The sequence below is a fragment of the Eschrichtius robustus genome, chromosome 14 (assembly GCF_028021215.1).
Source record: "Eschrichtius robustus isolate mEscRob2 chromosome 14, mEscRob2.pri, whole genome shotgun sequence".
NCBI lineage: Eukaryota > Metazoa > Chordata > Mammalia > Artiodactyla > Eschrichtiidae > Eschrichtius > Eschrichtius robustus.
Genome location: NC_090837.1, coordinates 27,615,341 through 27,894,689, shown reverse-complemented (window position 1 = coordinate 27,894,689; position 279,349 = coordinate 27,615,341). Strand labels below are relative to the sequence as shown.

The 279,349-nt window shown below is 53.9% G+C and overlaps 9 protein-coding genes and 1 long non-coding RNA gene across 21 annotated transcripts; 4 read left to right on the top strand and 6 right to left on the bottom strand.

The window, feature by feature from the left end:
• Positions 1 to 10,534: 10,534 nt before the first annotated feature.
• TBX1 (T-box transcription factor 1) lies at positions 10,535 to 17,427 on the bottom strand. 2 transcript variants are annotated; one of them, XM_068563107.1, is made up of 8 exons: positions 17,394 to 17,427; positions 15,867 to 16,227; positions 13,946 to 14,047; positions 13,093 to 13,264; positions 12,541 to 12,696; positions 11,847 to 11,914; positions 11,664 to 11,764; positions 10,535 to 11,381 (listed from the first exon to the last, which is right to left on the bottom strand). In XM_068563107.1, the coding sequence occupies exons 1-8, from the start codon at positions 17,425 to 17,427 to the stop codon at positions 10,927 to 10,929; spliced, it is 1,449 nt and encodes a 482-aa protein (XP_068419208.1). In that variant the 3' UTR covers positions 10,535 to 10,926. The 2 variants fall into 2 exon arrangements, with proteins under 2 accessions (XP_068419208.1, XP_068419207.1); XM_068563106.1 differs by lacking the exon at positions 17,394 to 17,427 and having other exon boundaries at positions 15,867 to 16,318.
• Positions 17,428 to 46,524: 29,097 nt separating this feature from the next.
• On the bottom strand, positions 46,525 to 47,361 carry GP1BB (glycoprotein Ib platelet subunit beta). The gene is made up of 2 exons (XM_068562905.1): positions 47,352 to 47,361; positions 46,525 to 47,132 (listed from the first exon to the last, which is right to left on the bottom strand). Exons 1-2 carry the CDS (start codon positions 47,359 to 47,361, stop codon positions 46,525 to 46,527), a joined length of 618 nt encoding a protein of 205 aa, XP_068419006.1.
• Positions 47,362 to 47,607: 246 nt separating this feature from the next.
• SEPTIN5 (septin 5) lies at positions 47,608 to 55,737 on the bottom strand. Of its 2 annotated transcripts, XM_068562904.1 has the most exons (12): positions 55,651 to 55,737; positions 55,497 to 55,507; positions 51,177 to 51,273; positions 50,990 to 51,076; positions 50,628 to 50,751; positions 50,415 to 50,549; positions 50,185 to 50,302; positions 49,995 to 50,096; positions 49,132 to 49,228; positions 48,912 to 49,047; positions 48,692 to 48,794; positions 47,608 to 48,578 (listed from the first exon to the last, which is right to left on the bottom strand). In XM_068562904.1, the coding sequence occupies exons 1-12, from the start codon at positions 55,691 to 55,693 to the stop codon at positions 48,522 to 48,524; spliced, it is 1,110 nt and encodes a 369-aa protein (XP_068419005.1). In that variant the 5' UTR covers positions 55,694 to 55,737; the 3' UTR covers positions 47,608 to 48,521. The 2 variants fall into 2 exon arrangements, with proteins under 2 accessions (XP_068419005.1, XP_068419004.1); XM_068562903.1 differs by lacking the exons at positions 55,497 to 55,507; positions 55,651 to 55,737 and adding an exon at positions 51,880 to 52,681.
• Positions 55,738 to 145,450: 89,713 nt separating this feature from the next.
• On the top strand, positions 145,451 to 146,728 carry CLDN5 (claudin 5). Its single transcript, XM_068563085.1, has one exon. It carries the CDS (start codon positions 145,510 to 145,512, stop codon positions 146,164 to 146,166), a length of 657 nt encoding a protein of 218 aa, XP_068419186.1. The 5' UTR covers positions 145,451 to 145,509; the 3' UTR covers positions 146,167 to 146,728.
• Positions 146,729 to 149,270: 2,542 nt separating this feature from the next.
• Positions 149,271 to 172,997, bottom strand: CDC45 (cell division cycle 45). 2 transcript variants are annotated; one of them, XM_068562607.1, is made up of 20 exons: positions 172,881 to 172,997; positions 172,708 to 172,767; positions 171,962 to 172,054; positions 170,723 to 170,860; positions 169,768 to 169,914; positions 166,300 to 166,355; positions 165,131 to 165,179; positions 164,032 to 164,093; positions 163,126 to 163,176; positions 161,986 to 162,105; positions 160,649 to 160,780; positions 160,363 to 160,461; positions 159,552 to 159,713; positions 154,465 to 154,603; positions 154,307 to 154,390; positions 153,721 to 153,839; positions 152,331 to 152,407; positions 150,720 to 150,785; positions 149,679 to 149,733; positions 149,271 to 149,400 (listed from the first exon to the last, which is right to left on the bottom strand). In XM_068562607.1, exons 1-18 carry the CDS (start codon positions 172,929 to 172,931, stop codon positions 150,721 to 150,723), a joined length of 1,704 nt encoding a protein of 567 aa, XP_068418708.1. In that variant the 5' UTR covers positions 172,932 to 172,997; the 3' UTR covers positions 149,271 to 149,400; positions 149,679 to 149,733; position 150,720. The 2 variants fall into 2 exon arrangements, with proteins under 2 accessions (XP_068418708.1, XP_068418707.1); XM_068562606.1 differs by lacking the exon at positions 149,679 to 149,733 and having other exon boundaries at positions 149,272 to 149,400.
• A 558-nt stretch (positions 172,998 to 173,555) lies between these two features.
• On the top strand, positions 173,556 to 193,000 carry UFD1 (ubiquitin recognition factor in ER associated degradation 1). 2 transcript variants are annotated; one of them, XM_068563380.1, is made up of 12 exons: positions 173,556 to 173,673; positions 176,322 to 176,454; positions 176,821 to 176,853; positions 179,495 to 179,616; positions 181,940 to 182,070; positions 184,047 to 184,119; positions 187,143 to 187,211; positions 187,952 to 188,017; positions 188,296 to 188,343; positions 188,957 to 189,045; positions 189,772 to 189,853; positions 192,882 to 193,000. In XM_068563380.1, the coding sequence occupies exons 2-12, from the start codon at positions 176,334 to 176,336 to the stop codon at positions 192,954 to 192,956; spliced, it is 909 nt and encodes a 302-aa protein (XP_068419481.1). In that variant the 5' UTR covers positions 173,556 to 173,673; positions 176,322 to 176,333; the 3' UTR covers positions 192,957 to 193,000. The 2 variants fall into 2 exon arrangements, with proteins under 2 accessions (XP_068419481.1, XP_068419480.1); XM_068563379.1 differs by lacking the exon at positions 173,556 to 173,673 and adding an exon at positions 173,680 to 173,805.
• On the bottom strand, positions 192,696 to 195,570 carry LOC137776709 (uncharacterized). Its single transcript, XR_011076299.1, has 2 exons — positions 194,939 to 195,570; positions 192,696 to 192,929 (listed from the first exon to the last, which is right to left on the bottom strand). It is a non-coding gene; the product is annotated as an uncharacterized lncRNA (long non-coding RNA).
• On the top strand, positions 195,348 to 198,580 carry C14H22orf39 (chromosome 14 C22orf39 homolog). Of its 4 annotated transcripts, none has more exons than XM_068563383.1 (3): positions 195,348 to 195,465; positions 195,591 to 195,908; positions 198,246 to 198,580. In XM_068563383.1, exons 1-2 carry the CDS (start codon positions 195,442 to 195,444, stop codon positions 195,903 to 195,905), a joined length of 339 nt encoding a protein of 112 aa, XP_068419484.1. In that variant the 5' UTR covers positions 195,348 to 195,441; the 3' UTR covers positions 195,906 to 195,908; positions 198,246 to 198,580. The 4 variants fall into 4 exon arrangements, with proteins under 4 accessions (XP_068419484.1, XP_068419483.1, XP_068419486.1 ...); XM_068563382.1 differs by lacking the exon at positions 198,246 to 198,580 and adding an exon at positions 197,770 to 197,852; XM_068563385.1 differs by having other exon boundaries at positions 195,354 to 195,465; positions 195,591 to 195,758.
• A 2,359-nt stretch (positions 198,581 to 200,939) lies between these two features.
• On the bottom strand, positions 200,940 to 203,770 carry MRPL40 (mitochondrial ribosomal protein L40). Its single transcript, XM_068563381.1, has 4 exons — positions 203,674 to 203,770; positions 203,418 to 203,501; positions 202,164 to 202,322; positions 200,940 to 201,351 (listed from the first exon to the last, which is right to left on the bottom strand). Exons 1-4 carry the CDS (start codon positions 203,724 to 203,726, stop codon positions 201,027 to 201,029), a joined length of 621 nt encoding a protein of 206 aa, XP_068419482.1. The 5' UTR covers positions 203,727 to 203,770; the 3' UTR covers positions 200,940 to 201,026.
• Positions 203,771 to 204,608: 838 nt separating this feature from the next.
• HIRA (histone cell cycle regulator) lies at positions 204,609 to 279,041 on the top strand. 5 transcript variants are annotated; one of them, XM_068563373.1, is made up of 25 exons: positions 204,609 to 204,719; positions 220,636 to 220,698; positions 221,923 to 222,033; positions 223,235 to 223,325; positions 224,535 to 224,629; positions 229,630 to 229,725; positions 230,739 to 230,899; positions 232,594 to 232,761; positions 233,560 to 233,673; positions 235,414 to 235,484; positions 236,050 to 236,155; positions 237,982 to 238,197; positions 239,065 to 239,150; positions 245,727 to 245,924; positions 247,574 to 247,735; positions 258,881 to 259,085; positions 259,434 to 259,538; positions 261,115 to 261,263; positions 262,975 to 263,136; positions 263,253 to 263,311; positions 263,509 to 263,614; positions 265,142 to 265,264; positions 265,626 to 265,789; positions 267,520 to 267,608; positions 278,264 to 279,041. In XM_068563373.1, exons 1-25 carry the CDS (start codon positions 204,683 to 204,685, stop codon positions 278,378 to 278,380), a joined length of 3,054 nt encoding a protein of 1,017 aa, XP_068419474.1. In that variant the 5' UTR covers positions 204,609 to 204,682; the 3' UTR covers positions 278,381 to 279,041. The 5 variants fall into 5 exon arrangements, with proteins under 5 accessions (XP_068419474.1, XP_068419473.1, XP_068419475.1 ...); XM_068563372.1 differs by having other exon boundaries at positions 265,623 to 265,789; XM_068563374.1 differs by lacking the exons at positions 204,609 to 204,719; positions 220,636 to 220,698 and adding an exon at positions 222,109 to 222,241 and having other exon boundaries at positions 221,970 to 222,033; positions 265,623 to 265,789.
• The last annotated feature ends 308 nt before the right edge of the window (positions 279,042 to 279,349 follow it).

The following is a 279,349-nucleotide window of genomic DNA, read 5'->3' as shown; positions in this document are numbered from 1 at the left end:
GCTGCCCCGGCCCCTCTTGGACAAGCAAGGGGTCAGCGGCGGGCCGGGCAAGTGACCAGGGGACGCAGCACAGTTGGGAATTCTCACCTTTTCCTGGGCTCCATGAGCTTCAAGAGGTCTGAGAGGTCAGACCGCCACGTGCTCTGTAAACATGGCCCCGGGGGCTGGACACTGCCACCGAGGGGTTCCCTGGGGAGGGCTGTCCTGCAGGCTGCTCTGTGCCACGTGCCGTGAGCGTCTGCACCCCCAGCAAGCAAGGCTGTTAGGTGTTTCCCACCCGTGTCTCTGCAGGAGCAGCTCTGCGAGCGGTGTGCAGAGAGGAGACGACCCGAGGTTCTTTGGAGGCTCGGTGCTCAACCAGCTGGCACCTTGCGGGGAGCCTGGTCTGGGGTTAAGCTGAGCAGGCTGTGCACCTGGGCCGGGGCAGGTGTGCAGCCCCCTCCCCGCCCTCCCTGGTCTCCTGTGTGTTGGGGCTGCTTGGTCCTGCCCAGATGCGGCCACCCTCACACCAACTCGTCTGGAGGCCCCTCGGGATCCAGGCAGGCGGGAAGTGCGTGACCGGATGGAGCTGAGTGAGGTGGGGAGGGCAAGGCGGCTGCTGTGTGGTGGGGCCGTGCCCACCAGGTAGAGGCCACCAGTCCCAAAAGGATCCACTCGGGGAAGCATCTGAGTGGGAGGCACAGCCACAGATGAGAAAGCAGGACAGACTCATGGTGGCTGAACTGGAAAATGAGGTGGCGCTCCTGGCCTTTCCCTCATCCCACCAGGAGGACGCAGGAGCCACCTGCGTGCACGGCCAGCACCTGCCCTGGGCGCTCAGACTCAGAGCTGGCGGGCAGGTTCACTCTCCGTGTCGCAGACCAGTGCCCTGTGCACAGCGCCCGGACCTCGGGCCCCAGGGCCAGTGTTCATTGCCTGCCCTTCACAGAGACGTGTGTGGCTCCTGCCTTAAAGCAGAGCTGCTTCCGTGGCACTGGGCAGACAGGGGTCGGGGGGGCAGTGAATCTCGCGGCTGCCACAGGCCAGGATGTGTTCACAGGGGCCAGGAGCAGTGCTGAGGGTCCAGGGGCCACCATGGGCATCACGGTGACAGTCACTGGTTCTGTTCAAATAGGCCAAGAATCCTCATCAACACTCTAATAACAAAGTGTGCCAGAAACGTACTGTCACAGCAGGTAGCCGCACGCGCCTGAAGACTGTTTTGCCCCAAACGTCTGCATCCCCACAGTCCATAGGCTGGAATCCTAACCCCCAACATGATGGCACTTGGAGGCAGGGCCTTTGGGGGGTGACTAGGTCATGAGGGTGGAGGCCCAAGAATGGGATTAGTGCCCGAACCAGTATGTGGGCCCTTGCCCGACCCCGAATCCACCTTGGTCTTAGACCTCCAGCCTCCAGAACTGAGCAGAGTCTCTGTGGTTGATAAGCTGCCCAGCCCGTGGTATTTTGTTATAGCAGCAGGAAGAGGACAGGATGACAGGATGCCTGTGTGTTTGTTGTTTGTCAAGACGTGCATGTTGAGAAGTTGAGTCCCTGGTCTGGTCCCGTTGCTGGGATGTTAATAATCAGCCCAGACTCAGGGGCATGCCCGTGAGTCGTCAGTCAGGAAGGCGGAGGGCCCACCGGGCGGTTTGTCTGTCTCCACGGGACAAGGCAGCATGGGGGCACCGCCCATGGGGTGACTTCGGGTGGGCTCTCGGCATGGTGGCCTCAGGGGAGTCATTCTTCGTGGGGGCACCGAGGGCTTGGCCAGCGAGCCAGGCGGGCACCCAGAGCCACCTTTGCCTAGCCCTGGTGTGTGGGAGACACAGACCCCACCTCCTAATGGAGGGCCTTAGAGTGTTTGTAGCCTTTACAAAGTGAGACCCCAGAACTGAGGACGCGCCTTGGAGGGAGAGAAACAGGCGAGAACCAGCTTCCACGAGTCTCTCCTGAGACATTAGAAGTAGACGTGAGGCTGTCATTTTGTTAAATGTTTAGAAGAGTTTTTAATGAATTTGCAACCAGTGTTTAAGTGTTGGGGAAATTTTGCTTTATTTTATTCATAAATTTTGATTTATGAACTGAGTTAGAATGTGACTATATAGGGAATTACCATTACACAACATACAATTTATCAATCTTGAGAATTTATTGAACAATTGACATTTTTTTTTTTTTGGAAATTTCAGAGACCAAAATGAAGGGAAAAACCACAGCCCCGTGTAGCCAGTGCCCAGCTTCAGCGTGAAGCAGTGGCCTCCAGGTATCAGGTGAGCTCTGGCCCCCGGGGCCTGCAGCCACTTGCCCAAAAAATGGGATAGCCCATCAGGTGGGCCTGGATGGACCCCTTTCTGGATACACATCTCTCCTCGTGGGCAGGACGAGCCAAGGCCACGGCTGCACCCACTGCAGCCTTGCCTTCCTGGCCGTGACCCCCGGCCCTCGATGGCCCTCTTACCTCCCTGGAGAAGTAAAGAGGGAGAAGGCGCTGTTCTGTGATTAGCAATAAATAACAGACCCAAGAGCTACGCCAACACATGGACGAGCTCAGACACAGGGCGTGGAGGGAGGAGGGGCAGCACCAGGGTGGGGTCCGATCAGGAAGAGGTGAGCAGGCCCGGCTCCATCTTCACGGCGAGAGGACCTGTTTCACGACAGCTGCAGTCCACCCGGTGCAGCCGCCCCGCCCCTCGTAGTCGCCCCGTGGCCCTGCCGCCCTGTCCGTCCTGGTGTCTGCAGCTCTGCCTCTTCCGAGTGTGGAGACGGGTCCCACCGTGTCCCACCGTGTCCCGTCTCCCCAGGCTGTCCAGGCCGCCTTCCCCCCTCGTCTGCATCGGGTCCTGTGGACGGAAGGATGAATGTCTCTCCCACCCCCTGCCGGGCTCACCTGGCCGTGTCCTGGTTTTGTGGACGTTGGGGTGCATCCCCATCCATCCATCCCTCATGGGTGGATGTGCTGCCGTGAGGCTTCGCCCACCAGCCTGGTCATGCACGGTCCTGAGCAGGGCCAGCTGGACCCGCCCCCGAGGGGTCTTGCCTCTGCCCAGCCTGTCCTGAGCCCCTTGCCCTCCCCAGAGCCCCCAACCGATCCTGGTGGGCATCCCTGTCCCTCACTGGGGGACATGTGGTCCTTTAGAGCAGAAACTGTGTCTCAGCAAACACTGTGGGGCGGGCACGAGACGTACCTACCTGGAAGTGTCGCTCTGGCCCCTGCCTCTCCCCACCCTGGGCCTGGCCCCCGGAGGGTCAGAACCCCACAAACAGAGGGAGAGACGCTGGGCAGGCCAGGAGGGGCCGGTGGAGGGGCCAGCAAGAGCCCAGCTCCTGGGGTTGAATGTCGGGGGTCGGTGGTCGGCACAGGCTCTGACTGTGAAGCCTCAGCGACTTTCCTGGTGGTTTCAGAGGAGCAACAGGGGTCAGTGAAAAAGATCCCACCATCGCCTGCCCTGCAGGCCCCTTCTGCTCCAGAGCCAATGGGACTAGCCAGGCTCTGGTGCTGGGAGGGGCTCTCTCCCGGGTCCTGACCCCACACCCAGGCTTGAGCCCAGGGCTGGATGGCCTGCCTCATGGCAAGTCTGGGTCCCTGGGCACCAGGGGGCTCGTGGAGGGGGCTGGGTAGACCCGGCCTCGTGGACATGTAGCCAGGAGAGTGGCTCCCGTGGGAGGGGCACTCGCCCACCCGGTTGCCACCCAGCTGCGTGCCAGGCAGGCTGAGGGGCTCAGAACACTGCAGCCGCACTGCGAGCTGCTCCAGACCCTGTGACACCTGCCCTGAAGATTCCTGTGCACTGCAGGGGGCTGGCCTCCACCCACCCCGTGTGACAGCCACAGCCGACAGTGTCTCCAAATGCTGCCCAAGCTCCTGGGGACAAAACTACCGTGTGAAAAACTGCTGGTTTAGAGACAGGTGAGGACTTGATCAATTTGAGATGAACAGCATGGTTTTTTGCAGACTGTGGATAATCCAGCGGTTTTTTTTTTTTTTAATTAATTAATTAATTTATTTATTTATTTATTTATTTATGGCTGTGTTGGGTCTTCGTTTCTGTGCGAGGGCTTTCTCTAGTTGCGGCAGGTGGGGGGCCACTCTTCATCGCGGTGCGTGGGCCTCTCAGTATTGCGGCCTCTCTTGTTGCGGAGCACAGGCTCCAGACGTGCAGGCTCAGCAATTGTGGCTCACGGGCCTAGTTGCTCCGCGGCATGTGGGATCTTCCCAGACCAGGGCTCGAACCCGTGTCCCCTGCATTGGCAGGCAGATTCTCAACCTCTGCGCCACCAGGGAAGCCCAATCCAGCGGTTTTTAATTGTTAAATATACATAAATATACATTAAAAATCATTGCCATTTTAACCATTTTTAAGTGCACAGCTCAGCGGCATCAAGTACACTCACACTGTCCTGCAGCTGTCACCACTGTCACCTTCAGAACTTTTCATCTTCCCAAACTGACACTCTGTCCCCAACAAACACTTAACTCCCCCTCCCCCCACCCCTGCCCAGCCCCTGGCCCCCACCGTCTACTTTCTGTCTCTGAATCTGACAAGCTCAGGGACCTCATGTAGGGGGAACCACACAGGATTTGTCCTTCTGTGTCTGGCTCATTTCAACAGCATCACATCAAGGGTCATCCACGTTGTAGTGTCAGAATGTCCTTTTTATTCCCCTGTGTGGACAGTTCATATCTTTTTATCCATTTTTCAATTGATCAGTTCTATCCATTGATCAGCTATTGACAGGTGGGCTGTTTCCACCTCTCGGCTGCTGTGACTTGAGCTGCCCTGAGCGTGAGTGGACAAGTTCGGGTTCAAGTCTCTGGTCTCAGTTCTCTTGGGTCCACTCCCTGGAGTGGAATTGCTCGGTCATATGGTAATGGTATGTTTCACTTTTTGAGAAAACTCTAGTTTCCCACAGCATCTGCACCAGTTTACATTCCCACCAGCGGTGCACGGGTTCCAATTTCTCCCCATCCCCACCAGCACTTGTTATTTTCTGTTTGTTTTGTGTTGATAATATCCATCCATCCTAATGGGTGTGAAGTGATCTCCTGCTGTGGTTTAATCCAGGTTTTATATTCATCGTTAAGTTATTTTCTGGGTGTACACATGATAGGATCTCTGGCTTCTGCGAACTTAATTCCCTGGGGAGAGACACATGCATGGAAGCAGCTGACCACTGGAGGGACCCAGCCACAGAGCGCAGGGCTGGGCCGGCTTCCGGGAGCGAATCGGCCCTGTCAGCATGAGGAAGAGGTTATCCCAGCCCACCTGAGACCAGGCCCCTTCCTGGCAGCAACGGTGTCGGGCTGCCTGATGCCTGGGGGCTCCCGCCTGCAGCCCACCCATGAGAGGGCGGGATTGGCCCCCATGGCCTTGGACTCAGGAAAGCAGGTGATGGCAGGACAGTGACAGTGGCAGATGAAGCCCAGGCAGCTCTGGGGCCAGCCCTGCAGCACTTTGTGGGCACGACTGGGTGTCCAGCTCTCCTGAAGGGGGTGCTGACTGCATCCTGGGCCCCGTCTCTAAATGGACCCTCCCAGCCAGCCACCCAAAGGGAGGGAGGGCTTGATCATCAGAGTCAAGGAGGTGAAATGTGCCTGGGACACCGCAGCCCGCAGAAGGGGAAGCAAGGCCGCCACCCGCCTCCTCAGGGCGCTGGGTCAGCTCTCGGGTAGCGCTGTCTGGTGAGGGAATACGGCAGCAGGCACGCGTGGGGCGTGGCCTCTCCTCGGCCACCCCCGTGGACAGTGACTTTGCCCTAAATGGCCAGAGGCTTCTCGCTGGCATAGGCCGGCCGCGGGGTGGTGGGTGGGTGAGTGCCCGCCTCCTGGCTCCGCGGCAGCCCAGTCCCCACCTCTCAGGCTCTCCCAGGAGAAGGGCCCGGCCAGAGAGCTTCCAGACGGGCCAGCTGCGTCTTAAGGAAGCTGCCTGTTTTTCTTAGCCCCTTTAAGACTCCACTCACTGTTACCAGAAGGGTGACAGTTTGCACAGACGCGGCTACTTCCATATTTTGCTTCAGCCTCACAGCCACACCCAGGGGCTCCGAGTCCCCAGCACAACGTTGGAGGGGAGGAGGTGATGGCCTCGCGCCCGACCCGGGTGTGTGGGGTTCCTGCAGCCCTGAGCCCCACCTGCTGGCCTCAAAGGAAGCGGCGGCCGGTCGGCCCTTGGGCACACAGGGGTCCCAGCGCACTAAGGCATGTGGGAAGGGCTTGTGTTCCGGGCAGCAACCCAGTCTACCAGGCAGCCCCTGCCATGGAGAACCTGCCTGCCCTTGGGGATGCCCCCCCTGCTGGGGGAAGGCCCAAGTGCAGCCGGGGCCTTGGAGAGACCCCAAGCGCTGTCCTCTCCCTGCACGAGGCCTTCATTGGCCTGGCTGCCATCACCACCTTCACTGGGTGATGAGGTCACAAAAGGTCCTGGGAAAGAACCTAGAAAATGCATCCTGGGATAAAGGTTGGGCTCTGAGATGGGAAAAAGGGGAGAGGAACTGAGGCTAGGACGACCAAGAGGAGCCAGGAGGAGGCTGGGAAGACAGGAGTGCTGGGAGGGGCATTGTCCTGGAGGGGCCAGTGCTGGGGGAGGGGCTGCGGAGGATGAGGGTCTCCTGGGGGTGGGTGGGGGGCTGGCTGTCTTCGGGACAAGAGGGTAGCCCCCAGAGCTGCACGGGCCCTACCCAGTGGGCACACACACACGTGGCTGAGAAAACGAGCCTTTCCTCAGGTCCGGCCCCGTCCACCAGAGGCGCAGGCTCCTGCTGACGCCACCAAGGAAGACTGAGCCTTTGGATGTCCGAGATGGCATCTCTGGATCACTGGCATGGAGGTCCTCGCCGCAGGAGCACCCGGCTGTCCGCCAGCCCAGCGGGGTGCCGTGGTGGGGCTGGGAGGAGGGGGTTAGGAGTGTGCTCCGTGCAGTCGAGAGCTGATAAAGGATGTCAACGTCCCTCTTTATAATTAAGAAGATAATTTAATCGCTGCTGTTAAGACCTCAGCTCCTCCCGAAGTGGGCTGCTTTCAACAAAATACCTTTGGTTCTGCTGTTTCCCACACACAGACCTGGCAGCAGTTAAGTGGAGACGCCGAGATTCCGAAGTTTCATCTCGTGAACCCATCTGGTTTGAAGTAGTACAACAAGCAGAAAAGGGAATTGAATCAAAGGCACAATTTGAGTTTTTCTAAATACAGAAAACGTGTGAGGTAGACCAGCAAACACCCCCATCATCCCCTCCCAGGGCTGGGCCGTGTCCCCTGCCTGTTCCCAGCTGGGCCCGAGTCAGGACGCAGAAGCCACTTCCATATTGGGGAAGGCACATGGGGACAGGCCTGTGCGGAGGTTCTGCCCGGGAACCCGCAGAACTGAAGGGCCTCACTGGGCCCACACAGAGGAGGAGGGGGCCCCCCGTCACAGTAGGGAAACCAAGGCCTGGGCCTGTGGAACCAGGCTCGCCCCCTTTGCACCCAGCTCCAGCTGGGCCGCACTCCAGCCTCCACGGGAATCATCCTTTTGGTCCTAGAGGAAGCTCCCGGCCCCCACCTCCCTCTGGCCGCCTGCACGTGGCTTTGATCTGCAGCAGCGCCTGGAGGGCACTGCATCACGCTCCCCCGCCCCCACCCCCGTCCATGGCCCACATACCCTCTGGACCTCCCCAGCCCCAGGAAGGGGGCTGCAGCCCCACAACCGCCAGGGCCCTTCCCTCCTCAACTCGGGCCTGAGGACCACCGGACAGACCACCTGCATCCCACGGCTGGCAATGCGGTGCAGGGGGTCCGTCCTGAGCATCCTCACACCAGGGGGGGCGGTTCTGTGGGGTCGCAGGGCTCCAGAGCAGGGGCTCTGGGGACTCAGGTGAAGGGGTGCAACTGCCGGGCTTGCGGGGCGCCTGGCACCGGGCAAGTCTCCAGAACCGCCAGCCATTTGCGCCGGGGGCATGGGGAGGGCAGGCAGTTCCCGAGCCTCCCTGGGAGCTGGGCCCTTTACGTCCCAGACACAGGCTGTAGGACGGGGGAAGGCGGCAGCCGGCCCAGGGAGCCGCCTGCTGCTGGGCGTTGTCACCCCGCACCCCAGGGTCCTTGGGCTCCTGAGACCCCTGATGTGGGGCCCGAAGGCCCCACCCTCCTCCACTTGCTCCCGACTTTCCCTCTTTCACACAGTGGACGTTGTTGTTCTTTGAAGAGCTTCGGGATTGAAGAGTCCAGAGCCCCTGGACCAGAGCTCTGAGGTCCCTCCTGGTCCTAGCTCTCATCCTCGCTGCCCCGGCAGCCAGAACCTGGGGACAGGCAAGAGGGGTGGAACAGGGCCTCTGGGCCGACAGGGAAACGCAAGGAAGATGCTTGTGGGGGCATCCAACAGCTGAGGGTGAGCTGTCGCCCCGAGGAGGAGGGGTGAACAGGACCCCAGCCACACACAGAGAAGGGTCGGGGTGTGGGAGGAGGGGCTGGAAGAGGGAAGACGATGGACGGTCCCAGGGAGGATGCCTGCAGCTGAGGGTGCTCACCAAGCACTTGGGTCAGGATGAGTGACCGAGAGAGGCCCAAGCGCCTTTCTGAAACGCGAAGCCCACAGCAGAGGCTGGGTGCCCCAAGCCAACCCTTCCCTCTGACCCCCAGGATAAAAGGCAGGGTGACGGCAGTCTGTGGGGGTGATGGGCAGCACAGTACCCACTCGAGAACAAACAAGCACCCTTCACCGGAGACTGGACACTGGTCTGAGATGGAGAACCCTGACCGGCGCATTGTGGCCGGCTGGGCACCCGGCTCACGACCCGCGTATGACAAGTTCTCAGCCAGGCCAACTTACCTGTGGGGTCAGCGGAGAGAGAACCCGCCTCTGGGGGCCGTTCCCCAGGGCAGGCGACCGTCTGCAGGGTCTAGCCCACAGGCCGCCTGGCTCTCGAATGCAGCCAGCCGGGAGCCCGACGTTGACCTTTATTCTGTCCCTTTCATCAGCGTGTGCGCGGCCCCACATCAGACAGCAGCGGGGCTCTCCCTCTCCAGTGGGTGGTGATCTCGGGAGGGGCCACGCTCTGCTGAGTCCTCTCACCTGCAAATGCCAGGTGCCAGCGTTGGTTCAGGGGAAGCATCTCCTCACTTTAGCTTTGAACAAAACCAGAAAAGAGATTTCTCCACCCATGGTTCTCCCCCGGTCTGGATGGTGAAAGTGTGCAGCGGGGAGAGGGAGGCCTGAGAACCACAGTGGTCCCGAAGGGGTGGCCGGCGCCCACAGGGAAGACTAGTTCAGCAGGGCAAACCACTGCCCATCACTCCTGCAGGCCTCCCAGGACAAGGGGGTGCTGGGTGCATTTGTGGCCCCCAAGCAGGGGAGCCCAGTGGCACAGCTGGCTCACCCAGAGGGAGATCTGCAGTGGGGAGTAGACAGTGTCCATCAGGGGTGGTGTCCAGGGATCCCCTCAGGAGTGCGTTCCTGAAGCTCTGTCCACGGAGCCTGCTGGCCACTCAGACAGATGCTGCAAGTCTTCATGCCCTGGCACCAGGTGCCCCATGAGGCTCTGGAGGGCCCTGGCTCCAGAGCTCACCCTTCAGCAGCCTTGGTCACCACCTCCCTTCCTAGACCTGCCTCAAGGGAACGGTTCCTGCTGTCCAATTGCTAAGCTCTAGGTCACTTCCGCCTCCAGGACCAACACATCCGGGAAAAAAGAGTCCAGCGCAGGGCAGGCATCAGGAAATGGCTGGCCGTGTCCTTGGAGATGTGGTGCCTCCTGGCAGCGATCGACACAAATACACTGGGTCAGGCACAGAAGGGGGACAAAACCTCGGCCACTTGCATTTCCCGTCCGTCTCGTGTCCAAGTCGGCAGCCTTGACGTTGACAGGCTGTCAGCTCTTCCTGCCCGGACTCAGGAAGGGAGGGATCAAAGGGTTCCTCTGGCCCCATCCCTGTTGTTGAGCTAATAGGTCCCTCACCACCTGGCTTGGGAAAAATGCTTCACAGGCAGGTTTCAAGATGACTCATGACCACTGTCATTGTGGCCCCGTCCAGGTCACTCCGTGGGGACACTCACAGCAAATAAAGTCAATAAACAGGGAAAACGCAGGCCTGAGCCAGGGCCAGCCAGGGAAATGCTACAAGAGCAGAACTACCTGTTTTTGTCTTTCCGATAAGAGTCAGGGCTTCTCCCCTTCCCAGCCCCCAACGGACAGTGTCCTGTCCTGCATGACCAAGACCGTTATACCAGCTTCCGTGGAAAAACACACAGGACAGGCACCGGCCTGAAAACAGGCCAGGGGTGAGGGCCCAAGTCCTAGAAAAGGGACAACCGCCAAGTGAGGAATTTAAAAAGGCCGGATGCACACCTGGGGCCACAAGGTGGCAGTGGGGGAGGGGCGCGCGGGCCGGGCTGGGAGGGGCGGGGAGAGGACGCAGGGAGGCGTGGCCGGGAGGGGGCTGGGAGGAGGGGCTCGGAGCGCACCTCAGGGGCCCCCCGCCCCGCCCAGGAACCGGCTGCAGGGAGACCCCGAGTCCCCGGCTCAGCCCGGACTCGCTCTCCCCGAGACACCCCGCGCGATGTGACTGGACGCAAAGAAATGGACACTCAGGCAGCTTCCAAAAGAGGCGAAACCGTTTATCAAGGCGGCGCCGGAGCGGTATCTACAGTTATCTACAAATATCTACAAGTATCTACACCGCCTGCAGACGGGTTCTCGGGTCGTATACACTGCAACTGCCAGCCGGGCCGGGGGACGTCGCGGTCTCGCGGAGAACAATAAATATCACTTCCTTCCGGCGCGAACCGCGCACTTTGGCACTGGCGGTGCGGACCCGGGGCCCTCGGGGCCGAGGAGTGACCCGCGGTGGCCCTGGGGCCAGGGAACCAGGTCCTTGGACAGCTCTGGGGCTGGCGGATGGAGGCCCCACGGCTTGGAGGCCCGGGAAGGGGGCCTCCGGTGGCCCCGGGCTAGGTGGACCGGACCCCCAGGCGGGCGCCCGCATTATCTGGGGCAGTAGTCGTAAGAGCCAGGCGGCGCGGCCCCGGCCGATGAGTACATGCTGGCGGCGGCGGCGGCGGCGGCGGCGGCGGCGGCGGCTGCGGGGCTCACGGCGGGGTGGTGGTGCGGGTGCGCGTGCGCGTGGAAGCCGTGGCCGCGCAGGCCCGGCAGCGGGTAGGGAGCTGGCCGGCTCTTGGCCCCGAGGTAGTGGTCGTAGGCGGTGGCCGGGTACTTGTAGGGGTGGTGGTGCAGCGGCTCCGACGCGCCTGGCGCGTCCAGGCGCAGCTCGGGGTGCGGGGGGCTGGGCCGGCCTCCGGGCGCGCCGGGCAGCGGGACGCCGGCCCCGGGCAGCGCGGGGCTCAGCACCCGCGCCAGCAGCTGCGGCGGGTGCGCCGGGTCCCCGAGCACGGCCGGGCCGCCCGCGTCGCGCTCGAATTCTCGCCGGGCCTCGGCCGTGTCTGTGGGGAGGGCCGAGGGCTGAGCCGCGGAGAGGCCCGCGAGAGCGCGCCCGCCCCCGCCCCGCGCCCCTGCCCAGCCCCCGGCCCTCCCCGGGGGCCCGCGCCCTCCACTGGGACGGCGGGCGGGGCGGGCAGGCGCAGCCGTCGGGCCGGGCGGGCGAGTGCGCGCTTGCCCGCCGCCGCGGCCGTTGTGCAACCGGCGCGCGAAGGCCGCGAGCGCCCCTGCGGCGCGGGCGAGGCCGGGCGCGGCCGTCTGCCCAGATCCCACGACCCCGGCCCTACCTTTCTCCGCGCCGTTGGGCTGTGTGGGGGAGGCCACGGGGTTCCGCGAGCGCGCAAAGGCGCTCATGAGCGGCAGCGCGCCGGGCCGATGGTTCCGGGGCCTGCGGGAGGGAGGTGGGCGGCGGGTCAGGGGGCGCCCGGCCAGGCGCCCGCGCGCTCGCCGTCTCCTCGGGGGACACTCACCAGTCCTCGGGGTCGCAGTCTCGGAAGCCTTTGGCGAAAGGGTTACTGGCGATCTTGAGCTGGGTAATCTGCAGGGAAGCGGGCACTGAGCACCCGGCTCCAGCCCCTGCTCTTGGGGCCAACGGACCTCGGTGGAGGGGAGGGGAGCGTTAGGAGAGCCCCCCCCAACTCAGGAAGGGCCCCTCTACTCTCGGCTGACCAGAAATGCCTGGCCCACAACTGCTCCCTCCCCCGCAGGGGCTGTGCCTCTCTCCTGGGGCAGGGGTGCTGGGGAGACCCCTTCCTCGCTAAGGAACCTGTCTTTTCCGTCCCAAGTGATTACGATAGAGACCCTGTGCCCCCGGCTGGGATGGGAATGTAGTCACTTCCACCCCCCACCCCGCTGTGGTCCGGAGTGGAGGGGCACCCTAGGAATCTGGGTAAACCGCGCATCAGGCCCCTGATGGGGAGTTTCCGGAATGGTTTGGAAAACAAACTTTCAGGCCACAGTGACAGTTCCTGCTTGAGAGGTCAACCTGATAGGAGGCTGGTCCCGCCTGCAGCAGAGCGGGGGTGGGGGGGGGGGCTGCCTGAGGCTCTGGGGGTGGGGCTCCATCGAGTGGGGTTTCCAGGAATGGAACCTTCTGTCCCCCAGGCAGCAACTGAAAATTGCACCCCTGCCCAGAAGTGTTGACCGGGCCACCCCGGGCCTCACCCGGTGGTTCTGGTACGCAGTGACCGCAGTGAAGCGTGTCTCTTCAAACACAAAGGTTTTGAAGTTCTCCTCAGCGTATTTCTCGCTGTCTTTGCGCGGGTCCACATAGACCACGTGGAAGCGTGGCTGGTATCTGTGCATGGAGTTGAGAATAATCTGGAAGAAAGGTGGTGAGGGCCGAGCTAGGAAACCAGCCAAGGTCTGGACGGGCAGTGAGCTTCCAGACAACTCGGCAGAACCCTGAGCTCCCAAAAGGAGGCTGGGCCGTGGGGCATCACCGCCTGGATTCCAAAGGCTGCTGCCCTCACCCCCCACCCTGCACGGCCCCATCCTTTCCAGTTAAAAAGCCTCCAGCAAAACACAAGGAGTGGGGCGAGGGAAGCAGTGTGACCCACCAGTCCCTGAGCCCCTGACCGACCGGAGGGCTGGCTCTCCTCGGCCTGTCCCTCATCCACACCCAAGCTGCCCAAGCTCTGCCTCTGGCTCCAGTCAGCAGGGACTCCCAAGGGCCTGCTGGGGGACAGGGCGGTAGCCTGGGGGGGGATCGCTCACATGGCCATTGTCGTCCAGCAGGTTGTTAGTCAGCTTGAGCTTGTCGAAGGAGACGATTTGCTTCATCCACTGTGCCCCCTTGGCCGGTGAGTCGGGGTGGTAGTGTACGCGGCCGGGCGTGGCGGGGTCTGCCTTCCCGGCCACCAGCCAGGACGAGCTGTGGAAGGCGTACCTGGGACGCCGGGGCAGGGGCCACAGCATACTGGGGTGAGGGCCTTGCTGAGGGAACCCCGAAGGTGCCTCTGATGAGGTTCCCACAGGTGAACAGGGAGCTTTTCCGGGGGCAATGTGAGGAAAGAGAAAACTCCCCGTCCTGATACACAAGCGGCAGGAAGCGACCAGAGGGAGGAAGCCGGGCCCTGGCGCCACATTTCGCAGCATGCGGGTCGCTGCTCTGGGCCTCCTGTGTCGCCGGCGCCGCGGGAGCCCAGATTGGGCCACGCTGGCGGCCTAGGGCGCAGGGCGGACCAGGTTCTCTTTATTAATTGCTGTTAATTGTCCGGGCGGCCAGGCCCGCCCTGCATAATCTCTCCTGGCCACCCCACCTTTCCTGCCAGCTCTGGGGCCCAGCGTTCCCGGGGGGTGGGGGAAGGGACGGGGTGCCGGCGCTCACCTCCCGGGAAAGGGGGACACGGAAAAGGCAGGGGCTGTGTGCGAGGGGCCAGCCGGTGGGGGCCCAGCCTGCATGACCCCCTGAGGGCCACTCCCCAGAACTGCTGGGGGTGGGGCGTGTGGGTCTGGGGTCTGGCAGGAGTGGGGAGGGGGCACCGGTCACTACTGTCCTGGGCCACCCACCCTCACCAGCCTGGCCAGGCAGGGACCCACCGCCCTCCAGGCCCGGCTGGGCGCTCACCGGTAGCGCTTGTCGTCCACTGGCACGAAGTCCATGAGGAGCATGTAGTCGGCCATGGGGTCCATGCCGAAGAGCTTCACTTGGAAGGTGGGGAACATGCGCCTGGGGGCGGTGGGACCTCGGTCACCTCAGGTGGGGGAGGGCAGGGCGGCCCGCCTCCACCAGCCCAGGACGTGGCCTCCCCGCCGGGCCGGCCGCTGTGCTGGGTGGGGAGGACCCTCGTCGCATCTCCCCTCACTCGTCTGCTTGACTAACCCGACCAGGCCCCTGCCCCGCCGAGGGCGAGTGGACGGCAGGACAACCCCCTGCCCCCTTTTTAGAAACACAACAATGGCGAACTCAGTGCTCGAGCCAAGCCTCCACTCTTGAACACAGGCCTTTGGCTTCTTCTGCCAACTTTGCCCGTGTAGACCCAGCCTAGCAACTGCCGATCCAGCCGTCCCATCCCGAGCTAGCCTCAGCCGGCAGTAGCACTGGCCCCCGGGATCTTCGGCCCTCGGCCAGGCCTCCCCTGCTCGATCTAATCAACCGCCCTAAGCTCCCGGCTCGAACAAAGTGAAAGCGAGGCCGACCGTGTGATTCTGAGGAGTCCCAGTCGCCCTTTCGGCTGGATCTGCGGCTGCTCCCCAGTCCCTCCAGTGAGGCCGAGCCTTGGAGTCCACAGTCCCGACTCTGAGGCCCTGCCTCCCACCCAGTGCTGGAGTCTCCCCACCTTCCTCGGGGACACACGCAAGTTCCCAAGACGCAGCTACTCAGGGCTGACTTGGCTTGTGTCCTTGGGGTCCCCTAACTCTCCCCTCCCCTGGGCTCCGACTCGGTGACTGACCCGGGCTCTGGAAAGGACATTCTGTGGCTCCTACCCTGGCCACTGGCCATGGGCCGGCCTTGCCCTGAGTGTGGGCCGCTGGGCCCTGGAGGACAGCATGAGGCCCCCACCTGCTGGTCCTGCAGCTTCCCCTCACAGGCAACTCCTTGTGGGCAGTAGGCAGAAAACAGATGCCAGCCCTCCTGGACAAGCCTGCCACCCCTGCCCTTGCCTCTGCAGGCCGGAGAGGGCTGCAGAATGCTGGCTTCTGGGGCAAGCCTGGCCCCGCCGAGGCCCTTGCTGGGCTGGACTGGGCCGGAGGCTGGGGCACAGTCCTCATGGGGTGGCAGGGGGAGGCCAAGTGCCCAGGGCCAGCAGGAGAGCCTGGAGAAGACCCCTGATCTGGAGCTGGGCACAGGCCCCAGGCTCCCAGGGCGGACGCCGCGGCACGGAAAGAGAAACCACGAGCAGGCTCTGCAAATAGGCCCTGAGCTCCCCTTGGCTGTGTGGACCCAGAGCTGGTGTCTCCTGTGTACACTAGACACAGACCAGCACCCGCCTTTGTCTGCCGGTCAAATTGGTTGCATCGCAAAACTTGTTCCCCTTCTCTCTGGGCCCTTAAAACAAACACAGGCCAATTGAAGGCGGCGGCCCCAGCAGCAGAGCCAGGCCCCACCATCGCCCGAGAGGTAGGCCTGAGAAGACTGGATAGCAAACTCCCCTGAAACACAGCACAGTTTTGAAGGGTCTTAACTCTCTCCTACAACGTTCCAGACCATTGCCCCATGGCCGGGCTGCGCCTCTATCTAGCCCGGATGGACTGAACTAGGGAACCAAAGAAGGCAGTTTCCTCTGAAAAGTTGGGATCCACTGGGATCTGCCAGTTGGTGAGGCCCCGCGAGCTGAGCCGGCCCCTGCTTCAGGCGCCGGCGTCCTGGGGCTGAGGGTGCACTCGGGCGGCCGCGCTCCTCCGCCGGCCCCACCGCCCGCGCGCCAGGCGGCTGTCGCCGGAGCCGGGACCCGGGAGCAGAGGAGCCGGCCGCGCCCCCACCCCGCTTGCCGGCCCCGCTCGCGTGCGTCGGACCGAGGCGCGCGGCTAAGGAGGGGCGCCCTGACCTGCCGGCCTTGGTGACGATCATCTCGGTGCCCAGCTGGTTGAACTCGTCCCACAGTGCCTTCATCTCCAGCTGCACGCTCACGCTGGCCACCTTCGCGTTCTTCTTCACCGGCGCCTTGGCGGCGGCCGTGCAGCTGGCCCCGGGGCCCTCAGGCTCGGCAGCAGCGCTGGTGGCGGCCCCGGCGGCCGGCGCGAACGGGTAGGCGTGCGGCGGGCCCGGGGCGCCGGGGGCGGCGGCGGTGCACGGCTCGTAGCGCGGCGGCGGGGGCTCGCGCGGGCCGTACGGGTCGGCGCCCGGCGACGCGGCGCCCGGGAAGCCCCCCGCCGCCCCCAGGCCGCTCAGGCTGCTGGCCGTGAAGGCTGCAACGTCGCAGAAGTGTGAGAGCTGCGTGAGCCACGGGCTGGACACCGCGGAGATCATGACCCGCGGGCCGCGCCGCCCCGCCGAGGTGAGCGCTGCCCCGCGCCCCGGGCCGAGTGGCGGGCGCGCGCTGCGCTGCGCCCCGGGCCGCGCCGCCCCACGCCGCCGCCCGCGGAGCCGCCCCGCCCCGCCCCGCCCCGCGCCCCCGCCCCCGCCGAGACAATGGCCTCCCCCAGCCCCCTCCCCGCCCCCGCCTCCTCCCGGCCCCCCGACCGCCCGGACCGGCTCCCCGGAGCGAGCGCCCGCCGGCCGCCCCTCGCTCTGCCGCCCTCCCGCGTTGCACTTCTCTCTCCGGGCTCTTTGCAATTTGTTATTTCCTTACCTTTGTCTTCCTCGTTCAAGTCTCCCCTCCGCATCCTCTTTCCTCCTTCCACTATCTCTCTCGCGTCTCCTTATTTCTGTTTTATTTTCTGCCTCTTCCTCTTTTTCCTGCTAGCCCCTCAGCGCTTTGTCTTTCTTTTCAGTCTGCCTGTCCCCCTCCTTTCTGCGTGCGTCTCTGTTATTCATGGCTTTTAACTCTTTTTTTTTTTTAATAAAAACTGAACTCTTTCTTTTTCTTTTTTCATGACTCAACTTTCTTTCGTAAATTTTCCTCCACTTTCTTCTCTTTCGTTCTTGCCCTCTTCATTTCCTTTTCATCTTTCTTCTTTTTGGTTTTCTGTTTTCTCTCCTTTTCTCAATTTCTTTTTCTCCCGCTGCCCTCCCCCCCTTTTCCGTGTCCCCTGACAATCTCACGCTCCTCTCCTTTCCTCCCGCCTCTCTGAGCTCACAACCCCTCTGCCACCGCCTTTCTCTGGTCCTTCTTTCCTGTCCTCCCAGCCTCCCCTCGCCCTCTTCTGCTCCTGTGTCTAGCTGCGTGCGGGTCTCTGCAGCGGGGCCCCCAGGCTGGAGGGTCCCCAGGCTGGACGGGGGCACAGAATTTGGGCAGGATGCTCCCCTTCCTCTCCACCCTAGAGTCCAAGCTGGAAGCCTGGAACTCACCCCGCCAGAGCTCCCTCCACCCGCTCTTTGCCCGGATCCTGCCAACCCTCTTTGCTTGGGCCCCATGGCAGCGGGGGCAGGGGATCTGGCGGGCGGGTCCGTGTAGACGCAGCAGGAGGCTCACCTTCCATGTCCCTGGTGACGGTGCTGAAGTGCATCCCTGCCGGGGATCCCAGCAGCCTGCGAAGCTTCACCTGGTCGGAGAACCCGGGGCCCAGGCGAGCGGTGTGCTCTGCGGCCTCTGCTGCAACCAGAGAGGCAATGCTGAACGCGCTGGCCCGGGGAGACAGCGGGCTCCGTGCGTCCATAGGCGCCTGGCGGCCTGACCGGCGCCGCCTCCGACTGCGTGCACCCGGCCCCACCGAGGCCAGCCCAGCCCTCGGGCCCCGGGGGCGGGGGCCTGCGGTGCCACTCACAGCCGCCGGCCCTGGGCCCAGGGGATTATGGCGTCACGGCCCCCCACTCTGGGCCGGTGGCAGCCGAGGGGCCCTGATGGGTTGGGAGCCCTGGGGGTGTGGGCCCTCCTGCTTTTCAAGGTCCGGGTCCGTTGCCTCTGCTCCCAGGGGCCTCCATGACCAGCACCCCTTGGACATCCTGCTGCTCCCCGAGGCCTGGGTTCCCTCTGTACAGCGAAGCCATCAGCTTCCCCAGCCCCCAAGGGGAGGTGGGGACGCTGGGAGCGCCCAGCCCCAGCCCGTAGCAGTGGGGCACCGGCCCTGCCCCTGCCCTCGGCTCCTCCCGCCTCCTCTTCCCCGGCTGCCCCTGCACCTGGGTGAGGAGAGGGCAGTCCGGGCTCCGGCACTGGCCACAGGCGGACAGCCCCAGGGCCACGGCGTCGTCCTTTCCTCGGTGCTCAGGGACAGGACCCAGCCCAGCAAGCGGCCCCCAGCCCTCTTCGGTCAGCTCACTGTCGTGGCTGGGGACCCTGAGCAGAGGGACGCCGCCCAGGCCAAGCAGCCCGGGAGCCCGAGCGTCACGCGCACCCGCGCGCACCGCCCGCCTCTGGCCAGGACGCTTATACATCCGGAGGGTGGGCAGTGCCCGCTCCTCCGACCTCCCCGCGCACCGGCCGGGTGCAGGGAGGGCCGGGGGCGGGGCCTGGACTGGCCGAGGGAGCCGAGGACACGTCGGAGGAATTCAGGCCGCCGGCGGGGTCGTATGCTGCCCCTCGCTCACCACCCACCCCACAGCCAGCCTGCCCGCCTGGGAAGGCCCTGCTGCCCAGTTGGGCCTTCAGGCCCAGGCATCCCGGACGCTAAGACCTGACTTGGCCTGCACTTCCGCGCACCTACTGCATCTGAGGCCTCTCTGCCCAGTTCAGGGCATCCATGGCCTTCCAGTCCAGAGTATCCGCAGCAGGGCGCCAGACCTCCCTGCTCCCAGGATCCTCTCTGGCCCTGCACTGAGGCTCTGGCAGTCAGGCCTCCATTTCCAAGGCCTCTGTTGCTTTGCCTGCGCTTGCCTGGATGGGGGTGGGAGGCAGCAGCCTCTCTCAGGGTTTTTACAGTCCCAGGGCCTCAGATCCCAGGCTGGAGGGGATGCTGGCTCTGAGGCAGGAAGGCCCAGAAACTGGGGACCTGGGAGTGGGCTCCAGCGGGAAACGCCTGGCTCCCGGGCCTGAGGTCCAGGAAAGATACAAGGCTGGAGTCAAGTCGGTGAGCATGTGGACCCTGCTGTGTGACGGGGGTGGGTGCGTGTGACCTCAAGTACAGTGAGCCCCGCCCCACCCCCTAGGCTGTGGCTGCAGCTTTGTGGACCATGCCAGAAAAGGGAAGCTGTTGCCAGGGTGTGCCCCCCACCCTGAGTGGCCGTGTGGGGCTGTGACAGTGACAGTGATCTGTGGGGCCCAGGAGCAGGTCCAGGGAGTGGTGTGATGCTGAGAGCAGCCAGGCTTGAGGTCCCTGTCCCTCCTCTCTGAGCAGGGCCAGCCTCAGGCCTCCAGGACCCCAGGCGGAGATGCTCCTGGTGGAGGGAGAGCCCGGCTGGCAGGGGAGTTGGTGGGGGCAGGTCGTGGTGGTGCTACAGGAGGGGAGCCCGTGCTGAGGGTCTGCACCTAGAGAGGCGTGCAGGGTGGTCACCATGGGTACCTCTTGCTGGTGGTCTGCATCCAACCTGCAGGTGGCTGCGTGGGGTGCGTGTGGTTGTATGCCATCTGGGATGTGTGCTGTCCTGGCATGTGGGGGTGCCCGTGGTTGTGTCCTGTGCACCTGGGGAGCCTTCCTTGTATACCTGGGCGAACACCTGAAGACAGTGGGCAGGTGCCCAGTCTGAGGCAGACACCAATGTTGAGAAAGGAGAAATGAAAGTGAAAAACCCTGGGGCTTCTGGAGTCGCAGGGTCAGCCTCCTGGGGCACTGTCCTGAGGTCCCTGGCCCTCGGAGTCTGAGGTGGTAGACAGGAGACGGGGTCCTCCCAGCCCCTCATTAACCCCTTCATGCCTGAGCTGGGATCTGGGAGGCCAGGCTAGGTGGGGAAAAGCGCGGGAGCAGAAAGGACGCTGTGGCGTGGGCCAGTGGGCCAATTCTGGTCAAGAGAGCGTTGGAGAAGGTCAGGGCACCCCCACGCCGCTCCGCCTGGGACTGGCAACCCTGCTTCCCCGGCTGCAGCTACTCACCCGAGCAATTGCAGACCCCGAACCCCTCTGTCAACGCCCGGTCCCTGCTGGAATCCAACTGCAGGGGCCCAAAGAGGCCCGAATGCTGCGGAGTCGCCGCCTCCTGAGCCTCCGGGGTGAGCTCCTCGGACCCTCCCTCCGTCCCTCCCGGGGCCGATCCGCCGCTCTCCTCACCACCCGCCGCCGCCTCACCCACAGTGCCCCCGCCGCCCAGACGGAGCTCGCGCCCTCTGGTCCCGCGACGCCCCGCACACCGCGTCCACGCGCGCCGCCGCCTGCGGGAAGTCCTCATCCCTCACCTGGAGCGGCCGCGGCTCCCTTCCGCCTCACTCCCCCTGCCGGCAGCACCTCCGGGAGTGTGAGGTAGGAGGCCCGGCTGGGCGCCGGCCCGCGCGGGCCGGAAGGGCTGGGCGCTGCCGGGGGTCGTGCGCTGCTCGGGCTCTGCCTCCTTAGGGCGCGGCGTGCCCCTCCGCCTGGGACATGGGCTGAAGACAAGACCCGCATTTCGCTGTGCCGCTTGGCAGCGAAGGGGGAACTACGATGAGACCACTTTACGGGCCCTAAAACCGAGGCTCGGCTTTGACCGGCCTCCGCGAGGTACGGGGACTAGAAGTCTAGCTGAGGAGAGGAGGCGGCAGGGACGGGATGGAGCCGAGGCAGCCGCCCGTCCTGGGTGAAGACCTTTGCTTCTCTCTGCGGGCCCCGTGCTGAGTCCCACATGGGCACTGGGATGCATCCCAGCGCTTCCCCTGGCACCTTGCGTTCGGAGGCTCACTCATCCCCCGCCCCAGCATCTTCAGAGTTTTGCCTGAAGCAAGCGCTGTTTCGGAGGTTTTCTCCCCACCGCGCAGAAGGAGGCCCCTGGAGAGTCTGGCTGCACTGCTGCACCCAGCTCCGCCTCCCCGGAGCGCACGTGGCTTCCTCAGGGCAGCCCTCAAGACTGGAGCCCTCACAGCTTTGGGGGGGACCCCACTCCTCACTCTCCCGCCACCATAAAGGCACTTCGACAGCGCCATGCCCAGCGCTCAGAATTCACTCTGGGCCTCTCTGTTCCCACCCTTGGAAGGACCTTCGCGCTCTTGTGCATCTCTGGTGGGTGCCAAGCCCACCGATTGTTGTGCTCAGGTGCTCCGCGAGACAAGGTGGGGCACCACCCGCTCCCCCAGCCTGGGTCTCCCGCTACCTGGGGCACAGACGCACACAGATGGATCTGAGTGGGCGGCTGGAGGATGTGAGTGTGCGGAGCACTGGGGACCCCATCCCCCGGGAACTAGAGCACCGAGCGGGGCAGAGCCATCTCCCCCACGCCGGGGTTCAGAAAGAGAGGGGCTGGGCTTTTCTTGACCCGGTTCATTCGTTTCAGGATTGATTCACCGGGAACTGCCTCCAGGGCCTGCCTAGACGGGCCTCGGTGCTCTCGCAGGCAGGCCCCGCACCGGGAGCGGCCTGCGCCCTGCCTTTCAGCCGCCAGCAGCCGCTCCTCCCCGGCCCCGCGGCCCAGGCGGCTGGGCCTCCGGGGGCCAAGCCTTGGCGGGAGGTGTGAGGGGGCGAACTTCGCTGGAGCCGGGAGAGGCGGGTGCACAGGGCAGCTTCATTCTCCCTTCGCAGCTCCATTCCTCCTCTCCGCTCCCCGCCCACAGTGGGCGCCTCGCGCAGGACCTCGGCCCCTGGGTGCGTCTCATCTGCCTCCATCCAACGAAAGCTCTTGGCCCGCAACGCCAACGAACGCGGCTTTCTGGGTGGCCCGCGTGGGCGTGAATGGGCAGCGACCCTGAGCCCCCGAGGTGGGCGGGTGGGGCCGCTGTGGGGTGGCCTCCCTCCCCTGGCCCCTGGCTGGGGAGCCGAAGAGGACTCATGGGCTCCACCCATGAGGCGGGGAGGAACAGGCGCTGTCCGCGCCGGTGGCTCTTTCGCGCCCAGCTCGTGGCCCCACTGGCTCCAGCGCGGTCTGCACGACCTACCGTGGGTTTGCAGACCCTTGGGCGGTGCGGGGGGTTGGGGGGCGGTGCTGGGCTGGGACCAGGGCCTGTGGGAGCTGGTAGTGAGGCCGCATCCATCCCGGGCAGGGGCGGTTTCCCTGCCCCCACCCGGCTGGCCTGGTCTCTTGTGATACCGCCTGCAGGTTGAAGGAGGCGACTCCCTCTCCCCAGCCTGGGGGCTCCGTGCACCTGGACTAGCAGTGGCTCTGTTGGCCCCCTAACTGCTCCCAGGCCCTTCCCTCGGGGTGCCCCCAACTGAAGCACAAGTCCCTGCGAGCCCACCCAGGCCTCTTCCTTGGTGGTGGGCTCTTACCCCAAACTCTGGTGGGGAACCCTGTGCTGGGCCCTGAGCCCTGGGTGCATAGTGGGGTTCATGTGAGGGGGACTGAGGACTGTGAGGAGGCGCCAGGCAGAACCCATGGAGTTCTTGGCAAAGGCTGGGGACCAGAAACAGCCTGGCGTGTGCTCTTTGGTGGCTTGGAGATGACGCTGGGTGGGTGAGCTGAGCCATGCCCAGGGAAAGGGCTGGCGCCCTCTCCCCTTCTGTGGCATCACCTGGGACTCTTCCTGGTCCCCAGTGCCACCTGCCTCCTGATCCAAGGCCTGGACCCCGGGGGGCCGATGACTGCAGATTGAACAAAGGGCAACTGAGGGGGCAGACACGGACACTGGAGGGTGTCACCTGAGGGGTGACAGAGAAAGCAGCACAGAGGCACATACTGCTGTGACACCAGCCCCTCAGAACCGAGAGGGATGGGCCAGGGTCTGCACAGTCATGCGCAGCTGGGTGCAGCCTCCCATCCGCCCCGGGCCTGGCTGTACTCCCCTCACTGAGGGTGCTGTCTTCTGGGCCCAGTGCCCAGGAGGACAGATGGGGGGAGACTGTGAGGGGATGGCCGGACCAGATGGGGCTGTCGGTCGGGCCTGGGTGATAGCACCCCCTGCCCCTGCAGGGCACCAGGGCCCCCTGCAGGCTGGAAGTTCCCACAGCTCTAGAACAAACAAACAGACGGCCCAACACACAGCCTGGCCCTGGGGCCCTCTCCAATTTCTCAGCCTGTTGATTTAGCTGCCCACTTGGTGGGAGGACCCAGCCACATGGGGAGCCAGCTGTCCATCTGTCTGTCCATCTACTGGCCACACTGGCCCCTCCACCCCAGGTGCTGTCAGGCAGAGGTGGGGCTCAGAGACCCAGGTGACCTAGATTTAGGCCGCCCACAGCTTCCATCTGTGGTCAGGACAGGGGGAGCCACACTCTCCAGGGAAAGGGATAGGCCCTCAAAGCCCCTGGGTGTGTTGGCTGAGGGTGAGAGGCCAGAAGCTGGACACCTGCAGACACTCTTCTCAGGTTCCTCTGGCCGGCAGGGGACACTGACTGGGTACACACACAACTGTGAGCAAGGGCACGAGTGTACATGCGTGCACACACCACACACATACGTGAACGTACCCACAGACGTGCGTGCGCACACACTTGTGTAGCACACCATACACACGAACACATGCACACACCATGGGCCAGAGTGCACATACAGGCACGTGCAGAACACATACACAGATACGCATGCGCATGCATGTGCATCCCCTACGGTGACCCCTGTAGCAAGTCATCAATGTCGAGGACTCTCACCTCAGTAACTCAGGTGGTCCTCAGCCTTACTTGGCTTGGACGAGGTCCATATGGAGCCTTGGGCACTGCACAATGAAGATCAAAATGTTTCAGTCTGCTCTTGCGGGATTATTTCCTGAAAGTGACACCCTCAAATGATGCCCCTGGGGGAAGGTCCGATGGCCAGGACGATGCCCTGGACGTTGGGGACAGGAAGAGTCTGCCATAACAGTTCACTCAGCGGGGACCCTTCTGGGTAGATCCCCTGGAAGGTCAGTCTCCATGCTTAGGCCCCAGCCCTGAGTCGGGCTTGGTGGGTAAGATGAGCAAGGAAGCTCTGGGAAGGAAGACACGGGGGCAGGGCCAGAGGCATGAGCAATGACCGCCAAGCTGGGGACTCCCGCACCTTTGTTAATGGGGCCTTGCCAGGGCAAGCTCCCCACCATCAAAGGATGTATCGTGTCTCCTTTTCACGATACAGCAGTTATAATAACTGAATATATCAGACTTGGAATTTCCATTAAATGCTTGATTCAGTTAGCAATTTAAATTCAAGTTGTCCACGTTTTCGTTGTGACAGCCCAGCTTTCTCTTTGGAGAAGCTCCAGGTAGAAGTTGGTCTGAGGCAGTGGAGGATTGGCTCCGTGCCCGAGCCCCTCTCCGTCCCCTCTGCTCCCTGGCGGAGCCCCCAGGGCTGCTGGGTCATCCCATTAGCCCAGAACCACCGACCTGGTGTCCAGAGCCTCTACCCACCGCCCTCGGCAGGCCCACCTCCAGGACCCTGTGGGCAGATAGGAGGCCGAGGCCTGGGGAGACCAGGGGAGGCAGCCAGGTCCCTCTCCAGCAGCTCTGTCTGGACTCCCCTTCCAGGGGAGGAGCTGCTGGGAAGAAGGTGGGGACGACGTTTTGGAGGAGATGGGCCCTTCAGAGCAGGCAGAGCCAGGGCAGATGGTGTGGCCCAGACATCACAAGCTGGGCTAGGCGTAAGCCTCACCCTGCCGTGCTCTGTGTCCTCCCCAAGCCTCAATGTTTCTGTCTGAGAAATGGGGAGAGAGCTGGAAGCCCCACAGCGTGGATTAAGTGAACTCCCGTCAGCTCCTGAACGTGGCTCCTCAGCCGATGGCACTGTTGCCCCAGTCTCCTTGGGCCGCCCCCCAGCCCAGCTGGTCCCCCAGGACTGTGGGTAGGGCAGCTGTTGTCTCTGTGCTCCTGTGGGGCCTTGGGACCTGGCGGGGGTTCAGGGAGGGGGGATGCTGGCCGTGCCCCCAGGAAGTCCAGCTGGGCCCGCTCTGCCTGGCTTCCCCGCCCAGCCCAGGTGTCCACATTGGCCTCTGTTTCCCGTGTCCTCGAACACAGCCCCGCCCCAGCCAGACAAATCCCTTCCCTCCTCCGCGGCTCTGCTGAACCAGGTTGGAATTTCTCAAAAGCAAACAAACAGGCACGCTCAGAGTTGCGGTTTTAGGAGCTGAGATTCCTCCTGTCTGTCTGAGGCAGCGTCAGGCCCAGCCGGCTGCCCGTGGCAGGCTGGACAGGGCCCACGCCTGAGCCCCCGGGGCCCAGGCTCAGAGGCTGTCGTCCTGAAGCGCGGGGCTGGCCTGGGTCCCTCTCGAGACTTTTCGAGGACTGCCAGAGGCTGCAGCACAGGCTGAGCAGAAAGGACCCCGGGCCTGGCAGGCAGGACAGGGATCGCTGTGGGGACAGCGGTGGCGCCGGGGCCACCAGGCAGGGCTGATGGAGCCCAATGGGTGAGGACTGGAGGGCTCGGGGCTCAGAGCGTCGATGCGCCGGGGCGATCCCAGGCACAGAGGCGGGCAGCGAAGCCGTGTGGGAATATGGGGGTGGGGAGGGGGGCAGGAGGGCACCTCAAGGGGCGACTGGCTGGGAGGCAGGGCTGGGGCGAGGGGAGGGGCCGGAGGGGGCTCTCGCCAGGTGGTCTTAATCTCCTCAGTGAAATAGGAGTCTCTGCCGGCGGGGGAGGTGGGAGCCTGAGGAGCAGGAGACAGCTGCGGGGAGGGGGCAGCCTGGCAGCCCTGAGGCCCCTGCCCGCGGGCCCACTCCCCCAGTCAGTCCCGGCCAGTCCCTGGCCTGGACTTGCTCGGAGCTGGTTCTGACACCGAAGCCCCCCCACCCGACCCCTTCTGCCCACGTGGCCAAGAGGGCCCCGCTTTCATCCATGTAGGGGTGGCCTGGCCCTTCCCGCTGTCTTCCCTGGCAGGGCAGGGGCTGGGTCAATCTTGCCTCTGCTGAAGCCCCCTCTTGGGCTCCCTGCACCCACTAAGCTGTCGGGGCCCCAAGGTGGTGCCAGTGGTGGGCAACCCGGGGACCAGGGCAGAGGGGAGGGGCCTCCCAGATGGGGAAACTGAGGCCAAGAGGGGTGGGTGAGACTGGCCTTGGCCCCATGCTATGGGGCAGGAGGGAGGCCCCGTCCTGCTAAGTGGGGACTTGGCATCAGCTGTGCTGGGCAGACAGACAGAAGGATGTGAGCTTTCACTGGTGCCCCAAAGCCAACCCAGCCCCTCCCGCCAGGGTGTTTGCCAGAACCCGACGCACTGGCCGCCCCATGCTGGGCGGTGTGTAGGTGGGCGCCGGGCTGTCTCAGGCCTGACTGAGACTGGGGCCAGTGGGAGCCTCCGAGGTGCCCACTGGAGAAACCGAGGCAGCCCCGACAAAGCCAGCATGGCGCAGGGGCACCGGACTTCCGTGGCCGACCCCTCTGTAGAGCGCCTGCCTGCCCAGGTCCCGGACACGTGTCCTCTCCTTCCTGGCACAGTGCCCTGGTTCTGCCCCCACCGACAAACACGCCGTCTCGGGACTGCCCCCCCTTGTGCCTGCTGGGCCCTGTGCTCTGCTTTGCTGCTCCGCCTGGTCCTTCAGCCTGGGGGGTAGGGGGGTGGCATGTGCTGGTCATGTTACTGTTCCCATCCAGGCCGGGCACGGGGGGCAGTGAGACCAGACACGGAGGTGACGCACAAGTGGGGCTAAGCCAGCCCTTGTGCGCTGGACCTGGGCTGGGACCCAGGAGTCACGCTGTGCTGGTGGGGAAGGTGGGCCTGGCTGCTGAGCCTTCCTCTCCCCAGAACCCTGCAACTCAGCACCCAGAGTCCCCTCACGTGGCCTCGGACGTGGCTTCTCCTGGGCGCCTCTACCCTCCCTGTGCGCTCAGGACAGGACGCTATTAGTCACGCTCACCTTGGAGGGAATTTTTGCAGATTCTTTCCTAACATCCGCTAAGACCAACCAGCGCCTTACTTCAGGGGAGACAGGAGACAGTGATGCCCTGCAGACATGTGCAGGCTGCCTGGGCAGAGGGAGCAGCCAGGTATAAGGGAGGAACGCTCTGGAAGGAGACTGCTGCTCCCAGATGGAGATGTGTCTGGTTGTCAGGGCTGCCTTGGAGGAAGGCTGAGGGGATGGGGTCTGGAGGGCATTTTCCTGACTCCAGCTTTTGGCCTCTAGCATTGCTTCCCAAACGAAGCCCTCCAGATACAGCATGAGCCTGTTCTTCGCGAGACACCTGCCCTGGAAGCCGGGCCCCACACCGCGTGGCTCTGACACTGTGGCCTTTCGAGCCTGCTTCCCTCATCCACAGGTCCAGTGGGAGCCCAGGGCCGGGCAGTGAGGGGTGACCGTGTTATACATCGTGGATAAGGGCAGAGGTCCGAGGCTGCACCGGGGAAAGACACGTCCCAGCTCGGCTGCCGGAGCCTTGGGGGTTGTTGTGAGAAGAGATGGCTGACTGGGGCGCTGAGCACCATGCCACTGTGTCGTCTGTATGAATACACTTCACCAGGCAGGGGTGGTCACTCTGTAGCTGCTGAGGATGCTGCCCTGGGGTCTGGACGCTGCCCTCTTGGTACGGCATGTCACTTCCTCCATTCTACATGTGCTGTCTCTTTTAATGTGTCCCTGGCTCTGATCTTGAGGCTGGACATCTCCAAATAGGTGCCTAGAACCTTCCAGACCTCCTGGCAGCCCCACCCCCACCCCACCAGTCGGTGTACGGCCTGAACCCAGCCCCAGAGCAGCTCCCGGCAGCCAGTGTGGACATCCAGCATCAAGTATCTTGGATTTCTGGCAAAGGGACCCCCCAACCTGGTGGCAGCTGACACCTGAGCCTACCCCACCCAGTGGCAAGGGCAGGGGTGAGTGACCTGGCTGGAGACAGCTGCCATGGGAACGGTCAGAAAATCCCAGTGTCACTCGCCCTGGTGCCAGAGGGAGACTGAGGCACAGGGCAGGGCAAGGCCTCGGGCACCTATGAGGGGCCCTGCCTGGCCAGGGGTCCTACCACAGCCCAGCCTGACCCCGCCCTTGATGGCCTCCGCACCTCTGCTGTCCACCGCCCGCCCAGGCAGAAATAGCCATTTCCTCCGGCTCACGCCCCAGGGAGCAACACGGAGCTGGCAAAACAAACAGGCCGTTCCTCCCGTGGCCACGGCTGGTGATGGATGGCCAGAGGGGCTGGCCTTGCTGACGGACGACCGCCCATCATGTGTGGGCCAGGGGTGGGGGCCAGTGAGGCCTAGGACACAGCCACAGATGCACACTCATGAGCTGCGGTGCTGGCCTCACCCCACCCTGAGACCCTCCCAGGCCAATCATTCCCCCCGCCTCGGTCTCCCCACCGACGCAGGCCCCCATTGTGGGTGGGGCACGAGCCAACGTATCTGAGGGTGGGGTCCTCCCCGGCCCCTCCGAGGTGCCCACCTGTCTCCCAGAGGGCTAGAACTCCCACCTCAGTCATCTGCACTCAGGGCCTGGCCGGACTGGGCTCCTCCGAAGCCTCTATCAGCCCCTGTGTGTGCCAGGGGGCAGGCGTGGGGCCTGGTGCCGGCGCGGGAAGCCCACTCAGGGCAGGTGTGGCAGGCACACCGGGGTTGGGGGGAGGCGGGCAGTGGGCCCCGGGTCTCAGGGGTGTGACAGGGCTGGGACCCAGGCACTGCCCCAGAGAGCCCGAGGTCTTCTACCCCGGTGGTCCGGGCTCCAGCCTCTACTAGCACCCTCTCTGTCTGCGTCCGGGCAGGGATCGTCACCTCGTTGTACAGATGGGCAAACCAAGGCTCGGGGGAGTTCCGGCAGGAGGGAACACAGGCCGGGGCTGGGGTGGGCCCTGCTGGGCACTCCTGCCACACCCATCTGATGGCGACTCCTGCCAGGCAGGGCTGGGTGTGCCGACGGACTCACAGAGGCCACGCTGACGTGCCTCCAGCCTGGGCGGCCCAGAGACCTTCTGGCACTGACTGCCGGCCACCTGCAGGGCCCGAGGGACACCCAGCTACCAGCCCAAGGCCTGCAGCAGCACAGGCCACCCAGCTGGTGGCCGGCTAGAGAGGAAGGGGCAGCTGGGGCCAGGCCTCTGACCCCCCGGCTGCCCAGCCCTACCGGGAGCACGTCTGGCCAAAAGGAAGCTTCTGAGACCCCCACTTCCTGAACCTCAGAGCGGGCTGGGCTGGGGCCGCCCATTTCCCTCCAGAGCCCCCAGCCCTGCCCTCGATTCCTTCAACCCGGCCCCGAAGCCCCACAGCCCCCAGCTGTGTGTTTCCTGGGGCGGAGGGTGGAGCGGAGTCGCCGGCAACTTGCCCTGATCTGGGGTCAGCAGGGGCAGGAAACCCCTTCGAGTGGGGTGTGAGGGGCCTGGGCGGAGAGGGAGGGCTGGGCCAAGGAGGGGCCTCCCCTGGAGAGGAGGCTGACCACAGAGCAGGGTCGTGACCTCTGCCATAGGACCCTTCAGGTCCAGGCAAGCCCGCTGGTTCAAGGCCAGCCCTGTGGTGCCAGATGGGCCCACCTCTGCCATGGCTGGGGAGATGCTCTAAAGCAGCTGTCAGCTTCAGGGCTGGGCCAGGGACTGCTGAGGTCACAGTCCCCCGTGGAGGTGGGCTGTGGGGGCAGCAGGTAATGCCAGAGCTGGGGTGTCTGATGGGGGGGGGGGTCTGTGGGCAGGGTGCTGCAGTCCCAGGTAGAGGCTCTCAGGCCCTTGGGTCCGGGGAGTCTGGCGAGGGCCCGGGGAGTCTGGCTCGTCCCTGCTGGGCCGGGTGAAGCTGGGATGGCCCTGCCCCTCCACGCTGCTGGGGGCAGGAAGTCTGGGTCTGGCCTGGGCTGGCAGAATTGGGGGCAGGACCAAGGCCCACATGGGGCAGGAAGTGGCCCTGGGCTCCAGCGGGGATGGGGTGGCCTCCTAGGGGCCATTTCCTCCCTGGGAACATCCTGCCGGGCAGCAGGAGGGAAGAAGGCTCAGTCCGGGCGGCAGGAAGGGCCTGGGGCTAGGCGTCCCCTCAGGCAGGGCCCTGGGAGGTCCCAGGAGGGAATGACCTCATGGACAACAGAGCCTCTGGAACTAAAAGGCCAGCTGGGCCTCTCCCACCCCTGACCTGGAGCTCCTGCCCACCCCCCCTGAGGCTGGACTCCCCGAGTTTCCAGCACCGCCAGCCTTACTCTCCCACAGCCGGGAGCTCCCACAGGAAACATGGCAGAGCCCGTGGCCCCAGACTGTTCCCAGCTATGGACAGAGGGCTCGCAGGCAGCAACCTGCTCCTCAGAGCTCAGCCCGAGACACCAGGCTGGGCCCGGGCAGGCAGCCCAGCCCAGCTACCCTGCTCTGGGCCCCAGGAGGGGGTCAGTAGCCCGGTGCCCACCGCCCCCCCCCCCCACCCATGGCCTAAATATAACCTGACCTCTGTCAGTCCCCAGCAGGTGCTGGTGGGAGGAAGGTCAGCGTGATTGGCAGGGATGCCGGCTGGGCGGGCAGCCAGACGTGGGTCATGTGAATGTCCGGTGGCGAGGCCCGGGGGCGGTGGGGGGGCAGCGTGTCCTCACTGGACAGCTGGGTGCCCGTCCCGTCCTGCTCAGGGCCGACCTCTACCTTTTCCCCCACCCCACGTCTGAGGTGCTGCCAGGTCCTTGGCAAGGTTGGGCCCACCCAGCACAGCCCGGCCCTGCCCTGCCCTGCCCTGCCCTGCCCTGCACCTCTCTGCCTTGGGTACCTTCTGGCCTCCACAGCCTCTGCCTTGGGCCTGCGGCCCCACGTGGTGACAGACCATCCATCCAGCCACGTGGGGTTAAGAGTGGATGCTCAGAGAACTGTCTGGCCCTGTCCAATGTCTCTATGTCCCTTGCTCCTGCAGGATCCCCTGTGCCCTCCACCCTCAGGCCCCATCCTGCCCTGTGTTTGTTCTTCGGCCACCCCCACCCCCCCAAAACCTTTCTTCTCCAGGCTGTTCTGAGCTTGATTCTGGAGTCCTCTCCAGACCTCACCTCCCGCCCCAGCCTCAAGCTGCTCCAGACTGACAGGTGAGGTCCGGCCCCACACCGCTGCGGTCAGGGCTCCCAGGGAGGCAGGTGGGGCTCAGCCAGGGACCTAGTCCATGGCCAGAGCCCAAGCCCAGAGTCCGTGGTGCTCCCCCCAACCTCTCGGCTGCCCTCCCCAGCCCCTCAGGCGGAGTCCTAGGCCCCAGGCCCTGCCCTGGCCTGTATCCTGAGCCCAGCGCCACATTCCTCCCTGCTGGGCGAGTCCTGGACACCCACCAGCCCACCCTTGGAGGTGGCTCTGCCCAGCTGGCCCCTCTACCGTTCCCTTAAAGCACAAGCCTTGCCTCCCACTCCTTTCTGTAGAGAGGAGATTGTCAAACCAAGAATCTGGAGTATACTGGCACACACCAAGCAGTCTGGGGGAGATGAATTCTTCCTCGTTTTCTTCTGGGGTCAGCCCAGTTGCTGGAATCCAAACCCACAGTTTCTCCCTCGCTTGACTAAAGTCCCGTGCAAGGCCCTTGGGGCAGGAGTGGCAGGCATTGGTGGGAGGCCTGTCCGGGGCCTCTGCAGGGTCCAATGGTCTGGCCTGACCCACGGAGGAGGTGGGCGTGGAGGGGCAGGAGCTGGGTGAGGGGGGTGGAGGCTGATGAGACGGAGACACCCAGCTACGCCTGGATCCCTTGGAATAAGTGGGCATTTGTGACACGGCCAGCGCTGCGCTCGTCATGGGACACGTCACGGTCCCAGAGGTCAGAATCCTGAACCTCGGGTTCTAGGAGGGAGTTTTGGGTCTGGGGACCCTCCATCTGTAAAGGACCTCGGGAAACTGGTGGTACCTGCCAGCCTGCACTTCCCTTCGGCAGACCCCGGCTGCGGTCTTCTGGCCCTGTTTACACACCCCTAGTGACAAGAAGTTCACTCCTGGGGAGCCCACTGCGGCCAGGACAGTGGGCTTTGCAGCTCTCAAGAGCCCGCCCCTGGAGAGACGAGCGGGGCCAGCGCAGGGGAGGCTGCCTGGGCAGCAGGAAGGGTGAGGAGGCAGGAGGGGCGGACTCGGGGGCACGGCACTCTGCATCTCCTAGGCGACCTCTCCACCCTGACCCTCAGTGCCCCAGGAGGGCGGGACCCGGCTCCATGGCCAGGCCTGTGCTGGACGCTGGACGTGCTGGAGGCTGCAGCCTGAGCCTGCTTGTTTGTTCTTCATCTCGTTTTTCTGGTTTGGAGCCTGGGAGCCCAAGCAGGGCTAGGGGCCTGGGAATGCGGGTGGGGGAGGAGGGGGCCCTGGTAGGGGTGTGGCCAAGGGAAGGGATTGGGCCTGGGTGCGAGGCCATCCCTGGTCCCTGCCTCGCTGCCACCTCCTATCCATACCTGCCCTCACCTGCAGACAGGTGGGGGAACTCCACCCTGAGCCACTGGGGTCACCCCATGGGCATCCCAGAGGAGGCCTGGTCCTGCGCCCATCCGCCTCCACCGCCTGGCTGCAGGCCAGACAGGGGACCCGGGGCCCAGCCTCCACGGGGCTTCTGTGGTCACAGGGTCAGGAGTGCGGGCAAGTTCCAGAAAGCAAGGGGGTTTGGTTCTTGGCTCCCTCGGGAACAGTGGGCAGTGGCTCGAGGCCCCAGAGTGTGGAGCTCCTGCTGGGGGCACCTCCCACCCACACGGCATCAGTCTCCCTTTGATTTAAAACTGGGTTCCTCTGCTTCTCCCGTGGGGGCCCTGGACCTCTCCACGCCTCTGGAGGGGACTGATGGGGTCTCCCTCCTTCCTCCCGCCTCCCGGCCCCCCATGGCCTGCCTCTTGTCCCCACTCTAACCCTAAATACCCAGGACGCCCTGTCCTCTCCCAAATCCTGCCCGCCTGCTGCTCTCCCAGATACACGTGGAAACTGAGGCCCGAGGAATAGAAGGCAGCGCTGAGCTGAAGCAGTGATGGGGGGTGGTTGGAGCTCTCCTGGGCTGCTGGTGGCAGCAGCCGCAGGTGCTGGCTGTGACCACTGGGAGCCAGTGGCTTCCGGGCAGCCGGGCTTCCTGGGAGGGGCTGCTCTACGGGCTTCAGCCCCGGTGGGCACAGCTCCCCAGCCCCACAGCCTGACAGGGCTGTTAGGCAGGGGTCTGCCTGCAGACACCGGGGCCTGGTGAGCAGCTGGCTGCCCTTCCTCCAGGCAGCCCACCCTGATCTCCCTCCGAGCATTCAGGACACCCAGGGCTCATCAGCCACTGACACCCACATCTCCATTTCAGAGCTGGGGAAACCAAGGCACAGTGACAGTGTGTCTGTTCTCACAGCAGGAATCCAGGCCTGGCAATGAGGGTGGCTTGTCCAGTGAGGTAAGGGAGCAGGGCCAGCCTGGGAACACCTGATGGGGCTGGTGGGTTCCCAGGGGGGCACCAGGCACAGAAATCCCTCTGTCAGGGGAGAGGAATTAGCAGCTGGGGATGGAGTTGGGGGTGTGTGCAACATTCTGGGGCTCAAGGTTCAGGCCCCACTGGGTTTTTGAGGGTGCACAGGAGTTCGCCAGGGCAGAAGGGCCGTGGTCAGGTGGGGAGCCAGCGCTCAGGGTGAGCAGACAGCACCCAGGCCCTGGAGGCAGGATGCTGGGATTCACACTCAGGTCTGTCCTCCCACAGCTGCCCACAGTGCCGTCCTTCCTACAGGCCGAGACAAGAGGGCCTCAGGGGCCGGGGGGGACAAAGTCCACGCAGCGGGGCTGGCTGTAGGCTCTCCGTGTGACCCTGGAAGCCCTGTCCCCTCTCTGGGCCTCAGTTTCCCCATCTGTGAAATGGTCGAAGGACCCCGAGGAGACTCTTGGCCCTGATGGGCTCGCTGGCTTGGGGAAGGAGGTGTGGCCAAGCCCCATCTGCTGGGACCAGTCCAGGGACTCAGCACAGGTACTTTGAGGGCTAGGGGCCCGGCTGACTGGGGTCATGAGGATGACCCAGGAAGAATCCCCAGAACATCTGCCCCCCACTCCCCACATTCCCAGCTGGGCCTGGGCTGGTCCAGCGTCTGGAACACTCCTTACAGAAGAGGCCCTATCCCTGTCCTCCCTAACAAGGCCCAAGCCTCCCTGCCCTGCACTGTCCGCCCACCCACCTGGGCCCTCCACCCATGATGCTCCAGCCCTTGAAGCCCTGGGAGACTCTCCCAAAGGAAGATGGCTCCACTGAGTCCAGGTAGGGCCTAGAGCCTGGGCCTTGCCCTGACCAGCTCTGCTGGGCCTGAGCCGAGCCTCAGGCTACTCTGTCATCCAGGCACTGGAGAGTTCCTTCTGGTGTTGAGGTTAAGAAACCCGGGCATGTTGCTTTTTCATCAAGCCCGTTCCAGCCCATGGATCCCCACTCTCACACCTGCAACCCAGGCAGACGTCGCCAATCCATTCCAGATCTCCTGCTCCACGGACCAGGAAGCTTCGGGTTTCCCAGCCCTGAGCTCCAGGTGGCTTCTGCCCGTGGGTCAGAGCAGCGCGTGGACTCGCCCACCCTGATGGTGGCAGAGCAGGGCAGTTTGGTGGCATCCCCGGCTCCCGGGTCAGGGAAGGCCAGCCCTAGAGGGCTCAGGGCTTCTGATGGGCCTCACAGAGTGCTGGAGGCCAGAGAGAGGGACCAGCAGAGTGGGGGTCAACACCAGGCCGAGTGGGGGTCAACACCAGGCCCCCCACCTCAGTCCTGAAGCTGGCCCTGGCTCTGGCCCCTTAAGGGGGCTCCTGCCTCATCGTCCCTCCCGCCACCAGAAATTGCGGCCCAGGGAGGGGCAGGATTGGTTTGTGGGCGGGGGGTCCTCTACTCTGTGGCTGGCCCTCCCCCAATGAGGCCCGGGCGGGCGCCTCAGCACAGCTTGGGCTCCAGAAACATTTGCTTTAAGTCTTAAAATATCAGGTTCCTGGATCACGGGGCTTCCCTGGGGGCAGCCAGGCAGGCGGGAGGGATTCAAGAATAAGAGGATTCCCCCCAGCCTCACCCCAGCAGCCTCCATGCCAGGCCCTCGGCCTCAGCTGAAGCCAACCGAGTGTCTGGGGGACAGCCAGCTGGGGGAACCCTCAGTGTGCCCACAGCAAACCCCACCTCTTTGGAGCCCCTCTACCTCCTCAGAACACTTAGGTGGGGGAGGGACAGGTCCTGGCAGCCTCAGGGTCCCCCTAGAGGGACAAACTTGCTCCAGTAGGACCCGTGGAATCTTTTAGCCAAGGACGGTTCAGCTGGGAAACCAACGCCCAGGGAGCGAGCCTCTCCCTCTCAGCCGTGGAGCTGTGTGTCCACCCTGGTGTCCAGCCCTGGGGCAGGGGCAGGGCCACTAGGAAGGAGTCTTGAAAAGATGACAACACCAGGTTGGTGCTGGGCCCAGCATTCAAGTGGCTCCCAGGGACAGGGACACTTGCATGGGGTCCTGAAGGGTGAGTAGGAGTTTTAGGCTGGCCCTGGTCCTCGTAGTTAGGCTCCCTGGACAGAAGGACCAGACTGTTCAGGCTGGGGCCAGGCTCGGGGAGTAGAATGGAGGGCCCTGGGGGTGGGCCCCGAGGGGCATGGAACACAGGCTCAGGCAGGTGGTTGGCCCAGGCTCCAGGTGAGGTGGAGGTGGGGGGCTTGGGTGATTCAGGCTTCGGGACCTGCTGCTTGGGGGACAGGAGAGCCCTCCTGGACGACTGGTACAGCATGAAGGTGGCTCCCTCCTACTTCTGCTGTCCCAGGGACCACCGCCTAGAAGAAGGCACAGGCCCCCCAGCCTGCCCACTCCCTCCCAGGCAGACCACCGGCCTTGGCCCGGGGGACCAGCCTCGGCGCAGAGCGGGAATTGGAGCCAGGCAGCAACAGCTGGCCCTGCTCGAGCGTCCCCAGGGGCTGCCGCCTTCGTTCCCAGGCCCCCATCCCAGCCTGTTCCCAGGCTGCACCCCACCCCCCAAAACACACTGCTCGGGCTGTGGTCGGACGAGGCTGTGAGGGGACCACCGGCTGGGAAATCCTGCCTACCCCAGACTATGAGGGCACAGACGTGTCCTTGTGCCAGAGGGTGGGGGGGTGGGTGTGGGAGAATTGGATGCCCCTGCAGGTCCCTCCCGGCCTGCCCCATCCTCTGCTCTTGTCCTTGGGCTCAGCGTCCCTGTGGGCAGACACACCCTCCGGATGAGTGGAAGGCCCCAGGGGGACGCACCAGGCAGAGGGGGCCATGTGAAAGGTGAGGCCCCCAGCGGATCTCAGAGCAGCTGCACACAGGTCTGTGCGGGTGTAGACAGACACCATTTTGGTGGCTGCAGTGGTACGCATGTCTCTGCTTGCCTCCCTGGGAGCTGGTCTTGGGGACCCCATGTTTCTGTCCTCACCCCCCAGCCATGTGCACGGCCTGGCTGCCAATTGCCATCTGAGGCTGAGGCTGTGAACGGCCATGAGCCCTCAGCGCCCCCTCCCCGTCCTCACCCCCAGAGGACTCCGGCCACGGCCACACATCGGGGCTTTCGCCTCCCAGAAGGGCCACCTCTGAGCGTCTGGCCACCAGGCTGCCCGTCTGTTTGCAGGGCCTCCCGCACCCAGGCTGGGCCAAGCCTCCCATTTTATGGGGGGGAAACCGAGGCTGTGGCAGAACCCTGAGGGTGGAGGAGGAGTCCCGTGGACATCAGCCACGGCTGCCAAGTGACATGGAGAGATGGGGGAGAAGTGGGGGAGGGATCAGGGGTAGGGGGGACCAGGGCCGGACTCCCAAGATCCTCGCTGTCCATGCTGTCCAGCTTCATGGCCAGGGTCAGGGGAGGCAGGGCCAGAGTAGCTCCTCCCTTCCCCCAACCCCAGGAACCGTGTCCCCAAGAGGCAAGGAGTTACAGCCCAGAGAGGATTAGGAGGTCGTTGGCACTCCTGAAACCCAAGCCAGCAGCCAGCTCTGGGAATGGTCGTCTGACCCCTCTGCAGCCTCCAGGATCCCAGAGAAAATCCTCGAGGCCGAGTTAATACCAAGACCAATTTTTATTTCAACAAAGTTAATTCTCAACAATGTGGTACTAAGGGAGAGGGATTTTCCTGCCTGGAGGGAGGGGGCAGGAGTCTTGATGCAGCGCTGCCCCTCTCCCTCCCCCCAGCTGTCCCCACCCAGGGCCGCCTGGAAGATGCAGCTCCTGGGGACAGAGCAGTTTAGGCTGCGCCTCTGGGGTGGCCCCCAGCTCTGCTCCTGGGCCTGCAATGCCCTCCCCCACCCCACCCACACCCCCAGATGGGTGGGGGCACCTCCAAGCGCCCCCTTCCCCTATCTCCTCACTGAGGGCAGGGTCCAACCCCTGTCTGTAACCTGGGCAGGGGGGCTCGGGAAGGCTCACTGGGAATGCAGGAGCCCGTGTCCCTGGGGTCGCACTGACCAAGTGGACCTCGACCACATGTCCGGCTGCTTCCAAGGGCCTGGGCTGAGACGGCCCAGGGTGCCCCTATGGTTGTGGGGGGAGGAGCAGGCGCCCCCCACCTCTGCCCCCCTCCAGAAGCCCAGAGAGGGGCGGAAGGGAGGGGCTGGGCCGAGGGGCTCGGCTCGACCTCACTGCCCCCCAGCCGAGCACGGGGCCGGACCCGGAAGCTGCCCTCCAGGGATAATCGATGGTCTGGGGGCCTCAGCGGCTGTGGGAGGGTCGGGAGGCCTGTCAGAAATCCCTCCTGACGATGACCACATGCGCTGCCCGTCGGGCCAGGCGGCCAGGCCCCGCCCCGGCTGCCCTGCCCCCTCCACAGGCCTCTCCACCTCCATCACCCTCACGCCAGGTGCCCACTGCTCCCCATTCCGTGGAGGGGAGAGACCTGATCAGGGCATGGCCTCTACACCGACCCGGCCAGTGTCCAGTACCAGCGGGCCCGGGGCAGGAGGGTCGCCCTGGTGGGACACTCGCTGGAGGACAGGGGTGTTCCCAGCAGAGGGACCAATGTCTGCAGAGGTTAGAGGTACGTCAGGGCTGCCCACGCTGGCCCCGGGCTTCACTCAGAGGGTACTGCCCGAGGGCAGGGGTGGGGCCCCCAGGGCACCCTACGACAGGCCAAAGTCAAACCAGATGGACTGGGGGCCCCGTGGGGCCGACGGGCCATTCGTCACCGTTATCTGCCCCGCCGCCAAAATCACAAACACATTTTTAAGTGAAGGACTGGCTGCCACCGGCCTGTGGGCCCTGATGCCGCCCAGCTGTGGCCACACTGGGTGGGGGTTGACGTTAAGGGAGGGTATGGAGAGGGGGCGGGGGGGCCAGCAAGCGGCCTGCCACCCCCGATGTGCCCCCAAGGCTGCCCTGGAGGCTGAGCCAATGCCAAACCCCCCCTCCCCGGTCCATCTGCAGCCTCCCCTGCTCGGAGCCCTCTGGAGCTGGGGTGCAGGGCCCAGGGGGCACCCCCAGCTATTACCTGGTCACCCTTCCGCCTGCCTTCTTCCCCAAGCCTTGGCATCATAGATTCGCCCTCTGACCCGCACACTGTGCGCCAGGGCTGCTTGGGGGACAGAAGGACACCGGGTGGAGCGGTGCCTTCTGCATGGGGATGGTCATTCCATGGTCATTCTATGGGGTGAGGCTGGGGGCAAGACCAGAGCCAAAGACAGAAATAGGGACGAGCGATCAAGAGAGACAGAGACGGGAGTGTGAGCCTGTCACCAGAGACCCAGCCCGAGTGTCACCGCAGGGCCAGCCGAGGCTCAGAGGCATGGCCCAGTCTCACTCTCGCTGTGGCCTGACTATGGCGCTCAGGTCTGTCCTCTGGCGCCTGCAGGTGAGGGTGGGGCTGGGTTGTGTCTGGCCATCTCTCTGGGAGCCCAACGTAGATCCTGCCCGGCACCCTGGACCCCCGGGCAGGCCCACGGGGGTGGGGGGCGCCGGGAGAAATGGCCTGTGACGGGGGTGGGCGTCCCGGGCGGGAAAGCAAACAGTGTCAGCGGCTAATGAGCGGGAACCGGCCTGGGGCTGAGGGCCTGGGGAGGGGCACCGCCATCGCTCATCCTGACAGGCCGGCGGGTAGGGGGTGGGGGGCCGGGAACCAGAGGGGGGGTGAGCATGAGAGCCGACAGAGGGTCCCCTGGAGACCCGACCCCCTTCAGAGACAGACAGACGGACAGAGGAAAGGCAGCAGGCCCCCATCCCCCGCTGTGGCCCAAGGGGACCTAACTGTTCCATCGTCTCTCCCGTCTTCGGACCTGGCTGCCCCCCCAACGTGCAGACTGTGCAGGACAAAGGGCCCTGGGAGGGGGCTGCGCCTGGGACCCCCGCATTGCATGCTGGGAAGCAGGAATCTGGGCCCTTCTCCTCACTTGGCCTCGGTTTCCCCATCTTTACAAGGAGGAGGAGGGCAGGGGTGCTCTGGGCCCCCCATCCTGACTTTCCACGCCTCCCCCCTCCCTGTAGTCAGCCCCAGCTGCCCTCGGGGTCCCCACCCTTCCAGACAATCCTCCCCGAACCTCGATGCCTCCAACAGGCCTAGTAGCAGTGGGTGGGCTGAGTCCACACAGAGGGAAGCAGCCCCTCCTGTCCCGCCTGGTTCATAGGTGGGAGGCGGAGGTGGAGCAGGTTAGAAGCCCCGACCCCAGCCCGCACCCAGGCAGAGCCCACCCAGCCTCTCAGCTGCCATCTGTCCCCTGACTTTGCAGGGCTTCTGAGCTGGCCAGACCTTGGGAGCACTCCCGAGTCCCTCCTGGTGGCCCCCCCAATGGCCCGGCCAGCCTAGCGGCCCGTAAGTGCCTGCCTGTGGGGTGTTCGGGCCCCTGTCCCTCCTCGGCCAGGAGGGAGGGGCAGCCATAAATTCACACCGCCAGCCGTCCGCGGGATAAATGTGTCATCGGCTGCACGATTTACGAGCACACCCCTGGCCCGCGAGGCAGGGAAAACAAGCCTGTGTACACACGGCGCGGCAGGCAGGGAGGGGCGGCGGCCGAGGGCACACAGGGGCACAGCGGGTTGGTGGGACGCGCGCCCGCGGGAGGTGTGAGGACGCGGACCCACTCACCCAGGGAGGCAGGACCGTCCAACTCCCGTCCACACACGCACACTCACACGTGAGGAGGTGGCCTGGCTGCTCAAGGACACGGCTTGCCACCCGGAGCATGCGAGGTTCTGTGCAGGGTCTCCCTCACCCCCAGACAGCCCACAAGGAGGGTCTTGGTGGAGGGGACCCGGGCCGCTGCACGGGGAGGATACAGGGCGAGCAAATTGGGAGAAGAGGCGGATCGGGAACAGGTATGGGGTGGTGACGCCTCACTCGTGCCTGGGGCCCACCTGCTCTGACTGTCTCGGAGGTCCAGGGGCGCCGCCCGTGCAGCCACTGAACACATCCCAGATGCGGGCGCTAAGGAAGTGAGGCTATAACTCAGGAGGACCCTTCATGGTTCTGCCGCCACACCTGAGACCACCGTGCCCACCGCCCACCTTGTCTACCAGGACCCTGTGGGGTGGTGCCAGGCTCCGGGCTCCACAGGCACCAACCTCAGTTACCTGACAGGACCAATCCAGGTACAGTAGCCCAAGCCTGAGATGCAGGTGGGTCTGGGAGCCTCAGGGAGCACTTGGAGAGGACCCGGAGGGCCCAGGGCAGGCTGGGAGACTCAGGAAGGATTTAGGGAGGATTCAGTGGACTCACAACGGCATTGCTGAAGAGGTCTAGGGAACTTCACGGAGTCAAGGCTGCAGGTCAGCCTTAGCCGTTGATGCCCTTCCACCTGTCCCTGAATGATCTGGGGACACAGTCATGCTCCAGTCACTCCTGCTGGCCTCGCCACAAGAGGCTCAGGAGTGTGGGCCCCAGGGATTCTGGTGGCAGTGGATCCTCAGCCCAGGGAGAAGGGTCTGACGGATGACCCAGAGGCCACTGTGGCAGAGCCATGTCACCCCAAATAAGGAGAGATGGCACTGACCCCCCTTGCCAGGGGTTCCCACCCCAGGAACCCACAGAGAAGAGACCTGCAGAGCAGAGGCCCCAGATGAGGGGTCTGCAGCAGAAAGACCCATAAAATAGGGACCTCCCCACCAGGGACTCACAAAGAAGTGTCTGCCCAGGTGAGGCATTTAGTGCCAGGAGACCCAGGGCCCCACAAACAGGTCTGCCCCACTTTTCTCATAAAGCCTCCTGAACTGCCCCTCTGTGCGATATCCCTGGATGGCGGCGTCCCCGGGCCCCTGCCTGCTCTGGGTCTGTCGCTGGTGCACCTTTGGTGGGCACAGGGCATGGGTGGGCGTGCTGGGACAGGCAGCTGTCAGGGGCCCTGCCCCTCCCAACCCTGCCCAGACAGAAGCCCTTTCCTCAGTATCTGCAGACGGGCTGGAATTCTTCAAGAGCATCTTTAAATAAACAAAGCACAGAGAAAAGCAAACTCCCCAACACAAACCACATCAAAATAGATTTCTACGTAGAAGCAAGGCCGCCCACGGGGAGCCCTTCAGAGGCCAAGGGCGTACAATTCCCAGGGTGATGCCCACACTGCTGGGACCCCCAGCTCCAAGCTGCAGCCTCCCTTTCAGGGGTGGGCATGCCAGGCCCATCCACACACCTGGGCAGAAGTGGCTGCCATGGGAACCTTCTACTTCCCCTGGGGTCCGTACCCCCACACCACGGGGGTCCATCAGGTAAAGCTTGAAGGATCCCCTTCCAGCCCCTCCCACCTCTGAGGGTTCCTGTGGGGATGGTCCCAGGGTCCTGTGTGATTGGCACAGAGGCAGAGAGAGCAGCACCTGGGCTGGGGGGTGGGGGCCTCTGCTGGGTGGAGGTCTGGGGACCAAGGGCCCTGCACCCCAGCCCTCCCCCATGCAGCTGGCAGCCTCCAGACAGGAGTGCACATGGGTGCACGGGTGGGAGAACAGTTGGGAATGAATGAAGGATTGGACGGCATCCCCCCTCCCCCAGCACGCTGGGGGGAGGGGGCCCTTGCACCCCCTCCCTCCCACGGGCTAAGCCCAGCGCACCTCCTGCCCCTGCATTCTCTGGATCCTCCCCTGTGAGGCAGCTCCTGGACATCTCCAGGAGACCCTCCCATTCCCCACCTCCACACACTGGGTCAGTGCTTTTGACGTCCCAGGGCTCAGGGGGTTTGTTCTGAGGGTCAAGGGGACCGTCCGCATGACGAGGCCCAGGCCAGCCCCCAGGACACTCAGCACCTCTCTCAGGCACAGAATTCCCAGAGCTCCAAAGATCTTTTGAGACAAGGAAGCCCCTGTCCTCGCCCCTACCACTCTTTGAGACAAGCCAGGAAAGATGTCATGGTGGACGTTTGTGGGTTTCCCCGTGTACAGGTGGCCTTATCTCTGCCACATGGGTCCAGCGGGTTGTCTGCAGGACAGACGCCCAGGGCAGGGATTGCTGAGGCTGGTCCGGCTGGGATTGGGGTCTGGGCCCACCCTGCAGGTCCTGGGAGCATCCTGTGGGCTCTCTCAAGCCTCGCCTGACCCCAGGGGGTGCTCACACCTGTGGCGGGGGCCCACCTGGCCCATCTCTCAGCACCCTTTGTCCAGCTGGCCCTCAGCAGCTGGGGGTGGTGGTGACAGGAAAGCAGGATGGAAGGAGGGACAGATAGCATTTCCCCTGGGGCAGAGGGGACCCCCTGGAGGCTTCACTGGGGAGGACCGCTGACCCCAGTTCCTGCAGGGCCAGCCCAGGGTCTCCTGATAGGACAGGACGTCTCCCTGCAGACATTTCCTGTCTGCGGACAGAGAGAAGAGGGAGGATAGACTGCGCATCCAGTGTAGACAGCACTGGGTGTAGACAGTTCTGGGTTTGTGACTGGGCTGCAGAAAGAGAGAGCTGGAGCAGGGGGATCCCCTAAGGACTGCTAAAGGAGGGAGGGATACAGCTAGGGCCAGGCCCAGTCACCAGGGCCAGTGACCCCAAAGACCCCCCTCAGCCTGGGGGGGAGGGCTTCCCGAGAGCCCCCTGCTGATTTATGGTCCTCCAGGGGGAGGGGAGTCATGGCTGCAAAGTCCTTGCTCCCTCCTCCTCTTCCTCCTTGTTGGGGGTTGGCAGGCTGGGTGGGGTGGCTCTCAGCTGGTTTCCAGATGGGCCTGGTGGAGGGGGGTCTGGGGGTGGGAGGTAAGGGGACCTGGTGGTGTCCTTGGGCGGCTGTAGCTGCCTTTGTCTCTGAGGTTGTCTCTGTCTCTAGGCCTGTCTCTGTCTGCCTCGGGCTCTGTCTCTGTCTCTCGAAGCCCCCCTTCTCCATGGAGGCACCGGTGGGTGGGGGTGGGAGCTGGTGATTTATCACCCGCTGCCTGTCCTCCATCGGAAACGCTGGGGGTGGGCGCAGACTCTGCGCTGAGCTATGGGCCCCCAGGGCCCCGCCACCCACGCCAGTGTTGTTGCTCCGTCTGGGCGGCGCGCCCACCCCCAATCATGGCCAGGGCTTGGCCCCCAGCCCTTCCCAGGGCCTCGTCCGCGTGGGCCCCTCGAGTCCAAGCCCAGCGAGCAGCCGACCCCTCCGCAGGCAGGAGGCGCCCACTGGGGACCCGCACTGCGCCGCCAGGTTGGTTGGGCGGTGGCGGATCCCATGTCCCACTCCCTGGGCATCCGGGAGCCAGCCAGCCTCTCACGGTCCCCTCCACGCGGCCTCGCAGCCCCCATCCGCCCGGTGCACACAGCAGGGACTCAATAAGTGTTTACGGAGCCAAAAAGCGGCGGAGGGCGGAGAGCGGAGGGCTCACCTGGGCAGACTCCCCCGCCCCACTCCCCTCCGGCAGAAGAGGTCCCTTATCTTCCTCGCGACCGGCTGTCAGCGCGTGGCGGGGGAGGCGGGCGCCCCCTCGTTCCCCCTCCCCGCCCCCACGGCCGCGATCTGCGGACCCCGGGGCCCGCCCCCTCCAGCCTGGGCAGGTCCTGCTCTGAGCACCGCTCCCCGGCGAGCCTGGTGTCTCTGCGCCCTGCGCCCCTCCGCCCCAGGCGCCCCGCACAGGCTCTCCTGCAGGTCGCGAGCGCCCTCTGCTGCCGGGCTGGGGTCGCGCGACCGGGGAGGACGAGACACAGGCATCAGCCCCTTTCAGGGATGAAAACACCGAGGCTCCCCGCGCAGGTCAGGGTTTTGTCTGCCTGGTCCGGCGTCTGGCCCGGCCGGGTCTCACTCTATGCAATCCCTCGGTTGTCGCTCACTAGCCAGGATGTGGTTTGAGTCCCGGGGCAGCCTTAGGGTCCTGCACCACGTGTCTGGGCAGGGCAGGGCCAGGACGCGCCCTGCTGAGGACATGTTGAGTGGAGGCCTTGAATAGTTAGGACAGAGAGCAGGAAGGTCATGCCTGCCCTGGGAAGGGCTGGGCCTTGATCTAAGGCTGGGGGTCCTGGGAGCCACACCACTGGCCACCCCCCTACCCCCCGGGAAGCTGGGGGGCCAGTCTGTGGTCGGAGGATCCTGGGGCTGCAGGGCAGGGGGCCCTGAATCAGCCAGCCTGGGGGCTGCAGGTATGAGGGGCTGGCAGAGCTCTGAGTGGACCCTGACCTGTTCCTATCTGGAAGGAGTATGAGGCCCCAGAGGGGACCAGCCTATCAGTGGGGAAGGGACCCTGGGGCAGGTGTGTCATCCATGAGATGGAGGACAGTGCTGGAGGGAGGGGCACCATAGGCCCTGGAGCTGGGGGAGGGGTGTCCATTCCCCATCCGTGCACAGGGCCATTCATTCAGGGTCCCTGAGCTGGGACTGTTCCAATTCCCCACACTCTGGAGGCTGAGGCCCCAGGGTTAGTGTGTGGAGGGTCAGCTTAGGGTCAGGATTGGGACTGGGGGCTCCAAGCAGGCTGGGCCAGGTCAGCCAGCGAGTCCAGGCCGGCATCCCCCTGTGGTCAGTACCTTGGCCGGAGCGCATCAAAATCATGGAGAACTGGCAAGAGGGAGGGGCAAGCCTGGAGAAACCACGTGGCGCCACTGCCCCGTTGTCCGAGTGGGAAGTTCTTCCTTAAGTTTGACCACACTGTGATGCCAGCCTTTTCCCTCTTTCGAAGAAGCTCCAGTCTTCTGCATCTCCTGGCCCTCGGGGCCCTCATGCCCACCCTCTCAGCAGGACACTGGCCGTGGAGCTGGGCTCCTGCTCACCACTTCTCACAGCTCCTGCTGGGACCTTGTCCCATGGCCCAGGGGGGCCTCCTTCTCTTAGCTTGGGGTCACCTAGGACCCCAAGGCCACTTTCTCTGGGCCCTGCATTTGCCCCCCAGAGGCCTCAGTGAGGAGGAGAGTGGGTCGCAGGGGCCTGGTTTCAGCTCTGCTCCCAGTGCAGCCATGGAGAAAGCTCTGGGGCCCAGCAGAGAGACCCTCCTCTGGGATCTGGTTTCCTCTTCTAGAAAGTAGGGGTGACACCCCCTTCCTGTACCACATTGGGGCTGAATTTAGGGGGTGGCCTGTGGACCTTGCTCTGACAATGACTATTACCTCTGATCCCCACCAGGGGCTCTGGGACACTCCCTGGGGGAGGTAGGGTGGCAGTTTATTTGTACAAAAGGGGCCGCTGTCCCAGATGTGGTGATAAGGCTGGATGGACGGCCAGACAGTCAACTGCAGCCCACAATGGGCCGGATGCCATGCACCTGCCCACAAAGGAGGGGGTGGCTCCTGCCTCACGTCCCACCGGCAGCCCCGAGATAGCATCAGCCTGACCGGAGGGCCATCTGTCTTGTCCCACAAAGGCCAGGACAAAGGCCGTGTCAGTGGCAGCCTCCCCGACCCGGTCAGCGGAGCCGGGGGCCTTCCTGTGCCAGGCAGCTGGGGCTCAGGCCCGAGGCTCCTTGTCAGGGTCCTGTTTGGGGTGAACAGCAAGCAGCCTTCATTGTTCACAGGGCCAGACAGGTGGGGGCCACAACTAGGACAGGAGCAGGACCCCAAAAGTGGGAAATGCATCAGCCCCTCTTTGGGTCCGCCAGGCCCTCATTAGCAGCCTGAGCCTCACTGGGACACCCACAGAGGATTCCCAGGCCCTGGTGGCTCAGCCTGGATCCAGGGCTGGGACGGAGAGACAGGGACTGAGAAACAGTCAGAGGTGCCTTCCTGCAGGAGGCGGCGGCCAGGTGGAGGACACGATTCAGAGACCCTGCAACCCCAGGTGCCTCCTCACCCCTGCAGGGAACTTATGTGGACCCCAGCTCACAACGCTCGCCCCCTCCTCACCTGCCCTCCAGAGCTTCTCGCTCAGATGTCCAGGAAGCATCTGCTGGGCCACCGACCGCCCTCACCATCCCCAGTGCACCCCTGATACCCTGAAAGCTGCCTGTGTGGTGCAGTCACTGCCTTCGGGGAAACCTCACACCCTGGACTGTTCTCAGAGCCACCTGGAAGACCCTCACTGACTCCCAGAAACCGCCACTCTGAGCATCTGCTCTTTCTGGCAACTACACTTCCTGTGGGGTCCTCACCGTCCCCACACTGTCCTGTCCAGTGTCCTCACTGTCCACTGTCCTCACTGTCCCCTGTGTCCTCACTCCCGCCAGTGTGGGCACTGTACTTCCAGCTCTTCTGTGCCTTCTCACTAGAACTTCTGGGAGAGTCGGTAGCAGGTGAGTTCACTCCCAGACCTTGTGCACACCAGAAGGTGATTTTGGGTGTATGAACATGCGATGTGTCCCCTTGAATCATCCCCGGAGCTCTTTCTGGGTTTGAGGGGGGGGGATTCCGAGTCGCACGGTGCAGAGATCGGTCGGATGGGGAGCAGGGTTTATTCGCACTGGAGATGGCGTGGGGGCCTCGACTGGTCTGGGCAGCGGCTCGCCCCGGGCCCGCCTCGGCATCCAGGTCCAGGGGGTGCGTGCGTGTCGCCAGCGGTGCGCGCGCAGCAGCGGGGCCCCTGCGCGCGGCCGCGGTGGGGCGCGTCTGGGAGATCGTGTGGGCTGAGGACGCGGCCGGAGCGGGGCCGGCCGCATGGCTCAGCGCCAGTCGCTCGGCTCGGGGGTCGCGGGCTCCGCCGCCAGCGGGGTAGTCAGCGGCCACCGGCGTGCGGCGCGGGCGCGCAGCCTCCGCAGGCGGCACAGCAGCAGCGCCAGCAGCAGCGCGTGCAGCAGCCCGAGGCAGAGTAGCAGGAGCTGCGCCGCCAGCGCCCCGCGGCAGAGCGCGCCAGGCGGGCAGGCGGCGCGCAGCTCCTCCTCCGCCAGGTAGGACAGCAGGCGGCCCCGTAGCGCGGGGGGTGCGGCGCAGTGCAGGTCGCGGTAGGGCTCGCGCTCCAGCCGGCCGGCCAGCCAGGCGCGCAGCGGCACCAGGTGGCAGTCGCAGCGCCAGGGGTTGGCGCCCAGGTGCACGGCACGCAGCACCGGCAGCGCGTCCAGCAGCCCCGGTGGCAACGCCGTCAGGTTGTTGCCCGTCAGCACCAGTTCGGTCGTGTCCGGCGGGAAGGCGGCCGGCAGCGAAGCCCACGTCAGCCCGCGGCGCCCGCAGTCCACGCGCGTCCCCGCGCAGCGACACGGGGCTGGGCAGCCAGCGGCCGGGCGGCCCGGCGGCGCGAGCAGCAGAAGCATTAGGCTCAGCGCCCCGCGCGGCCCTGGAAGGGAAGCGCCGCGGTGAGCCCGGCCCTTGGGGCTCCTGGGCGGGGTCCCGGGGCACCCGCGTGCCCCCCACCACCCCGACAGCCCGGCACACCGGCTGGAAGTGCCCTCTAAGTCTGACCCAAACCTCTCCCGACTGCAGCCCAGAGGACTGAGCACCTCCCCACCGGACTCTACTCAGGGAGCGGCCTGGCCCGGGCCGACCCCAGACTCACCAGAGCCCATGGCGAGAGGACAGCGGCCCAGCTAGCTCTGGAGCGCCAGGCAGCAGCCGCAGAACCGGGCGATAAAGCCGCCCCGCCCCTGCCAGGCCCCAGCGCACCCGCCAAACCGACCACAGCCCGGTCACCCTTCAGAAATAACCCGGAGGCCAAGCCGGCAGCACAGATAGAGGGCTATCGCCAGGCTGCCGGCCGACCGGGCTTCCGCCCCACTCGCTCCCAGGGGCGCACGGAGCACTCGGACACCCTCTTCGACGTTCACCAACATTGTTCTCCTGTCACCAGGACAGGACGCAGCATTCACAACTGAACAAACTGGAGAATGGAGCTTGGGGGCAGGGATCATGCGGGTGGAGGGATGGGGGACCAAGGGCTCAGGAACCCGGGGCAACAGTGCTGCTGGGGGGAACAGGCCTCCAGTGACCAACAGGGTCCAGGGATGGGGGTTGCCAGTTTGCCCACCACCCACTGCTCCTGGAGCCAGGCCATGGCCATGGGGGAGGGGCGTAGGCATTCACAAGCATCCCAGCCCCATTATTCCCCCCCAGCAGCCAGCTGGCCTCCTAAGGTCTGGAGGGATCCTAATTGCTTCTGCTGTCCAACCTGCCCGCTGAGCTACCTGGTGAGTGGGTGAGGAGGTAAGAAGGACCTGGCCCACCTCAGCACAAAGTGAGGGCTCCCAGGTTCACTCTGCAGCACTGGGCAGGGAATAGGCCCAGGATCCCGCGGATCTGCTCCCCTATTCTGCCTTGGTTTACCCGCCCATCTGAGTAGGGCCTGGAATCTAAGTGCTGTGACCTTCTGGGTTCGGGGGAGATCTCAGAAGTCACCACCCAACTTAGCTCCTGCTCCCCCAAGGCCAGAGAGGGCTGGTTGTGGGGGCCATTGTCCAGGCCCCTTGGAAGCAGATACAAATGAGGGGAGGGGCTGATGCTGAGAATAAATTAGGGTTGGCTGGGGGCGGCGACCCCGCGTCTCTGGGTCAGTTCAGGAACAGCAGGGAAAAGTCCAGGTCTGGGCCACTCTGGAATTGGGGTTGTGTCCAGGCCTGTTGGCGATCCAGACGAATCCGGGGTCGAGTCCAGGCCAGTCGGGGTCCAGGGGTGGGAAGGGCCAGCCTGGAAACTGGCAGTATATCCATGGCAAAGTGGGGCTGTGGTGGGGTCACTGGTCCTGCATTTGCTGCTTCATTTTCTGCAGCATCTCCTGCATGCGCCTTAGCTAGGGGGCGGGGCAGGAACAACGGAGGGCGGGGTGAGAAGTGTGATGGGACTGGGACGGGCCTGGCCCTGTCCCCACCCCCAGCCCCTGCTCCTCCCCTGCTGCCTACCAACCTCCTCATCTTTCATCCTGATGAGCTTCTCCGTCTCAGCATCGGGGGTTGGCAGTGGCAGGATGGGGATGGGGCTCTCCATGCGGCTGTCCTGCGTCAGTTTGCTGCAGGGTGGACACCAGGGATAAGCTGCTGGGGGTTGGGCTGACCCTCGATACCCTGTGGCTCCCACACCTCTGGGCGGGGGTCGGGGCAGGTCCGAGGGCGGGTGGGTCACACACCTGGTCATCTGCTGGATGCAGTGAGCTCGGTAGTTCTCGTAATGCACGTCGCACGTCACGTCCTTGAGGTCATGCATGTGTGTACGGATGAGCATGTTGCGAAGCTTCACGAAGTCGCAGTGTGCCTGGTTCTCCACTGTGGGCAGGGGCAGGCGGTGTGTGAGGCGCCAGACCAGGGGAGCCTTCCCACCCAAATGCTGTGCCCCAGGCCTCGACTCACCCTCCACGATCCCCCAGGGGTACAGACGCCCCCGGACCCGCTGCCCCTTGGCCTCCACCACCGTGTTGCTGCCGATAACAGCGAAGGGTGCGCTCTCCTGGGGGGGCAGGTGCAAGGGCTCACTCCCAGTTAGCATGGGCACTAGGCACCTGGTCTGCCCCTCCAGAATCACCATCAACAACCTCTCCCCAAAGAGACCCTGCTGTCCCCACCTCTGGCCTCTCTGTTGCCAGCTGAAGCCAGAACTGGTGCAGCTTACACCTTAGGGCTTTTGCTGGGCCGTGCCCATCAGATGTACCCCCCCCTCCTGATACCCCTCCCCACCAACAGCCACTCCATCTAGTGCCTCCCCATTCCTTTCCCAGGGCAGAGCCCATGCCTCCTGTTAGTGATACCCCTGCTGACTTCGGGGTGAAAGGTCCACCCTGCTCCTGGCTCGGTGGCCACCTGTCCCCAGCTTGGGCTTGCCATCGCCACTCTAACCCCTGGGGCACTCAAAGCCACCCCCACCCCCGGAGCTCAGAATTCTGGGAGCCAGGACATGCACAGGCCTGGGGCCATTGGACCAGGCCCTTCTGCGGGTGAAGCATGGCGAGGGGGCCGAGCAAAGGGCCAGGGTGGGGGCCTGGCCAGTGGCTGTGCCTTTAGGTCCTGGCAAGCATTCCATGACCTATTAACTACATGGGGACCCAACTACACAAGCCAGCGGGGGACCTGGGCCACCCTAGCCCCAGCCCCAGGTGAAGACTCTATGGCCTGGACGAAAGACTCCTGCCCCCCAGATCAGACCTGGGCCCTGGCCCTCCTCCCGACCTGTTGTAAAGTGGCCTCTGGGTCCCCTACCCCCAGTGCTGCAGCCTCACCTTCAGTTCCCGGTCCTGCTGCTTGAAGTCCTCGTCCTCGTCCGAGTCACACTCAGGAAACTGGTACACGTGGATCCCAAACTTGTCGATCTCCTCCCGGATCTGCGGCAGGCAAGGGCCATCAGGTGAGGGGCTGGTGCCCTTGGCCCCACCAGAGTCCCGGCTGCGCCCCGCGGCCGCACAGGCTCACCCGCTCCTTCAGCTTCCGGATCTCACCGGGGACGAGACAGTCGGCTTTGGCGATGAGGGGCACGATGTTCACCTTCTCGTGCAAGGCTTTCATGAAGCCCACGTCCACGGGCCGCAGCCTGTGGAGAGCAGCCGGGGCGAGGGGCGAGGGGCTCATGGGGTGGGGGTGGTGGGAGGGGGCGCCACAGGGATGGGCAGGACCCGCACCCCTGGCCCGGGGCAGCCACCTACCCGTGCCCAAAAGGGGAAATGAAGTACAAGCAGCAGTGCACACGGTTGTCCTGGATGTTCTTGCGGTTGAGGCCACTCTCGTCCCGGAAATACTGCTCAAACTGCTGGTCCACGTAGTCGGTGATGGGCTTCCAGCTGAGGGCAGGGGGCACATGAGGCCAGGCTGGTGGCTGGTGGCCGGGGGCCAGGGCAGACCGGGCAGGCCTTCCTCACCACTCAGAGTTGTTGACGGCATCCCCGAAGCCTGGCGTGTCCACAATGGTGAGCTTCAGCTTGACCCCCTTCTCCTCAATGTCCACCGTGTGCTTCAGGATCTCGACCGTCTGGCTGATGCGCTCTGTGGCAGGGCGGGTGGGGGGATGGTTTGGAACAGCCTCTGCGACCCTCACTCCCACCCCGGGCAGCCCAAACCCTCGTTCTCATCCCTGGCTATGTGGCCCGGCGGTGATCTGGACCCTGAACGGGAGACCCATGCTTTGGGGACAGAGGAGCAGGGCTGGACCTGGAAGGAGCCCTCGGAGAGGTCACCCAGCAGGGGATGGTGGCAGCGCCAGGGCCGCGTGGGGCCCACTCACCCTCAGCACTGAGCAGCTTCCGCTCTTTGTACAAGTCAGTCAGGAAGAGGCTGTGTACCAGTGTGGACTTCCCCAGGCCCGACTCCCCTGCCCACAGGTGCAGTGAGAAAGTCGGGTCAGGTCCCAGGCCCCAGACAGAGCCTGGCTGCCAGTGCCCCCCGCCCGCCCTGGAGGCCGGCCCACTCACCCGCCACCATGAGCGTGAAGTCGAAGCCCTTCTTCACAGACTTGCGGTGCACCTGATTGGGCAGTGTGGCGAAGCCCACGTACTGCTTGTCGATGTCCTGGCGGGGGCGGGGGGGTCAGGGGCACGCTGGGGTTCCTGGGGCAGCCCAGTGCCTTGGCCCCTACCCAGCTCAGGCCAGGGGGCAGCAGGGCAGGGTCCCCAGGGAGGGGGCATCTCAATGGCAGAAGTGGGTGAGGGCCTGTGGGCAAAGGCCCTGGAGGTGGAAGGCAGGTGGGGGTGGAGCGTGGAGGCGCCCACGAGGGCTTCGCAGGGACTGAGATGGAGTCTGTGTGCGTGTGGAAGGGGGTGGTAGGCACAGCGGGCAAGGCAGTGTCCCCCCTTGGGTGGTGGGCAGAGGGCACCAGGACCCAGACCCCTCAGACACGCCCAAGGCCCTCAGAGGCTGGAAAAGCCCCCACCTCAATACTCACCCCTCCCGAGTGTAAGGGGTGGGAGGCCCCGTCTGGCCCCGATCCAGCCGCGGGGGTGGCTGGCTGCGGCGACGGCGGAGCAGGGGCTATTTATAGACAGCGGCGCCCAGCCTCCCGCGGCCTCTGGCGCCCACCCCAGGACCCCGGCCCTGCAGCCCCTGTCAAATCCCCAGTCCGTGCGCGAGGGGCGGGCGCACAGCTGACCCACCTTCCTCTCCCCTCTCCACACACACCTTGAGCCGCCTCTGGGCCTGGGTCCGCGGCGACAGCAGCTGCTCCACCAGGCGGTCCTGGGGTGCCGCCAGCGAGTCCATCGCAGCGACCCCGGGACCTTGCCCGCTGCGCTGGGGCCCAGAGTGCGTCAGGCCCACCCGGGGTCAGCCGTGCGCCAGGGGCTTGCGCCCTGTGCGGCCCCGAGGCCCTGTTCTCGCCCCCGGGTTATGGGTTACGGGTTACGGACGCGGGAACAGAAGCCCGGAGGGGCGGCGCTCACGCGATGCCGGGACCCCGAGGCCACCAAGCCGCTCGTCCGGCCCCAGGCGGGCCTGCCCCTGGCACAGGCGGGCCCTCGCGCCGGAGAGGAGCGCGCGGTCTCCGGGAGACAGTCGCCTGGAAATTGGGCCGCGCGGGCGGAGCCACGGAGCGGAGGAGGGCAGGGCCCAGCTCGGCGGGCTGGCGGGCGGCTGCGCGCGGAGCGGCGCGGCTCAGGCCGTCAGTCCAGCGACTGCACAGCCGGGTGGGCGGGGGGCCGGGTCCACGGCCGGGTCTGCGCTGCCGCGTCCCGCCTGCCAGAGGGCGCCCGAGTACGCCCCCATCCACGCGCGCGCCCGCGGGAGCCCGCCCGGTCCCCCTACTCTCCCGCGGCGGTGTCACAGAGGCGCCCCCAGCTACCCACCGACGCACGGCCCGCCCCTCGCGTGTGTGCGCGTGTGTCTGGAGAATTCTTACCGCCGTGGCCGCCGAGAGAAGTGGGGAACCTGCGAGGGCAGAGCCCACCTCCCCACCCAGGCCCGCGGAGGCTTACGCTGGGGGAAGGGAGCGATCAGAGCACTAGATGCCCAACCCCTACCCCCACCTCTGCAAACTTGGAAGCTGTGGCCAGTGAGTAGCTCCACAAACCCGCTGGCCAGCCCTGCGCTGCCACCTCTGCCCCCAGACAGCCGCTGCCAGCAGAGGTAGGGGGTGCTGGAGTGAACCCCTCCCCCTAAGGGGGACACTCCCTCTGAGCTTCCACCTTGCTCTCACAGGACTGGGCAACACAGGGCCTGGAGGGCTCCAGCCAGCTCAGCCCTCACACCTGTGCGGCCACCCCAGGGACCACAGGGGTCTCCTGAGCCCCCAAACCCTTCCTCACTGACCCTGCCTGCAGGACCCACCAGAATCTGAACAAGCCAGCACCAGCCCGGTGGCAAGGGAGGCCTGCAAAGGAGCTGAGGATCCAAAGAGACATGCCCCTAGACTGTGCGTCAGTGGGAACGGGAGGCCCCACAGTTCTCCCCCACCTAGGCCCTCCCTTCTTGGCTCCCCGCTTAAGGGGCCTCTGTCCCCCTGTCTAGGCTCGTGCTGCTGCTGTGTGGCCTGGAGGCCGCTGGCACCTGGGGAGGAGGGGTGGGCCCACTGCTGGGAACAGGGAAGCCTTTCATCCGAGAGGAGGGGGGGGAGCCACAGGCCCCAGCTCCCCAGCCCGCCCCCAGCCCTGGCTCTGAGAAAGCCTCCGCGCTGGCCCCAGCCCTCCACCACAAGGACCTGCGAGGGGCCTTGGGGCTGAGTCCCACCCAGCCTCCACGCCCGGCTCCAATTTAGACATGGCCCCTCGGCCCAGTTCCTGCCCAGACAGGCTGACATCTCGGTCCCAGGGCATCTCCAGGAGGACAGACAGAGCTGGCACCCCACAGCCTGGTGCCTGGCGGGCTCGTTGCCCCCAGAAGGCCTCAGTTTCCCCATCGGTAAGGCACAGCCTCAGTGGAGGTCCGGGTCAGGGGGACAAGACCAGCTCCCTGCCTGCCTGCCCCATCTCCTGACTTCGTCCAGATGGGGCCTGGGGATTCCCTGGGGGATCCCCAAGGAAGGGGCCCTTCCTCTCCCTTTCTCTGGCCCCCGAGGCATAACAAATACTCCTCAGGACTTCCCGAGCCACAGACACTGCTGCGCCCACCTCCTCCCCACCTCCTCCTGGTGCCTGACACTCTCGAGGCATTTCCATTCTTAGAATCACCCCAGCCGCCAGAGCCAGTGAAGGCCCCACCACTGCTAGAGATGGGGTGGGAGTTGGGGGAGGGGGCACAGAGGACCACCAGAGCCCTCCCCAGTGTCTGAGATGGGTGGGCACAGAGGGGGCCCACAGAGCTCCCCTGCCCCCTTTCCCAGAGTGCAGACAGGCTGATGCTCAGTAACACCAACAATGGAACAGCAAAGTTACTGCGGGCTTCCGGCTCCCCCAGACCCACGGGGAGCCTTCCCCAAACACCGGGCTCCCTGGCCCTGCTCCCAGGGGACCCCACACCCCACCCGCATAATGCTCTCTCCCTCTGGTCCTGGGAGCAGGGAACAGGTAAGGCTGGTCCTAGCTGAGCTCCAGGAGGGGCAGACAGGCCTGAAGGGGCTCAAGCCTCAGCAGGAGGGTCCCTGAGTGCCCGCAGGCCCAGGAGAAGAGGGGGCTGGTCTCCCAGGCCTTCCCTCTTTCTCTCCCTTGAACAATAGCTTGGTGGCAGTGTGCCCCTGCATCTCCTTCATTGTTTGACCCGCCACGATGGGGAGGCAGCTCTTGGCCCGGGCTCCCGGGGAGCCCCTTGCTGGCAGGGTGAGGTGGTTGCGGCCCCTCCCCGTGAGCCTCACCCGTCCCAGGGTGGGGCGTATCCCTGCTAGGGGCCTGGCACTGGGCAGGAGTGACTCCCAGCCCCCACCCCACCTGCTGGGCCACTCCTGGCCCGCCTGCCGCACCTAGGCCAAGACTTTGGGCTCCACCCAGCATCCACCCAGGGTGTGAACCCCCATCCCAGACGAGGGTTGCCAAGGCCACCCTGGTGCCAGAGTTGGGCTCTTCTTTTCTGCCCTAAACATGGCTGAGCTCAAGCCAGAGAGGCCCCCAGCAGGGCTGCCCCAGAACCCCCAGCTTCCCCCGGTTACCCACCCCCCCACGCCCTCTTGGGGTCTCCTAGCTGTTTAAACCTGACCTCAGCTAGGTTCACAGCGAGTGCCCAGGCCAGCCTCCTGTCCGGCCCTCTATTCCTGGAGACTGGGGTCCAAGCCAGCCCTTTGAGAAACCAGTTTGTACCCCCTAGATTTGAAGACTGGTGCTGAGCACCGGGATGACTCAGACCAGGCCCTGGAGGCTCCCAGTCTGGGGAAGAGGCCTGGCCACAGATCAGCCCACTCACATTGGTGTGTGTGGAGAGGAGGCATAAGATGCAGAGAAGTTGGGTGGGGTGGCCAGAAGCTCCCCTGTGGGGCTGCTCAGGGACTGGCCCTGGCTGGTGGACTCGGACCCCTCCCCCAGCCCGTGGCCTTCCATGACCATGGCCTCACACAGGACCCCCAGCACACGGCCACGGGCCAGGTCAGCAAGGAGAGGCTGGCGCTGCACCAGTGGGAGAGGGGCACCCGGCCCATCCCCCAACCGGGGAGGAGCGCACGCCAAGCCTCGAGGGTCAGGAGCCAGGCCCGGAGGCACTGTGGCCGCTCCTCCCCTCTGCAGCCCCGGGTTGGCGGCACTGCCCAGGCTGACAATCGGTTATCGGCTATCGCGACAGAGCGGGATGACGGCCGGCGGGGGCGGGGTCGCGTTGGGGCGCCGCGGCGTTGGTGGCACAATGGGTGACAGCGGGCCGGGTGAGCGACGGCGCACACGTACCTGCTTGTCCTCTGCGGGGTCGGGTCGGGGGTCGGGTCGGGGTCCGGGCCCGGGCCGGCGGGCAGGGGAGAGACCGAGACACACGGTGAGAGGCGTGCGGGCGGCGGGGACAAAGGAGTGCGCGCGCGCGCGCGCGGGCGGGCGCCGGGCTCACCTGGGGTCGCCAGCTTGCTCTTGTACCGCAGGCCTGTGCTCATGGTGGCCGCCGGGGGAACGTGCGCGCGGGCGGGGCGGCGACGAGCGGAGGCCGAGGCCGGGCTGCAGGGTGACCGGCCCCTCCGCGCCGCCGCCCGCCCCGCCCGCGCTCCCGCCAGCCAATCGGCGCCCGCCGCGCCCACGCGCGACCCTGCGCGGCCAGCGAGGGTGGGGACCCAGGCGCCCCTAAAGACCCCGCGCCCGCTGCCTGGGGCGACGCCCTCGCCTCCCGCCGGCCAGGCGCCCGGACACCGCGAGACCCGCTCCGCGCCCACCGCCGCGGCCGCGCCCCCTGCCCACCTCCCCTCCCCGCTGCCGGGCCCCTGCCCACGTACCCCGCCCTCCATCCCGTCCCTGCCCACAACCCGCCCCCCTGCCCAGACCCGGGCTGACTCCTCTGCCTTCATGGGACCCCAGTCCAGGCCTGACCTCTGGCCATCCTTGGTGTGGCCCGCCTGTAAAGCCTGCCCCTGGGGTCTCCCTCCTCATGCCACCCCCCACCCCAACCAACCCCTGGCATGCTCTGCTCACTGAGGTCAGTGGATGCCCCTCCTCACCTCATCAGGATGGACGCCGGAGGCTTTGGCCTGGGGAGTCCTGCTCCTGGCCGTGGCAGGAAAGGTGATGGTCACTGTGCGGAAAGCTTGATGCGTGGCGGGGGCCAGCCCCAGCTCCTCTCCTGCAGCTGCTCGGTGCTGTGCGCGCAGCTCTGCAAGCCCACACACCTGGGCCGTTAGCCGGCCCCCTTTCCAGGATTATTGATGGGGAATGAGCCGCCATCCTGGACAGGACGGGCCCAACCTGAGGCCTGCGCCCCCCATGCCCACCTCGGCACCCTCTGCTCTGCAGACCCAGAGGCAGACCTGCTAGCACCCTGAGAAGGGTTGCAGGGGGCCCCCCAGGGCACTGCGAAGGCGGGGCAGGTCAGGGCCTGCACCCCACTTACAGATGGGAAGCTGAGGACTCACCAGCATGAGTGCCTCTTGTGTCTTCGGTCACTGCCACACTCCCAGGTGCCCTTGGCCTGGACCTCCCCGGAGTGCCCCCAGGAGGCACGTCTGGAGCTTTCAGTCCTGCAGAAAGTGACAGTCCGGCCAGTGGTCACCAGCTTCCCAGGTGAGGGAGGGTCCTGTGTGGGAGAAGGCCTGCTGCTCCCTCCACAGGCAGGAAGCCCCGTCCCTCCCTGCCCTCCTGCACCCCTTCCTCCCTCCGCTGGCCTTTGGGCTCCTCCACCTCTGAGCACCAGCACTGGGCAGAGTTGTTTCACCTCTAAGTGAAAAAGCCACGAGAGCAGCACCATCACTCTGTGAAATCCTGGGGCCAGGTTGAGCCCGTTTCCCTTTACCAGACTGCCGCCTGCTCCAGCACGGCGATGTGTGGGGATGGTCCACCGCCCCCACCCCTCACCCAGGCCTTGGGGCCAGATGTGTTTGGAATTCAGAATTTTTGTATATCTCATACATTACATGATACCTCATTGGACCCTGGGGCTGCACCCCGTAATCAGGCACATTAAGATTTTTGTACTGAGGGACTTCCCTGGTGGTTCAGTGGTTAAGACTCTGCACTTCCACTCTGTGCTGGTTTGATCCCTGGTTGGGGAACTAAGGTCCTGCATGCCGCTCTGCACGGCCAAACAATATTAAAAAAAAAATTTTTTTTAAGACTTTTGTACTGAAGCACAACTGTTCACACGAACTGGAATAAATAAAGATCATAGTAAATGTATATCTGTTCAAGGCTGGCTTTGCCACCAAGTTTTGAAAACCTTTGTTTCAGATCTTTTGGGAATTTGGAATTGTGGATAAAGGAGTGGGGCCGGAGGGGACACTTTGAGTGCCAGGCAGGACTTCTGAGCCTTCATCAGCCCTGAGGGGCTCGGTGAGAACCCCATCTCAGGGGACCTGGAGCTTTGCAAAATGGGTCAGTCGGGCAGTGAAACATGACAGTTCGACATTTAGCACAGACTGAGCCAGGCAAGCTTGTGCCTGTGGGGACATAGGAGGAGAGACAGGAGCCTGTCCCCAATAGGGCAGATGTGCCCCTGCAAAGTGCCCAACAGCACTGCCCTCCTTGGGTGGGGGAGGGCTCCAGGCAGCCCCCTGTCAGGGGGTTTGAACACGGCCTTGAGGGGACTGGACTGCAGGACAAGGGCCTAGCTTGGCCAAATCACGGATTTTAAAACAATCCTGGAGATGGGACCAGAAAGGGTGAGGGGCACCACATAAACAGGGTCTTTTTCATTAAAGTAAGTGTATCCAAAGAAGTGTGTGCATAAGCGCAGTTGGGCTAGAGCCCAGCATCTCAGGTCTGGAGAACCAGCATGGAGCTGATGGAAAGAGGACGGGGAGCCGCTCCCGGAAGCAGACGTCAAGGGCAGGTCTGGGTCAGGCCTCCTGTGAAATCCCTGGGGGTGACTGCGGGCTGCTGGCCAGGAAGGGGGCTGGGCCCGCTTCGAGCCCTGGGGCTGTGGTCACCTACCACTGTGAGTCCAGGGGACAGCCTGGATCCCACCACAGACACCGGGGCTGCCCTGTCTAGTTGGGAGACCTCGGGTGACAGCATCCATGGCTGGACAGGCAAAGTAAGAGCCTGGGCACTGGCCAGCGGATTCAGAGGACGTGTCTCCAGCTCTGCCAGGTGGGACAGCAAAGGGCCTTTTCTGGTTTCTCGAGCCTGGATGCTGCCAACTGACGGCCAAGTGAAACACTTACACATCCCCTGCCCATCAAAGGGCACAACCCTGGGGACGTGTGACTTTGGGAAGGAGCGCGGTGGGTGTGACCCAGCCATTGCACTTCCCACTTCAGGGCTGTGGTTGGAGGAAAACCCAGCCTCCCTGGTGGGGTCTGAGCCTGCTCCCCCCACAGGAGCAGAAATGCTGGCTGTGGTACAGAGACAAGTAAGGAAGATGTTCCTGGGTGGGAAAAATGCTACTTTTTAATTCATAAGAAAAAGAAGTTAATGAGTGAAAAAATAAGCTACACCCAGAAAAATCTGTTCAACCAACTTGGGCTACAAATAGCTTGACGCTTTTCAGAAAAAAACCTCTTTTTAGTTAGGAAATTCTCAAGAGGCTGCATTTAGCCAGTGCCGTATCTCTCTTTCCGTCAGCACAGGCTCGTGGGCATCTGTGGTCACACAGGACAGACAGGAGCTCGTGCCTCCATGTGAACCACGGCGACGGTTCACCGTGACGTGAACACCATGGAGGTGAGCAGTTTGTCCAGGTGACACATGGGTGTCAGGTGGAGCAGGGGCCACTGGTGACAAAGCTCCAGAACAGTCCATCTGAGGCCAAGGACGAGGGCAGAAGCCGAGCTGGATGCAGCTTTGTCATCGACACCCCCTCACGAGGGGCTGGAGGGAAGGGCCTGCGGGTCACGCCAGCCCGAGGAGGTCAGACCACCTCTTTGAAGAAAGGGCCATGACGGGAAGAGAAGAAACACACTGCCCTTCAGAGGGACAAAGAAGGACCTTAGTCAACTCAAAAGGGAGTTAATCCACTGAGAGAAAACTTACTGATGTGCAGTGACGACCTCGCCCCCATCCCTGCATCCGGACCTGCTCGGAGCCTCAGACTCCACGTGGCTGGGACTGCAGTCCTCGTGGTGATGGCGTGGGGCTCGAGACAGACCTGCACTTCCCAGGACGTGAGGCTCCCAAAACCAGGAGCCTGGAGACAGCCCTCCTGCTCCGACAGCCCTTGGAGAAGCCCCAGCAATGGGGAGGCCCACTCCCCCAGACAAGGCTCAAGGCTGTGATTCCCACAGCCCACCCCAACTGGCCCCAAGGTGGTCCCCTGGGTCGTTCCTGGGAATCTGTGGCCGGGTTTGGGACCAGTGTGCAGAGCAGGCCCAGGTCAAGCTCAGTGTCAGCCCAAGAGGAGGACCTGCTGCTCTGGTCGATGGGAGGTGCTCTGCTCGGGGCCGTGCCCATGGTGAGCACCCCCCATGATCTGCCCCCCACCCCCACCTGCTTGGCCAATTTCCACATCCAGCCCCGCCTGCCACGCTATCCTGGACACTGCTGTGCGGCGTCCACCTGCTTCTGGCTCGGGCACTGTCCCCTCTGAGGCCCCTGCTCCTCAGTGTGTGATGTTGGGGTCATGGGGGAGCCCAGGCCGGGGTCCTGGGGTCCTCCTCTTTCAGGGTAGCTCCTGGTGTGCAGGAAGGTGAGTCACCTTTCCCACCCCCAACTCCACAGGGGGCGAGGAGGCAGGCACAGGGCGCTCTTCCAGCCTCCCACCTACACGGCCCTCTCTAGGCAGCCCTGCCACGTGCTGGGAGTGGGCATTGTGCTGGTACACAGACCAGGAAGCGGGGTTCAGAGCGCAGCGAGAGCAAACAGCTGAATGGGGACCTCCGAGCACAGGCCTCGGCCCACAGAGGGATATGACCTGTCCTGTCAAGCAGCCCCATTCACCCCCTCCGCCTTCCGCCCCTGCCTTTGACCGCTCACGGGCGCTGCTCCCTCACCCCATCCTCCCTAGTTCTGTTGCCCTGGCTCAGCCACCCGGGCACCTGGGCTCCCCTGCTTGCACCTTCTACCCCGCATTGGTGGGTGTGCCCCGTGGCTCTGAGCCTCGGGTGCCCTCTGCCCAGGCAGCCCTGCCCAGGGAGCCCTTGGGGGCAGCTGCCTAGAGCACGGGGTTGGGGGGAGACACGTGTATGCAGGGAGGGGCTGAGGAGAACGCTTTCCTTCATCTCTCGTTAGATTGGTGTAACGGGGTCACGACAAGTGAGTTCTCACCTCCGGTGGATGACAGGCCCATCCATCAAAGGGACACACAGTCCAGAGCAGCTGCCCAGCCACGAGGGCACTGCCAACCCTGCCACAGCGGCCCGTGTGCTGCAGGGGACAGAGCAGGGTTCCAAGGGGGCAGAGCCTTGGTCCACACCACGTTCCCCATTCACTGGGCAGCTGGACAGAGGGACAAAGGACACCTGTGCTCGGCGGCAGTGGGCCAGCCAGGGGACCCAGAGCAGCAGTGGGCGTCCCCTCCCCGGCAAGGGTCGGGGGGACTCCATCCACTCACGATGAGACATGGTCCCTGGGAGAGGATGCTCAGTTCAGCATGACTCAGCAAGTTGGCGCTGCCTGACCATGTGCCCGTGGCCCTCTGAAGGGATGCACGTGGGAGTGGCCGGGGGATGGCTAGGGCCTCCCTCACTGTATGCTGCACCTCTGACTGTCCTCGGTGCAGTTCTGGGCTTCCAAGAGTGGCAGAGGTGGAGATGGGAAATGGCGCTAACACGGAGATGCTGATGCATTTAAAAATCCCATGGGAGCACACACTTGCGAAAGGCAGTGCACAGTGACCCAGATCCCGAGGCAGCCAGCCAGGCGGCGCCCTCCCCCGTGACCGCCTTTCCACCAGGGAAGGCCGAGTGTTGGGGTTCCAAAGGCTGGCTCCAGCTCCCCACGGCATCCCAGTCCCGTGTCTGTTGTCTGTCATGTGATTGTCAGGCCAGAGACGGGTCAGAAAATCCCTCGGGAGTAAACAGGATGGACTCAGTTGTGGGGAGGGCTCCAGCTCCCCCTGCCCAGCCACAGCACCCGCCCCAAGCACACAGGCATCAGGCCCCGGCCACTCCAGGGAAGGGCAAGGATCCGGGGTTTCAGCTTATTCCCCTCCCCACCCCTGGTTCTGGCTGCAGGCCGCCAGGGGCTCCTCTGCAGAACTCTGCCCACCCGAGGCACACACTCCTGAGACCGTGGGGCTGCTCCAAGGCTGAGGGGAACCACAGTCGGGGTCCCCTCTATGTGGGGGAGCAGCGACAGGAGCCCCTGAGCCTCAAATCACCAGTGGCTCGGAATGGAGGGGGAGGCACCCACTCGGCTGCCAAGCCTAAACGCTTCCAGCCAGCATCCCATCAGGGCTGGGCGAGCATGTTCTGACCAAAGAAGCATCACCAGGGTGCATTTGGGAGCTGGACCTGGGGCCACCCAAAGGGACCACGAGGGAGAAAGGAGTCACCGGGCCTCACTCCCCTCCCTCAAGCTCTTGCCAAAGGCTCATCTTTGCAGCCATGACTCTTCACAAGTGCCCTTGGGTGCCAGCACCTTCTTGGGGAGGGGGGGGTCCTGCCCCAGGCTCTCACCCCCCAGCTCTCACCTGATGGACAGCTGGGCCTGGTCTCCTAGGCAGGAGGTACCACTGATGGCTAACCCTGTCCTCCCAACAGGCGGAGGGCACCGGGTGGGCAGGACTGTGCCACTCGCCTGCCCCACGGCTGCTGCCCTGCCCGGCTGCATCACACAGCAGCACAGGTAGAAGGAAGTGGGGGTTCCTCCCTCCTTCCCTGGGTTTCACACTGGGGGGTCAATAGGCCACAGGCCCCCGTGAGATGTTGACCCAGGCCTGGAGAGAGGAGAGGCTGGGCATGAGGGCTGGAGCAGGGTAGGGGTGCCCCAGAAAAGCAGAGAAGGGTGAGGGCATCGTGGGGCATTGCTGGGCTGGCCCCCCACTTGCATGGTGCTGGGAGTGGGCCCAGCACACCGGGTCTGGGCCTGGCTGCCAAGACAGCCCCGAAGGCTCTGCCAGACCTCCTGCCCAGGGCCTAGGTCCACAGTTCCCACAACCGACCCGAGTCTAACCAGGGGTCCAACCAGAGCCCCTCTGAGCCCTCGGATGCTGTGGCCCAGCTGTCCTGAGGTCTGGAGCGGGCCTGCCTCAGTTTCCCAGTGCCCAGGGGGACTGTTTTGGCTGCACCTAGTCCTCGAGGTTATTTTGAGAATGAAAAAGAGAGACCATCAACAACAAAAAGACAACTTAATTCAAACAGGGCAAAGAACTTGAACTGATGTTTCTCCCAAGAGGAGCTGGCTGAGGATTCCTGAGACCCACCTCATCCCAGCCTCGCCGCACCTGGTCCGCACGCCCAGCCCCCCATGGGCCTCCCTACACCCAGCCTGGACTTTGGGCCATCTTCAGAGAACCTTCTGGGTGCCACGATACCCTAACTGTCCCTGCTTCGACCACCCTGCCCACCTTTCTTTTTATGGCTCATGCTTTGGGGGTCAAATCTAAGAATCTGTTGCTTAGCCCTAAATCCTAAAGATTTTCTCTTTTTTTCCCTAAAATTTTAGTTTTACATTTTAAATTTAAGTCCATGATTTTATTTTGAGTTAATTTTTATATAAAGTGCAAAATTTAGGTTGAAGTTTTTGTTTGTTTGTGAATGTCCACTTGCTCCCACAACATTTGTTGCCTCTCTCCTTGATTGAATTGCTTTTGAACTTTTGTCAAAAATCACCTGGGCATGTGTAGCTATTTCTGGATACTCTACTCTGTATCACTGGCCTAAGTGTCTATCCCTCTGCTACTACCATACAGTTTTAATAACTTTGGCTATAGAATATATATACATATATAGAATGTAAAGAAATCAGGTAGACTGTTTCTTCTCACTTCAGCAAGGTTGCCAAATACAAGGTCAGCATACAAAAATCAATTGTGTTCCTACATACTAGCAATGGACACATGGAAACCAAAATTAGGAAATTCCCTGGCGGTCAGTGGTTAGGACTCCCTGCTCTCACTGCCAAGGACCCGGGTTCAATCCCTGGTTGGGGAACTAAGATCCTGCAAGCCTCATGGTGCAGCCAAAAAAAACAAAAGAAAGAAACCAATATTAAAAATAAAATGCCATTTACAATCTTTCAAAAAAATGAGACAGGTGTAAATCTAACAAAACATGTATAGGATCTATATGCTGAGAACAGCAAAATGCAGACGAAAGAAATCAAAGAATATCTAAAGAAAAAGAAAGACGTACCATGTTCATGGATAGGAAGGCTCAACATTGTAAAGATGTTAGTTCTCCCCAAATTGATATATAGGTATTCCTATCAAATTCCTATATATCAAAATATAAAAATATCAAAATCCCTGCATGATTTTTTGTAGATATGGACAAGGATGTTCTAAAATTTTTATGGAAAAGCAAAGAAACTAGAATAGCTAACATTGTTATTTTAACCCATTTAACAGATTGGTCACTCATTTCACTTTTTTGGTTTATTTTAAATTATTTTATTGAAGTAAAATTTACATGCAATGAAACGCACAGATCTTAGTGCTCAATTCATTGAATTTTGACAAATGTATAGACCTATGTAACTGAAACCTCAATCAAGAGCCCATTGTCATTACCCTGTAAAGTTTCCCATGCCCCTTCCCAGTCAATCCCACCACCACTATCAGCCCCCCAAGCCCCAAGCAACCACAGATCTGCTTTCTGTCACCACAGATTAATTTTGCCTGTGTAGAACTTCAAATAAAGGGAATTATACAATATGTATTTTTAAAATCTGACTTTAACTCAGCATAATTATTTTGAGATTAATCCATGTTGATAAGTGTATCAATAGTTCATTATTTTTTTTTTACTGCTGAATAATATTCTATTGTATAGATATACCACAATTTTTTATTCATTCACCACTGATGGACATTTGAGTTATTTCCAGTTTCTGGCTATTACAAATACAGCTGCTATGAGCATGCATGTACAAATCTTTGTTTGGACATATACTTCCTTTTCTCTTGGGTACATAATTAGGAGTAGAATGGCTGAATCATATAGCTGAATGTTTAACTTTATAAGAGACTGTCAAACTGTTTCCAAAGGGGTTGTACCATTTTATTCCCACCAGCAGAGTATGAGAGTTCCAGTTGCTCTGCATCCTTGTCAACACTTATCAGTCTCTTATTTTAGCTATTCTAATCGGCACATAGGGGTCTCTCTCTGAACTTTTCATTTGTATCTCCCTGATGACTAATGATGCTGAGTGTCTCTTTGGTGCTTATTGGCCATTTGTATGTCTTCTTTTATAAAATGTTTATTCAAATCTTTTGCCCATGTTTAAATTGGATTGTTTTTTATAATTGATTTGCAGGAGTTCTTTATATATTCTGGGTATAAGTCCAATGCCAGGTATGTTCACTGCAAATATTTTCTCCCAGAGAGTGGCTTGGTTTTCTTTCTTTCTTTCTTTCATTTTTTGGCCACACTGCATGGCCTGTGGGATCTTAGTTCCCTGACCAGGGATCGAACCCATGCCCCCTGCATTAGAAGCATGGAGTCTTAACCACTGGACTACCAGGGAAGTCCCAGTTTTCATTTTCTTAATGATGTCTTTTAAGAAACAGATGTTTATAATTTTGATAAATTCCAATTTATGGATTTTTCATTTTCTATCTCAAGCTTCTTTTGGCCTCTCCAAGAAATCTTTGCCTACTTACTCCAAGGTCATGAGTATATTCTTTTCTGTTTTTCTATAAGCTTTATAGTTTCAGTGTTATATTTAGGACTGTGATCCATCATGAATTAATTTTTGTGTATGGTGTTAGGTAGAGGTCATAATGCACCCCCACCCAAGTTTATCCAACAGTTCTAGCACCATTTGTTGAAAAAATTTAACTTTCTCCATTGAATTGCCATGACACCTTTGATGAAAATCAAGATTTTGGCTATCTTGTGGATCTCTTTTCTGGACCCTGTTCTGAAATGGTTATCTGTTGCTGCAAAACAATTCAAAACATAGTGACTTAAAACATCAATTTAGTCATTTTTTAATCTATCATCATGGTTTCTATGGGTCAGAAATTCAGAAGGGCTCAGCTGGGTAGTTCGTGTGATTTCAGGCAGGGTCTAGAGTTGGAGCAGCTGTCTGGATGCCTCCCTTTCCATGAAGTCTTGGGGCTTCTTCCCATCTCTGCAGGGGGCTGGCCTGGCATCCCACATGGTGGGGGCCTCGAGTCCCCAGCCTTGGAAGTTGTGCAGCATCACTTGTGCTGTGACCCACTGTCGATGATATAGATAAGTTCCCTTACGTTCAAGGGGGCATCAAGGCTCCAGGAGAACATGTGGGCTGGAAGACATGTCATGACTGTCTGGAAAATGCAGTCTGTAAAATCTCATCTTTTTTGGCCAATGCTTTCTCTCTCTGTTTAGAGCCTGGATAATCAATATTGACCTGTCTCTGGGCCAGCGGTTGGAGGTGACCTGGATCGGGGGTGGGGAGACTCCCCCCGTCGAGGTGAGTTACCTTGAGGCCTGCAGGACGAGGGCGGGACAGAGGGGAGGAGTGGCCATCCGAGGTGTGTGGTCAGATGTGGGGGTGGGGACCTGTGACCCCCATGTGCCTCTGAGACATCGTGCTGGGCGCCAGAGTCTGTACCCCATGGGGACGGGGACGGGTCCGGGGGCTGAGGACTGCTAAGGACTGGGTGGGTGATGGGGCTCAGGGACAGAGGAGGAGAGCCTGCAGCCTCACTGCTCTGACTCAGGAAGAAAGTCCCACACAGGCGTGTTTGGGTTGGCCAGGGTTCCCGTGGAGGACGTCAGAGCCGAGAACAGCGTCTCAGGCTCTGGGAGACGCTGAGTGAGGGGGTGCATTCCGTGCTAGCGGCCACGCCCCCGCCTGGCTGCCGAGGACAGGCCCAGTGCTGTCGGGCAGCTGGGGAGGGGGTACCGGCTGTGTTTCTGGGGCTCTCTCCAAGGCGTTGACACCCCCACCCCCCGCCTCCTGGGCCCAGAGAATCTGGGACCATCTCAGTGTTCTTCCTGCGTTCACGGCCCCCTCCCCTTCCCAACTCATGGATCCAAGGAGACCCTTCAGACTCACTGCTGATGGGGGTCAAGTTGCATGACCCTCCCCAAAAACACCATGCTGCCTGCAGCAAACTCCTGGCGTCTTGGGTCCAGTCCAAGTTGGGGGAGATGGTCTGGGGACCACCGGCCCCACCTCCTCCGGCAGCCTCCTGGGCTCTGCCATCTTCCCCTCCCACTGCAGGGTCTTTGCTTGGCCAAGGGCGCCTCTCAGTTTTTGTTTTCATTTGCTGCAGTGCAGGCAGTGAGGCGACCTCGCCCTGGCTCGGGAGCCTGTGAAAGGGGCTGCAGAGCAAGCTCAGCTTGGGGCTGCCCAGGGCTGGCTGTGTCCTCGTCCTGCTTACGGCAGCAGCAAGTGATACTCTCGGGGGCCCGCTCCGCTCCTGCCCGGCTTTCCTGTCTCACTTGTGGCGTCACCACCACCCACCAGTGGCTCAAATCTGAATCTCAAATCACACTGCTCATCCCCTCCCCCTCCCTCCACATCCAGCGTGGATTCTGCTCCTGAAATGCATTCATGAAGCCTCACTTGGCTCTGTCAGCCCTGGAGCAGTGAGCTGGAGCTGCTGTAACAAGCACCACCGCCCCAGGGTTTAGACAGCAGGGATCTACTTCCATGCAGTCTGGAGGCTGGAAGCCTGAGGCTGAGGAGGTGTCCTCGGGACTGGCTCCTCCCGAGGCCTCTCTCCTTGGCGAGTACACACCGTAGTCTCCCTGTGTCCTCGCATGTGTGTGCCGGTGTCCTGATCTCCTTTCTTATAAGGACACCAGTCCTGTTGGGTGACAGCCCCACCCAAGTGACCTCATTTTACCTTAATCACCTCTTGAAAGGCCCACCTTGGGAATTTCCTGGCGGTCCAGTGGTTAGGACTCTGCGTTCTTACTGCCAAAGGCCCGGGTTCAATCCCTGATCGGGGAACTAAGGTCCAACAAGCTGAGCGGCACAGCCGAAAAAAAAATAAAAAATAAAAAAATAAAGGCCTGTCTCCAAATACAGTCACATTACGCGGCACTGGGGTTAGGGCTTCAGCATATGAATTTGGGAGACACAGTTCAGCCTGTGATAGCACCCAGTGCCACCCTCGTCCGCATCACCCCAGCGCAGGCCTTGGGTCTGGCCCACACTCACCCCTGCCCGCAGTGGGGGCCCTTTAGAACCATGGTTCAGGCCTCAGGCTCCACCCTTGCCATGCATACAGCCCTGCAGGAGGAGCTGAGCCCCAGCTCCCACGCCTGCCTCAGTTCCTCCTTCACCCCAGACTCAGCCAACAGGCCTCCTTGCCTCCCCTTAAACATACCAAGCTCGCCCCAGTCCCCTCGTCGTGTGCCTATGTTTTTTTTAAATAATAGCTTTATTGAGACAATTCACTACCGCACAATTCACCACCTAGTGTGCACCATTCAAAGGTCTCCAGGACATTCCCAGGGCTGAGCAACAATCACCACAAGCACATTTAGAAGGCGTCCTATTGAGGCATAATTTGCATGCCAGAAAACCCACCCTTATAAAGGGTGTAATTCAGTGGATTTCAGTACATTCCAAAGCTGTGCATCAATCACTATTCTCCATCACCCAAAAGAAACCCGTTAGCAGTTACTCCCCACCCCTCCCCCAGCCCCTGGGAATCCCTAATCTACTTTCTAGGTCTACGGATCTGCCCACCCTGGACATTTCCTATAAATGGAATCACATGATATGTGGCCCCTTGTGTCTGGCTTATTTCACTGAGCATCCACTCTCAAGGATCGTCCACGGGGCAGCCTGTGTCAGAACTTCATTCCATTGTGTGGATGGACCACACCTTGTGGTCCACCTGTCTGCTGATGGACACTTGGGTTGTCTCTACTCTTTGTCTATTATGAACAGGCTGGTACGAGCAGTCGGGATATGTCTTCGTGTGGACATATGTTTTTGCCCCTCTGGGGTAAATGTCCAGCGGAGTGGAGTTACTGGACCCTAAGGTCACTCTGTTTCCCTGATCACCTTGATTTACTGTCCATCTCCTCCATCTAGGAGGATGGAGGCATGAGGGCAGGGACTGTGTCCATTGTGTGTGGAATAAGGATTGGGCTGGCCCCAGGGAGAGGAGGGCACCTGGGCACACCTGGGCACACCTGGCACACCCCCTCAGCTCCCAGGGCCTCAGGCTGCTCCCTGCACGGGCTTTCGGCTCCTCCCCTCGCTCCCCACTCCTTCACCTCCGAGTCCTGCCAGGAGCACCATGAACACATGTGGTCTGTACATACGATGGAATATTGTGCGGCCTTAGGAGGAGGGACACTGTGACACAGGCTACAACGGGGATGAACCCTGAGGACATGATGCTCAGTGAAATAGCCAGACACAGAAGGACAAATACTGTGTGATTCCACTTACATGAGGTCCCTGGAGTCATCAGATTCACAGAGATAGAAAGCAGATGGTGGGTCCAGGGGCTGGGGAAGGGGGTAGTCAGTGTTTAATAGGTATAGAGTATCAGTGTGGGAAGATGGAAAGTTCTGGAGATGATGGTGGTGATGGTTGCACGACAATGTGAATGTACTTAATGCTGCTGAATGGTACACTTAAAAATGGTTAAGATGGTAAACTTTGTGTTATGTGTATTTTGCTACAATTCTTTAAAAAAATAAGTAATAAAAAATAGTTCAATGGGTATAAAGTTTCAGTTTTGCAAGATGATTAAGTTCTAGGACCTGCTGTACGATGTCCCCATAGTTAACAAAACTGTAAAACATTTGTTAAGAGGGCAGATCTCATGATGTTTTGTTATAATAATAAAAAAAAAAAAACCAGACAAACAGTTGCAGGCCTGTGGGCGGAAAAGGCGGCCCAACAGAAAACGTGTTTATGCATGCACATCTGTGCTGGCACACGCATAAGGCGCCCCAGAGGGACACTGAGAAGTTGCCCATCAGTGGGCAACAGGAAGGGGTTCTCGACGTGGGAACTTTCATGCTCTGGAAGCTTGAATCCTGGGACTCGGTTAGGGTTAAGGTTAGGTTAGAACGCCTTTGGAGGCCAAGCTGAGGAAGAGAGAGGGAGCCCAGGGACGAGGCCGCCCCACGCAGCTGAGGGGCGTTTGCTGGGCAGGGAGGAGCCAGTGGCCCTGCCCCAAACCGGCTCCTTGTGCAGACGCAGCAGCCCTGCCCTGAGCCCCACTCTCGGTGAGAACCTGAAGGTCCCGTTCCGCAGCGAGCTGACTAATGGTGACGAGTGTCTGCAAACCCGGTCAGCTTGGGCTTTCTTCCCTCCTCTTCCTTCCTCGCACAGCCTCGCACAGAGGTCCAGCCATGTGGTCGCCCCAGTGGCCAGACCAGAGTCTGGAATTCAGAGCAGGAGGCAGGCAGGAAGCACTTGGCCTTCCCACGGCAATGCTCAGGCCCAGAGCACAAACTCCCGGCCAAAAACCACGTCTGGGACTCTGCTGGGCAGGAGTCTTACAGTGAAGGATCATCCACAGCGGAAAGAGTGAAATGGAACAAACAGAAAAAGCCAGGGTTTGCAGAAAGGCAACTAAAGTTTGCTGTGTGTAAAGTCAGCGATGTTAGCACAGACACAGCGTCCTAAAAAGAAAAACACAGCCAATTTTGTTCAGAATTACATCCCAGCAGCCTAGGAAGCCAGGCATTCACCTAATTAGACAGCAATAATAAGGTATATTACTGGCTTCTATTTTTATTTTCACAGTTTGTCAAATTTCCTAAGAAGTTACCTCAAAGCTGGTTTGAGAATCAGAAGAAAATTCAATAGTCAAATTAAGAAGTCCTCTCACGGAATCTAGCAGATGAACAGACCTCCATTAGCAAAACGAGAGACACAAATTTTCCTAGAACAAGTTCCCAGACAGAAATTTCTCATGCTTTCTCACCAAAATGCCAGCTGCCCCCAGTGCTTCCAAAAGACAGTCCCCTCTGGAGAATGAGAATGTTCTCTGGGGAGAGAGGCACCGGCATTGAGTAGGCAGCCCCAGTGTGGAGAGGAATATGGCCCCGCCAGACACGCAAACACCCACTACACTCTCACAATGATCACAGCGCAGGGTGGGCCCCGAGCAGACGGGCGGGAGGAGCAGGATGGCACATCCCTGCGTGTCCACATGGCCGCTTGCATGTCCACTCGGCCACTGAGCCCTGGGATGTGGTGGTCCTGATGGAGAATAGCACACCCAGTCTTGTGAGCCAAAAAGGCAGCCAATGCATTAATCATGTGTTTATACCGCCTGCACATTGAAGTGATATTTGGATATATTAAGTTAAACATTAAAATTAGTCTCACCTGTTTCTCTTTATTTTTTTAACATGGCTCCTAGAAAATTTTAAATTATGCACGTGGCTTGCATTGATATAAAAGATTCAGGAACAGACCCAAGTTCAATTGGAGATTCAATATATAACAAAGTCGGGGGAAAGATGGGCTTCCTAAAAATAAATGACACTGGGACAGCTGGGAAGTCATTTAGAAACAGATGAAATTAGATGCACACCTCACACCTTTACGAAAGGAAACTGCAATGGACCATATCAAAATTAACAAACGAAACCACACAGGAGCTAAACACTGAAATGTGGGTGAATTCCTTTGCAGGCGGGGTGTGGGGACTCAAAACTCTACATACAATAAAAGAAAAGATACAAATTCAGTGACATAAAATCGCATCCTGCCCATGAAAAAAGGGAGCATAAGAAATGAAAATGACCAGTGGGGAGGGCACACCTGGGGATTATGTGCCAATATCCCGAACATATAAAGACTCTTAACAATCAAGGTGGGGAAACAGGAGAATGGGCAAAATGCAGACAATGCCTAACACACAACGTAGAAATGGGCCAGAGGCCCAGGTTCACTCACACCCAGGAAGTGCCAAGCAGACACGCAGAGGTGGACAGCTCATGGCCAGAGGCTGCGGGGACAGGTGGGCCTCACACGCCTACAGGCCGGGGCTGCACACGGTGGGGGTGGAGGGGTCAGGAGGGATCTAACGAGACTGCATATCCCTTTCCGCTGGGATCTGCAACCCCACCTCTGGGAATGTGTCCTGAGGACACACCTCCAGCAATGGGGAGACGCATGGACAGACATCATCGTTACCGGGCATTGCAAGCATGGAACAATCAGGAAATGCAGAGCAGTAGCCCAGACGGGGGTGTGCCTCGAAGGCTCGGTTCTGGGGGATAAGACGTGCCAGCAAACACTGGCTCCAGAAAAGAGAGGGGCAGGGGTCAGGGACAGAGCTTCCCTTCCCCGATGTAGCACGTGACACGCGAACCTGGAGAAGGGCAGGCTGAAGAGATGGCCGAGGGCAGGGCAGTAGCTGGAAACAGCACAATGTCCCAGGTGCCAGAGCCGCTCGTGTGGGGTTGGGGGGAGCTGCCCTGAAGAGGTCAAGGGACCCACTGTAACTTGTTGAAAGAAACCAGGGTGGTTTTGGGGGGGTGGAATGACCAGACCAGTGTCCTGGGGGAACAGTGTAGCGGGGTCAGCAGCCGTCCAGATCCCCAGGGGGAAGGGGTGATGCCTCACACCCAGTAGGCTGCAGACGGCCGGGGTCCTTGGGCTGTTAGGGAAGAAAGGGCGAGGGGCCAATGACAGAAGGAGGGCAGGAAGGAGGGAAAGATGCAGAGTGAGGACACGGCGGTGAAGCAACTCCCTGGGCCGCGCCATTCGAGCCCATCCTGCTGTGGTTTCCACGCTCGCTGGCTGTGGCCACAAACTGAAAAGCAAACTGCAGGCTCAAGGGCGCTGTAGCCATGATGCCCCACTCCTCCAACTTCCTTTGTACGACCGGTGGGGGGTCTGTCCACCGGCCCTTGCAGAGGGCCCCTCTGGTGCACACCGTCCACCCAGCTGCAGGCAGGCAGGGTCTCTCTGCACAGGGCATGTTGGGACCGCCAGCCCGGAGAGGCGGCTGGTGGCGAGGTGTGCAGACTGGGATGCAGAGAAGCACCTCCCAGCCCCCTCAGCAGGTCCCTGCCCCCGAGGGCCCCACTCCTCAGATGTGTGGAAAACTTACTGTGCTGTAATGCATTTCTTTGGCAACTGTGACCCAAGAGAGAGCCAGGCCTGCACCGAGAGCAGAAGATAACCGGGCTCTGGGAGGGGGACCGGCAGGCAGCTGCCCGAGCAGCCCCTGTGCAAGGCGAGGACCCCTGTGCCATGCCATCCCTCGGGTGCCCTGGTACCCTTCACCTAGCTCCTCCCAATGGTTACATCTTGCAGAACTGTGGTGACATCTCAGCAAGGATGCTGATGTTGGCTCCATCGGGACAGAAGGCGGTTCATCAACATAGGACCCCTGCTGTGGCCTTCTATAGCCACGCCCACTTCCCTCCAGTCCCCACACCCTCCCTACCTCCTGGCAACCACTAATCTGTTCTTCATTTTTATAATTTTTTCCATTTCAACAGTATATAATTGGAAATGGAATCGTATGCAGGCACACCTCGCTTTATTGCACTTCCCAGATACGGCTTTTTTTTTTTTTTTTTTGAGAAATTGAAGGTTTGTGGCAACTCCGTGTAGAGCAAGCCTATTGGTGCTATTTTCCCAACAGTATTTGCTCACTTCTTGTCTTTGTGTCACATTTCAGTAATTCTCGCAATATTTCAAACTTTTTCATTATTATTATATTTGTGTGGTGATCCGTGGTCAGTGAACTTTGATGTTACTACTATGACTTGCTGAAGGCTCAGATGATGGTTAGCACTTTTTAGCAATAAAGTATTTTTATCTTTATTTTTAAATATTTATTTATTTGGCTGCACTGGGTCTTAGTTGCGGTATGCAGGATCTTTTAGTTGCGGCATGTGGGATCTAGTTCCCTGACAAGGGATCGAACCCAGGCTTCCTGTATTGGGAGCATGGAGTCTTAACCACTGGACCACCAGGAAAGTCCCACAATAAAGTATTTTTAAATTAAGGCATGTACGTTGTCTTTTTGACATAATGTTATTGCACACTTAATAGTCTACAGTCCAGTGTAAACTAACTTTTATTTGCACTGGGAAACCAAAAATATGTGTGACTCACTTTATTGCAATATTCTCTTTATTTCAGTGGTCTGGAACCAAACCCTCAGTATCTCTGAGGTCTGCCTGTAGCATTCGACCTTTTAGGATTGGTGTTTTTCACTCGGCATAATTTTCTGGCGACTCAGCCAGGTGGTTGTGCATATCAATAACTCATTTCTTGTTTCTTCCATCAGTGTTGTACAGTTTTCTGTGTCCAAATTCTGTATGTGTTTTGTTAGATTTGCAACATTTTGTGAAGAATTTTTTAAATTTATTTATTTATTTATTTATTTATTTTTGGCTGTGTTGGGTCTTTGCTGCTGCGCGCAGGATTTCTCTAGTTGCGGCAAGCAGGGGCTATTCTTTGTTTTGTGGTGCGCGGGCTTCTCATTGTGGTGGCTTCTCTTGTTGCAGAGCATGGGCTCTAGGTGCGCGGGCTTCAGTAGTTGTGGTGCATGGGCTCAGTAGTTGTGACTCAACGGGCTCTAGAGTGCAGGCTCAGTAGTTGTGGCGCACAGGCTTAGTTGCTCTGCGGTATGTGGGATCTTCCTGGACCAGGGCTCAAACCCGTGTCCCCTGCATTGGCAGGTGGATTGTTTTGTTTTTTTTTTTAATTTATTTATTATTTATTTATTATTTATTTTTGGCTGTGTTGGGTCTTCGTTTCTGTGCAAGGGCTTTCTCTAGTTGCGGCAAGTGGGGGCCACTCTTTTTTTTTAATTTAATTTAATTTAATTTAATTTTATTTTATTTTAAAACAATGGTTTCATGAGCAGTGATGGGGGGCCTCTGTGTTTTGTTTTGTTTTGTTTTTTAAATTTATTTATTTTTATTTATTTATGGCTGTGTTGGGTCTTCGTTTCTGTGCGAGGGCTTTCTGCAGTTGTGGCAAGCGGGGGCCACTCTTCATCGCGGTGCGCGGGCCTCTCACTATCGCGGCCTCTCTTGTTGCGGAGTACAGGCTACAGACGCGCAGACTCAGTAATTGTGGCTCACGGGCCCAGTTGCTCCGCGGCATGTGGGATCTTCCCAGACCAGGGCTCGAACCCATGTCCCCTGCATTGGCAGGCAGATTCTCAACCACTGCGCCACCAGGGAAGCCCGGGGCCACTCTTCATCGCGATGCGCGGGCCTCTCACTATCGCGGCCTCTCTTGTTGCGGAGCACAGGCTCGAGACGCGCAGGCTCAGTAGTTGTGGCTCAAGGGCCTAGTTGCTCCGCGGCATGTGGGATCTTCCCAGACCAGGGCTCGAACCCATGTCCCCTGCATTAGCAGGCAGATTCTCAACCACTGCGCCACCAGGGAAGCCCGGCAGGTGGATTCTTAACCACTGCACCACCAGGGAAGTCCCTGTGAAGAATCTCAAATGGTATGTGTGTATTGTTAACGTACAGAAATACAATTAATTTTTGGAAAGTTTATATTATGTCCTGTGACCTTGCCAAACTCAAGTATTAGTTTTAGGAGGATTTTTATTTGTTTGTTTTTAGATTCCTTGGGATTTTCTATCTACAGTCAGGTCATCTGCAAGCAGGAGCAGTTTTATTTCTTCCTTTCCTATCTGGATGCCTTTTATTTCCTTTTCTTGCCTCATTGCTCTGTTACTTCCAGCACTGTGTTGAATGAGTGGTGAGAGCAGACCCCCTTGTCTTATTCTTGACCTTGGAGGAAGAGCACCTAGTCTTCCACCATTAAGCATAATGCTAGCTGTAGGTATTGTGTAGATGCTCCTTATTAAGTTGAGGAGGTTTCTCCTTTATTTCTGTGTTTAGAATTTTTATCATTAATGTGTGGAATTTTGCTGAATGCTTTCTCTGCATCAACTGCAGAGAAATTTTGCTGAATGCTTTCTCTGCATCAATTGCTATGATCATGTGATTCTTATTCTTTAGCCTTCAATAGGGTGGACTACTGTGATTGCTCTTTAAACATTGAACCAGCCTGGCATCCCAGGAATAAACCAGCCTTGGTTATGGTGTTTATAATTATCTTTATGCATCGATGAATTTTATTTGCTAATATTTTTTTAAGGATTAGTGTGCCTATATTTATGAGGGATAGTGTTCCGTGATTTTATTTTATTTTTTTGTATTGTCTTTGTCTGGTTTTGAGAGCAGAGTAATTCAAGCAGTATAAAACAAACTGGGCAGTGTTTCCTTCTCTTCTATTTTCTAGAAGAGATTGTATAGAAGTGGTGTTAATTCTTCTTTAACAATTTTTTAGAATTCCTCATTGAAACTATATGGGCCTAGAGATTTCTTTTCGGGGAGTTTTAAAATTATGAATTAAATTTCCTTAATAGAGTTATTCAAATGATCTGTTTCATATTGGGCAAGTTGTGGTAGTTTGTGGGGTTTTTTTTAAGTGATTGGTTCATTTTACCTAAGTTGTCAAATTTATGTGTATATAGTTGTTTGTAGTATTCCCTTATTATCCTTCTGATGTCTGCAGCGTCCTAGAAATGCCCCATTTCATTCCTGATATTGGCAATTTGTGTTATCTTTGTCAGTGCTGCTAGAGCTTTGTCAATTTTATTGATCTTTTCAAAGAATCAACTCTGTTTTCATTGATTTTCTCTATTATTTTTGTTTTCAATTTCATTGATTTCGGCTCTTATTTTTATTACTTTTATCCTTCTGCTTGTGTTGGGTTTATTTTGTGTTTCTTTTCCTAGCATACCGGGATTTGAGCTTAGATTATGGATTTAAGGCCTTCCCTCTTTTCTAACACATATATTTAGTGCTATAAATTTCTTTCAGCACTGTTTTATCTGTTCACAAGTTTTGACCTGTGGTATTTTATTTTCACTCAGTTCAATGTACTTTTTAAAATTTCCCTTGAGATTCTTTTCTTTTTTTCCTCATAGATTATGTGTAAGTGTGTTACTTGGTTTCCAAGTGTTTGGAGGTTTTCCTATTCTCTCTCTTATTGATATATAGTTTGTATCCACTGTGGTTGGAGAATCTACTCTGCATGACTTCAAACTTTAGGAAATTGTTGTGGTTTGTCTTATGGCCCAGGATGTGGTCTATCTTGGTGTATGTCCCAAGGGCACTTGGAAAGAATGTGTATTCTGCCATTGTTGGGATAAAATGTTCACTAAATGTCAGTCAGCTCCTGTTGGTTGATGGTGTTGCTGTTTCTTTGATTTCCTTGCTGATTTTTTTGGTCTAGTTCTATCAATTGTTGACAGAAGAGTGTTGAAATCTCTAATTGCAATTGTAGATTTGTCTATTTTTCCTTTTAGTTGTATCAGTTTTTCTTTTACATATTTTGTAGCTTTGTTGTTTGATGCATACACATTTAGGATTGCTATGTCTTCTTGGTGGATTGACCCTTTATTATTACATAATGTTAGTCTCTTTCCCTGGTAATTTTCTCTGCCTTGAAGTCCACTTCACCTGATGTAGCCCCATATGCTTTCCTTTGATTAATATTTGTATGAAATAGATTGACATGAATTTCTTGTAGATAGCATAGAGTTGAGGCATGTTTTTAAATCCATCTGCCAATCTCTGTCTTTTCATTCAGTTTCATTCAACAGTCTCGTCGTACCAAGAACTAACTTTGTGGTTCTTAGTATGATAAATGATTTTCTATTGAAACCTGGGAATTCTCGTGTTATGAGACTCTGGATCTTAATATTTTTCTGCTTTAGCTGTTTTATTTTAAAACAGCTTTCCTGAGGTATAATTGGTATACAAGAAACTGCACATATTTAAAGTGTACAGTTTGATGAACAATCAAGGTAATAAACATATCCATCACCTCCAAAAGTGTCCTGCTCTTTGTCCAGTTTTGTCTTCTGACACTGCTCTGGAAACTTGTGATGTCCAGGTTCCTCACTCAGCCTCCACCGACACCCACGGCGAATCCTTTCCTCTACTCTGGGCAGGTCCCTGGCTCCCCATGGGGGTGGCCCCTAATTGCTGGGTGGCACAAGTCCTGGCTCCCACCTGGCCTCCTCTGACACCTCTCCCCGCAGGGAGGGGTTGGGTGCCTGTTACAGCTTCTTGGTGGGCTTGGGGGTTGTGCTGTGGCCTGCGCCATCAGCACATGCCTGAGAGGCCTCGGTGTGTTAGACGCTGGACAATAGAAAACCACTTCTAGATCTGAGCTGAGTGTCCGCCAGGCCTGGGGCATGGCCCACCCAAGGGGCTCAGACCTGGGCTGGAACCAGAGGTTCCTGCTGGATGCACTGCCCCCTGCCCCGCACCCCCAGGGCCTAAGGGCCGAGTGACCTCTAGAGCAGGTCCTGGGGGTGGAGATATGTACTTCCCAGAAACCCTCCTCCAGGCTTTGTTGACACACAGGGGACTCCAGCCCGTCTTAGAGACAAGCTGTCCAGGTGGCAGGACTCCAGATCACCCAGAACTCTCTCAGAACACCTGAGAGGGAGTTACACCTGAGAGGGTCTTGCTGGACATTCAGTCCAGTTGGGGCCCAGGGAGGGGCCACCCGACCCTCAGAGGCTGGCTGGGCTCAGGACCCCGACTGGCGCCAGACACCTGGGTGTCCTGTGACACCTTCTGGAGTCGAGGAAGGGCCCCCCTCAGCACCCTGCCTCCAGCCCACGGAGTGTGATGCAGGCTGAGGAAGCCCAGCATCCTCCTCCGGGGACTCCTCCCCTTCACCCCCCACCAGCCACTGGGATGGTGCAGTAGCCAGAAGGCAGCTGGTACAAGCATGGCCCAAGGTGGCTCAGATGACCCCCCTCTGCTAGTCCAGGTAACTGTGCCTTTCAGGTTAAGAAAATACTCACATTCCTGTCCAAAGACGGACATAACTGTCTACAAAACTATTTTGTCTGGGTTTAAATATGCTGTCAATTGCTGATATTTATAATTCAGTTAAAGGGATAAATCAAAGACCTAGAGATTTTCTTGTTCCCCAAAGAGAGCCTAAGTGAGTAACTAGTTGTGTGATGCTTCAACTGGGTTGTCTGTTCTGATAAAGTGAGTTATTACAATAAACGAATCAGGGCCAGTTGGTCTCATTGTCGACAGGCCTTCTGCTTGTGACCTATGTTCACCTCAGGGCTCCTGCTCCTCGTGAAGGTCAGGAATTGGACCTTGTGGAAGAGGTGTCAGGACGTTTCTGGGAACCGTGACGGCTGTTCCAGGCGGGGCTGACGGCACCATGACCGCTTGTGGGTCCCAAGAGCAGGTGGCCCAGAGCAGAGCACGTGTGAGCCTGCTCCTGCCCACTGCTGTGGGCTCCACCTGTGACCGCTCTTATCTCCTTGGGAGTCCCACAACAGCCCAGGTCCTGCACAGCCAGTGGACACCTGCTGTTTAGCCCGAGACCCTGACCAACAGTCACCAGGTGTAGAGCAAATTCTTCAGACTCCAGCAAAGCTGAGCAAACTGTATCTGGGTCAAAGGAAAGGAGGCCTGGTCATCTGAGAAAGAGCCACATCGAACGATCATGATGATCGTTCATTGTGACATGCTTCACGTGTGAAGAAATCCCTGGTCTCAGTGTTTACTGTGGAGCTGTCGTTGGGAATGTGACCTTGGGTTCTAGAAGGAGGTGACACAGCCGCTGTCCCAGCAGATGGCCCAACGTCACAGGCATCAATCGTTTTGGAGCCATTTTGACTTGACACATGCATGACCAGTGGTGCAGGTCTGGATAAGTTGTGGTCCCAGAATAGAACGTTCTCCATCCAGAGGTGACCGGGAGAATGGCCGGGAGAGGGACTGCTGAGGCCCTGCTGCCTACAGCCTGTGGGGAACTGAGAATCGAAACAGAAACATAAGGTCCCTGACTAGCAAACACGAACCTGCCCGACCAAGCACAGCGGGCACCCTGTGTAATGCCAGATGCTCTAAAATAAGCTGTTGCGATGGTCTCAACGTCCGTGTCCCCCGAATTCACGGGTAGAAATCCTACCCCCAAGGTAATGGTGTTGAGGGGTCTTTGAGGTGACCAGATCATCAGGGTGGGGCCCGCATGCCGGATTAGTGCTCTCATAGAGGGGACCCAAGAGCTCCCTCATCCTGTGTGAGGACACAGCGAGGAGGCACCAGCCGTGGACCAGAAAGCGGTCCCCACCAGACACAAATTTCTGTCCGCTGTAGTCTGGGTGGCCTGTGGTATTCCGTTATGGCAGCTGGAACAGACAGATGGCCCTGGACAGACTGCCCGACGGTGACACCACATGAGCTGTGTGTTCTAGAGATGGTCACTCACTCTTCCAGCAAGCTCTGTCCCCCCCGCCACCAAGATGTCCCATAACTAACTCTAGTCCCAAACCCTGGAAGTCCCTCCCCCACCCCCAGAGACGCCCTTTAGACCCCGAGGTGTGCAGGCTCCTCCTGCCTTGCTGACCAGAGATGGCCCCTGGTGATCTCTGTCTGAGGGACATTGACGCTGGTGAGAGACGGAAGAAAACTGAGGAAACAGAGGAAACATGGAGTAGCATACACAAAATGCAGCTCTGAGGAGCCATAACGAAAATACCGATCAGTTTGACTTCATAAATACTCAGACTTCTCTAAGACAAAAGACACCAAAATGAAAGTTACGAGAGAACTGATGGGCCGGGAGAAAATGTTTGGAACACAAGTAACAGGCGAAGCGTTGGGAGCAGAATCCATACAGAATCTTTCCTTTTCAGTGGGGCTTTCCAATGAGACCACAGGCCCGACTGACACCTTGATGGCAGCTTTGTGAGAGACGCTGAGCAGAGGCCCCAGTGAAGCTGCACCTGAATTCCTGACCCACAGACACTGTGCTGTTTAAGCCGCTGAGTTTGTAGCGCTTTGTTACACAGCAGTAAATAACTAATACAACTTCCTTAGTGGGATCTCAGTTCCCCAACCAGGGGTTGAACCTGGGGCATGGCAGTGAAAGCCCAGAATCCTAACCACTAGGCCACCAGGGAATTCCCCCCCTTCCTAACTTGATGACTCCTGACGTACCTCACTTTTGTTTTGCTTGTTCCCAACTAGAACCTGAAGTTAACTGACAAGGGGCCAGGAGGCCTCGACCTGCCCGCCTGGAACATGCCGGACGGCCTGGTCCCTTCTACCGTCCACTTTACTTTCACAGGTCGGGAGCAGGAGAAAGAAGTGACTATAGGGGGGCCAGTCTCTGTGGTTCTGTCCACGCCTCAGTTTGAAACCTAAATGAACAAGAACAGACATCCACTGAGCGACTTGGAGCTGCAGGGAAGGAGGCAGGGGGCAGGATGGGGCTGACTGTAGACTCCAGACATGCCAGCAACTTCAGGACGTTCCCACGATACTGGCTGCATTTGTTAAAAATACCTTCAATTCCAAAAATTACAAAGAGTGCAACCAATCCTGTTCATTCAAGCCAAGAAAAACACACCGAGTCAAACACACTGTGTGCCTGAGGGGGGTCTACCAAGAGGAGGAGCCTGCAGCTGCCCTGCAGGCCACGCGCCGCCCCTGCACCCACACAGCGAGCCCGGCTCCCCCCAACTTGGCTGCCTCCAGGGGCTTCTGGGAAGCCCCACGCCCTCCGTCCCCTCAATTCCAGTCCAGACAGGCTCTTCTATGCCGGCAGAGTCCTCACGGGGCACCAGGAACACCCTGGGCAGGGCCGGGTCCCTTGACCCCATACCCAGGGAAGAAAGCAAATCGCTGGTCTCCCTGGGTGCTCCCCTGGGGTAGGGGGCCCGGTGGCTGCAGAATCCCGGGCAAAGGAAAGGGAGTGTCCCAGGTGAGAAGGAAACGGCGGACTGAGTGTGACTGTCACCTGCAGCCTCTGGCCTGACCCTACAGACAGGAGATCCTGAGGCTGTCCAGGTGGCTGTGTGGCCCCAGGTGGTGCCTGGACCAGAATCAGGCTGCCATCCTCCGAGCGCCCGTGGTGCCCTCCCTCCGCTGCCCACGGCCTCCGCTCCCGACCCGGCCAGTCTGTGTGCTCGGGGCTCCTCATCTCCTGCTCCCCCGCAGCAAGCCCAGGGGACAACAGCTCGAAGGAACACATCCTGCAGGAAAGGGGCAGGGTGTCTGGAAGGAGAAACTTCCTCCTGGGCTGTCCTCGTGCCAGCCAACTCCCACCTTCAGGTCGGATCTCCTGCTGGTTTGCAGTGAAGGGTGCGCCTGCCAGTGACCGGAGGTGACTGTGCCCGAGAACCTGGGTGAGGCTGCAGGGCTGCCGGCTGGGCGGGGTCAAGGAGCAGCCTGCCCACCCGCGACTGCTCTGTGCCTGGAACCACGGCAGCCGAGCCTGCGCTGTGACCCAGCCTCTCTGGGCTCACATTTACTTTTATTTTTTAAAATGTTTTAATAGACTTTATTTTTAGAGCAGTTGAGGGTCACAGCACAATGGAGCAGGAAGCACAGAGAGTTCCCACGTCCCCGACCCCTCAACGCACAGCTTCCCCCCACTAGTGACATTTATTGTAGAGCAGGACATTGCGACAATTGACGCGCCTACGCTGACATGTCTTCATCACCCAGAGTCCATGTCTGCATCAGGGGTCACACTAGTACATGCTACAGGTTTGAACAAATGTGTGATGATGTGTATCCACCATCATAGTGCCTGGACATACAGAGTAGTTTCCCTGCCCTAAAAGCTTCCTGTGCTCTGCCTGTTCATCCCTCCCTCCCCCAGCCCCTGGCAACCACTGATCTTTTTACTGTCTCCATAGTTTTGCCTTTTCCAGAATGTCGTGCACTTGGAATCATACAGTCTGCAGCCTCTTCAGGTTGGCTCCTTTCACTTGGCAATTTGCATTTAAGGTTCTGCTATGTCTTTTTATGGTTTGATGCTCATTTCTTTTTAGTGCTGAATAATATTCCATTGTCTGAATGTACATGGTTTATTTATCCATTCACCTCCTGAAGGACGTCTTGGGTGCTTCCAAGTTTTGGCAATTATGTATAAAGCTGCTGTACACACCCATGTGCAGGTGTTTGTGTGGACATAGTTTTCAACTCCTTTGAGTAAATAAATACCAAGGAGCAGGACTGTGGATCGTAGGGTAAGAGTGTGTCCAGTTGTGTCAGGCCCTGCCAGACTGTCCGCCTATGTGGCTGGGATATTGTTCATTCCCACCAGCCACAAATGAGAGTTCCTGTTGCTCCACACACATTTGCTTTTTAAAGCAACACTTATTATTTAAAAAAATATTTTTTAAATTTTATATTGAAGTATAGTTGATTCAAAATGTTGTGTTAGTTTCTTCTTAAAAATTTAAAATTTTATATTGGGGTGTAGTTGATTCACAATGTTGTGTTAGTTTCATCACTTATTATTTTTGTAGTATAAAATGTCTTTGTAGAAAATTTGAAAACCTAAAGGAAAACATAAAGAATAAAATGAAAATCCCTAGTGATTCCCTGACCCTTCACCTGTTCATCAGATAAACGAGCGTCTCCCTGGAGGGGTGTGTTCCAGGCCTGCAGCAACCTGCCCGACCTGTCTTCACGTGGGGGAGGCTGCTGACTGACCAAACACCAAGCAGATCCTCCCTACAAGCCGCTCTGCACGTTTAGCCAATAGGCTGTCCCACTCCTGGCTAGTGCTGACGGATCCCAGCCCCATAGCCACACGCATCCTGTCAACCTGACTTTAAATGCTGGCACAGCAATCTCTGGGATTCCGCCAGTCCCCTTCTGAGAGGAGGCTGGTGTTCCCAAGATGTGGCCCCGTAGATGATCCAACAGTGAAACCCCTCTTCATAACTGGTCACCAGCTCAGGCTGTCACTCCCGGCCACTGGACGAACAGCTGGGGCATTTGGGGCATGATTTTATGTTTGTATTCATCTTGATAATATAAAGGGTTTCTAAATCTTATTATTCTATTTCATTTCTAAAAGGACAAGATTGTAATATGCAGCATTTTTGTTCAAAGAGAACAAAATAATTTAGAAGTAAGTGAGTTAAGTGGGAAAACACCTTCGAATGTGCACTTCGACTCAGCCACTTTTTTAATGGAAAATCTTCATATAAATAGAGATATTTATCTATATGTGAGAAAATATTATCTGCAGATATATGTATCAAACATCATTATCTATTTATCTCTATCTATGAATGAGATAATATTAAATGGAACCCCACATACTCATCAGCTAATTGTTAAATTATTAACATTTTGTCATATCTGCTTCATCTCTTTTTTTCCCTTTGCTAAAGTATTTTCCAGCATGGCCCAGACACATTTTACCCTTAAATATTCTGGGACACATTAAAAGATGAAAAATTTAAAATATGATCACAATACCCTCCTCATATCTGACAACTTAAAAAACAGTGAAACACAATTCCTTTCAATCATCCAACATCAGCTCACACCGGCTTCTCCCCAAGGGTTCCCAGGGCGCCCCTCTGCCTTGAGGTGCAAGTATTTTGAAGTCTGGACTCCATCTCCCTCTGAGACCAGGCCCCATCTCCTAACCCCTGAGCAGAGTGAGGGCCGCAGAGTCAGACACCACTCCCGTGTGGCTCCTTCTGTCCCGGGAGGAGGGAAGGGGTGGGGAGAACCTTGCCCCACCAGGCACAAATACACTCCAGCAAACCTACCCGTAACCAAAAAGACATTTATTTTACTTTGGAAGAGGAGTTTAAAAAGAAACACAAATTATTCAACCAAAGTGATTTTTATGTTACCAATATCTTATCTATAAGGAAAATGGTCCATATCTACTCCTTAGAACCCTCACGCTCTGCAAGACACATCTCAAATGGGGCTCCCTGAAGAACAGGGTTCCCTCACGATTCCTCCAGTCAGCCAGATCTCTCTCTCTTCGGTTTGGATTTTCATTTTTTTTAAATGGCATGTAATTCATACATCATAAGATTCAAACGTAAGATTCGTAGAGTGTACAATTTATGGTTGTTAGCATATTTTAAAAGTTGTGCAACACCATGGGACTTCCCTGGTGGCACAGTGGATAAGAACCCGCCTGCCAATGCAGGGGACACGGGGTTCGATCCCTGGTCTGGGAATATCCCACATGCCACAGAGCAACTAAGCCTGTGCGCCACAACTACTGAGCCTGCGCTCTAGAGCCCGTGAGCCACAACTACTGAAGCCTGTGTGCCAGAGCCCATGCTCCGCAACAAGAGAAGCCGCCGCAATAAGAAGCCCGCACACCACAAGGAAGAGTAGCCCTTGCTCGCCGCAACTAGAGAAAGCCCGCGCACAGCCACAAAGACCCAATGCAGCCAAAAGTAAAAAAAAAAAAAAAAAAAAAAGGTGTGGAACACCATAAACTATCTAATTCCAGAATTTTTTCATCACCTCTCAAAAATCTCTGTAACCAGCTGTCACTCCCCATTCTCTCCTCCGCCAGCCCCTGGCAACTGCTAATCCACTTCCTGTCTCTGTAGCTTTGCCTACTCTGGACTTTGATGTAAACGGAAACACAATATGTGGCCTTTTGTGTCTGGTTTCTTCCAGTTCAGCATCATGTTCTCAAGCTTTATCCATGTTGCCACATGAATCAGGACTTCGTTCCTTTTTATGACTGAATAATATTTCATTGTGTGTCTATACAACACTTTGTTTATCCGTATTTCTGTTGATAGACGTTTGGGTGGTTTCCATGTTTTTGGCTTTTGGGAATAGTGTTATGAACATTTGTGTACAAGTGTTTGTGTGGACACATGTTTTCAGTTCTCTTGGGTGTATGCCTAAGAGTGGAATGCTGGGTGTTAAGGTAACTGCATTTAACTCTTTGAGTAACTGTCAGATTGTTTTCCAGAGCAGCCGTGCTGCTTTACATTCTCACTAGCAATGTGTGAGGGTTCCAATTTCTCAACATTCTTGTCAATACTTATTACTGTGTATCTTTTTGATTAAAACCGTCCTAGTGGGTGTGAAATGGTATCTCATGGTGGCTTTGATTTGCGTTTTCCTGACAGCTAATGATGTGGAGCATCTTTTCATGTGTTTATTGGCCATTTCTATTTCTTGTTTGGAGAAATGTCTATTCAAGTCCTTTGCCTGTGTTTGAAATGGGTTATTTGTCTTCTTATTGCGGAGTTGTAGAAGTTCTTTATATATTATGAATACAAATCCCTCAGGCCTGCATGATGAGATTTGGTTTCACCCTCTGAGCTGATGACCAGCTTTGCTCGTGGGCCTGTGGGCTCCCCAGCCGCACTCCAGCCCGAGAGCCACACAGGTGGGGAGCGGGCCCTCAGCAGCTGGGGTCTGGCTCCCGGCGGCCCGGCCGGCAGGGCTGGGCGAGCCTCAGGTGTGTTTGGGGAGGTGGGCCAGGGAATGGGGGAAGGCCCTTCTGAGGTGCCCCCAACCAGCACCCAGAGCGGGGGTGGGGGGGTGTCCTCGGGCACACTCGGGGGCACAGAGCAGCACCTGACCTGAGAGTGGGGTCGGGGTCACGGGTCTGACGATCTGCTGCTCCAAAGGCCCAGCACCAAGTGGGACGTGGAGCGGCCCGGCCCCCCGCCGAGGACACGGGTCTGAGGTGAGGCACGCTGAAGATCCCAGACCCCTTGTGAGAAGGCGCCTACGCCTTCTCACTGCGCCCTCACGTGGTCGTCCCTGTGTGTGTCTGGGCCCTAATCTCCGCTTCTTATAAAGAACCTGCCATATCGGAACAGGGCCCACCCTGAGGACCTCATTCAACTCCAGGGCAGTCACACGCTGAGGTCCTGGGGGTCAGGACAGATGAATTTTCGGAGGACACAACACAGCCCATAACAACGTGACCTTCATCTCGTCCGCCCACAGCGCCCGACACACAACACGCACAAACTCACGCGTGTAACTGAAACGGTGTGCGGGTAACGATCACGCTGTGGCCCCAGGAATCACCAACTTCCGAGGAGAAACTCCGCGCATCCCGCGCGCATATCACCACTAGAGGGCGGTGCGCGCTCGTGAACGGAGGCCAGGACCCTCCGCGCTCAGTCAAGGGCACACGCCACCTTCTTTTTTTTTTTTTTTTTTTTTTTAATTGAAGTATAGTTGATTTACAATGTGGTGTCAATCTCTGACGTACAGCAAAGTGACTCAGTTATACACATACATACATTCTTTTTTTTAAATATTCCTTTCCATTATGGTTTATCACAGGATATTGAATATAGTTCCCTGTGCTATACAGTAGGACCTTGTTGTTTATCCATCCTATATATAGTAGTTTGCATCTGCTAATCCCAAACTCCCAATCCTTCTCTCCCCGCCCCTTGGCAACCACAAGTCTGTTCTCTATGTCTGTGAGTCTGTTTCTGTTTCATAGATAAGTTCATTTGTGTTGTATTTCAGATTCCACATATAAGTGATACCATATGGTATTTGTCTTTCTCTTTCTGACTTACTTCACTTAGTATGATCATCTCTAGTTGCATCCATGTTGCTGCGAATGGCATTATTTCGTTCTTTTTTTATGGCTAACATTCCATTTTATATATTTACCACATCTTTATCCATTCATCTGTCGATGGACATTTAGGTTGTTTCCATGTCCTGGCTATTGTTAATAGTGCCACTATGAACATTGGGGTGCATGTATTTTTTTCAATTCAGAGGCGACCTTCTGAGTGTCCCTGTCCCTCTCCCTCTCCATGCCCTGTGACCTCACTGAAGGCGTCTGCAGACCCGGCATCTCTGGAGCGGACCCGGGCACCTCCTGTCCTCAGCAAGGGGAGAGGCTCCTGCCATGCACATGCCCTGTGGGACAGTCCCCGTGTCCTGGAGGCGGATCACAGGTACTGACACAGCACAGATTCCAGAAAGACTCAGGGAAGAGTGACTCCAAGCGGTGGTGTCATCACTAGTAGCCCCGGCAGTCAGTCAGGAAGGGACCTCTGCCCCTTCTCTTGACCCTCCTGCCCCAGCCTCCAGCCACGCCTCCCCCTGACCCAGGACTCCCAATGCCGCCTCTCGTTCAGTGACCCTTAACTTCGTGCTGTGTGGTGCAATCAAGGTGGCCACTGCGGGTGGTGACATGGGGGTCGGGGGAAGCTGTATGTAAGCCCAGTTTTCTCCAAGGGGCCGCTGCCCACCTGTGCTCTCAGGGGAGCAGGCTCCCATCACAGCATCTGGCTGGTTTCACACACTGTTGCAAGGTCTGGGATTCAGGGCCCCCACGCACCCCCATCAGATCGGCCTCCGCCTCGAGAACTGGTGGGTCCACTGGCTGCAGGCAGGGTGCCAGCCCCTGTGAGCACACGGGGCCACCACACGTGCCAGGAGCCTGAGGGAAACGAAAGGGAAACTCTTGGCTACAATGACTCCGGATTTCAGCCAAGCCTACTCCAAGGGTAAAAACATAAATAAATAAAATGCTAATTTTCACAAAGGCAAGAGGCTTTCAGATTTCTAAAACACCCCTCTTTGCACCCATGCTCACGGCAGCATCATTCACACCAGCCAAAACTTGGAGGCAACCCGGGTGTCCACAGACAGAGGAACAGAGAAACACAGTGGGATCCATCCACACAAAGGAATATTATCCAGCCTTGGAAAGGAAGGACATCCTGACACATGCCACTCGGATTGACCCTGAGGACAGTGCGCTAAGTGCCACGAGCACATCACAAGAGGACGAGACCTGCGTGACTCCACGTGTGTGAGGTCCCTGGAGGAGTCAGGTTTCCAGAGACACAAGTGGGACAGTGGGGGCTGGGGCTGGGGAGGGAGACGGGGAGTCAGTGTTCAATGGGGACAGAGTGTCAGTTTGGGAGAATGAGAAAGTTCTGGAGGTGGATGGTGGGGATGGCCGCACAACGATGTGAATGTACTTAATGCTGCTGAACCGTGCACTTTACGATGGCTAAAACACTTAATTTTATGTTATGTATATCTTACCATAATAAAAAATGACAATGTCAAAAAGTTTCCCTCTTCAGGAGGTGCTCCATCAGAAAGGACCCTGAGGCCCTCGGCATGCCCCCCCTCCCCAGTCCAGCTCTTCGCCCCTTTTCCTTCCCACCATCTGAACAGCACCCCACCTGCGAGATGCCCACACGTTTCAGCTCCAAGTGCGATGCTCTTGGACCCTCACCCTGGCTCAGCCTTCAAGGGCAGCGCCCCACCTGCTGTGCAGTCGTCAGGACCTCGGGCCGCAGGTCCATATGGTAAACGCTGCCCTGTCATCAGACCTGGTGCAGCCTGTGCGCAGCAGGCCAGGCCCTCCCGAACCTGCCACCAACCCCGCCACTGGCACCAGCACTGGCACCGAGTGCGCGGAGGGGCTTTCACTCGAGGTGGATGCCGGCCTGGCCGCCAGGCTGGGGGATGACTAGGGATCAGTACAGCTGAGCGTTCTGCCGACGCCCCCGGGCGGGTTTCGGGGCTTCTCACACGAGAGGGTGGTGACAGGGCCGCACGCTGTCACCCACAGAGCCCAGGCAACGGCGGGCAGGCAGCCCAGCACTGGGAACAAGCACAGGAGAGGAGAACAGCATTTAACTTGACAGAGATCTCGGTGATAAAAAGGCAAGTGGAACAATGGGGGGAAAGCCAGGACCAGGGGCGCAAGAATAATCCAACAGGGCTCTCAACCCAGCGCTTTCCTGAAGGGAAAAGAAACGCTAGGAAAACAAACTTTATTTCGTGGCGGCAACAATGAAACAATCCCGATTCTCCTGGGCTCCGTATTATTGGCCTCCAGAGGCTCTGTGTTTCTCAAGATTAGCCTTCCCTTGAGAAATGAGAAGAAAAGAAGAAACAGCAAATATTAGTTCCCCTCTCATGAGGTCACTCCTTGGAGCTGTCTTCTCCGGGGCCAGCTCTGCACAGTCCAGCGTGTGATCCTGGAGGCCAGACCCTCTCAAGTCAAGTGGGGGAAAGGCTGACAAAATACTCTTGAATTCCAGTGAAACAAAACAGGAACGGCCCCCAGCCGTGCTTCCTCCCCAGCATCATTGCAGGAGCTCCTTGGGCTCAAAGAGCGGAACCTGGGCGCCCGCCCCCCACGTCGTGGGGCAGCAGGTGGGCCAGCAGGGCCAGCACTGATTTTCAGTCCTGATTAGTCATTGTGTGCGAGAGATATTTTCAGCTGAAATAATAGACAAGAGTTTCCCTAGAGAAAATATACACGCTCGTTTTTTGGAACCACTTAACACAACCCTGTACCAAGTAAAGGTACATTTGGAACAACATGACACATTTCTCTACTTGGAAGAATGGCTGGTACAAATTGATGTCATCACAATGAAGATGAATGTGCCCGTTTTATGAGGCTCCCAGGCCACAGGTGAACGGCGAGCCATTGTTATCCAACTGGTTAATATTATTTTTACATAAATCAAGGTAACGCCTAATGACTGCCGAGCCTCTAAATCAACCCGCCTTTTCCTATTTGGAACATAAAGCTGGGCTGCAGCCAAGGGCTCCGGGAAACAGAGGGCTGCGAGCGGCATCTCAATGAGGATCGTACTGTTCACGGCCGGATGTGGGCTCTCGGCTCTCAGCCACTTGCCCAAGTTACTAGCCAGCCTGGGAGAGCTTCGCGTGGACACTGCCGGTGACGCAGTGCTGCTGGGGTTAATGCCGTCTAGGGCAGCGACGCTAAGAGAAGGGGGGTGGGAGGGGACGGCCGTGTCAAAGTGCCGCAGCCTCAGGCTGAAACAACAGTCATGTCTGAGGTCAAGGTGTTGGTGGGGATAGTTCCTCCTGAGGCCTCTCTCGTGGGTGTGTAGATGCTGTCTTCTCGCTGTGTCCTCACGTGGTTGTCCCTCTGTGTGTCTGCATCCATCATATAAGAACACCAGTCATATTGGAGTAGGACCCACCCCAGTGGCCTCGTTTTAACTTTAAAGGCCCATCTCCAAATACAGTCCCATTCTGAGACACTGGAGGTTAGGACTTCAACACATGAATTTGGCAGCAGGGGGTGGGGTAACACAATTCAGCCCATAACCAGGGGGCACAGGAAAACGCTGGCATCTTTTTGCTGTCGTAAAAGAAGATGGAAAGGAATGGACAGTTCCCGACTCCCTGCTGTTCTTTCCACTCCAGCTCAGAAACAACAGCAGAGCAGGGAAGAGAAAGGAGGGCGACAGCAACAAGAAATTGAGTGAATTTTTTTTTTTTTTTTTGCTACTCTACATTATTTTCCCTTATAAAAGAGGAATAGAATAAAATAGATAACTAATAAGGACATACTGTATAGCACAGGGAACTCTACTCAATACTCTGTAATGACCTATATGGGAAAAGAATCTAAAAAGGAGTGGATATATGTATAACTGATTCACTTTGCTGTACAGCTGAAACTAACACAACATTGTAAATCAACTATATCCCAATAAAAATTAAAAAGGGGGGGGAATAGATATGATGAAAATAATTGTAAAAGATACAGAAAAGCAGCAATAACAATTATCCTTGTTTCTTTTAGATCTAGGACTTTTTTGAGGTACAATTGACACACAACATTATATTAGTTTCAGGGGTGCAACATAATGATTGGATGGTTGTAAGTATTGTGGAATGATCACAGCAAGTCTAGTTAACATCTGTCATCATACACACTTAAGGAATTTTTTTCCTTGTAAGGAGACCTTTTAAGATCTACTCTCTTAGCAACTTTCAAATATGCAGCACGGTGTTATTAACTATAGCTGCCATGCAGTACACTCCATCCCCAGGACTTATTTATTTTATAGCTAGCAGTTCGTACCTTTTCTCCCTCACCTGTTTCATACACCCATGGGCAACCACCAATCTGTTCTCTGTATCTATGAGCTTGTTTTTTTTTTTAGATTCCACATATAAGTGGAATCAGACGGCATTTGTCTTTCTATGTCTGACTTATTTTGCTTTAAATAATGCCATCAAGATCCATCCATACTGTCACAAGCGGCAAGATTTCATTTTTTCTTATGGCTGAATAATATTCATATATATATATATGAATATCATATGTGGGGCTTCCCTGGTGGCGCAGTGGTTAAGAATCCACCTGCCAATGCAGGGGACACGGGTTTGATCCCTAGTCTGGGAAGATACCACGTGCTGCGGAGCAACTAAGCCAGTGTGCCACAACCACTGAACCTGCGCTCTACAGCCCGCGAGTCACAACTACTGAAGCCTGCGCACCTAGAGCCCGTGCTCCGCAACAAGAGAAGCCACCGCAACGAGAAGAGTAGCTCCTGCTCGCCACAACTAGAGAAAGCCTGCGCACAGCAACAAAGACCCAACGCAGCCAAAAATAAAAAACAAATAAAAACTTAATTAAAAAAATATATATCATATGTATACTACATCTTCTTTACCCATTTATCCACTGATGGACACTTACATTGTTTTTACACTTTGGCTATTGTAAATAATGCTGCAACGAACATGGGGGTGCATGTATTTTTTTGAATTAGTGTTTTTGTTTTCTTTGGATAAATGTCCAGAAGTGGACTTGCTGGACCATATGGTAGTTCTATTTTTAGTTTTTTGAGCAACCTCCATACTATTCTCCATAGTGGCTGCAGCAGTTTACATTCCCACCAACAGTGCACAGAGATTCCCTTTTCTCCACATCCTCACCAACATTTGTTATATATGTTCTTTTTAAGGACAGCCATTCTGACAGGTGTGAGGTGATATCTCATTGTGGTTTTGATTTGCATTTCCCTGATGATTAGTGATGTTGAGCAACTTTTCATGGGCATGTTGGCCACCTGTATGTCTTAGAACGAGGTTATGAACATTTATTTTCCTGGGAAATTATCCATTTTAACGAGATGTTCAAATGTATTAGCATATAGTCATGGGTCGCACTCTCTTATTATTTAAAAATGTCTGCTGTATCACACCTGCCATCACCCCCTACTTTTCAACCTGGCAGTGAAGATCCTAGGCCATGTCAAGGGTCCGCTACAGGGTGTGAGAGTTAGAAAGGGACAGATAGGGGTGGACTCGTGTGGCAGGTGATGGCTGGTTGATTGTCAAAGGGAGTGAAAAATTTCCCAAGATCAATGTTCAAAATTCAACTGCATTCGTACTGGCCAGCACAAATGATTAGAAAATGTAGTTTTATAGAATCACAGACATAGAGAACAGACTGGAGGTTGCCAAGGGGGAGGGGGTTGGGGGAGGATGGAGTGGGAGGTTGGGATTAGCAGATGTGAGCTTTTATAGAGAGAATGGATAAAGAACAAGGTCCTACTGTACAGCACAGGGAACTATATTCAGTATCTTGTGATAAACCATAAAGGAAAAGAATATCTAAAAAAAGAATGTATATATATATATATGTATAACGGAATCACTTTGCTGTACAGCAGTAATTAACACAACACTGTAAATCAACTATTCTGCAATTAATTAATTAAAAAAATAAAATAACTTGAAAAAAAGAAAATGTAGTTTTAAAAAAAATATCCTGGGCTTCCTTGGTGGCGCAGTGGTTAAGAATCCGCCTGCCATTGCAGGGGACACGGGTTCGAGCCCTGGTCCAGGAAGATCCCACATGCCGTGGAGCAACTAAGCCCGTGCGCCACAACTACTGAGCCCGCATGCCACAACTACTGAAGCCCGCGTGCCTAGAGCCTGTGCTCTGCAACAAGAGAAGCCACCGCAATGAGAAGCCCGTGCACCGCAACGGAGAGTAGTCCCCGCTCGCCGCAACTAGAGAAAGCCCGCGCCCAGCAACGAAGACCTAACACAGCCAAAAATAAATTAAAAAAAAAAAAATATCCTTTACCATAGCAACCCATTTTAAAGGTACTTAAGGATAAATCTTAAAAACACTACGTAAGGCCTTTACAAATAAAATAATACAATTTTACTGAAAACATAAACAGCCTAATAACATTAAAAAAATAGCAAGACTCAATATTACAATCATGTCTGTTCTGCACAAATTTCTCTCTAAGTTCAAAGCAACTGCCATCAAAACCTCGATAGGATTTTCAGTGGGACTTCATAGGCTGATCCCAAAACGTGCAGTGAGAGAGCAAACTGTCAAGAAGAGCCCAGCCTGTTCTAAAGAGCAAGGTGGGAGGTCCCCACCGGATGTAAAGACGGACCCAGAAGCTGAAATCACTGGAAGCCACCCCAGCACAGGACGGACAAGTGGTCCGATGGTGAATGGAGTCTAGGGCCAGTGCCGAGGACGCCTAGAATGTGGCGGAGGGCCACCGGGCACTGCCGTCCGCAGGGGGAGAAGGGACTTTGGTTGACGTCCTGAGACAGTGGGCTACCCACGTGGGGAAAAACAGAACTGAATCTCCACCTCACAACTTACCCCAAAACACCTAATGCAAAACCTGACCCCCTGCAGAAGAAAACCCAGATGGCTATCTTTATAACTTTGGGCAGAAAAAAATACAACTTCTTAACTAAAACACCGAAAGCGCAAAGCAAGTTGATAAAGAAGTCTACACTCAACTTTAAAAGGTCTATATATTAAAAGACACTAAAAAGTAGTGAAGAGATAGGCCACAGCCTGAGAAAATATCTGCAGGGGACAGAGCCAACAAAGCACAGGACCCAGGCCAGTCAAAGAACCCTTGCAGACGAGTAAGAAAAAGACCACAATCCAACAGAAAAAAGGGGAAATGTGAACTGGCAATTCACAGGCTGGAAACGGAATGGCCAATAAATACAGGAAAAGGCAGCTCTCACGCCTCCTGGTGGGAGGTGACCTGGAGCAGCCCTGGCTGGGCTGGGCAAGTCGCGTTTAAATGCAGATGTACCCTGTACCCTCGGGAACCTGTTGCCTGCCCCAGAGGGCTGAGTTGCTTCCCTAGACAGGCAGACAACTGGAATCTTCTGTTGGCCCGTCCCTAGGGAAAAGAGCTAACAGACGTGGCAGCCCAGCCCAGGGCTGGCATTCCTGTTGTCAACAGACAAAATTCAAATGACTACAATTTAAAGATCTAATTGGTTTTATTCAATGATTCATGAATCATGCAGCATCCCACCTAGCAGACAGGAGCTCCGAGGGGCTGCACACAAGGCAAGACTTTTATAGGCAGAAGGCAGCAGGACAAGGAAGTTATACTCGGTCAGGAGCAGGTTGGCTGTTTCCGAGTCACTTTGCTTTAGGGGAGGGCGGGGGTCTCTCAGCCAGATGACCTCACCAGTGCTCACTGGGGGACCCCTGAGGGGCTGGCTTAAGATCCCATTTCTGGGAGAGCCGAGAGTGTGATGAAGTCAGATCTCAGTCTGGTGGTGTGGGGTGTGTTGTCTTGTTTTCAACCCTGTTGTGCTCTGAGAGGACCGGGCCCCCAGCACGTGCCCCAGGAGCTGAGCGTCCAGCGGCCCCACCCTGAACACGAGGGGCTAACACACTGCGGGGAAGGGGGCGCTGCAGAGGGAGAAGCAGGTGCAGACGTAGGTGCAGGAGCAGGTAGGGAGAGACACATGGTCTACACCCAGGGGTATGTACCACGGAGGGGTATGAGCCCAGGAACCAGCAGCACAAACACACACAGGACAGTGACACCAAATTCAGGTCACACCTGATCACTCTGGGGGGCTCTGGGATGCTGCCTGTGTTTGTAGTATTTTACTTCTTAAGCTGGATGGGGGACACTATGTTTCTGAGATAAGCTTTTTGTCTTCTGTTTTTCTTCTTTTTGCTCTGATCTACTTCATATAAATAATGATTAGAAAACCACAGTATGAGTGTGGGGCCCTGGAGCCCCAGGCTGACACGCAGCCCCGGGGCCTGTGAGGGGCGGGAGGTGGCCGGGGAGGGGCAACGGTGGGAGCTCATTTTTGAAGAGAGCATCGCTCTGTTGATTTTATCTTTTAAAAGCTGCCCAAGTTCACGCAGGATGAAGCGGGCTCCGGAGGCTGGCTACACAACCTGCACTCCTGAGCTGGACACTTGGACATGGTTCAGATGACACACTCGCACCGTGTACATTTCCCACAATTAAAAGAAAAGAGAAGAGAAGAAAAAAAGGCAGAGACCCCGAGTTTAGAGCCCAGCCGGTTTGTCCTCTGCCTCCTGCCCTGTTTTCGTGTCTTCCCTGAATGTCAATTCACTGACCCGCCGCACACTGAGGTCTCCGAGGAGGCAGCGTGGCAGCCAGCCACCACATGGAGACACGGGGACATGAGACACGGATGCTGTGAGTGCCGGGTGACAGGGGCAGCAGATGGCCAGCGAGAGGGGCCTACCACTCAGGACCTGGCACCACACAGACCGTGACCTTGGCCCTCCTGGGGGCCAGACCTGAACCCGACCCAACATCTTACGAGAAAAGGAGCCAAAACACCAGCAAAATCGTCAAAGCCAGTGTTAGAAAAGCTAATTTTAGGGAAGAGAATTGAAGTGGAAACTTTGGTCTCTTCCCGCCCCAGCCGTTGAAGGCCCTAGAAGCAGCTGAGGCTTAGAAGGACGGTTCTGGCCCCCAGGAGCTCCCCCTGCACCCTGACCCCGGAAGCACCCAGCACAGGGCTGACGCACCACCCCATGCTGTCTCCGTGCTGTCCCGCGGTGCGGAGTGGCCACCTGCCCAGCCCTTGCACACGCATCGCCTTGGACATGGTGCATCCTGAGCCCCTGAGACTCAGCCGCCATCGGCGTGTGTCACGGATAAATCCTGCCCATCCTCCAGGTGTGACTTCCTCAGAGGGACCCTCCCCCATCTGGATGCACCCCCCCACACACTTCCATCAATATTGACATGATGTGTCACCCCCCACCCAAGGCGCTCCCGCCACCTGGCCCATTGGGTTCTGTCTCCCAAGTGCCTGGCAGAAATAATCACAGATAAATGAAAAAGCGAGGCTCTGAAAGAGAAAGAGACTCGTCCACTGTCACTCAGCAAATCCTTGGAGAAGGTGAGGAGACCCAGCCACCCGGGCACTGGGCTGGACACAGCTTTTCAGGAACCTACTGCCCATTAAGCCGACTGCACTGTTTTCCATGTTGAGCACATTCGGGGAAAGTGTTGTTGGCTCAAGGCTGCAGCCCTCACTTCGGGAACCTTCCCCCTCCCTGCCCCGGAAGCACCTGGGCTGACATCACTCCCCTGTCATCCAGCAAGGACAGGGCATCCTGTACCTTGTCCTCCAAAAGCAAACAGAGAAACTCTGCTGCAAACAGCATCTCTCCCCACTCCTGATGGCACCTCGTTCCAGGCGGGGAGAGGGCCTGACCCCGTCAGGCACAAGGAGGCCGACTCAGTCCTGCCAAGTGGGACCAACCACTTGGAGATCAAGGAGGGGCCTCCTCTCCCCTGGTGACGCCGAAGTGTGCCCGGTGGGAGGGACTGACGGAAAAGGTCATTTTCCGGAAAGCGGAACATTCCGGAGCTGGAAATGTTCTCTCTGGACAGTGGTTACCTGTCAGAACTCCTCTAGTGATTTCACTGGATGCAAATGATGCCTTATTTAAAAACAAAACTAAAACCACCACAAGCCTATTAAGGTGGCTACTATTAAAAATAAAAAACAACAACAGAAAATAACAAGTGCTGGCTGGGATGTGGAGAAATTGGAACCCTGTGCACTGCTGGTGGGAATGAAAAATGGTGCAGCTGCTATGGAAAACAGTATGGCAGTTCCTCAAAAATTAAAAATAGAATTATCATATGAGCCAACAGTTCCACTTCTGAGTATAACCCCAAATAACTGAAAGCAGGGTCCTATGAACCCATGTTCATAGCAGCATTATTCACAATAGCTAAGAGGTGGAAGCAACCCAAGGGTCCATCTATGGATGAATAATGAAGCAAAATGTACCAACATAACAAGCAAAATAAACACACAGTGGACTATTACTCAGCCTTAAAGAGGAAGGAGATCCTGGCACCTGCTACAACACAGATGATCCTTGAGGACATGACGCTCAGTGAAATAAGCCAGACCCAAAAGACAAATATTGTGTGATTCCACTTATATGAGGTCCCTGGAGTCATCCTATTCATAGAGACAGAAAGTAGATGGTGGGGGCGAGGGGCTGGGGGGAGCGGGGGGGGGGGGTCAGTGTTTGATGGGGACAGAGTGTCAGTTTGGGAAGATGAAAAAGTTCTGGAGATGATGGTGGTGATGGCTGCACAACAGTGTGAATGTACTTGATGCCACTGAGCTGTGCACTTAAAAATAGCTAAGACAGTAACTTTTACCTTACGTGTATTTTACCACAATAAAAAAATGGAAACAAACACATGAACAAAAGCTGAAAACTAAATAACAAAAAGCAGAGTGATGGCAAACAGATGTCTCTGAGCAGCACAGCCAGCTCTGCTGCCAGCAGCGGCCCCTGGGAACCGTGGTGCTCAAGTGTGTGGAACATTTTTGAAGAAAGGATATTTTAATGGACTAGTGTCCAGGCAGAGGGCCAGAGGAGCTGCGGCTTTGGATTTCTGGCTGGATCCTGTACAGTTTTTTTTTTTTTTTTTTTTTTTTTTTGTCTGTGTTGGGTCTTTGTTTCTGTGCAAGGGCTTTCTCTAGTTGGTGGTAAGTGGGGGCCACTCTTCATCACGGTGCGTGGGCCTCTCACTATCTCGGCCTCTCTTGTTGCGGAGCACAGGCTCCAGACGCGCAGGCTCAGTAGTTGTGGCGTACGGGCTTAGTTGCTCCGCGGCATGTGGGATCCTCCCAGACCAGGGCTCGAACCCGTGTTCCCTGCATTGGCAGGCAGATTCCCAACCACTGCGCCACCAGAGAAGCCCCCTGTACAGTTTTAATGCATTAAGCAACCATTGCAACTTCTGATAATAATCTGATTTTCTTGTCTACTGAGGAGATAATTCTACAACTGACCTGGGCTCCCTGTAAATTAATAAATTTGCATCATGATGTTTTATTACATGTAAAATTTCAGACATTCTGAGCTTGAAAAAAATGAGTTTCCCGGTTTTCAAGGTTGTAGACTAGCAGACCCCAGACTTTACCCCCGACTTTAAGAGTAAACATTTAAAAATTATTTTATGGTTGACTGTGAAATCTCTATGTCACATGAAAGGCACTCAGTAAACATCTGTCAGAGGGAAAAAATGATGAAGGCAATAAATTTTATGTTATGAGTAATTTACCACAATTTTTTAAAGCCACACAGTGAGGGGGCAGAGGGTCTGTGCAAACCCACCCCGTCCTCATCCTCACTTTTCACCCAAAGGCTGAGGGGGGCAGAAGTCCCCTCTGCCCCAGCCCCTCCCTATGAGCCCACTTTCTGAGGAAGTGTCCGCCATGGCCCAGAGAGCTGACCACGTGAGATGCTACCACTGGCCCGAATCTCCGTCACCGCGGGCAGGAGGCCTCTCTGCCTGGATTGGGAAGGGCCAGACAGGAAGCGTTTCCGGCTCTGCAGACCACAGGTGTGGCGAGCGGATAGCCGTGTGTGACTGTGTCCCAGCACGGCTTTGTTACGGACCCTGATGTCGGAGTTTCATGTAATTTGCAGGGGTCATGAAATCTCCTTTCAGTTTTTTCATGTAATGATGCAGCAGCCACTCTGAGCTCCGGAGCTGGGGGTCAGGTGGTTGGGGTCCGGCCTGCGGTGTCCCTCCCCACCCCTCCCCAGGGACCGGCCTGGGCAAAGTATGAAGCCACAGTGACATCAGCTGCAGAGGAAGCAGCGTGGACAAGCGAGAGGCTGCAGGGCCAAGGGTCAGCAGCCATGCACGTGCAGCCTGGCCCCGCGCCCGGGCCTGGCGTCGTCACTTGGAGAGCATCTGCCCCCAAACACACGAGAACTGGTTCATGTCCATGCAGACCCGCAGTGGACCTTTGCCCTAGAAAATTAACCCAGAAATGGCACAAGCCAGCCGCTGTCCCCAGGAGGGAAAGCCACGCTCGGCACACATGCTGGGCCTCTCGCAGGTGCGCACACAGACGGCCCCCCCCGCCCCCCCGCCCCTCAACGATGCCGGGTGACAAAGGCTCGGACACTCGGGCACCATCCCAGGCACGGGGCAGCCAGCCCTCCGCCCCTCCTGCCTCCTCCAAGCACACCTGCCCTAGGGGCTCTGAACCCCAGACCACACCCGCCGCCAAATGCAGCAGCATTTCCACTCGGACCCTTCTGGTCGGGATCCAGAAACACACCCTTGATTTAGCTTCTCTGTGCCTGTTTCCTCACCTGCCAAATGGGAATGAAATATCTACGCCCCTCATGGGTGCTCGTGGGGACTGGGACAAAGCCTGGGAGAGCACACCCCCACCGCCCCAGTCAAGGGTGCAGGTTAATTGGCTCTCCCTGCACCTCCCGTGAGACAAAGGCCCCGAAGGATGAGAGCTGCGTGCAGCCAGCAGGCTTTAGGCCGGTGCCTGGCACCCAGGCGCTTCACCCATGCCACCCGTGACTACTACAAAGAAGATTGGTGTCCGACAGACCCCCCTCCTTGGAAGGGGGACAGCTGTCCTTTGAGCTTCACCCAGGGCGGGACGACAGGTAACCGCTGCCCAAGCCTCCTGGCCCTTCCGCAGCAGGAGGAATTCAGCCAGGCCACCAGGGACCCACCCTGCATCTGAACATGTTGCCCGAGATGGCGCCTGGGAGGCAGGGCCCCACTGGAGCCCACTTCCTGGGTAACGGGAGGGAGCATGGGGGCGGGGGTTGGTGGGTAGGGGGCAGCGTTGCTGGGGGGAAGATGGAAAAGTGTGGGAGATGACGGTGGTGACAGCTGCACAATGTGTAAATGTGCTTAGTGCCGCTGCGCTGTACGCTTAGAAGTGGTGGGAATGGTCAATTTTATGTTATATAAATTTTACCACAATAAAAAAAAAACAAGAAGAAAAAGTCAACATGGGGAAAAAAAATTACAAAAAAAGAGTGTCCAGGAGCACTTCCAAGGTCATACTTAGATTTTTGCTTCCTCAGCCAGGAAACATGTAACTTTGCATTTGATTTATTCTGTTCCCTTCTTATCAGCACTTCCCAAGAAGTGAAAACAGGGAACTGGAGCTCTCACAGCCACAGGGAAAGATGGGTAGCTGACTGGAAAGCCCAGCACCGGCCGCTTCCTGTAGGCCTGTCCACCGGGTCCTGTCACCACATGACAAGGGCACAGGAGCTGCAGCCTTTGCGCTGGGGCCTCTCGGCCTCTCCCCAGCTCAATCCGGAGTGGCAGGTGCCATGCGCGCCTGCTGAGTCTGCACACCGGGGACTGGTGGCGGGAGACGCCCCCAGACCGGGATGCGGGGCTCCTCCCTGTGCCACATCCTGCACCCCAGGCCCTGACTGGCGTCTGGCCTCCCCAAGTGGCCCCCATGGCTCTCACACGTGCTCTTCCCACGTGTCCAGCAGGAGAGAGGGCTTCTCCCACGGGTCCCACATGCAGCGCGGTGGCTGTGCGGGTACAAACCTCCCTCTGTCCCTGGCACATCCTACCAACCAGCAGCAGAAAGCACGGATGCTATCGTGGCTGGCGGGGGGTGGGGTGGGGGCACAGGGCAGCAGAGGCTGGACTGGAGGCTGAGCGGCCCCAGCAGAGCCTCAGGGAACTGTTTTTAAAAAAGTGAACTTGCTTCGGGAATCTAACATCTTTGTTGTAACAACCTGCATGCCGGCATCTGCCCTGTGTGGCCCTGGGAACTCTGGATTCTGAAGCCCCAGTGCCCGTGGCCCCAGGAACGCAGCTCTGGGGAGAGGCCTGTCCGAAACAAACAGTTAATCTAGGTGGAGTTTCCTAAACCCCATGAACCTGCAAGAAAACCAAGTGATGAATAAGTGTTTACTTTTCTTTCCACTGCCCTTTGCAACAACCTGCCGTTTGCGATAAAGGTCTCAGAGAACGTTGAGCAGTGCTAGAGAAAACAGGAAAAACAAACTCCGAGTCTTTACATAAATATATATTCTAGCAAAATCTAAATTTAATCTATTAGCTAGCACAGGGCCAATCAAAAGATCACGCAGAGCTCTCCGACCCCACTCACCCAGAAAACGGTATCTCGAAGCTGCGGCCCTTGATCCTGTACAATGCAGAGCTTTGAACTGTTTATGATATAACACAACAGACACACAATCACTCAAGAACAGTTATTCTGCCCTTTGAAGCCGCCTGCAGCTCAAGTATTACACAGGCAGGAAGCAGAAATCAGTGCTTTGATTTGTTTAAAATAAATTAAACACAACTGGCAACCATATTTCCTCTTATTCAGAGGAAGTTACAAAAGGTACAGAAGACCAAAAATACCAGGTTGACTTTGAAATGGGGAGCCAGTCTCTTCGTCAGCAAAAAAAACCCCAGTGCTGGCCCTTAGCACACATTTGAAGGCCCTGCATGCACAGATTTTAAAGAGGTTACCGCTGTTCAAAATAACTTGGAAATAACTCTGAGTTTCTTTCGGGTCACAGAGTAAGTCATTCAAATAAATATGGCTCAACATTTTAGAATCAAGTCTTTCTTCCTTTCAAATTCAAACCTAGGCTTGGTCTTGTTCCTCAGTTTCCCCGTCAGTGAAATGGGGACCACAGACCCTACTTGAGAGAGTGTGAGGGGAAGGGATGCAACATTTAGGAAGCGTTCAAGGTAGCGCTGGGCACCTAGCAATCACTCCAAACATGGGGTTTTTCAAAAAAGCCACTAGAGGGAAACATCCTGGCTGCTGACGTGATGGAGTCCCTTCCGTGTGGAGGGGAAGGTGACGGCGTTGTCTCCACGGTTTGGCCTGCGCTCCCCTCCCTCCACCTCTTTCCCTCTGAGTCACCAGGACCCAAATGGGCTCCCGGGACCCCTTTCCAACCTGGACCCACTTGAGCGTTTCGGCAGCTCCTCCCCATCGAGTAAACATCTGTGTCTGCCTCCGATCCCTCTCAAGACCCAGAATGCCACCCTGGCCTCCTCCATCTGCCCCACACCCCAGCAGGTCACAGCCCCCCACGCCTCTGCTTCCACCTGGAACTCAGTAATGCCGAAAACTGTGTCTTGGGGGCCCAAGCACCCTCCTGAGTTTCCGACCCTCTATCCTCTGACCGCCCCTTAGATATCCTACAAGGACTTCCAACAACCCCAAACAATCCGCTAAAGCAGCTTCACAGGGTCACAATCGATGGCGCACACCGTGTGGGGCTGTTTCTGGCTCTGCTCTGTCCCATCGGGCCACGCGTTCATCCTCCTCCAACACCACCCTGTCTTGGTGGCTGCAAATTTGCAGTCAGTCTTGGAACTCTGCGGATGGTGTGTGTCCTTAGGCCACATTCTTCTCTGAAGTCTTGTGGATTCCGGCACCTTTGCCTTTCCGTGGGAACTTTATTTTATTTTATTTATTTTATTATACAGAAGGTTCTTATTAGTTATCCATTTTATACGTATTAGTGTATATATGTCCATCCCAATCGCCCAATTCATCACACCACCCCCCCCCCCCCGCCGCTTTCCCCCCTTGGTGTCCATACGTTTGTTCTCTACATCTGTGTCTCTATTTCTGCCCTGCAAACCAGGTCATCTGTACCATTTTTCTAGGTTCCACATATATGCGTTAGTATACGATATTTGCTTTTCTCTTTCTGACTTACTCTACTCTGTATGACAGTCTCTAGATCCATCAACGTCTCTACAAATGACCCAATTTCGTTCCTTTTTATGGCTGAGTAATATTCCACCAGGGAACTTTAGAATCAGCTTGTTAATTTCTACAAAAAGCCCTGCTGGGATTTTGATTGGGACTGGGTTTAATCTCTACATCAATTTCTGGCAATTTCAACAATACAGTAAGTCCCCTACATACGAATGAGTTCCATTCCGAGAGTGCGTTCGTAAGTTCAAATTGTTCTTAAGTCCCACAGAGTCTAGGTACCCAACTAACACAATCGGCTATATAGTACTGTACTGTAATAGGTTTATAATACTTTTCACACAAATAATATATAAAAACAAACACAAAAAATAAAGAAAACATTTTTAATCTTATAGTACAGTCCTTTGAAAAGTACAGTAATACAGTACAACAGCTGGCATACAGGGGCTGGCATTGAGTGAACAGGCAAGAAGTGTTACTGACTGGAGGAGAGAGAGGAGGTGGGAGATGGTAGAGCTGAAGGATCCGTCAGCAGGAGACAGAGGGCAAGCTGCAATTTCACTCACGCCTGACGTTGATGGAATGCACGTTCGCATCTTTTAAAGTTCGCAGCTTGAAGGTTCGTATATAGGGGACTTACTGTATTGACTATTCCAATCCACGGACACAATACCTGTCTCCGTTTATTTAGGAATTATTTTCTTTCTTTCCTTGGTGTTTTGGAGCTTTCAGCAAAAAGTCCTTGCACGTATTTTGTAGGATTTATTCCTAAGTATTTCATGTTTTTTTTGGTTCTATTGTAAATGCAAATGTTTAAAATTTCAATTTCCAACGGTTCTTTGCTAGTATACAGCTCTCTGGAGCTATTGAGATGATCATAACATCTGCTTCTTGAGGAAAGCCATTTGATTGACTGTCAGATGTGCAAACACCCTTCTATTCCTGGGATAAACTCTACTGCCCATGATGTATTATCCTTCTTATCCATGGCTGAATAGACTTGATACATCTTGCTGAGGATTTTCACATCAGGGCCCATGCGGGACCTTGCTCCACTGTTATCCTTTCCTCTCTTTAGGCAGGCATTTAAGTGACATGCAGGCTAGCGTGATCCTTTCGACACTTGCTTCCAAGCTTTGCTGGGGGGGTGGGGGGAGGGTCGAACGCACCCTCACTCTAGTGCTCGTTTTCCCCACTGTGACCTCAGGGGGCCCTTCAGGGGTCTCTCCAGCATGCCTGGGGGTCAGCCAGAGCCGCCCACTGCGGCTGAGCTCCTGGGATCGGTCCCCTGGCAGCTCCCTGGCAGCTGTTCTTGGCCCGGCTCCGCGGGGTCACACACACACACACACAGCTCAGTAATCCCCAAATGCTCAGGGATCCCTTTTCTCCGGGACCCCAGCTCTGTGTTGCCTGTTGTTCGATGTCTGAAGATAGTTAATTCATATATTTCGTCGAGGTTGCCAGCTGCTTAGGGCGGCAGAGTGCGTGCAACATGGTTACCCCATCCTGCTGCCAATTACTTGACCTTGACACAGTCCATCCCAGGACAGTCCAGCCAAGTACCTACGCTCAACCTGCCTCAGGGGGATGCCACCCCAGAGAGCCACGTGTCCAGCCCTGTTCGTGGCCCTCACCTATGGGGCCTGTGGTTCCAAAATGTTGCTGCCAGGGTTCTTGCTGGCGGCCCTCCCCAGAAGCCGGGTATGAGGGATGAAGGAGTGTGGCAACACCTGGTCTAAAACTCTAGGCCTGACCCACCTGGAAAAGCTCAGAGGATAAATTATGAAAGAGGATTTTCAATATATAAAACAGTAGACTCATTTCAGTGATTTGAATGTGATTGACTCGGGGGCTAATTTTAATCATACATTTAAACCTAAACCTATAGTTTTTACAAACTGCACATAACCAAGAATAGCTAAATAAAATAAAATTCACGATGGTGAAAAATTCAGGAAAATTAATTGTCAATTATAGAGGAAAGTCTAAATAAGTTATATCAACCTAACAGATTATCATATGGCTATTAAAAATAATGTGACATGGAAAAAATTTTATGAGCTGAACAGAAAGACCCTAAATTGTCCAAATATAATTATCACAACAAGGTAAAATATGCATTAGCATGAGAAAAGGCTAGAAGAAAATCTGGGGGAATGAAAGCAGCTATTGTGGTAGGATGGAGGGAATATGAGTGACATGATTTTTTTCAGTTTTTTTCAAATGTTGTTGTAATAAACCTTTAACGATTAAAAAGGAGGTTTTAGAAAAACTACCTTAATGCCCAGTCATTGGTACCATTCAAACTTAACAAACAATAATAATAGGAAAGAACCAGGAAGTGACCCGCCAGCTCCCACAAGGGCGAGGGCAGAGCCTTTCCTGGCAGACTTCCTGTGTGCCTGGCGGGGTGAAGCCCGCATGGCCCATGGCCTCAGCGGAGCTGGAAAGGACAGCAGACGCATTAGGAATGAAGAGCAGCAAAAGTACGCATCACACCTCCACAAGGCAACACACATATTTTCACCTTGTAAATGCCAATTTCGTTTCATATATTTTTCTTCCAGTCTTATTGAGATATAATTGATACACAGCACTATATGAGTTTAAGGTGTACAGCATAGTGATCTGATTTACGTACATCATAAGATGATGACAATAGGTTTGGTGAACTGTAAATGTCAATTTATTTTTTTAAAAAATATTTATTCATTTATTTGGCTGTGCCAGGTCTTAGTTGCGGCATGTGGGATCTAGTTCCCTGACCAGGGATTGAACCCGGGCCCCCTGAATTGGGAGCAAGGAGTCTTAGCCACTGGACCACCAGGGAAGTCCCTGTGTCAGTATTAAAAAAGGGAAAATCTGTACAGCTATGGACTTGGAAGTATAACATTTGAGGGCTTTCTACATCATAGGAACAGACCACAAATCTTCACTTTGAACAAGCCTGTAGGGACAGCATTGACGATTGCGCGGTGGCACCAGGCAACGTACAGCATTCACTTTGGGCCAGGCTCTCGCTCAAGGGATCTTTTTTTTTTTTTTTAATTAATTAATTTTTGGCTGCGTTGGGTCTTTGTTGCTGCGCGTGGGCTTTCTCTAGCTGCGGCGAGCGGGGGCTACTCTTCGTTGTGGTGCGTGGGCTTCTCATTGCGGTGGCCTCTCTTATTGTGGAGCACGGGCTCTAGACACACGGGCCTCAGTAGTTGTGGCTCATGGGCTCTAGAGCGCAGGCTCAGTAGTTGTGGTGCACGGGCTCAGATGCTCCACGGCATGGGAGATCCTCCCGGACCAGGGCTCGAACCCATGTCCCTTGCATAGGCAGGCGGACTCTTAACCACTGCACCACCAGGGAAGTCCCTCACTCAAGGGATCTTGAGAGAATGTGCACATCCTGTGCCCACAGTCACTGAATTGCTGAAGGCAATCCTGAGGAAATCCAGCTGCGGGACCCCCACGCTCAGGTTGCAGTCAGGGGCCCTGCAGTGTCTTCATGGGCTTGTCTCACCATTAAGGTGACTATAGCAGGCTCTTTGCAAGCACCTGGCATGAAGCCGCGCACCCCATTGCGCTTCCTAAAGCACGTGTACAAAGAGAAGGGTGGGAGCGGGGAGACCACTCCCAAGTCCTGGGGATGCATCACAGGATGTGTGCACTGGAGGCCTCTCCGGCCTCCGCGAGTCTCCCCTTCCTGTTCCATAAGATAAAGGGTTGCCGTGCTGCTCCTCTGTGCTACGTGGCCCCTTCCACGACACCCTCACCTCCCGCCTGTGCACTGTGCACATAGGTCCATGCACATCTCAGGGGCCCGTCCGACTCCGCCCCTGCCTCCAGCCACTGTCCCACTCTGCTGCCCTCCTACTTCAGCCTCTAGGAGCCCACAGAGACCCTGGGGGGAGGGGGTGTACACTGCAAAGTTCATAGATTTTAGACATATTGATCTTCAGTAATGGTGACAATGGAGATACCAAATGGCACTTAGTATTATAACATTCATAGTTGCCAGGCCCTTTCTAAGTCATTTACATATACTTGTTCATTTAAATTACGCAACCACCCTAAGAATAATACTATCGTTACCTACATTTTAGAAATGAGGAAACTGAGGCACAGCGAGCTTAAATTGTCCCAAATTGTTGTTCAATATAGCAGAGGTTTTGGAGGAATTGGAACGCTTGTGCATTGCTGGTGGGAATGTAGGATGGTTCAGCTGCTGTGGCAGTTAGGTGGTTCCTCAAAAGGTCAAACTCAAGACTACACATGACCCAGCAATTCCACTCCTAGGTGTATACTCAAAAGAACTGAAAGCAAGGACTCTAATAGATGTTTGTACACTGATGTTCATATCAGTGATATTCACAATAGCCAAAGGGTGGAAACAACCCAAATGCCCTTCAACAGATGAATGGGTAACACAGTGTGCCATGTACACACAATGGAGTATTATTCAGCCATAAAAAGGAATGAAATTCTGACACATGCTATGACATGGATGAACCTTGAAAACATGCTTGAAATATGCCAGACATAATATTGTATGAGTCCACTTATATGAGGTACCTAAAATGGGCAAATTCATAGAGATAGAAAGTAGAACACAGGTTACCAGGGGTTCAGGAGAGGGGGAATGGAGAGTGATTGTTCAAAGGGTACAGAGTTCCAGTCTGGGATGATGGAAAAATCCCAGAATGTATTATCTTCCACTTCAGTTATTCTCCTTTCAGTAAGATCATTGCAGTAAGATCTTTTGAGTAAGATCATTCTGGTTTAAAGATGGAGAATGGATTGGTGGGGGGAGGGTAGAACTAAAGAAAAATGGGTTTCTGCAGTAATGCAGTTGAGAAATGATAATCTGCTTAAAATGCTGGCTGAAGAGATCTATTCAAGAGATATCAGGGGATTAAAATTGACTGGACTTGGTGGTTATTGGATTTGAAAAAGGTATGTGAAGAGGAATCAAAAGTAATTCCCAGGTTTCTGGCTTGGTCAACTGGGTAAATGACTGTCCTGCTCACTGGTTTTATTACTCAGGAGCTTGGACGCTCTCAGTCATCACTTTTCCAGGAGTTATTAGCAGGTAATGAGGAAACAGGTAATGATTTTAAAATATCACTTGAAGAAAGCTACTGAGCAATCGAATGGCGTAACTGTCTGATGATGCAACACCGTGGATAAACCTGCATATTACAGTGCTGAGCAGAAGGTGCCAGACGAGAAATAGTGCACACCGAGTGACTCCACTTATACGAGACTCTAGAAGAGAAATCTGATCCCTAGTGACAGAAACTTGGCCAGTGTTTTCTGGATCTGTGAACGAGGAGACTAAGGGAGACGGGGGCACAGGGAGACTTCCCGGATGACGGGAATGTTGTATATGTTGATGGTGGTTACGTTGACCAGTTCGCTTAAAACAAAGTGCATTTTATTGTACATAAATTGTACTTCAATACATTTTACTTTAAAAATTCATAAAAATCAGACCTTTAGATAAATTCATCCTCTTCCCTTGAAGCAGGTATTATCCTAGAGAAGTTCGTGGACTTGAACTAATAACAAATCTTTGCTGTCACATGGATTTCTACTTTATGAACCTATCACTTAAAATGAGTTCAGAATTTTAAAAAAAGGCATGTATGCAGTTCTAAATCTGTGAGCTTTTCCTTACAACCCATTCACTAAAATAAGTACAATTTTATTCTTTGAAGTTATCAGAATTTCATTTCTTGGATAACTGTTACTCTAGATCACACTGGGTGCCGGTACACTAGAATTACTGCATTGCAGCTTACCACGTAAGGGGACAAATGTGACATCTTGCTTTGGAGGCAGGCAGCCTCTGCTTATACAAACATCCTTACGTTTAACCCTCATCTTCAAATGAATGGGACTTCAGCTGTGACTTCGGTGTGTTTAGGAAAGTGGGGGTGGGAGTGATAAGAGTCTGGCCAGGGCCACACAGCCCGTTGGTGGCAGTGCCAGGACAGCCACTGCCCCCGGGGCTGTGCTCGGCGGGTCACCCCAGGGAAGACTCACCACCACTGAGAGCACTGTCTTCACAGACTTGACATCTAGGGCTGCACTACCTGGTGCTTTGGTTTCTGTCCCACTCCACCCATCTCCCATCGCCAGGGGTAACTATGGGTCTTTACAGAGATGTTGTGTGCATCGAGCGATAGGCATATGTGTAAATAGATCCTTTAAAAATGGTAGCAGCCTGTATGCACCACTCTGCATCTTCAACAGCTCTCCATTCTTTCCACTGATATAAACTCCTGCTATTTTAGAAAATACACAATAAGCACACTGCACATCCATTTTTTACCTCACATAGAGGATTTTTGAAAACCTTTCTATTTAGGTATCAGCTACATACAATAGAATACACTTGTTTGAAGTGAGTTCAATGAGTTTTGACAAATGTGTGTGCCTGTGTTAAGTGCCCACTGTCACAATCAAGACAGAACATTCCCATCACAGGAAAAGTTCCCGTGTGATTCCTCCTGGCCAACCCCCTCGCCCCCCCACATCAGGCCCCAGTGGACCACTGACCTGTTTTCTGTGACTCTAGATTTGTCCCTTCTAGAGTTTTATAGAAATAAAATCACGCAGTACGTACTTTTTTCCCCCTCGGCCACACCACGCGGCATGCGGGATCTTAGTTCCCCCACCAGGGATTGAACCCGTGTCCCCTGCAGTGGAAGCATGGAGTCTTAAGCACTGGACCACCAGGGAAGTAACAGTACGTACTTTTGTGATCTGACTTCATTCAGCACAACGTCCGTGAGATCTGTCCATCACCATCAGGGTTTTCCTTTTTATTGCTGATATTGTCCCACTGCATGACTATACCACTTTTGCTTATCACATGTTGATGGACATTTAAGATGCTTTTGGGTTTTGGCTATTATTAAATAAAGCTGCTGTGAACATTGCTACATGAGTCTTAGCATGGATACACTTTTTTGTTTTTTAACTTTTTAAAAAAATTATTTATTTATTTTTGGCTGCGTTGGGTCTTTGTTGCTGCACAGGGGCTTTCTCTAGCTGCGGAGAGCAGGGGCTACTCTTTGTTGCGGTGCGCGGGCTTCTCATTGCGGTGGCTTCTCTTGTTGAGGAACACTGGCTCTAGGCACGCCGGCTTCAGCAGTTGTGGCTCGGGGGCTCTACAGCGCAGGCTCAGTAGTTGTGGCGCATGGGCTTAGTCGCTCCGCGGCATGTAGGATCGTCCCAGACCAGGGCTCGAACCCATGTCCACTGCATTGGCAAGCGGATTCTTGACCACTGTGCCACCAGGGAAGCCCCAGATACACGTTTTCTATTGTGTATTATCTAGGAGTGGAATTGCTGTGTTGCAAAATAGTAAATGAATACCTAAGAGTAATGGAAACTGCCCAACTTTTCCAAACTTGTACCATTTTACCTCCCCACCAGGAACGTATGAGGGTTCTAGTGCTCCATACCCTTGGCAATACTGGGTATTGTCAGTCTTTTAAATTTTGGTCATTCTGATGGGTGTCCAGTGGTATCTCATTATGACTTGAATTTGCATTACCCTTAGAACTAGAAATAATGAACATCTTTTCATGTGCTCATTGGCCTTTTGTATATCTTCTGTGAAATGTCTGTGCAAATCTTTTCCCAGATTCTTTTGTTTTTAAGATTCTTTTTTTTATTGAGGTAACATTGTTTTATAACATTATATAAGTTTCATGTGTACAACTTTATATTTCTACTTCTGAATATCCTACACTATGCTCATAACCAAAAATTTAGTTTCCATTCATCACCATACAGCTGATCCCCTTTACCCATTTTACCCTCCCCCTGCCCCTACCCCTCTGGTAACCATGACTTTGTTCTTTGGATCTACATGTTTGTTTTTGTTTGGTTTGGTTTATTCATTTATTTGTTTGTTTTGTTTGCTTGTTTTTTATATTCCACATATGAGTGAAGTCATAGGGTATCTGTCTTTCTCCATCTGACTTATTTCACTTAGCATAATACCATAATACCAAGATCCATCCATGTTGTTGCAAATGGCAAGATTTCATCTTTTTTAATAGCTAAGTAGTATTTCATTGTGTGTATATAGATACATCTTTAGCCATTCATCCGTTTATGGGCACTTGGGTTGTTTCCATATTTTCGCTACTGTAAATAATGCCTCTATGAACACAGGGGTGCATATATCTTTTTGAATTAGTGTTTTTGTATTCTTTCTTTGCCCTTTTTTTTTTTTTTTTTTACATAGATGACAATTTAGTTTTTTTTTTTAAACATCTTTATTGAAGTATAATTGCTTCACAATGGTGTGTTAGTTTCTGCTTTATAACAAAGTGAATCAGCTACAGATATACACACGTTCCCATATCTCCTCCCTCCCGCATCTCCCTCCCTCCCACCCTCCCCATCCCACCCCCCCAGGCGGTCACAAAGCACCGTGCTGATCTCCCTGTGCTATGCAGCTGCTTCCCACTAGCTATCCATTTTACATTTGGTAGTGTATATATGTCCATGACACTCTCTCATCCTGTCACATCTCACCCCTCCCCCTCCCCATATCCTCAAGTCCATTCTTTAGTAGGTCTGTGTCTTTATTCCCATCTTGCCACTAGGTTCTTCATGGCCTTTTTTTTTTTTCCTTAGATTCCATATATATGTGTTAGCATACTGTATTTGTTTTTCTGACTTACTTCACTCTGTATGACAGACTCTAACTCCATCCACCTCATTACAAATACCTCCATTTCATTTCTTTTTATGGCTGAGTAGTATTCCATTGTATATATGTGCCACATCTTCTTTATCCATTCATCCGATGATGGACACTTAGGTTGCTTCCATGTCCTGGCTATTGTAAATAGAGCTGCAATGAACATTTTGGCACATGAGTCTTTTTGAATTATGGTTTTCTCAGGGTATATGCCCAGTAGTGGGATTGCTGGGTCGTATGGTAGTTCTATTTTTAGTTTTTTAAGGAACCTCCATACTGTTCTCCATAGTGTCTTTGCCCAATTCTTAATGAAGTTCTGTCTTCTGACTTTTATGAGTTCTTTATATATTCTGCATAAATGCCCTTTGTCAAATATATAGTTTTGACTTATATTTTCCTTAAGGATGCTTTTAAAAGAAGTTACATTTTTGAAGTTCAATTAATCAATTCCTTTTCTTTTATGGTTTATGATTTTTTTGTATCCTAAGAAATCTCCCAATGTGGCAAATATTTTCTTCCATGTTTTCTTCAAGTTTTATAGTTTTAGCTTTTATATTTAGGTTTATGACCCACTTCAAGTTTTCATTTTCAAAATTGTTTTGACTTTTAAATTTTAAGTTATAAATTTCCCTCTAAACACTGCTTTAGCGTCATCCCACAAATTTTATTGTTATTTTTTCCATCATTCATTCAAAATAACTTCTAATTTACTTTGTGACTTCTTTAACTTATGGGTTATTTGAAAATGTATAAATCGCCAAATATTTAGGGATTTTTCCAGATGTCTGTAACTGATTTCTAATTTAATTTTTGTTCTGTTCAGAGAACACTCTGTATGTCACTCAAGCTGTTTGATAGCATAGCTCAGGTATTCTGTATCGTTAGACTGGTTTTCTGCCTCCTGTTCTATCATTTACTGAGAGAGAAATGCTGACGTCTCTAACCACAGTGTGCATTTATCTATTCATTCTTTTAGTTGTTTCAGTTTTTGCTTCATGTATTTTGAAGGTCTATACTAGGTGCATATATATATATATATATATATATAGATATATATAGATATATATAGATATATATATAGGATAATTAGGTCTTTTTGATGATTTGACCCCCTTATCAGTAAGAAATATCCCTATCTCCAGTAACAGTCCTTGCTCTGAAATCTACTTTGTCAGATATTGATTTAGCCACTCAAGCATTCTCATAATTCATATTTGCATGATTTTATTCCATTACTTTACCTTTACCTGTTTTGCTGACTGAGACATGTTTTATTTTGAGCATCAGAAGCTGAAAGAGAAAAATTAATATGTCGTATCCAAAGCCACATTTTGCCATTCAGGACCATAATTTTTAACAAGAACTGACATTCCACTTAAGTTCTTAGATGTAGAGAGATATGAGGTCTACATTTCTCTCTGTCACTCATGTAATAATCCACATTTAGTGATGTGGCAGAAAACAACTTGTACATAATGAGCATGTTTCTTCCTATCCCACTAGAACGTTAGCATTTCTCAAATCACCAATATTCATGACTGTGACTATTACACTTGCTTATAAATATGGGCACCAACTCTGATAGTAAATAAATGGTTATCAGATGGAGGTACCTCTCTTCCTCTCCGTTTCAAAACAGCGACAGGAAATGAAAAAAGGAAAACACCTCAGAGTTTGCAAGCTGCTGACGGTGCTCCTGACCAGCACAGGAAGGAAGTGACAGTGGGGACACCTGTGCAGTTGCTCGGACCAGGCTCTCCTTCTTCGGATGTCATGCAAATGGCATGCACAGCCACGCGGAGCGGGTACTGACAGCACGACAGGGATCACTCCGCTCGGGCCGGCAGATCATGGGCTCTAGCTGTTCATCTCTCCCTCCGCCTTTCCTTCTGAAGCCTCATTTTGGATACAAACTAAAATATGTACAGATGGCATGCTATGATCTTTGTGGTTTGCTTCTAATTAATCTAGGGGTGGGGGCAAGGTGGGTGGGCGAAACAGGATGGGCGTTAATTGGGACCTGTTGGGGCTGGATCATGGGGGGCGGGTCACCATTCTATTTTTGCATGTATTTGCATTTTTCTATTACAAAGTTTTTTGGTTTTTTTGTTTTTAAAGAACCTTCCTTCCTCCATTTTTCTGCCTTGGTATTCTCTAAACAAAAACAAAAGAGTGATCATCTCAGCAGAAAGGACTCAACTCTACTCAAGCTGAACTAAGCCAGAAAACGTCTTACAAGTGAACTCTCTATACTAGTTCACTCGATGTGTGTTTATTGGGAAACTACGCTGCACCAAGTCCTCTTCTGTCACCAAGGAGCAGCAGGAGCAGGTATCCTGGGGGGAGGGTTGGGGGCACAAAGTGAGGGTGTGCTGTGGGGTCTGGGGCTCCATGAGGCCACAGTGTGGCTGGGCTGGGCAACCTGCATCGGGAGACGTGGTCAGCGGCCTTCACATGTGCCTGGCTCACTACCAACCACATCCCAACCACGGTTTACCGTTTCACTGAAGGATGAAGAGGGACCCCACGCAATGGGGCCTTGGGGCTCCATCCCAAGGACAGGAATAACCCAGGCCAGGCCCCCCTACACAGCCTGGCAGCCAACAGGTGCCGAGCTACCAGACTGAGGAAGCCAGCTATGCAGGAGGGGGCGGAGGCCAATTCCTGGGGCCCCTCTCCTCCTGAACTCCAGCAGGGTCGGAACTGTCAGGTGCAAAAGGAGCCAGACAGCCCTCTTGGCCACAGGAACCCAATGTTCATGCTAGAGGTGCTCCCTCCTGATTCTTCCAGCAGGTACTGGGTGCTGCCTCGCCACCAGGCCCTGAGCTGGGAACCCAGAAAACAGCATCTGGGCAGACACGGGGGAAGCGGGCGGGGAACAGGGTCCCTTCAGACCACAGGAACAGCCCATGTGAAGGCCTTGAGGCGGGAGCCTGCCTCGTGTGCTGGGCACCAAGGTGGCCAGTGGGAGCAGGAGAGCGCAGGTTGCGTGGGGCCACAGCAGGGGTCTGAACAAACAGCAACATGATCTGCAGAGTCATGTCTCATCTCGAACACAACGGGAGAGAAAGTCCTCGGATGAAAGACCTGATTTTGCTGGTATTTCCCACAGGCTTCCCTAGCACAGTACCCGATGTGACAACTGCCAGGGAAGCAGGGTTCTCACCATGTTTGGGGGCCAATTACCAAAACTAAGGTGACTGGGGACTTCCAGCTACATTATACAGATTTCTCTGAGGTGTTAGGAAGAAAGTGCCTGAATTAAAATACTGTAATTCACCCTAAGATGTGAATGAATGAAAATGAATGCCAAAGCCCTCCAGAGAAGCCTAAGAAAATGCTTACTCACCCGGCATCTCACTGGTGAAATTTCCGGCAGAATGAATCTCAGGCCGTGCTTGGCATCTACGGGGCAGTGTGTCCAGCGTCCAGCATGGACACAGGAAGCAGAGCTCAGGTTCCAGGCCTCTCTAGATCACAGGATCCAGAGGCCCTGAGAAGCTCCCACTCCTGACCTCAGCTGTTCCTGCCCAGGTCCCATCTGACCCAGACCGGAGCTCCTGGGGTGGCTGCAACCCATCAGGTCTTGTCCCAGACACCCCAGCCCCCCAGGACTCTGCTTACGGGCCCCACCAGGCAGGACAAACTCAGCCATCACTGAGCTCCCACTTTGGATGTTTAGCAGCCTGGCCTCTGCTCACAACTTTAAAAACATTTAGAAAATTGTCGGATTCCGTTGTTATGAAATGTCCAAAAAAGACAAATCAGTAGAGGCAGAAAGTAGATGAGTGGTTCCTGAGGGCTGGGGGAGGGGAGAGAAATGGGAATGACTGCTTAACGGTCCAGGGTTTATTTGGGGGTGATGAACATGTTCTACTTGATCGTGGTGATGGTTGCACAACTCTGTGAGTATAATAAAAACCTCTGAATTGTATACTGTAGATAGGCGAAGTGTACGGTATGTGAATTATACCTCAATAGAGCTGCTACCAAACAAAGAAAACAAGAAAGAAGAGATGGGAGAAGCAGACAGCCCCAAGGGCCAGGGCCAGGGAGGTCTGTGAGCCCTGCGAACTAGCTCTGGAGTATGAGGCAGGGGCCAGGGCGAGATTGGGGGCAGCTGGGCACAGGGCAGGTGGCCTGGACCCCCCCGGGGACTTCCAGCCTGGACCGTAGGGTGTTGGCAGGATCATGAGGTCAGGAGCCAGCTCTCCAAGATTCTGGTGATGGCCTGGGCCCCAGATCCCCCCTCCCCTGACAAAACCAGAGAGCAGACACAGTAAGGAAAGTCAGCCCCACTCCTGCTGTGCCACCAACAAGCACAGCACACACACTAAGAACCTTCCAGTAAGGACTCGCACCTTCCTGAAATCAGGTGCCTGCGTCTGTCATGAACAAATCACCCAGGGTCCACAGCTCTGAGGACTGGAAGAGCCCACACATTCTCGAGGACTGAGCTCTGCATTTTCCAACTGAACATCTTTGTGGCCTGCTGGCAGCAGGTGTTTCCCCACCAGTCACCTGGGACACTGAACTGACGGTGCAGCAGGGGCGAGGGGTCCCGGGATGCTCACTGGGATGGCCAGGGGAAGTCTGACCCAGGCACGACACCCACCGTGGCATCCTCTGAAGATGCTGCGGAAGCAGAGACCTGGGCTCCATCCTCGGCGTGACCCCCGGGGAAGGTCACCTCACCCTGCAGGAGCACCGCAGGGAATGCTCTGGAGAGTGTCCCCAATCTTAAGGGGCCAAAAGCAGAGTTGTCAAGAACTTCAGAGGAGAATGAGCAGGGCCTGGTGACACCTGACATGGGCACCGGGGTGACACGGACCAAAGGGAATTCTCAAACTGCTGTCTAAAGCTGGGTGCAACCTTGTACTCAAGTGTTAGCAGTTAATATCCACATCATATAAAGAACTGTCACAACTCAAGAAAGAAAAAGGAAAGCAACTCCAAAGAAAAATGGGCAAAAGAGAGTTTTCTGATGAAAACTGACTATAGCTAATAAACATTTAAAAGATGCTTAAATTTCCAAGTAATCAATAGAATTGATAAGACAAGCTTTATTCACCCAACAGATTAAGAAAAAAACTAAGAAAGGTGAAATCTAATGCTGGTGAAAGTGTGTGGGGGAAACAGGTCCCCCTGGGGCAGCGGGACAGCATGTGTTAAACTCTGCAATGTGCATACTCTGACCCATCGATTCCAGCTGGAGGCCTCCAGCCAGCTCCCAAATGCACAGCAATGAACACAGGCACTCAAGGACATTCACTGCAGCAGGAAATCTACAGACAACCCAAATGTCCTTCAAAAGAGGAACAATTAGATAAATTTTTAAGTAAATTAAACAACGCAGCATCCACAGAATAAGATAACTACACAGGTAGAGAAGACTAAGTCGAAGGAGTACGTTAACAATGGGCATCCAGAGAATGGGATTTTAGGAGAAGACTTTCAAATAACTTTGTGTTATGTTAAAATACCAAAAAATCAGAAAAAAAATTTCAAAGCAAACAGGTTGCTGAGTTGATGGTATGGACCCTCTTAGGTAAAATATAAAACCACGTCTCTCTGAGACACACCTTTGTTCCCGCATCGGCCTGTAGCACAGACAGCTGGCCCTCAGCTGCAGGTCGACTTCTGCCCCGGCCCCTCCACCCGCCCTCCAAGTGGCAGCCAAAATGGCAGCCTGAGGAGCCCCTCCATCCCAGGACCAAAGGCAATTCCTGAACAAGGCCTGGCAGCACACGCTGGCCTACCTCTCAGGAACCCCCCCCAACCCCCTGGTCTCAGGTCCCTCTCTCCTCCCCCTCCCCACCCCCCAGCGCCCAGTTAACTCCTGGTCACGCATCAGCAATCCATTTGTGAAGCTTATTCTGGCCCTTCCCCTCCCAGTTTCCATGGCTCAAGGTTTTCATAATACCCCGTGCTGTGCTTCAAAGAGCTCCTCTCTGTTTGAAATTCAGTATTTGTGTGACGTTACATTAATGTCTCTCCCCAGTTCTGAGTGCCACGAAAGCACAGGATTGGCGCTGCACCCAAACTCCCCACAGCACCTGCAGCAAAGCTGGGCGCAGTAAGCACTGCGTGGATTAAACACTTAAACACGTGCTTAAATACTATACCTGTTTTTAAACCTTATTATTTTGGAATTTTCAGATATACACAAAAGCAGAGAGAAGAGTAGACTGTATGCCCACAAAGCGGTCATCCAGCTGCAATAACTCGGCCGCTGCCATCTGTCTATCCACCCCCCACACCTTCTTCCTTCTTGTTCTACTCACAAAAGCTTCAGTACGGGAACGGATGCACTTTCACACACACAAGTGCACGTATGGGGGAGCTCTGTGTAGATACTCAGGGGTCATGGGGTACCCGGAACACACAACGAGCCTTCGTCACAGCCACCGTGAGTGCCACCCAGGCCTGTCTGCTCTGGGTCCTGGCGGCTGAGGCTGGATCCTTGGAAGGGCAGTCTCGCAGCTCAGGTGGTAAAGTTATTTGGCCGCAAGCCGAGTATCTCCGAGCACAGCGCGCTGTCACACACTTCCCGACCCGAACAAACACAAAGAGACGCACCCCATCGAGTCACCTACTTGGCTGAACTGTGCACCTGGTCACCCTCCGGGGAGCTTCCTTCGTGGGTATTTTTCTCCCCTACACAAAGCGCACCCACAGAGTAAACGGAGGCCGACGAAAACAGGAAAGCCCGATCCTGCAGGGACTGAGGAGCCAAGGCCCCCAGAACACAGGGCCCAAACTCGAAACTCAGATCCCAGAGAAGACAAACAATCCGTGTCCACTTGCAAATTAAGAAACACAGTAGGGAGGGTAAACCACAGCTACCAGTAGGAGCTGCTAGCCCTTACAGGTCATGTAATGAAAAGGGACAAATATGTTTATCCTTAGCAGTCACAAGTCATTTCACAGCTGTGACATTTGGCAGCCACCGCTGTGGAGGCAGCACGGGCTTGTGGAACATCTCTATCACTGACTCAGGCAAAAGTCCCTATTCCCGAGGTGCACTGTCTGAAGGAAAAACAAGTTAAAGTAAAAAGATTTTTTTAATAGTCAATATTTAAAAACACATGAAAGGTGGTTGTTAAAAGCCCAATAATAAGTTCAGAGATTTATTTGCGCCAGTGCCTCATCCAGATCACAGGGCTGCTTACACTGGACCCCCTCGGCCAGATACACTGAGCGGGAACACGGCAGAGAAGCCCAGGTTGACAGGGTCTGTGGCCACACGGAACCAGCTCCCTCCTCCCCCAATCGCCACCAGGCCGCATCTCCACCGCCACCCCCCCACCCCTGAGACTGAGAGTGACAGGCACTCAGTAGGAGACGGTAACAGGAGGAAGGTGGACCTCAGCCTTCCCGGATTAAGCCAGCGTCTGAGAATCTCAGAATTCTTTGCATCACTGTATCTTATATTTCAGGAAAAAAATGAATTTAGAAAAGTTATCTTCTACACAGATGCCAAATCATTTTCACAAGCGGCGAGTTTTCACTGCAGCACCATCCTCCTGAACCGAGCCACCTTGGGATGCCTCTCAGTTCCCTGGGCGTAGGCACCCCCAGGCTGCAGAGCCTGCCCTCAACCTCTGGCCAACGCCGGGAGAAAACCCACCCCTGATTTAGCCTGAGCAATAAGGGTAAGAGAAAGCATGCAAAGATGGGGTGTCAATGCTTAAAGTTAACGATTTTGGCTATTGAGTTACTGCTGTTCCTAGTAAGATCCCAAAGACAAACCAAATAAGGGACAATGAGGTCAGTGGTCAGGAGCTAAGCTTCTGGGCCCAAGATCTCGAGTCAAAAGCTGGTTCTGTCTCACTGACCAATGACCTTGGAGCAGTTACTCCACCTCACTCCAGCCTGTCAGTAAAAATGGTGATGATGATCACACCTAGCTCACGAGGATGTCGTGAAGATTGAGAAAATACATACGAAGTACTATGTTTATGAAGCACTTGAGAAATATTAACAACTATTTATATTAGCCTTTGATGATTTTAAATTTGGTTTAAAAATGTGAATGAAAACACCAAGTTTACTTATAAACTAACAGGATAATTCATTATTGCTACCTCATTTAAAAAATTAGTTTGGGGACTTCCCTGGTGGCACAGTGGTTAAGAATCCGCCTGCCAATGCAGGGGACACGGGTTCGAGCCCTGGTCCAGGAAGATCCCACACGCCGCGGAGCAACTAAGCCCATGCACCGCAACTACTGAGCCTGCGCTCTAGAGCCCGTGAGCCACAACTACTGAGCCCACGTGCCGCAGCTACTGAAGCCTGGGCGCCTAGAGCCCGTGCTCTGCAACAAGAGAAGCCACTGCAATGAGAAGCCCTCACACCTCAATGAAGAGTGGACCCCACTCGCTGCAACTAGAGAAAAGCCCATGCACAGCAACAAAGACCCAACGCAGCCATAAATAAATAAATAAATAAATAAATAAATAAATAGCTCCCAATCTTTAAAAAAAAAGAAAAAAAGAAGTATGCCCAAGATCACATACGATCTTGTGTGCTAACTTAACAAGTATGAATTTTAAAAAAAAATTAGTTTGTTATTTACATTGATCTGACTGGAGCTATGACATCTTTCTGGGACACAGCTCAGATAGTCAAGTAAAAGAAAAAGTTCTTCAGATAACTGTGCAGCCTCTGGCAAAATACCTACTCTCCTTAATCTTGCCTTAATCTTGTCAACTCTAAAACAGAATTAACAACGAGTCTACTCTGAAGAATGGTGAGGACTTCCCTGGTGGAGCAGTGGTTAAGAATCCGCCTGCCAATGCAGGGGACACGGGTTCGAATGTACTGCAGAGCAACTAAGCCCGCGAGCCACAACTACTGAGCCCGCGTCTCACAACTTCTGAAGCCCACGCGCGTAGAGCCCGTGCTCCGCAACAAGAGAAGCCACCGCAATGAGAAGCCCGTGCACCGCAACCAAGAGTAGCCCTGCTCGCCGCAACTAGAGAAAGCCCGTGCACAGCAATGAAGACCCAACGCAGCCCAAAATAAATAATTAATTAAAAAAAAAAAAAGAATGGTGATGAGAATAAAAGTCCTTTCTCCCTCTCACGCACAGCAAATATATGATTCATTGAAAACATTCACGGTGTGTTGAGAGAACGCAGGCCCCCTGCAGAGCTCCACAGGCCCAGGACCCTCCTGGGAGACCCCTAGGATCTTGGATCCACACGGCTAAACTCAGAGTCAGTTCCTCCACGCACATAAACGGAGGCACGCAGGTGATCACCAGGTTATTACACCATGGAAGGGCTTAGTGGCCCAGTCCCAAGCCTTTATTTTAAAGCTGGCCTTGCCAAGGCCATTCAGACATATACCTATGCTCAGTTTCCCTGCCACCAGTACGCTGTCAACAGGAGGCCTCCGTCTTGCCCTGCAACTGGAGGAATCCACTCCATGCTCATCTGCCTCTTTTCTGGGAGCTTAATGTGGATGACAGCCAAACCTGCACCTCTGCTTGGGCGCCCTGTTTTTAGCTTAACCTGTATTTCCTATGTATTTCACACTGCAGCAGTTCAGCTGGATCCTGGGCACCTAGAACACTGGAAGGTGCTCAGTCTGACATTATGAGGTGGGTACTGCCACACCCATTTGCATGTGAAGAGGCAAGCTTCCTAAGGTTAAGTGATCTGCCATTCCGCTTGGCTAGTAAACTGTTATTAGGCATTTCCAGTGGGATGTCCCCAGGGCCCCATGCACCATTCCCGCCATCCTCCACTTCCCAGCCCGCTGCCCCCATGTCAGCTGTTTTCCTGCACTCACCATGCCCACTCTGCTCCCCACCACCACTGCCCAGGTTGTTTCCACTCGGTCACCAGCACTTCCTGCAACAGTCTACAAGCTCCTCCCTTTACAGCTGTTCACCAAGATGCCCCCAGCACAAGCCGCCCCAAGCCAAATCCAAACAAGCACTCCTCTGCATAAGGCCCTGCAATGGCTCCCCACCCCCTAGAGAATAAAACTCAAGTTCAACCTCCCATTTCAGACTTCAGCACCTAGTTCTAGTTCATCTAGTTTTACACTCCAGCATCTGCTTCTAGTGCTCTGAGCACATCCCAAATGGCCTGGCCTTCCTGCTGATGTGCCTTCTGTGCCTCAGATACCCACACTGCCTGGGAATTCTGGTTTCCCTGAAGCTCGGGCCTACCTCTTCCAGGAAGCTCTCCTTGCCCCCATCTCAGGCTCAGGTAGGAACACCTGTAATGCTCCATCCACACTACATGGATAAAGATATAATCATCTCCTCCATTCAACTACAAACACCTTGGGGGCAGAGAGTAGGTCTTTTCTTATCTTTGTTGCTGAGTGCCTGGCACGAGGTCTGCACTCGTATACATTCAGATGTCCTAATGACTCAGTCCCCCTGATTTTCCAGACCCAGACGTCATCCTAGGCTCAGCTGTGACGGGGGCCCAGTGAAGCCTGTCCATTATCATCTCCAAAACCTCTCTGCTTCTATCTGCATCTCCATGGCACTTCCAGGCTCAGGCCTCATCGCTGCCGGGACTATGAGATTGGCTTCCTTCCTCCAACATCCCCTGTGTACAATTACACTTCCTGTCTGCTTCCTGCCAGAGTTGCACTACTGAAACACACATCTGACGTGAGTTCCAGGCCTAAGGACCCTCCGCAGAATTCCCGCCCGCAGGAGCTTTCAAGACCCTGCACACCCTCTCCCCACGTCCCCGTGCAGGCCCACCTATTGCCTCCCACACGCCCAACGCTGGTCTGGCGGCCACTCTGATGCCCTGCTGGGAGCACACCAAGCCCACCTCCAAGGCTCAGTTCGGAGGGCAGCCCCGAGTGAAACCTGCGCTGACACCACCTCCTCCACGTAGGACTCACGCCTGCCCCCACCCTGACCTCTACCGCGCCGCCAACACCACTTGCAGCACGGCCAGGGCCGGGCCATCCCGGCCCTTGCCGACCCACAGGTGAGCCAGGCTGGGGCCTGGTTCGTCGGTTAGACGCTCACTCGCCGACAGTGGACAGTCTGCTGACCTGGCGCTGAGGCCGACGGTGGTCAGCCTCGGGATCTCGAGAGCGGCGCTAGCCCCGCGCCGTGCAGGTGTCTCTCCCGCACCAGCCGCCGCACCACTCACCACAGCCGCCCGCGCCTCTAGCTCCGCGGCGCCCCGAGCACATGCGCCGCCCGCTGCCTTGGACGCTCCCCATGCACGCCCCACGCACAGGCCGCGCACGTCACGCACGCTGCGCTCATGCGCAGCCCCCTCTCTGGCACACACCCGGGCCCTGCGGCGGTAGCGGCGTCAAGGCTGCTGAGGCGTGTCCCTCAGCCCTGGGCTCGCGGGTCCGGATCTCCTGCACCTCCCCCGCGGGGCGGCGCGGCGCCCCTGGTGGTGTGGACTGGAGCGCACCGTGAATTCGGGCCGCAGCCACGGCTCCCTGAGGGCCCCACACGTGGCCTCCTCTGCGCTGTTTCTCGGCTGAGAAGGGTCTTGGTGGCTCCTCACAGACATGTAGTGAGGTCAGCATGGGGCTGGTTAGCTGGGGATGGGCTCGGGGTGGGGGAGGGGGCGGCCCTCCGCGAGCGTTTTGGTGTCATTATTACTGGTTTTATTACTGTGTGTAGCAGGATGTTCAGTGGGCCTTTTCCTGTTATCCTGCGATTTACGAGCGGGGCACAGAGGCAGCCAGAGGCATTCAGCGGCCCGCCTGGGAAAGGCCCGGAGCCTGTCCCAGGGCTGCCGAGCACACCTGCTCAAAGGGGAGGTGGGGGATGGCAGGAAGAGTCCATGTCTCACTGTGGTGGTGGAATTCACCAGAAAGGGTGAGTGTGACTTCTGTAAATCATACCTCAGGAAACCTGGAGAAAATTAACTTTGAAAAACCCCATTAAGAAAATGAAGGGCAGGCTACAGATTGGGAGGAAATCAAAACTCATACCTGATAAAGGACTTGTATCTAAAATACATAAAGAACTCCCCCAACCCTGTAATGAATCTACAGAACAGATACTTCACCAGAAAAGGTATACAGGAAGGATGCTCCATCATCATCTGTCATTAGGGAGACACAAAGCCACAGCAAGCCACCACTGGGCCGCACACATCCTCTCAAATGGCCCAAATTAAGAAGACTGACAACAGTAAGTGTTGACGGGGATGCAGAGCAACTGAAGTTCTCATGCCTTGCTGGCACTGGACCTCCTCTTTGCTACCAGATGTAATGGGTCCGTCCCTTGGGGTGCTTAGCCAATGAACACACCAAGTACTTTCCATTGAAGCAGAAGCATTTCTTGCTTGTGACAAGTACCAGACAGGAAGATAGCTCTCCAGGGGAGTTTCAAGCCTGGGGCATGCATATTAATGAGAGGCTAGGCATGATCATTATAATAAGGCAAAGGTTCCTCTAGGTTGCCAAAAACTGCAAGCAAGTAGGTAGGTGCCTGGTTAGTTGTTCACACTGTGGTATCTTGTTGACTGGAGTGCACTGTAACCTTTTTGGAACATCTGGTGTCTGGAACTTTCTGCAACTTAATCCTTAGTTTTTGCAAAACAAAGCACACTTTGGTTTAACCCCATCCTGTTCCTACAGAGCTATCACTCTGTGCCTGTTCCGTCTGTTAGTTTTATCACCCACTTTTGCAGTCTTTGGGTTTAATTTCCCAAGGGCCATCTGCGGTAGGCAGAACTCTCATGGTGACCTCCAAAGATTCCCCTCCCCCAGCCATTCAATCAAATGCTGCTCTCTGCATAGCTGTGAAAGCCTTTGCAGGTGGAATGAGGGTTATAATCATCTGACCTTAAATGAGACAACTCATCATGGATTACCTGGGTGGGCGCAGTAGAATTACCTGAGCCCTTAGAAGCACAGCAGAAGGTAGCTGTCGGAGACCTGGTGGGAGGGACGAGGCAGACAGGGTCAGAGAGCCAAAGTGTGAGAAGTACTTGGCCTGCCATTTCGGGCTTTGAGGGAACAACGAGCCAGGGAATGCAGGCAGCCTCTGGAAACTGAGAATGACCTCTAGTTGACAGCCAGCAAGGAAACGGATCCCACTCCTGCAACCATGTTGGGGGAATTCCTTGGCGGTCCAGTCGTTTGGACTCCATACTTCCACTGCAGGGGGCACGGGTTCGATCCCTGTTTGGGGAACTAAGATCCTGCAAGCCTCATGGCACAGCCAAAAAAAAACAAAAACAAACTATGTTGGAACTGAATTTTGCCAGCAACTCGAGTGAGTGTGGACGCTTCCAGAAGAGAATGTTACCCTGCCCACACCTTGACTTTGGCCCTGTGAAACCTGACGTTGAGAACTAGCCACGCCTTTTGAGTGTCCACACTATTTCCAAATGTCTGACGTCTTCATCTGGACCTCCAATTATTATGATTCGTTTTATTGTGATACTTTCCTATTAATTTCACACATATCCCCTGCAGTTATAATAAGAGTTTATTTTATATACTGGAGGTTTGTGCATACTCATTTTCATTCTTTTGTTCAGCAAACATTTATTAGGGTTACCCAGGTGGCTCTTTGCTGGACCCTGATGTTATAGAGATGAACAGTCATGTTCTTGTGGACTTAATGGGGGGGCAGAATAGTGTTAAAAAGAAGAAAAAATTCAACTGAGTAAATTTTAAAGATCTTATTGGCTTTATTCAGTGATTCATGAACTGGGCAGCATCTCATCTAGCAAATAGAAAGGACCTCCAAAGAGCTGTACAAAATGAAAGTTTTATAGACAGAAGGAGGTGGGACAAGGAAGTTACTCTAGCAAAGAGCTGATTGTTTCAGGCAAGGTCACCTTCCTTTAGGGGAGTGTAGGGGCCTGTAGAGTGAATTACTTCACTAGTAATAACCAGTTAATTCCAGATTGATTGGCTTAAGATGCCATTTGTGGGAGAGGTTGACACTGTAATTAATTAGTTATTAAGTCTAGGTTTGGTGATGTGGGGCTTAGCACAAGTGACTCCATTTTGGGCCTGTTGTTCGTTCTTTCCTTCCTTCCTTCCGTCCGGTTGGCCAAGAATCCCAACTCAGTCAACTGCCTGGTTAGATCTGACTCTGCTGCTCCATAGCCCTGTGGCATATCACAGTATTCTCTTTTCGTCTGGGTGTGCTGATGGCAAAGCCCAAGGGTTAGAGTCTGTGATATTGTGGTTTATAATAAGCAGTAAGTATTTGGTCTTCATCCCTGTTCCTGGCACCTAGCTTCTAAACCCATGGAATTTCCTAAGTGATGATAGCAGTAAAAAAGTGTCTTTTGTTATGTTAATGAGGTGATTTGGGGGAAGCACCCAAGGATGGGGGCTGGTTGCCAGGGAAGCCAACCAGGAGGCTAGAGGGTTGGAACTTTCAGTCCCACCCCCTCACCTCCAACCTCCGGGGAGGGGAGAGGGGCTGGAGGTTGAATGAATCAACAATGGCCAATGACTTAATTCCATCATGCCTCTCCTGTGCGCCACAACTACTGAGCCTGCGCTCTAGAGCCCGCGAGCCACAACTACTGAGCCCGCGTGCTGCAACTACTGAAGCCTGCACGCCCTAGAGCCCGTGCTCCTCAACAAGAGAAGCCACCCTAGTGAGAAGCCCACGCACCGCAATGAAGAGGAGCCCCCGCTTGCCGCAACTAGAGAAAGCCCGCGCGCAGCAACAAAGACCCAACACAGCCAAACATAAAAATAAATAAATTAATTAATTTAAAAAAAATCATACCTCTAATGAAGCTTCCATAAAAATCCCGAAGGACAGGGTTCGGAGAGCTTCCAGGTTGGCGAACACTTGGAGGTTCGGGGAGAGTGGTGTGCCTGGAGAGGGCATGCATCCCTTCCCATACCTTGCCCTAACCATCTTTTTTATCTGGCTGTTTCTGATATATATATCCTTTAATAATAAACGGGTAATCTAGTAAGTAAACTGTTTCTCTGAGTTCTGTGAGCTGCTCTAGCAAGTTAGTCAAACCCAAAAGGAGAGGTCGTGGGAACCTCTGATTTATAGCCAGTAAGTCAGAGACACAGGTAACAATCTGGACTTACAATTGGCATCTGAAGTGGGGACAGTCTTGTGGAATTGAGCCCTCAACCTGTGGAATCTGATGCCGTCTCTAGGTAGTGTCAGAATTGAGTTAAATTGTAGGACACCTAGCTGGTGGTGGAGAATCACTTGGTAGTGGGAAAAAACCAACACATCAGAGTCGGGAACAAAATTGGAGAGTCATATATGTGCATCACTCTAAACCTCACCTGGCACGTGGCAGGTGCCAGGTGAGTATGTTTGCTGCTGCTGTCATCATTACATCACAGGCTGGTCAATTCAGATGGGTTTTGGCACTGTGCTGATGACACCTGGGACACACCTATCAGCCATTTGACAGCTAAATAAAGAAGTTGAAGGTGGGAGATACTGACCCACACCTGGCCAAGAACCGTGGTGGAAGACCCAGAGCTGGTTCTCACCACTCCTCTGACGCCAGGGGTGAGAGCAGAACTAGTGTTTGCCTTGTGGACTGGGACCTGGCAAGGGCCTCGAGGTATTGCCGTGGGGTTCCCCGGGCCTCCCAGAGCTCGTTTCATGAGGCCTGTAGAGCAAGAGGCAACCTTGGCCTGAGTGGCGGCGCCTGTTAGAGGAAAACGGGTGCTCCCTGCCTTCCTGCATCCAAAGTTTTCCAGCCACCAGGCCTAGCTCATGTGTGGTTTCTTTTGAGCAGCCTCCCTGCTGCAGCGGCCCTCCCTGACTTCTCACTATACTGTGAGAAACCCCCAAACGCTAACTTCCCAGTTGGTCAACCTGCTCATCAGAGTGCAGTGTCACCCTGGCTGGAGGTGTCAGAGGCTCTGGTCCTAGGCTCCCCCCCACCCCCCGCCATTGATCCCTCCCTCCCCACTCCTGCTTCATGGAGAGGGGGAGCTTTTTTGACTTTTCTGTTTGGAGGCATGTCCCGTGCTGGCATAGGTTGTTTGGGAACGGAGAGACACCTCCCAAACGTCCTTGTGGAAAGGACAGCGAGTCTCTGACTTTGGGCTAGATAACCTTCACCCTGAAAACAGCCCTGCAGAGCCAGGGGGGCCAGTGAGAGCCACAACCCTCTGCTGTCCAGGGACATGACTGTCATCACTCATCCCTCTCCCAGAAGCAGCCATCCCCACTTGGCTTCCCAGCACATCCTGTCAGGTGGCCCCCTGCCCAGACCTCTGAAGCAGTTGGCTGGTGAGTCCACGGTGTAGGCTGAGCCAACTGCCCACAGCCAGCTTCCAAGCAAAGTTTGTTTTTGATTTTATGCTTATGTTTTTAAGCCCCAAAGACTACTGGTTCTGGGAAGGACTGGGTCACTATGTGACCTTGGGAAGATCCCTTGCAGCCCAGAGAGGCCAGGGCTCTATGACTCTAGGTTGCGGTTCCTGACTCCCTCATACTATAGCGTCCTCCTCATCTTGTTGGCACTCAGTTGCCAGTGCCCACTTTTCTGGAGGAAGGTGACAGGGCATGGTCCAAGCTGAAGGAGAGGAGCCCCAGTCTGTAGTGCCCTTCCCAAGGTGCCAGGCTGCATGGTGCAGCTGCAGCCCTTGGCCAAGGGATGGTAGGCAGGGCTGGGCTGGCCAAGGCCCTGAGGAGACAAGGCGGGGTTGTTGGCCAGTAGCCCCCTCCTACTGACTTCTCCATCGCTTTTGTTTGTTTGTTTGTTTTAATATATAAAGATAACATCTGTATTTGAGAAAAGAAAGTTCAAACTGTAAAGAAAAAAGTCAAAGTTGCCTGTGTCCCACTCCAGCCCCTCCCTGGAGGTCGCCTCCCTTCACAGTTTGTTTCCAGTTCTTACTCTGGGTACTTCCGTAACTCTAAAGCGTTCATCTCATGTCTTTTTTTTTTTTTTTTTGCCACGCCTTGTGGCATGCGGGACCTTAGTTCCCTGACCAGGGATGAGCCCGGGCCCCCTGCAGTGGAAGCGTGGAGTCTTACCCACTGGACCGCCAGGGGAGTCTCTCCCATGTCTTGATTTCTCAACTCTACCTGGTTTCTCTTGGCTCTCTTCTGTGAAAAATGTGAAATGAACACATTCACACCATCTCTCCTTGCAACCTCCCAACTTGTTTATTACTTTGTTCATTGTTTGAGACTGGTGCTTCCAAAGGGGGGGCCTCTAAGCACCTGCCTAAAATGCAGATTCCCAGGCCCCAGACATAAGTGTTGGGATTTGTGGTGGGATCTAGGAATATGCATTTATATTCATCACCTCTAGTTATTTCTCATGCACACTAAAGTTTGAGAATCATCATCCCAATGCGTACCTTTATAACTAAGTAAATCTCTTGTCAGGATGCTTTTGTCTGCTCTGTCAGAAGCCCAACTAAGGAGTGATGTCAGCAAAAATGGAGGAGTAACAGCCATAAAAAGAAACAAAATTGAGTTATTTGTAGTGAGGTGGATGGACCTAGAGCCTGTCGTGCAGAGTGAAGTAAGTCAGACAGAAAGAGGAAAACTGATACCATATGCTAACACATATATATGGAATCTAAAAAAAAAAAAACGGTTCTAAAGAACCTAGGGGCAGGACAGGAATAAAGATGCAGATGTAGAGAATGGACTTGAGGACACTGGGAGGGGGAAGGGTAAGCTGGGACGAAGTGAGAGAGTGACATGGACATATATACACTACCAAATGTAAAATAGATAGCTAGTGGGAAGCAGCCACATAGCACAGGGAGATCAGCTTGGTGCTCTGTGTCCACCCAGAGGGGTGGGGTAGGGAGGGTGGGAGGGAGACACAAGAGGGAGGAGATATGGGGACATATGTACATGTATGCTGATTCACTTTGTTATACAGCAGAAACTAACACACCATTGTAAAGCAATTATACTCCAATAAAGATGTTAAAAAAGTAAGGAAAAAAATGTGGAGTAAGAAACTCCACATTCCACCCTTCATAAAAGCAATGAAAACATGGGCAAAAACTGACAGGATCAATGTTTTTGGAACTTTGAAAATTAACCAAAGGCTTGCAGCAACCTGGGGAAAGCTTATTTAAAAAACAAAAACGAAAACGGCTGATTCTCAATACGAAGTAAAGGCTGAAATCTTCCCAAATTCTATGAATTTTGAGTTAGTAATAAAAAATTCAACAAAGAAAAACCCAGGACCAGATGGTTTCACTGGTGAATTCTGTCAAAGGTTTAAAGAATAATTAACATCCATCCTTCTCAAGCACTTACAAAAAATAGAAGAGGAGGGAAACTTATTTAATTAATTAATTAATTAATTTATGGCTGCCCTGGGTCTTCGCTGCTGCACGTGGGCTTTCTCTAGTTGTGGTGAGCAGGGGCTACTTTTTGTTGTGGTGCATGGGCTTCTCATTGCGGTGGCTTCTCTTGTTGTGGAGCGTGGGCTCTAGGGCGCACGGGCTCAGTAGCTGTGGCTCTCGGGATCTAGAGCGCAGGCTCAGTAGTTGTGGCTCTCGGGATCTAGAGCGCAGGCTCAGTAGTTGTGGCGTATAGGCTTAGTTGCTCTGCGGCATGTGGGATCTTCCTGGACCAGGGCTTGAACCCGTGTCCCCTGCGTTGGCAGGCGGATTCTTAATCGCCTGTCCACCACCAGGGAAGTCGGAGGAGGGAACACTTCTTAACTCATCCTACAAAGCCAGTGTTACCCTGATACCAAAGACAAAGACATCACAAGAAAAATACAGATCAATATCCCTTACGAATGTAGATGCAAAAATCTGCAATGAGATGCTAGTAAACTGAGTCCAGTATGATAAAAAAAATCAACATAATAAGTGTTGGTGAGGATGTGGAGAAATTGAACCCTCATACATTGCTGGTGAGAAATTAAAATGATGCAGTTGCTGTGGAAAAGTTTAGCAGTTCCTAAAAAGTTAAACATAGTATTACCATATGACCCAGCATTTCCACATTTAAGTACTCAAGAGAAATGAAACCATATGTCCACACAAAAACTTGCATACAAATGTTGATAGCAGCTTTATTCATAGTAACCAAAAAGTGTAAACAACCCAAATGTTCATCAGGTGATGAATGGATAAACAAAATGTGACCTATCCATACAACAATACTATTCAGTCATAAAAAAGAATGAAGTACTGACACAGGCTACAAAACGTTTGAACCTAGAAAATGTTATGCAAAGTGGAAGAAGCCAGACGTGAAAGGCCACATATTGTAGGATTCCATTGATGTGAAGTGTCCAGAAAGGCACATTCATAGAGACAGAAAATCGATTTGTTCCCAGGGCTTTGCTATTATTTCACATTGTCAAGGTTTCTAATGTTTGCCTTTGTTCTCTCATTAGCTGGCTTCCATCTGGGGTTTCCTGGTGACTGGCATGCGTTTTGGTCTTGGGCACACTGGTCTGCTGCTCCCAGGGGCTTGGCCCTGCGTGGGAGGGTGTGTGGGCAGTGGGGGTCCTGTCCAAGCCAGGCTGCTCTGTAGGATGCACGTGGGAGCTGCTGGCAGATGCTGTACCCACATCATCCAAACCTGAGTACTTTCTTTTAGCCTTTCTTAAAATACACACACATGTTTTCTTATTGTGAAAGATATCATTACATACAGCTTCACAAATTATTCTATAGCAAACATTCACATAGTCACCCCTAGGTATCGCCTCAGAAGCTCCATATATCCTTTCCACTCACCTCTCTCTAGAGATAAAGGTTATCCTCACTCTCGTAGTCATTTCTTTGTTCTTCTTTTTAGTTTTACCACCTGTATATTTATTCCTGAACAATATGGTTTAATCTTGCCTGCTTTTAACCTTTATAGAAATGAAATCTGGTTTTCTGTCTCTTATAACAAACACCCCAAACCTCAGTGGCCTGAAACAAGGGCCATTCTATTCTTCTTTCTCAAGTGCTGGGTTGACTGAGCTCAGTGGGGTGGTTCCTGCTCAGGTCCTTCACGCGGTCATGGGTGCTGGAGTCACATCGGGAGCTCCCTCCCTCCATCTCTGGTAGTTGATGCTGACTGTTGGCTGCCACATGTACCCAGTGCATGTGGACACTTTTCCCTCTGGCTCATGGGATGATGCTCGTTCAGCTTTCTGAGGTAACGGCAAACTATTTCCTGCAGTGGTTGTACCAACGTGTACCCTTGTCAGGTGTGTGAGAGGTCTGTTTCTTTGTCTCTACCCTGACACCCCAGGGGCACCAGGAGGCCTTTAACTGACCCCGCTTGGGTTCTCTCCTGGCAGGACCTGCCTTTCTCCCCTCTCAGCTACTTGGAGGAGGGTTCGTGTTTTCAGAGGCACTCGTCTACCTCCTCCTGCCCCAGCCTGCCTCAGTGGGCCCTTTGGGGACAAAGTGGCACCCAGGGTGACAGCTGGAGGCTGCAGCCTCCTCCCCCAGCTGAGGCTCCTCGTCTGCACGCAGGGTTGGCTTTTCCCTCAGCCCTGATTGATCCCAGTGCCTCACCCTATCTTCCACAAACTCCTAAAAGTCTCTCAAAATTCCTGGCCCACTGATGACATTCTTTATTATTTCCGTATTGCCATGTGTTTATTAGCTCTCAAAGTCTTTACTGGTATGTGCAGTGGGACGCTCTGTAGGGGAGGGCGGGGGGACGGGGATGGGCTCTGTCTGCTCCCTTGAATCCCAACCTCAGCCTAGCATCTCTGACTCAGTTCCACCTTGCAGGCCCTGGCTTGTGGGCCCTCAGAACTCGGCATGTGGTGGGGTTGGTCCCTTCCCCTGGGAATAGGAGGCTCTGGGTTCTGCTGAGTCTGTGGCCACCCAGCTGCAGGACCATACTTCACCCATCCTGGCAGCCAGACATGACCATGTGCCTGTTGGAATGGTGGCTTCTCTTATTTCTTAGCTCCATTCCCAGGAGCTCTCTTCAAGACACCAGCCAGCCAGAGCCCAGCTGCATGGGTCCCTCCTTGTCCTGCTGTTGTCCTTCCATACCCCATGCCCTGCTGGTGTTTGTTACTGCTCTTGCCCATGGGCTCTTCTTTCCCAGAATGCCTGATCCCACTTTCGCCCTGGTGAACTCCTATCTTTCCTCTAAACCTATGTAAGGGGCAGCTCCTCTCCACAGCCTCCAGCCTCCTGGGTAGGTGCTATGTCCCTCTGCTTGGCTCTTCTGCATCCCCATCCCTTGGTCTGTGGGGAATGAGAGCAGGAGGCATTGTCTGAGGCAACGTCCTTGTTATTGTGGACATTTTTTGGGCCACCGTTTGCTGCAGGGAGGCCCAGCTGGGACATCCCCAGCTCATGCGTTTTCAGTGAAAGTGTGAAAAGAAGGGGGTGTCTGGAGGGGGCAACCAGGGCAGCTGAGGGGTAAATTCACAGGCTCCAGGCCCTGCCAGCCTCCTGGGAAGGGCTGTGGGCTCTGAGCACCTCCCTGTGTCCTTGGTGCAGTCAGCCTGGGCCTGGATGTTCAGCTCTGCCCCACTCCTTGTTTGGACCAGTGCTGGCCTGGATGCCAACTCCTGAGGGCTTGACTAAGCCAGCGTGAGCTAGAGATAGGATCTGAGGACTGGCTCCTGGGAGCAGCGGGGGTGCCAGCCTATGTTCACGGCCGCTTCCTGCCCTTGGCTTTCCACCTAGCAAGCTGGGTGCGGCCACTGCCTGAGGAGGCAAGAGGTGGGGGCATCCTCTCGGGTGGACCCTGCACACCAGTATTGAGTGTTTGAAACAACCGCAGGGCACCAATAACAGCAGCATGGGAGCTGGCAGCAGGTGACAGGTTAAACATTCTAAGGTTTAAGTGTTGTGGGGAGAAGGGCAAAGATATTAACTTTAGAGGTTATTACTTTTAGAAGGTGACTGCCTAAATAGGTCCAGAAGGTATAATTTCTAAAAAGGTAAAAAGGAAAAAAGGAATTAAGACAAAAGTTAATCCAGGGACTTCCCTGGTGGCACAGTGGTTAAGAATCCACCTGCCAGTGCAGGGGACACGGGTTTGAGCCTTGGTCCAGGAAGATCCCACATACTGCGGAGCAACTAAGCCCATGTGCCACACTACTGAAGCCCGCGCACCTAGAGTCTGTGCTCCGCAACAAGAGAAGCCACCGCAATGAGAAGCCCGCGCACTGCAACCAAGAGTAGCCCCCGCTCGCCGCAACTAGAGAAAGCCCGTGCACAGCAACGAAGACCCAATGCAGCCAAAAATAAATAGATAAATAAATTAATTTTAAAAAAAGTTAATCCAAAAGAAAATGGAAAGGAAGGAGGAGAGTGGCCAGGGGGAGCTGAACATAGCTGTTACAAATAAATACAAGCATACCTGTAATCACAAAAAATGTAAAGGGACCAAACACTCCAGCTAAAAAGACTGTCACATTGTATGAAAAATAACCCAGGTTTCTGCAATTACAAGAAACCCTCCTAAAACATAAAGAAACACAACATTGAAGGTCAAGGGAGAAAAGACTAACCAAGAGTGAACTTGTGGGTTATGTTTACATCAGGTGCAGTACAGTTTAAGGCAGAAAAGACCAAAGGTGGCTTGTGGGAAATACAAAAACAAAGCCAGGCTCTGGTAATATTCACAAGAAAAAGAGGAGGCACAAATAAAACACTAGGAAGGGAGATCTCACCATAGATGCCCCAGTAAGTGAACAGAAATATAAGAGGCTATTTATCAACCTCATGGCAACAAATTTGAAAACAGATGAAATGGGTAATTTCTTGGAAAAACAGTTTTTCAGAATGGAATCCAAAAGAAATTTATTATTATTATTATTTTAATTTGTTTATTTATTTTTGGCTGTGTGGGGTCTTTGTTACTGCGTGCAGGCTTTCTCTAGTTGCAGTGAGCGGGGGCTACTCATTGCGGTGCACGGACTTCTCATTGCAGTGGCTTCTCTTGTTGCAGAGCACGGGCTCTAGGTGCACAGGCTTCAGTAGTTGTGGCTCGCAGGCTCAGTAGTTGTGGCTCACGGGTTCTAGAGCACAGGCTCAGTAGTTGTCGCACACGGGCTTAGTTGCTCCACGGCATGTGGGATCCTCCTGGACTGGGGCTCGAACCCATGTCCCCTGCATTGGCAGGCGGACTCTCAACCACTGCGCCAGCAGGGAAGTCCCAAAAGAAATTTTAAAAACCTGGATTGTCTTACAATTAAAGAAATGTAATCAGTGATTAAAAATCTGCCCCTCCCCTCACAAATGTTTTAAAAGCTTTGCAAGCATTATTTACAGTAGCCAAGACATGGAAGCAGCATAAATGTCAATTGACAGATGAACGGATAAAGAAGATGTGGTACATAGATACACAATGGAATACTACTCAGCCTTAAAAAAGAATGAAATAATGGCATTTGCAGAAACATGGATGGACCTAGATATTATCATACTAAGTGAAGTAAAACAGAGGAAGACAGATACCATATGGTATCACTTATATGTGGTATCTAAAATATGATACAAATGAACTTATTCACAAAACAGAAACGGACTCACAGACATAGAAAACAAATTGATGGTTACCAAAGGGGAAAAGGGGTGGGGGAGGGATAAATTAGGAGTTTGGGATTAGCGGATACAAACTACTGCACATAAACTAGATGAACAATGAGGTCCTACTGTATAGCACAGGGAACTATATTGGATATCCTGTAATAAACCATGGTGGAAAAAGAATATGAAAAAGATTATATATGTGTGTGTATCTAAATCACTTTGCTGTACACCAGCATTGTAAATCAACTATAATTCAACACAACATTGTGAATCAACTATAATTCAATTTTTTAAATGTTTTTAAACATGGGAAAAAAAGGCTTGCTTTGCAAGCAAATTCTACCTTCCAATCTTGTATAAATTATTTTGGATAATAGAAAAATAGGAAACTCGCACCTCATTTCTACAAGGCTGATATAACCTTGATATGGAAACTGAACAAGAGTAGAACAAGAATAAAATTACCAGTAAATCTCACTCATAAACACTGATGCAAACTGAATCCAATAATGGATCCAAAAGATAATTTCTCATGGCCAAGTTGGGTTTATCTCCAAAATGCATGATTAGGGACTTCCCTGGTGTGCAGTGGTTAAGAATCCGCCTGCCAATGCGGGGGACACGGGTTCGAGCCCTGGTCCGGGAGGATCCCACGTGCCGCGGAGCAACTAAGCCTGTGCGCCACAACTACTGAGCCTGCGCTCTAGAGCCCGCGAGCCACAACTGCTGAGCCCGTGTGTCACAACTACTGAAGCCTGCATGCCCTAGAGCCCGTGCTCCACAACAAGAGAAGCCATCGCAATGAGAAGCCCGCGCACCGCAACGAAGAGTAGCCCCTGCTCCCCACAACTAGAGAAAGTCCGCGTGCAGCAACAAAGACCCAACGCAGCCTAAAATAAAATAAAATTAAAAAAAAAATGCATGATTGGGTTTCCCTGGTGGCGCAGTGGTTAAGAATCCTCCTGCCAATGCAGGGGACATGGGTTCAAGCCCTGGTCCAGGAAGATCCCACATGCTGTGGAGCAGCTAAGCCCGTGCGCCACAACTACTGAGTCTGTGCTCTAGAACCCATGCGCCACAACTACTGAAGCCCACATGCCTAGAGCCCGTGCTCCGCAAAAAGAGAAACCACCGCAATGAGAAGCCCGCGCACCGCAACAAAGAGTAGCCCCTGCTCGCCACAACTAGAGAAAGCCTGCGCACAGCAAAAAACACCCAACACAGCCAAAAAAAAAAAAAAAAAAAGCATGACTGGTATAACATTATAAAATTACTTGAAGTAAATCACCATATTAACAGATTAAAAGAGAAAAACCACAGAATTATTTCAATAGATGTAGCAAAAAAAACCTGATGAAATTAAACTTTCGTAATAAAAAATAAAAAACAAAAATAGGAATTGAAGCTAATAAAGTACATCTACTAATATATAGTAGACAACATTAACAATGAAAGCATTCTCTGTGAGATCAGAAACTCTACGTGATGTCCATGATGAAGGCTTCTATATGATGTGCTACTGAATATCCTAACCAGTGCAGTGAAATGAGAAAATGAAATAAAAGTATGAAGAGTTAGAAAGAAAAACACAGAACTCATTATTTACACGGGATAATGATAATCTATGTGGAAACCCCAAAGGCATCTACAAATAAACTATTAGAATTAGATAAGGTTGCTGGATTTAAAGCAAAATTCATTTGCATTTCTATACAATAGCAAAAATCAGTTAGAAAATGCAATTTTAAAAAGATTTTAAAATAGCAACAAAAATAAAAAGAATCCAGGAATAAATCTAATAAAAGAACTGCAACCCGGTAATATAGTAAAAATAGTATCTGTGGCACTTCTTATTGGACATTACTACTCTAGGCATTTTAATCCATGGGCAAATATTTTCTCCTAGTGTGTACCTTTTCATCCTTTAAAAAGTGTCTTTTACAAAGCAAAAATTAATTTTGATAAGGTTAAATTGACCATTTTCTCCTTTTATGATCATGCTTTTGGTGTCATGTCTATGTCCTGAAGATTTTCTTCCAAGTTATCTTCTAAAAGTTCTATAGTTTTACATTTTACGTTTAAATCTAGGATTCATTTTGAGATTTTTTTTTATGATGTGAGGTTTTGGTTGAGGTTGATGTTTTTTTCTATTGATATCTAATTGCTTTAGCATATTTGTTGAAAAAATTATCCTTCCTCCATTGAGTTGTCTTTTTTGTGGTAAAATGTGCATCCCATAGAATTTAGCATTTCAGCCATTTTTACAATTCGGTGGCATTAAGTATGTCATATTATTGTGCATCCATCACCACCATCCATCTTCAGAACATCTTCATTATCCCAAACTGAAACTCTGTACCCATTAAACAGTAACTCCCCATCCCCTCCTCCAGCCCCCTGGCAACCACTATTCTACTTTGTCTCTATGAATTTGACTACTCTAGGGACTTCATGTTAGTGGAATCATACAATACTTGTGCTTTTGTGTCTGGCTTATTTCACTTAATGTCTTCAAGGTTGATCCATGTTGTAGCATGAGTTAGAATTTCCTTCCTATTTAAGACTAATATTCCATTGTATGGATATACAACCTGTTTGTTTATCCATTCATCCATCAGCGGATATTTGGGTTGTTTCCACCTTTTGGCTGTTGTGAATAATGCTGCTATGAATGTTGGTGTACAAATATCTGTTTCAGTCCCTGCTTTCAATTCTTTTGGGTCATTGACTTGCTTTTGCATGCAGGTCAAAAATCAGTTGTACTTGTGTGGGGCTGTTTCTGGGTTCTCAGCACCATTGAACAATGTCTCTGTCCCCTATAAGCAGTATATTAATAGCTATATAAGTTTTAAAATCAGATAGTGTGATTCTTCCCACTTTATTCTTCTTTTTCAGAATTGTTTTAGCTATTCTAATTCCTTTTCCTCTCCATATACATTTCAGAATAATCTAGTTTATATCTATAAGAAATCTTCCTGGGATTTTGAAGGGAAGTGCATTATTCACATCTTTATCACATAGAGTCTTCCAATCCATGAACATGGAATGCCTCTCCGTTTATTTAGATGTTTTTTGATTCCTTTCATCAGTGTTTTATAGTTTTCAGCATATAACTCCTGTACGTATTTTGTTAGATTTACATCTAAGTATTTTGGTATGCTACATTGATTGATTTTTGCTTATTAAACCGATTTTGTATTCCTGGAATAAATCCCATTTGGTCATGTATTTTTTATATGTGTTGCTGGATTTGGTTTGCTAGTATATTGTTGAGTATTTTTGCATCTGTATTCACAGGCATTATTGGTTGTAGTTTTCTTGTGAAGTCTTTGTCTGACTTTGGATCAGGGCAGTTCTGGCCTCATAGAGTGAGTTAGGAAGTGTGCCGCCCTCTTCTATTTTTTTGTAAGAGTTAAAGATTGATTGGTATTAGTTTTTCTTTACTTTAAACATTTGGTATAGTTTACCAGTGAGACCATCTGGTCCTGGACTTTTCTTTGTTGGAAATCTTTAAAATTACTAACTCAGTCTCTTTACTTGTTATAGATCTATTCAGATTTATTTCTTCTTAAGTCAGGTTTGGTAGTTTTTGTTGGTAGGAATTTGCACATTTCATCTTGGTTATCTACTTTGTTGGCATACAATTGTTCATAGTATTCCCTTAAAATCACTTTTACTGTTAGTGAGATATTATTAGCGATACCTCTTCTTTCATTTCTGATTTTAGTAGTGTTGTTAAGGTCAGTTTAGGTAAAGGCATGTTAATATTGTTGAGTTTTCAAAGAAGCAACTTTTGCTTTCACTGATTTTGAGGGTTTTTTGTGGCTTAGGATATGGCCTATCTGGTATAGGTTCTCTGGGCACATGAAAGGAATGTGTATTCTGCTGTGGTTGGGTAGTGTTATATAAATTTTTATTAGATCCTGTTGTTTGATGGTGTTGTTGAGTTCTATCTTCTTGGTGATTTTTTTGTCTATTTATTCTCTCAGTTGTTGAGAGAAGAGTGTTGAAGCCTCAACTATAATTGTCAATTTGTCTATTTCTGCATTCAATTTTATAAGGTTTTGCTTCCCATATATTGCAGCTCTGTTGCTTGGTGTGTACACATTTAGGATTGCTGTGCCTTCTTGGTGGATTGGCCCTTTTGTCATTATGTAGTGTCTCTGTCCCTGGTAATTTCCTTAATGAAGTGTACTTTATCTGATATTAATATAGCCACTGCTCTATTTATTTAATGTTTGCATAGTATATCTTTTCTATACTTTTGCTCTCAGCCTACATATGTCATTCGATTTGAATTGAGTTTCTTTTAAATAGCATATATTTGGGTAATTTTTTTGGTGCACTCTGCCAACCTTTGTTGTTTAACTGCTGTATTTAGACCACTTACATTTAATGTAATTATTGATATGGTAAGGCTTAAGTCTGCCACTTTGTTTTCTGTGTATTCTCTTTCTCTCTGTTTCTCTGTTTACCTTTTCCTGCCTTCCTATGGCTTACTTGAACATCTTTCAGAGTTCTGTTTGAATTATCTATAGTGTTTTTGAGTGTATCTCTTTGTAAAGTTTTTAGTGGTTGCTCCAGGATTACACTTTATACAGATAACTCATCAAAGCCTACTGATGTCAACACTTTACCAGTTGGAATGAAGTAGAGAAACCTTACCTCCCTTTATGTCCCATTACCCTTTCCTATTTATAACACAATTATCTTAGATATTTCCTCTACACACCCTGAGAACCACTTTAGGCAGTGTAATCATTTTTGCTCCAACCATTAAACATAAGTTAGAAAACTCAAAAGGAGAAGGAAAGTCTGTTGTATTTACCAACATTTTGCTTGTCATATTCTTTCTTCCTTTTCGATGTCCAAAGATTCCTCCTTTTATCGTTTCCTTTCTGTTTAAATAACATCCTTTAGCCATTCTTTTAGGGTACATCTGCTGGTGACATTCTCTTAGTTTTCCTTCATCTGAGAATATATTTATTTCCGCTTCATCCCTGAAGAATATATTCACTAGATACAGAATTCTGGGTTGACATTTTCTTTTCCTTCTAGTGCTTAAAAAAATGTGCTACGTTCTCTGGTCTCCATGGTTTCTGATGAGAAATTCTGTCGTTTGATTTGTTTCTCCCCTATTGGTGAGATGTTCTTTTTTTCTGGCTCCTTTCAGTATTTTTCTTTGTCTTTGGTTTTCAGAAGTTTAATTACAATGTGTCTTGGTGTGGATTTCTTAGGATTTATTCTGTTTGGGGTTCTGGCAACATCTTGAATCTGTATGTTTTTTCTTTTCTTCCTCCTAAACTTAGGAAATTTCCAGTTATTATTTCTTTGAGTACTTTTTTATCCCCAGCCTCTTTCTTCTCTTCTTTTGGTACTCCAATGACATAGATGTCAGACCTTTTGTTATGATCCCACATTTCCTGAAGTTCTGTTCTTTTTTTTTTTTTTTTTTAATCTTGTTCAGATGGAATAACCCTATTGTCCTATCTTTAAATTTATTGATTCTTTCCTATGCCCTCCCCACCTTTTTGCTCTTGAGCAAAACTCTATCTGCAGTTGGTCCTATTCATCTTGGTCAGAATCAGAAACCCTCTTTGGCATGAGGAGACAGAGAAGAAAACTATAAGAAATCATAACTTAATTTGAATTTTCTGGTTATAGAAGGACTTTTTGATGGCTAAAGATAAAGATAGAAACCCCATAGGGAAAACCTTAATAGATTTGAATACTCAAAAATTCAAACTTCTATAACATTTTGAAAAAAATCGTTAATAGGTTAAGTAGGAAACAGCAAAAAGTATATGCCATATATATGATAGCAAGTAATGTTTCTAACATATAAAGTGAGAAAACACCAAGGCTCTATGTGGATACAGAGACAGTTCACCAAAGAGGAAATAAAAATGAGCAGTATTAATTGGAAAAAAATTTTAACTTCATTACTTGTGAAGAAATGCCAATTAAAGTTAGGTGCCATCTTCTACCTATCCAATTAGTAAACTTTAAAAACTGTGACTACCTAGAGCTAATGACAGGCAGTGAAAATGCATACTCAGATAAGGTGTCTAAGGGACACACCCTCTAGGGTGTGAGCCAGAAATGCTACTTTGAGGAGTTTTTCCTGAGGAAATTACCCGAAATACCAAGGCTCATGAATAATGCCATTCATAGCAGCATTATTTATAATAGAAAATTATCATTCATGAAACTACGTCTTGAGGGATGGTTGCATAACTACCAGGATGATCATCACCGTTAATGTTAATCCAGCATCCACCTTGAGCCAGGAAGTGCTGTCCACTAAGCTCCTTGGCAGCCCTTTGATGTTGAGCCCATTACCATCCCCATTTTATGGAACCTTGGAACAGATTGCCTTGGTCACCACCCACTCTCAGGAGTGGGGGAGATAGATGATTCCATCCTGGCTCTCCAGCTCCCAAGGCAGTTAGAAACAATGATAATCATGAGGGTGTTTTTTAACAGAGTAGGGACATGTTTACAATATGATGCTAAATGAAAAGGAGGATCCAGAATGACTCTACTGATTTTAAGTGAAAGAGTATAAAATTGTTGCAAAATGCAGCATGCAGAGAAGGACGGAATCTGTGAAGGGACGGGTGGGGGAGAGAAGATGGACAGAGAGGCCACGGAGGCAGTGCAGGTATGAGGGGTGGAGGGTGCGGGGTCAGGGCTGCCTTGGGCTCCTGGGGCCACTACTGCCATTACACAGAGCCTTTGCTGGCTTCCAGGAGATCACACAGAGACCACCATCTGGTGTGATCCGTGAGGGCACAGGGGTCTACAAGACCCTGGGTTTCTTGTCAACCAGAGCCCTCTGCCCCCCACACTCCCCTACCCACTGGGGAAGGTTAAGCAACAGTGCCCTCCTGTTCTGCCAGCCAGCCAGTGGTGCCTGCTCTGAGGACCAAACTGACATCAGATGAGCTGTGAAGGTCAAGGGAGCCAGGGAGGCTGTCTCAGGAACCTGGAGGGCGCTCAGGAGTGGCAGCAGAGGACTCAGGATTGATGACTGCCTCCCCTTCAACCTTGCAGTCTCCACCACGGAGGGCTTTGCATCAATGGTGGGACAAAGGCAAGGAGAGCCCAGTTCCCTCATCTGAACTGTGAACTCACCAGCTCTTTGTCAAAGGGCACTCTGGGCATCGGCACAGGCACCCATGCCCCTCCCACGCAGGACACCTTGGGCCCCAGGCCAGGTCTGGCGGTGCTGGAGGAGCTTCCTCTGGGGCACCGGTTGCACCAAGAAAGGGCACAGGCAGTGCTCTGTGCTCAGAGGCTCCACAAACAGCTGCTACCCTGAGGAAAACATCCTTAACTATTTCAAAGCCAAAAGACAGAAGGGACATTATTTCCCACTTCCCCCAAAATGAAATCCCTTAACTAGGAGCTTCCCAAACCCCAGTCCTCAGAAATCTGGAGCCTAAATTTAGATTGTCCCTGGAAGGTCACCGGATCACCGTGGTGCAGGGTCAGCCGGCAGCTGCTCAAGATAAACTGATTTCTGCCGACTCAGGCCTTTCCCCCACACAATTAATGAGATCCTGCCGCACTTCCCCTGGGAAAGCAGAACAATAGCAGCAGATGAGCAGGTGGCCTTGGCTGGTGTGCTGGCCCAAGAGCCCCTCGCCAGAAATCAGGGATCCACACCCTGCCCAGCCTGGACCCTTGGCCTGCAGGCCTGGGCCCACCATGTCACCCCAGCCCCGCCGGCCTCCTCCTGCCCTTTTCCGCCTCTGGGCTCTTGTGTGGAACTTCTTCCTGGGTTTGGGCTGAACTATCACCACCTCAGAGAGGCCTTCATCACTTGGTGTCACTCTGCCATCTCTTTCCCTCACAGCCAAGGAAGGGCATACCTGAAAGCCCTACCCAGTCCCTGGTTGAGGGCAGGAGCCCCCTGGGTGTTCTACCCGGAGACGATGCTCCGCGTATAGTAGGTGGCCAGGAGATTCTAGAGAGTGGAAGGAAGGGCAGGCAAATCTTCACGCCCCCGCAGGTTGGGGCTGGGCCTCTCTGTGGCAGCTCTGATTCAACTGCGGCCAGGCCTACAACCAACACAGTGGTGTCGGGGTAGAAATCAGATTGTGAGAGGTGGGGACTGAGGCCCTTCTACCAAGTCCCCGAGATACTGTGAGGCTGTCCCCAAAGAGATGTGGACTCACTGGGGCTGCTCCAGGGTGCCAGGCCAGGATGGGCCCAAAGTGGCAGAGAGAGGGAGGCAGGTAGGCAGGCAAATGGGGAGAACCTTGTGCTGGCTGCAGCTCTGAGGTGCTGGAGGGGTGGCAGGTGGCCAGAGGTCAGCATGGGTCACAGGCAGCCCCCTGCCCAGGACAGATGCATGAAGACGGCCACTGTGCTGGGGCTCGTTCCTGGATACTGGTGGGATCAACCAGCGAGCAGACGGGCAGCTCCAGCTTGGGCCTCGAGAGCAAGGCTGAGGGATGGGGGCAGGAAGGCATCCAAGAGGCAGTGACCTTGGTAACACAACCTAGTAGATGCAGGCCCTGCCCAAGGGATACATACTGCAAGCAGAAGAGGCGTGGGTGTAGACAGACCAGTCTGAGGGCCCAGAGGGAGGCAAGTCTGAATGGAACGTGGAGTATGCTGCTGGACTGGCCAGACCCGGTGCAGCTGGCCCGTGTCACCTGGGCCGCTCCCGGGAGTCAGTGCTTTGTCCATGGGCAGTGCGAGCCACAGAGGGTTTCAGGCAGAGTGTGACCCAGGAGCAGGGCCTGCTGAGATGGCCCAGCTGCCCTGAGAAGAACAGCCCCAGTGGCCAAGGGTGGGGCCTGGATGGCCTGAGGAGACCGCAGCAGTCGACCCGGGAAGACAGCAGCGTGGAGTGTCATGGGGGGACCCTGGGCAAGGTCCCTGGACTTGGGCCACGGGGAGGCGGGATTGAAAGGGTGGGTGGGTGGTAGGGCTGGGCCTCCTGGAGTGGATGGGGGGAGGGGATGTCCAGAAGGGTCTGCAACAGGAGGGAAGCAGTGAGTGAGGGGTGTCTGGGAGGAGGCAGTGGTCCTGGGAGCTCCATCTGTGCAGGGAGTGAGGGGGCTGGGGTGAAAGAAGGGGTAAAATTGTCCCCCCCAATCCCACAGGGCCCAGCAAACTTGCCTTGGGTGCCTCCCCGTGCTAGACAACAGGGTATTATCTCAGCCACCTGAGGAGGAGAAGGAACCGGGCCCAGGAAGGACAGATCTGTTGAGGCGCCCAGGCTTTGGCCAGCCTCAAAGGCAGGCCTTCTCTGGGGAGGCCCTGTTAGCAGTCAGGCACCTGGGACCTGAGGAAGGAGTGGGGGTCCTGGTAGCCCCACTCCAGAGCAGAATACAGACTTTGCTGGAGACAGAGGGGCTGACAGGGAGTGGGGAGGGGGCTGCCAGAAAGGGACTAGTGCCCCTACCTGAGCCTCAGGGGGCCCCACTGTCCATCCCAGTGGGCCTTTGGAGAAATTGCTGGGCCATTGTGCAGAAGAATGCCCGGAAATCCCTCGCCTCCCGCCTCCAGCGAGGATGGGGGCTCTTCCTCCCAGTCAGGAAACTCCATGTTGGCTTCCGGAGGGTGGCCTGGGGGCTGGGGTGCCAGGGTAGCACTGCAGCTGGTGGGAGGGCAGAGCACAGCCCCTGCGTTTCTCTCTGTGTCTCTTGTCTGAGGCCTGGAGCAGGGAGTAGGTGGCAGAGCCTGGGGCCACGGGCTGCTCCTGGGAGGATTGCCTGTATGCTGGGTCACTGGGGACTTACTGACGCGGTGTCGCCTCAGCTGGGCCTCAAAGGATGGGGGATGGGCAGCATCTCCGGAAGAGGAACAGTCGGTGCAAAGGTTGGGAGGTATGGGAAGCCCCGGCAGCAGGGGCAGAGTGGGGGTCTCCGGAGGCCGTGGGAAGGCCCCGTTCTTTCTGCTTTGTGCTGGAGCCGCAAGCCCCAGGGATGTGGTGGCGCTGGGCAGGGCCTTGGACGAAGCAGGAACCCCGGCCTGACCCGCACAGGCCTTCCTGGCTTCTCGGCCTGTGAGGGAGACAGTGTCAGCACTCGAAGGGCCACAGTGGTCGGGGTGCAGAGAAGGGGCCTGGGTTGGGCTTGGACTCCAGGGCGAGCTTCCTGGAGGAACAGGCCGAGCTGTGTTTGGCTAACCTGGGGGCCTCGGCGCAGTGGCGATGGTGGGGGCTCCCGCTGACCGGGCCAGGGAAGAGTGGAGCTGGCCCGGGAGGTAGGGACCAACTGGCTCGTTCGAGGTTGTGTCGGGGAAATCGGTGCAGACCCAGGGTCATGCAGCTCCTGAAACGGCGAGGTGGGGGCGCACAGGGAGGTGGTTCGTGGAGCGTTCGCGCAGCCGCCCCAGGTCAGCTTGGAATGGGCTCTGCAGCGACCAGGACAACAGCGGATGAGGGTCCGGGGCCGCCACCGGGCGCCCCGCGGTTCCCCCCAGCCGCCCGCCCCCCGCCACCCGCTACCCCCACGCGCAGTTGTTTACCTAACTCCTGCTGCCGGGGGCGTCTGCGATTGGCTGCAGGCGGATGGCCTGGGCGTGGATTGGCTGCTCAGGGCGGGGGGCCGGGCCCGCGGGTCATAGTCCGCCCCCCGAACCTTCAAATGGGAAGCCCCCCTAGAGGCGCCCGCAGACCAGAGGCTGTGTTGTGGTGCCGACGGGCAGGGGATCGGAGGGAGTGAGCTGTGCGCGCCCGGAGGCCTCGGGCCGTCGGGCGCCCGTCTTGTCTCCAGCCATGGGGTCGGCGGCGCTGGAGATTCTCGGCCTGGTGTTGTGCCTGGTGGGCTGGGTGGGCCTGATCCTGGCGTGCGGGCTGCCGATGTGGCAGGTGACCGCTTTCCTGGACCACAACATCGTGACGGCGCAGACCACCTGGAAGGGGCTGTGGATGTCGTGCGTGGTGCAGAGCACAGGGCACATGCAGTGCAAGGTGTACGACTCTGTGCTGGCGCTGAGCACAGAGGTGCAGGCGGCGCGGGCGCTCACCGTGGGCGCCGTGCTCCTGGCGCTTGTCGCGCTCTTCGTGACCCTGGCGGGCGCGCAGTGCACCACCTGCGTGGCCCCCGGCCCGGGTAAGGCGCGCGTGGCCCTCACGGGCGGCGCGCTCTACGCGCTCTGCGGGCTGCTGGCGCTCGTGCCGCTCTGCTGGTTCGCCAACATCGTGGTCCGGGAGTTCTACGACCCGACCGTGCCCATGTCGCAGAAGTACGAGCTGGGCGCCGCGCTTTACATCGGCTGGGCCGCCTCGGCGCTGCTCATGTGCGGCGGCGGCCTCGTGTGCTGCGGCGCCTGGGTCTGCGCCGGCCGCCCCGACTTCGGCTTCCCGGTCAAGTACTCGGCGCCGCGGCGGCCTACGGCCAGCGGCGACTACGACAAGAAGAACTATGTTTGAGTGCGCTTGCGCGGCAGGGCCGCGAGAGGGAGGACCGGCCAGGGAAGCCCCGCATGGACGGCGGCCTCCGCGGCGCACAGGCTCTGCGGAACTCCGGGTCCTGCGCACGGGCCGGACTCTGTCCGCAGCCCGTCCTCTCCGGCCGCCTAGCCGGCTCTGGGCTGCGCCCTGCCCCGCAAGGCGACGCGCACTTGGGAAGACTCGCTCTGTTTCTTTTTGTGTCCAGTGCTGGCTCCGACGTGGGTACGGCGCGCGTTCTTTCAGCTGTGTGGGCACTGGACTGGAGATGCCGCTCCCTCTCTGACCGTCAGGGTCTTGGATGCCACCCACTCCCTAGTGGCTCCTGCTGATTCCAGAGGGGCAGACCGAGAGACCACGGGCCCCAGCCTCGGCTGCCGGAGGGACGTTTATAGCTGGCCTTTACTCCATCAGCAGGCTGGCCTCCGGGTGGGGGCAAGAGACTTGGTCTGGACCTCCCTGTCTCACCCCTGCAGCTCTCCAGGCAAGGCTTACGGGCACCGGATCCTGGGTGTGGGGCTGGGGCCCTGCCCTCCTTCGCAGCTTGGGGGGGTGGGGTAAGTCTGCTTAGTAAATGGTTTGGATACCCTCCCACCTGTGTCCTGTTCTTTGTCCAGTCACCGCCTGTGCTCTGCAGCCCCCATTCATCCACCTACCCACCAAATTCTCCCCAAAAAGCTCCTGTGGGGACCTTCCAGGGCTGGCCCCTGGGATCCCGAAGATCCCATGGCCATTTCTCAGGTCTCTCCTGCCATCTGGTCACCTTCCCGTTGGGTGGGAAACAGCCACAGCTCACTGCAACCCAGGAAGGTGAGATCTATAGTCAGAAGGGCCACTGCTGAGTCATAGGGCCTGGGGGTGGGGGTGGAGAGCAGAGGCTGTGATGCAGACCCCAGCAGAAGATGTAGGTTGACCCCAGCCAGTGTGTGTGGGTCTTGGGATGCAGGTAGGGCTAAGGGTGGGCTGCCAGGCTGCTGGCTTTGCCTAGAAGAAGCTGGTCCCCAGGCACCACCAGACGGGCGTTTTCCACCTGCCCTCCCAGGGTTCGGCCATCTCTGGGTTGCCTCACATGGCTAGACATCTATACAACACTGACTCCGTCCTTTCCGCCAATAGTGCAGTGGGAACAGGGGCAAATCCAGGATGTGTGCTGGGCTCCAGCAGAGCTGGCTGCAGGTTGAGAAGCGCGTTGCCATGGGGAGGAGGCACCTGCAGCCGGCTGCCCAGATTCAGCTTCAGCCCCTCCATCCTAGCTCTCTGCACAGGGCCTGTGCCCATCTTGGTGGTCTGGCGGCCAGGCCAGACTTGGGCCAACCATCAGCACCTCTGTGTCAGCCCCTGCTGGGAGCACCGTGTGACCTTCCTCCTTTGGGTGGGATTCCTGGAGGGCAAAGCAGACCAGAGCTGTCACAGCCACCAAGAACTCACTGCTTCCAGGGCAGAAGAGAAAAGTGGACAGGATCAGGGGTTGCTGGGAGGAGTTCCAAGCCCAGCCAGTGGGGAGGGCTTGGCAAATGCCCCCAAACTCCACCCTGAGGGCCATGTCCAGAAATGCCTGGGCCGGGTCCAATGGCAAGGAGTCTCCCAGGCCTGGCCAGGTTCCTCATTGTGGGGAGGGGCAGAACCCAAGGACATGGGCTCAGGGCAGCTACTGTGAACATGGCCCAGCATCCCAGAACTTCCAGGGAGGCTCAGCTATCTGGGGGCCTTAGCTCCCAACAGTGGGATGACTATAGAGGGATGGGCCCCATGGCACAGATGTCCTTAGCCTTTACGGCAGCCCTGCCTGAGCCTGACCTAGAACGGCTCCCAAGCGAGCAAGTGTGTGATCCTGGAGCCTCGGCTCTTGGTGGAGTAGGAAGAGGTCCTTCCACTTCTGCTCTGGCCACAGGGTCCAGGCAGTGTCGGGTACAGGGTGTCTGGCCCAGGCGCAGGCCTAAGGCTGCCTCCTCCACAGCCCAGAGCTCTCTTGACTCCAGGACCCCAGGAGTCAGCCGGGATTCTGAATGGTAGCTGCCCAGCCCTCAGCTTCTGCAGATGGCCAGGGTGGGCAGCTTGAGGGCCCTGGCGGGGCAGGCTGCTGTCCCCGACCCATGATGGGAAAGGCAGGGGAAAACTCCACTGCCAGAGGTCAGGTGGGAGGAGCAATGCAGCTCCAATGCAGCTGGCCCCACTGCCCACTACCCCTCCCCAAGGCCCACCCTGAGACCTGGCCCCCCTAACCCGTGTCCTCAGTTCCTGAACACGATTTCTGGGCTTTTCCCACCAACATAAGTGCTGCCCAAACCACTCTGCCGCCTCTTGCCCGTGGCCCCAGGTGCCACACCCAGGTGGCCATGGCCCTCCAGCCTGCCTGCTCCCCTGGCACCCGAGCTCTGTGCAGTGGTCACAGATGGCCTCAGCCACTTGTGTGAATGGCTCTCTCCTTGCCAAAGGACAGAAATGGCATCCTCCTTGCCTCCAGATCCCCTCAACCCTGGCAGGTGTCCTGGGGACAACTGGGAGGGTGGGGCCAGCTGATCCCACGGCTTCCCTGACAGAGAACTCTTGCTGCTCCGAAGACTTTGGAGGTTGCTGAGGCCTGTCCAGCTTGGACCTTCTGTGATAGGACGTGGGCGAAGCTGACCCCGAGGCCCCTCAGCAAGCCCCTCCCTTCCTGAATTGGGGCCCCGCCCTTGCTATCCCTGCCTGACTCGCCTGGTGGTGCCTGCCGTGTGCCCAGAAGGTGGGGGGCACCTGGACAGGCAGGTGCTGGGGGTAAGATGATGGCCGTGGAGGGTGGGCCTGGGAGGGGTGCACGGTGAAGAGGGTGGACTTGAGATGCTGCCAAGGCCAGTGGACAGGAGGAAGTGGTGGGAGGGCGAACCGAGCCAAGTCCTGGCTGGCATCAAAGTGGTCAGTGGAGGTGCTGAGGGGCCTGGCCTCTGCCCACTGCTGTCCAGGGAGCCTGGAAGCTGCCCCCCATGCTAATTTCCTGCTGGGCATCGGGGTGCCCAGGGCACAGGATCAAGGTCCCTCTGGACACACAAGGCTCAGAGAACAACCAAGCACTGGCCCTGTGACCAGAGCCAAGATTGGGGCACCAAACCTAAAATAATCATTTTATTCCATTAAAAACACTGTCCCTGCATCTAAAACTATGTCCATAACTTACAATCTAAATAAAAGCCAGTTAACATAAATAAGGAGAAGGAGGTCACTTCTGAGGAAATCACTCTGGAAAAGAGAAAAGAAAAAATAAATTTCAAACAATTCTGATGGTTCCCCAAATCAAACAAACTGCCCAGGCCTTCCCACTGCCGTGCTGAGCGGCTGCTTCTGAGCAGCCCCACCACTGACAGGGGTGGGGGGTAGCACCCGCCGTCCTGTTTGCTTGAGTACCTTAGGCCACACGGCTCCTGGCACCTCCTCCCCTTACAGACCCTGCCTGGCGGCTTGTCCAGCCTTGGCACTGCCCCCAGCACGCTGCCCCTCACCCTCCCAGGCTGGCCCACCTGGTGCCGTCTTGGTGGCAGCTCACACATGGCACTGGGATCATCACCAAGCAGGCTGCAGGGAGGGGTCTGCCTCAGATGCCAGCTCCACTGCCCGAGACCCCCATTTGTAACCTTTGATTTAACCCTCCCCCCACACAAAGGCCCTTGCTGAGGCCAAGCCCTTGAGGCTCAAGGGGTGTCAGCCCCAGTTCAGATGAGGACACAGGGGCAGCCCGGTGAGGCTCCCCACAGACGTCACATAAGACCCAATCTGCCCCCAGAGCCCTGTGCCCCCCGAGAGAGGGGCTGGGGGAGGTCCCTGAGGCCCCTAGGCCATTCTCAACAGAGCGCACCAGGGCTCCCACACTCCCAGCTCACCAGGGACGGGGGGCGGGGGAAGGACCCTGGGCCGGCAGGAGGGACCCCCCATACCGGAGCCTGGACAGGGCCCATGTGCCACAGCCGCAACTCCAGCCGGGGCTCAGGGAGATGCCGGGCAGGGCGTCCGCTGTGGGGGGCCTGGGCTGAGAAGGGGTCACTAGACAGAGCAGGTCCCCGGCCCATTTCCCGAGGGCCCTTGAGAAAGAGGTGGTGTGTGAGGCACAGGGGACAGCGCTGGCGGGAGAGTTGCGCTGCACTGTCACAGTGACAGCCGCACGCGTCCAGGCTCACACAGGGCCCACGGTTTGTAATTCCCCACCGAGCGGCTGCTACCAGCTTGGCCTTCTCAGAAGTCCAGCGCATGAGAGCCCAGATAGACAGACACCCCGTGGGCTCCAGCCCAGGGCCTGATGCTGGGGCGAGGGCAGCCCCCGTTCCCGGCCACACCCGGCGCCTTGTGATCAGAGGAGGATAAATGCAGCTCCTTCTGAAGGGATCCCAGGAGCTTAATGAAATTAGATCCCTCAAAGTGCCCCATTGTGGTCCTGCCACCAGCCTGGGGACAGGCGTCCCTGGGAACAGGCGCTGGACCCCATATCCGGCCTCAAACCCAGGTAGAAGCCGGGCTTTGTGGCAGGGCCACGGGAACCCGCCAGCACCCCCTCCCCCACGACTCACCCTAGGACAGGAGGGACACGAGCGCGTCCAGGAACTTGCTGCGGTCCTCGGCTTTCAGCTCAATCACTGAAGTAATGAAAGGAAAACATCACTGGGACGGGAGGAGCAGGGACAGAGCTGGGGGAGGCCACCAAGTACCAAGTTGACTCCCGCTGCCCGGCGCCCCAGTGGCGACAACCCCCTACCACATTCCAAGGCGCCCTTGGCTCCCTGGTGGCCTGGGGTGCTCTGGACCATGAGACCTATTTAACCAGAATCCCTAGCTGCCCTGTCAGTGCAGCTGCGGCTGTGGTCTGTGGGCAGGACCCTCGGGGCAGCCAGGGGACCAGCGGTGACACTCTGAACACCACAGCCCTGGCAGAGGGGCCTCCCTCCCACCCAAGCGGTCAGGCAGGAGGTGGCCTTCCATCCTGTTCTGGCCAGTCTCTCAGCTTTGGTGTCCCTTCCGTAGAAGGGGACATGGTGCAAATTGACCCATCTCTGGGGGCCGTCAGCCTCAGACCAGCACGGGGCCTCATCAGACAGGACAAAACCAGCCAGCCTGGCCCTGCAAGCTGCGGGTACCTCAGGCCTCGACTTCCTCCACACCCCCTGCAAGCCGCCCACCCCTGGGGGAAGCCCAGCAGCTCCCGGCCCTCCAGTCCTCCCTGTGTGGGAAGCCAGGGCGTCCTGCAGGCTGGCCAGCACCGCCTGTCTGCAGTCTCAGGCACGAAACAGGAAGTGGGGGGCTGCTGCTGGAGGGGACCCCCCACCACGGAGCCACAGCCTGAGTGGGCCCGGCAGGAAGACGCCAGCTCTAGACTCCAGAGGCAATGGGGTGAAGGCGGGTCTCGGACTCAGAGACTGGTCCTCGTTAAGGCATCAGTGGTGATGTGAGAGGTCCTTTCTGAGAGGTGGGTGCTATGGGCTGAAGGTGCCCACCTTGCTATGGTGACAGCCTAACCACGGCACCTCAGGACGTGACTGTACCTGGCAGGAGCCTTTTACAGAGGTGATCAGGTCACATGAGGTCACTAGGGTGCGACCTGATCCGGTCTGACTGGTGCCCTTATAGGAAGAGATCAGGACACAGACATACAGAGGGACGACCACGTGGAGACACAGGGAGACGACGGCATCTACATGCCCAGGGGAGAGGCCTTGGGAGGAACCAGCCCTGCTGATACCTGACCTTCCAGCCCCCAGAACAGTGAGAAATGCATTTCTATTATTTCAACCCCCCACTCTGTGGTGCTTTATTACAGCAGCCCGGGCTCACTAACACAGGGGTAAAGTGCCGCACATCTGAAGAACAGAAAGCAAATATGGCCAAACATGCCATGTTCCACACTGGCATCCGGGGAAGCTGCGGGGGTGCTGGTGGCCTACAGGTGTGGCCCCCCAAAGCCACCATGCGGCAGCGTCAGGGCATAGTGGTGGCCAGACCCCCAAGCTCCTTGGTGAAGTCATCTCAGGGGCTGGATCGTAAGGCCAGAGCCAGGTATGCCTGTCAGGGCCCAGATGGGGTGCAGGGCCCGAGGCCAGAGGACTGCTGGCAGGGCACCCCCGGCACTTTCCTGGTTCCAAGGCCAGCACTGACCTTGAAAGGGCCCCAGTGCGGCGGACTCTTACCTGAGAGATCGAAATGGTTGTGCAGTGTCCGGGAGTTGGTGCCCTCCGCCGCCTTCTCAAACGCCCGGCCAAAAAAGCTGGGGACACACAGAGGCGCATTGGGGGCTGTCCCTGCAGTGGACCCTCCCCGCCAGGGACACACCAGACTCCTCAATGGCCACAGCCCCAAGGCCTCAGCCCACTCTCTGGACGGCCACTGCCTCTCACCACTGCTCCCCCGTCAGCCCTTCTCAGCCCTCAGGTGGGCGTGTCCCCTGGCGACCCCCCAGGCACCGTGCTGGCGGCTGGGGCAGGTGAGAGGCAGAGGCTCCGTGGAGCCGTGTGGGGATGGGGTCCTAGACACACACAGCAGGTGGGACCAGGGATGGGGAGGGGCCCGCAGGGCGGTGGGGGAGCCGGAGCCCCTCGGGGAGCAGCCTGGATGGAGCTGCATCGAGGGAGGTTTGGTGGAGACAGCGGGAGCGTGGGGAAGGGGCTCCAGTGCCTGTTGTGGAGAGCAGAGGGCGGAAGGTGGGCAGAGGGGGGCGAGTGCTCCCAGCCTCCACAGCCACCCTCACAGGAGACTGTGCGCATCCACCGAGCTCACCGCCAACCGGCCCAGCCATGTACAGACCGGCGGCCCGAGTGAGGACACAGGTGGCCGCGGTGCTGCCTTGGGAACGCTGGCCGGCTCCCACCCATGTGACTTTGGATCTGAGACCCTCGAGGGAGCTTTGGAAGGCAGCCCGGCGGCAGGGAAGCACTCGTCTCAGAGGCCATGTCTCCCCACTCATGGCTCAATGGCCTTTGCAGATGCAGAAGGAGGTCAAAGCTCACAGTGGCAGAGCTGGGACCGATCCAGACTCAGGGTAAGACCCAGACCCAATCCAGATTTTCAGTGCAAACTGTTTGCTCCTCAGAGGAGGGTTCAGGCCCAGGGAGGGCTGAGGGTCCTGCCGCAGCCGCAGGGCCACGCACCTCGCTGCCCATCCTGGGTGCGTCTGACCCCGGCCGGTCCTCCTCAGGGAGCTGGATGCCCTTGCCTGGAAGCTGGACGTCTACACCACACCTGCACCCCCCACCCCATGCTGGGGTGGGAGCTCCCAAGAGGCCTCAGGTCACTCACAGGAACCCGGGTTACCTGGAGCCCAGAGACGTGCCCTCACTGGTGAACCCTGTGCACTGGTGTCTGTCCTGGGCTTTCAGCATGAGGCCCCAACTGCCCTGCCACCCTCAGGCTCGCCTGCCTGCTGCACCTCCCTGCACCCCGACCCCGCTCAGTGCATGCTTGATGCTGCCCCACCCTGCAGCCCACATGTGTAAGCCCCACCACCCTGCTTCATGGTGGAAAAGGCCATCCCTGGCCTGGCATTGAGGCCGACCCCCCATAGCCCCGGGCCCCAGGACTCACTTCTTTCTGTCCGAGCTGTCGGTCTCCGGGGGGATGCCCACCATGGTTATGGTGCCCTGCTCCGCGCTCAGGGGAGCGGCCATCACCAAGGGCAGTAGCTTGCAGCGCCGGTTCTTCGTCTGCAGAGGGAAGTGCACCTCGGTCACAGTGCCCAGGAGCCCCAGTGCCTTGCTCCCCAAAAGCCTCCAGGGACTCCCTCTCCCCAGAGACACTCAAGTCCCCACACAGCTTGCCCCCAGCCTCCTGTGCCCCTGGCTGTTCCCTCCCTCACCTCCTTTAGGTCCTAACACAGTTGTCACCTCCTCCAGGAGGCCCTCCCCAGCCCCCGCCCCCGCCCCAACCCGCCTCCGCTGAACATGAGCCCCAGCCCTGCGTGCTCTGTGAGGCCCCCCCACCGCCACTTGTCCAAGTGACCTGGGTGGTGAGTGATGGCACGAGGGCTCGGCGGAGGAACACAGCTCAGGAAAAGGGAGGCACCTGCCAGTCCCTGGCAGGTGAGCAGCCCCCGCACCCCAAGGCCAGTGTCTGGCACCAGCCACTCCCCCCCGCCCCCCCCCGCCCCCGGCTGCTGTGTTCCCACCCTCACCGAGCACACGAAGGACTTGAGCAGGTGCTTGCTGAGCAGGCTCAGGGCGGCTGGCCTGGAGAACAGCACAACGTCTGGGGTGCCCTGCAGGGAGTGGGGGTAGGTGGTCAGGGGGCAGCCAGCAGGCGGGGCTGGGGACGTGTCTGTGGGGAGCTGACCTCCATGAGGGAGCAGTAGAGGAAGGGCCCCTGGGAAATGATGAGGTTGGTGCAGAGGCAGCTGGCGATGGTCTGCTGTGTGGCGCGCAGCTGCTGCTTGGCGAGCTCCAGGCCGCGGTACAGCTTGTCCAGGTTCCCCCTGAAACATGGCAGGCGCATGGCTCTAGCACTGGCTGCAGACCGGACACCTGGTTTCTGGGTCAGAGGGGCTGTGGAGCCAACAGTTCACTTCCCTCCCTCCCCAGCTCCCTTTCCGGTGAGAGGAAGGAATAAAAAGTGTCTAAGCCCACAGCGATGGACAGGAGAGGTGTGGGGGGGTGGGTTCCTGCTGGCATCAGAAGACCAGAGACTGGAAGCCAGCAGAGGTGCCTCCTGGAAGGTGCTGCAGGGCTCTGACCAGAGAGGCTTGGGGGGCACTAGGGATCCCGCCACCTGACAGATGGATTTTTACCCTTCCCCCACACAAAGGAGGGTTCCGTTCTGAACACATTAAAATGAGCCCTCTGTGGAGAGGTCAGGTCTTCAAGCAAAGCCTCTGCACCCAGCAGGTAAGGGTCCCAAAGTGTCACATGGGCTTCCCACCCATCAAGATGAAGTGATGTCTTCTGGCCAGCAGGCTTGCCAGGCTTCCACAGCCTTCCCCATCCCCCCAACCCCTTGAATGTGGAGGACCACCAGACATTTGAGAAATGCCTGTGGCCTGAAAAAACAGCTCTAGTGGAAACATAATTTGGAGACCAAAAGAAAGCTTAAAATGAAGTCTAATTAGTATCTTAAGAGAGATTTGGGCAATACATTCGTAAACCAAGAACAAGATGCTATGAAAAATGAACAATCAGAAACCAGAATTTGTGGAAAGTAAAATGGTTGCAACAAATAAAAGATTCACTCAAAGTCAAGAAAACCTTCCTTACCACAGATAAGACAAACACATGGAAAATATAAGGCAAAAATCGGAGACAGAGAATCATTCCAGGAAGTCTAGAAAGATTAAGAAACAGACATATGTGTGGGGGGAATAGTAAAGGCAGAGTACGAAAGCATTTCCTCAGACTAAAAGGGCTCACCCAAAACCTCAGTCTAATGCATGAAACAAGATCCACCCCACACACCACTAGACATTCTGGAACACTGAGAATCAAAAAAGATCCCGAAAGCTTCTGGTGGGGGTGAGGGTGCATTTACAGAGAAACAAGAACCAAAATGGCTCAGACTTCTCATCAACACCACTGGCTGCTGGGAGACAGGGAGCAACCCTGAATTCTGCACGAGCTAAACCAGCAATCAGATGAGGGCAGAAGATACTGTCAGATGTGCAAGAGCTCAGAATGTTTACCTCACATGTGCCCTTTCTTTAAAAGTTGCTTAAGAATTATGTTCTAGCAAAACGGGGGAGTGAAAAAAACAGATGAGGATCCCAAGATGTGCTGGGTCCACCCCAGCGACACAGTCTGGGCGGGTGGCAGGCCTAGGGAGCTGGAGCCGAGAACAGAGCCCCAGGCTCTCCTGGACAGAAGGGGCTCAGGGAATGAGAGCTGGGAAAACCGGATATGATAAAGGAGGCAATGAAGAGCTCCAGGGAAAACAAAGAGCTGAGCCAGAAAGGAACGGGATCACCGCACATTAGTGACTCTGGAATATTTTATTAGAGCAACCAAGTAACACTATTTATTGATCTTCATCTTTGAGAATCAACCTACAGCCAAAGATGAGACGACTCACATTCTGTCCTCTACCCCACTACTGTTAACCTTGAACATGTGAAAGTATTTTCACATCCTGGGAGGTATGGGAGAGGAGAAAACGAAGGATGCCAACACCCTTTTCTTACCAACTAGGGAGACAAGAGATGCTGGTGAAAGAACAAGACCGAAGTATGTTAAGGTTACAAAGGAGCTAAAAATAGTGGCACAACTGTACCAACAGGAGGGGAAGGCGCACAGAAATGGGATGAATGCTCTTTTGTCACAGCAGGAAGTCAGCAGACAATGGCTAAGACTGGCCCATCAATTCTGAGAGGAGGCGGAAACAGTCGGCAGTATAGTTTTTTGATTTCCCCATATTTCTAGATAAAAACAGAGCAACTACATTACAAAACCAAAGACCTAGGACCCACATTTACAACACAAAGGAATGAGGAACACCACAGACCCCAAAATATAGGCAGGTGGGAAGAAACCCCCAACTGGCCACCAGACGTGTGGGAGGGAGCAGAGAAGCAGAGACCTAAGAAAGGTGAAACTCCAGGCAACTGGGGACAGTGGCCAAAACTTAAGAGTTTTGCGCCACACAAGAGCAGGTGAGTGTGAGGGCCATGGCAAACACCAGGGGGCTGAAGCAGGCTAGCTCCCCGTACCAGCCAGAGCTCCTTTCCACTCTGGGCCCCTTGCTGATGAGAGACGGCTACGAGTGGAACTGAAACTGGGCAAGAGAAGGACAATTCAGAAAAGGAAGGCAGAGGCACTGATCAAACACGCTGGGATTGTCATAGAGGTTCTAGCCAGGCAATTGGTAAGAAAATGAAATAAAAGGCAGTTAGATTGGGAAAGAAGAAGTAAAACCATCTTTATCTGCAGGTGACGTGATCCTGTATGTAGAAAATCCTGAAGAATCCACTAAAAAACTGTCAGAACTAATAAACAAGTTCTGCAAGGCTGCAGGACAAGATCAGTATACAAAAATTGATTGTAGTTCTATACAGTAGCAATGAGCAAACCAAAAATGAAATTAGTAAGTTGATTTACAATAGCATCAAAAAGAATAAAATATTTAGAAATAAATCTAATAAAAAGTATACAGTTTATTCTCTGAACTATAAAACACTGTTGAAAGAAATTAAAGAGGATCTAAGTCTATGGAAAAACATCCATGTTCATGGATTAGAAGACTTAATATTGTTAAGATGGCAACACTCCCCAAATTGACCTATAGATTCAATTCAATCTGACTTCTTTGCAGAAATTAATAAACTAATCCTAAAATTCACATGGAAATTCAAGGAACACAGCATAGCCGAAACCTGCTACAAAACTACAGTAATCAAAGCAGTGTGGTACTGGCATAAGGTTAGACACATGGATGAGTGGGAGAGAAGTGAGAATCCAGAAATAAATTCCCACATGTATGGTCAACTGATTTTCAACATGGGTGCCAAATTAATTCAATGGTAGAAGAAGTCTTTTCAACAAATGGTGCTAGAACAGTCAGATGCCCATATGCAAAATAATTAAGCTGATCCCTTCCTCACATCAGATACAAAAATTAACCGCAAGTGAATCATACACCTAATATAAAGGCTAAAACTATAAAACTCTTACAGAAAACAGAGGTGTAAATCTTTGTGACCTTGGATTAGACAATGGTTTCTTAGCTATGACACCAACACCAAAAGAAACAAAAGAAAAAATAGATATCCCAACCATCATCAAAATTATAAATGTTTGTGCTTCAAAGAACAACATCAAGAAAGTAAAAAGACAACCCACAGGATGGGAGAAAATATTAGCAAATCATGTGTCTGTTGAGAGACATATTTAGAATATACAAAACAGTTCCTACAACTCAATCATTAAAAGACAACCCAATTTAAAAAGAGACAAAGGACATACATTTCTCCAAACAGGATACGCAAATGACCAATAAGCACATGAAAAACTGCTCAACATCATTAACCATTAGGGAAATGCAAATCAAGGCCACAGTGAGACCACGTCATACCCCTAGGATGGCTGCGATCAAAAAGTCAGACAGTGACAAGTGTTGGTGAGGATATGGAGAAATTCAAACTCTCATACACTGCAGGTGGGGATGTACAATGGTGAAGTCGTGTTTTGGAAAACAGTCCAGCAGTTATACAAAAGGTGACACACAGAATCACCACATGAGCCGGCAGTTCCACTCGCAGGTATATACCCAAGAGAGAGGAAACCATGTCCACACAAAAACTCACAAATGTGTGTTCACAACATCATTTTTCATCATCGTTAAAAGGTGGAACTACCCAAATGTCCATCAACTGATGATGGATAAATAAAATGTGGTCTATCCCTATGACAGAATATTATTTGCAATAAAAAGAAAGGAAATTCTGACACATGCTACAACACGGATAAAACTTGAGGACATTATTCTAAGCAGAAGAGGCCAAGCCATAAAGGATCACTTAATGTCTGAGTCCATGGATATGAAATGTCCAGAATAGCAAATCTATAGATACAGAAAGTAGGTTATTGGTTGCCAGGAGCTGGGGGAGATGGGAGATTTGGGAGGCGATGGCTGAGGGGAGCAGAGTTCCTTTTTGGAGCAATAAAAATGTCATAAAATAAGATAGTGGTGATGTTTGCACAACCTTGTGAATATACTAAAAGCCATTAAATTGTACACTTGCAATGGGTGAGCCATACAATATGTGAATTATAGCTCAGCAAAGCTGTTTAAAAAAGTGTGCTTGGGAATGGACCAGGAAACCCCAGAAAGCAGGCCTCTCCATTTCTAACACTCTGAAGATGGAAAAGCTGTGTGAACCATACCTCCCCTGAAAAAGTCAGGAAGACTAAACTCACAAAAAAATGAGCAACGATCAAATCCTCTCAGTTATTGTCAGGAAAAAGAACCAGGAGGATAGTCTCCCTCTCGACAATGAAGGTTAACTAGAAAGACACGCCCCCAAAAGACCAGAACTGTAATATTCTATTTCAAAACAAGCTGAAAGACCTTAAAAAATAGTACATCTCAGGAAGTGAGATAAGAAAAAATTAGAAGTAAAAGAAAAATAATTGAGAAATGAAAACTAAACTAGAAGAAACACCGGAATGAATAAACAATAACGCCTGAAGGGGTATGGGAGGTGAGAAAGAAGAAAAATTTTTAAATCAAAAAGAAAGAAGAAAAGGATTCCAGAGAACATGACACACACTGAAGATGGGCACGTGTCTCGTGCGCCCCCAGCTCAGGTGGACTGTGATCCGGATTCCTGCAAAGACGCAGTCACCCCCGTGCCCGGGGGCCCTGTGACCTGCCTCCCTGGCAGTGTGGGGCTGAGGGCCGAGTGGCCGGCGGGGATGGGGGCCCACAGCCAGGCCCACTACCTGGAGAGACTGTCCAGAGCCTGGATGAAGTTATCCGTCCCAGAGCCGTCTTTCTCGGGGCTCTCCATTAGCGACATGGTGGCGAAGACCACATCACTGGCCAGGAACTTATGCTTGAAGCCAAAATGGATGCTGAAAGTCTGGACGCGCATGTCCTTCATGCTGCAACGGGAGGAAGCGACACGGCTGTCGTTCTGCGCGTGGCCGGAGTGTCCTCGAGTTGGGGTGAGCTCTCACGCAGGCCAGGCCAGCACTAATGCTCCCTCCCCAGCCCCCACTGATGCTTGCAGCTAGCCATTCCAGTCAGAGAATGGACGGAGTCAGGAGGCCGACACACCAGCCTTCAACCGGGGTGCTGAGCACCAGGTACAAAGCTGTCAGCCCGTCAGGGCAAGCCAGGAGCTAGCTGCGTGTGTGTGGGGTGGAGGGGGGCGGGTACGGGGATGCGGGTGTGGTCCTCTCCTGCCTGCGCCCCAGGGCGCCGGGAGCAGCCAGGCCCGTGTCCCTCCAGCAGCGCCAGAAGACCCGGTTGGGCAGAGCTCGCCTGAACCTGGCCCCAGTGGGCCCTTCCAGGGTCCAGTGACGGATAGTCCAGGTTGACCTCAAAGGTCTGCACCTCGGCCCCAGGATGTAAGGATTCTAAACTTTTCAGGCACCTTAAGTCCTAATTTTAACCCAAAGAGAACTCAAAACTTCAGGGAAGGCTAGTCAGGTCACAATCATCTACGCATTCTTGTTTTCTGCATTATTTTTAGAATGTGATTAAAGCTGAAACCTTGACAAAGCTTAATCCAGAGAAACATGTGTTTACCCAAATTTATTCGCAGACTCTTCAATCATCTCCCGCAAATTCTCCTTCAAGGAGACGTCCATGGACTGAAACTTCTGCTTCACCTGTTTCAGGGGGAGACTGGGAAGGAGGAGCACTGGTCACAGGAGGCGTGATGCCATGGCTGATGCCCTGGCCTGGCCTTCAGACCAGCATAAGATTAAGCATAAGATTCTGGGATCGAGTGAGGAATGTGGGATAGAGCAGGAATGGAAGCTTTCCCCCAGGGGAGGGGGGCCGTTGGGGGCGGGCCTCGGCGCTCACTCACCCCACATCCGCGAGGAACTCCTGCAGCCGCTTCTGCCCGTGAAGGGACCAGAGCTTGAATCTGGCCGCAGTGTAGCACGTGTTACACAGGCTGTCGTGGAGGGACCAGTGCTGATAGAGAGCCAGGCGGAGGCTGTGCCTGCGGTCAAGGAGCTGTGGCTGCATAGTGACCCGGGCCCCCGCCCTGGGACCACCATCTGCATAACCAGTCAACCCCCCGGGCACCTGGAGCTCTTGGACCTTAGCTTAACGTGACCCAGAGAGAGCTTGGGAGATGTGGACGCACAGCGTTTTCTGGGGGCCCCTGTGGCCACACAGGACTTGGGAGGCCCCATTGGGCGTCGCCAGTTCAGGCTGGCCTCCCACCCACTCCCCGCGGGCTCCACCTGGCTGGGCCTGTGCTGGGATCTACTCGACAAAGCCTTATCCTCGCCCCACTCCTTGACAGGCTCTTCCTCACTCCTGGGGCCACAAGTGTGGCTGTGAGGATGGTCCTCACCCACGTTGAGGGTCTCTGGGCACACGGCGGCCTCTGTCCTCTGTGATGCCCCTCCTGATGGTTGGGCCCTGGGGCCACTGTCCTCCCTGCCCGCACCCCCGGCGCACCCCGGTCCCTGGATGTCACATGTCAGGACCCGGCTCCTGGTGGTCGCCCCCTCCTGGAGCTTGGCTGCCCCACACCCGGCACCTCTTCCTAGACTTGTCGTGGGCACCCCCACCTGACCCGCCCAAGCCATGTTCACTGGTCCCCAGCCGTCCTGGGGCAGGCACAGGCCGGCCCCACCCCTGCCATCGCTCTACCTGCCACCAAAGCAGCGAGACCCCTGCCACGGCTGCCACAGCCTATCCCCCACATTCGGCAGCCCCGGGACATTCAAGCACGAAGAACCAGCTCCTCGACCTGTACCCATCCATCGCTCCAGCCCCGCCCTGGAGCTCACCTCAGGGCTTTTGCAAGGCCATGGGATTGCCCAGGCAGCCCTCCCTCCCCTGAGGGTGGCCTCCTCTGGCATGGCCTCACCAAGCCTGTCCTGAGCCCTGCGGCCTGATGGCCTGGGTCACCCCCTCGAGGTGCCACATCCTCCTCGTGAAGTGTCACTCTCTAACTGCACCTGCTTGCTGCTTCCCCGCCCACTCGGCAGGAGTCTGCGAACCCTCTCAACTGCCTGAACCGCCGTGGCCCCGCACCCATGCACCTTAATATACGTGATGTTCCTGAACGTGGCAAAGCCATGGATGAGCCAGGCAGGGCCCACGTCCAGGACTCCTGCTGCACCCACCGGGCCCTCTGCCCAGAGCCTCTCGTCCCGGGGACGCAGGGCTGAGCCGTGAGGATACTCGTACTCGAAGGAGATGCGCATGCAGTCGACGGAGAGCGCGTGTTCCTCGTCCTCATGCCGGTGGTTGTGCCGGGACACGTGCCGCTGCAGGATGCCCACATCGGTCACGTACTTCATCCTGGAAGACAGCACGAAGCCTGGGGCTCCCTCTGCCCCTCCTGTCCCTCCTGTCCAGGGCCCAGGACCCCTGCTGCCTCTGCAGGCAAACGAGGACTGGGCTCTGGCCTCGTCCGCCACCCCCGTGCACTCTCTCCTGGGCAGCAGCTGTCCCGCGTCATTTATTTGAGGCCCCCTGGGGTGGGCACAGAGGGTGCCATGGCCCATCCGCCAGCCACGGTCAGTGGACAGACCCCATAGTGACAAGACGCCCAGCACAGGAAGTGTTGGTGAGGAGAGAGGGAGAAGGCAGACCCCGTCCAGGTCCACTTGAGGGGCCACCCAGGCCAGCATGGTGCCCAGCGTTGTGCACCTGACGCCATCGGCAACACAGGAGGGGAGCAGGCTGGGCCCAGGTCGTGAGACTCCGGACCCTCCAGTGGGCAGGGTGGGAGGGGCAGCTACCGGGGCACAGAGGCCTCTGCAACCAGTGCAGGTGGAGGCTGTGCCAGGAGGCAGGCACGGGGCCCTTGGACGGGGTTACAGTTCCCACCTGATGGCACCAGAGCAGCAGGAATGAGAGGGGTACCGGCCCCCCCGCCCCTCCCAGGTGTCTACATCCTGGAGTCGGACAGAGAGGAACAGCAAAGCCCACCCACCAAGGGCAAAAAGGGTTCGGCTCCTGCCCTCCTTGCAGGCCTGTCCAGCCTTCCCCCAACCTTTGAGATCATGCCTGCCCGCCCTGGCAGGCCTCGGGGCCCTGGCCCCTCCTCCCAGCCCTGTGTCCACCGGGCACAGGGGTCAACAGACAACATGAGGGCCGGGAGACCGGGCCCCTCCGCTCACTTCAGGCTCCACCTGCTGGGCCCCTGAGGTGGATGAAGCATCCACACAAGGCCACACATGACTGCGCCAGAGGTCCAGTCCTGACAAGGACCCAGGCCCGAGGCAGCCCCTCCTCAAAGGGCACCGCAGGGACGCTGCCCCCAGCCCAAACCCGGCTGCGGCCGACCTCAGACAGCCCGGGGGAGTGCATCCTTACTGGGTGATCTTGTCTTGCACCCACTGGTCCGTTAGTCCAACGATGGCCCACCTGGAAGGAGAGGAATGGAGCTGTGAATGGGTGGGTGGCACTCACAGGTATGTCCTGCCAGCGTGGCCTGACCCAGACACTCCGCTGGACCAGCAGTCCCGCCCTGCGGGTGGAGAGGTTCCAAGGCTCCCATTGTGGTGTCACCGCTGTGGGGCTCTCAGTTCCCAGAAGGGATCCCCTATGACAAGAGCGGCAGGCCCCACACCGCCTGTGTCCCGGCTCGCCCGGCCGCACACCACCCTCGCCGGCTCAGGGCAACAGGGCACCTCTGGGCCTTGATGTGGCCAGTGCCTGGCCCTGCCCTGGCCGTCCTGAGGCTCTGACTCAGCGCAGATCGTCACCTCGCAGAGGAGAAAACCAGGACCCAGAGCAGAATGCTGAGAGTGAAGCAGGCCAGACCCACACACTCCTCGCTAGACTCTGAGCCTTTAGTCCCCAAATCAACCCCCGCGTTCAGGAGCGCAGTGGGCCAAGCACCCCCGCCGGAAGCCCCAGCAGCAGGCTCAGAGGCAGGCCAGCGGCTACTCCTGTACCGGAACTACACCCCCCTGCCAGGGTTGCAAAGATGCTTGGCGACAGCAGCCTTGTTCAAACCTCACGCTCAAACTGATTTGGGCAGCAAGGCTGGGCAGTCAGCTGGGAAGGGTGGAGAGGCCCAGTCCCCTCCCTCAGACCCTCGGCGCCCCATGACACTCCCCAGTCCCCCCAGGAGTCTGTGTGCAGCCGGGGGCCCCAGTCAGGAAGACGACCAGGGCCTGCACGTGTGCAGAAAGGGGCCGCACCCGGCACTCCCCTGGCAGTGGGGACCCGCCCTGGCTGTGAGGATGCAGCTGCTCATAGGAGGGCCTCACGCACCACAGCATGTCGCTCAGGTCCTTGGACATCATCCACGCCAGGTCAAACATCACCATGGCCGACTGCAAGAGAGACAGGCTTAAGGCCGGGCAGCCGTGCTCACGGCAGGGCCAGGCCCGTGCTGCCCGGGGCCCTGGGACCACGCGAGAAGGGTCTTTCCCACAGGGCTGCCTGTGGACGAAGCATCCAGCTCCTGTGAGCAGACGGGCTGGGTTCTGGCAGGAGATGGGAGGATCAGGGTCTGACCAGAAGACTCTAAATCCCGTTTGCCCTGAGACGCTGGGCTTCCTTCAACAGCGCCAAGGAGACTGGTTTCCGCGGGAGCTTCCAGCATCTGAGGGGCCGGGCGTCCGTTCCTGCCCACACCACCCACCCCTCCTGCGGCTTAGGATCCTCCACTTGCCAGGGCAGAGAGATGATCCCACAAAGGGCAACGGGGCCTTGACCAGAACAGGGGCTCTGGAAATCCGTGCTCAGGGTCCAAGGCCCCAGAGCCAAATTCTAAGGCTAAACACAGGATGCTTTACTGGAAACTTATTTTCTAGGGGTCCTCAAGGCCCTGAGCTCTGCTCAGCGATGCCAGAGTCAACACACTGGGTTTTCTGTACGAAACTCTTCCCGTAACACATGTGCTGGCGGGCCTGTGTAAGTCCAGAGTTCCACCTTCTTGCACAGAGACTAACAGACCTGTTCTGCACTTTTTTTTTTTTGGCTGCGCAGCATGCAGGATGTTAGTTCAGACCCAGACCCCTGGCAGTGAGAGCGCCAAGTCCTAACCACTGGACCGCCAGGGAACTCCCATGTTCTGTACTTTTGATCATGAACAGAAATAATAGCTGCTGTTCCTTGAGTACCTCTAGGTAAAAGGAACCGTCCCAACAACTGCCTCTGGAGTGAGGGCTGCTCTCTTCCTTTTACTGAGGAGGAGAGGCTCGGAGAAGCTGCATCCCCTGCCCAAGATCACAAAGAGGAAGCTGTGGGGCTGGGATTCATACCAGGCCTTCGTGGCTCTAAAACCTGTGCTCATTCCTCCTCCTGTTTTAGGACAGTGACCCCTAGAGTCCAAACGTGACCGTGACTCCCGCCTATCTGTACTTACCGACGTCCCGTGATATTCGTACTGCTCATAGTCAAAGAGTATGTCTCTTCTGTAATGACACAAAACGCGGGTCTTCAACAGGAAGCAGAACAGGAAAACAAACGTTGGGAAAAATACTAAAACAGGATGGTACCCAAGAAACGCAAATGAAACAGTTTGTTTTCACTTATTGACTCTTCAAGGAGTATAGACATACAATGGCTGGGAAGGGAGTAAACGGGCTCAAACCTCGTGTGGCTGCAGAATATGTGAAATGGCGCAGCCCCAGAATCCCCCCCAAGAAATGATCCCCAGAAGGGAATTCACGGAACAAGCAAGACAAGACGGGCTCTGCGTGCAGCCTATGTGTCACAGGAGGATGCTGGACCCAGCCTCCAGTTCACAAAGAAGGGGAACCAGCCAGTTGAGCACTGGGCAGTTTATAAAGGCTTTTGGAGCCATCAGAACTATGATCCTATTAAGAGGAAAAATGCATAATTAGGTGTGATTATGTAAAATGTGCACAAGTACAGATAACCCAGGAAAATCAATCCAAAGCCAGAATCTCTTCCTATTAGTGAAAGTGGGTTATATTCAGTTTTCTTTCCTTACACTTCCTGTAATGGTTTTACATTGTCCTTCCAAGGGGGTTGGCTGGGGGCACAGCAGGACAGGGGCTGGGTACTCTGACCCTGCGAGACCTCCAAGGACTGTGTTTAGCAAGGAATTCCCAGCTCTAGAGCACTGCTCCACGTTTGCCTCAAGCTAGAATAACCTCTCCAATGTTTTCATTTTAAAGCACTTCTGTTTTTTAATTTGCAACAGAAAGAGGTGTGTGTAACTTAGTTTCCTTTTCATACTTTTTTTCCTATGAAAAGTTTTACACAATTGCCATCTCTCGAATTTGTAAATAAAAGTATCTACATTTAGAAAACTATGAAAACAAAGGACCAGGGCCCTCACCCCTAATGGATGGCATGTGCTTGGGAGACCTTCAGGCCAGGCCCGGCCTTCAGCCTTCGTGGGACCAGAGGGCGAGACAGAGGGGCCCTGAGCTCCTCCCCAGTGCAGGGCCACCCGCTCAATCCTGCAGACACTGGCACAGAGGCTCTAAACTGAAAGTGTGATCCTCAAATGGAAAAGCAAGGGGCATCGCTGACCCGCTGTCCCGCTGCTGTACGCAGCCTCACCTCCGGGCCTCCCATTCTCTTCGCTTCCTCCTCTTCAAGGTTCGCTCCTCGATCTCCTGATCCACAATAAAGAGAACAAAGGGTTGAGCAAAGGAGCCAGGAACTCACCCCACAGCCCGAGAAGGTTCTGATCTGGCAGAAGGCACGGGGCGCAAAGCCTGCTCCTGGGGAGGGAGGCGCTGAGGGGGCAGCTGGGCCCTCTGGCCCATCAGCACTGCGGGTGCGTGGACGTGGTCGGCCGCCCCCCCCTCCCCGCACCTGCTCAGGCCACATCCCGAGTCCTTCATCTCAGCACCGTGCAGTCCACCAAGAGCCCGCCACTGCCTCCTGCTGGCTTTCCCACCAGATTAAAAAGAGCTCACACTTCTACATCCAGACCCCACCGTTTCCAGCGACTATTCTGATCTCACAGGCACAACCTCATTCAGTTCCCACAACAAAGGCACGGGGGTGGGGGGACAGCAGTTTTAAAAACTTGCTTCTGGAAAGATGGTGTACATGTATTTTTCTCTATACATTCATTAACTATACTTAGAAACCCCAATATCACATATTATAAAAAAAAAAAGATTCTGAAAGGTGGAGAGGAAGGCTGACCAGCTAGGGATCCTGGGACCTGAGGGATGTCACAGCATGAGTTCCCTGGGTTTTCTTTTTTGTTCATACATCCCAGACTTGGAGCTGAAGAAACCGGCCACTTGGAAACACCAACAGGTACGAAGAAAAAAATCCCCAACAAAAGCCAAAGAACCATGAAGGAACAGCCTCGGAAGACAGGAAACTTTTAGAGGATAAGTGCTTGACTCCAGGCCCACCCCCTCCAGCCCAGCGCAGGCCGCATGGAGCCCAGCCTTCCCCGATGAACACCTCCCATCTGTAACACCTCCTCCTTCTACCTGTGCACTCCCTATACCCTCGCCAGGGTAGAGTCAGAGGCCAGGCAGGGAGCCTGGAGCTTCCTTACCTAGTGGTAACGTGAGAAGCTGGGTCACTTGTAGATTGTTGGTTGGAATGTAAAATGGTACAGCCGCTCCGGAAAAGGTTGGCAGGTTCTTAAAAAACTGAACACGTAACTACCACACAACCCAGCAAATGCACGCTTGGTCATTCATCCCAGGGAAACAAAGACTCGTGTTCATACATACAAATCTGCACACAAATATTTATAGCAGCTCTATTCATAATAGCCAGAAACTGGAGACAGCCCAGATGTCTGTCAGTGAGTAACTGGCTAAACTGAGGCCGGTCCACACCATGGAACATACTCAGTAACTAAAGGGAACCAACCCGATACACCCCAACACCTGGCTGAACCTCCAGGGAATTATGCTGAGTGAAAAAGCCAATCCCCAAAAAACCCAAAGGTTATTTACTATATGATTCCATTTATATAATTCTTGAAAGGACAAAATTATAGAAATGAAAAAGAGTATAGTGGTTGCCAGGAGCTAAGGAGGGGGTGGGGGCAGGAGGGAAGTGGGTGTGGCTATAAAAGGGCCACAGGAGGGGTCCTTGTGGTGACAGAAATGTCCTGTGTCTCAACTACTTCAGTGGTTGTGATGCTGTGCCATAGTGTTGCAATATGTCACCTCTGGGGGAAAGTGGCAATGTATGTAAGTGATTTCAACTCATTTCTTACATCTGCATGTGACTCTACAATGAACTCAAAGTTCAAAGTTTAATTTAAAAAGGCAAGTCATGGTCCTGATGAGGAAACTTCTGGGGGATGATAGAACTGTTCTCTATTATGATGTGGTGGGGGTCACATGACTTTATACATTTGTCAAATCTCATCGAACTGTACACCCAGTGAATTTTATTGTGTAGAAGTTATACCTTAGTAAAGTTGACTAACAAAACCCCCAGGGCCCAAGAATTTTTTGACCCTCCCCACAACGCACAGTGGAGTCCTGTCCCCTCCCCTCGTGGCTGTGGAACTCCAGGGCTGGTCAGGAGGGCTCAGACAGCTCAGTATCAAAAAAAAACAAACAACCCAATCAAAAAATGGGCAGAAGACCTAAATAGACATTTCTCCAAAGAAAACATACAGATGGCCAACAGGCACATGAAAAGATGCTCAACACCACTAATCATCAGGGAAATGCAATTCAAAACCACAATGAGATATCACCCCACAGCTGTCAGAATGGTTAGTATCAAAAAGACCACAAATAACACATGTTGTTAGGATGTGGAGAAAAGGTAACCCTCCTACACTGTCGTTGGGAACTAAATTGGTGCAGCCACTATGGAGACCAGTATGGAGGTTCCTCAAAAACTAAAAATAGAGCTACCATATGACCCAGCAATTCCACTCCTGGGCATATATCTAAAAAAGACAAAAACACTAATTCAGAAAGATACGTGCACCCCAATGTTCATTGCAGCACTGTTTACAATAGCCAAGACATGGAAGCAACTTCAGAGTCTGTCGACAGATGAATGAATAAAGAAAATGTGGTGTGTATATACAATAGAATACCACTCAGCCATTAAAAAAAAAAAAAAAAAAAATGGAATTCTGCCATTGTGACAACATAGATAGACCTTGAAGTATTATGCTAAGTGAACTGAGATGGAGAAAGATAAAAAATAAAATAAAATACCATATTATTTCACTCACACATGGAATCTAACAAAACAAATGAACAAACAAAATAAAACAAAAATAAACTCATAGATACAGAGATTTGTTACCAGAGGGGAGGGGGGATGGGGGGTGGAGGACATGGGTGAAGGGGATCAGGATCCAGCGTATGGTGGTGGATGATAGCTAGGCTCATGGTGGTGAGCACTTTGCAGTGTACACAGATGTTGGATTATAATGCTGTACACCTGGAGCCTATATAATAAAAAGAAAGAGCTCTAAAAAATCAAAGATTAGAAGATAAAGACCAAAAGTTGGCTGGAAAATAGAACAGATAAAGAGCCAGGCAAGAGGAAAGAAATCTCAGAGTGGGTCTCAGAGGTCCCAATCAGATGACCCAAGATTCTAGAAATAGCAGACAGGTGAGGAAGCAGGACACACACCCCCAGATGGACAGTGTCCAGAACATCCCAAACATGGCCCTGAAGGGCTACTCCCAAGGCCCTGGTCAGGCCAAGGATGAAGGGAGGACCCCAAACATTCCAGAGGCAAATCTCAGCCTGCACACCAAGGACCGGGGGCCAGAGGGCATTAGCTTCCTCACAACACTGAGCACTAGAATAATCTCGTCCCTTGTGTGGGAGGAGCAGCGCCTCCCGCCTGTAATTCCACATCTTGCAGAAGCCACCAGTGCTGGATGCCGCAGCTCAGAGAAGTCCAGAAACCTGCCTGAGGCCACACAGCCAGGGGATGGCAGAGCCCAGAGTTGGCACCCACACCTGCTGCCTCCCAGCTCTGCCTGGGCCCACAGGCTCCGGGCTGACCCCCGACCTCGGGGAGTGATCATTTCCTCAAGACCGTGTTGAGAGGCCCAAACCCACCTCCTCCAACCGTGTGCGCTTCTCAGAAGGCTCTGACCCCTCGTCACTTTCGTTTCCCGAATGTTCTTTATCCTTCTCTTCATCCCTAAAAATGTCGTCATAGGCGGGAACTTCAAGGTCATCATCTTGTTTAATGAGCAGTTTGATCTAAGATTAAAACAAAAAGCAATCAATCTCCTCTGTCATTCATGGAAAACTATCCATCACGTTTTCTCTCGCAGAGTCTTATTTCTCGATTGGCCACAGTGAGCCGTTGGAATCTGCATGCTATTCGGTGCACAGAAACTACGGGAATTTGAAAACTACCTACAGTCATTAAGTTTGGAAAAAAGCTCCCTCTTAGGCCACATACTCAGCCAACAAAACGAATGCCTTGTAACTCGGCCTTTGACAGAGGACACAGAGATCAGTGACCTTGAAGCAAGCAAGCTCCTGTCTCTAAAAGAGGTCCTTCACGTGAGAGTTTCAGAGCTGATGCTTTGTTACCGTGGATGCATGCCCACTGCTGACGTGTCAAAGAGCACGTGTGACAGAGCCATGCAAGGCTCACAGTGGCCTCACACCACTGTCCTGCTGGTCCCCACACCACCTTGGATGGGCAGGGTGCATCCTAGACCCATTTATAGGGCAGGTGCCTCTGAGGTCCCCCAATATTCAATAAGGCTGGGCTGGCCTGAGCTTGGAGTGCAGACTCAGGGCAGGTTCTGGTCCCTACACCTTCCAGGAAAAGCGAATTCCACACACACCCTCTGAGCACCTCCAAGGTTAGGTGCTGTGTTTCTCATCAAAGATGGACAAGACCAGGTTCTGTCCTCAGGCTGCTCCAGCTCTTATAGGGGAGGTGGACACGGGCCTTGTCAAGAACACCAGGCGTGACATTGTCCGCAGCATAAAAGGGAACAGACAGACGGAGAGGAGAACTCAGGGGAGACGTGGGCCCCGAAGGCCTGCTTACCTGGGCATCGTTGTACACGTTCACGACATTGACTGGCCTGTGAGTGTCACACACGAAAAATACAGTGTCTTCGTCGGGTTGAAGGATATCCAACAGGTCCACGTTAGCGCCACAGTTTATGAGGATAAAATAGTGGAACTGAGAAAAGGAGGGGGACCCTGTGAGTAAGTGCATGGGGGAGGCCGTTTGTCTTCAGCACTAGGCCCGAGTCCTGCTGAGACACATGCAGCCCCTGATGCATGGCGAGGCGCTGACAGTGAGGGGCTCCAAACACGGCCACAGCTGGCTTGTGCAAGTGCTTTAACAACTCCATATACCATTTCATTTCCACCACGACATTGTGAGGTGGGTTCCATGCCTGTCCTGGCTTCAACGAGGAGCAGGCAGAGGATGAGTGTGCCCGAGTCTCAGGCTTGGGGTCAAGAAGGTGATGTGCATGGACCAAGAGTTCAAATGCATAACCGGGTCTCTTCTGATCTGTCACTCTACCGTGACAAATTGCCTCTCTGTGCTAGTAGCATGGCACAGGGTTAAATTTCTAGCAAGTCTTAGGTAGCCCACACTTAACAAGCACCTAAATATTAAGTTAACCCTTTAATTACATCCTATCACTATAGAAAACCCTTTCCTTATAAATATTGAATTGGCAAAGGTCCCTCTCATGATGACAGGATCACCGGGTGAGGACTTATCTCTGCCAGACAGTCCTAGATGTGGCCAGAAACTCTAGGGACCCTCTTCCAGACTCCAGTCTCTCCCTGTGGGGCTGTGGGGTCTCAGATGTCCCATCTTTCATTATAGTTCCATGCAGAGGTGGGAGGAGGCCTGGCCTCTACTGCTTAAATTTCAAAGGGAGACGGTATGTTCCTGAATTTCAAGTTGGAAACCTGGATAAGTTTTCTTGGAGAGATAAATATGAAACAGTAGTCTAATCTAAAGTAATTTTTACTAGGCCATATAAAAAACAACCTGCCAAATTCCAAGCACCTTACAATAAAATGTCTGCAACATAAGTTCAAAGTTAGAGGCTGTCCATATTCATTATCTCTATTTTGTTGTCAGTTTTGTCTCCACAATTTGAGGGTAAGTCACCTGGACATATAGCTCACTTTTCTCTTCTGCAGAAAATCGGTAGTTAGAAATACATGCAAGCTATTGTATACATAGAAAGAATGCTCAGTGTTAAGAAGTTGTAATTGAGTAAAAAAAGCCTAATATTCTCAAGTGCATCTCTCATACCTGTTCTTTATGCTCAAGAAATGCAGTTTCAAGTTCTTGCCACCCAGAAACTGGAACCAGCGTATACTGCACGTGGTCACACTGGAACAGGGCCTGGAGAGAGATTTTTTTTTCAAAACCTATTGCATTTAGGATGTCTGCAATCTACCTTGAAATGCACTTTAAAAAAAAAAAAAGATGACAGACAAACAACACGTGATAACCTAAGGTTAGTGAAATATTTATGTCATCAAGTAGGTGATGGGGACATGAGTGTCCACTGAATCATCTGGTCAACTTCGCTGAAAATCACCAAAGGAAAAGTGAAAAGCTGATGGTATTTCTGTGTCTTCTGAAAAGTAGTTCCTGACCCAAGGGGGACTAACCAAAGCTCATGTAAACCTTGCACCATATTCAAAACCGAACCAACGATCTTCCCTAACAGGCTAAAGAATCGAGTATCTCCAGAATCGCTTATGACACCACTGTGCCCTCGGCTTTCAGATTCCTCCGCCTCAAACCCCACACGTGAGAAGCCGCCACAGGTCTACGGGTCTCTCGAACGCAACCATTCTGTGCCCAGGTTGCTACAGAGATACTAACTAGTCTCCCTGCCTTTTACCTAGTTCTCCTCTAACCCACCCAACGCCGTCCCGCCAGGGAAGCAGCCTTCTGAGTCCCCGCCCCAGGACGAGCTGTCGCCCGGGATGGGGTCCTCGCCCCGCTCCTCCCCCGCGCCCCCCGCCCGCCCGGCCCGCGGGCCTCACCTGAAGGATCTTGCAAGCGCACAGAGCGTCCACGTCCGAGGCCACGAAAAGAAGGACCCTCTGTCGGGGGAGAGAGGGCTGAGCGCGGCGCCCCAAACCCCGGCCCCTCCCGCCCCCACGGCCGCGCGCCCTCGTCCCTTCCCCCAAGCCTCGGGGCCCAAAGAAGGCTTCACCTGGCTCTGGACCACCTCGTAGAACTCCTTGCGGAAATCTGACACGAACATGGCTACGGCGGCGGGAGACCACCCTAGCCCGCGCAGAAACCCCGCGAGCCCGGCGGCGGTTAAGACTCCCGCCAAATCAGCGCTCTTCCCATTGGCCCGGGGGCCAACCAACAGGGACTCCGTTCCCAGCCTTTCCTCCTTTCTCATTGGTCCACGCTGGGGGCGGGCACTAGCGCTCCGCCATTTACGGCTGGAATAGTCCAGCCCGCCCCCAAAGAAGCGTCATCCACGGGCCGGACGCACTCGCGGTTGCGCACTTCAACTCTGACTCCGTTTACTCAGACACCCTACGCTCGGCGGACATCTTTACTTTGGGAAGAGACGACTAGTCCCCCAAACTGGGACCTGTAGGGAAAAGAAACCTTCTCGCCACAAATTAAATTCATGTATACGTCAGAGGAGGGCGTCAGTTTACGATTTCAATGGGCTCTCGGCCTAGTTCGAGAGCGGAAGTGTGGTTTACTTCCGCCCGAGTCCTCGATGGCCGCAGCAGAGGCCGGAGGGTCTGCGTTCCTTCTGGGTAGTGTAGGCAGTAAGGGGAGTGGGCCGCACCAAATTCGTCAGGAGGGGGCCACTATCAAACTGTTATTTTAAATAATCACGTAAGGTGCTCTAGAGTGCACACGTTAGGAAGGGGTATCTGAGCGCTCACTCTGCGGGAATTTTGGACCCTCGCGCCTTTGCCTGGCTTTCGCAGCGGCCTACGCTCGCGCCCTCCCGGAAGGGCAGGTCCGGACTTCCGGTGAGCCCCGGGCGTCCGCGCGAGGCGGCGGCGGCGGCGGCGGCGGCGGTGGCTACTGTGAGGGGGCGGTGGCGGCTCCCACCGTAACGTTCCCTGACGAAGCGCACCTGCGAGGCGGAGGCGTCCACCATGGTGAGCGGCCGGGCGGGCAGGGCCGGCCGGGACCAGGGTCGGGGCCGGCCGGGCGGACGTGGCGGCCGGGGAGGTGCCGAGTCACCGGCCTGAGCCCGCCGCCGCTCGGGACTGAACGCTGTCTCGCGTGTGTAGACCCGAGATGGCTCCCCGCGAACAAGCCCCGGATCGGCTGGGGAGGCTGTAGGAGGGAGGGGAGAGCTCACGGGCCAGTCCCGCGAGCTCGATCCTGCCGGCCTGCGGCCCCGCCCCGCCCCGCCGCCCTGGGCACCGCGGCCCCGAGACCCGTCATCCTTTGGGCCCCGGCGGCGCCCCTGGAGGGAGGGTGGTGGCCGCCGCGTCGGCGCGAGAACACGAGGTTTAGGGAGGCGCGTAGTGTAGGCCACGAACGCGGGCAGTGGGGACTTGAAGCCGGGTATGCCTGAAGAGCTGTGTCAGCACCGCGCCGGGCGCTGCCGGTGTCACGGGTTTATCGCATGCGAGTTTATCCTTAGTGTGTCAGTGTCGGGTACCCTTTCTCTCCTCAGGTTTAGCCACCTAACAGCTGAACACCTGCCGTGCGCCGGGCAGTGTGCTGGCGCCGGGGCTGTAGAGGGGACCGGGGCGGGAGGTCAGGTCCGTGGGTGGATGCGGGGCAGATTGGCACCCGCTCTTCAGTACTTTGTGTACATTTCCCTCTTTCGTGTTGCAAAGAGAAGACAGGGCTTAGATGGGGGGGATGTAGTGAGGAGGCCCCCACTCCTCTCCTTTCTTTCGTCCAGAACGCTGCTTCTGGCCAAGATTTTGTCGAACAGAATTCTGGTTAAAAGGAGAGGCACGGGTGTGAAAACTACTTTGCTGGCACTCCAGGAAGTGGAGAACTATTGGAGAGTTTAAGCAGGAGCTGCATCTGCATCTGTGGAAAACAGCTGGCTCAGCTTGCTGATTTCGGAATTGCTAGTAAACTGTCTCATCAGTACCTGACTTTTCCTCTACTTAGTGTACAGTTGGAATCAAGTCAGGAAATACTCGCTTGTTTAAAAGTTTTTTAGCTTGTAAAAAAACATGTACCATAAATTTACCATTTTAACCATTTATAAGTGTACAGTTTAGTGGTGTTAAGTATATTCACGTTGTCGTGTAATGGATGTCCAGAACTTTTTGGTCTTGAAAAACTGAAACTCTGTTCCCATTAAACAATTCCCCCTCCCCCCAGCCCCTGGCAGTCATCATTCTTTTTGTCTCTGAACTTGACTAGTTACTCTAAGTACCTCATATAAGTGGAATCCTACCGTGTTTGTTCTTTTGTGTCTGTCTTATTTCACTGAGCATTATGTTCTCAGAGTTCATCACCATTGTAGCATGTGTTGGAATTTCCTTCCTGTTTAGGGCTGAACAATATTCCATTGTATGGATGGACATTTTCTTTATTCACTCATCTGTTGATGGGCATTTGGGTAGTTTCCAACTCTTGGCTATTGTGAAGAGCGCTGCTGTGAACCTGGGTGTACAAATATACCTTCAAGACGCTGCTTCCAATTCTTTTGGGTATATATCCTATTGTGCAATTTTATGTCCTTTCTTTTTGACACGTCACAGTAATTGCAGTGCTTTGGGAAGACCCTAGATTGCTGGCAGCGTGTGTTCTGAGCCTCATCATAACCTACAACGTAAGAGCTGGGATCTTACCTTTGTGATGGCACCATGTCTAGGCTTTACTTATGAAAGGCATGGAGGGAGTGCCGTGGTGTGGCGCCACGTGAGAGCACTTTGGAGGGGTGCTAGCCCTGGCCCTGGGCAGAGCAGGGAAGGTTCCCAGAGCAAGGAAAGGGTGGTCCTGGAAGACAGGGGAAGGGGGAGGGGTGCAGACCTGGGCGCTCGCTCTTATCGCTGTTCCCTGTTTTCTGCCTGTTCCCTCTCCTGGCTTCAGGTCTCTGCAGAGAAATCCTTCCTGACCACCCACTTAAAACAGCGTTCCCAGGAGCTCTTGGTCCTTTGCCCTCTCTTGTGCTCAGAATACTGACACACAAATGGTTTTCTGTTCTTGTTTCCCTTGTCTTGAATGTCAGCTCTGCCAGGGCAGAGGTTCTAGCTCTTTTGTTAGTGATGTTTACCTGGTGCTTGGAGACCAGAACCTGGCAGATAGTGGCACTCCTAAACGGGATGAGGAGAGGAAAAGTGGTCCAGGCCAAGGGAGCAGCCCGGCAGGGTCGTGGCCATCGTAGGAGACCTGGGGGACAGGAGGCCTGGGAGATGGGGGGTGGGGGGTGAAAGAGGTGAAGGACAGGCTTGCTGGGGGCAGTTTTATACTTTAGTAAGATGCACTGTCTGAAAATGGTGGGGGCCAGGTTGGCGGGACAGACTGGACGCGCCAGCCGGCGGAAGCTGCTGTGAGGTGTGTCCTGCTCCCAGGAGGTGCTCACTGGGTGCAGGTGTGTCTTGCTCTTGAGCGTTGACACCCTGACCCACTCTAGCTGTTGACAGAAGAAACGTGCCTTAGTTCTGTGTTAACTGCAGCATCTCTTTCCTCCTTCCAGTTCTCCTTCAACATGTTCGACCACCCGATTCCCCGGGTCTTCCAGAACCGCTTCTCCACACAGTACCGCTGCTTCTCCGTGTCCATGCTCGCGGGGCCTAATGACAGGTCAGATGTGGAGAAAGGAGGGAAGAGTATGTGCTGTTTTTATTTTGAATCGTAACCTTTCCTGCCCTAGGCCTGCAGTGCTCATAGTCCTTGGCAGCTCTCATTTTGCATGTGTGACGGAGGCTAGTTACCGTCAAGATGTTGTCAAGGTGTCCTGGCTAAGGGGTGCGGGGAGGGGTCCTAATTATGATTAGATTTATGGCTGATAGCCATTTGGTTTCACCAAATAAATTATAGCTAGTAAAACTTGTTGTGAACAATCATGAAATTCCGGCTGCCCCATAGGTATCGTTTAATACTATCATTAAGCTATAACAGAAAGTGCACTTTGACTTTTGTTCTGTTGTTTTAATTTTTCTTTTCTTAATATCTCCTAAATGTTCTTTCCACAGTAATTATGCCACCCTCAGCCCTCGACCAACTCAGTAAGTACTTTCTACCTGACTTGAGAACGGAGGTGATGTGAACGTGGGCGCTGGGACCAAGCACAGACCCCTCGCCGCCCAGGCAGAGGCATCCTTCAGGGAGGCTGGTTGGGAATCGTCCCTGGAGGGTGCTCGCTGGGCTGGGAGGCCGGGGCCAGTGGGTGCTCGGCTCTGGGTCCACTCCTCTGGCCCCCCCCACCCCACCCCGGGTCCTATTAGGACTAAAGGAAGGTGTGAGCGCCGGTGCTCTTCACGCTGCTGGGGCAGCCGATGCCCTTGGCTGGACGCACTGAGTTTTCCCCTAAAGGATGGTGGCGGCCCCCAAGAGGATGCCGCGCACAGGTCTTTCATCTCCCCAAGCCTCTTGCCTCAGCTCCAGCCGCAGTTCTAACCCCTCTGCCCCAGGAGCTGCTCCCCTTGCCCCGTCCCACCTCTTACCAGGAGCAAGAAAGGCCCAGGTTTGAGAGATTGGCCACGCTTTTCCCCCTTTCCCCGACTCCCCACTCCCATGGGAGCAGCTCGGAGACCTCACACCCCTGGCCCCACTCCACCCGGACTAGGATGCCCCGACCATGGGCACAGTCGTTGCCTTTTGAGACTTGGGGGTCTTTTTGGTGTGGGTTCTGAGGCAGGAGATGTGGTGGCCTCTGGGCCGGGAGGGTCCACGCTCTGTGTCGGGTGCACATTGGGCAGCTCAGTAAGGGCCGGGCGCCAGCTCTGGGGTGGCTCCAGCTTGGGCTCTGCACCTTGCCCAGCCTAACTCCAGACTAGTGACTGGACCTTTCTGAACCTTGGTGTCCTCACCTTTAAATGGGGGCATGACGCCATCTGTGGGGACTGCTCTGCGGCAGGAGTGCCTCCTGGATGGTGCCTGTGGTGTGTGTGTAAACAGCCAGGGCCCCGTGGCACCAGGCAGGGGCAGGAGGTGGCCCTTAGCCAGCAGGGCCTAACTGACGGCAGCACTGGCTGCACCCGCAGAGGGAGGCCTTTAGCTCTGCCAGAGGGTGGGTAGAGCTGGGGACACGGCCCTCAGGCAGGCCCCTGTCGTCCCAGAGAGGGGAACAGGGCCCTGAGAGTCTGCCTCATGGGTGGAGCTGACCCAGGACTAAGACCAGGTGTGTTGGCATGTGGGTATGAGAGGAGACTGGGGAATTGGGACAGTGGGGCTTAGTTCGGTGCTGTGCAGACCTCGTAAGTCATGGAAGGAGCTGTCCAGATGAGATCTCACGGGGAGTCCTGGTTTGTAGAAAGGGTCGCTGCTCAGGGTGGAGGAGGTGAGGGGGTGCGGAAGGCTCGGGCGCCCCAAGGCACTTCTCTAAATCAAAAAAATGCAGTTTGAAAACTACTGGACTGAGGAACATGGGGGTCTCTTCCAATGGCAAGAATCTCGGACCCTTGGTTGGAGCCTGATCAATCCATTCACCCTGACCCACCTCAGTCCACTCCATGGCTCCACAGCCGGGAGGTGCCCTGGTGACGGAGGGCCTGGCGTCCAGGCCCTTGGCCACCACTGCCAGTATCCCAGTCGCCCTTGGTGATGGGGGGACAGCCTCCCACCCAGGCTCATTATCCAATTTGCTTCTCCAGATTTTTCAGGAGATCCCGAATGGAGTCTGCCTTACCTCCTGCCACTGAGTCAACTTCTGTTGCCACGTTTGCCTAAATCTACAGGCTAAAGTTGGTCTCAGTGGTCAAGCCCCAGACCTGGGCCAGCGGCCTAGGTTGACCCCCAGCGTGGCCATTCCTGGGCTGTGTGACCCTGGGGCACGTTGCCAGACCTGTGTGCCTTAGTCCCCCATAGATAAAGGGGCAAGGACAGTACCCACCTCACTGTCCCGTGAAGGCTGAGCAAGCCTGGCACAAGGCAACACGGTCCTGTCGGTCTGTCTCGGACCGCTCCCCCAGGTTACTGACTCTCCTGGGTCCTCTTGCCTCGCAGCACCAGCCCCTCCTTTCTGCGCCCCCTGCACTCCTGAGTCAGCAGGCCTCCAGCCCCACACATGGCCCCCACCTCAGGACCCCTGGCGGGACGGGACACACTGGGTCCCTGCTGCAAGCCCACACTGCTGACCGGTCCTGCCCGGCCTGCACCCCCCCCGACTGCTCACACACCTGGTCCCTGTGCCCAGTCTCGCCTGGTTGCCAGCAGTTCCCGAGCCAGCCTGGCTCCCCTCCCTCTATGCCTTTGCTTGGGCTGCTTCCTCTGCCTGGACTTCCCTCTCCTGGAGGACATCCCCCAGCAGCCATCCTGGCTGCCCTGCCTCCCGCCCCACCCTTCCCCGGCACGAGCATCTGGGCACGCTCTGGCTTTCTTACTGGAAACCTCTGAAGAAGGGATTTTGCCCAGCACCTGGTTGGCACTTAAACTGTTTGTGAATAAATGCACGAACACGTCACTTCTTTTAAAAGTGGGATTTCCGACAGTCAAAAGTATAAGCCGGTGCTGCGTTCCTGACTCGGCAAACATTCCTGAGGTCTGGCAGGAGCGCGGGGTCTGCTGGGCGGTTAGACACCCAGGGGCTCAGTACCACCCAGGTCCCAGTGCCTGCTGGGGGAGGGGGGCACTTCCCCGGGGAGGGTCTGGGGACAGGGTTTCTCTCCCTGGAAGAAGCCGAGCCTCATGCCTCGCTCTTCTTTTCAGGCCGACTTAACATCACCTACCCCATGCTGTTCAAACTGACCAACAAGAACTCGGACCGCATGACTCACTGTGGCGTGCTGGAGTTTGTGGCTGACGAGGGCATCTGCTACCTCCCGCACTGGGTGAGTGGCCCCCGGCTGCCACGTGGGGTGGCAGGGACACCCTCCGCCTGTGCACAGTCCTGCCCCGCAGCAGAGGGACGTGCCTCGCCGCAAACATCACGTGCGGCTGTGGACACGGTGCGCCGGGAGCTGGGGATGGCTGCTCACCTGGTGGCCTGGAACCCACAGCCATGCTGTTTTTAACTGCCATTTTCTGGGTCAGGCTTTTTTTAAAACCATGGAGCAGGAGTATTTTTCATGTGGTCTGAGTACAGAGTTTTAGATTTTTATAAGTTTTCTCACCCCTTTAGTAGTTTGTCCGCCCAGTTCTGTCACTGTGTGTGTGTGTGTGTGTGTGTGTGTGTGTAGACACTTGTCTATACCTGAGTCTGTCTAAAGCACTCAGCCTCGTTGCCATGGGAATGAAGGCTCTCTGGACTTAGGCTGGTCCGATGCCATCCATGTCCAGAGGCAGGCAGAGCCGCGCCTGCACTGTAGGGTGGGGCCCGCAGCAGCCGGAAGTCTGGGGGGGTGCCGGGCCCCACCACCCCCAGTGTGAGGGCCCCACAGCTGCCCTGCTCCATCCTGGGCCTGGGCATGTCCCTTTGACCTTCAGCACTGTCTTCTGTGACATCTGGCCACAGTCAGTGTTGTAGGTGCTTCGAAGGTGCCTGAGGGCCCTTGTCTTTATAAGGTCTTATGCGGAAACCCAGCGTCAAGACTGTGTAGAGAGGAGGGTCTCCAGGCAAAGGCTGGCTTGGCTCTCTCCTTCCCTCCCCCCTCAGCCCAGCCCCCACTCTCCCAGCTCTGGTATGCTCAGCGTTGGGAAACCCACAGAGGGGACTTTGTGTCCTTCTCTTCATACTCATTTATGTCAGGGTGCTTAGAGACCCCTCAGTCTGCGGGTGGAGTTGGGAACGCACCCCAAGGCCTCCCTGCCACTAGGGAGATGCTCTGAAGAGCATTCCGCCTCTCCTGCACAGCCAAGGGTCCCTGCCGCAGCCATGGCTGACCTTCTAAAGGAGTGGCCTTAACTCATATTTTGAGATTAAATATGAATAGAAGTTTGAAGGTTCCTCCTCTCCTGCAGTGGTGACCTTGCCCATTTCCCCTGGGCCATTCCCCCTCCTGAGCCTGGGTCCTTCCTGAGTGCTAAGCCCAGCTGGTGTCCTGTGCTGCTTCCTTGACCACAGGGGAACTCTTAGTCACTCCTCAAAGCCCAGACCTGACCCAGTTCCCTGCTCACGTGCCCGCACCTCGCATCACGGGCACCAGGCCTTGTCCCACTATCTGTGGAGCGCCATGGGTGGCTGAAGTGTTGGGTAGTGACAGCTTCCCCAGGCCCCTCTGTGGCCCGTCCTTAGTGAAAGAGAAGGGGGGACACTGGGGAACACTGTTCCTGTAAGGCTTTCCCTCCAACCTGCAGACTTGGAGTTTGGCTGGACCCGTGTCCAGGCTCTCAGACCACTTTGGGCCAGAAAGCTAATTGAATCCTTTTGCCTGGAAACATCCCATCCCCAGCGAAGCCTCTGTAGGTAGCATGGAGCTGCCTGCCGTCCTCTTCCTGGGCTGGCCTTGCAGCTCTTGCCAGGAGCAGGTGGTGCCTGGGGTTTCACAGCTGCTGTTGCAGAGCCGGCTCGAGGGTCTCCCGACCCCAGTGAGTGTGTGAGCAGGTGCTTTCTTTCTGTCGGCTGAGTGGCAGGCTCCATCCCACCCTGAGCTCCAGGCAGCCCTGGTGGATGGGCAGGGAGCAGGCCCTGGTGGACGGACGAGGTCAGCTATGACCTGAAGGCCGTGGAACCTGGGTGGGTGCGTGGAGCTCCCCACGTGGCCCTTGCTAGCTGTGTACGTTTGAAGCTTTCTTTAAGAAGGTTTGAAAGAAAAGCAAAAAACCATTCCAGGATGCGCAGGGGTGCTCATTTCTCGGACCCCGAGCTTCAGGTCCTTGCTAGGTCCTGGCTCCCTGCACCCCGGGACCTCGGGGCCATGTTTGTCTCTCTGTCTCATTTCTCATCTGGCCTCTACCTGGCAGGGCGGCTCCACAGACGCCCTGGAGCAGACACCCAAGGCCTAGGCTGTGGGCCGTCCCTGGCAAGGCCAGCCTGCCTGGGGCTGTCATCCTCCCGCCTCCAGTGTAGCCCAGCTGGTCCTGGGGCCTTGGGAGTCAGGTGAAGTTGCGGGGGCGAGGGGGGGTGTCCCTGTGGAAACGCTCCGGCCCTGGGAGGCCTAACGCTGGCGGATGAGCCCGCATCTGCCACCCTTCCAGCGAGTGGTTTCTTCAGGCGCTCCCACTGTGGTGGCCCCGGCCGCACCCCTACTGCCTCCTGTCTTCTTCCCCCTCCAGATGATGCAGAACCTGCTGCTGGAGGAGGGGGGCCTGGTTCAGGTAGAGAGCGTCAACCTGCAGGTGGCCACATACTCCAAGTTCCAGCCCCAGAGCCCCGACTTCCTGGACATCACCAACCCCAAGGCCGTGTATCCTTCTGAAGCGGAACGTGTTCCTCTGAGCCGGGGAGGGCTGTGTGAGCTGGTGGCAGGCGACAGTGAGCCCTTGGTTGGGTCTGTGCCTGCTTTGGGGACCACACACTTGTCATGATTGACATTGTGACATGAGAACAGTGGCGTGGGGCCAGCCCGTCCACATGGCTCAGGGGCTTCACGAGCATGCTGGGCGCTCTCTGGACACTTCCCGGAGGGCAGGTGGAGCCCTTCCTCTGGGTGGCCGATGACACTGGCAAAAAGCCCAGTGTGTTCTGGTGGGAGGGCAGCTCGTCTGCCTCTCAGCTCCCCTGTGCTCAGGCATGGGGAGCCCTGTCTTAGTACGTTTTCTGTCTCTCAGCAGAGGAAAGCAAAGGCGTCAGGTCTTAGTGATTTTTTGCGTGTTCTCTGAACGTAAGCCAGCCATGTGTGTGGTCACTCCACCACCTATTTATTGTTAAAGAGGCATGCTTGTAAAAAACTCAGTTGAACAACACAGATTGTTTTAAAAAAAAAAGCTACTTCCACCCTCCCCACCTGCACCCTGTCCCCAGCCAGAGCCAGGAGCACGCTGCTGCTGCTGGCCATGTCCTGGATGCCACTGGGCTGTGTGGAGGCCTCCGCTGGCCGTGTCTGTGGACGGGCATGTCGAGCCCCCTGTGTTGGGCATACGGGGTACTGGGCGCTCTGCTCACAGCAGGTGTGGACAGTGCCCATGCCTGGGACTGGGGCCTGCCAGCCTCTGCACTGCAGCCCCTTGTATGTTCTCCAGTATGGAGTCCTTTTGCTTGTGCTGCAGCACACACATACCAGGTTGCTTTCAGAGACAGTGTCTCTTGGCACAGTTACTCGTGACCGCAGAGAAAGGGTGCCCCTTCCATGGGCCGCAGTGCGCCAGGCTCTGCTCAGGGTCTGGGTCCAGGCAGCGCAGAGCCGGCTCCGCCCTCGGGCCCTGGGGGCCGCGTCCAGCAGCTCAGGGTCACCAGGAGGAGTTGAGGGAAGGGCACCCCTGCAGCTGGCATTGCACACAGCAGGGACAAAGAGGGCGTGTACCCCAGACTCTTCACGAAGCTGCCAGCAGCCCGGGAGGCCGTTTGACCAAGAGTAGTGAATGTAGACACGGGCTTCTCTGCCCTCAGCCTCTCACCCAGGTGTGCCGTGTCTCAGTGGCACATCTGGAGCCACGTTTTGTGTTTGACCTTTGTATTTAAAACAATTCTGTAAATTGACAAGGGTGACGTGATTAAAATATTCCATTTGATTGGGCATTATTCCCTTGTCTGGGCATTTGGGTTACTCAGTTTTTAAGAACTTATTATTATTTACTATTATAAAAAGAGCTTACAGGCTACTTTTTCCTTTAAAATTTTTATTATTAAATATTTTTATTTGAAACATACCACTAAATATGGGTTATCACCCAAAAGATAGAAACAACAAAAGTAGAAATGAAAACATCTTTGCTTTTGGGAGACTTTTGAGGGGACTTATCTATGTTTTTCAAATTTTTTTTCTGCCTGTGTTCCCGTAGGATTTTTAAAATCAACTTGTTGAGGTGTAATTTACATGCAGTAAAATGTACACTTGAGCGAGTTTGACAGATGCATCCCCTGTGTATTCAGAGCTTGGCCGTCCTCCCAGAAGGGCCTTCATGCCCCTTTATGCCCATCCTCAGCCAACCCCCAGCCCCAGCAGCCTCGGCTGCCTCCCACCTCAGAGATCTGCCTTTCTCGGGGTTTGGTGGGGGTCTCACCGCTCTGTGGCTGGTTCTTCCCCAGAGTGAGGTTCACCCCATTACTGTGTGTTAGCGCTGCTTCCTTCTCGTTGCTGAGTAATGGCCACATGTCTTTGAGCCCCAGCTGGGCACATGTTTGTCCGGTACACAGTGTGACCCGATCCTCTAAATGCCTTGTGGAAACTTGTTTCAGATTTGAGGGCTCCATCTTGCTATGTTGCCTTGACAGTGTCTGCAGGTTAGAAAACGCATTGAGAAACTTTGCGTGTCTGACCACCGGGGATGTGATTGCCATCAACTACAACGAGAAGGTGAGTGTCTCAGCCTTTCGGATGCTGGGGCCCTCACAGCCGTGAACAGGAGCCTATGCTCTCTCTCTCTCTCTCTCTCTCTCACACACACACACACAGGATCAGACGCCAGTTACTCCCAGGTGTCACGTAGGGATCCATCATGTTCTCTGACAGTTTCCTTCTGTTTGAAGCATCCGATACTAAGAATCCTACTGTTCAATTTTGTGGATTTTGAATCACACTTCTATATTTTTTCGTAAACTAAGAAATAACCTTGTTCCCTTTACCTTCGTGGGGACGTTTTAGGTATTGTCTAACTTAGCTGAATACGTTAAGCTGTTCTTTTTTTTTTTTTTTTTGGCTGCATTGGGTCTTCATTGCTGCGCGTGGGCTTTCTCTAGTCGCGGCGAGCAGGGGCTACTCTTTGTTGCGGTGCGCTTGCGTCTCATTGTGGTGGCTTCTCTTGTAGCGGAGCACGGGCTTAGTTGCTCCGCGGCATGTGGGATCTTCCTGGACCAGGGCTCAAACCCGTGTCCCCTGCATTGACAGGCAGATTCTTAACCACTGTGCCACCAGGGAATCCCAAGCTTTCTTGATTAATTACAGGCAGCCTTAAAGTCATCGTTCTTAAAATATTAAGGCAGTAAAAAATGCTGAAACAAAAATAGATGATGAAAGATATCGTTGACCTTTTTGCACTGAAAGGGAAGGTGAGTTACTCAGGTGTACATAGAATTGAAATGCACATCTGGGCTTCTGCTTTTGGAAGTACGGAAGACTAGACGCTCTGAAGGGCCCTTCTGAGAAGACTCAGCAGGCGTGTGCTGTGGGCAAATGACCACATCAGTGCATGGTGGAAGGTCTGGATCAAGGCATCCACATGAAACTGGGGCCCTTAAAGGGGCCAAAATAGATGCAGAGGTGGGTGCTGTCCTCATCCCAGGCTCTCTGAAAACAGCACCCCCAGTTTCGTTGAGCCCTCAGGGTTGCTATAGATTGAACCAGCAAACAGGAACTCCTTATAAGACCACCAGACACCCAAAGCAAAGACAGCAAAAGCAGATTTAGGCCCCTAAGAAATCACAATTGGGACCTTCAGGTGCAAAGATAAAATAACTAGGTAAAAAATGTTCAAAAAAATTTTTTAAATGGAATCATAAAATTTAGCAGGCAGCAAAAGTCTATCCAAAATATCCAGGATTATTTGAAAAGCAGTCAGAGGGTTAAACAACAGCCAACAAAGAATTAGCGAAGGGGAAGTTGAATCTGCAGGAGTGACTTAGGTGTCCACACAGAGAAGCACGGCAGCAGCGTGAGCAGCTGAGGTTTGGGAGATCCTGAGAAAACCACACGTGCTCAGTGAAAACCCCAGCGGGAGAGAACAGAGGTTGGAACTACTGTGAGGAGATGAGTGGAGTTGTTCTAGAATTGGCCTACAGCCCACGCTTACAGGGAGTTTAGTGTCCACCAGGCCGGGTAGTTACAGGTGCCGAGCACCAGACATGGAGAGATGAGCAGAGAAGATCCAGCACTTAGAGAAGAACAGCACACGGCAGGCCTGTCAACAGCAAACGTTGCTTCCCCCCGGGCAGAGGAGCTCCAGAGGCTGCGAGAAAGTAACTGTCGTCAAACCTTCTTTAAAGAATAGGGTAAAATCAAAATGTATTCAGATAAAATCTGAGAGAATTTATTTACCAGTGAAACTTCACAAGCGTGTGCTTTAGGAATAAGCATTAGCCTAGAAGGAAAGAGTAGGGTGTGGGAAGAACCAATAAACCGGCAAATGTGAGGTAAATTTTGGTAAACATTGCCATTTAAATCCATAACAGTGTTTAATAAATGCAGCTTAAAAGATGGCACCTGAAACACTGGAAAAGAATAAGTCTCGAGGGTTATTTAGAATTCAGGTGTTCTCTACACTTCAGTAAAGGTAAATCAGTAAAAATACATGTTGAATATGTAAAAGTTTAAGATTACTGTTTTAGATACAGTGTGACAACACCTAGTATACCATAAATATCACAAAAGTCCTTAGCCTTAACTACGTGCAACGTAGTCTAGTATTTCTACTGTACTGTGTTCCAGTATTTTTCTTTTCTAGTTCTGGTTGCAGCGTAGTTGGTTTTATGACTCACTAGTTAGTTGCGACCTGCAGTTTGAAAACACTCTGACTGGTAAAGGTGACCACATGCCCAGGAACCACGGACACAGATGTTCATGCCGCCTTGTCCGTGGCAGCAGAACCACTGGAGGCAGCCCGTGTTGTGTGGAGAGGTGGTGGGGCATCCACACAGCGACACACATTCATTTCTATTAGTCACTAGTGAGTAAACGTAAAGCCAGACGGGGGACATCAAGCCTTCTCACTGTACTTGGGGGACCCTCTCCCTCATGTTCAGTTTTTTCAATGGTGGGACTGTCCTGACCATTCATTATGAAAGCAAGACATACTCTAGGTAGAGAGAAAGAACCTAAAACAATGCAGGAAAAAGTCCATTCTGCCACCTTTAGTTCCTATCCTTTTGACTTTGTGCGTGTTTTACATGCATGAGATCATCCTCGACACACAGCAGCATAACTGGTTTTCAGCATCTTTTCCTGGATGCTGGCTGCCTGGGATCCCACGTGAATACACCCCACTCATGTAACCATTCTAGTGATGGGCGTCTTCGGCCTATGCTGCCATGAGCAGTGCTGGAGCAGGCGTTCTTAGAGCACTTTCTCTTTCAGTATTTAGCTAGTTATTTACTTAGAGTTAATTCTTAGAAGTGAACTTTGCTGGAGTAAACACTGAATCTTTTGCAATTTGCTGCATAACTGTCTTGTCTGATTTGAGCTGCTTATGAGAGGTGGTCAGCTAAGTGACAGGCATCAAGGCAGCCACCCACAGCCGCTCTTCCACAGCAAGAGGTGTGGCTGGGGAGGGTGTCATGAAGGTGAATGACGTGTGTGTGCAGGAGCTGGGTAGGGGGCTGCAGTGACACGTGTGGTGATGGATGGGCCCAGTGCTGCCACAAAACCGACTGATTTCTCTCTCCCAGATCTATGAGCTGCGGGTGATGGAGACCAAGCCTGACAGGGCTGTGTCCATCATCGAGTGTGACATGAACGTGAGTGGCCGCGGGAGGAAGGGCGGCTGGGGGCCCTGGGCGGGTGTCATGCAACCCTGGGACTCTGGGGGAACGGGGAGGAAGATGGTGCTGGAACATTGTGAGGAGGCCGCTGACCTTGTGATTGGTGGCAGGGTTGCTGCTGGTTCTGAGATGGCTAGATCCACCAGCGTCTCAGCCCTGCGAGGGGCTGAGTCTTCTTGGAGGCTGAGGAAGGTTGCTCAGCTCCGAGTAGTGGGCACGACAGCCCAGCGTGCTGGGTCTCCAGGGAAGGATGCCCAGCAGAAGGGTTCCGTTCTGTCTGGGTCTGTTTAGAGGAGTGGTTGCCGGGGTCCAGGGCAGTGAAGTTGCCTGGAAGGAGAGGGTGTGGTTATGAAAGGGCACGGTCTTCCACAAGGAGGGGTCCCTGTGGTAATTGAAACTGCTCAGGATCTCGACCCGGGGGTTGGGGGGAGGGGGTGCACCGACCTGCAGTGATGATCAAATTGTGAGAACAAAACACAAACCCGCATGTGCGTGTAAACTGGGGACGACTGGACGAGGGCTGGGTTGTCTTTGCCGATGTTCTGCTGTGGTTTTGTAAAACGTGACCATCGGGGAAATGGGCGGACTGTACAAGGCCCCTTCTGTATTGGCTCCGACAACTGCATGTGGACCCACAGTTGTCCCAACTTAGAACAGAAAAGCCACGGAGGCTGAGTGTGGCCCTGTCTCATCGTGCTTTCTTCTTGGGGACACAGGTGGACTTCGATGCTCCACTGGGCTACAAGGAGCCGGAGAGACAAGCCCAGCATGAGGAGGCAGCCGTAAGTCGTTCGTCCGCGTCCCTCCCGAGCTCTGCACAGCTCCCCACCGCTGGTATTGATTGGTCTTTGGAGCGCATCCCAATGTCCTGGCCGCCCAGCGGTGTTTGGCCTCCACTGGTACCGAGGCAGCCACGTTCTGCTTCCCTCCCAGCCCCGCTCCCGGGGCCCAGTGTGTACCAGCTGTTGGGGTACGGGCACAGCAGGAGCAGTGAGGGAGCCCAAGGGAAGAGCTGGGGGCCCCACTGAGAAGCTCATCCCCGTTTTTCTGTCTCTGCCAGGAAGGCGAAGCTGACCACAGCGGCTATGCCGGGGAGCTGGGCTTCCGCGTGAGTGCCGCCATGCGACTGTCTGTCCTCCTGCCACGTTGTCTGTGACACCCTGGGAACCTCAGCTGGGAGCAGGCCTGGGGGACCCCGCACGCGTGTACCCGGCGCCTTCTCAGTCTCCAAACCCTTTTCCATCCACTTTCTCCTGGATCCTCCCAACAACTGTCAGGCAGCCCCAACTTCTTTTTAAAAATTTCTAGCCTACCGGAAAGCTGAACTAGTACAATAGACACGTATACTCTTCACGTAGATTCACCAGATATGATCACTCTTGGTTTCTCTCTAAACCGTGTCCTGCACTGTTGGAAACTCAGTTGTATGTTGACGCTCCGGCACTGCTGTCCACCCTGGAAACGGGGAGGGGCCAGTGGGCGTGGCTCAGCCCACTGCTGGGAGGCAGGTCTGCAGAGCTTAGCCGTGGGTCCAGCTGGACCTGTCACCCCTTCCTTGGCAGCTGGCGCCCGGGGGTTGAGACAGGTGGAGGCACCGTCCTTGGGCCAGGAAGCTCCCCGCAGCTCCCAGCAGCCCCCAGAGGGCGTGGGCACTGCAGTCCCGAGGTGGTTCTCTCCTACCCTTGGGGCTCAGCTCACGGCCCCCCTGCCTGCTTGTCTAGGCCTTCTCCGGCTCCGGGAATAGATTGGACGGGAAGAAGAAAGGTGTAGAGCCCAGCCCCTCCCCAATCAAGCCCGGAGACATCAAGAGGTGGGTCTGCCCTGGCTCTGCTCCGCCCGACCTGGGCCCCGCACTGGGGTAGCCTCACTTAGCTCTGGGGGCATGGGTGCCCCGCCGCCCTCCTCGGTGGGCTGGAACACAGCGTGGCAGAAGCGCATCGGTGCCCCCCCGTCACCGCCAGGCTTCTCCCCAAGACCCCCGCAGTCCAGCCCCACCGGCCCCTGATTGGATCTCTCTCCTACTTCTGACCTTTCTGGTTCCGACTTAGTAATATAATATGCCCATTTTCCTCCTTTGTGACTTCAAATAACTGATCCACTTCCCTCAGGAGGAGGCAGGAGCTGCCTCACTTAGTTGTGTTTGTATTGTTTGGTCCAGGGACTCTCAGCAGAGTCCCTCCTCTGGTGGCCTGCATGGTTGTGGCAGGGATGAGATCTGTCCCCTGTTGACCATGTGAGAGCACACGGAGAATGCCCGAAACGGGTTTGCACCCAGCCTCTTAGGGAGTGAAGTGAGTTCAGTGCGTGTGTAGCCCTTGCAGGGGGGCATGTGAGGCTGGAGGACACAGACGGTGAGGTCCTGAGCCTGCAGACCCTGCCCCAGCTGCCTTCCGTTCCCTCCTGGGGGGGTGCTAGGGGGCACCCGTGGGCTGGCCTGAGGCTGGGGGGTTGGTACAGCCATGGACCAGATGGTCACAAATGGATTTTAGTCCCTTCTCCTGACACTAACATTTCTTCTGCTCTGTCTTCTTTATAGAGGAATTCCCAACTATGAATTTAAACTTGGTAAGATCACGTTCATCAGAAATTCACGTCCACTGGTCAAAAAGGTTGAAGAGGTATGTTTCACGGGTCGTGACAAGTTTCATTGGCTACTGGTGACTGAGGAGAGTCTTTCCATTCTGAATGAGGGTGTTTCTGTCATATTTTTCTGCGTTCTGGGGCCCCTCCTCTCCCCAGTGGTCCAACTGTCGAGGCTGTGCGGGCTCTGGTGTCCCCTCGCGGCAGTGACCAGCAAGGTTTCAGCTCCCTGAGCCCTTGCCAGGTGTCAGGCCCCAGGCCACGTGCTCTATACTGAAATATTTAATCCCCAGGACAGTCTCGTGGGGCAGCTGCTGTGATTGTTTGCATTTCCCAGGAGTGAGCATGAGGTCAGGGGCAGAACTCCTGACCACTGCACGGCCACCTCAGTGCCTCCGCACTCCAGACACTGCCTCCTGCGGCCCGGGGGGGGCAGGGAGGGGAGGTTCCATCTTGTGGGCACTTCTCCCAGGTGCTGGAAACTTGCTCAAAAGACCCGGCACAGCCTGCCATGAGACCGCCCACCCCGCCCGGCACCCATAACTGCTGGTGGTTCTAGAACACCCCAGCTCAAATCCTCGCTCTCCTCGTTGCTTTTCTCGATGCTCGGTCGCTCAGGGACCAAGGGGGTGGGGTGGTTCAGAGACTCACAGCCCCTCCTGGCTTTAACGTTCCTCAAGTTGACACCGTGTTGGCACCTTTCCAGTCTCAGGAGCTGACGTGGTCCCCACCAGGCCTTTGCTTGCCCCCAGCCTGGCTGCTGGCTCAGGCCTGTGTCCTCGGGCCCTCTCGTCCTTGATTGTTGCAGGGATGGGGAGGCTGGGGTGTCCGTGAATAGACGTCCAGGGAGAGACGTGTGACTGAGGTGGGCCTTCAGGTGCGCTCACGCTGCCTGTCCTGGGGCACAGGTGACAAGGTGACGGGGACAGTGAGGCAGAGTTCTGGGAGCCCCGGAGCAGGAGGCCAAGGGCACCTGACTTGATAGACCGTGGAGAGCCATGTCCCGTCCCAAGCTGGCTGTGGGGCAGCCAGGGGGCAGGACCTGGGGTGAAGGCTGAGCATCTGTCCCAGAGCACTTGGCCTCACCCCCAAGAGAAGGGATGGCATCACAGAGTCCCCAGACAGCCCTCAGCACGGCGGTAACAGTCCGCCACCCTTGGCGTCCCCTCCCCACTCGGCTCCCACACACTGGCAGCGGGTGGGCTGGCTGCAGCTGGAGGAGCTTTCTCTGACCAGTCGAGCCCAGGCAAGGCCCCAGCCTGCTCACCCCGGAGTGAAGGCCACAGGCAGGTTTCCAGTACCAACACCCCAGTCACGGGAGATCAGGGACACCAGAGGGGCAGAAACCACCAGGGAAATAATTGCTCCAAACGGAGGGGCCCGCGTTGGCAGGTCAGAAGGGGCCACCGAGCATCCAGCACAGTGGATGGAAACAACTCCAAATTGGGGTAAAGGAAAGACGCTAAAGCCTCCAGGAGGTGGAGATTCTACCACAGGTCATGAATGGCACCATCTTAGCCAGACACAAGCCAGGACATAGTGGAGCAGGGTCCTCAGAATTCTTTGCCCAATTCTATGAGCTGAATTGTGTCCCCCAAATTCCTGTGTTGAAGCCCTAACCCCAGCACCTCAAAATGTGATTCTATTTGGAGATAAGGCCTTTACAGAAAGGCGTTAAAAGGAGGGCACTAAGATGGGCCACGTTCCCCTCTGCGATGTGGACACAGGAAAGGCCTGAGGACAAAGCGAGAAGGCAGCCCCTGCAGGCCCCAGAGAGGGGCCTCAGGAGAGACCACACTGCCGGCACCTGGATCTCTGGCTCCGAGCCTCCAGGCTTTGAGGAGGTGAATGTCTCCCCAGGCCCCCAGCCTGTGGTGATTTGTTCTGGCATTCCTAGCAATCTAACACCAACCACCCTGTCAGTGAGCCGTGTGAGAGGAGAGGTAGGTATTTCTCAGTCCCTGAAGATCTCTTCACGCACCCTTTCTCAGGAAGCTGCTGAAGACATACCCACTGAATTGAAGGAATAAGAAGTCAGAAAGCCTTAGACCCAGGAAGCAGGGCATCCCCACAGCAATGTGCAGCCCTGGGGCAGCGGCCCATCCAGGTGGGACAGCCCGAAGGTCCCAGAAGACGCACCTTCCTCAAGCGGGTGAAGTGTTCACAAGAGAAAAGCCAGGCTCCGGTGTTGACAGCAGGACAGACGGAGGGCCCTGAAGGAAGGGAAGGCTGCCTGGCTCAGCCACGACTCACCTTTGCGTGGTCACCACCATGTGAACCTTGTATGGGCCCCACTGGAAACACCAGCTGCGTTAGGCGGTGGGCCGGGTGTGGGGGGAGGGCGTGCTGGGGAGCTTGGGATCCTCTTCCACAGACAACACTTACCCTGACTAGCAGCAAAGCTCTTGGAAAGATGCCTGCTGTTTTCGAGGGTTCAGAAAAAACAAGCCGTCTTTCTGCTGGTGGGAGGATAGCTTGGTAGAGTGAGAGCTGCTGAGTCACCATTTTAAAAAGCCTCAAAAATAAGAGCATCCTTCTAACGAGGAGTTCAACCTCTAGGGAAAATCAAAGTTGTGTGCAGAGACATTCAGCTGCCCACCAGGGCAGCTTGAATACTGCAGATTTGGAAGTAACAGCTGATGGCAGAACTGCCTGCCCACGGAATGGAATTACTGGGAACGAGAGCAGCACACCGCCTTGAGACTGGGGAATTAAGTAGGAAAATAGTTTATGTAAGCATATATAGAACAGTGACTGGAAATGTTCTTTGGCATGGTTTTTCTTTTAGGGGGTGTATTTTATATTTTTTACATTGAAAATGTGATACCTTTGCAAAAGGATATATACTCAACCTGGGAAAAAAGGCTGTGGTAGACAGAGTTGTGATTCCATGGTTTTGTTTTCAATTCAGTAGATGATAACTTGCATTTCTATTTCAAAGACATTTCTTATTATGAACGTGGGAGTAAGGAAAATGGGCAGATGGTACATGAGTCAACAGAATAAAGCATTTCTTATTAAACTTCCAAGGAGTTTCTGAAAATGGTATTTTCTCTTCACACTCAGGATGAAGCTGGAGGCAGATTCGTCGCTTTCTCTGGAGAAGGACAGTCACTGCGTAAAAAGGGAAGAAAGCCATAGGTTGGGACCGTTGTCTGATTAGAAAATAAAATAATTGCAACATGCTGGCTTTTAGTTACTGGCTCTGACAGGGACACTGTCACTTTAGGTCTGTTTAGAGTTACCTAAGAATTACCAGGTTTCACCTGCAAGTGGACAGCCAAGACAGCAGTTTGTGTGCGTGATTTTGGGAAAGAGGAGGCCGTCTCTGAGGTCCCTTACTCATGCTCCTTGCTTTCAGCCCTCGGGGCATGCCCACAGCCTCAGCTGGAGCAGAGTTCCCTGATTCCTGCTAAAAACCAGTGAAGGGATTGAATTGCTCTAAGTTGTGGTGGTCTTTCTCTTTTTTTCATTTATCTTTTCTTTCTCCAGGTCATAGCTTAGCTGTTGCCTTTGACCTGGAAAAAAGTGGTTTAAACAGATAAGTGCTCTATAAATAGTGGTCATCTCATTACTCTGGCTGCAATTTAAGTGTTTGAGAAACGGTGTTTCCATTTTTATTTTACATATTGATCCCCCCCCGCCACCAAGAAACCATTCCTCAGAAGGAAAACTTGACCTGAAAGCATTTCCAACTTTGATTTCATTTGGAAATAACTGGCTCCTTAATGAATCTGTTCTACTGTAGAACAACTTTGTGGTGAAGCACAAATGTGACTATTAGAATAAATGAAAGCTAAAGATACGTTCTTTCTCCTTGCCTACCCCCCACTCCCAGTTTTAATCTATTAAATTTTCCAAAGTTCTGCTGGCCTGTCTTTATTTTTTTTACTAGTATTAATTTAGTTTCAGGTCTTCAATTTCTATAATATGAGCTCTTTCGACATGTTAATTCAATTATTTTCCTCTCTTTGAAAACAATTCTAAATCAAGAATTTCAAATAAAAACAGGCAGTGACTAAAACCTGCATTGCCTCTAAGTGTTTGATTAGGTACCAACATGGATTGACAGTTGGGCAGGAGGAAGGCCTGCTGGCAGGGGCCCCTCGTTCCACCCTGCCCTTAGCAAAGAGCTCCTCTGGGGTCTTCTGGGGAGCATAGGGAGAAATGAGGCTCTCTGACCCCTGGGGTGGGGGTGGTCGGGCCTAGCAGGGGCTCCCCTTGTTCCTGTTGCAGGCCAAGGGGTCCATCTCTGGACAGGGCTCCCCCCAACACTCAGGAGACGACATCCCCCTGCAGGATGCCAGCCCAGGGTTCACCCACATGTCCTCAGAGAATGAGCATCAAAGGTCATTGTGATGACCAGGGCTGGGCCCTGTGGCCCAAACCCACACCCATGGCAATGGAAGTGGTTCTGGAAGGCATGAGCACTCTGTGACCTACCTGGCCCTCCACTTCAGGAGTCTTGGGTCGCTGGCAGAGGTAGACACCCTCCTTGGTGGGTGGGCAGCCTTGTTTGCAGGATCACGTTGGCTACCACATCATTCAATTACATGATCTTATGTAGTGTGCTGGCCCCTAGTTTCTGTCTTCCCTGAGCCACACCCACTGTGTATACAAGGAAAGCACTCCCTGCCTGGGCCAGGGGTGGACCCTGTTAGTGGGTCTTCTGGTGACACGGTGGGGTGCCACTTGTGGGCCTGTACCCTGGCCTGCATCCTTCCTCTCAGGCGGCATCTTCTCCAAGCTTGGTCTGTGACCCAGCGTGGCAGGACCCCTAGTGAAATTGCAGCTGTCTGGCTTGACCCGGACTCACTCCTAGGAGGCCCAGCACCCGCCTTGTAGGGGCCCCAGGGCCGGTGGCTAGGCTGGCGGCAGTTGGAGAACCACTGCAGGGGTGTCGCAGGGCGGTCCTGCGGGCCCACCAGCCTCCTGCCCTTCGCTGTCATTGCCTCGTGCGCATCGCCCCATGGAGAAACGTTGTCTCCCTGCCTTTGTACAGCCTCGACCCTAACGCGACCTCCGGACGCCCACCGCAGGTCCTGCTGTCCCCCAGGCCGTACAGCCTCCGCGCCTCTGGCCAGCCTGCGCTGTGCCCGCGCCCGTGGGCCCCCGCTTCCTACCTGGGAGTCACCCCGCCCTCGAGGGGACACAGGTGGGACCACTGCAGCCGTAGGACTGGCGTGGCGGCGCTGATTCCGGTGCGTGCTGACGAACCGATCTTTGAGATTATGAAAATAAAGCTGCTGGAAAGAAACTGCCCGAGCCGCGTGGTTCCGTCAGAAACGGCCACTGGACGTGAATGTGCAGCCGGGCGCCCGCCGGCCCGAGCGGACGCCGAGATCACCTCCGCCACGTGGCTAGCCAGCCCTGGGGACCCTGGGGGCATGCCCGGTTCAAACCGGCCTCGGCTCCGCCCCAGCCACCAGGCCCCGCCCACACAGGCCTCCAGGCCCCGCCCTCCCTCGACTGTTATTGGCTGCCAACCCGGACGTCCTGTTCAGTGGCGCGTCTCAAGGAGGTGGGCGAGGAGCTAGTGGTGAAATCTCGGGGCTCATTGGTCCCTTCGCCCGTCAGTCACGCGGCGGCCCCCGGGCTCGGGAGGCGGGTTAGGCAGTCCCGGGACATGGCGGAAGGTGGAGGCTGGCAGGTAAGTGCGGTGGGACCCGGGGACCTGCGGGGCCAGGTCGGGAGGACGGAGACCGGGTCCGTCCGTGCGGGACGGGCTGGCGCGCACCGGGTCCCCCGCTCACTCCCCCGTCCCCGTCCCCGCAGCCGCCGCGCCCGTGCGAGGCCTACCGCGCCGAGTGGGAGCTCTGCAGCAGCGCCGGCCACTTCCTGCGCCACTACTACGTCCACGGCGATCGGCCGGCCTGCGGGCAGTGGCGGCGCGACCTGGACAGCTGCCGCGAGTGGGAGGAGCGTCGCAGCGCCGAGGCCCAGGTGACCCGACCGGGCGTGCCGAGCCCTGAAAGACCAGGAACCAGCCCGGGGGCACGAGACGCTGGGAGAAGGGGGCGGGCCTTAAAAAAGGGGTTCGATTCCAGCCTCCACGTGTGCTGGGGAGCGTGCTTTGATTTATATCCTTAAAAGGTCAGTCTGGCTGCCACGCTGAGAGAGGATATGGTGGAGGTGCTAGAGACCAGTAAGGAGGGGGTTGTGGTCCATACATTCAGCAGACACTTACCACTTGGGACGCTCTTGGGGATCCAGGAGTGATGAGAACACAGCCCCTGTCCTCCCGACTCCTACATCCTAGTCTAGGATACAGCGGTGTCCTGGAGCTGATGGGGGCGTGGGTGGGGGTGGGGGGATGGAGCGAAGCTGTGAAGGCGCAGTGCTCACGGGGCGTGCGGGGGAGGGAGCCAGCAGGACTGCCAAGTGTAAAAGAAAATGACAAGTCCGAGATCAGTGGAAAACGGGAGAGGTAGTTTGCAGCCTATATGGCAAGAGATTAATAACCTTTGTACATATATATATATATCTTTTAAAAATAGCTGTCACATATCAGTAAGAAAAATGGGAACGATTTCAGAATAGAAAAGTAGGCAAAGGGCACACAGAAGGAATTAATTCTAAAAGAAAACCAAATAGCCTGATATATACTTAAAATGACAGTTACTGGTTACTGCCCAGCGGAATGTCCATAGGGGTTTGGAGAGTCGGGGCACCTGGGCAGTGTTTGTGGAATGTCAGGTTTTCTGAGTATCTAAATGTCAAATGCATACCTTTTGATCGCACAGTTTTACTCCTGGAAGTTTATCCTAGGGAGGTAACTGGGTAACAACTGAAAGTTCAAAATGTCCATTGTGTCACCATTTGTAATAGTGCAAAGACTGAAAGTGACCTAAAGTCCAGTAATAGACATTTGACCAGATAACGTCTTCCCCACCACGAAGAACTACACAGCCATTAAGAAAAATAGATAGTAACCTATCCCCATGTGGAAAGGTGCTCGCAGTATGTCACTTAATGAGAAAAGCAGGACGTGCACCAGCCAGGAGAAGATTATTCCTTCTTTAGGGAAATGGGTGATAGCCCTGAAATGCGGGCCTCAAATGGAATTGGGGAAGCTGTGAACTTCACCTCTGGGAGGGAGGTCTGCAGGGCTTTCATATTTACTTTGCATTTCTGATCGCTTTTTAACAAGAACAATACATTACATTTGAGACAATAGAGCTTGAGGGAAAACAGATGGAAGAGGTGAAATTCTACGTGTAAAGGGGCCAGCATAGCACCTGGCACCCCCTCAGGCCCCATCATGGTTGTGACCTGCTGCCCTGGGTTTACTGGCCTGGGTGGTGGCGCCCACTGTCTGTCGTGTGTGTGTGTGTGTGTGCGTGCGTGCGTGCATGCGTGTGTGCGTGCATGCGTGTGTGCCCCGTCATGGTTGTGACCTGCTGCCCTGGGTTTACTGGCCCGGGTGGTGGCGCCCACTGTCTGTCGTGTGTGTGTGTGTGTGTGTGTGTGTGTGCGCACGTGCGTGCGTGCGTGTGTGCCCCGTCATGGTTGTGACCTGCTGCCCTGGGTTTACTGGCCCGGGTGGTGGCGCCCACTGTCTGTCGTGTGTGTGTGTGCGCGCCTGCCTGCCTGCCTGCCTGCCTGCCTGTCTCTGGCCTCTTCCCTCCTCTGGCCACTCTTTCAGGCTCATCTCTCCTCCTGCCTCAGCCCCTAGCCCCTCTTATCTGGTGAATCTGATTAGGTCAACCAAAGGCATCAAGCCCTGGGACCCAGAAGAATTAAAAATATCCTCTAAATGGTCATCGGCACAGTAGGTTTTTCACGGTAGCTTGGAGAATGATCTAGATGTGTGTGTGGTAACCACCCCCACCCCACCCCACCCTGCACTCACCAGGGCTTGCTGGGCTGCGTTTGTCATGTGTGTGGGTGGGCACCGAGAGGAGGGAGGTACAGGGCACCCGTGAGGCCACAGGTGACCGGGTCTCCTTTGCAGCGGTCCCTACGTGAGAGCGAGCAGGCGAGAGTCCGGGCTGCACGGAAGCACGGCCTGGTGTGGGCCCCCAGGCAGAGCCCCCCTGCAGACTGGCACCTCCCTCTGCCCCAGGACAACGACCGGTGACAGGCCCAAATAGTCCAGAAGGTCCCTGGGAGCTTCCGCCTGGTGTGGGACACAGAGTCCCCGTCTGCAGCCTCGCCTGCCCCGCCACACTCAGAGCCAGTTCACCCAGCGTGCAGCTCCAGGAAGCCAGGCACCCCCACGTGTCCCTGTGGGCGGCCAACGGGCAGGCCTGGGGACAGCAGCAAGGAGAGGCTGTCCCAAGGGCTGGGCTCCTCAGTTGAACACTTGAGGGGCAGCCCGGATCCGTGTGGATGCACAGGTGGCCCCGTCTGGCCCTGGTCTGGTGACGGCCACGCAGTGCTGGCCACAGGTGTCCTCCCACTGCGGCCACTCTCTCTGCTCCTCTGTAGGCGCGGGCGGCATCACCTCCTCGATCCACAGCTCCAGGACACACAACCTTGTGTAAAGAGGGTTCCTAGACTCTTGGCTGAAGACACCCAAGCCCAAGACACATGGAATTTTGGTCTCCTTCCCTCAGAATTTCCCCTGGTCGTTTTTTGAAAATGTGGAATATATCAAAAGACATTTCACAGGTTTGATTCCAAACAGAAGCTGAAAATTAAATCCAGTTTAATTTTGAAAGGCTTAGATTTATAACCTGACGTTGTGCTGGCCAGTATTAGAATTTTGTATGCTTACACTCTTGTAGATGTTTTTAAAATATATGTATTTGAACCAACGAGAACACTAGTTCTTTAGAGGTCTCTTTATTATGGGTGAAACGATTTAGCATCTGTGCCGTGTAACAGGCCCCACCATGTGGTGCTGAGGGTCAGGCCTGCGGCATCTCAGTGCCTCCCTCACGACCTGGCCAGAGGTGGTGGTTCAACATCATTTAACTCATTCTTGGGGGCAAAATAATCCATCACTTCAGAAGGGCATACATTGAGAGTAAAATCTCCCATCATGTGTGTTTGCTCTTGTGCGCCCCAAGAGTCCTTTGTGACTGTGTACCTGTGAGTGGTGGGGTGCGCACAAAGGACTCCCGGCAGCAGAGGTGAGTATAAAGAAGACCCAGGGTCCCCCCGTCGCAGTGGGGAGCCCTGGTGTGTCTGAGGCAACCAGGGTCCATCCACTGTGGCTGCGTTCACAGGCATTTCTGGCCGAGGAGGGGGAGGGAGGCTGCTACAGCTCCACCTGTGTCCTCCTTGCTCTGAAACCCAGGCAGGGAGGCCGTCTGTCTGGAATGGCAGCCGCTCCTGGTGGAGCCCCCCTCCTGCTGCTGCTGGGTTAGGGCCGTGGGCGCCTGTGGCCAGGTGCTGGCTCCATCAGGAGTCCCACAACTTCTTGGGTGCTGAGCGAGCTCCACCGCAGATGATCGTCACCCTGGAAAATGTTCCTGTGTCCACCCATGTCCACCCCTCATGTCTGCACACCCTGGGACCACAGGCTTGAAACGGACAAGTGGCCTCAGAGTCCCGTGGAGTTCAGGAGACAGACATGAACGTTCAAACATCAGCTGTGAAGAAAATGGACAGTGACAAGGAAGAGCATCATCTTTCAAACTTCGGGGACAGAGCCCACAGTGATAAGCAGTTTGCGTTGTGACCTGGTGCATCCTGTTACATGGAGCACTGTCACTGAGCGGGGCTTCGTGGAGCAGCACCTGCCCCCACCCTGCGAGATACTGCTGCTGAGCCTGGCTCCGTGACGTGACGCCGTGAAAGGACGTAATTACAGGGATGCGAATGGTTATGGGGCCAGGGGTCAGGGACATGGAGCAGCATCCTGTGGTGCAGGACCACAGGGGTGGCTGTGCTGTGACACGTGGACACACAGATGAGCACAGCTGCATCTGGGAGCCGGGACCTACTCTGGCTGCACAGCCTATCTCTGGGTGCTGGCATGACTGGCCCTGTAAAATGTGACACTGGGGGTAGCCAGAGGAACCACACACAGCACCTCCCTGTTGATTTCCAACCTCTTGTCAATCTATAATTACTTCTAAATAAAAGGTTAAAACAGCTGGCCATGACCCACTGACTTGATCATACAACCTCGTGGATGAAATCTAAGTTGGGAGGTGGGGGAGGCTCAGGGTCCGAGCCTAGACCTGGAGGAGGAGGCTGGAGGCTTTAGGCAGAGGCCACATGCTGATGAGGTGGGGGCGGGGTGTGATTTTCCGGGGTGGGGTAGCCAGGGCCCTCTAGGAAAATGGATAATCTGAATTCTTACTCAGGTGGAGTGTTCCGCTGGTTTGTTTGCACTGAGGTGGTGAAGAACCAAAGCCTTTCTGAGGTGGTGATGCAAGGGGTACAACTGGACCTCCGCCTACACTGCACCCTCACTGTTAGACTGCATTATGTACCCCCAGTTCCTCCGGGGAAGGTCTAACCCCCTGCCGCTCTGAGAGATTATTTGAAGATGGATCTTTAAAGAGGTGCTTAATGTGAAATGGGGTCACGTGGGTGGGCCCTAATCCAATGACTGGTGTCCTTATAAGAAATCAGGACACAGACACAGAGGGATGATCACGTGGGTACACGAGAAGATGGCCGTCTACACGCCAAGGAGAGAGGCCTTGGGAGAAACCAGCCCTGCCGACACCTGGATCATGGGCATCCAGCCTCCGGAACTGAGAGAAATAAATGTGAGTTGTTTCAGCCCCTTGGTCTGTGGTGTTTTGATCCGGTGCCAGAGCTCACTCATACACTCCCTGCTCCAGACTAACAGCGGCCTCTGCCTGGCCAGGTGTCATGCCCTCCCGGAAGACACATGGCCTCACGCAGTGGGGTCCCTGCCGCTCGACACTCTCCTCAGCCTCCCCCATACCCCCCAGCTTGAAACCCAAAGCCAGCCCTGCCTCTCCTCCGGGTGCAGGCGACACACCACACAGCGGCATGTCCTTCACCTCCGTTCCTGAGGTCACTTTGTGCCTCTTGCTGGTGGCATCTGCCCCACACAGTTGGAATCCTCCTTTTCACTGGAGGGCAGTGATCAATGTTTTGGCCTTCCTCTCCCCAGTACCAGGCAAAGAAGGGCAGCCTCCCCAACCCCCGTGCATGCTCAGGTGAATTACCTGTGACTCTGACCTAAGACAGACACTTGGTTAATGCATTTATTCACAGCAGGCCTGAGCCTGGGGGTGCAGGCTCCCGAGGGCAGCATCCTGAGGGCAGCTGCCTGCAGCTCTATCTCTTGAACTCCACCTGTGTGTACACCTTGGTGATGTCGTGGTACCTGCCTTCCGGGGGCTGGTAGTTGGTGATCGGCGGCGTGTAGTCTGGCCCTTGTCTCTCAAAGGGAAACAGACTGGGGTCCCGCTTGGTGGCCTCGGCATGGAGTTCTGGGGCCGTGAGCTTCAGCTCCTGCAGAGCTTCCCGCTGGGCCTCGAGCAGGGACGCAATGGCGCCCCTCTCCATCTCATGCTCACACTGCTTGTACAGTGACCATTTCTTCAGAAGCAGGGCTCTCCGCTCATTCTCTTCAAAGGGGAGTTCCACTGGCGGCCGCTGCCTGGGAACACAGAGCCAAGGGCATGAACCTGGGGGCGCCGACCGACTGCACGGGACCCGAGTGTCCCCACTGCCAGACGCAGATGGAACTTAGGGACAAATTAAGGAACAGAATGTTGGATGTGGCAGCAGCGGCAACTGACACCTAGAACCACTGCCATTTTCTTTACGTGAAGAAAAGAAACAACAGTGCTCTCAGCAGATTGTGGCAGCACGTCCTGTGTGCCAAGCAGAGCCTGCTGGTGGGGAAACGTGGCTTTGGAGAAAAGTCAAATGGTGTTATGAAAACGGACACCAATATCCCAGGGAGTCAAGAGCCTGTATCAGCCCTGGAGACCCAAAAATGCACCTGCCTTTTCCCACTTACATGGCGAGGTACTACTTTATAAATGGTACGCACTTCTGACAAGAAGGCAGCAATCCCACCAACCCCACACACGACACATCCCAGCTATGAGCATCTGCATCCTAGAGCAGGCAGCTAAGGGTTTCCTACCAGCAGGAAGGGGTAAGAGCTGCAGGCCCAGGGCCCCAGTCGTCAATCACAGCTAAACTCCTCTGCAAGAGCAACACTCCAAACTCGCTCCAGCATCTGCCCTGAGCTTCCTTCCCACAATCAGCCATTCAGCAGCAGCGCCCAGGAATGCTTTCTCCACCTCCCACGAGACAATCCAGGAGAAGAGGACTCAGAACAGGGCCAAGCCAGCCCAAGCCTATGACCCCTTCCCATTGCAGGTGTGAAGTGCAGACGGAACTTCCTGAAGGTCACAGAACTCCTTTGCTCTGAAGACCTCAACCCTAGAGGGCCCGTACCTCGCTTTATTCAAGAACTTGACGGGCGTGATAAAATCCTCAATGGGAACGAGCTCCTGGCTCGCCTTTTCCAGTCGTCGGATCCTCTTTTTCAAGCGCTCCTTTGCAGCTTGGTCTTTTTTAGGGTCCACCTTCTTCTTCTTTTGCAGAGGTTCTGCTCTAAAGGATAAAGCAAACACTAAACATTTTCCTCTTTGGCCTTGTGAACGTGCAGAGACATGGCACTAGGGAAAGTGCCTGCAAACTTGTACTGAGCTCTCCCGCAGGAAAGGACTGTGTGGGCCTGGCCTCCCACTGAGTGTGGCAGGGAGACGGCCTCCACGGGGGGTCCTCATGAGAACTGTGTGGGCACGGTCAACCCAGGAAGGCGTGGAAAAACTCCATGGGGTGTCAGGGTATAAATTAAAGGGAAGTGCTCATCTTTAGTGAGGGGTTTCAGGTGGGCCTTGGGATAGCACTGAAAAGTGAAAATACCAAACTGATGAATTAGAAGCTCGTTACATTATTTATTTATTAATTGAAGTATAGTTGATTTACAATGTTGTGTTAATTTCTGCTGTACAGCATAGTGACTCATTTATACATATATACATTCTTTTTTATATTCTTTTCCATTATGCTTTATCTCAGGATATAGAATATAGTTCCCTGTGCTACACTATAGGACCTTGTTGTTTATCCATTAGAAGCTCGTTACTCACATTTTAAATGGATTTGTGATTTATAAAAATGATTTGACTAAGAGAAACAGTATAATAAAAATAACTGGCAAGTTCCTGTTTATACTTTTTGAGATTTCTTAACAAATTTCCCTATCCTCGAGCACGGACAAAAGTCTGATTTACCCTCAGGAACACATCTCCTATGCTGATAAGTTACTATTCAGAACAACCGAATCTCTAGCATCAAGACTGAGTTTTATGAATGAAGTCCCTAGAAAGTATTCAGGGTCCCAGGTGGAAAATAGAATCCTCTCACCTCCCCCCACCTCTCCGGAGAGTAAGAAACGTAAGTGCTGACTGTACTCTTTAAAATTTTACACAAGAATGCCTTGAGAGCTAATTAACTTTTCTTTAAACCACTTTTGCATTTAACTTTTGATCTCTGATTACAGACATAACGGTATTTCATATGAAAAGACATAAGGGCATCCATCTAAATTTAACTGAGAAACTTCGCAGACTGAACATCTACCATCCTTGCTCGCTGGGTTCCCGTGCGCGACCCCCCAGGCCGGGCCCGCGGCCGGGTTACCTCATGGGCACGAGTCCCCAGAAGGACAGCAACGAGGCCCGCTCGTGCGCGTCCCTCGTCTGCGTCGGCCGCGCTCCCAGGAGCCTGGAAGAGACCGAGTGTGTATCAACGCCCGCCTCCCCGTTAAGGTCACTCACGAGCCCCGTAACTGCGGGGTGAGACCGCCAAGGCAAGCAGGGAAGCTCTCAATCCGCGTCCCCGCGCGCCCCGGGCATCCGCGCCCCGGGCATCCGCGCCCCGGCCCCTCCGCGCTCACCGGCTCGGCGGGCGCAGAGAGCGCGAGACCGCCCCCAGCGCCGCGGCCGCCATGCCTCCCGGTCGCCGACGGCCGCTTCCGGGCGCGCGCCCCTAGGCGGTCCGGCCCGCGGTGCGCCGCTCTCGGGTCCGACAGCCGCGCAGCCCCGCGCTCCCGCGTTCCGGCCGCCGCGTCTAGCCCTGCCTCCGACGTGGCCCCGCCCCGCGCCCGGCGCCTCGCACCTCGCGCCGATCGGGGGTCTACTTCTCGCGGGCGCCGCTCCCTTGCCGCTCCCGAGCAGCTCGGCCTGCGCCCCGCGAGGGCCGAGACCCGCAGTGAGGCCGGCGGGGCCGAGGGGGCTAAGAGTCCGCGCACGTGAGGCGGCCTGGGCGTCCAGTAAACGCTCCGGCTCGTTCGCCGACGTCGGAGCCGGGCCGCGGTGGCTGCACCGGCGCGGCACGTGGCCTGCGCTCGCGGGCGACAAATGAACACGCGCTGGGGGCGGTAGAAGCCTGTTAATTAGTCGGCTCCGCACCGGCGGGCGGAGCGGCCAGGCCGTCTGCGCCGCCCGGCCCCGCCCGGCCGGGGCGCACCCCAGGTCCCGCTCGCCCGTCCGCGCGCTCCCTGCCGGCCGGCCTCTCGCTCGCGGCCGTGCGGGGCGGACCCGAAGAGGAGCCGCCTTCCCGCCCGGCCGGCCGAGGAGCCGGGCGGCCCGTGCGCGCGGGGAGCGGTTTCCCGCCGGCGCTGTTTGGCAGGTGCGCGCCGTGACTTCCGGCGTTGCCCGGGAGCCGCCGGAGGAGGAGCGGCGCGGGGGATGCGGCTGTGGCGGCGGCGGCGGCGGCCGAGCGCGGGGGTCGGCTGCGGCGGCGGCGGGGGGCGCGGGTCGACGATGGCGCGGCGGCGCTGAGGGCGGGGGGCGGGCGGCGGCTGGAGGGCGGGCGGCGCGGGCGGCGGCGGCTCCATGGCCCGGGCGCGCTGAGGGACGCGGCTCTCGCCTCAGCCCGGCGGCGGCGGCGGCGGCGGCCGAACAATGAAGCTCCTGAAGCCGACCTGGGTCAACCACAATGGTGAGTGCGCGCGAGGGTCGCGGGGGGCCGAGCCCGGAGACGGGCCGTGGTCTGGAGCCAGGTGGGAGCCGCACGCAGGCCTGCCCGCCTCGCTCCGATGCCGAGTGCCCGGTGCCCGCGCCGCGGGGCCGGCGGTCGCGGACTTTGTCCTCGCGCGAGGAGACCGGGAGCCGGGCACGTGCTCGGCCACGTCCGCCCTCGCCCCGGCCCTTGCTCCAAGCCCTCGGCCGCCCGCCTGTGGTCCGGGCAGGGTTAGCGGCCCTGGGCTCCGGCCGGGATGTGCCAGGACGTTCCAGTGTGTGAAACTGGAGCGGAGTGGTTTTTCAGTGCCGGGGTGTAGACCTGGAATGGGCACGTCCTGCCATGCCAGAGGGGCTGGATCTGGTGACAGTGCTTTAGGTGGGGTACCGTGATTCTGGGCTGAGGTCCCCCAGTCCGAGGAATTACGTTCACACTGAGCTGGAGAATGAGGGCGACTCGGATGGGGCCCACGGGGCACAGGTGTGTGCTCGGAGAGGGCCTGCCTTAGCTCTGGGGCAGCGGCCCTAAAGCACACCCAGGGAGCGGACTCATCCAGTCCTCTGGTTGAGAAGAGACTCTGGTACAGAGAAGCGCGGTAACCAGCAGTTTTGCCGTAGTTCTACCTGGCCCGCACAGCTGCTGCAGGAGTTGACCTTCGCCCCCTAGGAAGGTGAGGGGAGCGAGCCCCCATCCCCTGCCGGTAGTAGTGAGCCCAGGGAGCAGTACTCCAGCTGAGGGCCCGCAGCCTGGATGGCCCGACTGCTGGTAGGCAAAGAGTCACCCTGATTCTGTCTTGTTCCTCATTTCTACTTTGCTGTGCGACTAGAGGGAGCTAGTTTTCTTTTAGAACAAGTTGGGTAGATGCTTTTGCCTTTCTTGTGTTGCTTTTTAGTTTTGAACTTGATCTCAGGATGCTTGCTTTCTATTGCTGCAGCCTTTCCATCTTCTAGCAGGACATCCTTCTCATTTTTCAGGGCCCGGGTGAGGTCCCCTTTTCCTTTTGTTACCATTCCTCTTGAGTTACTCCACTAGACGCGCTCTGTCCCTGTGGGTGTACATTCCTTGTGCCCCTAGGGCGCAGACTGCCTCGCTCCCCTCTGCATTCCCTGCCACACTCAGCAATGCCTTTCACGTAGAGGGTCTGTGATAAATGTTGGCTGATGCAGGTAAGAGAGCTGAGGTTGCCATAACTTACTAAGACAGCTAGGTTGACAGTATGTGAAAGCAAAATCAGTGAACTCTGGTTTCATTTCTCCTGTGTTGGTCTCCAAGCGCATTTCCTGACATGTAGTGTGAGATCATTCCCTGGAGAACTGGGCAAATGTTCAGTAATTATAAATTGTGGTGCTTGTGAATCAGGAAGGGAAAAGTTTTTATGATGAGCTAGTTTGCCGTGCAAGTGAAGTCTGAAGGAATTTTCATTTTGACACTGCCTAGATAAGGTTGTGTGTGTTGTGTACCCTCCTCCAGCCTCCTTTCTGCCATGTAATTTATAACTTCGTGATAAGCTCCTTTGTAGGACACAAGTTTTATGCTGTGTAGGCACAAGTAAGTCAGGATGCTTAAGCTATTATTTAGGCACAAACGAGAGAGAGTCTGCAGCCAGGCCGCAGCCAGTAGTCCCCACCTGGCAGGGTGGGCTGAGCTGTGGGCCTGGGGCCTCTTGTTGCTGCCGCCTCTCCACGGTCCTCGAGTAGAACCTGATGGTATCTGCCCTGCCTTCTTCGTAGTGTGATTGTGGTGTTTGCTTGGGAAGGAAGACAAAGTGCTCCCCGAGATAATAGAAGAAATTGAGACTCTTTTAAACCTGTTCTTTGTCAAGTTTCCTTTCTTTTAAAATCTCCTGGAATCGCCCGTCTCATTGAGTGTTCAGGACTGTCGGGTAAATTACTGCTCTCCTGAAGGACATACTGATGGTCTGGATCAGTACTGAGCTGTCCTTTAAAGACTGGTGAATAGGGGGAGCTGCTGGGGGCGAGCGCTGCTTAGCCAGGAGCCCAAGTGATGGGTGGTGGCCAGTAAAGTCGAATGTGCTTTGGATTAACGAACCCAAAAGACCGTGGTGGTTTGGAGAGAGCATCACTGCACTTTCTGGCTTCCTGACTCTGCATTCAGTCTCCTGACTGATTATGCAGCTTGAACATACTTTTTCAGGGGTCTAAGAGCCCAAAGAGGGAGGGAGCAGAGAGCCCTGCGTTTTCCCTGAGGTGGCGGGATTCATCAAATACTGTAAGCGGGCAAGTTGAAAGCAGAGAGAGAAGTGTCTGTTGGGTGCAGGTGTGCCCTCAGTCTTCGTTTTCCTGGCTGATGACAGTAGTGAGACCTTTCCTCCAAGGGAGGGTTTCTCAGTCTCAGCACTATTGACATTTTGGGCCACATAACTGTTGTGGAGACCAATCTGTGTTGTAGGATGTTAGCAGCATCCCTGGCCTCTGCCGTCCAGATGCCAGTAGCATCTTCACTCACACACACACACAGTTGTGACAACAGAAACTGTCTCCAGACATTGCTAGTGTCCTCTGTTGGCCAGGTCACCCCCAGTTGAGAATCACTGTTCTAAGGTGATCGGTTAAATCTTGAAATCATGTCACAGTAATGAGCTTTGAGCATGGAATCAGACTGGATTCAAGATGTCATCATTTATTAGCTGTAGATTCTTGGGCTTGTGACTCCACTTTCTGGGCCTTGGTAAAGTTGAAGTTACATGCCAGGCACTGTTCACACACACACATACACACACACACGTGTTTTACTCTGTGTTCTTGGATATGGCATTCCTTACATATTTTATTTTAGGCTTGGCCAAAATATGGTTTATTTCTAAGTTAGGTTATGATCATATATTTGTTAGAAACTGAAAGCAATTGGGTTTTTGGTTGTAGGAAAATGTAGTTTGTATGTTGAGAATCATTGAGATTCATGGTTCTTCCCATCGCTGGGCCTTTGTCCCTGAGAGTTTTTCTGGAATTCTCATGGTGTTCATGCACAGCTCTTTAGTGAAGCCCATTCTAACCAGAAGGCACTGAAAAGACACTCATTCTCCTTTGGTTTCTGGCAGTGTTGTAAAAAGGTGTTTGGCAAATTTTCAATAATGGGATAATTTGTCAGTTAATTGCGTTGCTTTATGGCATGAGTTTTTTCTCTTGTTCTATGATTGGATTCTTTTCCCTACCTCTTCTCATTCCACAAAGGATTTAAGACATTCTACTGAGGCATGTCCTGCATCTGAGAGAAAATGAATGTCAGTTTGAAGGGGAAATTCGAGGAAGGATGACCCAGTAATGAAGCTGGCCTGGGTGTGGAAAGGCTCTGCACAGCTGCTTTGAGAACAGGCCAGGAGGGATCCCAGCAGTGACGTTTTGTGACTGCCCTGGTCATTCAGGTAACCTGTGCAGTTGGCCCAGATCAGGGCTTCTCAAACAGGCCAGAGTCTGGAGACATTTTTGGTTTTCGCAGCTGGAGGGGGTGGAGTGTGGGTGGAGAACAGGATGCCACTGAACTAGAATGCTCTGCGGCCTCTTGGACGCTCCTCTGCAAGTCACCTGGCCCAACGTCCATAGTGCTGAGGCTGGGAAACTGCTCTAGGTGAGAGTACCTTTATATCGTTATTTGGCCTTTTCATCCATCCAACTAGATTGTAAGCTTCTTGAGGACAAGGAATTTGCCTATTATTTTGGAGTCAGATAGTCCTGTTCTTGAGTCTCTGTGCTCTGCTTCTCACCAAAGTGTGTTACAGAAGGTTCTTTACGTCTCTTATCCTGGTCTGTTAAGTGAAGCGGGTAACAGCTGCCTTGGCTGCTCCCTGCTCACCTGCGAAGGCTCAGGAAATGCATGCTCTCTTCACAGTGTCACACTGACTTAACACCTGAAGACAGTAGAGTGATTTTTTAAAATAAGCAGAATACATCTGAAGAGGATTCGGAAGAAAACTGGGTGGAATTTTGCCTTAGATAATACACTTGTGGGATTTACACTGATTTATGCACTGAACTTTGAACCCTTCTGGAGAGAAGTTCTGTGGGGATCAGAGGTAAAAAGACTCTCCCTGTGCACGGAAAACTGCGCCAGGTGGGAGAGGGGAACAGACCACATTCTAGAATGCAGGGCAGACGGTAGCCTGGGGAGGAGGGCGTGGTCTGTGGGTGCGCCGTGCCCTTGGTCTGAGTCTGGACCACAGGAGGACCGTGAGGCAGAGGAGGCACCGCTGCTGTGGGAGCATCAGGAGTGGAGGCCCAGGGAGGGCTGGCGCGTGGAGCATGTTAGCACAGAGACTGCGCGGGTGATGGCAGGTGGGGCTGCAGGGCAGAGCCATGAGCACCTGCCTAGAAGCTTGGACTCCTTCTGGGGGTTGCGAGAGGGGAGCATGGGGCGTTTCTGAGGAGGCTGGATGTGGTTGGAAGGCCCCAGAGGAGCTGGTAGGCATTCCCTGGGCCTGGGTGAGAGGCCCTGACGGAGGCAGGGAGGTCAGTGGTAGAGGTGCACATGGGGTAGAGGCAGGTAGCTGTGTAGTTTGGAGATGCTCAGGGTTGATTTCTTTAGTACGCTGAGAACAGAGTAGAGATGAGGGCTAGGAAATGAGGTTTTCTTAAATATTTCTTTTAATTTAAGGAGTGGTTAAAAAGATATTTTCACCTTATGAGTCAAATTGTAGTTACACAGCTGGGTGGGACCTCTGGGCAGTTCCTGGCCTTGGCCATGGAGGGGACCTGCTGCCTGCCTTGACCCCTCCTTTTCCCCAGAGGTACGAGGCCACCCTGTTCATCCAGGGTGTTTGCCTGTGGACTGCAGAGGTGTCTGGCTCATGAAACATGGGTCTGGAATGAACCCTGGGGACCATACATTGATGCAAGCACATTTTATCCTGCCGAGACGAGCAGCAACACCTGGAGGCGGGAGCAGGCCATCGGTTTGTCCACGTCATTAAAGAGCAGGGAGGGCGTGTCGTGGACACTGGACGCCCACCCACTTCTTCCTTCCCATCAGAACCCCAGGATTTTCCTCTTGTCTGCCCTCTTCTTCAGGGTCTTGATAGCCCTGAGCTGGAGTGTGGGTGAGTGCCCAGGCCTCGTTGGGGAACAGCTGTGTGATGCCACTCTAGCCAGTAGGACTGGGAGGGGATGTCTGCTCGGGGTTTCTGGGGAATAATCAGGTAAGAAGAGATGCTTGCGAGGCCCGTCTCTTTTCTCCTGGACTTTACTGCGTCTGTGTATGGGAGCCAGCCTGTGACCCTGAGGACGGGGCTCGCACCGAGGATGACAGGAGGGGAAGGTGGAAGGAGTGGCTGCTTACGCTGCTATGAATGAACCTTGAAGCCAACCCTTCTCAGGACTTGTCACGTAACTTAGTAGGTTACCCTTGAAATTCTCTATGACTTGCTGCAGAAAGAAAACATCCCTGACAGTACAGTTGACAGATGGGAACTGAGACAGTGAGTTTCTGTAAGGAGAAAAGGAGATGCAGGAGGGGAGCTTACTGAGGTGACAGAGGGCAGGCCTCATAAACGAGAGTGGTAGGCGGGTGAGTGCGGGAGAAAGCCCTGGGGTAGGGGTAGGGTGGGAGGAGTTTAAATAAGGTTCTTTGGGGAAGCCTGAGTGAGAAGGTAACATGTGAGCAGAGACCTTGTTTCAGGAAGCAGGTGGTGAGCTGGATGTGTGTGTGCCCAAGACATACCTGGGGTGCTCTTGGACTCCCCGCCTGCGGGGCATGAGGGAAGCAGGGCTGGACAGGTAGGAGCTGGTCGGTAATGCAGGTACCACAGAAGCTGCAACTGGCTCTGCTGGAGGGCTGGGTGAGCCCTTCAGAGTTGTCCCGAATTGGGATGAGGGGCTCAGGCCTTTATACTCTCACGTCCACAGTCATCGGGCACAGGCTGTCCCCGCCAGGAGGCCTGATCTTGGTCGAAGCAGTTCTTCTGCTAAGGAGCTGTCACAGGCTGTAAACACTCCCACAGCTGGGGGGGGGGGTGGCGTGTTTCATTCCTGGAGGGAGGGCACCTGGACAGGTCATCATGGCAACCTCCTAGGCCTGATGGAGGTGAGGAAGGCGGCCCTCTGTGGGAGGAGCATTTCAGGCAGCAAGAATGGCCAGAGCAAGCTTGCCTGGTGGGTCTGAGGAAGAGCAAGGATGTGGGAGCAACACCGGGAGGCATGAGCAGCAGGAGGTGAGGCCAAGTGAGCAGTGAACTGGCTGGAGGACCCGCGTGCACGGGCCCTCCATGCGGCTCGAGTAGAGGAGTCCCACGCCTGGCGTGCTCTTAGAGATCTTGCTGGCCACTGCACTGGGACTCGGCCGGCCAGTGGGCATGGGGGCAAGGGCGGGAGCTGGGGGACCTGGGAAGAGGCTGTGGCAGTGATCCAGAGGTGGCCAGGGCATTGGTGGTGCAGTGAGTGTGTGTGTGGCGGGGGGGTATACGTAAACACACACACATGTTGGTGTTGAAGTATAATTTACATAGTGAAACACACAGACGTGAGTTTTGACAAACAGGTACACTCTGTAACCTGTTCCCACTCAAGATACAGAATGTTTGCACTTCCCCAGAAAATTAGAGTTACAGTAGTGAATGTAGTCACCAGGTCGAATGTGGAGTGTGAGATGGGGGGGAAGGGGAGCCCGTGGGATCAGTAAGACTGTGAAGGAGCAGATGGGGAGGAGGAGCCAGGTTCAGTGACATGGGGTGACCAAGCCCAGGCCCCGCGAGAGGCCTTCCCGAAGCGCCTATGTGCTGAGGGGCCTCAGCCTCCTCCTGAAGCACCAGGGCTCTGAGCTGGAGCTGCTATTGAGGAACAGGACGGCTGCTTTATTTTTGGCTGTGTCCATTGCCAATCTGATTGCTCTAGGGTACATTAATGGTGTGTGAGGATCTGGATAATGGAGCACTTTGTGACTTCATGCTTGTAATGTGGAAAATGTAAAGTAATTTTTCTTATAAAAGTAATGCCTGTTCAATTTAGGAAAAGTTAGAAAATACAAAAAGGAGAACACATTGTTAAAACTTTTTAATATGGTCTTTCAGACCATTTGGAAAAAATAACTGGGTAACAGTGCTTTTTAAAAACACACACATTTTATTTAGTGTGTATACCACATTATAAAGGTACCTGGGTTGTACAAGATCTTAGCCAAATGCCCGATATCATAGTAGATCCAGTGTTTTTATTGAGTAGCCTCCCTTCAGACAGCTGAAGTGTTACCATGCATTTTCCACTTAAATAATATTGTAGGGTTGTTATTTTTTTTCTTTTTTTTTTTTAAATTGACGTACATTAATTAGTTTCAGGTGTACAACATAATGATTCAATATTTGTTCGTATTGCAAAATGATCACCGTAATAAGTCAACATCTGTCACCTCACATAGTTAAAGAATTATTTTTTCTTGATGAGAACTTTTAAGATTTATTCTCTTAGCAACTTTCAAATATGCAATACAGTATTATTAACTATAGTGTTATTTTCTTAGTTGTGGTTGTTGTTAAACAAACTTTCTCCTCTGTGGGAAAGTTGTTCTTTTTTTTTTTTTTTTTTTTATTTATTTTATTTTTGACTGTGTTGGGTCTTCGTTGCTGCGCGCGGGCTCTCTCCAGTTGTGGCGATCAGGGACTACTCTTCATTGTGGTGCACGAGCTTCTCATTGCAGTGGCTTCTCTTTTTGCGGAGCACGGGCTCTAGGCGTGCGGGCTTCAGTAGTTGTGACTCGCGGGCTTAGTTGCTCCGTGGCATGTGGAATCTTCCCGGACCAGGGCTCGAACCTGTGTCCCCTGCATTGGCAGGCGGATTCTTAACCACTCCACCAGCAGGGAAGCTGGAAAGTTGTTCTTAACTGCTCTTAATTTTCTAATGGATCTAGATAAGGAGGGATGATTCTATTTATAGAAATTCATCTTGCAGATACCTTTTAAGGAATATCTCTGCTCTGTAAAATTAGAGGAGAAAAGAGTATGAAGAAACACCCAAGCTTTCTTGATTGTGTGTTGGCAAATGCTGCAGGAGACGTGACGAAGGTCTGTAAATGATATACCTGCACTTTCTTCAACTCTAGTTCATGCCCCACCCCCGCAAAAAAAAAACACCCAACCCAACAACGGTTGCTCCAGCTTCCTTCCTGTGCTCTGTTTTGAACATCTCAGGCACCTGACACCTGAGGTGTCCCTGCAGTGGCGCTGACTTAGGGAGACCAAGAAGTTGTGGTTGAAGCGGTGGAGGTCCCAGCTGCAGACGGCTCTGTGCAGCCAGGGCTCTGCTTCCCCTGCAGGGGTTCGCCGACATGAGTCCCCCCCTCAGTCAGGAGGAGCCTGCCTTCCCAGGATGCTGTCACAGGGATGCTAGTGACATGGAATGTGTGTTAGAATTGGGGCCCTCTGCCCAGCCTTTCACAACATCAAGTGTTTATGGAGTGCCTACTGCGTGCCGCTGCCCTGGGGAGACCCCGTGACTAAGCAGACAAAAGTGACTCAGCTCTCTGGCTTTACATTCTGGTGGGCAGAGTAGACAGACGTGCAGTAAAGGAAGCGACACCTACAGTAAGTGGGAAAGTAGGTCAGTGTTAGGGGGGTTGTTGTGCCAAGCTGGGTGGTCAGGGGAGGCCTCAGTGCAGGGAACAGAGGCAGGAGGGAAAGAGCCAGGGTGGGCGCTGGGTGGGAGTGGAGAGGAAGAGGGCGCTGGACCACCAGTGGGGGCAGGGGCTGGTCTGGAGATGAGGCCGGAGAAGTCGCGAGTTGTGTGGCTGTTGTGAGGCCTTGACCGAGATGGCAGGTTTGGGCGGGAAGACCAGGAGCTGCTTGTGGCGATGTGAGGGCTAGAGGCCTGGCAGGTGGGCAGCTGGACGGAGGGGTTTCCTGCCCCACAGAGAGCAGAGAGCTCAGGTGCAGGGTTCCCTCCAGAGAGATTGCTGGTTGTGGGACATGCACACTGTCACCTGCATGAGAAAAGCATCCACTTCATGATGGCAGCCACTGGTGTTTTGATATTTACCTTTATCAGACACAGACATATATGCAGTTTTTAGAAAACAGGCTTCATGTGTATGTATGCGCATTTATTCCTTATTGAGGTGGTTGTAGATTCCCACGCAGCTGAGATCCTCTGTACACTTTGCCCAGTTTCTCCCAGGGGTGACGTTTTGCAGAGCTGCAGTCTGATGTCACGATGATGTTGACAGACCCCACCTGCCTCACTCAGAGCCCACTCTTACTTGTAGCGTTCATCTGCGTGGGGTGGCTGCTGAGTCCTACACGGCTTTGCACCTGTGTGGGTTCATGTATCCACAGCAGTCAAGACCAAATGGTTCGAACACTTTTACAACCATACCCACCTCCCTCCCACGCCCCTCCAGCTTGTATACATATTTATGTGGTTTGCTTTGGTTTTGGTTAGCATTTTTTTAAGTTGTGACAAAGTAAACTGTAACATAAAATTTACCATCTTAACCATCTTTTAAGTGTATAATTCAGTAGTGTTCTGTATGTTCACATTGTCGTGCAGCCAATCTCCACACCTGTTCATCATGCAAAACTGAAACTCTGTCCCCATTAAGCAGTAACTCCCCAGTTCCCCCTCCCCCAGCCCCTGGCACCACCATCTACTTCCTGTCTCTATGAATTTGACTCCTCTAGGGACTTCATATAAGTGGAATCATACAGTATTTGTGCTTTTGTGACTGGCTTATGCAAATTAACATAATGTCTTCACAGTTCATCCATGTTGTAGCTTGTGTCAGAATTTCTTTCCTTTTTATTGCTGAATAATATTCCATTGTGTGGACACACCACATTTTACTTATCCATCATCCATCGATGGACATGAGGTTACTTCCACCTCTTAGCTGTTGTGAATAAAGCTGCTGTGGATGTGGGTGTACAAATATCTCTTCAAGACCCTGCTTTCAATTCCTTTGGGTATAAACCCAGAAGTGGAGTTGCTGGATCACAGGTAATTCTATTTTTAATTTTTTGAGGAACTGCCATACTGGTTTCCACAGCAGCTGCACCATTTTTCATTCCCACCAGCAGAGTACAGAGTTCCAGTTTCTCCACATCTCCACCAGCACTTGTTATTTTTACTTTACTTTTCTTTTTTTGTTTTTTTGTATTGAGTTTTAGGAGTTCTCTATGTATTCTGGACATTAACTCCTTATCTGAAATGTAATTTGCCAGTATTTTCTGTGGGTTGTCTTTTTATCCTGTTGATAGTATCCTTTGATGGGTGAAAGTTTTCAAGAAATCCAGTTTGTCTATTTTTTCTCTTAATGCCTGTGCCTTTGCTATCATACCTAAAAAAATCATTGCCAAATCCAATGTTATGAAGCTTTTTCCCTGTGTTTTGTTCTAAGAATTTTTATAGTGTTAGGTTCAACATTTGGGTCTTTGATCCATTTTGAGTTAATTTTTGTAGATGGTGTTAGGTAAGGGTCCAGTCTCATTCTGCTGCATGTGGATATTCAGTTTTCCTTGAACCACTTGTTGAAGAGACTGTCCTTTGCTGTATTGAATGGCCTTGGCAGCCTTTTTGAAAATCTGTATTCTGTTTCATTGGTCTGTGTGTCTTCATGCCAGTAACACACTGTTTTGATTACTATAACTTCGTAGTAAATTTTGAAATCAGCAAGTGTAAGACCTCCCACTTTGTTCTTTTTCAGAATTTGTTTGGCTGTTTGGAGTCCCTTGAGATTCCATATGAATTTTAGGATGGGTTTTTCTGTTTTTGCCCAAAAGAAAGAAGTCATTGCAGTTCTGACAGGGATTGCATTAAATCTGTACAGCTTTGGATGTTACTGACATCTTAACAATATTAAGTCTTCGATTCATGAAGATGGGCTGTTTTTCCATTTATTTGTGTTTCTGTTGGTTGTCTCGGCACTGTTTTCTAGTTTTCACGTACAAGTCTTTGACCTTGGTTAAGTTTACTTCTAAGTATTTTTTTCTTTTTGATTCTGTTTTAAATAGAATTGTTTTGTTTCTTTTTTGGATTTTCACTGTTAATGTGTAGAAATGCAGCTGATGTTTGTTGATTTTGTATCCTTCAGCTCTACTAAATTTGTTTATTCTGTGGAATCTTTAGGGTTTTCTACACATAAGATCATGTCTTTTGCACCCACCTTATATTTTAATATTGTTTTGTAACTTCTTTTTCACTTAATAAATGTTTCAAACATGTTCCCATGTTTCACGTTTAATTACAAATTTACCAAAATTTGTTAGAACCAGTATTATTGGGCCATATGGGCACAGCACACAGTGAATGGAGGCCTCGCCTTCCCCAAACTCCTCGCCAGCACGATGCACTAAGGGACTTCCAGTCAGCTCTGCCCCGTGAGCCGTCAAAGCGTAAAGGCCGGAGGCCCTCTGGCTGCGTAGCAGGCAGCTGGCCTGTCTGTGCCCTGCGTGCTTCTTCCCACTTCTCCCCGCCAGCACTCCGCTCCTCTGGGAAGCTCCCTGAAGCCAGGGAGGAGGATTCTATCTGAGTGCCTTGGCTAAAACCCAGCTTCTGTAAGTCACTCTCTTCTGCCCAATGATGAGCATCTGTGCTTCAGTCCTCAGATGAGCACACACAGACGGGAGAGTGTGGAAGCGGGGTGCTCTGTGTGTGCTGAGGAGGGGTCCCCGAAGGTGTCAAGGAGGGGCGACCTGGCAGCAGAGCTGAGGAGAATGGGCTGGTGGGTGTCGGGGGAGAGAGTGCGGGGTGGGGGGGGGGCGGGGAGAGAGTGCTGGGTGCTGGCAGCTCTAAGGGTCCAGGGAGTGTGTTAATTTAACTTTTGTCTCTGTCTCTCTACAAAGAAGAGCTGAATACTGGAGGGGGTCGGGAGCTCATCTTTGTCCTTGTGCTGGGCCACATGGAAAGTTCTCGAACTAGTCCAGCCACAGCATCCCTTCCCTCAGCTCCACCGCCAAGAGCCCTTTAGAAAAAGGAGGACATGTGAGCCACTGCTCTCCTTGGGGCTGGAAGGTCCAGTGCCTTAGCGGGTGAACAGCCAGCACCATGCCAGTGGCCTCCTGTAGGTCCACTTCTGTGTGTCCTCTGATACGGGTGCGTCACTGCAAAAGGAGACAGTTATGCCAGCCACGCCCCTCACCGGGGCGCACCCTGATGTCAGAAACAGATGTGAGACGTAGGGCTCAGAAGCATGTGACTCGGCATCTTAATCCGTCTCGCAATGTGCTGGTCAGGGTGACTGTGGCCTCCCCATTTTGTAGATTAGGAAACTGCAGAGGAAGATTAAGTAACTTACTTGAGGCTGTGGAGCTGGTGAGCAGCAGGGCTGAGGATCCAACCTGTGGGTGCTTATTGCCCAAGCCCAGGCCTGTTTCCACCCCCCATTTCTGCCATCCCACTGCCCTCCAGCTTAACAATTCCCTCTCCATCTGAACAGCTAATGCCCCCGCCCCAGGGTGGCAGTCCCCTAACCCAGGGTGGCAGTTGGGAAGGTCTGCACTTCTTGGTGGCACCCTGCCTATCTGTACGGCTCCCTCCCCACTCTGCCCGTGCTGCACTGCACAGTGGCAGGTCGGACCCATTCTTGATTCCATGCCACGTCCCCTCGGCTTGGGGGTCCCCTCCCCAACTCTTTCGGCTGACTCCTCAACCTTGGGGACTTGGGGCAGTTGTGATTTCTGCAGGAAGACCCCAGGATGAGTTAGGTGGCTCCCTACCCATGCAGACCTCTGTCACTGGGCTTATCTGTGAGGTTCATGTTGTCTACATTTTGGCGCTCCCTGGGCAGGGCCGGACTTCTGTATCTTTACTTTCTGTCTGCTTAGCCCAGTGTCAGCTCCTAGGATGGGCTGTGATTGGTACCTGTGCAGTGGAGCCCTTGGGCTCTGTGTGTTCTTGGGGAGTCAGGCTGGCCCGTGTCTTGTAGGCAAGTGACTTTGATGTGCTCCAGGAGGGAATACGGGCTTCAGGAGCTGACCAGCACCCCGGGGGCCGGTGGATGCTCCTCACTGGTGGCCACTTAAGACTGATGCTGGCTGAGCTGGAACTTCCTTGGTTAAGATGATAAATGGCCAGCTTGGGTTGGCTTAAGCAGAACAGTGAATGAACTGGCATCTTGGGTTATCTCGTGTATAACAAACCACCCCCAAACTTGCTGGCTTAAAACAACGGCTTCATTATCGTTTGTGATTCTGCTCTTGGCAGGGCTCGGTGGGGCCAGCTCATCCCAGCTCCTCACAGGCTCTGCTGGGGCAGCTTGAGCAGCCCGGGGCTGGAACAGCTCACCAGGGGCCCCGGGGCCCGGCCTTGAGGCCCACTTCTCACTCTGTGTGGCCAGCTGGGGCCTCGTCTCAGCACGGTGGTCTCAGCGGGGTTGGACTTCTTACACGGCAGCAGGCTCTCTCCAGAGGGCAGATGTTGAACGAAGCTTCCTTACAAGCCCGCCACACATTCTGTTAGTTAAAGACTGGTCCAGGGCCAGCCCAAATTCAGGGGGCGGGGTGCACACGGGCCCAAAGAGCCGAGGAGTCCAGGGCAATGCTCGGAGCAGCAGGCCCGGTCCTGCACGCTCACGCTCACACTCTCACTCTCGCCCGCCCTCCCTCTGGCTCGCCAGCCCTCATTTCTCCCCTCTAGGCTTTACAGGGATGGGTTCCCCCCAGGCAGGTAGTTTACGCCTTGGGCTTTGGGGCCAGATACCTGGCCTCTACCAGGCAGCTGTGTGGCCTTGGGCAACTTTCTAGACCTCTCTGCATGCCTCCGTTTCCCCCTCGTGGTGAAATGAGGGTGTTCCAGGGCCACGAGCAAGGGAAGGCCCCGGGCCATGCTGCCTGCTGGTTTGAGAAAAGCCCGGGAGGAGTGGGGGGCCGGGGAGCAGCAGGTCTGGCCCTGGAAAGGCAGCGTGCCCTCGGACGGACCCCCGCGTGGCCCTGGCCCTGGAGGAAGGCATGGCCGGGTCGCAGCCCCTGCCCCTGGAGACGCCTGCTCTTCTGAGTTTCACGAGGCCTTAGCGGTGCCAGCTGCTCCCTGTCCCCTGGCGTCCAGCAGGGCCCCGCCAGGTCTCGGCGCTGGGTGGCTGGGCCCATGGCCCCGCTCGTCCTTCCTCTTTCTCACAGCGCAGGTGGCAGGAAACCACCTTCACAACGGCTTCCCTCCAGCCACTCAGCCTGTGGGAAAGGGTGGCACGTTCCCAGCAGTGCATGTGGGACTCTGGTGTCAGTGGTGACAGCCACTTGGCCCAGGGGGGCGCAGGCATCCCCGCCTGCCTGAGGGTGGGCCCTTCAGGTCCTCTCCCCTCTGCTCTCTGCACCTGCCTTCCTGGGGCCCCCGGGGGATGGTTTCTGGGCTCTTTTCTTGAAGGTTAAGGGGGGACTGTTAGGGTCTGGCCTACAGAGGAAGATCTCTGGCAGGCCGGCTGCTCTGCGCTGGAGAGAGTGCGGCTGTGTCGGGGCTCATCCCATGTACCCGGGGAACAAGTGCTCACAGTGGCCTGGGACTGAGTTTCCTGTGTGTGGGGGATGGCTTTGAACACACTGCGTGTGCTCAAGACCGGTCAGCAGCTGCCAGGCTGAACTTGACCTGTCACTGTAGAGCTCTGGCTCAGGAACCGGGGCCTGTTGTAGAGGCTTTGCTGTTGGAGTGACTGCCCTGCTACTGGAGACGCAGTAGGGCGTTTGCATTTGGCGCCTCTGCTTGCTGATAGCCCTGCACCACTGCTTCCCGCAGGACCACATAATGACCAATAGAGGGAGGGGGCACTTCCCCGGTCATGTGGAAGCTCACTCTCGGCCTGACAGTGGAGGTGTGCCCTCCAGAAGAAGGTGGGGTGAGCTGGGTGCCGCCTGGGGCCACGCTGGCCTTTTGGTCCCAGCACTTGATCTTCCGTGCTCGCATGGGAGCCCTGGCAGGACTTTCAGCTCTCAAGCAGCCACCGCCGGCCCTGCCCAACCCGCACTTGCTGCTACGTGATTCCAGAGCTCGTGACCCTTGTGCCAGTGTCCATGCCACCACCTCTTGGGTGACAGAGAGAGCATCCTCAACTAAGAGACCCCTTAGCAACAGCCCTTTGTATCTACGACCACTGATGTCCAGTTCGTTGTCAAGTGTCTCATTTGTCCCTGAGCAGATATTTCTGAGCCACCCTTCCAAGGCCCAGGCCAGAAGCTGAAGGAGGCCAGGGAGCTGGACAAACACCCACCGGGCACAGGCACAGTCTGCTGTGGTGCCTTTGCCAGCCAGGTCTGCCCAGCTGGCCATCCAGCTTCATGGGCCCCTGGTCAGGGACTGGGCCCGTGTTGCACCACAGCCCTTCCCCCGCAGGGACTGACTGTCTGATTGACCACATCGTGGGGCCATCCCTGGAGGCTCAGCTGGAGGAGACATCGAGAAGGCGACTCTCCATGGACGTCAATGCAGCAAGAACATACGGGGTGGGGGGACTTTTGGGAGCAGGGTCATGACGAGGGAGGCGGTGCCTGTGCATTGCAGCCACTGGTCCTGCGCAGCTGTCAGATGGCCAGGCAGAAGAGCCAGGCTACCTGTGTCCCAGCTGCAGCCAAGTACAAATCCCTGGGATGGGGAGATGGCTGAGGTGCAGCCCCTGTGACTCAGGGCTCTTGTCCCCAGTAGCTCGTGATCTTTCCAAACATGCACACCTGGCAGGTGGCGAGCTTTCGTCCGGTGGACCTCAGTGTGAGTGCCGGGGTCTGCGGGCTCAGTCCCGCAGTGACAGGCCGCTTTGTCCCACTTTCAGACTTTAAGCTATTCGATGTCCCTTGGAGAGTCTTTAGCAGTTTATACTTTAACTAACTCACAGGTGATTTATTGGTAGCCTATTTTTTTTCCCTAGGAGCAGTGATTAGAGATGTTACATGAATAACCAATATTTTAAATGTTTGAGCTTGCTGCTGTTTTCCAATGAATAAAAGCCAAGAGAGATGTTATGTGTTTTTTTTCTTTGTTCCCAGGCAAGCCAATTTTTTCAGTTGATATTCACCCTGACGGGACCAAGTTCGCAACTGGAGGACAAGGTATGTTCACAGGTAGTGGAGGGAGCGCTCACAGCCCTGTGCCTCACCCCATGTCTCCTGATGCCCAGGAGCTGGGAGGAGGGAGAGAGCCTGCTGCTCGTCAGCATGGATGTAGCAGGTCACATCTAAGCCCTTTGTGGCTCTGGCATACTCTCTGTAACTACTTTGGCAGCAGATTCCTGCTGACTAGGCTCATATTACAATCAGTCTGCATCCCCACCTTACTGAGCACGGGGAGTGGCCGGTGGTCCTGTGGACAAAGCCCCAGCCCCAGAGGCAAGATCTCTGGTAGCATTTGCTCACCTTGAAAAAGGGAGGAGGTGGCTAAATTATGAAGTTAGTCATGTAGTCATGAAGCTTATTTTTCTGGGCTCAGAAGAATTCAACTGTGTCACTCAGGAGCTCTGGACTTAGCTGGGGGGCCGGAGTTTTGTCCTTGTCCACGAGAGGGGGTGCACCTTCCTGCCCAACTTGGCACAGTGAGGTCTGGGGAGCTGTTGAGGAAATATTTTTACCTACTGACCAAGAGGCCATTTCAAGTGTGCTTTATGGTAATTCTGACATGTCCATTTCTAGGCATTTACTAGTTTTTGCCTTCTGTAACAGAAAGTTAGTGAGAGGCTGCCCTTTTTTAGTTATCAGTAATGGTAATCATTACTAAAATGCATAGATGTATATTTTTAGCAGAGTACTACATCTGCTTATGACCACAGGAACCTCAAATGCCCTCTTTTAGTTGATCTCCCATCTGTAGGTGATGGCAAAGGGCAGGTAAGATGGTATCGATCCTTTTCCTGTGTTGAGGGCACGTTTCAGGCTTGGTTCTCAAAGTGTCCAGTCAGCTGTGGGAACAGCAGTGGACCCCAAGCAGCACCTAGAGGGGAGGAGAGGTTGCGGGGGTGCCTGTGCACAGCCTTTTTGCGTTCCATATGAGGGGTCTGGGTTCTGGGTGGGCACGAGGACCTCCTCGGGGCCCCTGCTGGACCTGTGTTAGAGACCAGGCCAGAGTTCAGTGCAGAGCCAGTCTGGCCTCAGCCTCCTACTGAGCCCACTGCTTCCAGTCCCCAGCGGCACTTGTTTTTGTTCACCTTCCCTGTGACACATAATAGTAACTCAGATCCCGCTGATCTATCAGCCCTGACTTCTGGCAGCTAGGTGAGGGCGGGTTACAGGCTCCTATTGACACTCCTGACACATTGAGTTGTTTCTGCTCCTTCGTTCCAGGACAGGATTCTGGGAAGGTTGTAATCTGGAATATGTCTCCAGTCCTCCAGGAGGATGACGAGAAGGATGAAAATGTCCCCAAGATGCTTTGCCAGATGGACAATCACTTAGGTATTACAGGGTGGCCCTTTGCAGGCTTTGCGTGTTGGCACAGTGCCCAAGGTTAGCACGTGTGTTTGTAATTAGAGAGATAAGGCCCGTGCGGCGGTAGCTCCCCTCGGCCTGCTGTCTGAAGGCACAGATGTTGGCTGCACACCTGGGTGAGTTATTCAGCAGAAGATTCGGCCTGCCCACAGAACCATCTTTGGACAGTCTGCAGGTACCTCTGGTGATTTCCTGCTCATGAGTCGTTACTGCCTGATTCCATGGGGCTTTGGGGCCAGCGACCTGGAAGCAGTAGGGTTCCGGGGAAGGGTGCACAAAAGACAGCTCACCAAATGTCTCAGATGGCCGCCGTGTCACTTGGGGCCCTTTGCCAGGCCCTTGTGGCCACTGGACAGTGTTGTAGTTTCCTTTCCTGCCATAGTGCCTTAGTTTCCTGCCCTTGAGCATCAGGGTGACCATATCTGGCTCTGGTTTCCAACCTAGCTGCCCCCCGAGATGCTCCACTATCAGTTATGCCCCCTCCCTGTGTGCTATGTGTTCCTGCTCTCCCGACACGCCCCTTGGCGGCGTCCACCCCAGAACACAAGGTGCCCGCAGGCCACGTGTGGACCACAACTTGGATAATGTCCCTTCTGCTGTGGGGCTCCAGAGGCTCTGACCCATCAGGGCCAACAGGGATTTCTCCTGGCCTTAGTTTATAAGTGCAGGACCAGTCTACCTGCAGTGTTGACAAGTTTGGAAAAAGAGCTGGTAGGTGGCTTGAAGTCAGAGTTTTATGCTCTATCAAGCTGCTCCCCTGAAAGTTCTGGAAAAGGCATCTTGGCCTTTTTAGTACATGCCCTCATTTTGAGAATTATCCCTACTCAGAAATACATCTCATTATTTGACAACCCTTTTGAAATAATGAGATTTATTTACTTACCAGTTGTCATGGAAAGAAGCCTTCTCCTATTGACTGTTTGATTAAGCACTAATGCTTCTCAGATGACGTAGCGTTTCCCCTCCAGGCTCTGCTCTGGTATTTGTTCTTACAGCACAAGTAGGTTGGTGCGTGAACTGAATTGTTCTTCTGGGGCTCTCACACAGTAGGTACCTTGAGTAGATCAGATAGATTAGATTTTGTAAACCCTCTGCATCTTGCCAAACTGCACAAAGCAAATGGGCGTGGCGACTGGATTTTCATCACCCTATTTTTTTTTCTTCCCAGCATGTGTGAACTGTGTGCGGTGGTCAAACAGTGGGATGTATTTAGCTTCTGGGGGAGATGACAAACTGATAATGGTGTGGAAGCGGGCTACGTAAGCATCATTTTCTTTTCTTCACATTTTATTTTTAGAAGCTTCTTTGCTGGTCTTTATCACAGTCGCTTTCCCCACCCTGGCACTGAGGTCTCCAGAGCTCTGACTCGATGAGTCCAGGAAGCACATGTAGGCGGGGGCAGCCGGGGCCTGACCAGGGTGGTGGGTGGCCACCCACCTGCCTGTGGACCTGCTCAGTGCTCCTCACAGGGCTGCAGGGTTTCACCTGAAAAAGAAGGGCTCGTCCCTTCCAGGGCTGACATTGATGGCTTCATTTGTTTTGTCCTTCAAGTGAAATTTCCTAACACACAAGTTGCTCTGATGGGATCTGGGGTGGGGGATCCAGAGCCTGCCCTCTTGCCATTCACCTCGTTCTCTGTCAGCCTTACCTGGGGCTCCCAGGAGCCCCGCCTTCCCCGAAAGCCCCTGCTCTGCACCCGCAATGAACTAACCATCTCCTGGAGTCTCCTAGGGTGGGTCCTGGGCCTTTGGGGCCAGCCAGGCTGGGGACCAGACCCCACCCTCCTGCTCAGCCAGAGTGTCCCCAAGGCTGTGGCTTGGCGAGCAGAGGCACAGTCTCCTTCGGCCCAGCCAGCTGCCTCTGCAAGCCCTTCCTGTAGGTTTGGAAGAATTCTACAGGAGCGAAGGGTGTTAACAGAGCCTCTGGGGGTCCGAGGTGTTGGCGCCATGTCTGCAGGGCTCCGTGACTGCTCAAGGGCCAGGAGCGAGCACCCCAGTTCCAGTGCTTTCCCTGCCCCGGTGTTAAGGCAGAGGCGTTCAAGTCCTTACAGGAGGGCTTGAAAAATAGTGTTGATTCTGCTGCTTTAGCCAACATAAATAACATACTTAGTATACAATTTGGAAAATTGAAGAGAAAAAATCATAATCCCACCATCTAAAGGAAGCCACAGTTAATATTTTTGTGTTTTTCATGTGTGTCCTTCTGGTCCATTTTCCAGCATAGGTGACGTGTGGTAGCATGTTGTATATGACATTCTGGGACCTGTTGCCTTCACTTAATTCTATCCCATGGACATTTTCCCAAGATTGGTGTAGGCCGTGTAGCGTTCCATCCAGTGAACAGATCATAATTTGCCCAATCAGCCCCCATTGTTCACCCGTTTGGCACTCGCCAGCCGCTGTCTGTCTGCTTTGTCTCTGCGATGCCCGAAAGTCCCCGGGTGCCCTTCTGACTCCTCTCTCACACAGGTACATCGGCCCCAGCACCGTGTTCGGCTCCAGTGGCAAGCTTGCCAACGTGGAGCAGTGGCGATGTGTCTCCATCCTGCGGAGTCACTCAGGCGGTGAGTGGGCTGCCCGTGGGGTGGGCGCCCCGGCGGTGGCCGAGAGCAGCAGCGGCACCTCCACGGCCCCTGTGGACTGTGGGTCCTTAGAGCAGCCCTGTGTCTGGGCCACCCCTCCCCTCCCCGCTGCCTGCCTCCAGCTGCGTCAGTGTCCCCACTCCTGCCCTCATGGGCTGTATGTTTATATCTTTAATGTAGAACTCCCCACGTTCCGCTGTTTATCCTGGGAACTGAGTCACTACCTCCATCAGTGGATCGCTAAGTCCGTAAGCGCACTTTCTTTATTCCACAGAAACCCGCACACGGGGGCCCACTGGAAAGCTTTTTACTTGACTTTGAGAGTGTTTGCAAAGTGTTTTAAATAGGCTTGGTATGGAAAGAAACTCATTTTTCAGATTTGGACTGAAGTTGACAGCACTTAGTCAGATGCCAGGGATACCAGAGTCAGTGCAATTCAGTCTTCCTCGGAGAACCTGCGGTCTAGCTGGGAATAGCTAGGAGGGTGTGCCAGGCAGAGGCCAGCAAAAGCCAGAAAGGCTTGGTGCCAGTGGTGAGCTGGCAGCATCTCACCCCGCTGGACGTGTACTGCACGGCAGCAAGTGGCGCGGGGTGGGGCTGGCTGAGTGTGTGGGGCCAGGTCATGGAAGGCTTGCACTTCTGCTAACGAGGGTGCCCTTTGTCGTGGAGGCCTGAAAGGGGGATCATCTAACAGCCCTGTGGAAAAGAAGGCAGTTTCAGGGGCTCAGATGAAAGCTGCAAGGGCCCAACCTAGGCTTGTGATCACTGAGAGAGAGAGGAGGAGACTGACCTGGGGACTTCGAAGGGCTGAGCGAAGGGAGGTGTGAGGGAGACCCCTAGCTGGGTGCCTGGGGAGCCAGCGGTATCCTCTGCTGAGACCATACGACCATGGGTTTATGGGGCCGGATGCCAGTTCAGTGCAGGATGTGCTGGGTTTGGGGGTTAGGGGTGGGGGGTGTCCGGAGCTGGTTGGAATTGAGCCTGCAGCTCGGGGGCTGGGGGGGCGGAGATGGGGCAGGAGAGAATCAGCTATGGTCCATTGCAGTCTGTGCTCAACACACACTCTGCAGACGACACTTTAAAGGTGAACAGACCCACCTCTTAGAGACCACAGATTGAGTCCACATCTTTGAAAGCTGATAGTGTAACATTGTGTTATCTTTGATAACAGTAAAAATGTGTAACTTACCCTAACTTGCTGGCAGGTGCTCACAGTGGAGTCTAGTTGGGCTTCTCTGGAACTTGGACAAGGTGTCCATGAGGTTATCCAAGTGGAGTGGGGCCTGAGTGACGACTTTCATGGGGCCCCTAACCTGAGACTTGGACTGAGCCATAACCTCGCCCTCCCTCCTGGCCCACCATCCCAGGGCTCTCCTCGACCAGGCAGGTAGGGGTGCCCACCTTCAGTGGGGATACCTGCCACTCCTTTTGCAGTGGTCCTGGTAGCACCATCAATTGCTAATAAAAACAGTTTTTTTTAATGGCCATAGAAAGCTGTTTCCCTACCATGATAGAGCCCTGTGTCTTTCAAACCACGGGCACATATTATAGTTCACAGTTGAACCATCTTCCCGTTGATACCGAGAAAAGACAAACATGGGTGCTATCACCTCATTTGTTATTTTGGAATTTCTGCAGTACAGTTAAGCAGAATCAGAAGAAGGTAGACAGGGAATTCCCTGGCGGTCCAGTGGTTAGGACTCAGCACTCTCACTGCCGGGGCCCAGGTTGAATCCCTGGTCAGGGAACAAGGATCCCACAAGCCACGTGGCGTGGCCAAAAAAAGAGAGAAAAGAAAAAGAAGAAGAAGGTTGACAAACTGGAAAACAATAGAAAAATGAGATGATATGAGGAATAAAGCTTTTAGGACTTATAAAGCATTGAAAAGCACTTCAGACTAATAATAATATGTCATTGAATTGGCCTCATATAAGAAGATTTTTAATTATCTGTCTTTCACTAGTCATAGCCAATTGGAATATGTAATGATAGAAAGAGATAAGTGCAGTTTTACTCAGATTCCCAAGGAGGGTCTCACTGAGAAGGTGGCATCCAGGGGTTGAGCAGATGGCGATGAGGGGACAACTGTGTGGACCTGCAGAGAGCTATCCAAGTGGAGGGAGCAACCGGGGCAGCAGATGGGGTGTAGACGTGGGCTTGGGACCAGGGTAGGGGGAGTGCAGAGGGGAGGGGGCCGGGAGGGGCTCTCCTCTGAGTGAGGCAGAGCAGTGTGGAGGCCTGGGCAGCAGTATGGAGCGCATATGGTGGGGGGCCGAGGCTGCACTGGGGAGACCAGTGATGTGATGTGATCTAGGAGAGAGCCTGTTGGGGGCTATGGGTCGTCATGGTGGAAGTCAGGGCAGGTGGTCACACAGACTCCCTCGGGCGGGAAGTGAGGTGAGGCCCCAGAGGAGGTGGGACAGCTTCCCAGACTGTGGCCTGAGCAGCGGGAGGGATGCAGGTGCCTCACTTGAGGTGGGAGGGGGTGTGGGGGCAAGTGGACATGTTGGGTCCGCAGTGCCTGGCAGCAGGGTGAGTGGACCTGCAGGCTGGCTGTTGGGGGGTGAGCCTGGAGCACAGGGGAGGAGCCTGGGGTGCGGCTGAGCCGGGGAACCAGTGAAGGTGGTGGAGAGAACGTTTGAAGGAGGCAAGAGCAAGCAGCGTGCCCCACATTGCCTCACGGTCGAGTGAGCACCGAGGATCGGCCGCTGGACTGGATGGCATGGAAGCCGCCGGTGGCCTTGGCAAGCGTGGTTCCTGTTGGTGAAGCCGGGTAAAGACCTAATTGACGGGCGCTCAGGAAAGACTGGGGGAGAGAGCTGGACGGAACCCAGCTGGTCTTGTCAGGCGCCTGCAAAGAAAGACAGCAGAAGAGCTGAGGGGAGGATGGACTCCAGGCCCGATGAGGAGACGGAAGGGCTATAGCGGCTGGAAGACCCATCGGAGAGTGAGCGGGGGACGTGGCGGCGGGGAGGGGGGCAGTAAGACCAGGGAGGGGTCACAGTGCTCTGTCAGGGAGGGTCTCTGGGCATGACTGTGGGAATGATGGCTGAGGCCAGGAGCCAAGGTCATTGGAGTAGGTGAAGGACTTTAAGGGTGTTAGAAAAATCATCCTCTTGGAATCACCAAGAATGATGCTGGAGAGTTGGCGGGAACGACAGTGACCAGAAACTTATATCTTCAAGGACAGGGAGGGTCTCAGATGTGTGTAGAGCTGTGGCGAGAAGGAATGGGCGTTGTATGGTCTGAAGACAGAAGCTCCAAAACTTGGGGTTTGGGGAGGAGGTCATGTCACATGTGTGGATTTACTGCAGAACTCGGCAGTGACTCCAAAGGGCGTCTGGAAGGATGAGTCAGGACGTGGGAGAACTCATTCAAACAAAGTTAACAACATTGAAGGAGGCTACAGTGCTCCTGACAACTTGGTGTGCTGTGAAGGTGGCACCGATGACCGATAACAGAAGGAAAGATTCGTTCCCCACACATGACGGGGTAACCAGCCATTCAGCAGTTCGTGGGTGAAAGGAAGGTAATGTAGAGCCTTAGCTAAAGACAGCATGATAAATTCCAGGTATTAAAGAAACATTCTAAATAAAGCAAGAGAAAACAGAATTGAATATTTATTAGACCTCCAGCAGAGGGAATATTTTTTCAAAGTTAACAATAAGAGAAATCATTTTAAAATATACAACAAAGGAGAATAACTGACTTTACTACATAAACCTTCTACAGCATAGGAAGGTAAGCTGATGGAATTTGCAGCTAAGGCCTGTATTGTCCATAGTCCATGGAAATTGCTAAGAAAACCGGTCTCCTTTCTGGAGTCCCAGGTGAGCATGTCTCTGCTCTAGGACTCAGGAAGCACAGGGGGGTCTGTGGTATGCATGACTGCCCCCCAATCCCACCCACGCTCTGGGCCCCAGAAGAGGTTCCTGTGCCTCCTTTAGCAGACACTGCATTCTCGTTAGACCCACCAGCATAAATCACCTCCTAACAGACGGGGTAGGAACAGAGGAGTCCCTGAAGACAGCTTCAGACACACCAATGTGCACAGTCTTCGCTTTGCGAATTAAAGTGGAACTTCAAACATAAAAATGTACTCAATAAGTTAGAAGGGGAAAAAATCATAATCCTCAAGCTAAAAAGGGACTTTTGAAAAGGACATTCTGCTAGTAGAAATGTGAAGAATCCAGACTCATGAAAATGCCCAGGTGCTCCGCCCAGGTTCCCACGGTGGGGCATCCGTCTCAAAGAAACGCCCCAGGGTGTGCAGAATGATGGCACGTGTGCTCGTGGGCATGAGGAACTGGAACCTGGTCCAAGTCCGCTGCTGAGTTAGGTCTGTTCCGGGTCTTGAGTGCCCTCAGCCACACAACGCGGAGCAGGACAGCGGGGCCCGGGTTCATGCTTAGCGCCGGCACACACACGGGAGATCACGGTGCTGCCCGCGTGGGCGGTCTTGTCGAGCTGACTCTGAAGATTTAAATCATCCTGTGAGGAAAGGACTAGGTGGCTCCTGACTGGCTGCTCTTTCTGTTTCTTCACCTCACCAGCCATCCCTCCGCACTCCTGGTGCCGCACCAGGCACTGAGGTTGGAGAAACCAGGGAGACCTTGGCTGTCACGCTGTGCTCTGATGAAGCCGGGTTAGGGTTGGAGAAGGCGGCTCAGCCGGCCCGAGGGCTGCAGACCCAGCCATGCAGTGGCACGGGTGCCACGCTCTTGGCCAGGCCCTCAGTGCTTTGTCAGAAGGGAGTGGGGTGGGGCCGTTAGATGCTTCAGATCTCAGGACTGATTGCAGAACCTTAGTGGGGAAGTTCTTCAGGTTGGTTTGGAAAAGTCTAGTTATGATGGTCCCAGGTCAAGTCTCCTCAGGTGTGGGAACGCCGAGGGGCTGCTGACTGGCCAGCTGGCAGGGTGGAGCTGCGCCGTGTCCATGTCCACCACCAGGTAAGAGACTCACCACTGGCCATTGTCTTCCAGATGTGATGGACGTAGCGTGGTCCCCCCATGATGCCTGGCTGGCCTCGTGCAGCGTGGACAACACCGTGGTCATCTGGAACGCAATGAAGTTCCCAGGTCCGCACCTCTGCCCAGGCGGCCTGTCCGTGGGGCTGCCCGGCGGTGTCTGGAATGGGTGGGCTGGGTCTCCTCGGCTGGTGGCAGCCAGCCTGTCTTGTCAGTAACCCAGGTCTTCTTTATCAATCACATTTAAGGTTTAAAGAGAAGTTTACATTAAAGAAAAATAGTAGTAACCAAGTGCCGGCATGGGTGTCCCTGCTGCAGGATGTGCGGATGGACCCCTGGCACTGGGAGCCCGGCCAGCTGCCCTCGAGGGTGCGCCCTCCCACCCCGGGCTCTGGCCTCAGCCCAGTAGCCGTCTCCTCTGTGACGCCCTTGAGCATGAGCAGGCTAATAGATCCAGTTTTGCAGATCAGTTTTTCTATTGACGTGTTTGAAGTCCCTACCGATGGCAGAGCCTGGGATGGTACTGCGGTTTGCAGCCAGTGAGATGCTTCTAGTCCCTGCTTGGTGACGGGAGCGTGTTCTTCTCATAGGCTCAGGTCCCGGTCACTTGCTCTCTTCATAAGCTTCCACCGTGTGTGGGGACTCGGCCCAGCCACCGTGGCTGGGGTGGCATTCAGCTTACAGCTCTCTGGGGTTCAAGCTCCCTCCCCTTTGTCCTCAGTGATGACGAGCAGAGGACTCACTCAGTACAGGGCCCGGTCCCTCAGGGAGGGTCACATCAGGAGGGCTTGGATGGGCACGGGCTCCTGTCCAGAAAGGAAACCGTGGGCAGGGCTGCGGCTGCCGGCAAGGTGAGGCAGCGCATTTCAGCTCTGGCCCTGGCCACCTGCCCCTCTGAGGGCACGTGCAGCCTCAACCCATACGTGTCAGCTTGGCTGGAGGGAAATGGGTGGTGCCCACCTCCTGGGTGAGAACAGACTTCTGCTTGTGCCCAGGGGTGGGGCTGGCCAGGGCGACTCCTGAAGCCCCTTCTCTTGGCCGGCCGACCCGTGGCCCGTTTCTAGACAGAGTCACTGTTTTCCCCTTGGTAACGCCTTTCCAACCTCACTTATTTGTCCTCACAGAAATCCTAGCTACTCTGAGAGGCCATTCTGGCCTGGTGAAGGGCCTGACTTGGGACCCTGTTGGTAAATACATTGCCTCTCAAGCCGACGACCGCAGCCTGAAGGTGTGGAGGACGCTGGACTGGCAGTTAGAGACCAGCATCACCAAGCCTTTCGATGAGGTAAGAGCCCTGGCAGGCCCCCCGCCGCCGCACCACCCCCCCCCACGCCTCCCACACAGAGCAGGGGCTGCCTGGGGTCCAGACATAGTCAGGGAGCCCAGAGTCGGGTGATGAAAATCGTTCACTTCTCAGAAGCTATTAAACGTCCACCTTTGTAGTGAAAAGGCTTGTAGGTGTTAAAGCTGAAGAGTTTACAGCACGCTGCCCCTTGGGGTGTGGGGGACGTGGGGGGTGGAGGAGGCTCTTGCGTCTTCCTGAGGGCTCTGGGCCGTGCTTGCTGACCTTCGCTCTGCAGGCCGGCCAGCTCCTGTGGAAGGCGTTAACAGTCCAGTTTGCAAAACATCTGGAGGTTGGACTGCACTGGCTTGTGTAGTATTTTACCACCTCTTCCCTCATTTGAGTTCTGATTTCATGTGGGACCAGAGCTCAAGGTCGCCATTATTCAGTGGACATTTCTTGAGTGCCTCCTGTGTGTACGGCTGTCCTGAGTACAGGAAATGAACGTGGATTGAGATGGAGTTATCCAGAGTGGGCAGAAATGGCTGGGGGTAGGGGGTGGTCACGTCAGAGAGGGCTTCTTGGAGGAAGGGACCTGAGTACGAAGTTTTGCAGGAAGAATAGACGCCTGCCCACTGGTCAGGGCTGGCTGTGGAGAAAAGTGGGTATCACATGTTCAGCTGTCCCCCAACCCACAGAAGTTCCTGAACTGGATCCATGAGCCTGGTCCTTACCTCACTTAGTTCTGCCCTCCTTGGCAGCCACCTAGTGTGAGAGGACATGGGCTGCAGGCCTTGTGGAGAGCCACTGGGCTCCTGGGGCGGCTGTGGTGGCGGGGTGTGGGCTGGACAGGAATGTTTGGAATCCGGCAGGAGCTGGCAGCACTCTTCAGCCTCTGGGGGGGCTGTCCTGCCTTGGCTTGGACCCGGCTGGCAGTGGAGGCAGGTGTGTCCCCATGCTGCGCTCGGGCCCTGCCTTGTCCTGCCTTCCCCTAGGGCTGCGCAGCCTGGATCTTAACCCCTAAGCCTTTCGGGCTGCCCTGGACTGACCTTGAGCTTCAGGGGCTGGCTGTTAGCCAATGTCATCTCACTTTGCAGGAGGCATGGTGTGAAGGGGTGCCCTGCCTCTGCCTGGGTCAGGGGAACAGTGCCTTTCTGTTGTGCCATTTATGGTTTCTGTGGACTTTACAAACCTCTTCTCCTTGGCTGGTGGCGTCACCAGGCTTTGGGCGAGGAGACAGGCTCCAGAGAGCAGGTGGGGCCTGGTGGTCACTGGCTGCAGTGCAGAGACAGGCTTGTGACCAGGCTTCCGAGGGTCAGTAGTGCTCTTTCTCCACAGCAACATGTGGTCTGCAAACCTCCTGTGGGGTTCCCCAGTGCTGGGTAGGAGAAAGGGTCTTTGGTCAGATAGATTTGGCCCAGACAGGGTTGACAGTGGAAAGAGGTGGCCGTCCAGCCGTCCCCTCAGCCTGTGCCGCCGTGCAGTGGGGGAGGGTAGAATGGCGCCCCTACCGGTCTCCTGACGGCCCCGCTGTCAGCTCACCCGGAGAGACTGGAGTCAAGCTGGCCGTGTAGCCGGCAGCTTGGGCGTGCTCCACCATTGCGCATTTGTACATCAGAGCTCAGTTTGATTCCTGGGGCCAGTTGTGGTCCCAGAGTTGGCCTTGGGCTCCTTTCAAGCACAGACGTTTCTTGCAGTGTGGAGGGACGACCCACGTGTTGCGGCTCAGCTGGTCCCCTGACGGGCACTACCTCGTGTCCGCCCACGCCATGAACAACTCCGGCCCCACCGCCCAGATCATCGAACGGGAGGGCTGGAAGACCAACATGGACTTTGTCGGGCATCGGAAAGCTGTGACTGTCGTGGTGAGTCCACTTGGCCTCAGGTTGGCCAGCCATCAGCGCCGCCCTAAGTGGGACCCTTGGAACCTGGGCAGTGCCGTGCTCCCCAGTCCTGGGTCACGTGTTGGACTGAGATGGTGGCCTCTGAGAGTCAGCACGCGTTGTTAGGTTCTTGTTTCATTTTAAATACTTAATGTTTCAATTTTTTTTTTTTTAAGATTTATTGATTGATTGATTGATTGATTGCTATGTTGGGTCTTCGTTTCTGTGCGAGGGCTTCCTCTAGTTGCGGCAAGCGGGGGCCACTCTTCATCGCGGTGCACGGGCCCCTCACTATCGTGGCCTCTTTTGTTGCGGAGCACAGGCTCCAGACGCGCAGGCTCAGTAGTTGTGGCTCACAGGCCTAGTTGCTCCGCGGCATGTGGAATCCTCCCAGACCAGGGCTCGAACCCGTGTCCCCTGCATTAGCAGGCAGACTCTCAACCACTGCGCCACCAGGGAAACCCCTGTTTCAATATTTTTAAACTAGTTATACAAAATAGAATACATACCCATGTGCTTTATTGGCAAATGGACGTGATGAATATGAAGTTAATATTTTATTTAACGTGTTGAATGTCACCAGAACCAGACTTTGATTAGGACACATGTCATCCCCAGCACAAGGCCTGCTGGGTAGCTGTGAAGGCGCAATGGCGCGTGCGGGTGCCCGGGGCTGGGGGACGCCTGCTGGGCTGGGATCCTGGTATGTCTCATATTTGGTGTAGGGTGCATGCTTGATGCTTGATTAATTACTAATTAACCCTTGTTACTTGGTTTTAGAAATTCAACCCAAAAATCTTCAGGAAGAAGCAGAAGAACGGGAGCTCTGCGAAACCCAGTTGCCCGTACTGCTGCTGTGCTGTCGGCAGCAAGGACCGCTCGCTCTCTGTCTGGGTGAGCCCTACTGTGAGCTCGCCGCTCGGCGGGGAGGGGGTGCCTGAAAGAGGAGAGACCCCCCACTTCTGGTAGTGGTCAGTGAGTGTTTCTGCCCTGAACCTGGGCCTGGCCAGGAGAGGCCACCCTGCCACCCAGCCAGAGCAGCTCTTGTGTCCAGACCCAGATCACATCTTCAGTAGTCAGGGCCGCAGTTGGCATATTGTGTTGGCTTTCCTTTAAAAGAACTTTGTGTAGATACAGAACCTCCATAGTGGATCTACCTGAAGTACACAGCTCAGTGCATCTGTCGTCAGACGTGTTTACTTCCGTGTAACTATTGCCCCGGAACGCTCCCTGCCCCTTCCCTGTCAGGACCCTGCCCCCAGCCCCGCCTCAGCCAGGGCAGCAGCACTAAGGATGTCTGTCACGTGGATGAGCTTTGCCTGTTTCTGGACTTTATATGAATGGAGTCATGCAGTGTTTACTTTTTTGCATCTTGTGTTCTTTTCACTTGGCATAAAGTGGTTGAGCTTTGTGTGTGTTGCGTTAACAATAGTTTATTCCTTATCATTGATTTCCCCATAAGCAGAGTGGATTTGAAGTTGTAGATTTAGAGGTTATCCTTTGGCTGCATTTAGGACAGTTGCTTCTCGCAGAGCAATCCTGTGACCCCATTCCAGACCCTGGACCTGGTGCGTCCTAGGTGGTCCAGGCGCATTCTTCTCGGGCTCCCCTGGGCCTGGGCTCCATCCCTGGTACTTTGACCAAAACATCACTGACGGGTCAGGTGTTGACAGAGGTCCCAGGTTTCTGAGGGGTCTGTAGGCATGTCTGTGGAAGGAAGGCCAGGCTGGTCCTCTTTGGGGAGTGGAACTAGGATGGGGCAAGGTTCTCATGGGTTCCAGGTGCTCAGATTCCAGTCCCGTCCTCAGGACTAGGGCTGCCTTAGCGCCTCCTGCCCTCCAGGCGTGTTCCCACCCCAGCCCGCCACCCAGGGGCCCAGGACCAGTGGGCAGGACAGGCAGGCCCTGTGTGTGAGAGCTATGCCTGCTGCTGCTGTGGGAGAGTGGACATGTGCTCAGCCACGTGAGAGGACCAGATGACCCACATGCGCATGGGGAAGGTGGCGGGTACAGTCACCAGACACAGGTTTTCACAGGATGTTGATGACACACTCATTCTGCGTTAAATGAAAAAGCAGGCAACCATGTGCCTTACTTTAAAGAATAAAATATTTGTCCAAGACGGAAGAGAGGAAGAGTGTTAATAGTGGCTACCCTGGGGCCTGGGTCTGGGCAACATGAACCTGTGTGGTGCGTGGCGCTGGTCACATGGAGCCTTGGATATGTGTGTGCACCTGAATGTGAGCCTTAAGAAGGGGTGCTAGGTTCTCTCTGAGGCTGTTTTCCTGTCCTGGGACCTGCCTTTGCTGCTGCATTCCCTGCGCAGGCCTTGGCATCCCATCCCTGTTTGGTAGGCCTTCTAGAGCCCCCTCCTCCACTGCTGGTCTTGTGTGTATACATCTGTCTGCCCTGCCAGGCCCAAAGGGGCAGACCCCATGCTGGCACACGTGTCTTTGGCAGGCGTGGGTTCCAGAGTCTCGGTGGAGTCTCGGTGGTGGCCATCTGAGTAGAGCTGAAGACGCCCCACGTGTCAGCACAGCTCAGACCATGCTCCTGGGTCTGGTGGCGGCAGCCGAGCAGAGTGGACACAGAAGGCCTCATTCATTCATTAACCTTTGCCGCCCTTTCCTTCCAGCTCACGTGTCTAAAACGGCCTTTGGTTGTCATCCATGAGCTGTTTGACAAATCCATCATGGACATTTCCTGGTAAGATGGATTCTCGATTCGAGGCATGGTCTAGGAAAGGAGGAGCCACATGTTGGAGCTCAAGGCCTCCTGGGTGTGATTAGGGTTGGGCAACCAGGATCCCAGGTGTTGCAGGCAGGACAGACCCCAGGGTGCTGTGCTCCTGGCCCTACTGGAAACCCCTGCTCAGACAGACTGGTGTTCGTCTGGGAAGGAGAGTGCATGATCCTGGTTGCACTTGGCTCTGTCGCTGCGTGAATCGGAGTAGTGTGGCTGTGGAAGCCGTTTCATGCTTCTCAGCGACCTCATTTAGATGTGCACTCCCTCGCAGCTGTTTGTTTTTTAATGCTTTCAAAAATGAGATAAATGAACATGAAACTCTTACAAAGCACAGGGTGAGAGATACTCTGTACATGTGCTGAGAACTTAAGGGCCCAGAGCTCGGTAGAATGGGACTGTCGCCCCCACCTCCGCCTCCCCATGAGCGCGTGGGGACGTCTCCCCAGGCTCTGCCTCCCCCAGGCCACTCCGTGGTGGGTGAGTACTGCGGGGCTTGCGCCTGGCTGCTGATGGCCATCTTTTCCAGGACTCTGAACGGGCTGGGCATCCTGGTGTGCTCCATGGACGGCTCTGTGGCGTTCCTGGATTTCTCCCAGGACGAGCTTGGAGACCCCCTGAGCGAGGAGGAGAAGGTAGGAGCACGGCCACGGCGGCTCTGAGGGACCACCTCCTGTGACCTACACAGACACATTGTTTCCTGAAGCATTCCTGGTCCTTTGCCTCTTGTAGACTATAATCCTTGTCTTCTCTACAAGAGAGATTTAATTTAAAATGAACCTCTATTCATGTCAGAGATCCATTCTATTGGGTTGGCCAAAAATTGGGTTTTTCTGTAACATCTTGCGGAAAATAGAATTGAGTAAGCCCGGGCATCTCCTCTTGAGCTGATAGCCACCCTGGGAGGTGTTCACACTGGAAGAGTGGGAGTGGCTGCCAGGGCTGCTCACGTCCCCTCCCCGTTGTCCTTCGCTAACATACTGGCCTCGGGTCAGCAGTTACAACAGTGATAGCAGTCCTTTCCTAGCACTTACTGTGTGCCAGAACCAGGGCCACGTTTCTTCACTTAAATTACACAGAACCCCTCCAGGCAGGGCTGGTCCTGTTTCACTGAGGAGAATAACATGTGACCCTGAGGTCTGAGAGCGGAAGCATGAGCCCATCTGCAGCCTTGGGGCCAGGCCTCCTCTCCGCCATGCTCTGCCCAGGACAGGGTGGCCAGTGCTCGTCCTCGGGGACTTGGTGACAGGCACTGCTTTCCCTCCCTCAGACTAGGAGCCTGCCTTCCCGCAAGTGGGCCCACACCAGTATGTGGGGGCAAGAGGCTCCGAGAGCCCAGGGCAGGTGGCAGCTCTCCCCTCAGGGTGCCATTGCTGCTGGGAGCCCCGTCTTAGGCTTCTGTGGGGACCCCCACTACGATGTTACCCCTTGGGCTTCAGAGTCGGCCTCGCTCACCACAGTGGACTGGCCTGGCACCCACGGTCACTTGTCAGTGGGGGGACAAGTGTGTCCACAGCCCCAGCTCTTCCCTCCACCGGTCACTGTCGTCAGGTGACCTCCCCTCTCCTTAGAGAGTCGTAACCCATCCTGGATGCAGGCAGGGCCCCTGCATTCGAGGAACAGTAGGGCCGAACTCCGAATCCTGCCTTGAGATTCCAGGGGTGCCGGGGAGGGAGTTTTGGCCACAGGCAGGCACTCCAGGTCCTGCAGAGTGGACCCCAAGGCTGCCCAGCATCCTTCCTGCGAGGCAGGTGTCCTACTGACCTCTGCTTTGGTCGTTAGCACACCATGTGCGAGTCTGCTCCTTGTCACACTGGCCACTGCAGTGTGCTGGGGCCACCGTCCCTGCCCTCACACAGCCTGGCTTGTGGCACAGGGCTGCTGAGACCTGGGAAGGTGGGGCTGGCCCTGCTCGGAAGGGTCAGGACGTGTTGGGGGCAATGCGGGCAGAGAAGGGTTCCCCTAGGCATGCGTGCCAGGCCTTTCCTTGCTCTCAGGGGCTCTGTTAGCGACCCCATGGCGACCTCCAGCCACGTGGGGCTGATGGCTGCAGCTGGAGCAGTGAAGGCAGCTCTGGGTTTCAGTGTCTGATTCCCAAGAAGCGTTTGGGGTCCTTGGAGTGATTTAAGAGCCTTACATTAGCAATTTGAATGTCGTAATTTCAGTTCAGCAAATGTTTGTTGCTGTTTGTTCTGCACCAGACCTGCTGTAGGTGTTTTCCTGAGTGTTATGCATCCACTTGCATCCCTGAAGGCTGTAAACATCGAGGGAGGGTACAAGGCCTCTCCTGAGTCATCTAAACAGGCAAACAGGGTGGGAGGTTTCAGAGAGCCAGCGTCCAGGGTTCCGGGACCCTGCCCAGGGCTCTCTCGCTCTGAGCTGGGAGCCAGCGCGCAGCTCGCCCACTGATGCGCAGTGTCCCGGCCGGTTTGTTGCACTTCCCTCTCTCTGCCTTCCCTAGAGCCGCATCCATCAGTCCACCTACGGCAAGAGTTTGGCCATCATGACCGAGACCCAGCTCTCCACCGCCGTCATCGAGAACCCCGAGATGCTCAAGTACCAGCGGAGGCAGCAGCAGCAGCAGCTGGACCAGAAGGGCTCTGCGGCCAGAGAGACAGGCTCCGCTACCTCGGTCACTGGCGTCGTCAACGGGGAGAGTCTGGAGGACATCAGGAAGGTGAGGGCTGGGCCCAGCGGCACTGAGGACACAGGGACGTGCCCAGGGGCGGCACAAGGCCAGGAGGGCAAGAGGCCATCTAGACAGTGCACAGACATGGGCAGGGAGCTGGGAGCCAGCAAGGGCCACTTATTGCCCTTGTCTGCGTGCAGCAGCAGCGGGGCCCAGGGCACCTTATCAAAGGCCCCGCCCCAAGGAGATCCAGAGGAGGGCGTCCTTTGGGGGAACTTCAAACCTCACCTCTAGCCTTTCTAGGAGATTCTAGATACTGAGAACAGTGGGTTTCAGGCTCTGCCCTCAAGAGACGTCTCTTGACTCCCCCTTCTTCCTCTGGAAGCCCATGTTTCCCTGGGGGGTCGGGGTGGAGATGGGAAGGGAACAGGACAGATGTTGGGAGCTAAAACCCTGTCCAGGAGCTCGTGCAGGGTGTCACACTCCCCAGGTGGTTCAGACACAGTGTGTGACAAACCCTGGGTTGTGAGCCTTCATTGAAAGAAAGTTTGAAATTGTGGCTTAGAGACAGGGGTCTCATCTGTTAGCTCCGTTGTTGAGCCCCATGGCTTCTGGGTGCGTGTGGCCAGCCAGGCATGTGCTCACTGCTCCAGGGACCTGGCCAGGTGGGAATTGGAGATAGAAAGGAAGATGTTGGAGCTGGTTCACCTGGGAGTGTCTGTCCTTGCTGCCTTACTGTGCAGGAGGTCGAGCACACACCCTGATAAAAACGCTTATTCTTTAATGAGTGGCTTAGTTTAGTTGTTATCTGAAAGGCCAGAGGGGAGTTCGAATACATTTCATTAGAAGTCTTATTTGTTGGCATTCGGAGATTCAGAAACGTTTCCATTCCTTCATGTCTCTCTACTTTGCCAGAATCTTTTAAAGAAACAAGTTGAGACTCGGACAGCAGATGGTCGGAGGAGAATCACGCCTCTCTGCATAGCACAGCTGGACACTGGGTACTCGTTCACTCACCAAGCTTTCTGTGGCCTTCTCTGGGAGGTCTTCCTCTCTCCTTTCGCCAGGTAGCACTATCATAACCAGGTCTTCACAGGCTCTTGGGCCAGCCTCACCCACAGAGTCTGGAAGTGAGTTGATTCCAGCTTCCCAGCAGCCTCAAAGCCTTGCGCTACTGCAGAGCTCTGTGCACACCTGATGGTGGTGCAGGCGGGCGGGGAGGCTGTCCCTGCTTTGTTGAAGATAGCAGGGAGAGAAAAGTCACACTGATTTTTTTTCTGTTTCTCTTTCCACTTTTATAGCCTTCTCTTTCTGATTAAGAAAGGAATATGTACACATTATGGAAAACAGTAAAAGCACAAAGATACGATCACTGTTAATGTTTTGGTGTCCGTATCTCCTGTTTGTTCCTGTATCTTGACCTTGCATCCATTTTAATAACTAGTTCTCTGAAGCATTGGTTTGCTGACAGTCCAGGTGCCCCGCCTGTGAACGCACCATGATTTACTTAACCAGTCCCTTAACTGTGGACGTGTAGTTTGTACAGTGTTTTGTGATTGTAAATGAATCTCTGAGCACACCTGTGACTGTTCCCTCAGGACACTTCCCAGAAGTGGACTTGCTGGGTGGGGGGTAGATTTCCCTAATGGAGCAGAGAGGGACAGTGGATTCAGCTGGATTTGTCCTTGTCTTGGCATCTGTCATCGGGCTTGCTTTTGTATTGGTCATTCTCCCCAAAGTGAGGTATGTTGATTCAAAGGATGATAAGGCCCCATGTGAGAGGAATAGGCTGAACATCAAGATGACTCACTCTTTTCAGCCCGTCTCCTCAGGGCACCACGCACAGTAGTCCTCTGCACTTCCCACTCGTTCCTCCACAAGCTGTTCCAAATCTTCCCTGAAGTCTGCGGAGACCATCAGTCATGTGATGTGCTGATGGCCTCCTCATGTCAGGTGTGCAAGTGCCGAGGCCCTGGAGGGCAGTGACCTGACCAGGTAGAGCCAGAACCAACTTCCAGACTCCTCCCATAGAGTAGTTTTCTCTTGATCAAACCTTTTTTCCATTATGAACCTATGCAGAGAATGCCACCTGCCCGCCTTTATTAGGACCAAGTGAAACCAAGTATGTGACAGTGCTTGAACATTTCAGAGCTGATGGGAATGAGGCTTGTAGAGGTGGTAGAAGTGGTGGTGGCACTTTTGTTCTGTGGATCCTTCCAGGCCTCACCTGGTGAGGAGGCAGAGGTGGTAGATGACTTCCTGCCTGGCCTTGAGCCAGCTTTCTGCCATGGGGCACATATTTCTGGCACCAGAACTTGATTCTTTTTTTCCTCTTGATTCCCATGTCAAAACAAGTAGCAATGGAAGAGGTAATTATTAGCTTATCTAATCAAGAAAGAAAAAAGTTGCAAATAATTAAAATAGACATAAATGGGAAATAATCACAGATGAAGAATAAATCAAAAGGGTGAAAGACATCTTTGCTGAACTCTGCAAATAAATTTGAAAGTGAATTATTTTGGGGAAAACAAAAATTACCAAAATTGAAGAAAATCTGTACAGATGAATTATTATAGAAGAAATAGAGGACACTGTCAAAGAGTTAACCTATCAAAGGCCACCAGACTAAGACGGCTTGACAGGAAAATTCTAACAAACTTTTAAAGAACAGGTCATTCTAATACTATTGAAAATATTCTAGTGCTTTGAAAAAGAAGGAAAGCTTGCAAAATCTTTTTTTTTAATGAACACAATATTCAAATTTCATAATCAAAATGTGACAAAGATATAATAAATTTCTGATCAATCTTATTTCCAAATGTCAATGCAAAATCCTAAATAAAATTATAACAAACAGAATGTTACAATGTGTTAAAATGCTAATACACTGTAAACAAGTAAAATTTATTTCAGGCAAGCGAGATGGTTCAAATGATTTGGGGAAACTTAATTTACTCCTACATGTCAGTAGATCAAAATAAATAAATTATATGATCATCTTCGTAGATGCTTAAGAGGCATTTTTATTAAACCCAACATCATTGTTATTTAAAACTCAGTTAAATGGGAACAGATAGATGTTTGTTAAACTTGTTAAACTGTCTTATTTCAAATTAAATTTAAAAACTGAACACATGTCTACTCCTTTGACTGTAATTTAACATTGTTCTAGAGATCCAAGCTCCTATGGTTAGTTAAGAGAAAGAAGAAATTAGAAAGGAGGTGGTAAATGTGTCATTAGTCAAAGATGGTATAATCTGCAAGAGAATCAACTGGAAAAACCACCATAGACAGTAAAAGAAGATGATGAGATGACTGGGTGCAACATAGCAAGATCAAGTAGCACCAGTTACCTTTAGAAGATGCAAAGGAAGAAATCACTTTCACAAGTGCAGTACCTAGAATGTAACAAGAAATGGAGATCTTTATGAAGAAAAAATTTTAAACTCTACTGAGATACCTAAAAGAAAATTCACAGAAATTACTAGAAATGCATACCATTTATTAGATAGGATGTCTCGATATCATAAAGATGACAAATCTCCCTCAGCCTATAGATGTAACATGAGCCAATACAAATAACCACAGGAGTTTTCAGCATCAGACAAACTGATTCTGAAGTTCTGTGAAAAAGTACATAGGAGTAGCTAAAATATTTCTGAAAAAGATTAATCAGGAAAGACTAGCCCCACTAGAAATTAAATCTTACAAGCTATAATAATTAAAATAGTGAGGTACTGACACGTGAATAGAACAGTGGAATACAATAGAAAACTCAGAAATAGACTCAAATATTTATGAGAACTTTAAAGGTAATATTTTGCATCTGTGACAAATCATTACCTAATTCAATAAATGAAGTCAGGAAGTGATACTCTCTAGAAACAAAATTGGAGCCCTACAAGAATATGCAATGGAGAAAAGACAGTTTCTTCAGCAAGTGGTGTTGAGAAAGCTACACAGCCACATGTAAATCAATTAAGTTAGAACATTGCCTCACACCATATACAAAAACAACTCAAAATGGCTTAAATACTTAAATATGAAACATGACACCAGGGCTTCCCTGGTGGCGCAGTGGTTGGGAGTCTGCCTGCCAATGCAGGGGACGCGGGTTCGAGCCCTGGTCTGGGAGGATCCCACATGCCGTGGAGCAACTGGGCCCGTGAGCCACAGCTACTGAGCCTGCGCGTCTGGATCCTGTGCTCCGCAATAAGAGAGGCCGTGATAGTGAGAGGCCCGTGCACCGCGATGAAGAGTGGCCCCCACTTGCCGCAACTAGAGAAAGCCCTCGCACAGAAACGAAGACCCAACGCAGCCATAAATAAAATTAAAAAAAAAAAAATTCTTGGAAAAAAAAAAAAAATGACACCATAAACTCCTAGAAGAGAATATAGGCAAACATTCTCTGAGATAAATCGTACCAATGTTTTCTTCAGTCAGTCTCCCAAGGCAATAGAGATAAAAACAATGGCTTCCCTGGTGGCGCAGTGGTTAAGAATCTGCCTGCCAATGCAAGGGACACAGGTTTGAGCCCTGGCCCGGGAAGATGCCACATGCTGCGGAGCAACTAGGCCCATGTGCCACAACTACTGAGCCTGAGCTCTAGACCCTGCAAGCCACAACTAATGAGCCCATGTGCCACAACTGCTGAAGCCTGCGCACCTAGAACCCGTGCTCCACAACAAGAGAAGCCCACACACCACAACGAAGAGCAGCCCCCGCTCACTGCAACTAGAGAAAGCCCGCGCACAGCAACGAAGACCCAACACAGCCAAAAATAAAAAATAAATAAATTTATTTTTAAAAAGAAATAAAAATAAATAAACAGAACCTAATCAAACTTACAAGCTTTTGTACAGCAAAGGAAATCATGAACAAAATGAAAAGACAGCCTACAAACTGGGAGAAAATATTTGCAAATGATGCAGCTGACAAGGGCTTAATTTCCAAAATACAGAAACAGCTCATACAACTCAATAATAAAAAAACAACCCAATCGAAAAATGGGCAAAAGACCTAAACAGACATTTCTCCAAAGAAAACATACAGATGGCCAACAGAGACATGAAAGGATGCTCAACACCACTAATTATTAGAGAAATGCAAATCAAAACTACAGTGAAGTACCACCTCGCACTGGTCAGAATGGCCATGATTAAAAAGTCCACAAGTGGGCTTCCCTGGTGGCGCAGTGGTTGAGAATCTGCCTACCAATGCAGGGGACACGGGTTCGAGCCCTGGTCTGGGAAGATCCCACATGCCGCAGAGCAACTAGGCCCGTGAGCCACAATTACTGAGCCTGTGCGTCTGGAGCCTGTGCTCTGCAACAAGAGAGGCCACGATCATGAGAGGCCCACGCACCGTGATGAAGAGTGGCCCCCACTTGCCACAACTAGAGAAAGCCCTCGCACAGAAACGAAGACCCAACACAGCCATAAATAAATAAATAAATAAATAAATAAAAGAAAAAAAAAAAAAGTCCACAAGTAACAAATGCTGGGAAGGGAGAAAAGTGAACCCTCCTACACTGCTGATGGGAATGTAAATTGGTGCAGCCACTATGGAGAATAGTATGGAGGTTCTTCAAAAAACTAAAGTAGAGTTGCCATGTGATCCACCAATCCCACTCCTGGGCATATATCTGGAGAAGACAATAATTCAAAAAGATACATGCACCCCAATGTTCATAGCACACTGTTCACAATAGCTGAGACATGGAAACAACCTAAATGTCCATTGACAGATGAATGGATAAAGAGGATGTGGTTTATATACAGTGGAATACTACTCAGCCATAAAAAAGAATGAAATAGTGTCCTTTGCAGCTACATGGATGGACCTAGCAATGGTCATACTAAGTAAAGTAAGTCAGAAAGAGAAAGACAAATACCATATGATATCACTTGTATGTGGAATCTAAAATATGACACAGATGAACCTATCTACAAAACAGAAATAGACTCAGACATAGAGAGCGGACTTGTGGTTGCCAGGGGGGAGGTGGTGGGGGAGGGATGGATTGGGAGTTTGGGATTAGCAGATGCAAACTATTATATATAGGATGGATAAACAACAAGGTCCTACTGTATAGCACAGGGAACTGTATTCAGAATCCTATGATAAACCATAATGGAAAAGAATGTGTGTGTGTGTGTGTGTGTGTGTGTGTGTGTGTGTGTGTATATATAACTGAGTCACCTTGCTGTACAGCAGAAATTAACACAACATTGTAAATCAACTATACTTCAATAAAATAAATTTAAAAAAACATTTGGAGCCCTATTTCACGCATTAAAATTTTGCACAGCTCAGAAATTTTTCAGAGAACATTCTGAACATCTCAGAGATTTTTTTTAATGTTTAATTTTTTTATTATTTAAAATTTTAGAATATTCCATAGAAGAATACTTTCATAACCTCAGAGGTAAAAAAAGTCTTCTACAAATTACACAAAAGTTAGACCACACGAAAATAACATGTTTTTGCAAGGAAAATTACATGATAAATAGTCAAAACACAACATCCTGGGGAAAATATTTCCTGTCCGTATAGGAATTTTTGAATATGTAAATAGGTCTTACAATCAATAATAAAGACCAATAACCAAATAGAACAATGGATGACAGCTACGAACAAACAGCTCCCAAAAAAGGGAAATCAGATGTTTCTAGATGAAAAAATTTCAACCTTGCATCAAAATAATGGCAAATGAAAATTGTAGTAAGATACCATTTTTCATCTCTCAGATTATCAGGTATCAAGAAGTTGATAAAACCGTTGATGAGGGTTTGGGGGTATAGGCACCCATGCACGGCTTGTGAGGTGAACCTCAAAGCAAGGCTCTTGAGAACTATTTATCCAAAATCGTCGATGAACATTCCATTTGCTGCTGCAGTTCCTTCTAGGAATTTATCCCACGTAACGTGTGAAACAAGTGGGATGACAGTTACAACAGCAGGCATCTCTGTGTGTGCCCCGTGTCATGCACTACAGGAAGTAGGTTAGTCCAGACAGCGGCCTCGTGGGGAGGGTCCTGTCATCTCTTTTGCAGACATGGTGGCTGAGGTGCCCAAGGCCTCAGAGCCTGTGCGTGGCTGAGCCATGATACCCAGGGCCCTCAGCTGGCACACTGCAGTGTGTGTTACAGAAACACCAGGAAACCGTCCAGCTGTTCCTCACGAGAGGCTGGTTGGGTAAACCATGGCACGTCCACGCTGCCCATAATGAAAGGGAGGCCCACTCTTTGCGCTGTGTTTCCCCAGCCCCAAGACACATTTGCACATGGTAACACCTCTTGAGATCAGGGTGCGGCTTATCAGTGACACCTGACAGTTATAATCGGTCGCAGTTTTTTTCTTTCTTAGTGGTATATAAAGTACCAGTTCATCTTAGATCTAATTAAATGTAGTGTATGAAGTGATTTTAATTTCCTTTTTACTTTTCTGTAACTTGCATAAAAATTCTGCCATGAAAATACATTGCCATTGGACCCAGAAAAAAATTTGCTTAGGATGTGTAAGTACTCGACGTGGTGCTCGACGTCCAAGGCTGACTTTTCTCCTTCTCGACAACAGGGACTTCTCCACGGCCTTCTTCAACAGCATCCCGCTCTCGGGTTCCCTGGCGGGCACCATGCTCACCTCTCACAGCAGCCCGCAGCTGCTGCCGCTGGACTCCAGCACCCCTGTCCCCTTCGGCACCTCGAAGCCTTCCACAGAGCCTGTGGTGGTGACCGGCACCAGGCCTGCGGGCGATTCTGTCAGTAAGGACAGGTGAGTAGGTGCCAAGCTTGGTCCTGTACCTGGGCAAGTGCGGTTTGGACAGTTCCAGGGACACTTCGTGGCCTCTTCAGTAAAGAAAAAAGACAAGTGCTTGGTTTCAGATGAGGGCCTGCTCAGAAGGGAGCCTTGATCAGGAGAGTCTGATGATTAGGGCCCTGAGGACTTCATGTCCTGGGGGAAGATGCAGTCCCAGGATGGGAATACTAAGGGTGGCAACTGGCCAGTGACGCGTCACCTGCCACAGGGCCAGCCCACCTTCGGCCAGCCTGCTCGTGTGCCACGGCACAGACTCCCCTCACACTCAAAATACATTTGCTCGGGGAGCCCGTGTCTTCACTGGCCATCACCTGGAAACCAAACTAGAAGTCTGAAAGGACCAGAGGAGCATGACTAAGAGCCAGGAGCCATTTGCCCAGCACCTGCTCTTGAGTGACAAGCTGTGCCAGGCCCGACGTGTGCAGGGGTTGATTGGTGGGTCCTCATCTCCGAGGAGGATCTAGGCTGGTAGGGGAAGAGGTGGCCACAGGGGTGCGGGGCTGGCCCTCTGAGGGCCTTGGTGGGCAGATCTCAGGAAGGCTTCTCATTTAGGCTGAGCCAGGGGACGGGGCTGGGGAGTAGGGGCAACAGCGAGAGCAGAGGCCCAGAGCCTGAGGAGTGGTGGGCGAGGGGAGGAAGGCTGGCTTCTCCCTGGAGTGGACACACAGGCGCTGGGACTTGCACCTTAGGAAACGAACAACAGTGGGGCCCAAGTTTAGCTGCCGCACTGGCACACAACTGACACTGTCAACGTGACCCTCCGTCGCCAGGGACAGGGCCATGCGTTATCACAGCTCCTGCCTCTGGTGTCATGGCTGTGGAGGCATGCGCCAGGCTTCGAGTGTCCCCTCTCCCTTGAGGGAAGAGAAGGGTATGGAGCAGCAAGACCAGTCAGGAAGCAGAGCATTGGGAGGAAGGGTGTCTGGGGAAGGACAGGACACCAGGTTTGCAAAATGTTCAACAGTTGGCCATGCAGGTTCCGGGAGAGGAGGGGAGGGTCATACAGGTGCCTGCGGGCGTCTGGCCTGGGGTCCAGCAGCGGGGAGGGCAGTTAGCCCAGATGTGGGCAGAGGAGGCCCCGTGGCTTTGACCCAATGTGTGGGATGTGCCGGGACAACAGGGAGCTGGCAAGCTCCAGCCTGAGCTCCCTTTTCTCTGTGGAGTCAGAGACACAGGGAGCACTTGGAGGAGAGCATAAAGGGTGTGTGATTGTCCCTGTGAGACCATGGTCAGAGCTGGTGGTCAGAGCGGGTTGGGTGGAGCTGCTGTATTCAGGTTGTGGTGACAGAGCTTTATGGTGAGGAAAACGGGGTTGTAGGAACCACTAGTTGAGGCCTCATGCTACCCCCAGAAGCTCTGAGAACACTAAAGTGGTATGGGTGTGAGTGCATTTGCTCACAGCCTTCTCAGAAAGCCAAACTCCCAGAACTTTAATATGTGAAGGTATTAAAGAAAGTTGGCAATAGTCAATTACATCTTGAAATTATTTATGGAAGTTTGATATTTGTGCCCCATTCACTTGGCTCCAAGCCCCACAAATCCCGGACTCCCGGATCCTCAGTGGGTTGTGCTGACGTGGCCTTCCGTCTCCACCCCACCCCCAGCGTGAATGCGGCCTCTGCTCCCGCTGCACCGTCCCCCTCCATCCTGACAACCCCGTCCAAGATTGAACCTATGAAAGCGTTCGACTCCCGATTCACGGAGCGCTCCAAAGCCACGCCGGGGGCTCCTGCCTTGGTCGGTTTGACCCCGACAGCTATGGAAAGGTAGGTGGTGGCTGTGTGGGGTCCCAGAGGTGGGGAGGGTACAGACTTGGGCCAGCCGTGCCATGTCCGCCTTCCCGTGAGGGTGCAGACTCCTGTCCCTCTGTATTCAGGAGCCACCACTCTGAGGAGAAAGGTGTGGCTGCTTCACGGAGCCATGGGGTGGGGTTGGGGTGGGAACCAAAGGGCAGAGGCACGAGGGCTGGTGGGTGCAGAGGCTGTGCTGAGATGGTCAGAGGGTAGAAGGCTCTGGTCCTGGCTTTCTGCTCAGACACTGACCAGGAGGTCGGGAGCTGAGATTAAAGTGATGGAGGGGAGGCCTCTGTGTGGTCCAATGGGCTTCTGAGCCCCTGCAGCATGTCCTCTGCACCTTCCTGAGTACAGGCAGCAGTCACGGGGCGGCAGGAGTCCTCCTGAGGAGCCACACTGAGTGTTTCAGCCTCTGTTGTTGACACAGAGCTTCTCTGCCTCCTGGGAGGGCCTCCTGCCAAGCCCGCTGTGGCACGGAGCTCACTGCCTGGTCCAGCAAGTTGAAGGCTGGGAGAGTCTGAGGGGGGGCCGGGCCACCTTCCTCCACACAGGCCGGGGCCTTGAGTGCCAACCTGGAACTCTGACCCACTGCAAGGTGATTGGGCTCAGCGTTACCATTAGCCACATCAGGGACGTGGGCCAGAGACTCTTGCAGGAGCCACATGGCCAGAAGGTGCCCAGTGGAGGGAGCATCTGGGATGAGACCTGTCCTTGCCATGGACGGTGTCTTGGAGCTAAAGCCACACTGTACTGTCCCCGGGGCTTCACCCATGTTCTCAAAACTGCTTGTCTGAGTGGGATTCGTCCTTGGAGAATAGGCCCCAGAAGCCAGCATGGGAGGACTGTCCCTTCAGGTCATCGGTGGCCTCTGTGACTTTGGTGTGGGGTCTGCAGTGTGGTCACGTCTGTTTTATATAGGTGTTTCATATGATCTTTTTACCCAGCAATTTTTCTGCCCAGCAATATAGAGGATCTGAAACCTCCCTGCTGCTAAACATTCTGAAATGCTGGATGAAACGTAACATGTGTCCCTAAAGTATGTGACTAGTTCACAAGAAAGTAAGTGAAGTCCCTAGGAGCCAAAATCTAAGAGTGAACAAAACAACCAGAGCAGTGGGTGTTAGGCCAGGAGGTTACTGGCCTGGTGAACAAGGACCTTGAGTGTTAATGGCCACACAGATTTGAGACAGGGCCTTAGGCCTGAGCCACGTAGGGATTGGAACTAAGACACTAGCATGAAGTCAAGCTGCTTAAAAAAGTGTACCTCCAGTGAGAGGGGGACTAGAAGAACCCTGACTGACAGCATAGGAACTTGGCCAGAGCCTGGAATGTCTCAGCCTGCCCTCTGAGTTAGGAAAACAGTCTTCCCCTGAGGCTGTGTCACCACAGGCCTGCCCTCAAGTGGATTGGAGGTCACTTTAACACTACCCTTGTCATCTGGAAATCACCAAGCCAAGAACTGGACACAAAAGAAGATTCTAGTCTAATTAACACCCCAGAGGCACTTGGCAAAGCAAATACAAATCCATCCTGACCCCAGGGGGTACTGTGTTCCCACTAAAGAAACACTGCCTGAGATGACTCAGAATCCAAAGGAACAAAGCCCGTGAAGAAACCCTGATCATCCACGCATGTCAGGAGACGTCAGGAGCAGAAGGTGTAGACCTCTGTACCTCTGATGGTAGATGGTCAGATGGTGGCTGTAAAATAAACACGTGTAAGATGGTCAAAGACAAGAAAGATAAAGAAAACATGAGGAAAGATTCGTATACTATCCCATGTATAAAAATTAAATCAAAATGGATTGAAGAACTAAATGTAAGAGTTAAACTATAAAACTCTTAGAAGAAAACATAGATGTGACCTTAGATTAGAAAACTATTTCTTAGATGTGACACCTAAAACACAAGCAACTAAAGAAAAAATAGAAAAATTGGGCATTATCAAAACTTAAAACTTTTGTGCTTCAAAGAGCACTGTCAGCAGAATGAAAGGACAACCTACTAAATGGGAGAAAATATTTGCAAATCACATCAACAGTAAAAAGAGTAATAACCCAGTTTTAAAATGGACAAAGGATTTAAATAGACATTTCTCCAGAGAAGATACACAAACAACCATAAGCACATAAAAAGACATTCAACATCATTAGTCATCAGAGAAACGCAAACCAAAACTACAGTGAACTACCACTTCGCACCCACTAGGATCCGTGATCAAAAAGTCAGATAATAAGTGTTGGTGAGGATGGGGAGAAATCAGGACCCTCATAGATTCTGGTGGGATTGTAAAATGGTTCAGCTGGTTCAGAGGATGATCTGGCGTTTCCATAAATGGTTAAGATAGAGTTACCATCTGAGCCAGCAGTCCTACACCTAGGTAGATACCCAAGAGAATTGAAAACATATTCATGTAAAAACTTGTACACAAAAGTCCATATCGGGGGGCTTCCCTGGTGGTCCAGTGGTTAAGAATCCACCTTCCAATGCAGGGGACATGGGTTCGATCCCTTGTCGGGGAACTAAGATCCCACATGCTGCGGGGCAACTAAGCCCTAGCACCGCAACTAGAGAGCCCGTTTGCCGCAAATACTGAGCCTGCACACCACAACTAGAGAGAAGCCTGCATGCTGCAACGAAAGATCCACATACCACAATGAAGACCCAACACAGCCAAAAAAAAAAGTTCATATCCGTATTATTCATAATAGCCAAAAAGTGGAAATATCCCAAATGTCCGTCAATTGAATGGATTTTTAAAATATGGTACATCCATACAATATATCAGTAATATTATGTGGCAATACTTGCATAAAAGGAATGGAATGCTTATACATGCTAAGTGAAAGAAGCCAGTCACAAGGGACCACATGTTATATGATTCCATTTATATTTAATTCCAGAATAGGCAAATCCATGGAGACAGAAAGTAGATTAGTGGTTGCCGGGGCAGGATGGGGTGAGTGCTGATGGATACAAAGTTTCTTTTTGGGATTATGAAAATGTGCAAGGCTTAGTGGTGATGATTGATGGCCTTATGAATATACTAAAAACTACTGAATTCTATACTTTAAAATGGTGACTTTTATGGTATGTGAATTATAGCTCAGTAAGGAATAATACACCATCAAAAAGACCAGATAGATTTGGAAATGAACCCAAAAATACTTTTGGAAAAGAAAAATAATAATCATTTCAGTTGAAGAGTCAGCGGAGGGAATTCCTTGGCGGTCCAGTGGTTAGGACTCAGTGCTTTCACTGCCAGGGGCCCAGGTTTCAATCCCTGGTCGGGGAACTAAGATCCTGCAAGCCACGCGTCCAAAAAAAAAAAACCTCAGTGGGCATATTTGACAGCAGAGGAGGCCCAGCTGAGGAACGCATTTGATCTGAGGAAATGGCCTGGGTGCTGCAGAGGTGAAGAGGTGGAGCCCACGGAGGAGAGTCTGGAGGGCAGAGAGTAGGGTCTGCGTGCACCTAACAGGAGTTCCCCAAAGAGGGCGGGCTGTGGGGCATTGGTCAAGAGGGAGTGGCCGATGTTTCACAGGCTTAAGCAAGTATTGAAATCTCAGTTTTGGAAATGGAGTGAGGTCTGAATAGCCAGAATAAAACACAATCTCCACCTTAGTGAAACCACAGGGCACCATAGCTAGGAATTCCTTCTGTTCACTGAGGAAGGATGTTCACCTTGCAGGTCTCCATGGCCCTTATCGCTGTCAATTCCTAGCTCTCGGGGAGTGCCAGACCCTGCTTTGAGAAGTGCAGAGGCTACCCCTTGAATCGGGCTGCTAGAGGGCAAAGTCTTGATGCATGACCTGGGCCCTGATGTCACCAGGGATTGTCCCTCAGTAGCTGTGTTACCCACATCTCATAAGGCCTTTCAGCCACACATACAGCTCCAGCAGGAACTATAGAATAAGGGCTCATCAAGTTTGCCATTCTCAGCTTCTCCCTTGAAAAGGCAGTGAATAAATAAAAGAATCAACAACCCAAAAAAATAAGAAAGAAAGTGGCAGTGAGTGAGTATTCACTTAGGGCCAAGCTTCCTGCTTCCGAGGCAGCAGGAGGGTCTGGTATCAGGCACGGTAAGTTCACCTCCTGAACATTCCTCTTGCTTCAGCTGTTTATCCCTCCCTCCCTCCTCCCTGAATAACTGAAAACCACTGATCTTTTTACTGTCTCTACAGTTTTGCCTTTCCTAGAATGTCATATAATTGGAAACATACTGTACCTAACCTTTTCAAATGGGTGTCTTTCACTTAGTAATATCCATTTAAGGTTCTTCCATGCATTTTCATGGTTTGATAGCTTATTTCTTATTATTACCAGATCTTATCCCATTGTATGGATACACATAGTTTGTATGTACCACAGTTTAAGCATTCCCCCCTTGAAGGACATTGTGGTTGCTTCCATTTTTTGGCAATTATATGGAGATGATGTATAAAACTGCTATCAGTAGTCACGTATAGGTTTTTGTGTGAATATATGTTTTCATCTCCACTGGTCAGATACCTAGGAGTGCAATTGCTGGTTGGTATGGTAAGACTAGGTTTAGCTTTGTAAGAAACTGCCAGACTGTCTTCCAAAATGACTGCAGTCCCACCAACAGTGAATGTGTTCCTTTGATCCACATCTTTGTTGGTGTTTGGTATCATCAATTTTCTGGGTTTTAGCCATTCTAATAAGTGTTTAGTGGTATCTTGTTTTAATTTTCAATTGCTGAATGACATATGATGCTGAACATCTTTTCATACACTTATCAGCCATCTCATCTTTGGTGAGTGCCTGTTCAGATCTTTGTTCATTTTTTTTAATTGGTTATTTCTTACTGCTGAATTTTAAGAATTCTTTGTATATTTTAGATACAAGTCTTTATTCAGGTAATGTGATTCACAGATATTTTCTCCCAGTCTTTGATTTGGCTTTCCATTCTCTTGACAGTGTCTTTCTCAGAGCAGAAATTTTTGATGTTAATGAAGTTCAACGCATTAGATTTTTTTTTTTCTATCATGGATCATGCTTTTGGTGTTGTATCAAAAACTCATTGCCAAACCCAAGCTCACCTAGACTTCCTACTGTGTTTTCTTCTGAGTTCTCATTTTATAATTTTGCATTTTACACTTAGATCTATGATCCATTTTGAGTTAACGTTTGTGAAAGATGTACGGTCTGTGTCTAGATTTAGTCTTTGCATGTGGACATCCATTTGTGCCAGCACCATTTGTTGAAAGATTATTCTATGTCTTTGCCTTTATCAAAGATCAATTGACTACATTTGTTTAGATCTATTTTGGGGCCTTTTCCTTTTCATATAAACTTTAGAATAAGTTTGTTGATACTACAGTATAAGTTCCTGGGATTTTTATTGGGATTCAATTGAATCTCTAGATCAAGTTAGGAAAAGTTGACATCTTAACAATATTGAGTCTTCCTATTCATGAACATAGAATATGTCAGTTTATTTAGATCTTTGATTTCTTTCATCGGAGTTTTGTTGTTTCCCTCATATAGAATTTGTACATATTTTGTTATATTTCTATCAAATTATTGCTCTTTTGGCACCAGTATAAGTGGTATTGTGTTTAGAATTTCAAATACCACTTGTTCATTGCTGGTATATAGAAAAGTAATTGACTTTTGTATGTTAACCTTGTATCCTGCAACCTTGGTATAATTGCTTATTAGTTACAGATTTTGTTGTTGTTGATTCTTTGGAATTTTCTACAATGACACAGTGTCATCACTGATGTTTTTATTCACTGAACACAGTTTTATTCTTCCTTCCCAATCTTTATACCTTTTACTTCCTTCTCTTGTCATACTGCATTAGCTAAGACTTCCAGTACAGTGTTAACAGTAAGTTTTTTGTGTGGTTATTCTTTATCAAGTTAAGTTCTCTATTTCTAGTTTGTTAAGTTTTTATCATTAATAGATGTTTGGTTTTGTCATATGCTTTTTCTGCATCAGTTGATATGGTCATAAGGTTCTTCTTTAGTGTTGTTGGATGTGGTGGATTATGGTAATTGATTTTTGAATGTTAAATCAGTATGCCTACCTGGAATAAATCCCATTTGGTCATGGTGTATAATTCGTTTTATACATTGTTGGATTCAATTTGCTAATATTTTGTTGAGGATTTTTGAATCTTTGTTCATGAGAGATATTGGTCTGTAGTTCTTCTTTCTTGTAATCTAGTTTGGATATCAGGGTAATGCTGGCCTCATAGGAGTTAGGATTTATTTCCTCTGCTTCTGTTTTCTGGAACAGATTGTGGAGAATTGGTATAATTTCTTTCTTAAATGTTTGATAGAATTCACCAGTAAAACTGTCTGGGTCTGGTGCTTTTTTTCTTGGAAGATTATTAATTGTTGGTTAATTTCTTTAATAGATACAGGTCTATTCAGATTATTTTTCCTTGTGTGAGTTATGTGGATTTTTTTTTTCAAAGAACTGGTCCATTTTAACTAAGTTATCAAATATATGGGTATAAAGTCATTCATAATATTCCTTTATGATCCTTTTAATGTCTATGGATGGGATCAGTAGGGAGGGCCCCCTTTCATTTCTTTCTTTTTTTATTGATATGTACTTGATTTACAATATTGTGTTAGTCTCACACAGTGTATTTTGTGTAGCAAAATCATTCAGTTATATATTTTTTGGATTATTTTCCATTATAGGTTATTACAAGATATTGAATATGGATCCTTGTGCTATACAGTAAATCCTTGTTGCTTACCTCCCCTTTCATTTCTTTTTTTTATATAAATTATTTATTTTATTTATTTTTGGCTGCATTGGGTCTTTGTTGCTGCACGCAGGCTTTCTCTAGTTTCAGTGAGCGGGGGCTACTCTTTGTTGAGGTGCGCAGGCTTCTCATTGCGGTGGCTTCTCGTTGTGGAGCACGGGCTCTAGAGCACAGGCTCTAGAGCACAGGCTCAGTAGTTGTGGCGCACAGGCTTAGTTGCTCTGCGGCATGTGGGATCTTCCTGGACCAGGGCTTGAACCTGTGTCCCAGCATTGGCAGGCGGATTCTTAACCACTGTGCCACCAAGGAAGTCCCTCCCCTTTCATTTCTGATATTAGTAATATGTGTCTTCTCTCTCCATTTCTGATTAGCCTCACTATAAGTTTATCAATTTTATTGATCTTTTCAAAGAACCGACTTTTTATTTCATTGATTTTTCTCTATTGTTTTCCCTTTTCAATTTCATTGATTTATGCTCTAATTTTTACTATTTACTTTATTCTGCTTGCTTTACATTATTTTGCTTATTATTGCATTAATATTATTTTTATTTACTATTTATAATTATTTAATATTATTTTATTTTTTATTATTTTTATTATTAATTTTCTACTGCTTGCTCATCTTTTTCTCATTCCTAAAGGTGAAGTTATTTCAGGTCTTTCTTTTTTTCTAATTTATGCATTCTCTGCAATAAGTTTCCCTCTAAGCACTGCTTTCACTGTATCCCATAAAATTTGACATTGTGTTTTCATTTTCATTTAATTCAATATTTTAGAATTTCTTTTGAGACTTTTTCTCTGATCCATGTGTTATTTAGAAATGTTGTTTAATCATGAAAGATGTGTGAGTTTTCTGGCTTTCTGTTTTTGATGTCTACTTTAATTCTGTTGTGGTCTTGAAGCATACTTTTGTATGATTTCTGTTCTTTTATATTTGTTAGAGTATGTTTTATGACCCAGAATATGGTCTATACTAGTGAATATTCCATGTGATCTTGAGAGTAATATGTATTCTGCTATTGATAAATGAAGTATTTTATAAATGTCAGTTAAACACAATGAATGATGGTACTGTTCAATTAATTATGTCCTCATTGATCTTCTGTCTGCTGGATCTGTTGATTACTGATAGAGGTATATGGAAATCTCCAGCTATAATAGTGGACTTGTCTGTTCTCCTTCCAGTTCTATCAGTTTTTCCACATGTATTTTAACACACTCTATTGTTAGATGTATGCATATTAAGGATTGCTATGTCTTCTTGGAAAATCGACCCTCTTATCATCGTATAATGCCAGTCTTTATTCTTTTTTTTTTTTAATTTATTTATATTTATTTTTGGCTGTGTTGGATCTTTGTTTCTGTGTGAGGGCTTTCTCCAGTTGCGGCGAGCGGGGTCCACTCTTCATCGCGGTGCACGGGCCTTTCACCGTCCCGGCCTCTCCCATTGCGGAGCACAGGCTCCAGACACACAGGCTCAGTAGTTGTGGCTCACGGGCTTAGTCGCTCCACGGCATGTGGGATCTTCCCAGACCAGGGCTCGAACCCGTGTCCCCTGCATTGGCAGGCAGATTCTTAACCACTGCGCCACCAGGGAAGCCCGCCTGTCTTTATTCTTGATAATTTTCCTTACTCTGATGACTGCTTTGTCTGAGATTAATACAGCTACTCCAGCTTTCTTTTAATTAGTGTTAGCGTGGCATGTCCTTCTCCATCCCTTTTTTTAAAGAGTAGACTTATTTTTTTTTGAACAGTTTAAGGTTCACAGCAAAACTGTACAGAAAGTACGGAGAGTTCTCATATACCCCTCTGCCTTAACTGTTGACATCCCACATCTGAGTGATACATTGGTTACAACCAATAAAACTACACAGACACATCATTATCACCCAAAGTCCATAGTTTACATTGTGTTCACCTTTGGTGTTGTGCATTCTGTGGGTTTGGACAATGTATAAGGACATGTATCTACCACCATAAAGGTATCATACAAAATAGTGTCACTGTCCTAACAATCCTCTGCACTCTGCCTGTTAACCCCTCTCTCCTCCCAACCCCTGGCAATAACTGATTTTTTTTTTTTTACTATTTCCATAGTTTTTTGTTTTCCAGAATGTCATATAGTTGGAACCAACCTTTACTTTTAATTTATGTGTCTTTATATTTAAGCTGAGTTTCTTGTAGACAACATATACTTGGGTTTTCTTTTTCATTCTTTTTGTCAGTTTCTTTTAATGGTATATTTGGAATATTTATATTTAAAGTGGTTATTGACATAGTGAATTAATATCTACCATATTCTTAACGATTTTGGTCTCCCCCTTTTTCTTCTGCCTTCTCTGGTTTTAACTGAGCATGTTTTTGGTATGATTCCATTTTCTCTCTCTTATATTATCTCTTAGCATTATCTAAGAATATCTTAGATAGTAAGATAATGTATCTCTTCCATTGTCTCTCTTAGCATGTCAACTGTACTGCTTTTTAAATTTTTTTTAGTGGTTGCCCTACAGTTTGAAATAAACATTTATAACTAAGTACACTTTCAAATAATGTTATAATACTGAAGGGTAGTGCAGGTGCCTGTTAACAAAGTATTCCCAATTCTTTCTTTCCAGGACATATAACATTGCTACTGTTTATTTATTTCACTTATCATCCAATACATTGTTGCTGTTACTAGTTTGAGCAAGAAGTTATCTTTTACTTCTGTGTGTGTGTGTGTGTGTGTGTGTGTGTGTGTGTGTGTGGCCTGTGGGATTTTAGTTCTCTGACAAGGGATTTTTTTTTTAATATGATTATGTTCTATTTTTTATTTCTTATTTAGAGAATGTGATTTGTTCTTTTTTAAAATTTATTTATTTATTTATTTATTTATTTTGGCTGCACTGGGTCTTTGTTACAGCACTCGGGCTTCTCTAGTTGCAGCACTTGAGCTCTAGAGCTCACGGGCTCAGTAGTTGTGGCACCCGTGCTTTGCTTGAATGGTTTCTGAAAAGAGGTCTGTTGTAATCTTTACTCTGTCCCTTATTAGCTGAAGTATATTTTTCCCTCTGCTTCTCTCAAGAGTTTCTGTTTGTCTTTGGTTTGCTGCAGTTTATGTTATGTGTAGGTAGGTGTGGATTTTTTGGTATTTATTCTACTTAGTGTTCTCTGAGCAGCTCAGATCTGTGGTTTGGTATCTTTCATTAATTTTGAAAAAGTCTTAGCTATTATTATTATTATTAAATTCTCTCTGCTTATATGATCCATCTGTTCTTGTGTGTTGTCCAGATTTTTCCATTAGAGCCCTTAACATATTAATAATAGTTATTTAAAAATCCTGGCCTCATAATTCCAAAATTGCTGCCATGTCTGACTCTGGTTCTGATCCTGCTTCATCTCGAGACTGTGTTTCATTTCGGGTTTTTGTTTGATTTTGTTTTGCCTTTTATCATGTCTTGTAATTTTTGTTGAAACCTGGACATAATGTACTAAGTAATAGGAACTGGGGGTAAAAGGTCTTTAATGTGAGGTTTTGTTTACCTGGTAAGAATTAGGTCTTGTTTACTGTCTCCTGAAGCTGCAGGTGTCAGAGGCTTCCATTTCCTCTGGTGTCCTTGCTTTTCTCTCCCTGTTTTCCTTGAGTTTCCCTAGAAACTCCTTGTTAAATGGAGTCTGTGTCTTGCATTTCTCTTAGTTGTGATCTAGTGTTCTTATTACACAGGGGCCCTGTTGATTTTGTGAGGTATTGGGGAGGAGAAGCACTCTCTAGTCTCATGATTAAGTCTCTTATGTTGTTGTTGGGCCAGAGTCCCTTGGCCTATGACCTTCAGGAGAGTTTCTTAGTGCGTGTGGAGGGGAGCTAGGCTGGAGTTGGTTGATTGCCCTGCCCCCAGGTCACATCATACTCAGTAAAGTAATTTTCCTCGGGGGAAGGCTTTTGTTAAGGAGAACAGGACTCTGGGTGTGTTTCAGAGTGGTTGCTTTCCCCTTCCTCAGCCCAAAGCATATGGGAGGAGCACTCCATTCCTGATCTCCACCCATGACAACTGGTGGAGCTCCTGGAGGTAAAACTAACACAAGTGTGGGTGCCCTCCTCCCTCCCTGGTGGGGCTCCAGGCGGTTTTATGTCTTTGCCTTGTCTCCAGTTGTCAGGGCAGCGGTTTCTCTGGTGGGTCTAAGAAGAGATGTTGGTATACAGGTTTTCAGTTTTCCTCTTATTTTAGGAGTGAGAATGACAACTCCCAAGCTGTTTGCATCTTACAGCCGAAACCAGAAGTCCTCTCCTACTTTTTTAATTTATTAACTTTTGGAGATGAGTATGGATTTTATTGATTATCATGAAACTAGTATTCCTGTGCAAGAGCCACGGGTGTCTGTGTTTGTGCAGGTTGAAAGAGCAGAGCCTTGTGAAAGAGCTGCGGCCCCGGGATGTCCTGGAGAGCAGCAGTGACAGCGATGAGAAGGTCCCTGTGACTAAGCCCTCCTCGCTTTCCAAGCGGAAGCTGGAGCTCGAGGTGGAAACGGTGGAGAAGAAGAAGAAAGGGCGGCCTCGGAAGGACTCGCGGCTCATGCCCATGTCCCTGTCTGTGCAGGTGAGGCTGGCGGGCCAGTGCTGCCCCCGGCCCACCTCCTGAGCTCGGTGTGGGGGCCTGCATATGCCCTGGGGAAGAAGGGGGGCCCCGCGTGCCTCATCAGTGTGGGGACAGCTGGCATGGACACGTATACCTCCAGAACTGCCCCTGACCCACCCGGAGTCCTTGAGCCCCACCCTGGGGTCAGCTGCCTCGTCTCTGCAGTAGGGGTCTCTGTAGCGATCATCTACCCTCACAGAGGGTGAAAATGCCCGGGTAGTAGGCCCAGCCTCACCTCTGGTGACTCACCTTTACCTGGCACTGCCCTCCAGTGCCGGGCAGGGCTCAGGGACATCTCTGCTCTTGCAGTCCCCAGCTGCCCTGACTGCAGAGAAGGACGCCGTGTGTTTGTCCGTCCCAGCAGCTGCGCTGAAGCTGCCCATGCCGGGCCCCCAAAGAGCGTTCACCCTGCAGGTGAGCAGGCCTCCGCCTCCCTCCCTCCCGAGACTGCACATTCTTTTTGTCCGCCTGCCCACCCCCACCCCCTGGGAGGTGTAAACCCTGAATTGTCACAGACTTGGGGCTGCTTTCAAGTGGCTCTCCATCACCTTCTGGGGGAAGTTGTGGCTGAGCAGAGCAGCCACCCAATCTTAACAAGATGGCTGGCCTCTTCCTTGGGACCCCTCAATTCCCCAGCCCCCACGCCTCTCCTCCATGTCTTTGCCCTCCATCTTCTGGGTGCCCAGCTCCTTCAAGACCTGTCCCAGGTGTTCCTTCTCCTGGAAGCCTCCTCGATCTCCACTGTCGGCCGTGGGCTCAGCCCATGGAACCGTGTGGCACTGGTCTGTCTCTTGACCAGCCTGCTGGCCCGTCCACTTCCCAGTGCCCAGCGTGGGGTCATCATCAGGGCCTTTCAAGGTCTCGAGTGGAAGCTTCTAACTACAGGCTTGTTCAAAACACAGATCTACAGCAAGTAGTTCTTTATTCCCAGAGGCCCTCTGGCCGCTCATCCCAGCACCCGTGCCAGGCCTTGCACACACCGTCATCTCCCACCCTCTATACCTCAGCTCAGTTTCATGTCCTCGGGAAACCTTTTAGAACCCCACATGCAGGTGGGCTGCACACTGCCCCAGCCCAGGCTGCCCCTCAGGGCTGCCAGAGGGCAGGTGGGCAGGTCCTTCTGGGTCTAAGGGTGGGGCCCCCTGTTTCTTCTCGCACAAATCCCCCTCCCAAACTCAGCCGGCCCCCCTCACCCCAGGGCCTTCCTTGCGGAGTGCTGTGTGGGGCTGCTCTTGGTTTCTGGGGGCCCAGCCCCCAGCCACAGCCGGCCCTCCACCCCAGCTCACCCGCTGTGTGGCCACACAAGTACGAACCATGCTGTGTGGCCACACAAGTACGAACCGCTCACCTAGGTCCCACGTGGGGTATCTGCCTGTCAGCTCCCCAGACACAAAACACGAGGCTGAGCCCGTGTGGAGTTGGTGCTGAACTGCACACATCTCCCCACGCTTTTCTGGGGACCCTCCTGTCAGTGACACTGGGCTCCAGTGTGCATGCCAAGGTGCACTGCCAAGGAGCTGGAGAGCCTAAGGGCTTTCCAGACCTTTCCTCCAAGTGCCAACACAGCCTCTGTTCTGGCCAAACCTGACAGTCTTTGAAGATCCTTCAGTTAGGAGTCAGGAGACCCATGTCCCCCCGAGCGGGCTGGGGTCCTTCTGTGCCGTGTTCTCTTGGCCGGTTGCTTGCCTTCTCTGCATCCTCCCTTGTGAGAGGAGGTGGTGGGATCCAGAGGCTTCGAGGTCTTTAGCTGTGACACCGATTCTCTGCTCCACTGCACAGAGGACAAGGTGGACACCAGCTCCTGGGACTTGCCCTGCCCTGGGGGCTGCACGTTGGGACCTCTGGCCCCCTGTCCTGCCCTGTGACCACCCCCACCCCCAGCCTGCTGTTGGCCGGCAACTCTGTCCACCCTTGCGTGTCCTTCCCCTGTCCGTGGCCCACGTCTGAGGCCACTGCTGCTGAAAACGTTCTGTTTGCTTCTCTCCCCCAGGTGAGCTCTGACCCCTCCATGTACATAGAGGTGGAGAACGAGGTGACGGCCGTGGGGGGCATAAAGCTGAGCCGCCTGAAGTGCAGCCGGGAAGGGAAGGAGTGGGAGACGGTGCTCACCAGCCGGATCCTCACCGCTGCCGGCAGCTGGTAAGAGCAGGGGTCTCCACCCCACCTGCCTTTAACGTAAAGCAAGACCCCGCACTGTGCTGTGGGGCACCGGGCTGTCCTGGGAGGTGGCCTGTCTGAGGGAGGCCTACGCCCAGCCTCGCTCGGGACTGAGCTGGTGCCTGAGTCATCCGAGTCCCTGGGACACCCCTTGAAGGTGGCACCATCATCCCCGTGTTACAGGAGAGGAAACTGAGTCCTGGAGGGTCACCTAAGCCCCTTGGGCATTCTAGTCGGATTCCTGAAGTCTCCATTTCCAGGCCGAGCTCTGCCTGCGTCTCTCTGACCTTGGCTGGCCTTTTCTCTGGACCCCAGGTTTTCATCCAAGGAAGTCAGCATGGATTTCTGACTGTCCTCTGAGTCCCAAGGCCAGCCCTTTCCAGATCTGCCCTTTTGGGGGAGACCTGAATTCGGTGGTCCATCACCTAGTGTCTTTCCACCACCCCTGGAGGTGGCCCCGCACGTGCTCCATCTGGAAAGAGGACCTGGGGACATATGGCCCCAGTCGGGACTGTGTTCTCAGTACCCCTACGAGGGTCTTACAAAGCTGTCAGCTTAGATGTGGTCGTTTTCATTAGGCCCGGAATCCTTTTTCATGAGGCTGCATGTGAAACACTCTCACAAATGTCTGTGACCCTGGCCCTGAGCGAGCCAGGTGCTGGGCCTGGACGGAACCACCGTTCTGTTCCTCCCTCCATCCCCTGGGGCTCCCCCTTCGTCCCTGGTCCCAAGGCAGCCGGCACGCCCCAGCTGGGGGCCAGGTGTGTCAGCACAGCCTCCCCGTGTGACCTAGAGGCTGCCGGGGAGTCCGGCCAAGCGGCCAGCCAGGCCCCAGCCCAGCGTGCAGACCTGCCCCCCGCGCCACAGCTCCAGAGGTTCGGCATCCCTGGCAGCGGGCCGGCTGCAGGTGCGCCCTGACCACAGGGACGAGCAGACAGAACACGGACCCACTGCCTCTTCCTTGGCTGACCTCGCTGTGAGCTGGCTGCCAGTGCAGACCGTAGGCGCCGGCTGGCAGCCCAGAAGTGATTTGGAGCAGGGCTCCAGTGGGCTGCTGGGCCGGACCTTGCTGTGCTGGCTGCACACCTGCTCCCACTGCCTGGGGTCTGAGGCTCTGGCCTCACTCTAGGCTCGCTCTCACCCCAGGGGGCCCCACTAAGAAGGCAGAGCCTGCTTGTGCCGGGCACAGCCAAAGGGCCTAGTGGACGCTCAGAGGAGAGACATGAGACTGCGCCGACACACTTGTGGTGAAGCCTTTCTCGCTCAGGGAGCGACATGTCTCTCCCACCCCGGTCTCGAAGGCCTTCTGAGCACAGCTGGGTGCCCCATGTGGGAGACGCACCCTGTCGTCCCCACATTCCCCCTGGCCTGTCTGGGCAGAGGCCTCCCAGGGCCCCTCTGGCTGGTCTCAGCTAGGAGACTGTCGGGGGGATGCTCTGCAGCTGCTCCCAAACAGTGAGGACTGCTTCCTGGCTCACTGTCAGGGCCGCTGGTCCTCGGGCACGTGCTCCCTGGGGGCAGTTCCGTGTGAGCCCAGAAAAGCCTGAGCCACCGCATGGGGGCGAGGACTCCATCTCCAGGCAGAGGTCTCCAGTAGGCACCATCAGCTCTGCCGCCCGGCCTGGCTCTGTCCCTGCATCTCGGGGCCACCAGAGCTCCCAGCCTCCCTGACGCCAGCCCCCTGCTCCCCCAGTGACGTGGTGTGTGTCGCCTGTGAAAAGCGGATGCTGTCCGTGTTCTCCACCTGTGGTCGCCGCCTCCTCCCTCCCATCCTGCTGCCATCCCCGATCTCCACCCTGCACTGTACCGGCTCCTACGTCATGGCCCTCACCGCCACAGCCACGCTGTCCGTCTGGTGAGAGGCAGGGCGGGAGCGGCTGTGTGGGTGCCCCTTGCTGCAGGGAGGGTCGCCCCACCGGCACACAGGCCCTTGGGCCCGGCTGGAGGGTGAGCTGCTCCTGTCTCCCCCAGGGATGTGCACAGGCAGATAGTGGTGGTGAAGGAAGAATCCCTACACTCCATCTTGGCAGGTGAGCCTGGCAGGGGGCCGCCCCATCCCTGGGGTGGGGTTGGGGACGGGCAGCTCAAGTCCAGGTCTGGCACAAAGGGCCCCGCTCAGCCGAGACGGAGAGCAGGCTCTGGGGTCCCGTCTGCGTGGCTAGGTCTGTGGGAGCCATGAAGCCCGCTGACGAGAATACGCTGGAACCCCTTCTTGGTGTCTCCCTAGGAAGTGACATGACGGTGTCACAGATCTTGCTGACGCAGCATGGAATCCCCGTGATGAACCTGTCGGACGGGAAGGCCTACTGCTTCAACCCATCACTGTCTGCGTGGTAAGCACACCGCCCTGAGCCCTGCCCCTTGGAGGGTCCATCTGAGCCAGAACCCAGCACAGCCAGCAAGGGCCCCGCCTGGCCCACTTCTGCTGGGAGTCTGGCCAGAGTGGAGGCTGCAGTGCAGCCCCCATCCCTGCCAGCCCCCTGCCTCTCTGCCCTCAGACCCGTGCACAGGGACGCTGTCCTTCCCCTCCACTGTTCCCCGGGGTCACTTTGTCTGGAGCAGACATTTGAACTTTTATGGTTGTCGATGAGTAGTTCCAGCCTGGCCTCCGTAGGTGCCGTCAGCCTCACGGCAGCCTCATCCGGCCCTGCTGTTTTTTTTTGTAGCTGAGTCGGAGCCGAGGGGCACCTCCGACTGGCTTGGTGCATTAGTGGGGCTGCACTGTCACTCACCACGTGTGAGGTCTGTACTTTTGCTCTGTCCATTTTGGAGTCCCTTTCTTTATTTGTAAAACCTCTTTTTTTTTTCTGCCGCGCTGCATGTCTCGCAGATCTTAGTTCCCCAACTAGGGATCGAACCTGGGACCCCTGCATAGGAAGCATGGAGTCCTAAGCAGGGAAGTCCCTGTAAAACTTCTTTGTACATCAGAGATCTTAACCCAGAGTTAGAAGGGTGTACCTCGTGTACCAGCCGATCAGAAGTTTTCTCCTGGGCTTCCCTGGTGGCGCAGTGGTTGAGAATCTGCCTGCTAATGCAGGGGACACGGGTTCAAGCCCTGGTCTGGGAAGATCCCACATGCCGCGGAGCAACTAGGCCCGTGAGCCACAACTACTGAGCCTGCGCGTGTCGAGCCTTGCTCCGCAACAAGAGAGGCCGTGATAGTGAGAGGCCCGCGCACAGCGATGAAAAGTGGCCCCCGCTTGCCACAACTAGAGAAAGCCCTCGCACAGAAACAAAGACCCAACACAGCCAAAAATAAATAAATAAATTTTAAAAAAAGAAGTTTTCTCCTGCCTGCGCCTTGCTCCTTCAGGCCCAAGTGTGCCGCCATCCAGCCTGTCTCTGTTAAGGGTTGCCGGACACAAGTTTATCCTCAGACTGAGATTTCTTTCTTGAGTTAAAAAAAAAAAAAAACAGCAACCCTCAAAATCCCCACTCCCTGCTCTTCCAAATTGCAAAATATCGTGTATTGTATGTGATTAGTATAATAATGGGAACAAGCTGGTTATTTGAGAAGGGAAATGTGGACTCTGTAGGCACCAGGCTGTTTTTAAATTGTGTGAAGCATCCAGAGAATGTGAAGCACTGATGCCTGGAATGCTGTGTGAGCTCTGGGAGGCTGGATGCTGGGGACTCCTCAGCCAATTCGGAGGGCCGCGGCATGTGGGCTCCCAGGCAGACTAGCATCCCAGGCATACTCGCTCCCCGCCCCCAGGACCTGACACCCGGGGCCAGAGTGTTCAAGTAAGGAGGCCCCACATGGGCATACAGGGACCTCGGCTCCCTCAGTGCCCCTCGCCGCCTGCCTCTGCTGGGCCTCCTGGTTTCCCTGAGTTCCGCTCCTGCCTTTGCCTCCCCAGGAACCTGGTTTCTGACAAGCAGGACTCCCTGGCCCAGTGTGCAGACTTCAGGAGCAGCCTGCCATCCCAGGACGCCATGCTGTGCTCGGGACCCTTAGCCATAGTCCAGGGCCGCGCCTCCACGTAGGTGACCCGGATACAGGGGAGGCATCCAGCTGGCTTTGTGGACGTTGTCCCTCCGAGGCCTGCCTTCTGACTGCCTGAGCCCAGCGGCACTCACAGGGCTGGGCTGGGGCTGCCGAGGGCTGGGAGCCACAGTGGGCACTGTCTCAGGGTGCAGGGTCACAGCTCTGTCACTTCAGGACCTGGGTGGCAGTGTGAGGGGCTGCAGGTCATGGATCCCCATGTTGGGCTGCACTTTGGGTGGGTGCCTGGGCTGCTGGCCTGTCCCCTCGGGGGCTAGATGGGAGGTGCAGAGCAGCAGGACCTGGGAGCGGTTGGGCCGCTGTGGAGTCTGATACCTGCCCCCTCCCCGCCTCAGCAGCTCGGGGAGGCAGGCAGCCCGGCTCTTCTCCGTGCCTCACATGGTGCAGCAGGAGACCACCCTGGCCTACCTGGAGAGCCAGGTCGCCGCAGCGCTCACCCTGCGCTCCAGCCACGAGTACCGCCACTGGCTCCTCCTCTACGTGCGATACCTCGTGAATGAAGGTGAGCTTCCCGGTCGTTCTTCTGTCCTCCCGGGCCCCACTCAGTCCCCGTCCCAACGGGACCCTCCCGAGGGCCCGAGTGTCAGGGCCCAGGTGCAGCAGCCTGGGCCCTGTCCTCCCTCCTCCCGGCTTCCCGTGGTCGCCCCCTGGGGCCCTGGCCTCCCGCTCCCAAGTCAGTGAGGTGGGCAGCTCAGCAGGTGTCCAGCCCCACCACGGGCTGAACCGAGCAGCCCCTGAGGCCACAAGGATTGGCGGCAGGAGGGTGTGGTGGCAGAGGACTCACAGACACAGGCTCAGCTCCCCCTGACCTCGTTGCCCCCTCAGAGCATCGGTGGGCCTGTACCTCTCTTTGTCCTGCCTGGAAGGGCCAGCCTGCTGTCCAGCACCTCCCCTCGGCCCTCCAGCCCAGCTTTCCCCACCAGGGCTCTTACACCCATGTCCCCGTCCCAGGATCCCCCTCCTTGCCCCGCCCCGCTCCTTCTATGGGTCAGCAGACAGCAGGGTGTTGGAAGACGTGACCTCCCACAGCCTCTTGACTCCCTGTGAGGCAGGCGTGGGCTCCGGCCTTGCCAGCCATCCTCCGCTTGAGCTTGGCCTCCAGGGCCGTGGCCTGGGGATGGCCCTCCCCAGCTCTCCTGTGTCACCATGCAGCCTGGGCCTGGTCATGGAGCTGGCACCCCCACACACTCTCCTGCCTTTCTTGCTTTGCTTTCAACTCCTCCCCTGTTTTGTTCATGATTTAGAGAAAAAAAATGAAGTACGGAAAAGACAGAGAAAAACTTGCCTGACCTCTACGGGTGTAACTTGCAGAATATGCCCGTCACGTTGCCAGACCCCTCCCCCACAGACCCCAGGGATGAGTTCAGTGTGGACTCATCCCGCCCAGACTTAATAAACACTCGGTGTTCCTGCAGCCTTGCTCCTCTGCCGGGCACTCAGGTCACGTGTGGCCTCACCCCCGTACCCCCGGAAAGCCCGCCTCCGGCTCCTCTCTGGTTTCCTCCATCCTGGGTGTCAATTCACTGGGGCTGCCCCCCTAGGGGACACCTCACCTCCACCGCTTGCTTCTCTTTCTCCATCTTCACGCGCGTCTGGCCCAGGGCCCGCGCACAACTCCCCTCCCCTCTCTGTCCCTCCTTCCTCCCCTGGGGGAGGAGGACTCGAGCTTCACAGGGACACCAGCTCTCCTCTAAGCATCCTCAGGTTCCACCCTCATCACTGGCTGATTTCCTCCATTCCCTGTGGCCTCGGCTGCCCCCGATTCTGCCTCCAGCGTGGCTGGTGCTCCCTCCATCTGTGCCGTAGCCCCACCTCCTCCTCCGTCTCCTCTGCCCAAACTCATTCCCACACCCATCTTCTCCCGAAGGACACCTCCTGACCCTGTGCATCTGCCCCCACCTCTTCTCTCCAATAGGCCCCCCTCAGCCCACTCCCCTCCTCCCACAGCCCCCACATTCTCCACCCCCTTGGGGGGTCTGTCCCAGAGCTTCCACGTCTTGTCTTCCCTGGCCCAGCACACAGCGGCCACTGCGTGTGTTTCCCGGGATTGGGGGGGGTGAGTCAGATCCTCTCGCTATGGCCTCTGAGCGCTGAACTGAGACAAGGAGGCAACAAAGTGAGTGTTCTTTCTGCTTTGATGTACACAACAACTTAGCCTGTTCTTGACTTTATTTCTTTTTGTAATGTGTTCCTATTTCTGTTTTGTTTTGTTTTTTTGTTTTCTGTAATTAGGGTTTGAATACCGACTCCGAGAAATATGCAAGGACTTACTGGGGCCCGTTCACTCCTCCACTGGAAGCCAATGGGAGTCAACAGTAGTGGTATGTGCCACTTTCCTTTTTGCCACAAGAAATCTCTCCTGAAAAGTAAAGGTGGAAATTGAAAAGTAAGCCAAAGTGCTTTGAAATTCTTCCCTGTTACACTCTTCCAGCACACTGCCGGCGTCAGAGAGAGGGCGAGTTGCCAGCCCACCCACCCTGGCAGGAGCCCTCGGCATAAGGGGCTGAGGGAGCGTCCACTCAGCCACGCGCCTGTGCTGGGAAAGCCGCCTGCCGGGGGCTGTGGATTTGTTAGTAGTGAGGCTCATAGTCCGGTCAGGAGGCAGACGTGAGCGAGTAAGCAGTTCAGTCAACAGAGCGGTGATGGGTGTGTCTGGGAGAAAGCGGCGGGGAGACCTCGGAAGAGGACTTGCAGGATGAAACCCCAGGACAGGAATGAGCCTGCTCCGTGGAGACCGGGGAATGTGCTGGTAGAGGTGACAGAAGTACAGAGGGCTTGGCCCATGGAGGCCTCTGTGGCTGGAACATCATTGGCAGAGGAGAGGGTGTGACGTGAGTCCAGAGAGGGCAGGAGGTGGATCCCAGGGACCTTGTGAGGAGCTGGGGTTTAGTCTAGGGCAGTGGGAACCGGCAGAGGAGTTGGCGCTGATGTAGCAGAGCAGTCGGGACAAGGCAGACCTGGCAGTAGCTGAAGACAACTTGGATCCATGTGGCAGCCACAGAGAAGGGAGAGAAAGCAGATTCAAGATGTATTTTGGAGGCAGAACCTACAAGACTGGGCGGGTGGGTGGTTGGATATGGAGCAGGTGAGGGAAAGAGAATAATGAACGTAATGAAATTGCACAGATGAGACTGTGGCTCACACAAGTGGGTAGAGTGAATTGATCGACTTGGGCAAGGAACAGGTTGGCGGGGAACTGGGGGCATGGTTCGCTCCACTGCTTCACTCAGCCATTGGGCAGCTGCCGGTGGAGCCCCACTCTGGCCAGGCGTAGCTCGGCAGCCGGCTGCAGCAAGCAAGGCTCGGGGGCCCCGCCTTCATGGGGACAGAGGCAGATTGGAGACAAATGAGCAAGTACATGTAACCTGTTGGCGGGGATGGGTCCTGTGAACACCAATGAAGAGGGCAGGGGTGCGGAGTGCTGATGGGGCGCTGTTCTACATTCAGTGATCGAGGAAGCCCTGACTGATGGACAGAGATCAAAGGAGGTAAGGGAGGAAGCCCCGCAGATATCTGGGGGAAGAACATCCAGGCAGAGGGAACAGTGAGGACAAAGGCCCTGAGGTATGAGGGCTCGAGTGTAAAAGGAGCAGCTGAGCAGAGGTGATGGGAGGGTGAAATAGGTGAAAGATTGGAGGGTCGGTCCTGGGAGGACTCTGGAGGTCTTGGTGTGTACTTGGCCTCCATTTTTTATTTTGTTGCTGTAGATGTTAATTTAGTTGGTTACTAGAATCCTAAGTTCAAAATCAGTTCTCTTTAGAGTTTTGAAGGTATTGTGCCACAGACTTTTAGCATTTGCTGCTGTTGCTAAAACTGCCACCAGTCCGTTTTCCACTGCTTTGTAAGTGCTTTCGGGATCCTGCCTTGGTGCTTTCAAGTCTCACAAAGCTCTCGGTCTATGTCTTTCATTCATTCTGTGGACTTTACTTAGAGGCTGTCTTTGGTTATAGCTTCCCTTTCATTTCCCTCATCATCAGAGAGGTAGCATGTCCTCCCTTCTTAAAATCTGCTCCATCATTTTTTATAGTTCTAATTCTCCTTGAAATTTTCATTTTAGTCTTTTGATCTTCTTGAGCACAGTAAGCTTAGTTATTTTATTTTAAAGTTGCATGTCTGATAGTTCTAGTACCAGGAGCCCTTGTGGGTCTGTCTCTATTGCCTATAAATGTTTCTACTGGTTCTCGTTCACGTTATCTTATCTCAAGTGGCTGGTTATTTTCAACTGTCTGCTGGACATGGTATTTGAAAAATTACTTGTAGAAATGGCTTGAGCCTCAGGTGATGTTGCTTTTGCACAGAGCATTTTATTTGCTTCGGTGCCAGCTCTTAAGGCACCCGCTCTGCAGGGTCTCAACCCGGTCGGGATGGAGGTTTTCTGGGCTGCCTGGGGACTTTTCAGAGCTGGGCACTGGCTGGTGCAGGGGCTGGTTTCCTTCCAGTTTACCCTTATTCTAGGGTCGGGTCATCCCTTGGGGATACCAGCACAAAAAAGGGGTGGTTTACCAGGGACCCACACTTTTCATGGGCCTTAGGCCCCTGCTTTGGTCCCCCGGGCTCTCAACTCTGACAGAAGCCCACTCAGCCTCTTCCTCATCAGTACATGTTCCCAAGGCCAAGGTGTCCCTCTGGATTCCTGCCTTCCCCCACCCTGGCTCAGTCCTTCACCCCAGCACATTAGCTCTTGGAGTTCTGCTTCTGCTTATCCAGCTTTGTCCCCTGTCCTCAACAGGAAGGGTGTTCTGAATTACCTGCAGTAGTCGAGCTGTTTCCCAGCACACCTCACCTCTGGGGCAGCCTGACAGGCCATCTGCTTGTGGGGTGGGGGAGCACGTGTCTGACAAAGCCCTACCCTTGGCCGGGTTGTGGGGCCTCACTCTGTGCCCAGCTGCCACTCTGGGGGCCTGAGCCCAAGACGTTAGCCAGAGCTCTACATAGAGGTTCTCTGTCTCAGCCTGAAGGTGGGCACTCTAGGCCAAGGTGGGGTGGGGAACACAGGCAGGCCACCGGTTACCAGCCATGCACCCTCCTCTCCCCCTCCTTCCTGCTGTTCTTGCTGACCCCAAGCTTTGTCCAGGAGAGCCTGTGGCTCCCTTCCCAGGAGCACCATCAGTGCTATGCTACCTGCTTTTTACCTCTGCCAACTGCCTAAAACCACTGGTCTGCTCGGGGTCCCCAGTATCTATGACAAATGCTTTCAACTGCAGGTAAATGATACCCTGTCTAGTGGTGGCTGAAGTAGTTTTATTCTGTCCTCCAAAACAAGTCCTTTGGAGTTAAGTGGAGGTCTGTATCTCTGTGATTCTCTTGGCCTCTCCCTCATGTCATAAGATGGCTTTCATGTCCAACTGAAGGAAGGAAGACAGAAGGAAGCCAGTACCAGTAGCATCCACCCTCTTAAAAGGAAAGCCAGCCCATGCCTCACAGCAGCCAGCAGACCACTTGGGCACCCCCACTGGGAGGGAGGCCAGGAAAGCAAGCTGTGAAGACTATGGCAGGGAAGTCTTGGAGCAGGTCTGGACAGAGCTAACTCCTGCTGTCTGCCACATCCCCTTCTGGCCTCAGCGCTCTTCTGAATTTATGCTTTTTTTTTTTTTAATACATCTTTATTGGAGTATAATTGCTTCACAATACTGTGTTAGTTTGTGTTGTACAACAAAGTGAACCAGCTATATGTATACATATATCCCCATATCCCCTCCCTCTTGAGCCTCCCTCCCACCCTCCCGATCCCATCCCTCTAGGTGGTCACAAAGCACCAAACTGATCTCCCTGTACTATGCCGCTGCTTCCCACTAGCTATCTGTTTTACATTTGGTAGTGTATATATGTCGATGCTAGTCTCACTTCACCCCAGCTTCCCCTCCCCGCCCCGTGTCCTCAAGTCCATTCTCTATGTCTGCATCTTTATTCCTGGCTTGTCACTACGTTCATCAGTACCATTTTTTTCTTTTTTTAGATTCCATATATATGCGTTAGCATACGGTATTTGTTTTTCTCTTTCTGACTTACTTCACTCTGTATGACAGACTCTAGGTCCATCCACCTTACTACAAATAACTCAATTTCATTTCTTTGTATGGCTGAGTAATATTCCATCGTATATATGTGCCACATCTTCTTTATCCATTCATCTGTCAGTGGGCATTTAGGTTACTTCCATGTCCTGGCTATTGTAAATAGTGCTGCAATGAACATTGTGGTACATGTCTCTTTTTGAATTATGGTTTTCTCAGGGTATATGCCCAGTAGTGGGATTGCTGGGTCATATGGTAGTTCTATGTTTAGTTTTTTAAGGAACCTCCATACTGTTCTCTATGGTGGCTGTATCAATTTACATTCCCACCAATGGTGCAGGAGGGTTCCCTTTTCACCATACCCTTTCCAGCATTTATTGTTTCTAGATTTTTTGATAATGGCCATTCTGACTGGCATGAGGTGATGCCTCATTGTAGTTTTGATTTGCATTTCACTAATAAGTGATGTTGAGCATCTTTTCATGTGCCTCTTGGCCATCTGTATGTCTTCTTTGGTGAAATGTCTATTTAGGTCTTCCGCCCTTTTTTTTTTTTTTTTTTTTTTTTTGGCTACATTGGGTCTTCATTGCTATGCACGGGCTTTCTGTAGTTGCGGTGAGCAGGGGCTACTCTTCGTTGCGGTGTGCAGGCTTCTCAGTGTAGTGGCTTCTCTCATTGCAGAGCACAGGCTCTAGGCACGCGGGCTTCAGTAGTTGTAGCATGTAGGCTCAGTAGTTGTGGTGCACGGGCTTAGTTGCTCAGCAGCATGTGGGATCTTCCCAGACTAGGGCTCGAACCCGTGTCCCCTCATTGGCAGGCGGATCCTTAACCACTGCGCCACAAGGGAAGCCCTTCCGCCCATTTTTTAATTGGGTTGTTTGGTTTTTTTGATATTGAGCTCCTTACTGTCTCTTCATCTTGATATGGGGAGCAGAGGGGGTGAATTGAGTATGAGCCCTCTGCCTTCTTGTTGAGTTTCTTTGTGAACACTCTCATGGTGAGAATTGGCCATTCAAATGAAACTGGTCCTCAGGATGGCTGGGAAATGGAGCTGGGGATGGAGAGTGCTGCCAACGAGTAATGCTGACTCTAGATTTAAGAACCACTTGTATTTCCTGTTGAAATATGTTGGTGTCATTTGTTTTTCTTATTGGTTTGTAGGAATTCCTTATATTTTGGGAAAATTTGTGATATGAGCTGCCAGCGCATCTCAGGGGACCCCCAAAATCCAGATTTCTTTCCCTCAGAGATCACGGCTCACTGTGTACAGGAGGGAGACAGTAAGCAGAGGGTTGGGCACTAAGCAGCCGTCCTTCAGGTGCGTGCGTGGCTGCCGGCCTCTGAATCCCCAGCCGGACCCTGCTCTTGGGAAGCTTCCGTCCGCCAAGATCTTCATTGTAGGACCTGTGACACTGACCTGAGAAGTGGTGATGAGCTGTGTCCAGGCTGGTGCCTGAAACAGTGGGCAGCACCATCCATTTCTGAGAACCGAGGCTGGGAGATGGTACTGGTGGCTGTTGGTATTGATACCAGCCACACCAGCCTTCCGGCCAGAGGGCACATCCTCTGTCTGATAGTTTGCCCCTGGTGCCACAGGCAGACAGAATGTTTTGCTTTGCTTATAGCAGTTTATTTCATTCCCTTTCATTTTTTTAAATTGCGTTTTTCAGGTTTTTTTAATTTTAAATTTATTTTGAATGATAATGTAGTCACATACCTTAAAAATTAAAAGGCACAGTAGTTTTGAAATAAGTTTTGAAATCAGGAAGTATGAGACTGCCACCTTACATCATCTTTTTCAAGATTCATACGGCTATTTGGGGTCCCTTGGGATTCCATAAGAATTGTAGGATGGATTTTTCTATTTCTGTGAAACATGCCGGTAGGATATTGATAGGGAGTGCATTAAATCTATAGATTGCTTTTGGTATTATTGACATCTTAACCATATTAATAAGTCTTCTAATCCATGAACATGGGATGTCTTTCCATTTATTTATATCTTCTTTAATTTCTTTCAGCAACATTTTGTAGTTTTCAGTATACTAGTCTTTCGCCTCCTTGGTTAAGTTTATTCCTAAGTATTTTGTTCTTTTGGAGCTTATTGCAACTGGAATTGTTTTCTTAATTTCTTTTCCAGATTGTTGGTTGTCAGTATATAAAAACGCAGCTGATTTTTGTGTGTTGATTTCATGTTCTGCACACTTGCTGTATTCATTTATTAGTTCTAACGGGTTTTTTTCCAGAATCTTTAGGGTTTTCTACATACAAGATTATGTTGTCTGCAAACGAATAAGTTTACTTCTTCCTTTCAGATTTGGGTGTCTTTTATTTCTTTTTCTTGCCTCATTGTTCTGGCTAGGACTTTTTAGTATTATGTTGAATAGAAGTGAAAGTGGGACATTCTTGCCTTGTTCCTGACCTTAGAGCAAAAGCTTTCAGTCTTTTAACACTGAGTATGATGCTAGCTGTGGGCTTTTCATATATGGCCTTAATTTTATTGAGATAGTTTCCTTCTATTACCAGTTTGTTGATTGTTTTAGTAGTGAAGGGGTGTTGAATTTTGTCAAATGCTTTTTCTGCATCAATTGAGATGATCTTCTGGGATTTTTTTTTCTTCATTCTATTAATGTGGTGTATTACATTGATTGATTTTAGTTTCTTAAACCACCCTTGCATTCCAGGAGTAAATCACACTTAGTCATAGTATATAATCCTTTCCATTTGCTGTTAAATTCTGTTCACTAGTACCAGTACCGGTACCAGTCCACAGCCTGTTAGGAACCAGGTTGCACAGCAGGAGATGAGTGGCAGGCAAGCGGGTGAAGCTTCATCTGCTGCTCCCCATCACTCCCCATTGCTCACATTACTTCCTGAACCATCGCTCGCATTACTGCCTGAACCATCCCCCCATCACTCCCATTACCACCTGAACCGTTGCTTGCATTACCACCTGAACCATCCCCCCCATCATTCGCATTACCGCCTGAACCATCTCCCCCATCACTTACATTACTGCCTGAACAATCCCCCCATCACTCCCATTACCTTCCTGAACCATTGCTTGCATTGCCGCCTGAACCATCCCTCCCATCACTCCCATTACTGCCTGAACCACCTCCTGCATCACTTGCATTAGTGCCTGAACCATCGCCCCCATCACTCACATTACCACCTGAAGCATCCCCCCATCACTTGCATTACCACCTGAACCATCTCCCGCATCACTTGCATTACCACCTGAACCATGCCCCCCCCACCACTCGCATTACTTCCTGAACCATTGCTTGCATTACCACCTGAACCATCCCCCCCATCACCCACATTACTTCCTGAATCATCTCCCGCATCACTTGCATTACCACCTGAACCATCCCCCCATCACTCACATTATTTCCTGAACCATTGCTCGCATTACCGCCTGAACCATCTCCCACCTCCGACCCCCAGTCCGTGGAAAAATTGTCTTCCACGAAACCGGTCCCTGGTGCCAAAAAGGTTGGGGACCACTGCACTAGTATTTTGTTCAGGACTCATCAGTATTCACAAGGGACATTGGACTGTTTTCTTTCCTTGTAGTGTCTTTGTCTGGCTTTCATATCAGGATAATGCTGGTCTCATACGATGAATCTAAACATGTTCTCTTCTCTTCAGTTTTTTGAGAGAGTATGTGGAGGATTGTTGTTCATTATTCTTTAAATTTTTGGTAAAATTCACCAGTGAAGCCATCTGGTCAGTCCTGGGCTTTTCTTTGTTGGGAGGTTTTTGATTACTGATTCAATCTCCTTGTTACTTATAGGTCTGTTCACATTTGCTATTTCTTCATGATTCAGTCTTGGTAAGCTGTGTATTTCTAGGGAGTTGTCCATTTTATCTCGGTCATCCGATTTGTTGGTGTACAGTTGTTCATAGTATTCTCTTATTTATACTCCTTTTATTTTTGTGGCATCAGTTGCAATGTCCCTATTTCACTTCTGATTTTCATTATTTGAGTCTTCTGTTTTTCTTAGTCCATGTAGCTAAATGCTTGTCAATTTTGATGATCTTTTCAAGGAATTCATTTTTGGTTTTATTATTTTCTCTATAGTTTTTCTGTTCTCCATTTTACTGATTTTCTGATATGTATGATTTTCTTCTTGTTGTTTTGGGTTTAGTTTGCTTTTATTTTTCTAGTTTTGTTAAATGGAATGTTGTGTTATTGATTTGATTTGTGAATCTTTCTTTGTAGATTCTTATAGCTATAAATTTCTCCCTAGCCAGTGCTTTTGCTGCATTCCAGTATGTTGTGTTTTCATTTTCATTGTCCCTAGATATTTTTAACTTTCCCTTGTAATTTCTTCTTTGAATCATTGATTTGTAACAGTGTGTTAATTTCCACATATTTGTGTGTGTTCCAGTTTTTCTTCTGCTGTTGATTTCTAGTTTCATTCCATTGTGATTGAAAAAGACACTTTTATGATTCAGTCTTTTTAAGCTTATTGAGACTTGTTTTGTAGCCTAATATGTGGTCTGTCCTGGTGAATGTTCCACATGCACTTGAGAAAAATGTATATTCTGCTCTTGTTGGGTGGAGTGTTCTGCATATGTGTCCTTTAGGTCCAGTTGGTCTATACTGCTTTTCAGGTCCTCTATTTCTTATTGATCTTCTGTCTGCTTGTTCTATCCATTATTGAAAATAGGATATCAAAGTCTTCTGCAAATTGTAGGACTGTCTGATTTCTCCTTTCAATTCAGATAATGTTTGCACCATGTATTTAGGAACTCTGATGTTTGGTGGGTATATGTTTATAACTGTTACATCTTCTTGGTCAGCTGACCCTTTTATCATTATACAGTGTCCTGTGTCTTATAACAATTTTTGACATAAAGTCTATTTTGTCTATTATTAGTATAGCCATCTCTTTTCTATTTTGCTTATTATTTACATGGGATATCTTTTTGATTCTTTCACTTTCAACCTGTGTATATCCTCCTTTAGATCTAAGTGAGTTCCTTGTAAGCAGCATATAGTTGGATCCTGTTCTTTTATCCATTTTTTGATTAAGGAGTTTAATCCATTTACAACATGTGCTGTATTTCCACTTAACGCTATACAAGACTGCTTTTAAATTTTTTAATTTCCCTAAAAGTTTCACTCCTGCTTCTTTCCACAACCTTAGACATTCTGTTGTATTCTACCTATATCTCTTGACCCCAGGTTCCCAGGGGTCTGCAGTTCCCCTGCAGCTTTCACATGCCACAGTGCTCACCACTGCCTTTTGCAGCCTCCATCCTGATATCTGTACTATGCTACTGTTCCCATCAGTACTCTCCATTCATTTAGGTTTTCTTTAATGCCTTCCAGTAAAGTTTTTTAATTTTCAACACATAGGCCATATGCATCTTTTTTTAGAATTATTCTTAGATATTTTTTAATTGTGGCTATTCTAAGTGATAAGTTGTTTTATGTTTTCTGATTATTCATTGCTGCTGTACATACGCATTTGACTTTAGTATATTAATCACCAGCCATCTTTCTATTATTATTATTAATTTGTCCATTAATTGTTTTGCATTTTCTATGTGGATTAAACAATGAAGTCATCTCAAATAATCTTTTTATTTCCTATTTTCTAGTTCTAAGTTTTCTAATATTAAATTCTCCTTGATTTCCAGGATAAACCCTACTTGGTCATGAGTTACCATCTTTTTTTTTTTTTTTTTTGGCCACGCAGCACAGCCAAAAAAAAAAAAAAACCACTTTATTGTGAATCTTGGTAGGTCTTCCTTTGTAGGTAATATGTTCTTGTACTTTAGAAATTTTCAGAAATTTTCTGTCTTTTATATCTGAAAATTCTGTATATTTCATTCTAATGTGTCTGGTTATCAGTTTTCCCATATATTACTTGATCAGCACTCAGTGGAACCTTTCGACCTAAGGCCATTCGTTGTTTTTTAATTATGTGAAATATACCCATATTATTTCTTTAAATATTTCCTTCTCTCTTCTTTCTCTGTCTCCTGTGGGATCCATTATGTGGATGTTGGGCCTATCTGCTGCGCTCCACCTGCCTTTGTAGGCAACAGTACAGTTTCTCCTCTTACAGTTTCCCCTCTGCCTGCCTCCCTGCTGAGTGTGGGCTGCTCCTCCATCTGACCTCACTCTGACTTGGTCTTCAGCAGTGTCCAGTCTCCTGCTAATCCCATCTCCTTCAACCACTGTGTTGCTCAAACTTGGTATCTACACTTGGTTCTTTTCTATAATTCATCATCTTGTTACCACACTTGTTTTAACATATTGGCCCTTCTCTTCCAGTGGTCAGTGCTATCAGCTGGTGGTTTTCCCTTTGCAGCAGCCATGCTCCTCAAGGGTCTATGCGGTGGAGACCCTGCGTGGCAGTGCATGTTGCAGGAGGGTCCAGGCGGACATGGTGCCACCCAGGGTGGAGGAGGCATAGGCAAGAGCTGAGGGCAGAGACTCCAGGACTATAAAACCAAGGCCAGTCACTGCCACCCAGGCACCTCCTCGCCCCTGGCCTTGACCTCAAGTCCCTGGAGCACATCCACATAAGGGAGTGGCCCCTCCAGGATAGCCGTCTGCCTGGCCCTCTGCCCTGGTAGCCTTACTTCCATCCTGCTCTGGAAGGTCAGGCTACTCTGGCCACTAACGAGTGTAATCAGAGGCCAGCGGTGACTGTGCCAGCAGACTTAGGGGACACGGAAGAGCAGAACCTACCTGGTACCCACCCTTGAACTGTGTCCCTCCCTGGGCCCTGCCACTCCACCCCACGTGCCCAAGCTCAGCTTTTTAGCTGTCCCAGGCCTCCCAGCATACAGAGAAATTGTTCTCATCCATCTGTGGTTTCTCCAGGGGGTGCCCATGGGGCAGATGGGCACAAGGGTCTTTGATGGGCCAGGGAAACCCCCACAGTCTAGCTCTCCTCACTGTCAGTTGCACTCAGCTGTCACTCCTGTATCCGCAGGGTCTGCGGAAGAGGGACCTGCTGAAGGAGCTGCTGCCAGTCATCGGGCAGAACCTCCGCTTCCAGCGCCTCTTCACCGAGTGTCAGGAACAGCTCGACATCTTGAGGGACAAGTAGCCTGCCCAGCCGCAGCAAGGGCAGGGCCACACTCTCGCCGCTGAGGACACGCAGGTCGGCCTCTTATCTCGCTGGGCTACAGGATGAGGAGACACTGGCAGGAGGTGGGCTGTCCTGCACCAGTACCGGCCCAGCCCCTGGGCACACTTCCCCTGTGTCCTGGGCCTGTTTCTCCCTCAGGGGGAGTGGCTCTGCCTGCAACTCGTTCCTCCCTCCAGGACCCCGGTGCGGAGCTGGGGCTCTGCCCAACTGCCCTGGGGCCAGTGAGGCAGCCCAGGCCTGCCATCTCCAGCACGGTCCCCAGGTGGGCACTAGCCCTGCTACTATAGGCACCGTGCTGCTCCAGCTATGACGAATGAGCCATTTGTGAAAGAGAGAACCGTGAGACGTTAGCGTATTATGCAGTCAGTAGACTGACCTGAGACCTATGTAAAAAGAAAGCCTATTCCAACACATGGACTATTTTTGTACTAGAATTTGCTAACTTGTAATATGGAATTTTCCTTTTGGCCAATAATCAGGATTTCCCTATAAGTCACTTGGACTTTGGTCACTTGTAGGAAATTTAAACTCTAATTATGACAGCTACATTGAAAAATAATTGTACTGAAATTAACTTGTCTATCTTCATTTAGTTTTAATTTTTAAATGTTTGTAAAAAGAGACTTTTGGGGGGGATGGGGCAGAGGGTGGGCGATTTCTTTTGTAAGTGTAAAATAAATGAACATGCATTGGATACCAAATGGTCCTGACTTCCCCTGCCTTTTCCTTCTAACTTCCACCTCCCTCCCCTGCACTGTGAATCCCTCGCCTTTGATGTCATCTGATCCCCCAGCCCCTCCATGCAAAAAGTCATTTCACGACGTGGAGTCACTTCCCTGGTCGTGCAGCATCTCAGGCTGAGCTGGGCGAGGGGGCTGGCCACCATGCACCTGTCTTCTCCCAAGCCAGGTGGAGAGGTCCTTGGTT

Coding starts and splice junctions, on each gene's coding strand:
- TBX1 (XM_068563106.1), bottom strand. CDS start 16,288: ATGATCTCCGCGGTGTCCAGCCCGTGGCTCACGCAGCTCTCACACTTC. Junction 13,265..13,945: donor GTGGACGACAAGCGCTACCG/GTGAGCGCCCAG, acceptor CCGGCGTCCCAG/GTACGCCTTCCACAGCTCGT. Junction 12,697..13,092: donor TGCTGGACGACAATGGCCAT/GTGAGCGATCCC, acceptor CCTTTCTTCCAG/ATTATTCTCAACTCCATGCA.
- SEPTIN5 (XM_068562903.1), bottom strand. CDS start 51,960: ATGGACTCGCTGGCGGCACCCCAGGACCGCCTGGTGGAGCAGCTGCTG. Junction 50,752..50,989: donor GAAGCTGCTCAGTGCTGAGG/GTGAGTGGGCCC, acceptor GCCCTGCCACAG/AGCGCATCAGCCAGACGGTC. Junction 49,229..49,994: donor AGCAGGACCGGGAACTGAAG/GTGAGGCTGCAG, acceptor CTGCCCCCCCAG/GAGAGCGCACCCTTCGCTGT.
- CLDN5 (XM_068563085.1), top strand. CDS start 145,510: ATGGGGTCGGCGGCGCTGGAGATTCTCGGCCTGGTGTTGTGCCTGGTG.
- CDC45 (XM_068562607.1), bottom strand. CDS start 172,931: ATGTTCGTGTCAGATTTCCGCAAGGAGTTCTACGAGGTGGTCCAGAGC. Junction 165,180..166,299: donor AGAGAATGGGAGGCCCGGAG/GTGAGGCTGCGT, acceptor GTGTCATTACAG/AAGAGACATACTCTTTGACT. Junction 163,177..164,031: donor GACCTGAGCGACATGCTGTG/GTGCGTGAGGCC, acceptor CTCTCCTTCCAG/GTGGGCCATCGTTGGACTAA.
- UFD1 (XM_068563379.1), top strand. Junction 176,854..179,494: donor CTCAGCCCTCGACCAACTCA/GTAAGTACTTTC, acceptor TCTTCTTTTCAG/GCCGACTTAACATCACCTAC. Junction 182,071..184,046: donor ATCACCAACCCCAAGGCCGT/GTATCCTTCTGA, acceptor CAGTGTCTGCAG/GTTAGAAAACGCATTGAGAA.
- C14H22orf39 (XM_068563383.1), top strand. CDS start 195,442: ATGGCGGAAGGTGGAGGCTGGCAG. Junction 195,466..195,590: donor CGGAAGGTGGAGGCTGGCAG/GTAAGTGCGGTG, acceptor CCGTCCCCGCAG/CCGCCGCGCCCGTGCGAGGC.
- MRPL40 (XM_068563381.1), bottom strand. CDS start 203,726: ATGGCGGCCGCGGCGCTGGGGGCGGTCTCGCGCTCTCTGCGCCCGCCG. Junction 203,502..203,673: donor TCTCTGCGCCCGCCGAGCCG/GTGAGCGCGGAG, acceptor GGTCTCTTCCAG/GCTCCTGGGAGCGCGGCCGA. Junction 201,352..202,163: donor AAGTTCTTGAATAAAGCGAG/GTACGGGCCCTC, acceptor CTGTGTTCCCAG/GCAGCGGCCGCCAGTGGAAC.
- HIRA (XM_068563372.1), top strand. CDS start 204,683: ATGAAGCTCCTGAAGCCGACCTGGGTCAACCACAATG. Junction 223,326..224,534: donor ATGGTGTGGAAGCGGGCTAC/GTAAGCATCATT, acceptor TCTCTCACACAG/GTACATCGGCCCCAGCACCG. Junction 261,264..262,974: donor CTCACCGCTGCCGGCAGCTG/GTAAGAGCAGGG, acceptor CTGCTCCCCCAG/TGACGTGGTGTGTGTCGCCT.